Raw genomic sequence first — 288,358 nt, forward strand, 5'->3', positions numbered from 1 at the left:
CGGACGTAGGTCGGACTTCGCGGGCGATATTCGGTCTAATATTTATCTTGTCGAAGGATAGCGCGAAGGAAACTTTCAAGACGGGGCAGTCACTAGCCTTGACACGTCAGGAACTGGACTCCTGCCTTCCAGATTATGTTATGCGTGGCAGAGGTGATCGTGATGTGTTTTCAATAGCAGCCCTTACTGTCTCGTCAGGTTCCAATCTTGTATGACGTTGAGTTATGCGAGATGAAACCGTTCGCTCTCCTTCGAGGTTCCACACACACATATATCTACCCTAAGCTACAGGTAATTGAGACTCATCTGGAAAGATCACATGGTGTTACTACAATGCCCATTGGTGTCATTGGGCGCACCACTACAGACGCGACCTCTTTGGTGCCTCGTCAAGGAAAGCCACGAGAATGGTCGCCGTCGTGACAGTCTGTGATTCTCCAAACGTCGTCACATTGACCTTGTGAATGCTTGTTTTACTGTAACCAAGATCACTTTATGGCTCAAGGTACGTTAAGTGTCTGTACTATCGCGCACGGCTGAAGAATTTGTCATCTCTAGCTGTAGTCACGTGGAGCCGATGAGATCCCGTGTGCCGTTATGGCCCTCCTGAACCAAATGATTGCATAGTGGCATAATGATCATGCAGTCCCGACAAACGCCAAAAACAGCACTGCTGAACGATAAAGCGAAGTGTCGATAGTCCACGATCCTGCCGCTCACGAATTCCGTCGTTTGCAGGTAGAGATTTTATCTTCTTGCTCGTGGCGTGATACTAAACAGTCAGTCACATTAGTGTGAAAATCCGTCAAAAGCCTGAATAACCACCTTTCGCAGCGTGGATTTGCAGAATGAGAGTCAAAGAGGTTCTGGAACGTACAGACAAGGATATGGAACCATGCCGACTGCAGAGCAGTGGCCTGCTGCGCTGGGTTTCTCGGTATAGGATCCACGGCACGTGTAGACCGACATAGTTGGTTCTCGGTTAGGTCTAATTTCGGGGAGTTTGGTGGGCAGGGGAGAATGGTAAAATCGTCCTGGTACTCTTCGGATCTCGCACGTATACTGCGAATTCTGTGACACATGCCATTGTCCTACTGGTAGGTGCCACCATACCGAGGTAAAAAAAAAAGTTAAAAAACTCTAGATCTAGGGGTTGAAATGGGTCTGAGGGATAGATTTATACTTTTGTTGATCCATTGTTTCTTCCACAACGACGAGATAACCAAGATAATGCTACGAAAACATTACCCGGTCCATAACGTTTCCCTCTTCCAGCTGGGACCCTTCCTACAATTGTTGCAGGGTGTTTTCTTTCAGACGTTTCACGCAGTACGCTCCAAATAAACCACAGAATCATCAACAAACAACCGCAGATTGCTGGCCACCTTGTCTGCCAGATCATTTATGTACGTAGAAAAAATATAGTGGTTCTGTCACAATTTCGTGGGCCACTCCTAAAGATACTCTTGTCTCTGATGAGCACTCGTCGTCGAAGACAACTTATTATGTTCTGTTACCTAAGAAGTCTTCGAGCCACTCACATACCTGGGAACCTATTCCATACGCTCGTACCTTTGTTGACAGTCTGCAGTGGGGCACGTTTCGGAAATCTAGATGTGGATTTCTGGCTGCGTCATTCCGTTTATCTGGGCGAGTGTTGTCATTTAGCGGGTGTCCGTACACATGCTCAGTAGACAGGTAGCTGCAATTAGGTTGGCGAGCTGGTAGCTAGTTCGAAAGTGGTGTTTAGTGAACGGGACAGACGTAGCGAGATTTTTATCGAAGGCTGTAAATTACGAGGGCTATTCGGGAAGTAACGTCCGATTGGCCGCCAAATGGAAAAAAAGTTTTGTTTGCAATTGTTTGCTACACCTTTCAGCTACTTGTCTATATTGCCGCCGTTCCGACTTATTCATTTCTCGTAACGTTGTATCAACTTTCAAATACCATCGTCATAGAAGCAGCCACCTGTACTTCCTGCCAATTCTCTTCGCTGGTCTACAGCTCGTTTTCTGTAACAAAACGTTGCCTTTATAGCCAGCAGTTCATGTGAGCAGAGATGAAAAGCAGAGGGAGACAATTAGGGACTGCATTGTGAGTGATCAAACACTTCCGATCGAAAACGCAGCAGGAGTGTCTTTGTTGCCCCTGTAGAATGCGGCAGAGAATTGGCTTCAAGAAGAAAATGCATGACAGTTATGTTACATGGATTGCATAGCTTCAGGCGAAATTTCTCACCAGGCCCTCGATCTTGGCGGGAGACGCTATCTTTTTAGGCATCTTTAAGTGCTCACTGTGCACCCAGAACTGAAAAGAGCGTCGCGACGCTATCTACGGGCATATTACAGGTTCTGACCAAAACATCTGTGCAAAGCTTCATTGGTTTTTCCCAGTGGTTTCCTTTTCGCATCTTATCGGACCTTATTTTCCTAACAGCCCTCATATATTCATTCCGGTGGGATATGGAATGCAGTGTTTAAGCGGTGGCGAGATTTTCATTTACACCAGTATATTACATTGATTTCAGAGGAAAACTGAAAGTGGTGCTTCTGTGTGACTTTTTCTTATTTACTTCAAATGTTTTGATGCCGTGAAGAGCAGGGGCAGGAGTTATTTGGAGCGAGTTGGACGAGGGGTACGATCTGTAAGCGGTATACTCTCTCCAGTTCAGCTGTCGAAATCTTTGTGAGAGCAGCGTTAATTATTGACGTTAGTGTAGTGCAACCCAGGCTATTGGGACAATGTGAGGCTGTCGAGCCTTATTTAAACTGAAGTTAAGACACGAGAAGTGTAGAAAATTAATTCGGGTCCGTCAGTAAAGTTTTCCGATAATAATAATAATTTCGTGTTTCAGATTAAATCTGTGAATCACAATTTGTCTCACGCGTTACATAGTCAAGAGGCGTGAATTCTCGCCTTGTTCTACAGTGTGACTTCGCGAGACGCTACGGAAGCTCCGAGCCACTGAAGAAAGGAATGTTGCGGCAAGAATTTGAAAATATCACGCTGACGGATACAGGGCTTCAGTAATTTTTGGGTAGTGTGAGTAATCAATTAATATTTAACAACATTGGTGTTAAAACACATACTCAACCACCTTTCGTAATTCAAAGCACTAAAACTGTTGGCTTTCCAAGGAGCTGGCCATCATCAGCATAGTTATACAAAATCTGTGAACTCGAGAAAGATAAACCAGTTAGAAAATATATTAAAACATTAGCCCGCCCGGTTGGCTGTGCGGTCTAACCCTCTGCTTTCCGGGAGGGAAGGAGCGCCGGTTCCCGGCGCGAATCCGCCCTACGGATTTGTGTCGAGGTCCGGTGAACCGGCCAGTCTGTGGATGGTTTTTAGGCGGTTTCCCACCTGCCTCGGTGAATGCGGGCTGGTTCCCCTTATTCCGCCTCAGCTACACTATGTCGGCGATTGTTGCGAAAACAAGTTCTGCATGTACGCGTACACCACCGTTACTCTACCACGCAAACATAGGGGTTACACTCGTCTGGTGTGAGACGTTCCCTGGGGGGGTCCACCGGGGGCCGAACCGCACAATAACCCTGGGTTCGGTGTGGGCTGGCGGAGGGGTGAAGTGGACTGCGATAGTCGTCGTGGGGTTGCGGACCACTGCTGCTGCGGCGGGGACGGAGCCTCTCCGTCGTTTCTAGGTCCCCGGTTAACATAACATAACATATTAAAACATTACAAGGGAACTGAACACGAAATTTTAATATTACTGTTTATTTTTCATCTTTATCTCTTTTGTAGATTCTTGTATAATAATTCTGATGACGAAGACGTGCTTTTTCGAAACACGTGATTTTAATGCTTTTGCATTGTGAAAGTCGTCGAGCCTACATTTTAAAACTGACTTTAACAACCACGACCTCGTATCCATGATGGATAAAATGTAGCGTTAATGACTTCGATATTCATGATGACAGGATCGTTCCCTCTGGTTATTGAATGCTTATGACTCTGAAGAAAATTCGGATTATTGGCAGGCGGATGTTAACTAGCTCGCTCTAGAGCTTTTTATTCCAGAATGACGGGGCAACGAAATCAGCGCGCGATGCAGGTTGATCAGTCAGAGGCATTTGCCACTCCTGGCGACTGTAAAGTGACGGCTGCGAGCAGCTTTCAGAGCAGCTAGCGACCTCTTGTACGGAGTCTTACCAGCAGTGCCTACGCGGCGGATCGCGCTGCCGATCCAGTACCTCGTGCGCTGCGACGCTTCAGTGGCCGCAGCTGCTGTGAGAGTGAATGGCGTGCCCCGCTGGTGAGTGTCTCAACGCGCGGTTGCGTGCAGTGGTCGAGGCCGTCTATCGCTGCCGCTGCGCTGGGTCGTCAGCGCAGACGTTAATTGGCGCTGGCCCCGGGGCTGAGGCCGCTGACTCACAGCGCTGGAGACTGGGCGCGAAGCGAGCGGTCGCAGCCGGCCGATGTCCTCAGAAGAGGACCGCGAGGCACAGTTGGTTAACGCTTCTCAGTTCTTTTTTTTTTATCATCAATCTTCTGAGTGGTTTGATGAAGCCAGCCACGAATTCCTCTCCTGCGCTAACCTCATTATCTCAGAGTAGCACTTATTTGCTGGATGTATTCCAATTTCTGCCTTCCACTACAGTTCCCCCCCCCCCCCCCCCCCCTACATGTCCCTCTAATACGATGGAAATTATTGCCTGATTTCTTAACAGATGTTCTATCATCAGTGTCTCCCATGTATCCTTTCCATGGCGATTCTGTGGAGAACCGCCTTGGCGATTCTGTGGAGAACCGCCTCATTCCTTACCTTATCAGTTCAACTAATTTTCACCATTCTTCTGTAGCAGAATATCACGATGCTTCGATTTTCTTCTGTTCTGGTTTTCGCGCAGTCCATGTTTCACAACCGTACAGTGCCGTGCTGCAAACGTACGTTCTCAGAAATTTCTTCCTCAAATTAAGACATAGAATTCTGAATAAAACGTTCTCGGTTTTCCAGCCAAGTCAATTCGAATAAAATCCTCGAGCTTTCGATGGCCATCTCCGCATCTTATACTCTTTTTCATGCAAACACTTCGTTATTGGTTGCGACCGAACCGCTGAATCTTTCCATCAGTAAATGGGGTATGTTCTCCACTGACTCGGTTACTTTAACCCCCTCCACTGACGGAATGACTCACTTCCCAATTCCGTATGTATAAAACCAATACGGACTTGTAGCTGTCACGCCTTTGCGCTTACTGCTACGTATTTTAACTGTAAATAGCTCAGTCCCAATGGTAAGAGGCAGTAGTGAATTCACGTAGTTAATATTTGAATCCAGCACAGCTGCCACAAGCTCAGCTCACTTTTACTTCACTCCTACCCTCGCCATTGCACCACATTAACTAGGTGCTACGTGGACCTTGCTAAATTCACTTACGTATACATTTTTGACCGTTACTCGCCAGTATTTACCTAATGAATAGTACACTCCTAACCGGACTATTTCCCTAAGAGCTGTGATGATTGAATGGGTTCGATCCACGGCCTACAGTGCCCTACAGTTCACACGGTAACACTGCCTACCTGACCCACTTAACTTGGTAGTGAGCTTATGTATCCAATCACCACTGCTAGCAGCAGTGGATAATCCTATCAGCACGACGAGAGCAGCAGACTTACCGTCGAATCCTCCTGAAAATACTTATAACTACGGTCGCCAGCTCTGAAGGAGCAAAAGAATAAATCAGTTTTTGGGCTCGTTTCAAAGTGAAATGGCTTGAGTTGAATTTAAACTTAATTCTGAATATTACTATTTCTGATCATTCTAGATGATTCTACAAAGCAAATACTCTCTCAATTTCTGTGAGGTGGCTTGGTAATTACTACCAAGACAGGTTATGCAACTTCGGTTAGCAAAATTCTATCCTTCAACTTATTTAATGATTTTGGATATTACTCTTTGGACCATTGATACAGAATCAGTTAAGTGACTTTACTTGAAAGGTTGCTCAGAAAAATTTAAGTAACTGTAAATAGGCGACTCATTCTGGTGTGACCATTGCTCTTTTCAACATTCTTATACGCTAAAGTATTCTGTAATATTGTTACTTTAATTTTGTTATGCTGAGATCGGTGCTAATAGACAATAAAAGCTAGGTTAAAAGCCGTGATCTGTCTGGGGACGTTAACCGTGGATTACTGGGCAACTGTTTCATCAGATATTTAGCAGACTAACATTAATGATAATCTTTTAATAGTCATACAAAACCGGTAAAATATATATATATATAAAGGAGAATTTAAATAAAAAGAAAGAAATCAGTTTATACTTGGAAATTTATTTTAAGATTGTTCATTGAAATTTCAGCATATTATACGTGAGTTATAACTGAGCTGGTGCCTTATTTACGATTGAAAAGAATGTGAGATTGTAATCTTACGGAACACATAAAATATGGAGCCAAGATTTGGGAAACTGCATACAACACTCCATTCATAAAATAACACACGAAGAACATTGAAACATAAGCAAGAAGAAATTAACCACAACCAACAGATTCAGTTTTTACCCAAAGAAATTACGTTCATACCACAATCCTGTCCATCATGTAATTACCACACACTGGTATACTAAATTCATATTAACTCTTTGTGAAGTCTTCGCAAAAAGAATAGCTGAGGGCTACTTTGATGATTACACCACATGCTCCACGTGGTCAACTTGGTTTACACAAAGCGTACAACTCCACAATAATTTTGATAATTAAAATACATTAGATCGAAAAGCAATTGACAAAAGAAAAACCTTGAACTGGTTACTAACGTCTTACTATTAACCTGATGGGTCAAACAGTTATATAAGCACGTGGTACTGGTCTCGCAAAGTACACCCCACGTGGGTTGAACATAAAGAAAAGCATAAAGAAAAGTTGCTATATTAAAAAAATATTCTCAAGACGAGACGTTATAATCTCACGCACATTCGGATTTAAGATTGATGAACTTAGTTAGAGTTACTGATCAACACGTGGTTCCACTTTACTCACAAAGTAGTAACAAAGCAACTACCGAAAAATAATCTGAACTTCACACGATAATTACACTGCGCTGCAATTTAAGATAACATCGGATATTTTAGACCTAAACCCGAAATAAAAGTGATTAAATTTTCAGTTAGGCCGAACTTAAGAAATCCATTGTCCTACGGGCTTAACAGACACGCGCTTAGCCGGAGATCTTACCACTTCAGACGCTCGCCACGGCCACCCTGCAACTGCCCTACTTCCGAGCGTGCTTCCTGAGGGGTGGCTCACAAAGACCAACGGAAGTGGCCAGAGGGGCAGCTTCCTATACCAACATGACAACGGACGGACAGGACCATACTAAGAATAGAAACCTCTTTGCTTTTAGGAAGCGTAGCTACCTGTTCCGACGTTGGTCCTACTGTTCTCTAGCAGACAGCCTTGTCTGCTACCCTCAAGCATGCAACTAGAAATACATATGCTCATTCATCCTCTCACACAAAAGGGAAGGGGGCTGACAGTATCTTATCATATACAGTATATAAAAGAAAGCGGATGTAGGTTCCGTATGAGACTGTGTGACATGAATTACATATAAGAATTACATATAAACTGTGCTTTAAAGTGTAGTAGTGTGACAGATCGTTCTTGTTTATGTGTAAAAGTAACACGTTCCACTGCTCAGTCTCCTCCCAGATAGTCAGAAACGCCACAGTACATTTAGAAGAGGAATTTATTCCATAAATGGCAACAGATTTAAGAAACTAAACATGAAAGGAATCCAACAGAGACCTTTCATAACCCCAACGCTCCGGGAAAAGACTGTGCAGGGAATTTTCTAGCCATGCTAGGACATTCCCAAGCAGGCTTCTCACACCCTACTTAAACCAAAAGTGTAAAAGAAAAGGCAAAAGGACACCAGCTACTTGCTAAAACACAATAATTTCAACACATCTTTAGAATCTACCAATTTCAAACAGAAAAAAAAGAACACAATCTGTGACACCTATTTAATAGGTAGTGTAGACCTAATTCGGTCAGCAAGTAAAAACAATGGTTCCTGTGTCATTAATATGAAAACAATTTCTGGTTGTTACCCTTATGGAGTTCACCAGAATTTGCTCACTGCAAGAGCCAACTGATCACAGGAAAATTTATGACTGTTTATTAACAAGCAAAATTTATGAAAGTAGCAAAGGTGCCACAGCAATTAAAAAAAGAACATCAAATAACATCGGTATTAAAAAGCAGAACATAACAATGCACAATCTGCAAAAGCAACAAAATGATAAGAGAAAAAAAACATGTTTTACAAAGTGGTTATCGCAAAAAAATTCTATATCGTATAAAACTAATAATTTGTAGAATTAAAATAACTATGTGGCACTCATTTAATCACTCTACTATATTTCAATTAGCTAGCAAACAATGAGCACTGTGTCATTATACTGAAACTACAATAATTATGTGATTGTTACCCTTAAGGGGTTCCTCACAGTAAATATGCCCCATGCAAAGGCTAATCGATCACAGTTCAATGAGAATAAAAAGCTATCTGACTGATAAACGAAGCAATGCCATAGCAATGAATTAACGAAACAAAATATCACAAATCTAATACATCACACAAAAACAAACATTGATAAATAAAACAGTACAATAGTCAACATCTAAAACAAAACAAAAAAACACCTATAAATAAAACACCTGCAAAATACAAGAGTCAAAGTCTAAAAAAGATAAATAGAACACCTGCAAAATACAAGAGTCAGTCTAATAAACACCAATAAATCGAACTCCTGCAAAACACACGAGTCAGAGTTTCTCTGACAGAAACACACGTATATGCACTGGACTAAGAACCGTATAATCACTGTTCACTGACACACTCAGTACTTCCACTGTTCCGAGGCACAATATAGGGGAAAGAGGGGGGGTTCGTCACCGCAGCTGTCAGTATGGAATTTTTGTCCATCTGTTGCGTGCGATCCCGCCGTCTCTGCCCTCTCATGAAGTTTCTCCCGTGTCACATCATCTCGATTTGGTTCCATGTTTGTGTTGTCAAATTCGTGCGGTATCCTCGTTTGACACGCCACGTTGATATTCCTGGGCAAGGATGACACTTAATGGCTCTTCTTTTGTGCCACCCTTAGCGACCAGAGAACATCGAACCATGATTTACTGTCGCTTGACAGTAGGCATCCATCAGGAAATGTCGATAGGCGTCGTTGACGTCTGCAAGTTTCTCTGGGCAGTACCTGTCAAAAGGCTCCACGCCCCTTGTGTTGTTTCACCGCGGCCGTCTCGTCACGGTCGCGTGCGTGTGGTGCGTTGCCAGCAGATGGATTTCCGCGCGGTGGACCGCTCACCCATCTCAGGTCATCGCCTCGAGGAAGGGTCGCCCGGGGCGGCCGCCCATTAGCTCCAGGTACAAGGGAAAGTGTTTGCCGCTTACTCTCCTTTTGTTGTCGGCCGCGCTCCCAAAGTGGCCCAGATGACAGCGTGTCCCGCTGGGAAACCCGCCAGTTTACAACTAGTCCGGCTGTTCCCGCTGTCTCTTAAGGGTTTTGCCGGTTCGCTTTCACGTTCTCAACTGCATTCACAGAAATTTTTCATCATCCTTATGTGATTACAAAATGTCGTACATAATACCACTTAGTATTGTCTTTCACAATTTTTAAGAACAAAGTGAGACTTAATATTTTTTTTTAAATAAAAAAATTAGATGAATCGACAATATAAAATAAAATTTAAATGACTTGACAATGTAAAAAAAATAAAAGTGAAATGACTTGACAGTATAAAAATAAAAATTTAAATGAACTGACAATATAATATTTAAATCCACATCACTAATGTGGTTCACTTACGTTTTAATAAATCAAATGCTATTTATTAATTCACTAAAATGAATAGGATTATGCCTTGTGCAAGTATAGGTCAGGACAGCATAGGGTTCACATGTTATTTACACACACATACATGCACACCTGTTGTCTATTCTACAAACTAACTACCCATAAACATGCATTACTCAATATTCTACTTCTATCCACTACTAGTTAACCCAATAAGCTACTTCAATGCTATTTCAACACCGTGTATATACCACTACAACATTGTTCTAATTCGTCCTCTTCTTGACGCTCGCGGCATACGTCTTGTCACATGATAAATATAGAGAACTTTCCTTAAACATACACATTAAAAAGAACAATGGTTATTTACACGCCAAAACATTTATACCAGTTCGCACACCTGAAAAGAGACTCGCAATTATACATTTATCATACTCATATATTCACACATAAAACAGTAAGAAAATTTCACCTAAAATTACGTTATCACAACAATTAATCACGCAGATGACTCTGAGAAGGTTAAAAATATTTGCATTATACAGGTTATATTACATTTTCTTACCCATTTTGCTGCGATTTCGTTCCTTCTTTACGTTACCTTTCGCTTCCAAATCAGTTATTTCGCCTGTGGTGGTTATTCTGGATTCATTTCTCATGAATGGCAAAATTGTGGTCACCTCTATTCTGTAAAACAGTATCATCTTAACATATTGAACTTACAACAGACACAAAAGATCCGAATCCTCCTGTAGTTTAAACGACAAATGTTTTGCTTTATCCTTATTACCTTAAACCAAGCTTTCCTTCGTTCCCATAATCAAAATTATTTAATCATCCTCTACCTTCAAGAGGGAAATTTCCTCAGTACAAATCATATAGGCTGCAGTGCATCCCGCACCAGCGAAAACAGTAAGCTGTAATGCTCACAGCATCAGCAAAACACATAAACGTCGCTTTTCTAGGACAAGTATTAACGCAGAATAATTTTTTAGGCTTTGGCTCAACATCAATCAAGACTACAAAAAGGATCCATATTTCCGTTCCATTCTCCATTTGCTGAAAAGCTGCTCGTATTTGACTACCACAATAATATTTCAGAGCCACGTAAATTACACAAACCACAATTCTTCTTTCACCTTGAAGGGAATCAATATACTTACGAAATCCAGACAGCACTTTACGTACTCAGCTATAAAGAACAAAAAAGACATATATCATCAATATTAACATATCATCGCATATTGGAAGCCAATGGTTCAACAATCGTATTATCGCATCCTGTTTTCAAGATTCCAAACTTACTCATTCCTTTCTCAGAGTTCTCCTATCTTAAAATATTCATACAGCACGCATACTATAGTAAGAGATCCTCATTTATACTGACAGATATAGAATAGTAATAGATAGATAGTAGCACTGAAAGCAGAAAATCGGAAACAAGGCTACTAACAGCTGGGGACCTGGGTTTGCCAGACCCATAATACCCACAGATCGGATATTCCCCTGAGTTTATGCACTAATTCAGCAACGATCTTGCTTTCCTCAGGAGCGACTCTTTTCAATTTACACACAAAAAAAAACATAAACAGCATTTTACTCGTTCACAAAGAAACGTTTTATCTTCACGTCTGAATCAAACTAAATCCTAATTGCACAAGGAGAGAAAAAAATTAAAACATCACTTCAATCCATCACATAGAAACATCTTTATCATTAATTTTTTTTACCAACATATTATTCAAAATGCATACGTCACAAATTTAAACTAATCAATTCTTTCTCCTCACCGTCCTCTCTACTTCTCACTGTCCTTCCTAGTCATTTGCCATGTCGCTCATTTGTTCCGATTGGGCGCCTTCTGCGCTGATCGTTTGTCATTGCCGGTTTCGTTCATTTCCATTTGCTGGATTATGTCTAGGGTTAGCCGGCCGAATTTCAACATCATGAGGTGCTCCGCCTACAGTCCTATTCCCACCGTATTCATCATAGTGTCGATTCTGGTTGCCGTACCTGTAGCGTTCACGATCCTGTCTACGTCCTCGATCATTTCTGGTGTTCCACCTGTGTTCGCGACTGTCACCCCAGTTTCTATACGGCCAGTCCCGATTATTGTTCCGTTCGCGTCGCGACGACCAGTCACGCCGTTGATTAGTAATACGGCCACGACTGCGGTCGCGCTGCTGTGCCCCGTAATAACTTTGTGCCTGATTAGGCGGGCATTCTCCTGTATTGTATTCCAACTCTTGGAGAAGCGTCTTAAACGTTTCCACGTCCTCTTTGCATCGTCCCGCAAGAATGACGTGCCGCAAGTGCATCGGCAATTTGGTGATGCATATCCTAATTAGTTCCGCAGGCCCGTATGGGTCGTATAAAAATTGATTTGCCTGCAGCATGTGGTCGAATAGGCGTGCAGGGCTGCCGAAACCAGACTGGTTCAAATTTGGCAGCATAATTATGCCATGTTTGACCCTATCTTGTGCCGCTTCCGACCAATAGGCGGACAGAAAGGCTTGTCGAAAGTCCCGAGTGGAGTTGCAGTGACGCGCTGCCGACCTCATGCGAATCGCCGGTTCGCCTTCCAAATAGCCACACATATATTCTATCTTATGTGAACTTGCCCAGTCGGGGGGAAGACAAAACTCAAATTGCTCGAGCCATGCACGTGGATGTATTCCTATTTGCGAATTTCGGAATATCTCAAACTTTTTTACCGTAAGGAAATGTTTGAAATCAAATCCCCGCATTTCCTCCTGGCGAGGCCCTTGAATGTTTCTGTTTCTCTCATGTCTGCCCCTTAAATTACATTCTTCCCTGTCGTCAAAATCTCCCTCGTGGCCGGAGTCCCTCTCTGCACTGTTTGTACGGCTATTTTTAGTGCTATTGGCGAGTTCGGAATCACACGCCATGCGGTTTTCCAGATGCGCCACGCGTTCTTGTAATTCGCCTGTTACAGCTTTGTGTTGTCTGTTCACTTCAAACTGTCCCTTCTGAAATCTAAGAAGCGAACGCACTTCTTCGGTCTCTGCGGCCGCTACCGGTGTAGTATTGTTCTCACTTTCCGTCAGCTTCATCGTATCTACAGTGTCCGCTAATGCCGCAATCTTATCATCAATTTGTCTCTTGTCCTCCGCCCCAGTCTGCTTCAATTGTTCTATTTGCTGTTCCAACGCGTGGTTCGCTAAACTGTTGTCCGCTATTGTGTTGCTAACGGACGTGGGACAATGCGTTTCCGCCTGCTGGACCCTCGAGATTACCTGCTGGTGTTCCCTTTGGCATTCTTCCCTCAGCTCTTGGAAATTCCTAAGTAGCCGTTCTTCGCTTTCTTTAGATTCGGTATCGCCCCTCCGCTTGCTCTGTTCTAAAGCTTGCAGACGATCATCGATTTGTTCAAATGTACGGCCTAATTCTTTCATAATATCACTTTTTATCTCACTTGCCAGATTGTTTATTCTTTGTGAGATATCATCGGACACTCTCTGCATCGACTTGTCGACTTTATTTGTCTGCTGGATTAGTTTTTCGTCTATTTGTTCGCCTAGCTCTCGGATCGATTTTTCGGATGATTCTTTTTGTTCTCGGAACGATTTTTCTGATGATTCTTTTTGTTCTCGGAACGATTTTTCAAATGATTCTTTATTTTGTTGCAATAAGGCTTTCATGAGTTCTGCCAAATCAATTTGGTTAGTTGAAGGCAAATTAATTTGTGGCTCTGATGTGAGCCCGTTCTTCCTGTCTTGCATTTCGTCTGAAGTATTCCCCATTGCATTTTCGGAACCGCCCGACGCGTTAACATTCGAAATTAAATTATCCCCTGGGTCCATGTTGCTTAGGTTGTCGGACCGCTTACTTTTAGTTTGGTTACGTGTCTGCATTAGTGAAATTTATAACCGGTATGCGACACACTAATCAAAATAAATGTGTCCCACAAAAATTACGACAGTCACACGAAAGATACCCAACCTAGTACGCACTTTTTCACACGCAAAACAAATTTTTTATCTTAGATCGAAACAGTGGAATTTACAAGCGAGAAAAAAAAAGCACACAGACATATAAAACACACAAATATAAAAAACAAAACAAGACAAACAACGCAACGCCGATCAACAACGCCGTGAATCTTTTGAAAGTCTGCTCGGAAACAACGCAGAAGTTGTTTGAGCGCTGTAGGGAAAAAAAATTAAGATTATAACACGCTCGCAATCTAACATTTCAGAGATTCCAGAGTCTAGCGGAATCACAGAACAGGGTCGCCATGTGTAATATTGTTACTTTAATTTTGTTATCCTGAGATCGGTGCTAATAGACAATAAAAGCTGGGTTAAAAGCCGTGATCTGTCTGGGGACGTTAACCGTGGATTACTGGGCAACTGTTTCATCAGATATTTAGCAGACTAACATTAATGATAATCTTTTAATAGTTATACAAAACCGGTAAAATATACACTCCTGGAAATTGAAATAAGAACACCGTGAATTCATTGTCCCAGGAAGGAGAAACTTTATTGACACATTCCTGGGGTCAGATGCATCACATGATCACACTGACAGAACCACAGGCACATAGACACAGGTAACAGAGCATGCACAATGTCGGCACTAGTACAGTGTATATCCACCTTTCGCAGCCATGCAGGCTGCTATTCTCCCATGGAGACGAACGTAGAGATGCTGGATGTAGTCCTGTGGAGCGGCTTGCCATGCCATTTCCACCTGACGCCTCAGTTGGACGAGCGTTCGTGCTGGACGTGCAGACCGCGTGAGACGAACCTTCATCCAGTCCCAAACATGCTCAATGGGGGACAGATCCGGAGATCTTGCTGGCCAGGGTAGTTGACTTACACCTTCTAGAGCACGTTGGGTGGCACGGGATGCATGCGGACGTGCATTGTCCTGTTGGAACAGCAAGTTCCCTTGCCGGTCTAGGAATGGTAGAACGATGGGTTCGATGACGGTTTGGATGTACCGTGCACTATTCAGTGTCCCCTCGACGATCACCAGTGGTGTACGGCCAGTGTAGGAGATCGCTCCCCACACCATAATGCCGGGTGTTGGCCCTGTGTGCCTCGGTCGTATGCAGTCCTGATTGTGGCGCTCACCTGCACGGCGCCAAACACGCATACGACCATCATTGGCACCAAGGCAGAAGCGACTCTCATCGCTGAAGACGACACGTCTCCATTCGTCCCTCCATTCACGCCTGTCGCGACACCACTGGAGGCGGGCTGCACGATGTTGGGGCGTGAGCGGAAGACGGCCTAACGGTGTGCGGGACCGTAGCCCAGCTTCATGGAGACGGTTGCGAATGGTCGTCGCCTATACCCCAGGAGCAACAGTGTCCCTAATTTGCTGGGAAGTGGCGGTGCGGTCCCCTACGGCACTGCGTAGGATCCTACGGTCTTGGCGTGCATCCGTGCGTCGCTGCGGTCCGGTCCCAGGTCGACGGGCACGTGCACCTTCCGCCGACCACTGGCGACAACATCGATGTACTGTGGAGACCTCACGCCCCACGTGTTGAGCAATTCGGCGGTACGTCCACCCGGCCTCCCGCATGCCCACTATACGCCCTCGCTCAAAGTCCGTCAACTGCACATACGGTTCACGTCCACGCTGTCGCGGCATGCTACCAGTGTTAAAGACTGCGATGGAGCTCCGTATGCCACGGCAAACTGGCTGACACTGACGGCGGCGGTGCACAAATGCTGCGCAGCTAGCGCCATTCGACGGCCAACACCGCGGTTCCTGGTGTGTCCGCTGTGCCGTGCGTGTGATCATTGCTTGTACAGCCCTCTCGCAGTGTCCGGAGCAAGTATGGTGGGTCTGACACACCGGTATCAATGTGTTCGTTTTTCCATTTCTAGGAGTGTATATATATAAAAAGGAGAATTTAAATAAAAAGAAAGAAATCAGTTTATACTTGGAAATTTATTTTAAGATTGTTCATTGAAATTTCAGCATATTATACGTGAGTTATAACTGAGCTGGTGCCTTATTTACGATTGAAAAGAATGTGAGATTGTAATCTTACGGAACACATAAAATATGGAGCCAAGATTTGGGAAACTGCATACAACACTCCATTCATAAAATAACACACGAAGAACATTGAAACATAAGCAAGAAGAAATTAACCACAACCAACAGATTCAGTTTTTACCCAAAGAAATTACGTTCATACCACAATCCTGTCCGTCATGTAATTACCACACACTGGTATACTAAATTCATATTAACTCTTTGTGAAGTCTTCGCAAAAAGAATAGCTGAGGGCTACTTTGATGATTACACCACATGCTCCACGTGGTCAACTTGGTTTACACAAAGCGTACAACTCCACAATAATTTTGATAATTAAAATACATTAGATCGAAAAGCAATTGACAAAAGAAAAACCTTGAACTGGTTACTAACGTCTTACTATTAACCTGATGGGTCAAACAGTTATATAAGCACGTGGTACTGGTCTCGCAAAGTACACCCCACGTGGGTTGAACATAAAGAAAAGCATAAAGAAAAGTTGCTATATTAAAAAAATATTCTCAAGACGAGACGTTATAATCTCACGCACATTCGGATTTAAGATTGATGAACTTAGTTAGAGTTACTGATCAACACGTGGTTCCACTTTACTCACAAAGTAGTAACAAAGCAACTACCGAAAAATAATCTGAACTTCACACGATAATTACACTGCGCTGCAATTTAAGATAACATCGGATATTTTAGACCTAAACCCGAAATAAAAGTGATTAAATTTTCAGTTAGGCCGAACTTAAGAAATCCATTGTCCTACGGGCTTAACAGACACGCGCTTAGCCGGAGATCTTACCACTTCAGACGCTCGCCACGGCCACCCTGCAACTGCCCTACTTCCGAGCGTGCTTCCTGAGGGGTGGCTCACAAAGACCAACGGAAGTGGCCAGAGGGGCAGCTTCCTATACCAACATGACAACGGACGGACAGGACCATACTAAGAATAGAAACCTCTTTGCTTTTAGGAAGCGTAGCTACCTGTTCCGACGTTGGTCCTACTGTTCTCTAGCAGACAGCCTTGTCTGCTACCCTCAAGCATGCAACTAGAAATACATATGCTCATTCATCCTCTCACACAAAAGGGAAGGGGGCTGACAGTATCTTATCATATACAGTATATAAAAGAAAGCGGATGTAGGTTCCGTATGAGACTGTGTGACATGAATTACATATAAGAATTACATATAAACTGTGCTTTAAAGTGTAGTAGTGTGACAGATCGTTCTTGTTTATGTGTAAAAGTAACACGTTCCACTGCTCAGTCTCCTCCCAGATAGTCAGAAACGCCACAGTACATTTAGAAGAGGAATTTATTCCATAAATGGCAACAGATTTAAGAAATTAAACATGAAAGGACTCCAACAGAGACCTTTCAATTCTACAACCAAAAGAATTGTAAATGAAAGAGGCGATGGTGGCCTCAGTCTGATTTCACTATACTATGTCTGAGGTTACTACACTTTACAATGAACAACATGCATCGTAATTTTACTCATTACTATATTCTGTCCTCTGCACTTGCATAAAAGAAAACTGGTATTCTCCTTTTACATGTATACAAAGTTCGACTTAACAATTGCAAGCAGTCTTGCCTTGGGTAGACGTGTCGGTGCTGGTGGTGAGATGCACGTGGCTAACGCAGCTCTTCACGCCTCATGCCCTTAATGGCGGCTGGAACTATGAGCTGTAGCACTCGTATAAGCTACTGCACGTCCGCCATAAAATCTGGGCACAGGAACTCTTACAATCAGCCCCAGTGGCATAGAAGCGGCTTCAACAACCATTCGTCACGTTTCACTCCAAAAACGGCGACGATATTCACCTCTTCGCTGTTGCACAATCACTTTTGCATGAGCACAGTTACGCACGTCCGATCACGTCAACACTCCCCAGGCCATTCCCTTGTTCAGTCGCTGTGTCTCCAGCTACCCCTAGCTACGCTCGTATCACCAAGAGTGGGGGCGTTCCCCTACCACCTTTTTACCGAAATCATTTAGTATTTAAGAATATTTATATTTACTACCCTGGAGTCCATACCAGTCATAATAATTTACTACTAGCGTTTTACAACATTAAATTATACAGTAATAACTTATAATTACCAAGAAAAAGAATACATTTGACTCTGAGAGCTTAGTGCATTGTCTGACAGCGCTAATTCCCAGTTTCGCCAATAGATGGCATCAGGGTGCACTCCCTGGCAGTCTCACACAAGCGCGCCCGTTTCAGACGCGCGGGCTCCAAATTACTGTCAGCCCACCATCATTTCAGTTCCGTTACATGGTCTTCCACTCCTATTGCACACTCTTGGTTGTTGTACACATTGCATGTTTCCCTTTTTTCCTATAGCTTATCTTCATTTTTCTCAAAATTTCGAACATCTTGCAGCATCTGACATTGACGAACGTGTCTTGAATTTTCTTCAGTTTTGCTTCCGTTACCAAACGTAACGTGAGAACTGCCTCTCTGGTGCCTTTACCTTTCCTGAAGCCAAACTGATCGTCATGTAACAGATCTTCAAATTTCGTTTCCATTCTTTTGTTTATTCTTCTTCTCAACAACTTGAGTGCGTGACCAGTTAAGCTAGCTGTGCGTTAATTCTCGCACTTGTCACCTCTTTCCGTCTTCGGAATTGTATGGATGATGTTCTTCCGAAAGTCTGATGGTGTACTTCAGACGTTCTACACGTTAACGTGACTACTCGTTTTGTTACCACTTTTCCCAGTTAACTTAGCAATTCTGAGGAATGTTATCTTTCCCTTCTGCCTTGTTTAATCTCAAGTTCTTCTTGAGCTCTTTAAGTTCTAATGATGGATCTTCTGTGTCATCCTATCGACTCCTTCTTGTAACATGTTATCAGACAAGGCCTTCTCCTCATAGAGACGTTCTATATACTCTTTCCATCCATCCGCTCTCTCTTCTCTATTTAACGAGGTAATTACCACTGCACTCTTAATGTTAACGAACTAGCTTTTAATTTTACCGAAACTTATTTTGACTTTTCTCTATGGTGACTTGATCCTTCCGGCAATAATTTCTTTTTCAATTTCTTCACTTTTTAATGCAGCCATTTCGTCATAGCTTCCCTGTACTTCAGATTTATTTCATTCATATGAAATGGAAATGAAGTCCCATGCTTCTTTACAGAGCGTAGGGGAACGATGCGGGAGACCCGCACCGCCTTACTAGGCAAGGTCCTAATGGAGGTGGTTTGCCGTTGCCTTCCTCCGACCGTAATGGGGATGAATGATGATGATGAAGACGACACAACAACACCCAGTCATCTCGAGGCAGGAAAAATCCCTGACCCCGCCGGGAATCGAACCCGGGACCCCGTGCTCGGGAAGCGAGAACACCACAGCGAGACCACGAGGGGCGGACATTTCATTCATAAGTGGCTTGTATTTCTGTATTCCTGAACTTCCCTGAACAATTTTGTACTGCCCACTTTCGTCGCTCAACTGAATTATTTTTTCTGTTTTCCATGGTTTCTTCGGAGCTACCTTTCTAGTACAACCATGGTTTCTTCGGATCTACTTACCTTGTATCTATGTTTTCCTTTCCAACATCTGTGACTGCCCTTTCTAGAGTTGGCCATTCCTGTTCAACTGAACTGCTTACTAAACTATTCATTGTCGCTTTATCTATAGCCTCAAAGAATTTTAAGCGTATGTCTTCATTTATTAATAGTGCCGTATCTCATTCTTTTGCGCACTGATTCTTTATGTCCAGTCTCCTAAACTTCAACCTATTCTTCATCATTACTGAATTGTGATGTTAGTCTATGTCTGCTCTTGTGTATGACTTACATTCCACTACCTGATTTAGGAATCTCTGCCTGTCCATGATATACTCTCACTGGAATCTTCCTTCATCTCCCTGAATTTCCAAGTACACCTCCTCCTCTTCTGATTGTTGAACAGAGTATTCGGTATTCCTAGCTCAGATTTACTTCAGAACTCAATTAGTCTCTCTCCTCTCTCCTTCGTCCTATCAGGACCTTATTCTCCAGTAATCCTTTCTTCTACTCCTTCCCCTACAACCACATCTCTAATCGCCATAACTATTAGATTTTCATCTCCCTTTACGTACTGAGTTACGTCTCGAACATCATATTCAGTATCACACCAACACGGCTGTGAATGCAGTACGTACCTACACATGAAGCAAAACGGTAATTTATTGTCCCAACTCACATCTTACCTATAGCAACACACTGCTGACCATTAAAATTGGAACATCAGGAAAGGCAGCAAATAGTGTAGTTTTACTTATTGTGTCTACACAGTCTGGTAGGAATAACACATGATTAAATTCCTGGATGATCAGAATGTATAAACAGTTCGAAATTTAGTACACATAACTACCACCTGGGACAACACCAATGGATCTCAACCTGCTGAGAGGTGACAGGTAAGGATTTCTTCTTAGGGAAAATCAATCTCCTACTGCAGATTTAAACTGAGCACGCAGTAACGGCGAACACTTGTATTACATCAAACCACACTGGCACCGCCAGTCGCGCTCATACGAATCACTAGTCGGCAAAAACTGGTAAGCTGAACACATGAAACACAATACCCACACGAGAGTACAGAACAGGTGGCCGATTTTATAATCAAATTAACCTCTCTTTTGACGACTTTGGTGTGTTACAGGCACTCTGAGGCTGCTGCTGCCTTATGAGATATCGTCGGTGTCCAGATATAACTATAACGCCACTCCCCTAACATTTACTAACAATCACACATGGACTACCGCTACTGCCTCAAATTTGCCAGCAGCTGTACTACCCGCCCTGAGTGCAATCATGTGTTAACTAGCACTGCCCCCTCCCCCCCCCCTTTCCTACTACCATTATCATTGTTACTGCGCAACTATAAAATGAAACAGGATTTTCATTCAAAAAAATGGTTCAAATGGCTCTGAGCACTATGGGACTTAACATCTATGGTCATCAGTCCCCTAGAACGTAGAACTACTTAAACCTAACTAACCTAAGGACAGCACACAACACCCAGCCATCACGAGGCAGAGAAAATCCCTGACCCCGCCGGGAATCGAACCCGGGAACCCGGGCGTGGGAAGCGAGAACGCTACCGCACGACCACGAGATGCGGGCGATTTTCATTCATCACATTCATTTTTCAAACGACGCAAGACAAATGGTATTTAGTTTTTGTAGTTGTTTTATTAAACAGCGAACTAGTCAATTAGTAAGACAACTGGTATCGTTTGTCCGCAGCTCGTGGTCGTGCGGTAGCGTTCTCGCTTCCTGCACCCGGGTTCTCGGGTTCGATACCCGGTGGGGTCAGGGATTTTCTCTGCCTCGTGATGACTGGGTGTTGTGTGATGTCCTTAGGTTAGTTAGGTTTAAGTAGTTCTATGTTCTAGGTGACTGAAGACCATAGAAGTTAAGTCCCATAATGCTCAGAGCCATTTGAACCATTTTTTTTGAACTGGTATTGTTTATTTGTAACTACCTTGTTTATAGAAAGACGAAGCAATTCTAATTGCATCGCGAGTGCTGCCTACACTTCCATCCCAGAAAAGAATTCTAGAAAGCTAATTATCCACATTTGGACAGACATGTTTCCTCTGCATCAATACTCCCCCTATCGACACATGATTCCATCACACCAAGCACCCCTATCTTAAATCAATCAAAATTAAAAATATTTAGACCTATTATTTGTAGATCACATCATTGCTGTACTCTTTATTTCTAGACTGACAGAAATTTGAAGACTTTAGGCTGCCATCGTTTTGGGTCTGCCCACAGCCGCTAATAGTAATAACTATGACAATAATAGTAATAATAATAATAATTCAGTGTAAGCCCTACAGCAGAGTAGTAGCCATTACAGTTTTTGTTGTGTTGTGGTGTAAATTATTTCGTTTGTTGTTGAGAAGTGAATGTTGAAGTAATTTACTGCGTAGTGCGGTAACTGCCTCAAAGTCGGAGAAGGCATTTTTCGTGAGATATTTAGAGATATGTGATGCATAACTGTTAGTATTCGAGTAAAATTTTATTATTGGTAACTTATGTCATTATTATTACTGTCTTAAGCAACAGTGATAATATAAAGGAAGGCTTCCGCGACCATAGTCACAGTCACCAAAATCTTTCTAGATTTGTGACCACATTATCAATATGCAAAACTACCGACGTTGCGGTCACTGCTGCAAGTGGCCTGCTTCAGAAGAAGGTCACAAACCCAGAAACGTTTTATTCAATATTGATAACAGTAATGATCATCTAAAAATAATTTAGTTTCGTAACCGAAATGCAAGAGAACCCTTCAGTTTTTATCGTTTGTACTTCGCATTCAACCCCTTCAGGGGGTGGGGGTGGGGGTGGGGGTGGGGGGAATTACTCCCAGGTTGAGAAACACTGGTATACCATCTCTCCCTGATGGGACCGTATTAATAGGTGATTTCACCCAAAAGTTAGGACGTCACATAGCCGCTCCTTGATTAGCATACTAACCAGTTCTGCAGAGGTGACAGTAGGGCCCAACCTCTTCTGTAGGTCATCTGATAATGTGAGCATGATAGGATTTAAAAAATAAAATAAAATAAATTAAAAATTGGAGGCGTACGTCATTCCATGCTGCTTCAGATCTATTCCAGATTTGAGTTCTGAGAGCGTTTGTGGACCGGCGGCGTACCCATCACTTGGCAACCCATGACCAAATGTTGTCAGTGGGAGATTTGGAGAACGTGGCAGTAGAACACGCTTTCTATCAAGGCAGGTCAGTAGCGCACGGGTAACATCTTGAAAAATAACGTCACTCAGACCTCGAAGTTAGGACGAAGTCAATAGCCTAAACACGTCAGAACCTTAACGTCTACTGTCCAAATTACTTGCTATACTAACCAGCAGTAGTTGTGTTGTGTACTCAGTGACACTCCACATCACCCTAGATGCTGGGCCTCCCCAACGATAAAACTAAAACTAAACTCTGCCCGCACAGGCCATGAAGGCCCAACAGTACCCATCGGCTGCCGTGTCATCCTCAGCCCACAGGCGTCACTTGATGAGGATATTGTGGTCAGCACACTCCTCTCCTGGCCGTATGTCAGTTTACGAGGCCGGAGCCGCTACTTCTCAGTCAAGTAGCTCCTCAGTTGGCCTCACGAGGGCTGACTGTACCCCGTTTGCTAACAGCGCTCCGCAGACCGGGTGGTCACCCATCCAAGTGCTAGCCCAGCCCAACAGCCCTTAATGTAGGTGATCTGACTGGAACCGGTGTTACCACTGCTGCGAGCCATTGGTCCCTCCACAACGATGACGAAAGCAATATGGCAACATTCGTTCTCCATGGCTCCTCCACACACAACGACATCCATCGCAATGCTGCACACAGGAACATGACTTGTCTGAAAACAGTACATGGTGTCATTCCCCCGTCCGTGCCGTAGCTGGATACACCTCACAACTCTTTAAACTGATGCGTCAAGGGAATCCGCAATAATGATCGCCGTGCTGATAGTCGATTGTATCGCAGATATCGACGCTTCTCGGTGTTGATATTTGTCTGGCTACAAATAAACCCATTGCCTGACTCAAGGTACGTGACGTGGCCTTACTGTACTTCAAGGCCGAATGAACAGCACGTCTAGTCCTCTCGCTCACTAGTCTCGTGGAGATCTAAAGTTTTTGCGTAACACTGAGTAGTGCCCAACTGAACTCATCGATTCCATATTCACACGATAAATCGCCGTCCCGACAGCCCACGAGCGTTTTGCTGTCGCGTTACGACGAGTGTTGGCAGATATTTCTCCTTCTTACACAAGGAATAACGCGATGTTCTCACAACAAACAACTTTCGAATGAGATTTGTGAAAGAAACCCATTGCACAGTGCTGCATCCTGCTACTAGTGCATATGAGTGTGAGTCCGCCGAGTTTATGTCGCCGCGTGTTTGTACTTGAACCAACCGCCAAACTCTATCAATGAGGCCTGGCCACAAGAGGCTTCCCCTCCAAAGTCCGTCCACACCTACTGCTGCACTGACTGGGATGCCTACCTGGAATCCATTGCCTCACATGTCGAAAGCCACCCCCTCACCTTTCACCATCCCACTGACATCACCCATGTCTCTTCCTTCCTTCAGAAGACCATCACTTACACTGTGGTGGCCCGTGTTCCTACCAAACTCATCCACTCTCACTTCCCTATGCTTCCTCCACAGGCTATCCTTCTTCTTCGTGAATCCCTCAGGCTCTAGCTCCTTCCTCCGCATCTATGACTGGCATACACTGATCTGCCACCATCAACTACAGCAACACATCAGGAAATTCCTTATTGCCAAGAATCGCCAAGACTGGCGCCAGACATGCACACACCTCAACTCCAACCCTCTGTCAACTACTCCAAGTACTGGTCAGCCTTCCACTGCCTTCCACTGCCATCCCACATTGCCCTATCCTCGACGACAATCGCCCCTTCCCTGACAACCTCTGTAAGGCTAACCATTTTGCTTCCCACCTATCCACAATCTTCTCCATTCCTGACAATCCCCATTTTGATTACTCCCTCTTCCCCACCGTCCTTGACCACACTGATGCCACTGTCCCACTGCTCGCCTCTAGTTACCAGTACTTGGATTGGTTACGCCCCTCAGACATCAACACACCCATCACTGCACACGACGTCACACTCGTCCTCCACTCCAAACGCAACACCATCCCTGGTCACGACGGTGTCACCTACTGCCACCTCAAGGAATCCTCCTCCATCCTTCCTGGCTGTCCTTCTCTACACTGGCTTTTACCAGGACCTGTGGAAGACTTCCCGTGTCCTGTTGTTCCCAAAACAGAAGAAACCCCCCTCTGACACCTCTTCTTATCTTCCCATCTGCCTCACCTCCATGTTAACTAAGCGAGACCATCCTCTCCTGCCCTATTCACCGCCACCTTAACCAGCACCACCTCCTTCCCCTTACCCAGTGTTGTTTCTGGCTCTAATTTTCAGCTGACGACCAGCTCCTTAACCTTAACAATCTTCTTTCCATCCAGCTTAACTGCTGTCACTACACTATCTTTGTTTCCCTTGACCACCAGAACACCTATGACCGTGTCTGGCATCCCAGACTACTCTTCAAACTCCAGACCTATGCTCTCCCTATCAATTTTGTCCATCCCATTGCTTCTTTCCTCTCCCATCATCCCTCCTATGTCACTATCCACAATTCCAACTCCCGTACTTTCTATTCCTCCATCAGCGTGCCCCAAGGCTCAGTCCTTTCCTGTCTCCTTCATCTCCTGTATACTGCTAGTATGCCCAAATCTCCCCTGCCTATTCATCTCCTCCAATTTTCTGATGACACGTCCTTCCTGGCTCTTTGTCCTACCCTTCAATGGCCCCAACGTACTCCCCAAACCCTCCTTGACCAGTTGGTGTAACCAGTGGTTCCTTCATATCAACGACCCCAAGTCCCAGGTGATCATCATAGGCCACACCAACCACTCTTTCCATCTCCATGATTTCTACCTAACCATTTATGGTCGTCCTATCCACCTCACTGCTTCCCTAAGATATCTTGGCGTTATTCTTGACCGCCATCTCACCTGGCTCTCCGTCTCCTGACAATCGAACACAAAGCCAACAACAGTGTCTACCTCCTGAAACTCCTGTCTGGCCAGACATTGGGACTGCATCCTTCCACTGTCCTTCCCACCTACAAATACTTGATCCATCACATCCTTTGTTATGCCAGTGTCACTTGGACTTCTGCTCCCCTCCCAGGTTCTATAAAGCCCTCCAGATCCAAAAAACGCCATGCACTCCGCCTTCCCTTTTGTATACGCTTCTGTCCCCCATCCGCATCCTCTGTGATCTCATCCCCTTCCACCAGTTCCTTCTTTTCCTTGAACACATCCGCACCCTGCATATCATCCACTGACTCGATCTCCCTCACCCCCCTGGTGTCCACCTTCCTCTCCACCTGCACCCCATTACTACGACTTTACCATTGTGTCCCACCCTCTTTCCATCTCCACACCCTCCACCTCCTTTCCCACCACAACTTCCAGCACCTACCCCTCCCCGATGATGAGCTTCGCCAAGACATCTACCGCTCCTACCAACTCTATCCCCACCTTCCCCCTACTCCTCAGGGCTCCCTCCCCTACTGTTCCCCTGAGCGGTTTTTCTCCCTCCTCCACTCCATCCCTCTCCCATGCCCCCCTTCTGTGTCTCTGCACTCCTTGCTGCCTTGTCTTCCCTCTTCGTCTCCTGCCCTGCCCATTCCTTGTCTCTTGGTGCACCACCTGCCCACTATTTTTCCTCTTCCTCCCACTCCCCAGGGCCCCCATCACACCTTCCTCCCCTCTTTTTCCCCTCCTCTTTAGCCTCCAGTCCCTCGTCAGGTCCCTACTAGAGGTTCTTATTCTTCATGATTGCTCTGTCGTTTCCAGTGGTTTTTAAGTGTCTTGCTCGTGTGATTTTTATACTGTGGCCAACTTTTAACTTTTGCTTACCTCCAGTGTTTTTTATGTGCACTTTAAATTGCCAGCTGTGTTCTTTTAACTTTATGTCGACTTTTTAACTGTTCCCCAGAGCATGTCCCCGTCTTAATGTATATTTTAACTCCAATCTTCTCCATTTACTGTGTTTTTTTATGTCCCTCTATTTATCCCATTTTTATGTAAGAGTTCCCCTTTCTGTATTTTTGTAAGGCCATTTGGCTAAAGAGCGGTGGACTGTGCCGCTGCCAGCCCTCCCCTGCCCCATATTACAATTAAGAAGAAAAAACTGGCTCATTCTCACTATGTTCAAAATGGTTCAAATGGCTCTGAGCACTATGGGACTTAACATCTATGGTCATCAGTCCCCTAGAACTTAGAACTACTTAAACCTAACTAACCTAAGGACATCACACAACACCCAGTCATCACGAGGCAGAGAAAATCCCTGACCCCGCCGGGAATCGAACCCGGGAACCCGGGTGTGGGAAGCGAGAACGCTACCGCACGACCACGAGCTGCGGACCTCAATATGTTCCTTTAGTTTGTACCACTCTCTTAAGTTGTTCTGGGTATCAGTTATGTTGATTCTACTGTGAGATTCTTTTGTTTTGTTATGTGTGGAGTCCTGAGAGGCCTATTTCCATTATTGTTCAAAGGGTTATGAATATAAGCATATTTGTGTTGCTTGGACCCATTTCGTATATTACTTGGCTGCTACACGACTGGCGACGATTTTGGAACACTTTCTGCATGTGCAGTTTTGAGTGCTGTTTCATCAGGTTTAGTCATTATGGACGCCGTGGTACCGGAGCTGATTGAACAGCTTACTTTGGTAGTGACCACTTTGTTGGCTTCCATTAACAGGCAGGGTACCATAACATCAGTCTACCTACCCACTTTTCCTCTGTATGACGATTCAGCCGAGAATTGAGAAGCTTGCGAAAAAAGACAGCATTTTTTAGCTTCCGGTGTGACAGACTCAGATATGTGCAAACACCTATTTCTATCGTGGATTTTACCAAGGTGTGTCATTTACTGTCAGCTTACCTCTTTACAAGATCCGACAGTTCCTACTTTTGATCACATGTGCAGCTAGCATCACAAACAAACGCGTGTCAGAATGGCACGAGAAGAATTCTACCGATGCCACAAGAACACAAACCAATCGTACAGGGCTTGGGCAGCCAAATATCACGACCTTAACCGTAAGTGTCTGTTCGTTATTGATGCCCGTAATGACTCTCATGCAGGCTCTATGATTTGCGACACAATTACCTGTTTAGCTCCGGACGAGGAAGTGTGCCAGTAAGCCTTACTCAGTGAAAACGCTTTGGCAGAAATTTTCCAAATAGGACAATATTTTGAAGTTTCTCGGGCAGGGGGTGACCAAATTGAAGCGTGGAGCGATTTGTCAATAGTGTCTCAAGATGCGCCGAATAGGACGACAGATAGCCTGCTCGAGGACGCGACAGTGGCGGCGGTAAGCATGCGGTCCCAGCACCGAGCACACCAAAGCCGGCCCAAGTAGCCGCGACCGCCACAGAGCCAACGTCACCGTTCTCTGTTGCCATCTTACCTTTCTGTTTTGTCAAGTAAGAGCGTTCGGCGTCCCCTAAGCGCTGGGCTATTTGTAATGCTTGCCAGAAGAAAGATCACATCGCCTCTGTGTGTCGTTCACTGAAGGTTGCTCAGGATATGGACATGAACGTCAATTGTGTGACTCCAATGTTTGTGATTTCTCCCGAGTTGTTCATCCAGGTAACTGTTTTTCGCCAAGTGCTCCCGCTACAGGTCGTCACAGGCTCCGCAGTGACATTACTGAATTCACAAACCTATGTGAGATTAGGACCGCCGCCATTGAAGCTGTTCAGTTATAACAAAAAGAATGTTGCGCTGTTGAGACAATTTATGGCATCAACCTCGTAAAAGTCAGTGTTTTTTTTCCATTACATTTTTGGTGGTTGCTGATACAAGTATTGAGAACTTACTAGGAATGGACGCTTTTCAGGTATTTGGATTTTCTATCACTGACACAGTTCATGTTGTGTTCTATCAGGTACCGTATTCTCAAATGGAAACACTGTGTGAGGAGTTTTTGGAAGGTACAGGGTGTGCAGCGAATTTTTCTGCTCATATTTCTTTGAAATCCACGGCTCGGTCTCGTTTTCGTCGTGCGCGTCCTATTCCTGTCGCCCAGAAAGATCAAGTGAAAGCAGAATTGGACTAATTTCAGTATCCAGGGGTGGTGTAACCTCTTAAGTGAATGGTCGTCTGCACTGGTTGTGCCGGCCGAAGTGGCCGTGCGGTTAAAGGCGCTGCAGTCTGGAACCGCAGGACCACTACGGTCGCAGGTTCGAATCCTGCCTCGGGCATGGATGTTTGTGATGTCCTTAGGTTAGTTAGGTTTAACTAGTTCTAAGTTCTAGGGGACTAATGACCTCAGCAGTTGAGTCCCATAGTGCTCAGAGCCATTTGAACCATTTGAACCACTGGTTGTACTTCGGGAAAACGTCGCCTCTGTGGTAACTTCAGTACTATTGTCAACGAACGGTCTTTGTTTTTTGTCTTAAAATCTGTAGGCTTACGTTGTAACCCCGAGAAATCTCAGCTTTTTCAACGTTGTATTGTTTCTTTGAGATATGAGGTCTCCCAGGATGGGGTTCACCCCCTGCCAGACCACATCTCCACTACTATATCTATGACTCGCCCCTCATCCAAGAAGGACTGTCAGGCCTTTCTAGGGAAGATAGCCTAGTACCATAAATATCTGCCAGGGGCGGCCACATTGGCACACCTGTTACTTGCCTTGTTACACAAGAATGTACTTTTGTGCTGGATCCCAGATTGCGAACCTGCTTTTCACATGTTGAAATCCAAACTACTCTCGGACCAGCATATAGTTTTGGCAACTGACGGCTCACAGCATGGCCATGGCGCGGTCCTAGCGCACCGATGTACCGATGGCTCTGTACGACTTGTTGTTTTCGCGTCTTAATCTCTCACTCTGCCCCAGCAGCGTTACTTTCAGGTGGAATAAGAGGCTCTTGCCATAGTGTATGCTCTGCAGAAATTTCATGTCTTTTTTTTCTTTTTTTGGCTCCAAGTTTCCCCTTATTACTAACTACAAACTCTTGGTTTCCTTGCTTAACCCTCACACTTCCTTGCCTGACAAGGCAGCACACCACCTACAACGCTGGGGACGCCTTGTCGCGCCTTCATGTGAGTCCTGATCCCAACTTTGACCGTGAAGAATTGATTTTCTTCCATTTTGATACCGAAATGCAAGTCGCAGTCTAGGGTTTCCTAATTACGAGCTCACGCATAGCAGGTGTTGTCGCCGCCAACCCACTTTTCCGCCAGATGGTTTGATCTGTTCAACAGGGCTGGCCAGATAAACCATCACGTCGGGCTTGGGGCCCCTTCTGCAGAACTAAGTTTTCTTTCAGTATCGCTTCTATGTTTTTGACGGTATTTTGCTGTTGTCCACGGAGGTCTGTCTCCAGAGTATTCAATCCCATTGCATTACGACGCGAGGTTTTACGCCTTCTCCTCGAGGGCCATTGGGGAGTTATACACATGAACTGTTAGGTAGGAGACATGTACTTTGGCCAGGGATTGATGTCGAAATTGCCGGTTTTGCAGCATTTTCTCAGCAATATTCTCGACAACAGGCTGCTCCAAAGGCGTCCCTGTCCACCCGGCCCACTCCATTCACGTAAACCCCTTCTTGAATTCCTAGTGGCACTTGGTTGTGGGTACATTTTCCCGGTTTCCTTACATTCTCCTGTGTATGTCGACATTGGCTGAGGCCACATTTCGTACGCTTTTGAGAGTTTTTTTCTATTGAGGTGTTGCCTTGTACCTTAGTTTCCGATAATGGACCCTAGTTCGTTTCTCACACCTTCCAATTGTTTTGTTCCCATTACAACATTTGTCATGTTTCCGCCATTCTGGCCTCATTCAAATGTAGAGGCGAAACCGCTTGTGTGTTCATTCAAGTCCAAGATGAGAAAGTTTTTTGTGGATTATTCACCGGCCAGTAGCCACGCATGCTCCTCCACGTTCTGTGGCCTGCGCTGCACCTGCTGTGGTCTGGTTCGTCCGGTTGCTTCGCTCTTTGATCGACGGTGTTGGCACGAGAGTTTACACACCGGCCCAAATGGATACCAGCCACCGTGGTCCGCCGCAGGTGACACCGACATCCGTACGGCCGAAGCGCTGGTGGCGCAACGCTTTGATCAGTTGCGACCCCGCTCACCGCCAGAAGCTAGCGGTCCGCGGGTGCGGCCAACACCGACTCAAAGCAAGGCCCCGCCGCTTGTTCGTGACGTCACGTCAGCTAGGCACGGCCAACGCCAGGTCTGTTGCAGGCATACTCATAATGGTGGTGTCTCCCTCTCTGACACAGGAAAATGTGAAACTATTGGCGGTAGTTGACTAACACACATTGTTCTGAGAGATTTCTGTAATCAATTAATTGTGCAATTCATTAAACTTCTTAACAAATAGTGTACTCCTGAACTTAAATTTCCACCTGTTTTAAGGATTGACAAACAAAAACAACTTCATGGTCCAGCAGCAACAGAATTCGTGCTTTTTTACCTTATTTGTAAATCTGAGGAAGTTACTTTTGTACTGGGTTGCTTTTACAAGAAATTGTGAACATGTTGGTGCTCTTCTTTAGGTATCTTGGTTGACTATGGGGTGAGGAGCACTGAAAGTTAATGAAATATCTTGCGATTGTACACGTTTGGGGATGGGGTGGGGGACAGAAGAAGAGGCAAAAGAGAGATACTTGTTTTCTCAAACAAAATTTTTTTATCTTATAAAGTTTCTCCTTTCAGTTGCAAGAGGGAAATATTTATCTTTTCTAATGTGCATGTTTAAAAATGTTTAAGCTCAACAGTATTTTCGATGTATGAAGCTATTTTGCTTCCTGTTTAGAATTCCTTTCATTGAAAACGACTGTAATCTAATGACTGGCAACAGTTGGACATTTACATATGTAAATTAGTTCACATTTCCAGTGACGATGTCAAACATAATACATAAAAGAAACGAGTTCATTGTAAGGGGGGTTGGGGTAAGTTTCGATAGCAAAATGGACCAAGTAAACATAGTTACTTGAATGTAAAATTTCCGAAGATTGCTATGGGGCAAAGCAGCTTCTCATATTGATCTACGTTTGTTTCGACAGGATTCAGTAATACAGAACTATGATCTTCATTTGTATCTTTACGATAGTAAGAAAACCTTTCACCTAAATAAAACTGCGGAATCCAAAACAATACCAAACAGTCTGTCCAAAAATAAGAGATTTATAGTGATAAGCACTCCCAGGCATTTCTGCCTGCAAGAGACCTGGCGTTCGCCGTGCCTAGCTGACGTGACGACACCAACAAGCGCCGAGGCCTTCCTTTGAGTCGGTGCGGCTCCCGTTGCCGCAGCCCGGCCCGCTGCCGTCCGTCTCTAGTCTGTCGCATGGAGGCGCTCCGTCCCATTGGCTGCCTCCTTCACGTGCGACGCCCTGGGGTTCCTGCTTCCTGGAGCAGGTAGCTGGTCTGACTCCGACCTCGGGTCCGTTGCCGCAGCCTGCTGTTCCGGTCTGGTCGCCTCCACGAGCCCTCTTGCCGTCATCGCCTGAGCGATGTTGCGGCGCTATGCTCCAGTGCTCGATACACAGAACAACTGTTCGTCCGGCCCCCGCCTTCGGCAGCGGCTGCCGCCGCTCCGCATCCGATGGATGAGATTCTCGTCGGGCTGCCGGCGTCTCCTCTGTCGCCTGGGCGCCCTCTTGACACGAGGGATAGGTGAGCTGTATCTTGCTGCTAGTTCGAGTGAGTGTGCCCAGTGGAGTGATGCCGCGAGTGTGTACTTAAATCAACTGCCAACTGTATCAACGCGGGCCGGCCACCACAGGCCGTCTGCAGGAATCTTGCGCGCGGGACGGTCTCCGCCGCTCCGTCTACCGGCGACACGCCCCTGTATACACGCGGAGCAGCCCTGACTCTCCATATGTTCTTTTAGTTTGTTCCACTCACATCAGTTGTTCTGTGTATCGCTTATGTTGCACCTTCTGTATGATCCTTTTGTCTTGTTACGTGTGGAGCCACGAGATTCTTATTTCTGTGATTGTTCAGAGGTTTATGGATGAAGCCATACTTGTGTTGAAACTTCCTGGCAGATTAAAACTGTGTGCCCGACCGAGACTCGAACTCAGGACCTTTCGCAGGAGAGCTCCTGTAAAGTTTGGAAGGTAGGAGACGAGGTACTGCCAGAAGTAAAGCTGTGAGTACCGGGCATGAGTCGTGCTTCGGTAGCTCAGTTGGTAGAGCACTTGCCCGCAGAAGGCAAAGGTCCCGAGTTCGAGTCTCGGTCGGGTACACAGTTTTAATCTGCCAGGAAGTTTCATATCAGCGCACACTCCGCTGCAGAGTGAAAATCTCATTCTGGAAACATCCCCTAGGCTGTGGCTAAGCCATGTCTCCGCAATATCCTTTCTTTCAGGAGTGCTAGTTCTGCAAGTTTCGCAGGAGAGCTTCTGTAAAGTTTGGAAGGTAGGAGACGAGGTACTGGCAGAAGTAAAGCTGTGAGTACCGGGCGTGAGTCGTGCTTCGGTAGCTCAGTTGGTAGAGCACTTGCCCGCGGTAGGCAAAGGTCCCGAGTTCGAGTCTCGGTCGGGCACACAGTTTTAATCTGCCAGGAAGTTTCATATCAGCGCACACTCCGCTGCAGAGTGAAAATCTCATTCTGCATGCTTGTGTTACTTGGATAGGTTTCGTGTATTACTTGGTTGCTACACACAGTCATATATACAGAACATAATTGTTTCTTCTACCTTCTTTGACCCTTTTCACCGAAATTATAATCATTTCCATATCGAAACCGCAATTTTAATCACCAGCAGTTTCGTATTTCACCCATCATTCATAAAATTTTCATTGATTCACGCTTGTGGCGAGTTAGTGATCTGTGCTGCTGGTCCATAGGTGGAATCTTCGGTGATTGTAACGAAGGGATAGGGGCAGATGCGTTGAACTAGAGGTGCGCATGTGCGGTTAGAGCTCTATGGCTGCAGTGCTCTTTGAGCGGTAACAAGTGGTAGTGCTTTGCTCTGCAAGCAGGGTGAGTGCGGTACTCTCAATAAGAACGGTTCACAAGGAAAACTCCCCATCTAACCCTCTACACATTTAATGGTAAGACAGCCCATTGGACAGCCCGCCAAAAACTGAACATAGTCAAACACTGAAACAGGGAGAGGGTGTACTGAACTGTGAAAAAACAAGCAAAATAGAAACATTGAATGGTCCACGCTCAAGATTTGTAGCGCCGAGCATATTCGGATATTTGTGGCATCGTGGTTTTGTGGTCACGGTGATGGACTCCGAAAGGAGGAACCCATGTTCAAATCTCCCTCGTGCTCCATACTTCTTTTTTCACAAAATTATGAACTATCCATTGGGCCATTGACGTGTCTGCTCACCGTACAAAAATTTTTTGTCTGTGTCGTGCTGTAACGTCTGCAACAGCTAGGTGTATGGAATAAATCTCTACATGTAAGTACCTCCTATTTGTTCTGTACAGGTATCAAATAACATAACTCCTGTGTTGCTCTTTGGAAATTTTGACTCCTAAATTTCTTTGTTGTAACATAGTTCACAATCATTTATTTATTGTTTTCATTTCTGTGAGGGCTCTAGGCCGGATCTCGCCTGCTCTCACTATTCATTACATTTACTTGCGACCGTAATATATTGTTGACATATCCGCTTACTGTAAAAGTTTTAGTTACAAGACAATTAGATAGGATTTAAATTTATCAAATCTGTCAATACAGTATCGATTTGTTGGCTCATCTGCCGATAGTATGCCTTTGGTCACATTCATATTAAAAATTATAAGCTTTTCCGATACTTAAAAAACCTTTCATATACATAGTGGGAGAAAATGACAAAAAATAAAAGAATTAAAAAGTTTGACCCGAAAAGTATTTCATACCACTCAAGATGGGCAAACCAACTTACGTGATCTCAGGACCGATGATTTAAGGTGGGAAATGATGTTTATGTTGATCCCTACTCCAGTTTTCTGTACAGGCTGCGGAACTCCCGGAACCGAGGTGATGCAAAACATTTTTGATGTGTGTAATTCCTTCAGCATCATCAGATTTAATTCGACTACATTCCATTATCCTCGTTTTGCTTTTGTTGATGTTCATCTTATATAATTTTTTCAAGACGCTGTCTATTCCGTTCAACTGCCCGTCCAAGTCCTTTCCTGTCTTTGACAGAATTACAGTCTCGTTGGCAAACCTCAAAGTTTTTATTTCTTCTCCATGGATTTTAATACCTACTTCGAATTTTTCTTTTGTTTCCTTCACTGGTTGCTCAATATGCAGATTGAATAACATCGGGGATAGGTTAAAACCCTGTCTCACTCCCTTCTCAACCACTGCTTCCCTTTCGTGCCCCTAGACTCTTATAACTGTTATCTGGTGTTTGTACAAATTGTACATAGCCTTTCGCTCCCTGTATTTGACCCCTGTCACCCTCAGAATTTGAAAGAGAGTATTCCAGTCAACATGGTCAAAAGCTTTCTCTGAGCTTACAAATGCTAGAAACGTAGGTTTGTCTTTCCTTAATCTATCTTCTAAGATAAGTCGTAGAGTCAGTATTGCCACACGTGTTCCAACATTTTTATGGAATCCAAACTGATCTTCCCCGAGGTCGGCTTCTACCAGTTTTTCCATTCGTCTGTACATAATTCGTATAAGTATTTTGCAGCCGTGACTTATTAAACCTTCATTATACTGTGTTTAGATACTAACCATCATGGAATGCGCCTCTTGTTAGGGTGATGAGTATAAGAAGACCTTTATGGTACCTACCTATTATAGGAACTTTTCTTCTTTGAATAGTTTTGCATTGCTTCCCTAGCAGCAACAGTTCGGCGCCAATATTAGTACTAATAAAAAAAAATGTGGGAAAAGGAAGTAAGTAGTGGAATATTAAGGTTCAAGTCTTAGCACAGAATGTAAACAAGTGTCACAAACGTCACGTAGCTGTTTTTCGTTTGATGATGAGCTCACGCTCTGTACGCTATGCCCACTCCATATAGTTTCTTCTTTGTGGTTTCAAACTATTGTACTGCCGCAATTAATAACTAGCGAGTCTATATCTGTGGTGTATTTGCTACATAAAATCGTGTATTTTTCTCTGACAAATTTCGACCTTGTAATGTGGTACAGGCAATTTCTTGACATCATGTAGAAGTTAAATACCTTTGATTGTTACCTTTAAATGTAAATAATTTTTCATGGTTTTAAATCGGAATAAAGGCGCTAGAAAACTATTTTAGCTCTATTACAGTAACAAAGGAGATGATGAACATTTTTTCAGGTATGGAGGATGGAATAAAAAGATATACAAAACACATTATTCTAAGAAAATAAAGTAACTGTTATTAATAAATCGTCAAGTGCACAATAGAAAAATTGGAAGTCATCATTTTTCTAGTTTCTACATGGCTTCTTATTTATAAGACAACTTACTTAGTAAGGTGCGAGAAACTTTATACAGGCAAAGTAGTTGGACAAAGTTAGCAGAACTTTAAGGAATATCGAGACCGAATCTGTTATGTCTTCAGAAACGAGTCCACAAGAGAACAGTGCTAGACTTCATTTTTAGACTTCACTTCCAGTCCATCACAAGTTGAGTTCACTGTGCGTAAGCAGACGTGCGGTTAAGCGCGGAAGACAGAAGTCGACCCAGGGAGATTCCTCCAGCTGCTGGCAGCTCCCTGGGCCAAAGGACAGGCAAGCTGGGTGTCTCCGCAGTCCCAGCGAAGAACCATTGGCTCTGGGGGGGCTGAATGCAACTGTAAAGAAAAGACAAAAAGCGTATGAGTATCGAACAAAATGACCATTGAGCAAAATGAACACTGAGCAAATCTCATTTCTCCTCTAACAGCTACTTTTGACGTTGATAAATAAAATCTGATTTTCTTCGTAAGATTAAATGAAAGAAGGATACTTTATTTTAAACCATTTAAATAAGCACACCTCTCAAAGTAAGGAGCCAAAACGATCGCTTAAGACTTATTTATTCTCCATTAGATGCCAGCTTAGTGTATTATAACAATGTTACTGACAATACTGTTACTCTACACTCAACAAGTACATCTGTCGGATAATGGTCACAATAATAAGGTCATTAACAATGATGATTATTTATCCCAAAGAAGCACACACACACACACACACACACACACACACACACACACACACACACACACACACACGGACGCATGCACGCGCTCTGTCATATAGCCTGAGATAACACATTTATTTCAGAGTTTTAACAACAAGCATGGCGATGGCGGAACAGATGACTGTCATTGCATCAGGTTGATATTAGATTCATATTATATTCTTGGATCATGGAGGTGCGAGGTAATGAAGGGCAATTTCTTACAAAACAAAAATAAGAACTGTTGGAAAACTGAGTTTATTGATCACCAAACATCCTAATGCTATCACTCTATAATACATACCTCTTACCTACAATGCACTTGATTGGGAATATAGTTTGTGTGAGTTCTGGAAATATAGTATCTAACCAGGCAGTTAACTTTCATATACACAAGAACAGTTTCTATATTCACATTGCTGCAGCTTTGGTCATTATCTGGCTACGCGAGAAAAAATTGGCAATTAAAGTAACAACGGTACTGGAAGCTATCAAAACTGGAAACAAGGGAGAGAGCGGGTAACAACGAGATAGTTCGAAGATTTAATGACAGATGGTTCTGAGTACACTGCTAGACAGTATCTATTGCATGCTGTGGCTTTCTTCAAACTGATACTGAATTTTGTAAATGACCTACTAGTTGCCTTCGCTTGTACGAGTACTTACGTGTACAACCGACTCTTCTAATTTCGTCGGTGTGGCCTTTTTCAAGTGGTGTGGTTGCGATTTAGCACACATCACAGCATACATGGAAGATTCCTTTAAAAGTTTTGATGTGATTACAGGTCAGATTTTTTAATGTTTTGTCATGTGGTAAAGCACACTTGACAGAGCTGGTTGTATAAATAAATAATTTTACAGTCTAAGGCGACCTTGATGTCATTTACAAAATTTTATATGACTATGAAAGCCGACAACGAGAAATTTATCAGTTGATACTAAAGTGATTCGACGTCTGTGTGGCGCAGATCACAGTACATCGATGAATGCGCCCTTGGTCCTTATAATTTTAACCTTCACTCCAGAATTCCAGTTTCCAGTAGCAACGCGCATGTTACTCCAGGCTCTAGTAGGAGCATCATGGAAACGTTGTCTCCTAGAATTTCCTGACCCAGCCGTCAGCCATGAAATATTTATGGGCTACGGATAATGACCGCTCTGAACCAGTACACACAATAAAAATTACGTGAGCATAGCACGGGCAGTATGTATGGTTGCTTCGGACAGAACGGTATATCTACACCCCATCGACAACAGCAGAGTGACGTGGTCTCTCAGAGTGATCACGAAACGTGTGGCACAGCAACAACACTGGGTGTTCCACCAGTTACCAGCTGGTGGTGTATATCTATAGAGAGGCACTAACGGGCTCGTCGAACTTGGTGTCACCTTTCAATGACATCATCATCATCAGCTCTACCGCAATATAAAGACAGCCCGGTTGCTAGCTATTGAATGCCACTCTTCCACTTGTAGAGGCTACATCGATTCTCTCACCTGTGTTCCATCCACATGAAGTCGTAGCTCCATCAGGCACACACAGAATAATGACTAATCTGCGAGAATGAATTTTTCTCCGTCCAGCGGAGTGTCCGCTGTTTTGAAACTTGCAGACAGATCTAGACTGTTCCGGACGCGAAAACGAACCCTGGGCCCTACCATTCGCAGGCACTGCTCTTACCGACTGAGCTAATCAGTACGACAGCTTCCTCCAGAATCTCTCTCCTCCCTTTCAGACTTCAGTGTTCTACTGCATACCCCCTGTGTTCCTGGAAGGAAGGATACTACGAAGAAATGGCTTAGCTATAGGGTGGGTGGTTGTTTCCACAATGAATCATCACTCTGCAGCGGAGTATGCCCTGTTTTATGACTTCATGGAAGGTTAAAATTGTGTGTCCGAGCAGGACACGAATCCAGGACGTTGCTTTGGAGAAATGCTCTTTCTGTCTGGGGTAACCAAGCACAAATCATGACGAACTGCCAGAATACGTCCCTCCTGTTTTTCGAACTTTGCAGCAATATTCCAGTATACCTCTCGGGAGCAGCACTTGAAAGGCTACTGTTAACTCACCACTTTCAAATTTCAGTCAAATTCCCTCTTTATCTCTTGGAATAGCGTCTACAAATAATTCACAAAGATGCTTCTATTGTCAGTATCGACTACAATCATGATATTTGGAGTGTCTCTCTCTGCGATGCTTGCGAAAGTTTTGGTCATACGTTTCCGGAGAACTGGCCAATCAGGGCTTAGGCGGCTGGTAGGCATTGTCTCGAGTTGCTTTCAAGTGCGCACTTGTTTCCGGGAGCCTTGTGAACGCAGCTGCGTGGTGTCAAATGTGGTCGCCGCGAGCTTGTAGTTTTCTTGGTTAGATTGTTCCACTTATTGTGATATTTGAAGAGATTGTGTGCAAAGGCATACTACTGAATAGTTCGTGAGATGTTCACATTCCACGGCTTCATTTTCACTGGTTTGGTATTGGTGAACCTGCTACGAATATCGGAAACGTATTATGTACCCGTAAGGGCGGTGTTGTTAACGTTGCTTGTTTTTGTGAGCCATTAGATGTGAACGTGGTTACATCATCAAACTTTTGTCACTCAAATCTAAACACAGTATGAACATTTCAGACACTTTTCTCTCAGTTTAGTTAATTATCTGTTGTGAGTCGTGTATGAAAATGATTTCATGTGGTGGTTTTATACTATGCTTGTCGGATCACGTGTCTTTGTGATGTCAGGGGCCCACATGCTTCAGTGTTCTTACGATTTTGGACGATTAATACCATTTAAATTCGACTTCAATATTTTATTTCTACTTTACTGAGCCATTTATTGAGTATGGTGAATGTGAGATGGCACAAGCTCTAGTGCGACGCGTTTTGTGGTCGCGTGTTATGGAACGCAACTTCCCCCTTAGATTTCTGCTGCAATTGATAAGTATCACTAAATATTTCACTTCTGAGATGATATCTTTCACTTTTATTAATCAATATGTCGTTAGAAAGCATTTAAGTTCAGATTGCAAAGTACATGTATTTGGAATAACGCTGTGGCTGATTCTACAGTAGTACATTTATTGATGTCTCACAAACAATTTCAAATTAAGTGATATCAAGTGGTGTTTAGTATTAGTTGATAAACCATACACATTCAAGTATTTCAAACAAAATCTTCATTCAACCTAGCTTAAGTCGTATTGCAAGCAATGATTCTGTATTTCATGTTTGATGTTTGTGACTACTACATTGGTTCAACATCTCATCGCACAGTGAACAAGTATAAGTCGTTCAGTATCACACTTTCAACATTTAGGATCTAGTGTTCGTTATTATCCACTTCCTTGTAATATGCCTGAGTTTTATGCAGATGTGTTTGTGTGATGCTCACGTATCACATTTATTTTCCTCTTATCGAAGTCAGACTGTGTTGACAGGTGTTTGGGTTATTACTGCGTAGTTATAATTTCCTTATGCTAAGGAAGATAGTTTTATCTGGAATAAGATAAACTATTTACTTGATAGAGCCCATCGCTTACGTAGTAGATTTGTCATCAGTGGCACCCCTTCCAGAAGTGCTAGTCCGACAAAGGTACACGGGAGAAATTCTGTGGATTTTGGAAAGTGGGAGGATGGTTCGCGAGACATGCTTGGGTAGCTCAGCTGGAAACAGGATTGCTCGCGACAGACAAGGTTTCAAGTTCGAGTCCCATCCCGGCAACAAGTTTTAATTTGCCAGGAAATTTCGACGACTAATATGGACACACAGGCCCATATATCGGTTACGAGACTGCGGCGTCTAACACGTATCGTGTCTTTGTAACAGTTCATGAAACACAAATGAATGTAATCATTTCCTTATTACCTCGGTCGTAGTAGCAGACCCTTTTTTGCACGGTCTGTAGGGTCATTAATCGTCCTTGCGAGTGGGCGACTCGGCAATGGCCGTTGGCGGCACTACGGACGGAATCGCGGCGCGGATTTGTCGGCACGCCGGCTGACGTCAGCGGCGCTACAGACGTCGTGTGGTAGTGGATGAGGGGGAGGAGGGGGAGGGGGAGAGGTCGGCAGTTCCGGCGCCGGGTCAGCCGCCCTGCAGCGTGCGGAGCGCACGCGACCGCCGCCGCCCACGCCCACAGCGCCGCGCCGCGCCGGCCACGACGCACGCCGGCCTCTGAGGCTGCTGCGGCCTTCTGTAAACGACCTCTGCCGCTGAATGCGGCCGCAGCGCTCCCCGGAGATCAGTGGGGATCAGTTCTCCAGCTCGCTATGAGGTACACACATTTGCTCTCCAGCGTAGATCGTAGTGAGCCTAACTATAAATAAAACGCACAAAAATAACCTCCTCTGCCATGACCTTCATTTTTTTTATTTTTCAGTATTTATGTAGCTTTCGTGAATTTTCAGTATTAGCCTGCATATTGAATGTTAAGTTACACACCAGCAAGGTACTTTATCCTTGTTTATTCCAGTAATAACGACACCTGAGAAAGAAGGAATCGTCCGTAGGAGACAGAGATTCGCAACCACGAAAAGGACGAGAAGGGGTCATTAATCCCCCAAGTCAATTCCATAAACTTGCCCTTACGTTTCCCGCCGAACGAGCGCGTTCGGCAACCTCATCTTAATGGCCAGGTAGCTTGCAGCTGTCAGTAGAAACGAGCATAGTAACTCTGAATCTGAAACCGAAAGTGCTGTTGAACTTGTGTGATATTAAAGGAGATAGACCTATCATATATTTACAAAAAAAAAAAAAAAATGCATTCATGAGTTTCAGGAATCTGAAATCTCTACTGATGAAAAAGGCTGGATATGCTCGACCAAGAATAGCTCTAATGCCAAAATATTTACGACAGACAGCGATCATGTTTTACTTGGCGCGTAGGCAACTGACTCGTCACCCATCTTCAGAGTAAGCGATGGACAGGAAAATGCAGCAAATGCAGCAAAAAGAAGATTGAGTGTAAGAAAACCGGAAGTTTTTCCAAAGAAGCTTCTCTGATTCTTATTTGAAACATGAAGAAGTAGGAGATACATTTTTTAATACAATGAGCATCAATACTGAAGATGAGTTACTCGCAAAGTTCGCTGTCTACCTCACAGAAAGTTATCTTGACGACGAAAATGAATGTTTCTCTTCTTCTACTTGGGCAGACGAGTCCTCTGCTCTTTGGATGACATACACGTGCGCTACATTTCCCGTGTTAACTCCTTATTTGAAACGACTCACAACAAAACATAGATTTCTGTGAATTTGTGAGAAGACTACAGGAAGACTATCGTTACTGTTCGAGGAGACTTCAAAAAGTAAGTTACACAGGCCGTCCCACGCTAAGACCATAGAGCAACAAGAGTGGCGCCTTGTCAGAAGAGAGCAGACATGTTATGGGTTCCCTGCATATACAGTTTTGCTGCGGTAGGCTTAACAGGTACGCCAGTGTCCGAATCAAATGGCGTGGCAACTGGAAATGTACTTCAAAGTTAATGTGCGCGGCGAAGTGCCATTCTTATCGGAAAAACGTCTAAACTGCACTCTCATCCACAGCGAAATGCTGGAGGTATGCGGACGAAATACAATGCCGCGTCCAGTTGTTACCAACAATTTAATCAAGGTCGCAGAGTCTTGGATGTCGCTGATCGGGAAGGAAGCCTATCAACACCGAACACAAAAAACAATATCCAGGCAATCGAAGAACTGATTGGCAGGAGTCCTAGATTCTCCAACGGCGCTGACGCTCACATAGCAGTTCTTGAATGCTTCGTAACCAAAAAGAGGGTTTCTGTGGTCGAGCATCTGACCGATTAGTAGAATGTTCCGACCGCTGTTTACAGAGTATTGGTGAATTGTAGGGCAGCGTTCAATGAAAGTTGCTTGCCCTGTCATAACAATGTGTTACTTATTTGTCGAGATCCATCCGCAAAATGTCTTTCCTTTAACCACTTTTTCGTCACCTTTCTCTTGGAGTGTTTAAGACCATTATTAACAGTTTCATAAATTTTGTGTTAAAATGTAATAGCACTCATTAGCTTAACGGTGGTTTACTTCTACAGTATGTCCTAATGATGGGCTTTGGAGGGAGACGAAGAGAAAATCACAATTTGCTGCTAGCTGTGGAGTTCGTGTACTGGGCCTAAGGCCAGTCTTAGGCAAGTTGTGGAGTTTGCGTGTCGAGCAGATGAAAGTAGCGGAGTTTGTGTAAGCCGATCATGCAAATACTGCGATAATGGCTTCAGTTCGTAGAGGGAAAGGGTCCACAAGTTTCGCCAGGTATGCCATATCAAGCTGATGGAAGTGAATGATATTCAGAGTGACACATTATCACGACTGCCTCAGTGGGAATTAAGAAACGAGAAAAGTAAGTTCAGACCACTGCCACGAGTGGTGCCTTAGCACGACAGTCGGTCACAAGCATGCGAGCTGCCTCTAACACTGCAGTTCACTTTTGCAAAGTGGCAGGAACTATTTTATGAACCTAGCCTGAAATGCTTTACAGGATTCCGGGCGCAGACTCTTCGGCATGCGGCAACCGTCGCCGGCTGTCCGGCTGTCGGTAAGGGGCCTCCCGTCTCCGCTGGGAATCTTATAAATGTGCTCACGCGAATGGAGAGCATACCAAAAGCGGCGCAAGAAAGCCGTTTGCGGTCACGTAACGCGTTCTGTCACGGGGACGCGAGCGTAGCGGCCTCGCGGTGCGCAGGCCTTTGCGCCGGGCGTATCGGGAGCGGCTTTTCACGGCTGCGACAATTAATCACGGACAGTGCCGGCGGCGGTGCGCCTGTCGCATAAATCGTGGTCCTGTGTGCTGCACCGCGGCGAATCGGAAGCTATGTGCGCGCCGCCAACCGCCGCGCAGGGTCTGGAACTGGACAGTCCGGAGCCCTGTACTGTGGAAGGCGGCGGGAGACGCACGCACCTAATCGGAGGCGGGGCGCAACACTCGGCAAAGTCGGGTTTTTATAGGTGCAGGATAGAGCGTTTTGTTCGGCAAAGACGCGAAACTTAAAGACGTTGCGCATTTTTCCTATCCCAGAGAGTGAAACCCAGAGTGCATTAACTATTCAGTTCGCAGAGCGTTCAATCAAAATGTTATTACATTAACCACAGTGCTAAAATACTGTACATTACTGATTAATCGAGTGGAATGAAAGAACAGGAAGCTCGTGGGTTTGCTAAAAAAAAATGGTTCAAATGGCTCTGAGCACTATGGGACTTAACAGCTATGGTCATCAGTCCCCTAGAACTTAGAACTACTTAAACCTAACTAACCTAAGGACAGCACACAACACCCAGCCATCACGAGGCAGAGAAAATCCCTGACCCCGCCGGGAATCGAACCCGGAAACCCGGGAACCCGGGCGTGGGAAGCGAGAACGCCACCGCACGACCACGAGATGCGGGCGTGGGTTTGCTGGTAAAAACATACACTACGTTGATAATAGTCACAGGATAACTCCTAATATCGTGTGGAACCTTTGTAATCTCCCCACGGAAAATTACCCTCTACCACGCAATAATTAATAATGGTCAATCGAATCATCCACATTTATTTACGTTTGAAAAGTATCTGAGCAGATTTTCTAGTAATATATGCGCCGACAGCTCGTCGACGCCAAGGTATTTTTCTAGTACGTTTATTCTTTGGAACAATAGAGGTACAGAGATGTATGCTCCATGGTGATTATAGAGAGGGGAGAGAGAAAGGAACAGCTTCGGAAAGTATCGGTTGGAAGATTTTCGGATTGCTAAAGGAGATTTTATTTACTCTTCTTCGCGCTAAAGCGAGACAGGAAAGTTTGTGCCGCTAGCGTGGTAGATAAAGAGAAAGAAGGACTTGTAAAAGTAAATTGCATGAGACTTAAAATCCACGGAAACGGAACATGTACGGAAATGGATTCAATATACAATTTTCCTCAGAAATAAGGTTTGTGACCATTTTATTCTAGAGTGAATGACGAATGCGTTCTCTGTCTGAATCATTGATGATTGTCTGGGCCCTGTACTTAATTGGGAAGTTTCAGCTGTGACGAAGAGAGCCTGCAATCTCTGAGTTTTTTTGAAATCGTCCAAAAAGGCTTCGTCCACATCTGAAATTTTAGATCTGTCGTAAACTGAACGAAGTGTTCAAAACGATCGATTTTTCCCAACTGAATGCAGCGCTTAATAATAATAACGTATGTAAAGATTTTTTCTAGCAAGCCAGCCGCTGAATATTAAGACGAAGGGCTCCACCAGAGATTCTACTAGGCTGATTTCATGTAACTTATATTTGAACTGTACACAGATAAAGGACAGAGAGAGAGAGAGAGAGAGAGAGAAAGAGAGAGCGAATAGAATTCTAGAAGTTACTCAGAATCCTCCCATTAGTATAATTTTTTTGTCTGTCTTTGCACGGATAAGCCTGATAAGAAAACCTAAGCCCTTGACTTTATTGTACAGAATTGTGTATGAGGGTGAGAGAGCGATAAAGGCGACAGATACACTTCTGTACAGACAAAACATTACTGACCAAGTTAGCGGCTAGCTGCATTAACACACACACATAGACTTTCATCAAAACCAAAGCAGTAAGAGAATTCATTAGACCTTCTTTTGCCCAACGTAATGCAGCAGTTTGACGAAGTATGGACTCAACCACTCGTTGAAAGACCCCGACAGAAATAGTGAGCCATGCTCCCACTATAGCCGCCCGTAATTGTGAAGGTGCTGGATTTTGAGCAAGAACTGATCTCTCAATTATGTCCCATAAATGTTCACTGGCATTCATGCCTGCGATCTCAGTAGCGATATCATTAGCTCGATTTGTACGGAGTGTTCTTCAAACCAGTCGAGAACAACCGTGGCCCGGTGACTTGGCAGATTGTCGTCCACAAAAAACCCATCGTGCTTTCGGAACATGAAGTCCATTAATGGCTGCAAATGGTCTCCAAGTAGCCTTACATAACCATTTCCAGTCAATGCTTGGTTCAGTTGGACCAGAGGATACAGTCCATTTCACGTAAACACAGAGTGAAATAACAGCAGAAACAAACGTGTGACGTACGAGAAACGTATCCGCTAGGACAGTGAGGCAAAGTTTGGTGGTAGTGGGTTCTGTCAGCAAACGATCGACGCTAGTGTCTTTCCTAACAGAACGACGTAGCTCAAAATGGCTCTGAGCACTATGGGACTTAACTTCTGAGGTCATCAGTCCCCTAGACTTAGAACTACTTAAACCAAACCAACCTAAGGACATCACACACATCCATGATCGCGGCAGGAGTCGAACCTCCGACCGTAGCAGCAGCGCGGTTCCGGACTGAAGCGCCTAGAACCGCTCTGTCACAGCGGCCGGCCCACGACACAGCCTGCAGCCTCTCTGCTCGACCCATGACCAATTCGATTGGCTCATTATGGAGCCACCACTAGACTGCACAATGACAACTTGGGTCGATGGTTCCGTGAGGTGTGCGCCACGCTGGAAACCTACCGTCAGCTCTCACCAACTGAAATCGGGACTCTTGTGACCGGGCCAAGATTTTCCAGTGATATAGTGTCCAATCGAATTGGCTATGGGCCGAGGAGAGAAGCTGCCGGCTATGTCGTGCTGTTAGCAAAGGCACTAGCATAGATCGTTTGCTGCCATAACCCAGTATCAGCAAATTTTGCCGCACTATCCTAACGGATACGTTTAATCGTACGCCACACGTTGGTTTCTGCGGTTATTTCACGCAGTGTTGCTTCTCTGTTAGCACTGACAACTCTACCCAAACGCCTCTGCTCTAAGTCGTTAAGTGAAGGCCGACAGCCATTGGGTCGACCTTGGTGAGACGTACTGCCTGAAATTTAGTATTCTCGGCACGTTCTTGACACTGTGGGTCTTGGAATATTAAATTCTCTAACGATTTCCAAAATGGAATGTCCCATGCGTCTAGCTTCAACTTCTATTCCGCATTCAAAGTCTGTGAACTCCCGTCGTGCCGTCGGAAATCTTTTCACATGAATCACTTTATTACAAATGACAGTGCCGCCAATGCACTGCCCTTTTACACGTTAGCACCGTCATCTGTATATGTGCATATCGCCACCCCATGGCTTTTAACGTGCTAGTGTATAGTAAACGATGAAGAACACTATTATTTGTTCCGGACTTTAGCGAAAGGCAGAGAAACAGCGAGCCACGACTCAGACAGCAGTTATAATCTCAAATAAACACAGCAAACCGAGCTGCTTACATGTATCAACGCAGCGGTCGGTTTGTCATGTCATCAGAGTGCTGCCTGAGATGGCCAAGTCACGTTGACGCCTTACGGAATTTGCAGTGGAAAACTGTTGACGCTGTTTTCTTTATTGTGTTGTATGACTAAATTTCGTTGTATGATTGAAGTTAGGTAATTTTTATTTGTTTGCAAGTACATGTCTGCAGCAACGGTGCACCTTGAAATCTCCGGAAAGCTAACGGTTGGAAAATTATACATTGCTACTAAACTATTGTACGGCTTACAACTGCACATTTTATTCAAAGAAAGTTACAACGTATAGGTTATGCATTAGCTCATTATCATTACTTAATTCGCAGTGGTATGCTGCACACCAAATTAAGTACAAAAGATCCTGTTTTATACCCTACTGCAATCGTAAATTTAACGAGGGAATGGTAATCTACGGTTAAAGTGGAGTCTCTTGCCGTAATTCGTTTTCTGCATTTGAATGGGAAAAAAGCTGTAGCTGTCAGTGCTGAGGTGGTAGAAGAGTGCGAAAATAGAGCACAATCTTATAACACAGTATTTGGGTCGCATAGATTCCGTCAGTGCAACTAAACGAGTCTGAGCGATGAAGAACGAAGTGGCAGACCATCACTCTTTGAGGAACCGAGAATCCCAAGATAAGTGGAGGCCATGGTCCGTGGAAAATCTATTCTTGCGTGAATGGAGGAAGGTCAAAGACGACTTCTTGCCAATATCTGCCTGTATTTAACTTCGTAGCAACCCAGTGCAGATGAGAGCCAACGGTGAGATTGCGTTCGTTCCACACATCGGTAAACATCGAACGTCTGATCGATATTCCTCTTTCCTCTGCTTTTCTCAAGAACAGACACACTTACGTAGTTTTGACATACACGTTAAAAGTAACCCCAAGGTTGGTTGGAACACCACTATGCTTTACAGGGAATGGTCTTGGAAGTGGCACGCATTGTCTTTTGTCCGACCTGGCTTTGGATTGAATTACCTTCATATCTGTCCACAAGGGGGGGGGGGGGGGAGGCGAGGGGACACTTGCCTCCTCCTGGAGTCTGGATGAAAGCATTTTAACCATTACATAAATTTCTCGAATATCTATCAATCGCTTTCTGTGACTCCTCTAAGTTGCAGAATTAACATTGGACGAGAAATACTGTAGTTTTAGCTGTTATTAGATGTCTTGGGCTTTCTTAGATATCAATCTGTTCACGAAAAACCATGAAACTGCTGTTTCGGCCCTGATTTGCAATCAAGACGGATGTAAACCATTACAGAAACGTGCTGAAACATTGTCTTCAATCTCTTCTGTATCTTCCTTGTTCGTTCCTTACCGAGCTCCAGAGAGAAGACACTCTAAAAATTCTGCACCCAAATTCCATCGTCGACTCCCAACACGTAAGCAATACAGCTGTCTATGTACCGGTTATCCGTTCCCTAAATTCCCATAAGGGCACCCCCTTCCCTTAATGCACAACAGAATCACAACAAAAGTCGACAGTTTGTTGTTGGAAAGAGAAACTTCATTAATGCTTACTAATTTTGAATTCAGCTTTACGTGACAGAGCTAGAACACGACAGTCGAAAGAACACAACAGTGCTGTATTCGATTCGAGGTGTGTACATGTACACATGGTCCCAAGCACATCAGTCGAAAAAAGAAAATACTATTCTCTGCGGTACGAGTGAGGGAAAACATTGTGTAATTTCAAGGTCGAAATAATGTTCTCTGCAGGACTAGAACCTTCTAAAGTCGTCGAGTGCAACACAGTGCCACATGCAGTCACACGGAGCTACGAATTCTTCATTCTAGTTGACACGTTGCACAGTAATGTAACAAACTGTAAAGATGGGGAGTACCACGTCTCAAGCTGCTAGCAGTTGATTCTACCAGACAATTTGTGGATGCTTTTGGGAGGTTTTCCACGTTTATTTAGTCACATACGTTTATTTAGTAGCATACAGTCCCTAATCAACCTAAAAAACGTAACTTTCTGAACACTTTTTGTTTAACTTTAAAAACACAGTGGCCACGAAAGAAAAATAAATCTTAAAATAATGAAAAAAAAAAAGTGTATTGATTTGAAAAGGTTTGATGTTTTGTAAGAAGTCACAGGGATGTGGCATCAGGGATGGACAATGGTTTTTCAAAGTTTATTTCCTGTTTATCCACTTCGAGGAGAATTAATCTGGCTTTTTTGTTTGTATCTAGCAGAATTCTGTCAGTCGTGCTACTTTTTCTTCCTTTTTCAGAATTTTAATTTTCACTTTCAGCTTAACGTGAGAGCATGAAAAAAATATTTTTGGGAATATTTTCAAGCTTTATTTCATAACTCGTTGGATATCCTCAATATAGCCATATGAGAATGTAATTTGAGATCGTTGAATTAAACAGCTGACATCCATATTCGTATTAATACCATAAAAAGGTATACTTTGCGTATACTATGGAAATATGCTTACCGTTCAGGCATCAAAGTAATCTACTTTAAAAATGCTGAGAAGAGAACTACCAAACTTTTGACACGGAATAATTTTTGTGTGTGCTTCTTGCCAAATACAGTTCTTGAGGCACCACATGCCATCAGACTCATGGAATATATGTTTTACAAAAACTAGCAACTACTGAATCTTGTCCCCTCATGCAAATATTTCTGGGGAGCTCATGTTTACCCAGCCAGCTATAGTGGATACCAATAACTACACTACACGCCATTAAAACTACTACACCAAGAAGAAATGCAGATGATAAACGGGTATTCATTGGACAAATATATTATACTAGAATTGACGTGTGATTACATTTTCACGAAATTTGGGTGCATAGATCCTGAGAAATCAGTACACAGAACAACCACCTCTGGCCGTAATAACGGCCTTGATACTCCTCGGCACTGAGTCAAACAGAGCTTGGATGGTGTGTACAGGTACAGCTGCCCATGCAGGTTCAACACGATACCACAGTTCATCAAGAGTAGTGACTGGCGTATTGTACGAGCCAGTTGCTCGGCCACCATTGACCAGACGTTTTCAATTGGTGAGAGATCTGGAGAATGTGCTGGCCAGGGCAGCAGTCGAACATTTTCTGTATCCAGAAAGGCCCGTACAGGACCTGCAACATGTGGTCGTGCATTATCCTGCTGAAATGAAGGATTTCGCAGGGATAGAACGAGGGGTAGAGCCACAGGTCGTAACACATCTGAAATGTAACGTCCACTGTTCAAAGTTTCGTCAATGCGAACAAGAGGTGACCGAGACGTGTAACCAATGGCACCCCATACAATCACGCCGGATGATAAGCCAGTATGGCGATGACGAATACACGCTTCCAATGTGCGTTCACCACGATGTCGCCAAACACGGATGCGACCATCATGATGTTGTAAACAGAATCTGGATTCATCCGAAAAAATGACTTTTTGCCATTCGTGCACCCAGGTTCGTCGCTGAGTACACCATCACAGGCGCTCCTGTCTGTGATGCAGCGTCAAGGGTAACCGCAGCCATGATCTCCGAGCTGCTGCAAACGTCGTCGAACTGTTCGCGCAGATGGTTGTTGTCTTGCAAACGTCCCCATCTGTTGACTCAGGGATCGAGAAGTGGCAGCACGATCCGTTACAGCCATGCGGATAAGATGCCTGTCAACTTGACTGCTAGTGATAAGAGGCCGTTGAGATCCAGCACGGCGTTCCGTATTAGCCTCCTGAACCCACCGATTCCATATTCTGCTAACAGTCAATGGATCTCGACCAACGCGAGCAGCAATGTCACGATACGATAAACCGCAATCGCTATAGGCTACAATCCGACCTTTATCAAAGTCGGAAACGTGATGGTACGCATTTCTCCTCCTTACACGATGCATCACAACAACGTTTCACCAGGCAACGTTGGTCAACTGCTGTTTGTGTATGAGAAATCGGTTGGAAACTTTCCTCATGTCAGCACGTTGTAGGTGTCGCCACCGGCGCCAACCATGTGTGAATGCTCGGAAAAGCTTATCATTTGCATTTGACAGCATCTTCTTCCTGTCGGTTAAATTTCACGTCTGTAAAACGTCATCTTCGTGGTGTAGCAATTTTAATGTATAGTAGTGTAAACAAAATCTTCCAGTCCTTGACTGAGGCAGAGTGGTTTCTCTTGACATGAGAAAACAAGAAATCGAAGGATCCTTCCTTGCAGTTCATAAACGAGATACCTTCAGCTCGTTTACTTGTGGCTGCTTGAAAGCATATACCTTCAAATGTCCTTTCATTTCCAGTCGGATCAGGGGCTCAAATGTGAAAAGCCTGGCAGTAATTGCTAGTTCTGTTTGAAGTTTTGGGATATTTGTGCTCCGTAGTCTATCGACTTTTGTTTCAAATATTTTTTTATAATTTTGCTCAAGGACCAGAAGTGATTCATCTGACCAAAGCAAGTCTGAAAGAAAGGGACATAAGTAACCACATGCATAAGATCTCGGTGGTATTTTGAATTATACAGGATGAACGAAAAATCCAATGGCAAAATTTTGGTTTCAGATATATTTTCCCAGTATTTTGGTACAGGGACGCGTGATCTCCGTTTGCCCTCTTACCTCCATTTACCTTTGTAACTTTATTGCACTGAACAATGCAAAGTTCTGTATTAAATGTAGCATACTGCGCATACGTAGGGGGAGAAATCCACAGCTGTGCAATTGCACTATTGATGACTAATTGCTGGAAATAGTATTTACAGTAAAATACCTAGGAGTAACCATCCAGAGCGACCTTAAGTGGAATTATCACATAAAACAAACACTAGGAAAAGAAGATGCCAGACTGTGATTCATAAGAAGAATCTTAAGCAAATGCAATTCATTCACGAATGAAGTTGCTTACAAGGCGCTTGTTCGAGCGTCTAACGATTCTTGAGTACTGTTCATCAATCTGGGATTCTTACGAGGTAAGGGTGATAGAAGAGATAGAGAAGATTCAACGAAGAGCGGCGCGTTTCGTCACGGACTCATTTAGTCGGCACTAGAGCGCTATACAGATGCTAAACAATCTACAGTGGCAGACGTTACAAGAGAGGCGTTGTGCATCTCAGGAAATTACACTATTGACACTTCGAGATAGTACTTTTCGGGAAGAGTCAGATAGCATAGTAGTTCCTCCCACACTCATTTCACGAAACGACCACGACGAGAAAATTCGAGAAATTAGAGCTAATGCAGAGGCTCAACGACTGTCCTTCCTTCGCGCCGTTCGCGGGTGGAACAGGGAAGGAGTTTGTAATACAAGGAGTACCCTCCTCCACACACCGTTAGGTGGCTCACGGTGTGTGATTTAGATGTTCCTTGAGTGTCTTGTTTGGAAACAAACATTTTTCCTTCACTCCCGGTACTTGCTGCCGACAACATTAATACTGACTTCACTTTTCGTCTCCAAACTTGCATTCAGTAGTTCTCGGTACTAGGAGTTATGAGGACGGGTCGTGAGTCGTGCCTGGCCGGCTCAGATGGTGCCGGCACGGTAACTCAGCGTGTTCGGCCAGAGGGTTAGCTGCCCTCTGTAATAAAAGAACTGAGTGTACGGATCAACAATGAACTTGACCGGGTGTCATGGGACGTACGCAACGAACAAGAACGGACAACATGAGATTTTAAAAAAAAGGATGGTAGAGCACCTACCTGCGAAAGGCAAAGGTCCAGACTTCGAGACCCGGTCCGGCACACAGTTTTAATTTGCCAGGAAGTTTCAGTGCACGGTACTGTTTTACCAGCGGCGTTGTTTGCGCGTTAACTGTGATACAGAGAAGTAGGAATAGTTTTACTGATGAAAAGTTGGCGGACTTGCACCCCCTGAAAGTATGGGTTCACTGAAATCAGTGGACGAAACGGAAAATGACACTTTGTTGAGCTGATTCCGCAGTGACGGTAACCAGCACAGCAGTTTTTTCATCTGAGGGTTGTTGCATTACTCTGTGCTTTGTGTTGTACATTTTAGCGATGGCATGTTACAGTTCCCACTTCTGAGAATATATTTTCACGGAAACACGGGTAATTGGGGTAACAAACCGAACAGCTCTCAATTCCATTGTTACAGTGTACCAAAGCACCGTCGATCACTGGTCCCTTATACCAAAATAATCAGATACACCTGAACAGCCTCTGAAAGTTCGTCGCTGGATGTCGGGATCACCCAGTACACATTGTGAAGTAAGTCACGGAAGACAAATACACTGACGACGGCCTTACCAAAGCGTCGTTGGGCTGATGCCTCAGAGGGAACTGGTTCTTCTGCCGTCTTCGAAAGAACAAAAGTGAGCCTGGAGATTGGTCCGGCGTACGGAGGCTATAAACTCAGCTCACTTTATGGCCACCGGTTCCCTCGCCTGGAACGCGAAAAGCACAGCGATCGCTTCTGGCTTGCGCTTTAGTTCCACATTCCATTTCGGCAGACGTGAGGTGGGGAACCTGCCGAGAACAAGTATCGAAACAAACCGCCTCGTGCGGGAATGCTGTGTGAAGTTATCTCTGACGTGACCGAAAACATTCTGGACTTCTTCGTTCGTGGCTGCCAATTTGACGTGAAAATACCTCTCACGATAGCGATGCTTTGTTTTCTTTCACTGTCTCACATCTTTATATACAACTCACATCTTGAACCAAAGTACGACCACTTAAGATTATCCGCTGTCACGTAAGCGCAATCCGATTAGTATCTGTTACGGCAGAACAGTTTTTCTCATCTAGAGACAACTTCATTCCGTACTTCTAGTTCTGTCGACGATGTTTGGAATGTAGTTGCCCGTTTGAAGGGCTAAGCAGCTGAGACAGGCCACCGCAAATACATGCAGAGGAATAAATGTATCAGGATGCGGCTTTCGCCAAATTATAGCGGACAATATGCCGAATTTCCTGACTTGTGCAAGTAATGTTTGTCGTTTATGGTCATCGAATTACGACACCGACTTTGTTTTTTTTTTTTTCCTAATGAAATATGCTTCAAATGGCTTAACATTTGGTCATCAGTCCCCTAGACTTAGAACTACTTTAACCTAACTAACCTAAAGACATCACACACATCCATACCCGAGGCGGTATTCGAACCTGTGACCGTAGCAGCAGCGCGGTTCCGGACTGAAGCGCCTAGAACAGCTCTGCCACAGCGGCCGGCTTTTCTAATGAAGCTATATACTTTTCCTGGTGGCATCTGAAAGAAGCTCGTTAGAGAACTTCAACGACATAACATCTATGGGACTTGATCAAATAGTATCCAGATAATAGCGCCGCAAACCACTGTCCCGCCGTCAGGAGAAGAGGTTTCCCATTGTACTGAACGTTAGCAAACACGCAACTTAGGTATGGTTCTTGCTTTTGCCTCTGCGCTTGAAGCCCATCAGTCATTGTTATGCTGCTGTAGCAGCCAGGTAACTTCCTCGTAAAGATATTGAGACGTTAACAATATATATAACAGTCGAAGAAGTGAATATCGTTTATGGCGAATGTCGCCAAACTCTTAAATCTATGCTGATGAGTATCCCGATCGCTTCAGGCGCTCAAAATCTCTCTTCGCAAACATTATAAAATGTTCTAGAAACTGGAGGTATGGAGAGTAGAATACGCCAAGGAAAAAGGAGAGAAATTCAAGAAAGAAATGTAGCCGACATTTTAGCAGCAGTGACACACAATGCAAATGTCAGTAAGAGGTATCTCAGAAGTACGAGGGGGATAATCCAAACGAGTGTTCTGCCAGCACTACGTTCCAATGCATTTCATCCACACCATACACTGTGTGATCAAAAGTACCCGGACATCTGGCTGAAAATGACTTTCAGGTTCGTGGCACCCTCCATCGGTAATGTTGGATTTCAGTATGGCGTTGGCCCACCCTTACTTACCCTTAATGACAGCTTCCACTCTCGTAGGCATACGTTCAGTCAGGTGCTGGAAAGTTTTTTGGGGAATGGCTGCCCATTCTTTACGGAGTGCTGCACTGAGGAGAGGTATCGGTCGATGAGGCCCGGCACGAAATCGGCGCTCTAAAACATCCCAAAGATGTTTTATAGGATTCAGGTCACGACTCTGTGCAGGCCAGTCCATTGCAGGGATGATATGTCGTCTAGCCATTCCGCCACAACTCGTGCATTATGAACAGTTGCTCGATCGTGTTGAAAGATGCTATCGCCATCGCCGAATCGCTCTTCAACAGTGGGAAGCAAGAAGGTGCTTAAAACATCAATGTAGGCCTATGCTGTGATAGTGCCACGCAAAACAACAAGGGATGCAAGCCCCCTCCATGAAAAATACGACCACACCACCGCCTTCGTATTTTACTGTTGGCACTACACACGCTGGCAGATGACATTCACCGGGCATTCGCCATACCCACACCCTGCCATCGGACTGCCACATTGTGTACCGTGATTCGTCACTCCGCACAATGTTTTTCCACTGTTCAATCGTCCAATGTTTACGCTCCTTAAACCAAGCGAGGCGTCGTTTGGCATTTACCGGCGTGACGTGTGGCTTATGAGCAGCCGCTCGATCGTGAAATCCAAGTTTTCTCACCCCCCGCCTAACTGTCATCGCACTTGCAGTGGATGTTGATGCAGTCTTGAGTTCCTGTGTGATGGTCTGGATAGATGTCTGCCTATTACACATTACGACCCTCTTCAACGGTCGGCGGTCTCTGTCAGCCAACGGACGAGGTGGGTTTGAACGGTTTTGTGCTGTACGTGTCCCTTCACGTTTCCACTTCACTATTACATCGGAAACAGTGGACGTAGGGATTTTTACACGTGTGGAAATCTCACGTATAGACGTATGACACAAGTGACACCCAATCACCTGACCTCGTTCTAAGTCCGTGAGTTCCGTGGAGCGCCCCATTCTGCTTTCTCACGATGTCTAAAGACTACCATGTCGCTGATATAGAGTACCTGGCAGTAGGTGGCAGCACAATGCACCTAATACGAAAATCGTATGTTTTTGGGGGGGTCCGGATACTTTTGATCACATAGTGTATTTCACAGCATCTGTACCTTTATGACAGTGGCTTCCAAAATTGGTTACAGTTCTTCGAAAGTTATCTTCGAAAAGTGCAAAGTGATACAGTATATGCATGCAAAAAAATTTTAAGGCAAAAGCATCCTTTCAAACAATGGGCAAGTCAATCTTCGCCATATGCACTAATAGTCATTTGAAAATCCACCCTGACTAGAAGAAGTAGATGAAAAAAACGCACTTGGTTTATCAAAGTTTAGTGGGTGTTTTTCAAGACCCGCATCAGTGGTCCGCGTTTTATTGATGGGAATATAAATACACTCAAGTATCGTGGGTTCCTTAGACACGCTGCTGCCGCAGTTATTGAAAGACATCCCACTAGACAAAGGCAATCAGTGTGGTACATACATGATGGATGTCTCTCCCGTTCCGCACATACAGTAACAGACCCTCTCAAGAAAACATTTGGAGAGCATTGCAACACTCGTTCAAGGAAACGGCCTGCAAGCTCACAAAACTTAACACTTCTGAACTTTTACCTGTGGCCAAAATTAAAACAAGAGATCTGTTAAAAAACACCAACGACCTCCGAAGGCATGAAATACCATAAAACACGGACCTGTGCTGACGTTAACCCCAGGTGAAATTCAGCATAACGTATTGTTTCTCTAGAATTACATTATAGCACGTGTAAATGATCAAGGTCAACATTTTGAGCACTTGCAATGATAGCCGTCATAATAAACACACAAACCGTACCTGAGTTACGCGCTTGCTTACATTTGGTATAACGGGGCAGACGTTTGTGCAACGTCTTCTTCTGATGGCAGGACAGCGCTTTGCGGCGGTGTTATCTTTATGCTACTTAATCAAATCCCATACATATTATGTCGTTGAAATTCTCCCACCAGCAGCTTCTTTCAAATGCCACAGAAAAGAGTATAGAGAAAAACAACGTCAGTGTCGTGATTCGGCGACCATAAACGATAAAAATTACTTGCCAACATCAGGATATTCGCCATATTGTCTGCTATAACATGGCGAAATCCGCATCTTGACGTATTTATTAATACTGGATATCCGAGGTTTCAGATAGATTATTTAATGGTAAGACAGAGATTTAGGTTCAAATGGCTCTGAGCACTATGGGACTTAACATCTTAAGTCATCAGTCCCCTAGAACTTAGAACTACCTAAACCTAACTAACCTAAGGACATCACACAACACCCAGCCATCACGAGGCAGAGAAAATCCCTGGCGCCGCCGGGAATCGAACCCGGGAACCCGGGCGTGGGAAGCGAGAACGCTGCCGCACGACCACGAGATGCGAGCACAGAGATTTAGGAACCAGGTTTTAAATTGTAAGACATTTCCAGGGGCAGATGTGGACTCTGACCACAATATATTGGTTATGAACTGTAGATTAAAACTGAAGAAACTGCGAAAACGTGGGAATTTAAGGAGATGGGACCTGGATAAACTGAAACAACCAGAGGTTGTACAGAGATTCAGGGAGAGCATAAGGAAACAATTGACAGGAATTGGGGAAAGAAATACGGTAGAAGAAGAATGGGTAGCTCTGAGGGATGAAATAGTGAAGGCAGCAGAGGACCAAGTAGGTAAAAAGACAAGGGCTAGTAGAGATCCTTGGGTAAGAGAAGAAATTTAATTGATGAAAGGAGAAAATATAAAAATGCAGTAAATGAAGCAGGAAAAAAGGAATACAAACGTCTCAAAAATGAGATCGAAAGTGCAAAATGGCTTAGCAGGGATGGCTGGAGGATAAATGTAAGGATGTAGAGGCATATATCAGTAGGGGTAAGATAGATACTGCCTACAGGAAAATTAAAGAGACCTTTGGAGAAAAGAGAACCACTTGTATGGATATCAAGAGCTCAGATGGAAACCCAGTTCTAAGCAAAGAAGGGAAAGCAGCAGGTGGAAGGAGGGTCTATACAAGGGCGATGTACTTGAGGACAATAATATGGAAATGGAAGAGGATGTAGAGGAAGATGAAATTGGAGATACGATACTGTGTGAAGAGTTTGACAGAACACTGAAAGACCTGAGTCGAAACAAGGCCCCGGGAGTAGACAACATTCCGTTAGAACTACTGACGGCCTTGGGAGAGCCAGTCCTGACAAAACTCTACCATCTGGTGAGCAAGGTGTAATAGACAGGCAAATACCCACAGACTTCAAGAAGAATATAATAATTCCAATCCCAAAAGAAAGCAGGCGCTGACACATGTGAAAATTACCCAACAATCAGTTTAATAACTCACGGATGCAAAATACTAACGCGAATTCTTTACAGACGAATGGAAAAACTGGGAGAAGGCGACCTCGGGGAAGATCAGTTTGGATTCCGTAGAAATATTGGAACACGTGAGGCAATACTGACTCTACGACTTCTCTTAGAAGCTAGATTAAGGAAAGGCAAACCTACGTTTCTTGCATTTGTAGACTTAGAGGAAGCTTTTGTCAATGTTGACTCGAATACTCTCTTTCAAATTCAGAATGTGGCAGGAGTAAAATACAGGGAGCGAAAGGCTATTTACAATTTGTACAGAAACCAGATGGCAGTCATAATAGTCGAGGGGCATGAAAGGTAAGCAGTGGTTGGGAAGGGAGTGAGGCAGGGTTGTAGCCTCTCCCAGATGTTATTCAATCTGTATATTGAGCAAGCAGTAAAGGAAACAAAAGAAAAATTTGGAGTAGGTATTAAAATCCATGGAGAAGAAATAAAAACTTTGAGGTTCGCCGATGACATTGTAATTCTGTCAGAGACAGCAAAGGACTTGGAAGAGCAGTTGAACGGAATGGATAGTGTCTTGAAAGGAGGATATAAGATGAGTATCAACAAAAGCAAAACGAGGATAATGGAATGTAGTCGAATTAAGTCGGGTGATGCTGAGGGAATTAGATTAGGAAATGAGACACTTAAAATAGTGAAGGAGTTTCGCTCTTTGGAGAGCAAAATAACTGAAGATGGTCGAAGTGGAGAGGATATAAAATGTAGACTGGCAATGGCAAGGAAAGCGTTTCTGAAGAAGAGAAATTTGTTAACATCGAGTATGGTTTCTGAAAGTATTTGTATGGAGCGTAGCCATGTATGGAAGTGAAACACGGACGATAACTAGTTTGGACAAGAAGAGGATAGAGGATTTCGAGGTGTGGTGCTGCAGAGGAATGCTGAAGATTAGATGGGTAGATCATATAACTAATGAGGAGGTATCGAATAGAATTTGGGAGAAGAGAAGTTTATGGCACAACTTGACTAGAAGAAGGGATCGATTGGTAGGACATGTTCTGAGGCATCAAGGGATCACCGATTTAGTATTGGAGGGCTGCGTGGAGGGTAAAAATCATAGAGGGAGACCAAGAGATGAGTACACTAAACAGATTCAGAAGGATGTAAGTTGCAGTAGGTACTGGGAGATGAAGAAGCTTGCACAGGATAGAGTAGCATGGAGAGCTGCATCAAACCAGTCTCAGGACTGAAGAGCACAACAACAACATCCGAGGTCGTGCTGAAAAGTAATGCCTCCTAACTTTTTATTCTGCTCTCAATATCGGTTGAGGTATTACAAGTCATGCAATTTACTCGGTCAACTTTTACGCTTCGCTGACTCAAGTTGCAATACTCCGCCGGTAGAGAGCTCCGAATTGTAGCATGAAACATGGTTGTGTGCAACGTAACTATGTCGGTGAGTGAGAAACAGTTCAGAAAATAGAAAGCACGAATTCGGATAGTTCGTTCACACATGGAGCACCCTCTCCTTCATCATGAATTTTCCAGAGCACACACGAGCGCTGTGGCATCTCCAACAATCGGAGGCCTTGCGTTCACTGTCATCCGTCGTTTTCTATGCAGTCCCATCCGATTTTCGCCTGTTTTCAAAACTTACAGACCGAGGACTTCACTTTGATAGTGATGAAGAGGTCCAAACAGAGGTGAGGGTATGGCTTCGTCAACTAAGTAAAATATTCTACCGTGACGATATCAACAAGTCAGTCTCTCGTTGGGAGAATTGTGTTCGTCACCAAAGTGATTATGCTGAGAAATAAGTATGTAGACATGAAGAATAAATATCTCCCTGTATATACTTTGAGGCTGCAAGGGAGTAACATTTTGCTGTGTTTATTTTTTCTTGCTGCAGTTTATTCCAAAATCTTTAACATCAGAGAAGAATATTGCTATAATATTTTCTCTACTTTCGCATAAATTATACAGTTCGAAAAAAAGGCGTATTCGAGAACCGGAGAGCTACTCTGTAGTTATTACATACGGCTTTATTGGAAATGAATCCATAATACGTTTAACATCTCACTGCGTATTAGAATGAAAGTATTGAGACCTTCTTATATAATTACTCTGACACTATTGTTGTTGTTATCGTGGTCTTCAGTCCTGAGACTGGTTTGATGCAGCTCTCCATGCTACTCTATCCTCTGCAAGCTGCTTCATCTCCCAGTACGTACTGCAGCCTACATCCTTCTGAATCTGCCTGGTGTATTCATCTCTTGGTCTCCCTCTACAATTTTTCCCCTCCACGCTGCCCTCCAATACTAAACAGGTGATCCTTTGATGCCTCACAACATGTTCCACCAACCGATCCCTTCTTTTAGTCAAGTTGTGCCACAAACTCCTCTTCTCCCCAATTCTATTCAATTTCTTCTCATTAGTTATGTGATCTACCCATCTTATCTTCAGCATTCTTCTGTAGCGCAACATTTCGAAAGCTTCTATTCTCTTTTTGTCCAAACTATTTATCGTCCATGTTTCACTTCCATAAATGGCTACACTCCATACAAATACTTCCAGAAACTGCAATTTTGTCATACGATGACATGATGGAGACCGTGGCTGTTGTTTGAAGACAAATGTTGATGGTGTTAGGACAGCAACCAGCCACAAATTTACTTTCAGTTCCTTTACTCAAAGGATATCCTTTGAATAAAGGAACTGAAAGTAAATTTGTGGCTGGTTGCTGTCCTAACACCATCAACATATGACTTCCAGAAACGACTTCCTGACAGTTAAAACTGTGCTCGATGTTAACAAATTTCTCTTCTTCTGAAACGCTTTCCTTGCCATTGCCAGTCTACATTTTATATCCTCTCTACTTCGACCATCTTCAGTTATTTTGCTCCCCAAATAGCAATCCTCCTTTACTACTTTGTCTCATTTCCTAATCTAATTTCTTCAGCATCACCCGAGTTAACTCGACTGCAATCCATTATCCTCGTTTTGCTTTTGTTGATGTTCCTCTTATATCCTCCTTTCAAGACACTGTCCATTCCCATCAACTGCTCTTCCAAGTCCTTTGCTGTCTCTGGCAGAATTACAATGTCATCGGTGAACCTTAAAGTTTTTATTTCTTCTCCATGGATTTTAATACCTACTCCGAATTTTTCTTTTGTTTCCTTTACTTCTTGCTCAATATACAGATTGAATAACATCGGGGAGAGGCTACAACCCTGTCTCACTCCCTTCCAAACCACTGCTTCACTTTGAAAATAATAATAAACATAAGTTACAGAACAAATGGTTTTAATGGCTCTGAGCACTATGGGACTTAACATCTGAGGTCATCAGTGCCCTAGAACTTAGACCTACTTAAACCTAACTAACCTAAGGACAGCATACACATCTGTGCCCGAGGCAGGATTCAAACCTCTTGTCGAGCCTCAGAACAAGCGAAAACCTGAGACAATGCATCCCTTATGAAAGTGCCAGTGGCCAACATCTGGGCCTAAGTAATTATTGTGAACCTGCACTGATGAAGCATTAGACTGGGTTATTCAAAAATATGGATCCAGTCTGATTTGCGACTCATGAAGTAAAAAATGTACATGAATAGCCTACATACCTTTGAAAAGCAGGGTGTTTCAAAGTCTTCTTTTTTTTTTAGCACGGTCAAAATGTTCAATATTCCCACACGTGAAGAAGCATGTCTTGGGTTACGAGTTCACCGCAACAGTGAAAAAAAGTGACAGTGTTTGACATGAGCAGATGTCGATAGCTACGAGTGTAGAGCCAGGACTTGATTTCATATGCAGTCTATCACCGAGGAAGGGATTTATTTAAAAACCCTCGGACATGAATGTGCCAGTGCCATTAACTATCGGAGCCTCTTGCAACACTTCCGTGCTGGACCCGTGGATCATCATCTTTGTGAATTGGACCTTATTCAACGGGCCGAATTTGTTTACGTCTATCAGGCATCACGAAGTCTTGAGAACTTTTGATAAGTTGAGAGAAACATGTCCAATTACGTTATTTCACTTACAGTACTTCATGCAATATAAAATGGTCAATAAACTTTTGTCCGTGATAAGGCACAGAATACGGCTCGCTTCGACGAGTCTCTCATGTGATGTGCTTTCCCTAGTTGCCCATTCAGTGCTGAAGCGGAGACGAAACGCCCGTTGCCGTCTCACTTCTTGCAAACTCAAGAACGCAGAAACATACTGCTGTGGCGCTGGTACCTTAGCGGTCGTTTACGTAACTGTAGCTAACAAAACAAAACCTTGGACCTTCCCCTTTCCTTCGGAATGTAGACAGTTCATCTCTCATTAATATGCCACGAAAAGCAAATTAATTACAGTGGGTCCATCTTTCTTAATAACCGTGTATTGAGTATGTGTATTCTTCTTTGGATTACGAACTGTAGAAGCTACTGGAATTCTCATTGACGAAGAGTTTGCGCTGAAAGTTTCTAGGCGCTCCTCCCTCAAAGGTAAAGAAAATTTTATATCTGCGGCCCACTACATTTCAGCACACAAGAACTGTGGCGACCTTTCCTTTTATCGGACTTTGATGACTCCTGGGCTAATTCTTTCCAAATCCATGTACTCTTCTCGAGACGGTGAGTGCGTGCCTAGAAGAGGGAAACCAGACTACTGACTAAGTGAAATGTCAGCTGTAGTCAACGTTGTTCCCCCTCCCCTTTTCAGATACAATAAATCACTTAGAACGACAAGATAAAGCCACTTCTTAATTAAATTAATTGCCGTTTGAGCGAGGGTGCTAGAGCCCGTCGCTGTCGAGTAACGGCCTACTACGGAAAATACACCTCATGTGTGTTTTTGTGTGTGTGTGTGTGTCTGTGTATGTGTGTGTGTAAGCGGAAACAGTATTTTTCGACCCACAGTAGTTAAAACGTATTCACGTGGCAAAATTTTTTGTAAGTATAACGAATGCTCGCATCGCCTTCAGGGGGGAACAGCGATCCTTAGAAATTACTCATAAAATTGGGTAGCAGCCGAAGTTGCATATAAATTTCCTTTGTTAACATGTTTCACACGTCAGATCTCAGGATTTTCACAACTTTATTAGCCGTGGCAGTTAGCTACTAAATGCTCGCGTCTAACGAGTACAACACAATAAAGAGGAGTGGTATACGACCTCTGGCTGCTCCACAATTTCATTTTAATTTTTTGTAACAGCACATGGAAAAAGCGGTTGTAACTTCTGAGAAACGACGATGAAACTCTCCCAGCTACCTTCAGACACTCCAAGCAGCGTCTTCGAGTGTGCACGCGCCGTGCTTTTAATTTCATTGTCATACCCACCTTAAGTCCCAGACTGCAAATGAGGGATATATGTGTAGTTCCGGAAAGGAAGAATACTGTCATCGGGTCACCCATTTTGCATATCTGTCACGAGACTGAAGTATGAAGAACATTTCACATTGATTGCATCATTACAGTTGCAAGTATATAGTACTTCATTCTAACTGTAGGTGACAGGACAATCACTAGAAGTGTAATCCCTGCGGAGTAGAGCCCAATTTCCCGACGGTTCTCATTATGTGAGCGGACAACATGGAGTGTAATTATAAGGGACAGTGCAAGACGGCATGGTTTCTGTGGAAATATGGTGTAAACACTGTGGATGTTGACTGGCGATTAGTGGCATTGTGTCAAGATTGTACACCGTCACGAAAAGTGGTCTTGCAACACTACAACGCTCGTCCATACACAAGTCGAAAACTCACAGCAACCATCGCGGGCATGGGGTTCCCGGCACTGCCGCACTCGCTGTACTGCCGGCCGCGGTGGTCTCGCGGTTCTAGGCGCTCAGTTCGGAGCCGCGCGACTGCTACGGTCGCAGGTTCGAATCCTGCTTCGGGCATGGATGTGTGTGATGTCCTTAGGTTAGTTAGGTTTAATTAGTTCTAAGTTCTAGGGGACTGATGACCTCAGAAGTTAAGTCCCATAGTGCTCAGAACCATTTGAACCAACTCGCCGTACTCTCCTGACGTCTGATTGCCATCTACTCTATGCTACGAAGGAACCTCTGGTTGGACATCATTTTGCAGACTTTCAGAAACTGAGAGCAGCTGTCCTTTGGTGAGTGTAACAGTCTCCTGAAATGTAGTGGGAGGAGGGCCTGCAGAAACTGAAGCGGTCAATTCAGCAGAACACGGCCGCTATGGAGGTACCTGGAACCCCATATCAGCGATGGCAGTCGTTGTTTTCCGACTCGTATGGCGACGAGCGTTGTAATGTTGCAAGAGCACTCTTCATGACAGTGTCCAAATTTTTGTTGTTGAAATTTGTGGTAAGTTCTATGGGACTAAACTGCTGAGGTCATCGGCCCTAAGCTTAACCAGTACTTAATCTAACGTTCGCTAAGGACAACACACACACCCATCCCCGAGGGAGGACTCGAACCTCCTACGGGGGAAGCCGCTCGAACCGCGACAAGACGGCTGAGATCGCGCGGCTACCCCGCGCGGCAACAGTGTTCATTCTCGAAACCTGCCACCAATCGCCTGCACATCTCCGCAGTGCTTACACTCTTCTTCCAAAGAAACCACGTCATTCAGCGTTTCACTTGATTATCACACTCCATGTTGATCCCTCACGTAATGGCAGCCGTTAGGAAATTGCGCTGTTCTGTGCGGGGATTACACTTCCAGTGAGCGTCCTGCTACCTACAGTTAAAACGAAAAACTTCATACTTGCAACTATAATGATGAGATACATCGCCAACCTTGAGTGTTGGGAAAGAATAAACGGTAAATCAATAGGGAACCACCACCCCCTCCCCCTCTCGTACACACTTAGACGCAACAAATGCTGTTCTATTACGATGCGCTGCTAAAGCGTTTCCGAGAAACTGAGCTTCAAAGTTTTACGAGCTTGTTGTTTTACCGTACGAGAGGAACTGCTTTTGAGCAGCCGTCCAAGTTGGCAGACTAAAATTTGGCCTGTACTGCATTCGCGTCTTGTCATTTCTTCTAACCTCGATTTCTCGATAAAGTTCGAGAAACGCATCGTACTGGAGCAACATTCGTTACGATTTGGCGAAACCACCTGTTAGCTGTAGCCTTCCTGTGTGAGACAGAGGTGTACTGGACAAGAGGACACTCCTTGAATGGTAGGCTTCGCTCAACACCCTAAACAACCACTGCGATTCTGCAGGTCCGTATGGAACTGTATATATTTCCTCTCGTTTGCTTGCAATGAAATCACTGACCTTCTACAGCAGTGTAAATAACCTAGAGATATCGATCACATAATTAACCGCTTCTTTTTAAAACCTGATGCTGTAGTTAATATATATATTAACTACAGCATCAGGTTTATATATATCAGGTTTATATATATATATATATATATATATATATATATATATATATATATATATATATATAGTGTTTTCTTTCTGTACAAAAATCTTAATGTTAATAGTACAATACTACTTACGGTTCCTTGGTAGTTCAGCAATAGTTAAAGCCAAGTGACTAGCAGCTGGCAATTTACTACTGATGTCACACTAATGTATTTTATACTATTACACATGACTTTTTTAATGCAAACAGTCACATTTTGTGCCGAGAGAATATTCGTTGAGCACAATTATTGAGTGTATGACGGTACAAACACGTCGTTAGTCATACGTGTCGAATGAAATGCAGACAAAAATGGTAAAAAGCTAACCAAAAAGACTGTAACTCTTAGGGGACAGCCGGCCGAAGTGGCCGTGCGGTTCTAGGCGCTGCAGTCTGGAACCGCGAGACCGCTACGGTCGCAGGTTCGAATCCTGCCTCTGGCATGGATGTGTGTGATGTCCTTAGGTTAGTTAGGTTTAACTAGTTCTAAGTTCTAGGGGACTAATGACCTCAGCAGTTGAGTCCCATAGTGCTCAGAGCCATTTGAACCATTTTTTTTTTCTTAGGGGACATGTAGGGCTTCAAAATCGAAGGCTAAGTGAATTATAAGACCCGGGTTTCTTCTCTCACCGAACCATCGCAATGCTTAAGGCAGGGGGCTAGTATTAAGTAACATGCTTCAGATCCTTGCACAGTCATCAAGATTTAAATTTTCCACGGTTACATGACACCACTTAAGATGAATGCCGTAGTGGTTCCTTCCATAAGACCAGACCTATTCCTCCAGACTACCCCCCCCCCCCCCCCTCGCCCCTTCCTCGACGCCGCTCTCCACATACACCCCTCAAAGATCTCAAAGATGAATTGCCGTGTGGGGCAGTGCGCTGCCAAGACACAGGACTCGTATTGGGAAAGTGCTAGGATCAGTCATTGTACAGCCATCCAGATTTAGCTTTCCTGTAGCTTCGAAAAAACCGCTTAAGACAAAATGTGGGCCGTGTTTCACCCTTGCAACAAATCTAAGACTCTCATTAGTCTTCGCAGTTTCTGATTTTACGTGAACCTCTCATTTGACATTCCCAAATATTTTTACAGTAGGGCGTGATCAAGATTTTCACCACTGGTCTCGTAATTAGATACCACCGCGTTTTTTCTCTTCTTTATAAGCATTAAAACCACCGCGTTTTTTCTCTTCGTTATAAGCATTATGTTACATTCATCCACGTTTCAACAGAGCTGCTCTACTAGTGTCAGGTGGAAATTTTGTCCATGTCTTTCTGCCGTTTCTTACGATCGTCCAATGATGGAACCTCTTTGCAGGCACCAGCATCATCAACGAACCACCATACAGGGTTGTTACCTCTACTACGCGGTATGCATTACCTATGCACAATAAAAAGATTAGGAGTCATATTACACTTCTTCGGGGCACATTCGATGATTCTGAATGTTCATCGTCCAATAAAACATGATCGGTTGCATTAGCCCAATACTTCTAGAGTCAATGACATCTGCGGAGGTAGCACGAGCGTATATTTGTTAATAGATTTTTCGTCAATAGCGTAATGGAGTAAGCCAGATTTTGACGAAAATGTGCTATGTTGTGTAATAGAAACTGCACTCTTTTGCGTGGCACAGTGATGTGTATCTTTTATGCAACTGCATCACAAATGACACAAGGTCTAAAGTGAAATGATTTGTATGATACATGTTATGGAATAGTGAAGTAAGTCTGACCTGCACCAAAATATGGCGAACAAAATTAGATTTTCCTTTTCGCTACAAGGACGTTTCCGCTTATTATTATTATGCTCAAGTATTGTTAATTCAAAGTGACGTTCTTGGAATTTATAGTAATTATGGTGATAACATTAATATTACTACACTTCACTTATGCTCCAGTATTAATACTATCTTTTATTAGTCTCGATATGCGCATACGTACTTCTGTTAGGTTTTCCTGATTATTCTGTACAACATTTCACAGAACGTTCGGAGTCTCAAAATGAGCAATAAACACCTTCAGTTCTTACCATCCCACATTTTAATTTCTGAAAACAGAAGCTATAAGGAAGCATCTAGAAACGAATGGTCTCAAACTAAACTTATAACACGAAAGGTTAAAGCACCGGATTTTCGTAGAGGAGATTCAGGCTGTCGCTCAAAATCGCTGAGAATCAGAATATGACACTATTGTGGCACGAAGGGTCACAGCGAAGTAGTTGTTGAGATCCCGTTCCAGCGAGAGGGGACTTCCCGCAGGAAGTGTATTTGGCGGTTCCCTTTCCCTTTCAGAATTATCCCATCCTTCCGCGAACGGCGGCGGCGCATCGATTCGTCAGCGGGAACTCGAGGAGCACCGCGGGGGGCTCACAAAGCCAGTCGGATCTTGCAGCAGCCATTGTGGTAGCGCATTAGCATAATTCCGCGGTATAAAGCGGGCAACTCCAGGCGCCCGGGCCTGGCCCAGGTAGCTTCCTGGTTATTCAGGCCGCAGCGCAGAGAGTGTCATGCAAATGCCGCGGCCGCCGCCGGAACCAACTGCACATGCGCCGACTTCCGATCGCTTCTGCGAGGCGCACAGGTAGTCGGGACCCTCCACGGGGCCGTTCTCGGATGTCGTTCACCGCGGACTGTTCGCAGGCAGCGATGCTACAGACCAGTCATGGTAGAAGTAGGTTTAAGATTTAATGAGAATAAAAATTCGTGATTTTGTCACAAGCGAATACTAGGAGAAATAAATAGATTATTTTGAGGTCTGACTGAAATATGAGTTTTGGTGTTAATTATGATGGTGATAACTAGTATCGATTAAATAACCAGCATTTCCCAAGATGTATGTTAGAATCCCGGTCTGACACAAATTTTCGTTTATCGACGGTGCAACATTTTTGATTAGTTTTCGGTTACATCGTTTCATATAACTGCGTCTTCACTGATTTATTTTTTATCGATCTATTCATTTTACTTTCGTGAATTTGATTCGGTTCACATTAAATGCATTTCTGATTGGTAAACTGGAATCCATTAGATACCGGTGGCCCACAGGGACAGTTGAATGTGCTAATTAAAGACGCACATTTGTCATTCGCAAAATCCGTAATTAATTGCACGTCGTGATTTCGACTATGACAGTCATCATCAGTGCATTACGTGAAGACTCATACAGACACACGCATTTTTAAGTGCATAAACTTACATGGCATAAACAAAACTGTTTCGTTTCTACCATGTAAATGCTACCTTCAATTGTCACATGTTTATGCTCTGACATGGTTATGTCTATATGATTGCTGGTAATGCATCGATTATATCTATACTGAAAAGCGAGACCACACATGTAATAGCCCGTATGTCCACCTCTGGCACGGATAACAGAGGAGACGTGTCATGGCACGGAAGCAATAAGCCCTTGGTATGTCCCTGGAGGAAGTTGGCACCACATCTGCACACAAAAGTCACCTCATTCCCGTAAATTCCGGGGAAGGAGGGGACGACCTCTGACGCCACGTTAAGTCATATCCCAAATGTGTTCGATCGGGTTGAGAGCTGGCGAGTTGGGGGACCAGCACATCAATTGGAATTCGACACTGCTTTCCTCAACCCACTCCATTACATTCCTGGCCTTCTAACATGGCCTAGTATGTTGCTGAAAAACGCCACTGCCGTTGGGAAAAGCCCGCCGCTGTGGTCGAGCGGTTATAGGCGCTTCAGTCCGGAACCGTGCGACTGCTACGGTCGCAGGTTCGAATCCCGCTTCGGGCATGGGTGTGTGTGATGTCCTTAGGTTAGTTAGGTTTAAGCAGTTCTAAGTTCTAGGTGATTGATGACCTCAGATGTTCAAATGGTTCAAATGGCTCTGAGCACTATGGGACTCAACATCTTAGGTCATAAGTCCCCTAGAACTTAGAACTACTTAAACCTAACTAACCTAAGGACATCACACACACCCATGCCCGAGGCAGGATTCGAACCTGCGACCGTAGCAGTCCCGCGGTTCCGGACTGCAGCGCCAGAACCGCTAGACCACCGCGGCCGGCTGTTATGTTCCATAGTGCTCAGAGTCATTAGAACCTTTGGGAAACATGATCGTCATGAAGGGGTGTAAGTGATCTGCAACCAATGTACGATACGCCTTGGACGTCATGGTACCTCACATGAGTTCCACTGGACCCATGGACGACCACGTCAATGTTCTCCAGAACATGATGGAGCCGGTACTCACCTGTCTCCGTCTCGCAGTACAGGTGGCGCCGGATTTGCGGCCTCTCATTGGCAGCATAAAGAAGGTATCGGGATTTATCAGACCATGCAACGCTCTGTTACTGCGTCAACGTCCAGCGCCGAGCGTTACGTCCAATTTCAGTCGTACTTGTCGATGTCGTGGTGTTAACATTGGCACATGCGTAGGCCGTCTGCTGTGGCGGGCCATCATTAGCAGTATTCGGTGTACTGTGTGTTCAGACATATTTGTACTCTGCCCTGCATTAAAGTGTGATGCTATTTCCGCCACAGTTCGCCGTCTGTCCTGTTTTGCCAGTTTCTCCCGCCTACAACGTCTGGTATATGTAATGATAGGTGGCCGCACGACCCCGTGACGTCTGGACGTGGTTTCACTCTGGGTTCGCCACGTGTAGAATCCAACATCCGACAAGTCGTGTAGTTTCCGAAATGCTTGTGTCGAGCCTCTGTGCCATCACCACCTGCCCTCGGTCAAACTCAGACAGAACGCGTGCCTTCCTCATTCTACACACGGACAGCGTGCCCACTGATACTACATGCATCGTGAATGTGTCTGATTAGCAGTGATTCCTCGCCAGGTGACACTGCTATCGCCTGGACGGTTTTATATCGATACTAGTTCGGTGGTCATAGTGTTCTGGCTGATCAGTGTATGTTATAGCCGAAATCTAGATTCTGCGAATGACAGCTGTCAATCTTTACATCTGGACATATTGTTAAAACTCCAACTGTATTGTATTGGAAGCAATTACTTCCACAAAATATCTAGGAGTACTGTATACGTGCCGAGTGATTTAAAGTGGAAAGACCGCGTTAAGTCATTCGTAGGAAAGGTAGATGCCATACTAACATTCATAAAAAGGATCTTCAAGAATTGTAATCCATCAATAAAGGAATACTTTAACACTGCTGGTTAGTATGGATAGGATTGACAGAGGATATAGAGAAGATCCAAAGAAGGGCGCTTCGTTTCGTTACACGTTCATTCAGTAAGCAACTCCAGTGGTAGACGCTGTAAGAGAGGCGTTCTACATCACGCAGTGGTCTACTGCTAAGGTTCGAAATCGCACGTTCCTCTCACCAAACGTCTATGGAGATAACATTGGAAATTCGAGCTCCCACGGACGCTTACCAACAACCGTTCTTCATGCGAACATTCGCGACTGGAAAAGCAAAGGGAAAAGTCACAGTGATAAACAAAGCTGGGGAAACCGGCGCACATTTACTCGGATTTACTTCCGGATTGTTTTTAAATTTTTGGTTGAGTTTATAGCATTTAAAACTGTTTAGTCTTTTAACAAGTTTATTAAAGTGTATGCACTTCTAACTCGACATTACATTTAAGAGTACACAATAATTTTATATAGTTTCTTTTCTAGTGCGTAAACGTGGCCCGGGTACGGCGCAGGTTTGTCCGCCTATGACAATGGTAATAAACAAATTATTTGGCAAATTCCCATCTGTTAGTATAATATGGCCTTCATAGAAGTATGAACGTTAGTTAAAGGCCTGTTCATATCACTGCGAAGTTAAAATTTGTGAACACAAAAATAATGTATTTCCCGTGGCACATTTGTAATGAGTCTATGTTTTACATGTAAGTCACTAGACGCATTGTTGATTTTTATCGTTGATTGGTTGAATCGTTTCAAACCGTAAATACTAGGGCAATATGCATCCTCTACATCAGACTGCTGCAGGTTACAAGTGAAAGGAAGATGAACTAGATGGGACATTGGTTGAGACGGGGGTGCTTGCTAACAGACGCCTTCGAAGGTCTAATTTGTGGAAGGAAATGGAGAGGGAAGAGGAGATACAAGACGATAGACGACATCAGCGGGCCTGAAGAGGATGGCAGAAGACAGGAGAGCATGGAGAGCTGCCATGTAGAAACCTGGCTTTGGACGGAATAGTAACGGTGATATCAGAAGTAGCTCTATCCACGTTTTTCCTTGTTCTTGCTTTCAGCAATTTCTTGCCCATATCAGTCATTGCTCTCATAGAACTAATTCTTTATGCTTGAGATTCATTGGCTAGTTTACTGGCATTTTCTACCTTTCATTCTCATGTGCCTTGGTTTTTTTTTTTTTTTTTTTTTTTTTAGATTGCGTTTCCAGCTGCTATGTTCTTAAAGTTTCCTTGACTTGGATACTAGTAAGCAAGACAATGCAAAATAGTGCATAAATGTGCCCCGTCGCCATGTCTGAATTGGTTTCGAAACTACAGTAGTAACTAACAGGCTTTCAAATTATGCGAATATACCTGCTAAAGTAGAATATTATCCTGTGAACGAGCGTTTATTTATCTTTATCAGTCCTAAAATGTATGCTCCCTATGAGCTTAGATATCTGAGTAACAAAATTTGCTCACTTTGCACAAAAAACAAACACGTTCTTTGTGCTAATACGTTCAGTCAGCTGGTGCTCTGAAGTTTGTGAAAACCTTCAGCAGATGGCACTACTAATCTTCCATTGCCGGTAGCGCTTTAGCACGGATGGTTCCCGCGAAAAGTACTCGAGGTAAACGTGTCCTGTGCGTAAACGTGTACAGGTCTCCCCTACCCTCCGCCAAACACCGCAATGTGGATTGCGGAATCTAAATGTAGATATAAATGTATACAGAATGATAGGAAGAACACACGATTAAATTTTTAGGTGTTTGGACGTATGCAGGGCCGTAAATTTAGAACTTGAGATACCACCTCTGGCATCAACAACGCCTCTAACCTGGTTTGTCATCGAGACGGACTGAGCCTAATTGATGGTTAAGGGTCGTCATTCCATGCTGTTTCAACTCGACGCCAGAGTCACAGTGGCTGAGGAGTGGTGCTGGGCCAGCCTGTCTGGAACCCATGACCAGATGTTTCCAGTGGCTGAGATCTCCTGACAGTGGGCTGGCCAGAGCAACAGTCGAACAACCTTCGTGGTGGGGTAGATCGGCACAGCACGGACCAGTTGCGGTTCTGCCCTACATTGTAAAAAGAACCCGCCAAGGAAACCCCGAAGGCAGAAGTCAGCAACCCGCCCTAAGGTATCAAAAATGTAACAATTGTTATCTAATTTACCGGATGTTGAGAACCAGAGGTGATCGTTTTGCGTACTGACACAACATGCAGTCACGTCAGATGCTGGGCCCGTAGGACTTTGGCGAATGCAACCTGGTAACGTTACTTGCGGAGAAGTGGGACTAGCCTGAAAAGGCTGCGTGGTGCCGCTCCATTGTCCAATCGGCAAAAATTGGCGCCGTGCTAACAGTGCGCGGTGCTCCAGACATCTTAGAACTATTGAGGTAAACACTTATCTCGCTACAGTCAGGCTTAAGCTGTCTAGGTACGTGACGTGGCTGATCAAGCATGGCTTAACGCCCTCTCGGGCGGGATCACTGACATTCTGCACAGCACTGAGTACGTCGATTCCATACCCGCATGACAATCGTGCGATCCCGACCAACGCGTACAGCAACATTTCTGAAAGGCAAACCGCGGTCTCTACAGACTCTGGTAATCGTTCTTCTTTCTTATACGAGGCAAGACACGTTCTTCCCACGAGCTACATCTAAGTGCGACTTATAAATGATAGCCGCGCAGGATTCGCCGAGCGGTCTAGGGCGCTGTAGTCGTGGACTGTGCGGCTGATCCCGGCAGAGGTTCGAAGAGGAGGAGGAGGATATGAGTGTTTAACGTCCCGTCGACAACGAGGTCATTAGAGACGGAGCGCAAGCTCGGGTGAGGGAAGGATGGGGAAGTAAATCGGCCGTGCCCTTTCAAAGGAACCATCCCGGCATTTGCCTGAAGCGATTTAGGGAAATCACGGAAAACCTAAATCAGGATGGCCGGAGACGGGATTGAACCGTCGTCCTCCCGAATGCGAGTCCAGTGTGCTAACCACTGCGCCACCTCGCTCGGTTCAGAGGTTCGAGTTCTCCCTCGGGCATGGGCGTGTATGTTTGTCCTTGGGATAATTTAGGTTCAGTAGTGTGTAAGCTTAGGGAGTGATGACATTAGCGGTTAAGTCTCATAAGATTTCACACACATTTGAACATTTTTTATAAATGATAAATCTTCTGCATAATCTTGCGATATATTCAGAACATAGATTGTAAATAATTCTTATCAGGGGCGATAAAGTTTCCGTTTGAGGGCGTCGATGCAGCTACATGCAACCCAGCGTGTCTCCCATGCGGGTATACAGGGTGAACATTAGCAAAACCGACGGATTCCTCACTGGCAACGGAGGGGAAAAGGTCCTATGAACATGTTTTCCGTAATGGACGGTGAGCTTGCAGCGACAACAAATCGTCCTGGAACGCAGTACAGAGAAGCAGCGTATCTACGCCACAACATATGTTCAAAGTGTCCTTCAGTGATAGAGACAGTAGCGGCTGTCATGAAGGATACACATAATCGTAGTTCGGCTTACACCAAGTTGGCGAACCACTTGCCTGGAGCATGTACCAGGGTTCTTCTCATTATTCTGTAGAAGCCAGTCCTCCAAATTGGATGCACGCACAGCCCATCGCCCCCCTGCATGTTCCTCTGTCTGAAACAACCCATGATCACACAAACGCCCAAAGAGGGCTTGAAATGTTGCTTGATGTGGTTGGTGTCTGTGAGGGTACTTGTTTTGGTATAGCCGTGCTGCGTCTCGAACGTTATCGTCTGTTTGGCCGTACACGAACACCATTTCAGCTTGTTCCCGACTTGAACATCGAACCACTCAGCTGCTTACAGTACGCTGCGTCTATCACACACCCTGTAACACACAAGGGACACACGGCAGGCGGTCAGAGGAATGTTCATTCGTCTGCGCCATCTACAGCGACCACGATGCATTTTCGGACACGTATTCAGAGTGCCTTTTTTCCTACACTACTGGTCACCAATCTGTCCCTGCAGTTTGTTGGTATTATTTAATGCTCACCCCGTATAATCACCGACATATAGGGCAGGGGTTAGTGTCGCCACCGAAAGGAAATTTCTTGATCGTCCCTTATGCTTTGTGGACTTGCGTATTAATCTATAGCCATTTGCATAGCCAAGCACGTTGTATACTATATGCCAAACAACTTTTGCTGCCTGCGTCCTCTGAGGCGTTCAAATTTGATCATTGGCAACTATGAGTAAGGGCTTTCCAGCGAAATTTCTCGAGCATATTCGAAACAATATTGGTAACATGCGGGCAGCCATTGTCCTGTAACATAGTCATGTGGGTGTTTGGACTTGATGGTGGGCTTCAATGTTTTCCAAGTGTCCGCGTACCGCTGTGGGTTAATTATGGCGCCGTGTTCCAGAAAGTCAATGAGCAGCGGGACCTTGTAGTCAAAGAAAAGGGTCATCAGTTGGCCTGCCTGTTGTTTCGGCTACGTTGCAGAAGTTGGCCGACAAGTCCTTTCACATCCTCCGTACAGTCCTGATGTATCCCCACGCAATTTCCATATTTCTGGAGCCCTGAAGAAACACATTCTTGGTCGTCGATTTGTTTCGGTCGGAGAACTGCACGTCTGGGTACAATCAGGTTTCTGCAGGCAACCACAGATATTGTTCCACAAAGGCTATGAGCGTCTTGTCTCAGGGTGTGGTAAATATATTAACAGTTATGGTGACTACTTTTAAAATAAAAAAAAAGTTTACTTGTAGTTCTTGATGTTTTCCCAGCGGATCGAATATGCCATCATTTTTCGGGCGCGCACATTTTTAATACATGTTCACATACTTGGGATGACAATCTTTCAGCCACTCTCAATGTGATTCGCTTGAATTACTTTGCGTAGTGTGGAGTCAAGGCACATACCTCAGAGATAACACAGTTGGTAACAAGAACTCGGTGACACATTTATCTTGATGCGTCTATGAGTAAAACAAAGCAACTGCAAAATCGGCGAACCCACACTGCTTACGAAGTATAGTGTTGATGGTTATGGATGGCATGAAGAATTAGAATATTTCGTTTGAGAGTGCAGACATAAAATTAGGGGTCTTCATGGTTTATCAACCTGGAAACTCTCATCTCTGTTGAGCAGGTTGTCTGATAATTGTATTTCCGTAGCTTTCTTGATCACTGAATCTCAGTAGGATGAGGCTTTCCCGCAATCCGTAGAATGGCCACTGGAAATACAACGTTCGGCCACTGCTGATTTATTACGCTTTGGAAAGTAGCTGTATCGCTGGTGTTGAATGCAAGTTTCTTTTACAGTGCGTGTTGTTTCTCCTACGTTTCTTTTACCGCACTCACTAGGAGTTTATACCAACTTTTCGTAGCAGCAGATCATGCTTCACATATTTCAGAAGAGATGTCGACTTGGCCGGTGGAAGGAAGATCACATCCACTTTGTGCTTCTTCATTATTCTTTCAGTTTTTGAAGACGTATTAAGCACATATAGTTGAAAGGCTGTAGACTTTACATCGCTTTCTTATCGCTCTTCTTTCGGTTGGTCTCGCGTATGCGCTTGTAGGTGTCTAGATGTCTTCTTTTCTTTTCTTTTTTATTCTGATGTTTTGTACATCCATTCTTACTGAATATTTCTCCAAGTCTATTAATTCACTTTGTAGGCCGTCAGCGTCGCACACTACACGAGCCCTATGTACTAAAGTTTTAAGTACACTCATAGTGTAAGAAGGCTGGTGGCAGGTAGACACCTGTAATGGAACGAAAAATGAATGAGCGTCTACCTTTCATGTATGTACTAGTTCAGTGTAAGGGAGATGGGTTTTTAGGGAACATCGGTTACCGTAAGCCTACTCATACCGATTTATACTTGGAAATATACACTCCTGGAAATTGAAATAAGAACACCGTGAATTCATTGTCCCAGGAAGGGGAAACTTTATTGACACATTCCTGGGGTCAGATACATCACATGATCACACTGACAGAACCACAGGCACATAGACACAGGCAACAGAGCATGCACAATGTCGGCACTAGTACAGTATATATCCACCTTTCGCAGCAATGCAGGCTGCTATTCTCCCATGGAGACGATCGTAGAGATGCTGGATGTAGTCCTGTGGAACGGCTTGCCATGCCATTTCCACCTGGCGCCTCAGTTGGACCAGCGTTCGTGCTGGACGTGCAGACCGCGTGAGACGACGCTTCATCCGGTCCCAAAGATGCTCAATGGGGGACAGATCCGGAGATCTTGCTGGCCAGGGTAGTTGACTTACACCTTCTAGAGCACGTTGGGTGGCACGGGATACATGCGGACGTGCATTGTCCTGTTGGAACAGCAAGTTCCCTTGCCGGTCTAGGAATGGTAGAACGATGGGTTCGATGACGGTTTGGATGTACCGTGCACTATTCAGTGTACCCTCGACGATCACCAGTGGTGTACGGCCAGTGTAGGAGATCGCTCCCCACACCATGATGCCGGGTGTTGGCCCTGTGTGCCTCGGTCGCATGCAGTCCTGATTGTGGCGCTCACCTGCACGGCGCCAAACACGCATACGACCATCATTGGCACCAAGGCAGAAGCGACTCTCATCGCTGAAGACGACACGTCTCCATTCGTCCCTCCATTCACGCCTGTCGCGACACCACTGGAGGCGGGCTGCACGATGTTGGGGCGTGAGCGGAAGACGGCCTAACGGTGTGCGGGACCGTAGCCCAGCTTCATGGAGACGGTTGCGAATGGTCCTCGCCGATACCCCAGGAGCAACAGTGTCCCTAATTTGCTGGGAAGTGGCGGTGCGGTCCCCTACGGCACTGCGTAGGATCCTACGGTCTTGGCGTGCATCCGTGCGTCGCTGCGGTCCGGTCCCAGGTCGACGGGCACGTGCACCTTCCGCCGACCACTGGCGACAACATCGATGTACTGTGGAGACCTCACGCCGCACGTGTTGAGCAATTCGGCGGTACGTCCACCCGGCCTCCCGCATGCCCACTATACGCCCTCGCTCAAAGTCCGTCAACTGCACATACGGTTCACGTCCACGCTGTCGCGGCATGCTACCAGTGTTAAAGACTGCGATGGAGCTCCGTATGCCACGGCAAACTGGCTGACACTGACGGCGGCGGTGCACAAATGCTGCGCAGCTAGCGCCATTCGACGGCCAACACCGCGGTTCCTGGTGTGTCCGCTGTGCCGTGCGTGTGATCATTGCTTGTACAGCCCTCTCGCAGTGTCCGGAGCAAGTATGGTGGGTCTGACACACCGGTGTCAATGTGTTCTTTTTTCCATTTCCAAGAGTGTACATGGAAACCCCGCATTTCACATCTGCGTTCTCAAAGGAAATATGCCAAGTTTTTATGTCATCTATAATTATTAACAACACACTTCATAAGCACTGTGGATTCGCTGTTCCTGCTCTTGATTTGTTTTACTCGTAGACGCGTCAAGTTCAATCTGTGACTGACGCTCTTAATACCAAGTGTTATTTCTGACGTATGCGCGTTTACACCAATGTGCAAAGTGATTTGAAAATTTGCAAGCGATAACTTTGAGTATGGCTGAAACGATGTTAGCAGAAATACTGGAACATGGGTTCAAACAATCACGGATCCACCCTCTAAAAATGATGGAGCAATTCCATCTGTCTCTTTTTCATCCGACTGCCCATTATAAATCGCTGCTCTTTTATCAACAAGTAAAACACAGTACTGAAACGTGGTGTATCAGAACACAGTGCTGAATTTGCTACTAGAGTAGTACCATGCAGTCACCGTCGCAATGGGCGGAAACAGGTACAGTGGGGCGCGTCGCTGGTTTCACCCACCACAGCTTATCGTATCTCACTTACACCCATTCATCTCCCGGAATACTCATTCCCTCTTAGCCCAACTGTGACGGCAACAACATGTAAGGGTTGGAAAGGTGTGTCCCAGAATCTCTCCGCATCCCTCATCGTCTGCCTTATCAGCTACCTCATTTCTCCACGCTCCTGCATAGCCCTGGAGTCCAGCAGGACGATACCCCGTCTCCTGCAGTTGTACGGGAAGAAATTTTATCTACCGGCTAAGGGCGCAACGGCTTGCTCGGCGTTCAGGTACTCGAAGCAGAAGAGAGCTTCACCTGATCATTTCTCTTCTGTTCCATTGTCTCCAGCATTTCATGCAGTTTCTAGGGAGTTTATAACAAAATAACTCGTCCTGCCTGGAACATTTTAGAGGTAAAGTGTGTACTATGACTAACATCCAAATTTGAACTACTGAATTCTGGAGTACACGCCACACCAAATTCCGGTGAGTTTCAAAAGCCATTGTAGCTAAGAAAGGATAACATCTCCGTGTCCACAACAAAGGCTTCTTATTTTGTTTGCGATGATTTAGTCAACGCATATTCCCGGCGTTCCAGTTTCGAACTAAGAGGCCATTTTAATAATGTAAGAGGGTAAACACATACAACCTGCTGCATAAATTTGGAACGCGTTAGTCGAAAATCTCTTCTGTAGGAATAAACGAAGCTTCTGCAAACGACAGTCGTGTGATACTCACCACGCTCTGTTTTGTCCTCTAGATCCAGAGGGCAGTAGATAACTGCTCCCATCTAGATGCCTTGTTACTTGACATTTGGAAGACCTTCCACAGAGTTCTACGTTATCTTCTGGTGAACAAAATACTAGTATATGGAATATCAGACTAAATTTGTGACTGCATGGAGGAGTTCCTAGCAAATACAAGACAGCATGTCTTCCTGACATGAGAAGTCCTTAGTCACAGAGGTAAGTTAGGATATGTCCAAGTAAGTGTTACAGAATTATTTCTGTTTGCAATATACAAGTATGAGCTAAAACTTGAAGTTAACTGCCGTCTCTGGGTGTTGCGGGCATGTGCGGGGCTAAGGAAAGTACACTGAGGAAAAAGAAATTAGAGTAACAAAATTTCGGGAATACATTTTCTAGGTAAAATACGAGTATGTCAGTGACTAAGGCTGAAAGATCACGGGTTAATGTAAGCGTGAGATAAGCCATTGCAAATGTGAAATGCTGGTACATTAATAACAGGTGAAACCACTAAAATGTGGAATGGAAGCATACAAACGTGCACACATTCTGTTGTACAGGTATCGGATGTCAGTTGGTGGGTTAGAGTTCCACACCTGTTGCACTTGGTCGGTCAATAAAGATATGATTAATGCTATTTGTGGACGACGTTGGAGTTTTCGTCCGATGATGTCCCATACGTGCTCGACTGGAGCCACGTCTGGAGATCGATCAGACCAAGGAAACAAGTCGACACTCTGCAGGGCATGTTGGGTTACCTCAGCGGTATGTGGGCGAGCATTGTTCTGCTCGAAAACACCCCTTGGAATGCTGTTTAAGAACGGCAGCACAACAGGTCGTATGTCCAGATTGACGCACAAAGTTGCACCCTGACTGCAAGTTTGTACGGGTGCGTGGGACAAGAACGAGACTGCTCCTGCTGTCATACTAAATCGCACCCCAGACCATAACTCCACCTGTACGTCCAGTGTGCCTCGTCCTAACCAAAACACGGCCCTCGCTGGCGCCGATGCAGAACCAGCTTTCATCAGAAGACGTAACAGACCTTCACCTGATCTCCAATTAGCTCTCCTTGACACCACTGAAGTCGCAAATGGGGATGGTTTGTGGCCAGTGGAATTCACGCCTCAGGGTGTGTGGCTCGGAGCTGTCTCAGAACTAAAAGATTTGCAACAGTTCGTTGTGTCAATGTGGTGACAACTGCTACTCATTTTGCTGCTGAAGATGCATTACGATGCGCCAGAGCCATACACCGAACACGATGGTTTTCCCTATCAGTAGTGCCACGTGGCCGTACGAAAAAAATGATTCAAATGGCTCTAAGCACTATGGGACTTAACATCTGATGTCATCAGTCCCCTAGACTTAGATCTACTTAAACCTAACTAACCTAAGGACATCACACACATGGCATCCATGCCCGAGGCAGGATTCGAACATTCGACCGTAGCGGCCGCGTGGTTCCGGACTGAAGCGCCAAGGACCGCTCGACCACAGAACCGGCTGGCCCTCCACAACCCGGTCCTCTAGCGACTACAGCCTCGTGAACACCGCTTCCTGCAATCCTGTACAGTGGCTACATTCATGCCAAGTCTTTCTGCATTATCGCAGAAGGAACATCCAGCTTCTAGTAATCCTAGTATACGACCTCGTTCAAACTGAGTGATGTGTTGATAATGGTGTCTTGATCGCGTTAAAGGCATTAGTGACTAACATCAACTCGGCACGTCCTATCTCAAAGGTAACAAATGCTAACGACCTTGTCCGAGCGGTTCTAGGCTCTTCCGTCTGGAAACGCGCGACCGCTACCGTCGCAAGTTCGAATCCTGCCTCGGGCGTGGATGTGTGTGATGTCTTTAGATTAGTTAGGTTCTAAGTCTAGGGGACTGATGACCTCAGATGTTAAGTCCCATAGCGCTCAGGCCCCATTACACCATGTATTTTGACTTGTGTGGATCCTCATAGTGGCGCTACTGGCGCCACTCACATGCGACTGGCGCGAAATTTCAAAAGAAATCATATTTCAGGTGTAAAAACACTCCTACCAACTTTCGTTTATGTCGCGCAACTCCTTCTTACTGTTGCGATTTTTTTTTCTGTCGTATGTAAGCGGATCAGAGCTGAATGGGGAATTATTCTAGCGACTATGCGAGCTAACAAATGGAGAAATTCACTGACATAAGCGTCTTTAACAGAGGGCAGATTGCTACGGCCTGGCGACTGGCAACGAGCATATTGGAACGGCGAAGGCGGTCGACTGTTCACGTGCTACCGAAGTGAATATCTACGAAAACTGTTTGAAAGATGTTGAAACTACTGGTAGGCAACGCGGTTTCGGACTTCAACCTCATCATAGAAACGAGACGTCTTACACCTGCCTGTTCTGTGAAGCAGGGCAGTCGGAGATCTGTGGCACATCTTACGACCGAATACAGTGCAGATACAAGTGTTTCAGAATGCACCGTTCCGCACATTATGTTGAACACAGGGTTCCATGCCAGCTGACACGTTCGTGTTCCCATGCTGAACCTCGGCGTCGTCAAATACGACAACTGAGGGCACGGGATCTTCGAAATCTGACAGCATATCGACAGAAACGTTTCGGCTGGTCGGATGAATCACGTTTCTTGTTACAAGAGGTTGATGGTTGTAACCAAATGATCCTTCAGTATGGCCAACGTGTGTTCTAAAAATGCACTGTTCCACGGTCGTAGACCGGTAGGAGTAGTTTATGCTATGGGAGATATTCATCCTGGCCTCCATGGGACGTGGGCACCATGACAGCTGTGAGCAACTTGAACGTTATGCGGATCACCTGCATCCCTTCATGCTTGATATTTGTTGTCTTCGCTGACGGAGGTCGTATATTCCAGCAGGATAACTGTCCGTGTCACAAGGACAAAACCGTGCTACACTGGTTTAGTGAACATGATAGTGGGCTCACGTTGATGCTTTGCCCAGCAAATTCGCTTGGTCTGAACCCCATACAACACATCTGGATGCTTTCGGGTGCCAGCTGCATACCTTTAGTCCGCCAGCTCGTTATTTACGGTTATTGTGTTACCTGTGCGTAGGTGTCTGATGCCACTTACCTCCGGAATCCTACCAAACACTTGTCGAATCCCTGGCACACAGAATCACTGTTTCACTGCGTATTAAAGGTGGACCAACATGGTATTTAGCAGGTGGTTATAATATTTTGGCCCGTCACTGTACTTACATATAAGAAATCTAATCAGTAAGAAAAGAAGTTTCGTAAGAAATTCGTAAATTTGTGGTAAGATCTTATGGGACCAAACTGCTTAGATCATCAGTCCCTAAGTTTACACACTACTTACTCTAACTTACACTAACCTACACTATGGACAACACACACACCCGTGCCCGAGGGAGGACTCGAACCTCCGACGCGGGGAGCCGTGCGAACCGTGACAAGACACCTAAGACCACGCTGCTACCACGCGCGGCTGAAAAGAAGTTTCATGAGGCTGTTCGCAGATAGTGCTGTTTTATATGGAGGAATCGTAACTTTGGGAAACTGTAGTGAAATGCAGGAATATCTCCTAAGGCTCGGTCTTTGGTGTAGGAATTTCATCTGACCCTGTAGATTAATAAATGTAGCATATTGCTCATGCACAGTCTTAAATCATCCTAGAGAAAATACAAGAATAGCAGCGTGTTTCGTCATAATTTCGTCTAGTAAGCCGAAATCGTTGCTTAGCTGAACACTCCACTACAGTTGCAAACGCTATTACAAGTCCGTAGTGCATCACATCCTGGTTTACTGTTTTTCCTAGAGCCTGCTTTCCTAGAAGAGTCAGCTGGCCGGTGTGATCGAGCGGTTCTAGGCGCTTTAGTCCGGAACCGCGCTGCTGATAAGGTCGCAGGTTCGAATCGTGCCTGGGGCAGGATGTGTGTGATGTCCTTAGGTTAGTTAGGTTTAAGTAGTTCTAAGTTCTAGGGGACTGATGACCTCATATGTTAAATCCCATAGTGCTCAGAGCCATTTGAACCATTTGTGGTCGAGCGGTTCTAGGCGCTTCAGTCCGGAACCGCGCTGCTGATAAGGTCGCAGGTTGGAATCCTAACTCGCGTATGGATGTGTGTGAAGTCCTTAGGTTAGTTAGGTTTAAATAGCTCTTAGTTCTAGGGGACTGATGACCTCAGCTGATAAGTCCAATAGTGCTCATAGCCTAGAAGAGTCAGGTTGTATGTTGACTCCTACCACGTGTATTTCACGAAAAGGACGTGGAAGTAGAAGCAGAGAGATTCGAACTCTCACGGGGTCCTAATCACTCTCTTGTACAGCATTTGCGACTGGAACAGAAAAGGAGAAAGTCACGATGGTACATAAGGTGTCCACCTTAGCGCACCACAACATCTGCGGAGTGATGTAGATTTTCATTCAGTGATTGTGAGAAACACATTTGTTATGGGTAGGGTTATGATCCTCGTCTGGCTAACCGTATTTAGACTTCTTATGGTTTCCCTCCTTCGGTATTATTATCCAAACTCGTGTACTGTCTCTAATGACATCGTAGGCGACGGGACACTGAACCTTAATTCTTCTTCTTTTTCTTTGCAACGTCCACGGCCATATGCACTTCTGACGGGGTACCCAAATAACTTGGGCATATGTTGTGTACGCCACATTACACGAAGTTAAGCACTCAGCTGTTTCTTTTCTTTTTCAGGCCCCCAGTCTTAATCCGGGATCCTTATTCTTTTCCTAACAAAGGTAATAAGGCATGGAATTACGGTTTCCAAAAGCTCTTACTCTTACCGTACAATCTTTCCCCTTGTAATTTATTGCTGCATTTAATAAAACTTGTACTAGCACTTTAAATCTTGTCAGTGGTCTACCGTGGTCGTAAAGTGGCACGCATTTACGCTGAACTCTTCGTATTTTCAAGCCGACATTCTTTGGCGAGACGGCGGACTCATTTTTCAAACTACTTCGTTTTGGATTACTGCGAACACAGACTGAACAAGGTGGCACAGGGCTGGAGGTAACCGACGCAGATCTGGGGCAGCCTTTCTGCTGTTGGAGACTGTCGTCCTATCTATTCCGTCGCAATATTCCCGTACGTTGAGGTCTATGTGGAAAGCTAGAAACTGTTCGGGTTATCAACGACTCCACATTGTGCTCAAGCTGCAGACGTCCGTCTGTACGAGTTTTCTTAAGGTATCATCAAACTTTAGGAGGTGTGCCGCACACTATTCGTTGCCCAAGTGTTAAAAAATGACACGCTGAACGTTTTACACTGAATTTAGTTTTTGAGGTTATCGTTTTACGCCAACGTTGTATGCGTGCATCTCAAGCGAACTTGCACTTGGTGCAGCGCGGTGTGTAAACCGACTGTATTTACCGTGTCAGATAATGTACTAGAATCAATAAATCAGAAATTTGTGGATTATGAACCGTGATAACATCATGCCAAAGTGAATCTATCACGAAAGAGTTAGGCGCAGTAAGTTTATCGTTTTATTTATCGATTGTATGGAGAACAATATCAATGTTAAGGAACAAGTTTGATGCACAACACTACGCAAGTAATTGAACCTTCGCTTATAATGTTTGGTTACCTGAGAACTAGTGTCACTTTTAGACGTTTGTCAGTTGTTAGTTTGAAATAAACAAAAATCCGTAGAACAAAAACAGTGCACTTGTTATTTATTGTTTTAATCTCAGCTGCACGACACAAACCAGCTATCATCTCAATATCACGTTACGTAGCAACAAACTTTCATAATTTGAAGAGCCGGCCGTTGTGGCCGAGTGGTTCTAGGCGCTTCAGTCCAGAACCGCGCTGCTGCTACGGACGCAGGTTCGAATTGTGCCTCGGGCATGGATGTGTGTGATGTCCTTAGGTTAGTTAGGTTTAAGTAGTTCTAAGTCTAGGGGACTGATGATCTCCGATGTTAAGTCCCATAGTACTTAGAGCCATTTGAACCATAATTTGAAGAAATTAGATATGATGTACGTAGCATCCTGTTTTGGTGCCGCTTTTGTTTTTTTTGTGTTTGAAATATTGCGTTGTCAAATGACGCCAATTTCGTCATTTTTAAGATGATGCGAGTTAGGTTGGCTGGATGATTCGGGAGATTGGACGAAACAGCGAGGTCATCGGTCCCATCTTATTAGGGAAGGATGAGGAGTGATATCGTCCTTACCCTTTCACAAGAACCATCCCGGGATTTACCTGAAGTGATTTAGGAAACACGGAAAACCTAAATCAGGCTGGCCGGACGCGGGCTTGAACCCACGTCCTCCCGAATGAGAGTTGAGTGTATGATGCATGTTAAGTCATAAGAATGATATTCCTGTCACTGAAAAGGTAGCATCAGCAGATGGTTTGAGCTAATAGTTTGTCATTAAATGTAAAAGATTCAGTAATATTAATAACATAACACTGCAAGTAAAAAAAAGTCCAATCAAACAATGAAATACAAGAAGTAGAAATGTTAAGTTTTTCGCACTCAGGCATATCATTACCTTATCTGGGAGATCCAAACTCTGCAATTAAAGAAGCGCCTTAGTTCAGCTATATAAACAGATTGCTATAGGGGATTCAAAAGCGAGGAAAGATATTCACTCTGCACAGTATCGTTCAGCAACGCGTTATGAGAAGTTAGGCAACAGTACTATCAGAAGACGGAAGCATCTTAAAACATATGTGGTGTACGTTCTAGAACATCTTTCAGAGATTTCAGCAAAATGCCTGTCATTTTCACAACTGTTTCACACTGCATATATTCGTGGATGTTCTTTGTTACGGAAAATATTGTCCTTTTCTCCGCAAACACAATGAGAGTGAACTTAATTTTAAGACCTAAAACAACATGTAGAAACACGCTTAATATTGGAGTTAGATGCATGGGTAATTACGTATTCAAAACGATCCAGAGTGTATTAAATGACCTGTGGGTAACGTTTCGGAGTTAAAGAACAATTAAAGTACTTTCCGTTCGGCAAATTCTCCAATTCTTTTGACGAGTATCTTTACAGAAACTCTGAAAAACAATTTTTGTATTGTAATATAATTGATATTAGTGTTGTAATACGACAATATTTCCCAATGTTGGGTAGTTTACGCAGAGCTATTCTTACTCATGTATACACGCGCAGTCACTTTAAACTAAAGTGACAGGGAAAGCGGATTGCTTTTCTCGTTTATTTATAGGAAGGAAACGCGAAATCTTCTCTCCACAGATAGCAGTGAGAGAAAAACCTGAACGTTTTAACCTCTCCCATACGATGCAGTATGCAAAATCACAAGCGGTATCGATCCAGGTCTGACTCATAATCCAATTTCCTAAGGCAGTGAATGACGCACTGTGGTATCGTAACTGACTGAAAAATTGCGCAATGGTTTGACATATCAACTTATTTACGGCAAATGAAAAAAAAAAAAGAAAAGAAAAATGCACCGTCAAACTGTGACAAAAACCGAACGCGAACGATGTTGAATCGCCACGTAAAAAAAAAAGTTAAAAAAAGCCCAGTCTCATTAATGCAGGCAGTGGAGGGCATATAAAGTTTGTAGTGGTAGGGAGGGTGCGTGGAAAACAGAGCGGTCGTTGCCGTAAAGCGGAAACGGAGGGATTTATCTGACGTCCAAAAGGGCATGATCACTGACTTTCAGTGCAAGTCTGGAAGAGCTTCCGAAACGACTAAACTGTTCACATGCCGCCGCGGTTAATGTATACCGTGCATGGCAAAAAGGCGCTATCAAAAACGGCGCCGAGGTAGCTGTGCTGGAACATGGGCCACAGATGACAGGAGTGAATTACGGCTACGGAGGTGTGTGTACGGGCGAGTAGACGTGCAACTGTTGAGCAGCTGACCGCCCAAATGAACCAAGGGGGCCCTCGACGACCGTTTAGTGAACGTTGCTGTGTATGGTCCTCCGTAGCAGGCACATACACCCACGCTGACTGCTGTTCAAAGGTGACGAAGGCTCAATTTGCACGCCAGCACTGCAGCTGGACGTCCAGTGAGTGGCGACAGGTGGCCTTTTCAGATGAGTCAAATTTTATGCTCCATCAGACAGATGGGCGTTGCAAGTACGGCGTGAAACTTCTGAAAGCAAACACCTTGCAACAATCGACGGAAGGGTATAGGCCTGAGGGGAGAGTGTTATTGTCTGGTGAATGTTTTCGTCATTCTGGAAAGCAAATGGATGAGCACAAGTATGTATCTATCCTATCTTGTATGTATCTGTCCATCCCTACATGCAAATTTGTTTCTCCTCATCACGAAGGCATCTACCGGCAGGACAATGTAATGTGTCACATAGCTCACAGGATGCGTTTACCGTACTTCTCTGGCCACCAAAGTCCCAGACTTTAAACCCAATCGAGAATCTGTGATAGCTGCTCTATTGGGCTGTTCGCGCCATGGATCCGCAACCGCGAAACCTAACGCAGTTGGCGCCGGTATTGGAGTTGGCATGGTTCCACATCCCTGTCGGTACTCATTCACTCTCTTCCTGCACGTCTGGCGGCGGTACGCGCTGGAAAATGGTGGTTATTGAGGGTTTTGACAGGTGGTCACATTAATCTGTGTGGAGAGTCTGTATTGCACGATAAATTTAAATTCATTAGTCTAAAGCCGTGGTAGGATGCAATAAACTATAAAAACGGAGATCGGCAATGTTCAAAGTATGTGAATCACCCGGAATGGCCGCGCGGGGTAACCCCGCGGTCTTGGGGTCTTCCCACGGTTCGCGCGGCTCCCCCCGTCGGAGGTTCGAGTCCTCCCTCGGGCATGGGTGTGTGTGTTGTCCATAGCGTAAGTTAGTTTAAGTTAGATTACGTAGTGTGAAAGCCTAGGGACCGATGACCTCAGCAGTTTGGTCCCATAGGAACATACCACAAATTGCAATATTGCACCCGGACTGTTTACAGTGCTGCTCTTGTCTTGTACGTGATCCGGCTCCTCCTTCGAGCTTGTTGCAACGACTAACGATGTATTTTCGTAGGCTGTCGGGCCGGAGGTAGTTTGCAAAGATTTATTCTCGATTGTAGAGCGCGTCATATATTAGGATGATAAAACAATGTTTAAACCACTATTGAGGAGGGCCTTCATCAGCTTGGATCCTGATAAACACCACCTGAAATAGTGACCAAGATGCTGGCTCATCGTCCAGGAGGAATCTGTGGAAAGTATTTGCACCCTTACCGAAAATATTCCAACTTCTCAAGCCTATCGCCATGACCACTATGATATGAAACCTTAACTAATAATCTTCAATCAATAAATTGCGAATGATATGTATTGTATGCGCAGTGTTTTGATCGTTGTCTTTTCACATTGAATAATGTGTTTTTGGAAGAGAAACATCAATCTGTTATGCTAAGTGTCAGTGCAAAAACCATCTAGTAATAGAAAAGTGCAAATCGTTTAAGATGCAGCCAGTACAGTAAATATCGCCTATGAATCTGGTAGTCTCATGTCTTTGCTTTGGTGGAAAATAGCAACGCATGTCAGAAACCACTACACTGAATTTTACGGCAATTCTTAAACACCTCGCCGGTCTTCTTGATAATAAACGGTGCATAAATGCATGAATTTTCTTCTAAAATATTCGATTGTATAAATTTTATATCGGCAGGTTCTTCAATGTTAAGAGAATGGCGAAAACTGTTTTAGTCATCGCAGGCTCTTTAATGTACTGGATCAAGGTTCGACGTGTATTCTGCATTAAAAAAGAACCAGATTCATCCTGTGAATCTTTTCAAATGCTGATGTACCTCTCAGTGCAAAAAGTTTCGAGACTGGATTAAAAAATATGTAACTCCTAAGATAGCGGATGTTGTGCTTCAGGTGTTATTCACACACTCTCCCCATTTCAGTACCGTCTGAAACCGTTCGAAACATCCTTCTTTGGAATGTTAGCCACCTCGCTCATTGCATTGGCTTGGATGTCTGTTATGCTGTCAGAGCACCACTCTACGTGAAGTTCTGCTCTTTCTCGAAGGTTCAGACTGATAACACCAGTCTCGTCAACTGTGAAGATCTTTTCCAGAAAAGAACTGTAAGCGTTTTGGATTGCAGTCAAGTCGCAGCAGGTGCCAACGCGTCATTTTTTTCGTTCAGGAATCTATGTATGCGGGACAAACTTTGCACACACTTTACTCTTTTCCAAAACATTCTGGAGAATGTCTTGATCATCTGATTTAGAGATGTTACTCCATTTCAAAGTGTGACACAAGAATGTTGACGCACTGCAGCAGCACGTAAACTAATTAAAGCTGGCTGCTTCAACTGACTGGTCGGATGCACATTGGTTGGTTACAGGTGTTAGTTCAAGTCGGCAGGAAGCTAGGAAATTAATATCCTGTCGATGACGAGGTCATTTGAGATGTGGAACAGTCATGGATTGGACAAAATAGGGCAAGAAAATGCCGTGCACTTTTCAAAGGAACCATTTCAGCAATAGCATCAAACGGGCTAGGAAGTCCAGAAAAAACCCTCTTAGAATGATCAGACTAAAATGTCTGTCGTCGTCATCCCGAACGTTGACCACCTAGCTCTGGCCTCACACATACACACACACACACATACAGGAGGTAAAAATCTTCTGTGTTAATAGATCACGTCATGTTCTTCATATTTATCGTTCACAAGTCGACGTTTCGACCCGTCTGCTGAGATGTTCTTCAGGACCCTTCTGGTATCCCGTGTTAGCTGTACATTTAGGGAAGAGTCTAGAAGAAGATTCCAACAGAGAGGTCGAAACGTCGACATGTGAAGTAGAAAATTTAAGGGGAATACGATGCGGTCTAACAGTCTAGAAGGATTTTTAGAATTCATCTTCGTTAGAACAAGCAAGGCAACCTGCAGACTTGCGTAGAGGGCGTACACACACACACACACACACACACACACACACACACACACACACACACACACAGAAATCCTTACTCCTTATCCTTTTCTTCTTTAATATCCCACCCTTCCTTCCTTCCATTTACTTCTCTCCTTCTGTTTCCGAAGATAGAATGTTTCATACATACTGTATATGCTTCTGATACAGGCGTCTGACCAGGCAACTTCTCGTATCCAGTAATTTCAAATATTCTGTTGAGTGCTATGTTTCCGTGTGTCGTTAATAGATATTAATATTCCACGCAAACCGTTGACCGTGACAGACCGCCCGATAAAATACCTCCTCGTAAGCAGTCTAAAATTATGCGGCCGTTGCTTAGCCCTCCACTAGTGTTACAAGGTAAGATAGAATCATCTGGATGCGTGACTACCCTTCCGACAGGCGCTCCCGCCATTGAATATTGAACAGCACGGCCCGGCGTTGTCCGGTCGTTCGGGCACGAGGGGTGCCCCGCGTTCCATTCATCCTCTCTGGAAGGCGAAGTTATGCGCGAGATTCGCTCGTGAAGTAATCGAAGAATGTGCTGAATATAATGCCTGCCCGCTGAACACGCTTTACTTATTCATTGAGGCGGCTACCGCAGGGATGAGGAGGGATGAGGGGGGAGGGGGGGGCTGAAGCGAGGAGAGTCCTCTGCCGCTGCCTCAAGACTAGGTACTGTACCTCGATGTCTTTTGATAAGCCGGATTTATGGCTGTCCGAGCTTGTAGAGAGCGGCGAGGGCCCACCGAGGGCAGTAGCCATCCGAGGGGACGCGGGGGACAGCGATGGGAGACCGAAAACTCGTTACGTCCCCGATTGCCGTCTCATGCTTTATTCATGGCACGCACCCTGTTATAATTTACTGGGCTACACGTTCTCTTTACACGACACTGGGAAACGCCATAAAGCGTGTACGCTGTGTTTGCGAATGCCTCGCCCCGGAGTAACGGCCTCTTTTCCACAATGCAGCGACATACGACATATTCAAGACTAACCGCAGCTGACTCGCACGGCACTCCACAGTTTGCGGAGAGCAAATGTGCGCTTCCAGTTCTTAGCTCGAACAGTTGCCGTCCAGCAAAGAGAAATCTAGTGTTGCAGATATTTTGAACCTGACCTTACAGCATCGTTGTCGACTTACGTGCCACATTACCTATTAAAGGGAAAGCAGTCATCAGTCTGAAAATGGTTTTCAACACCGCTGTGCTTTACTAGGCTTCGTCCTTTTAGAGAAAGTATGCCGTTGTCTTCCTCTGCCATTCACAGCCAGTTATAGGACGTACCTAGAGTTGGACATGGATTCCGAACCACGGTGCAACTCGGCGTTAGAACAATATAAATGTATCAAAATATCAAAACGTCCCAGTTCCTGTAGTGATACTCTACGAACTGAGGTACACTGGCATGTAATATCACTATTTCGTCCTTGTTTTGTGCTATTTCGCAGAAAAGTGATGGTCCCGGCGGAGGTTCGAATCCTCCCTCAGGCATGGGTGTGTGTGTTTGTCCTTAGGATAATTTAGGTTAAGTATTGTGTAAGCTTAGGGACTGATGACCTTAGCAGTTAAGTCCCATAAGATTTCACACACATTTGAACATTTTTGAACAGAGAAGTGAAACATGTTTTGATCTATTTCACAGAGAAGTAGTACGTTATGTAGACCATGCAATGTAAGAGTTGCTTATTCCACTAGCAACAAATTATCTAATAGTAACACAGACACTTAACCACAAAAATTTTCTAAATCGGACATCTGCAAGATAAAATGCAACGAGTGCGCAGTACAGTATGCACTTGACGTAGCTTCCGTATTAGATGTAAGGAGAATATTAATGTATTTAGGCACAACAGCCAAAATGAGCATAATTAATGGTACAGTATAGTCTTTACTGTCATAATAACTAAACGAAGACCAAAAAATGAAGAGCTGAGAATTTTTATTCGCAATAGTAAAAACAGACAGGCTGTGTTCAGCGACGAAGCTGAGACAGTGTCAGTGAACTGTTTCAGAAGCTTCTCAAGCATGCTAAACGATACACAACAACTTTTACTGGAACTTCTTGCAAGTATAAGGAGGCAATCAAAAAGATTCACTTCGAAGGCCTGTTTTCAACGTACTTCCACCTCAGTACGTTATTTTAAATTACTGGTGTTACTGAGTTGCTGCTTTGCCTGCCCGTGAGCGGCGCTACCAGCGCATATCAATATATCCCCTCTCGTAGTACCTATGCTCGACTGCAATTACTTTCCGGTCGTTGTCTGTTGTGAACCAGTTCGGGTCGCGAGTTCGGGTCGCGAGTTGGGGCTGCCAGTCAGTTGGAACGCGTCTGGAGCGCAGTCCGGACCTGTCAGTCGGGGAGTTGCAGTGCGGCACTAGTGCAGTCATGTTGGAGCAGCAGTGAGGTCTGCGTCGACATGGCTCGCCCGACCATTGCCGCCACGCATCACTTGAGCCGGGCCATGGACTTGGGGGATCGTTGGTCGGTCGTCCTACCGGACGACGCGTTTTGGCTCGCCGATCGTTCATTAGTCGGCTGTGTGTGTGTGTGTGTGTGTGTGTGTGTGTGTGTGTGTGTGTGTGTGTGTGTGTGTGTGCATCGACTCCCAATTTGTCATCGTGTGTGCTTGGTTACTGTTCGGTATAGTTCAGGTCTTCGAGCAAGTGTTTGTGAGGTTGTTTGTGTAGTTCGCGTTGTTCGCACTGACGACTACTTTAGATATTGTCGGCATTCTGAGAGGAGTCGGTCAGTTGCTGCGGACCAGGGAAGTTATCTCCGCGCGGTGCAGTCGGCTGGGTCCGCTGGCGGTCCCTGCGCAGTGTCGGAGCGTGTGTAGGGCTGTCTGATCGCTAAGAGCGTCGTGGTTCACCGACCCAGGACGTCAAAGTTGAGTAGTGGTTTCAAGTACCCAAGAGACGTTCATTCATGTTGTGTAGTTCGTTTCGGTGGTTCGCTGTTGGGGAGGATTTCTTGTGAGCAACACCGAGTGATTGTATAGCTGAAATTTAGCCGCCATGCGGTGCAATTAACTATATTGGTTGACTACAATTCAAGTGCACCAGCGCAGTTTCCTGCCTTGCGGCCGTTAGCGTTCCAGTTACCTGCCCGGGCTACTAACGTAATTTCAGGCAGTGTCCTTTCCTCACCTGTTGTCGCTGTCCAACACGGTATGTAGTTTTGACAGCGTAATACATATACATATTTGATTGTGGATAATCACGCTTGTAACATTTTGTGTTTGAATTCTCATGTACGGCTTGGTGGGTAAGCAAGTCTTTTGTCGTTCGGTCCGTAGCTGACTCTTGGTTGGGTTCCGACGGATCAAGTGTACTTGGGCTCAGCATCTGTCTCACTTAAGTGACCGAGGGCAGACCGACCTCCTGGAGGCTTCTGAGTGCTGTGGCCTTTACTGTCTTTCTCCCGGTGTTTAATTGTCTGTTTATAATCTATCATAGCCAATGATTAAAAAAAATATTCTTGGTTTTACTGTGTTTTATGTAAGTAAGTTTGAATTCCGTTAAGTGGATATTTGCTGAAAGGTTATTTACATTGTGTTGTTTTTTCTTTAGTCCGGTTTCAGCTACTTAAAACTTAATGCTTATGGTTTTTTATAATTTTGGAAAATTAATTGTGGGCATTCATCCTTGAAATCTTACTCTCAAAATTACCTTTCAAGCTGAAACATTGTGGCATTCTGCCTTTGAAAGCTTATGGTAATTTATTTTAAAATCTTGAAAATTTTATTGTGGGCCTTCAGCCGTTTGTATTGCATCTTGTTTATGTTTGTCTATCCACTTTTGCCTTGAGGCTCACAGCCTAGCTGTACTTAATATATATTTTTATTGTTTTATTTGCTATTTTAACTGCATTTTTATCTTGTTGATTTTTAAGATTTCATGTTTGGAGGCCTTCAACCTTGAAAGAATTGCATTTTGAAACTCGTAGTTGTAAAAGCTCGTCTATGTGCCGCTTGGGTTGTAAATGTGTTATTAAATAATAATAAATTACAATTTTATGGTGAAACTGACCCCAACCTTGTTTGGCCCTTTCCACAATCCTAATCACCTGTTCTGCTTAGCGGGTTTAGCTGGCGTCTCGGTCTCCACACAGTTCACGTTTCCACATTTAACGTACGCACGTCGGAAAGATACAAGTGCCACACTAATTCCTTGTCTACAAGTCAGTGCTCATATTCCAACATCAGCATCGCGCTACGTTGCATATACGCTGCAGCAACACCCTCAAACGAAAACTTCATGGTCGCCCCGAATAGCTTTCTTACCATTTAAAATGTATGGCCTATTATTACAGCGTTATTGTGGCACCAGTGGGCCACATAACAAGTAATTTGCAGCGAAATAAAGCGTAAGGTAGACAATGGCTAGATCCAGAAAAAGAAGTGCTCATGTAAACCACTAATACATCAGGCCTTCTCTGAAATACTTTCATACTGTTACGTTCTAGAAAACAAACTGGAAAAGTCTCCTGAAAATGAGAAAAAAGTTCTTCTCTTTAGAACTTCTGTTTAGCGTAGATGTATCCTGCTTTGGATGCTCCTCCTTGCAACCTCCTTGATGATTTGGTTTGCTGCTGTAAAAATTATCGTAGAAAATGGCGAGAACTTTTTATTTCTATCCGTACAATACGAAAGTGGTCAGAATTAGACTGTGGGCCTTGGTGTTGAGTAAAACAGGTCAAATTCTTCTGCCAAACCAGCCACGGGAACCAGTTCGGCTCGACCTCGCGATGTTTGACAACATTCCGAGACGTCATGAAGCAGAGGCCGTAGAGCGGATTTGTATAAATAGTCTTAATATTCTCGCTGCTCGTATTTCCAGCAGTAAAGTTTTTTTCTTGTAATATGCATGGCAAGGACAGAGCGCCGTGGAGGACGCTGCTTGAGGCGGGCAAGGTGAGTAAGAGTAAGTAAGTAAGTAATAAGAATCGAACAGTGACTTTATAGAAACTGAACAACTATCTTCGTAATCTCTGACGATGTCCTGAGTTCCTGAATATGAAACGTTAAGCAGAAGTTATGTCTCAGCAGAGGCCTATGTTCCGGATGCCGTGCGTCACCAGACAACACCATCCAAGTCAACAATTGGGCCTGTCGGTCTGTACCAAGTGGAGAGTGGCACACCAGCTATTGAGACACGGTTTTCACTGCTCTACTGCATTTCTGCGTCGGATATGTTGTCAACAAGTTATTTTCATTCGCGCAGAATCTGTCAGGGGATCTGTTTTCAATTCCTTGACAATAATCACGTAGCAACGAATATCTCTCTACACGAAGAAAACAGGTCACCAGAGGATTCATTCGGGATACGGCGATGTAGCACACTGAAGAATATGTCGTTCACTGTGCGCTGATTCAAACTTCGTGGTAGATTGAAACCAAGTGACATAGCCTACCAGCACTCCAGGATCTAGCCTTTCGCGAGAAATTCTTTCATCGAACTGGGCAACCCAGCTGTGACTCTCGGTCTGCCCTCGCGGCCTCAGGTCTACCAGTACTCCCAACTACCGCTCAAACATCACAGCAGTCCTCCTGCATACCTTGCTGGAATAGTACTGCTGGAAGACAGGATATTACGGAGAAGTGGCGCACTCACAGTGTAGGAGTTGTTTTCATAATGAAACACTACGGGGAAGTGTTCACTGGTGTGACATTCTGAGGGCGGTTCGTGGGACGTTCCTCAGTAGTTCCTTCTATAACAACTCTGCCTGCGAGAATCAGGGTTTCAGCTTCGAGTCCGGTGTCCCATACAGTTCTAATCTGTGAGGAAGATTCAGGTGAACTAAAATACATACTGAGCGAGTCATCAGATTTAGATTAAGAAGGTTCTAATTCTCCCATTTCGAACACGGTTTCATGTAGGATTCCTTTGGTTGCAACACAGATCCCGGAAGTGATAATTTCCCTCCAGGATATTTCCAAACGAGGACTCCTTTGCTCCGCTCTCAGTTCGCTGGTATTTGCCTGCAGTAACTGACGGCTTTGCAGTCAACCGCATCTCAAACTAGCCGCTCTATCCTTCAGGTTAGCGAATGAAAAATAAAATAAAAAAATCCTCTTTGATAATTTACTTCGTCTTAGCTAACCAAGTCCCAGCAAGCAATACAAATGAAAATTAGAGCAACGTACAGTGTACAGTTATTTAATGTTTCAATGTTCATTCTTGTCATATGTAAAATCGCTATGCGGGTCTAAGAGTTTTATCCAGTCACTCGTTGCCAAGCCTGGTGCGGCAGTGGAAGATAGTGAAAGTAAAGCCGAATTTTTAAATTTTGTTTTAAAGAAATCGTACAAACGTACCGGCGTTTGACCAACGCGCAGACACCCGTGTGGACGACGTAGTTATAGGAAGAGGACTGGAAGAGTTCAAAATAATTAAGTCACCAGGTCCTCATGAAATGCCATTTCGGTTTTACAAAGGGTACTCTACGGCGTTGGCTCCTTATTTAGCTTGCGTTTATCATGAATCTCTTGACCAGAGCAAAGTACAAAGCGACGGGAAAAAGTGCAGGTGACTACTGTATGTAAGAAGGTTAAAAGAATGGTTCCACAAATTACAAACCGTTATCCTTAACATCGGTTTGCTGCAGAATTCTTGAATACATACTGAGTTCGAATACACTAAATTTCCTTGAGACAGAAAAGCTTCTGTCCATGAATCAGCTTGGTTTTAGAAAACATCCCTCTTGCGAAACTCAGCTTGTCATTTCTTCGCATGAAAGACTGCGAACCACGGTTGAAGAATAGAAAGCAGGTTGCAATTTTCTAGATTTCCGAAAAGCATTTGACACGTTACCCCACTGCAGGCTCTTAGGGAAGGTACGAGAATATGGTTTAGGTGGCCAGATACGTGAGTGGCTCGAAGACTTCTTAATTAACAGAACCCAGTACGTTGTCTTCGACGGTGAGTGTTCATCAGAGACAAGTGTATCGTCGGGAGTGCCCTAGGGACGCGTGATAGGACCGCCATTATTTTCTACAAACGTAGGTAATTTGGCGAAGAGGGAGTACGGCAATCTGCGGCTGTTTGTTGAAGACACTGTGGTATACAGGGAGATGTCGAAGTTGAATGACAGTAGGATGATAAAAGATGACTTAGACAAAATTTATAGTTGGTGTGATGAGTGGCAGCTAGCTCTAAACGTAGAAATATGTAAGTTAATGTGGATAAGTGGGAATAAAGAACCGGCAATGTTCGGATTCAGCATTAAGTGTCTCCTGCTTGACTCAGTCACGTCCTTTAAATATCTGAGCGTAACGTTGGCAAAGCGATATAAAATGGAACGGGCAGGCGAGTGGTCGACTTCCGTTTATCGGGAGAATTTTTGGGAAAGTGTGGTTCATCTGTAAAGGAGACCGCTTATAGGACTCCTAGTGCGACCTATTCTTCAGTACTGTTCTAGTGTTTGGAATCCGCAACTGGTCAGATTAAAGAAGACATCGAAGCTATTCAGAGGCGGGCTGCTAGATTTGTTACTGCAAGTATTACGGAAATGCAACAGAAACTCAAAAGGGAATTCCTGAAGGGAAGGAGAGGTTCTTTTCGAGGAAAGCTATTGAGAAAATTGAGAGAAACAGGCATTTGGAGCCGACTGCAAAACTATTCAAAAATGGTTCAAATGGCTCTGAGCATTATGCGACTTAATTTCTGAGGTCATCAGTCGCCTAGAACTTATAACTAATTAAACCTAACTAATCTAAGGACATCACACACATCCATGGCCGAGGCGGGATTCGAACCTGCGACCGTAGCGGTCGCGCGACTTCAGACTGTAGCGCCTAGAACCGCACGGCCATCCCGGCCGGCGCAAAACTATTCTACTGCAGCTAACATACATTTCGCTTGAGGCATACAGTCATTTTTTCCTTCTCTTGTGAGTGAATCTCGAAAGAAACTGACTTGTAGCGGTACAGCGTCCCCTACGCCACGCAGAGTAGACCTACGGTGGCTTGCCGAGTATTTATGTAAAACCAGATGTAGATTCTTAGTCCATAGTTTCACCCGTGTTAAGTGTTGCCGTTATGGTACATTCTTCAAATATGATGTGATGCACACTAGAGAGCAGTCATCTCGATTACTCGCGTAAACGGCTGGTCGCGGCGGAAGTTCGAGTCCTCCCTCGGGCATGGGTGTGTGTGTTTGTCCTTAGGATAATTTAGGTTAAGTAGTGTGTAAGCTTAGGGACTGATGACCTTTGCAGTTAAGTCCCATAAGATTTCCCACACATTTGAACATTTTTTTACTTGCGTAAAGCCCATAAGCAGCACCGCCAGTGGATCTTCACGGGTCCTATACAGAAACAATGCGTGTCATTCAATTTCATTAACTTCATTTCAGTTAGGGATACCTACTAGAAGTGACTTATGAACACGCTACGACAGAGCTCCCTTTGTTGCCGTACGTAAGTATCAGCAAATCGTAGTTCGTCATCATTGTAAATGTTTGATTTTCTACAGATGTTTAAGTCAAGTCTAGTACACTGTCGGAAACCAGTGTCTCCACTCACTCCTCCCGTGCAATATTGAAAAGACTGGCAAACGCACGTGCGTCGTATGCAGAACAAATTTGCTGTCTGTCCCTGGTCCCCCCTTCGATCTGAGATTTCCAGGTAGAGCAGCCAGTAAATAAATCTGTCTCGGGGTTCGACTGAGATCCCGATAACGGTGGCGCGAGGGCAAGGGACGCTGGATTGGGGAGAGGAGGTGTTTGAAAAAGCGGCATCAATAGGTTCCACGAAAATGTCAGCGGCTGCCGGCGGAGGGAGGTACCGTTGCAGGCCGTCAGGGGGCGCTTTATGCTCCCGGGAGGGTCCGGCAGATACGGAATACAGGTAATTCAGCCCCGCCGGAGTCGGCTTATGTCCAGGCGGGCAGTGGCCGTTTTATATGTAGATAGTGGCGTGGCTCCTTTTGAGACGAGGCGGCAGGTAGCCGGGGGCTTTGTCGACGCGCGCCCGGACCCGTGGCCGTCCCTGCCGGCCGACGCAACGCCGCTTTTTTGCCGCGAGCTTTTCTCTGCCGTTGGACTCGGTCCACGGTCGCTCCGGCGAACGGTCGCGCTAATACCGGGCGGTACCAGCCCGCCCCGCGCCGCGAGCTGGACGAGAGGACACGGGCGGCCGCCACGGCGATTTGCGAGGCGGACAGCTGTCGGGGTTCGTGTGTCCAGGCCGCCGGGTTTGTCAACTTGAGCCGTCGTCGCGGGCTCCTTGTGTCTCCAGCGGCGCGCTGCAGATGTCGGGAAGCTGAGACGCGGTGGCCTGAGCCAATGCCGTACACTGGCCGGCTTCTTATATTTCTGCCCCATTCGCAGATGTCACGTGAACAGAGCCGATTACTACCTTTTCTTCATCACTTTTCTGCCTGGCCTCACGCATCCCGCTACGAATCCTGTGCCAAATCTTTTTCTCAATTATTTGTTGGATGTGTATTCCAATCGGCCTTCTCCTACAGTTTTAGACTACAGCACTCTCTTGAACCAGGGACGTTTGTCAGTGACGTTTGAATGCATGTGATATCATTCTGTCCGCCTGCCGGAGTGGCCGAGCGGTTCTAGGCGCTACAGTCTGGAACCGCGCGACCGCTACGGTCACAGGTTCCAATCCTGCCTCGGCAATGGGTGTGTGTGATGTCCTTAGGTTAGTTAGGTTTACGTATTTCTAAGTTCTAGGGGACTGATGACCTCTGATGTTAAGTCCCATTGAGCTCAGAGCCATCATTCTGTCCATTATTCTTCTCAGATAATATTTTTAAAACATCGGGCATAGCAGTGAGCACACTGTAATAAAATATTATTCAGAACAGTCTTGATCGCGAGAAAAAAAAAAGTAGTTTTCTTCCATAAGCTGTAACCAGTCCCGACCCGATAGGATCATCTTCCGACCTTACTCTGTAATTTAGATTACAGCAGAATAGAGGTAAACGTGTAATATTATAAACATTAAATTAAAAATAAACTATACGATGTTACAAAGAGTGATGGCAAGTGGAGGCGATGGCACAGATCAGGTGTTGTGGATACGACCCAATGATGTAGACTGCGGTGGTGTCACGGAGTTAAATAGCAGATGCCGTACTGCATGTGGCTCGGCCTCGTGTGATCTTCATATTTGCGTTTGTTGCATGTCGTCCTTCAGCACCGAGAGTTAACATATCAGCGCACACTCCGCTGCAGAGTGAAAATCTCATTCCGGAAATATCCCCCAGGCTGTGGCTAAGCCATGTCTACTCAATATCCTTTCTTTCAGGAGTGCTAGTCCGGCAAGGTTCGCAGGAGAGCTTCTGTAAAGTTTGGAAGGTAGGAGACGAGGTACTGGCGGAAGTACAGCTGTGAGGACGTGGCGTGAGTCATGCTTGGGTAGCTCAGTTGGTAGCGCACTTGCCCGCGAAAGGCAAAGGTCCCGAGTTCGAGTCTCGGTCCGGCACACAGTTTTAATCTGCCAGGAAGTTTCACATGAGCGCACACTCCGCTGCAGAGTGAAAATCTCATTCTCGATTACATGCCGTGTTATACACTGTAGGAAACTTACGCAGGCAGATCAAGCATCAACAGCAATACAGACGCCGTAATAATACATACGAAATGCTGTGTAGTCGTTATTCTGAATTTAATTACAAAGAGCTGTCTCAAAAAGATTTTTGCCTAGGTCATCCGGGTCGCTAGGTGACTAGCGGTGTCCTGGAGCCCATCCTTTGGTACACAAAGTCCCACAGAGGGCAGTCCGCTAACGTGTTAACTGGTAGCCACAAGAGGAGCACACCCGTGTCTACGAAATGAGAAGTTACAGCACTCCCCAGTGACATCGCGCACAGTAGTCGGCACGATAGTTGCTGTGTTACATACGAGGCATAGTAGGTACAGTCCGATCACTAGGCACCAACATACAAGAAATTGTGCATAAGTGATTGTAACACAAATCGTCATAGTTCTCTTTTAATTCCAACTTACTACACATTCTCTAGCCCCGGATGCTAGGCTGAAGTACCTGAAGCTGGCCCAGCAATAAACCACTGAACAAAATAATAAAGAAAGAAAATAAATGAGCCAAGCAACTTTTGTCGCAATTTACGTGTAAAAAGACCTTCATTGCACAAATTTATGATCGGAAGTGTACAGGCATTCTTATGTAATACAGAATTTACCACCACTAGATGTCACAGGAGGCGGATCCACCAGTATAAAAGAAGGCGACAAGCATCCTGTTGTCAGTAGAGAAGCGTAACAGCATAATGGATCGGTCATTGGGGCTCACTGACTTCGAACGTGGTCTAGATACTGAATGTCGCCTCAGAGACAAATCCATCACGAACAGTTTAAGTCGACTGTTGGTGATGTGACTGTGAAGTGGAAACGCTACGGAATAAACACAGCTAAACCAAATGGTTCAAATGGCTCTAAGCACTATGGGACTTAACATCTGAGCCGGCCGGGGTGGCCGAGCGGTTCTAGGCGCCACATTCTGGAACCGCGCGACCACTACGGTCGCAGTTTCGAATCCTGCCTCGGGCATGGATGTGTGTGATGTCCTTAGGTTAGTTAGGTTTAAGTAGTTCTAAGTTCTAGGGGACCGATGACCTCAAAAGTTAAGTCCCATAGTGCTCAGAGCCATTTGAACCATTTGAACTTATGTCGTCAGTCCCTCTAGACTTAGAACTACTTAAACCTAACTAACCTAAGGACATGACACACATCCATGCCCGAGGCAGGATTCGAACCTGCGACCGCAGCAGCAGCGCAGTTCCGGACTGAGGCGCCTAGAACCGATTTTATGAGTCACCCAGCAGTGCTTGAGGTTCTAACAGAGCAAGGAATAGAACACGCTTATATTAAAGTTTTATACAACATATACAAAACATCCACAGCGTTTGTCAACGTAGCTGAAGAAACCAATGAATTTTTCCATCGAAAAGGGTGTAAAACAAGGTGACGCTATACCTCCAAAAACAAGGTGACGCTATACCTCCAAAACTATTTTCAGCGGTCCTAAAAAAAAACAACGATTAAATTAGATTTATTCGAAAATAAGGGGAATCCAAAATCTGGGGAAGATATTACATAACCTGAGATTCGCAGATAATATTGCACTATTTACAAATAGTATGGAAGAACTTGAAATACTGGCTAGATAATTTGCACCAGCCTACTCTGAAGAAGGCCTGAGCTATGATAAAACCAAGATCATGATGAATGAATGGCCAATGGCCAACAAAGGAAAAACGATTTGTTGGAAGTACGCAACTTCAAAGGGTCACAGAATACGTCTATCTGACTGAGATGCTAAATATGAAAGGAGACATAAAACCAGAAATATTTCGACGTATTAAATTGGGTTGGAAAGCTTATGGGAGATACTCCTAAGTTTTGCAATCGCAGATGTTGCCTGAGCTGAAGAAAACAATTTTTGATCAAGTGTCAGTAATATCTTAAGACTGTGAGACATGGACAATGAATGAGTTCATTGTCAGGAAACTAATATTAGCCCAAAGAGGAACAGAAAGATCAATGTTGGGCTACACAGAGGAAGACGGAAAGAAAGTAGTTGACATCCGACAGACAACGGAGGTCAGTGACATAATGGAACGGGTGAATACACTACTCCCCATTAAAATTGCTACACCACGAAGATCACGTGCAACAGACGCGAAATTTAACCGAAAGGAAGAAAATGCTGTGATATGCAAATGATTAGCTTTTCAGACCATTCACACAAGGTTGGCGCCGGTGGCGACACCTACTACGTGCTCACATGAGGAAAGTTTCCAACCTATTTCTCATACACAAACAGCAGATGACCAGCGTTGCCTGGTGAAACTTCGTTGTGATGCCTCGTGTAAGGAGGAGAAATGCGTACCATCACGTTTCCGACTTTGATAAAGGTCGATTGTAGCCTATCACGATTGCGGTTTATCATATCGCGACATTGCTGCTCGCGTCGGTCGAGATCCAAGGACTGTTAGCAGAATATGGAATCGGTGGGTTCAGGAGGGTACTACGGAACGCCGTGCTGGATCCCAACGGCCTCGTATCACTAGCAGTCGAGATGACAGGCATCTTATCCGCATGGCTGTAACGGAACGTGCCGCCACGTCTCGATCCTTGAGTCAACAGATGGGTACGTTTGCAAGACAACAGCCATCTGCACGAACAGTTCGATGTCGTTTGCAGCAGCACGGACTATCAGCTCGGAGACCATGGCTGCGGTTACCCTTGACGCTGCATCACAAACAGGAGCACCTGCGATGGTGTACTCAACGACGAAGCTGGGTGCTCGAATGGCAAAACTTCCTTTTTGTCGGGTGAATACAAGTTCTGTTTACAGCATCATGATGGTCGCATCCGTGTTTGGCGACATCGCGGTGAACGCACATTGGAAGCGTTTATTCGTCATGGCCACACTGGCGTATCACCCGGTGTGATGATATGGGGTGCCATTGGTTACACGTCACGGTCACTTCTCGGTCGCATTGACGGCAGTTTGAACAGTGTACGTTACATTTTAGATGTCTTACGACCCGTGGCTCTACCTTTCATTCGATCCCTGCAAAACCCTACATTTCAGCAGTATAATGCACGACCGCATGTTGCAAGTCCTGTACGGGCCTTTCTGCATACAGAAAAAGTTCGACTGGTGCCCTGGCCAGCACGTTCTCCAGATCTCTCACCAACTGAAAACGTCTGATCAATGGTGGGCGAGCAACTGACTTGTCACAATGCGCCAGTCACTACTGTTGATGAACTGTGGTATCGTGTTGAAGCTGCATGGGCAGCTGTACCAGTACACGCCATCCAAGCTCTGTTTGACTCAATGCCCAGGCGTATCAAGGCCGTTATTACGGCCAGAGGTGGTTGTTCTGGGTACTGATTTCTCAGGGTCTATGCACCCAAATTGCGTGAAAATGTAATCCCGTGTCTAGTATATTTGTCCAATGAATACTCGTTCATCATCTGCATTTCTTCTTGGTGTAGCAATTTTAATGGCCAGTGGTGTAGATAGGAACCCAATTTACCAAGGAAGATCAAGAGGAAGAGACTTAAAAAGACCGCCGGGTTGAACTGGCAACAAGAAGCTAAGTATTGCTAGAAATGGCAGAACCAACAGAGGTCCTTTGTTGAAGGCTGACTCAAAGAGACATTACCAAGTGATCGAAATGGCTGACGATGATGATGAATAGGTGTCCAGATATTTTTGAGCAAGAAGTCTACATAGAGTTGCGCTGCAATCAGGCTTCAAAGGTCAGATGACCATGGGGGAAAAATAGAGAAGGGAAGACACGCTTACTGAGGGGTTCAGTTTTCGCAGCAGCGTTGTTCTTTCCTTTTTCCCGTGAACGGTGTTGTGGGAAGAGTCGCAGACGGGCCGCTGACAGGCGATGTGACAGGTGTGTTGCGGGTAGCCCGCCTACCTGTCGGCGCGCCGCGGCTGTAACGGCGCCGCCACCTGTCGCCGCAGCGCGCCCGCATTCGTTACCAACGGCCGCCCGCCGGCAGGGCCCGGCCAGGCTGAGGCACGCGTCGCCAACGGCCGAGCAGCGCCCGGGTTCCGGCCCTCACTGCCTAGTCGCTATTCCGGTTCAGCGGACCGGCAAACACCGCGGAGCACCAGCTGTGCCTATTCCGGCGGCTGCCACACTCCGAATTTCCTTGACGCTTTCTTGTCGAAGAAGCAACTGCGTACCGCAAACAGAATACACAATTCAATTTCACCAACTAAATCAACATACCTACTGCTGAAAGGACAGCTAGTAAGAAACCCTACAGTGAGAATCGGGGGCTCACCAGTTCTCAGACGACAAGAGACTCGCTACTTGGGTGTCATCATCGATGAAAGGTGGAACTTCGGAAGGCACATTGAGTCTGTAACCCAAAGGGCACTACAAGTACTCAATAACCTCATCTCCATAGGACACAAACGATTTCACCTTCCACCGCACCTAAGAAAGTTGTATCATAATAGAATATTAACTTCAGTAGTGGGTTACGGATCGGGAGTCTGGGCGCACAGGCTCACAAGGGTGGAGCCTGCCATGACAGTGAGAAGGGTACAAAGGAACATGCTGTTAAGATCTGTGGGGGCTTACAGAACATCCCCAGCAAGTGCCCTATTAGTGATAATGGGGCTCTGTCCTCTAGATATTAAAATACGGGAACAAGCAGCATGGTACCGGGTTAAGAAAGGGAACGACATGAAAATAGAGAACATACTGGGAGCTTTGGCTACGGACAAGGGAGAAATACGAAGAAGGGGTGAGGACTTACGGCAGGAATCTTGGGAAATGGATGAATCTGGCAGAAGAACCTTCGGATTCTTGTCAAATGTTAAAAAAAGGTTAGGCATGAGGTATTTCGAACCAACCCGCGGTCTAATACATTTTCTCACTGGTCATAGGCCCTACCCGACATATCTATGTCGGTTTGGGAAAAGGGCTACACCTCAGCGTGACTGTGGCGCTCTGGAGGGTACTCCCGACCATGTGGTTTACGAGTGCCCCCTTTTCGATGATGTAGCAGCTACATTAAGACAACAACTTCCAAACAACAACACATACGACTTATTAAGACACGAAGAGACTTTCGAAATTCTGAACAACTTGGCAAGTGAGGTATCACGAAAAGTTCTGACTGCATACCTGAGGGACTTTCGCGATTAGAACCAACCACTGAACGTGTCCTAGTACCCTAATCCTGTACCGCCTGTGCGTGGACAGGTCGACTATTAGTTGGAATCCGCTACGTGCAGGGCTAGGGGGACTGGGGTACACCTATTCTCGACTAAGACAGCACCGGATTTGACGTAGGTTAGTTAGCAGCATTAGAAGTAGATACTAAATTAGGAACCTGCAGCGGCAAGCAATTTTGGCCTGCCCAGTGTCAGGGGCACGCTCATTGGGATTAGCTCGATGAGCAAGGCCTTGAACTAGGTTTATACCTAGGCTGACACACCTGTAACTCTGCAGGCAGTTAGGAATTAACAAGTAGGTAGGAAAACCAATAACTAGGTAGTAGTGTAAAGATTAAAAATTTTAATCTGCCTATTAACATTTACTGTGTCGCATTGTCTGTAGCTCACAAATTAATTGTAACATTGTAATAACTGTAATAGCTGCTGATAACATACAATTTTGTATTAACATTAGGACCCACTAATCACTAAGGTGGTGGGTTAATTTGTATAACTATTATTGTTGTTATTGAAATAAAGATTAAAATAAACGTCGTTGTGAACGTACAGAAGTCTTCACACTTCGGGTTTGTCCCAAGGGTGTGTCACCATTCCAGTTCACAACGACGGTACGCGTGGGACAATATGTGCTACACAACACATTGACAGGAAAAACTGCAGCACCAAAAAATAGTTAATGTGGAGTGACTCAATTTCTGGATTATATTTGTCTAGGTAACATATTTAAGTGATTGACATTGCAGAACCACAGGCTAACGTAAGCACGAGACAAGCCGCTGCAAATGTGAAATGCTGGTAGTTTAATAAGCGATGTAGTTGTCAGAATGTTGAATCCAAGCAAGCAAAGGTGCATGTATTGTGTAGTACAGGTGCCGTATGTCAGTTTGCGGGATGGAGTTCCATGTCTGTGTCACTCGGTCTGTCAGTCCAGGAACGGTTAATGCTGTTTCTGCAAGAGGCTGGAGCTTTAGTCCGACTATGTCCCATATACGCTCGACTGAAGACTGATCTGGTGATCTAGCAGGCCGAAAACACGTCGACACTCTGTAGAGAATGTTCCGTTGCGACATCCGTATGTAGATGAGCGTTATCTTGTTGAAAAACACCCCGTTGGAATGCTTTTCACGAATGACAGCACAAGAGTTCGAATCATCATATTGACTTACAAATTTGCAGTCAGGGTGCGTGGCGACAACCACGAGAGTGCTCTGCACTCCCAGGTCTAGTGTGTCTAGCATGCAGACATGTTGGTTGCAGGACCTAAACTGACCTCTTTAAGACTGACACTCGGATATCACTGGCACCGAGATTGAACGAGCTTTCATAAGAAAACACAAGAGACCTCCAAAAAATGGTTCAAATGGCTCTGAGCACTATGGGACTTCACATCTGTGGTCACCAGTCCCCTAGAACTTAGAACTACTTAAATCTAACTAACCTAAGGACATCACACACCTGCATGGCCGAGGCAGGATTCGAACCTGCGACAGTTGCGGTTGCGCGGTTCCAGACTGAAGCATCTAGAACCGCACGGCCACACCGACCGGCTACAACAGACCTCCACCCTGTCTTCCAACGAGCTCACGCTTGTCACCACTCAAGTCCCAAATGGTGGTGGTTTGGGGACAGTGGAACACACGCTACAGGGCATCTAGCTGAGAACTGTCCTCGAAGTGACCGATTTGTAACAGTTCGTTGTGTCACTGTGGTGCCAACTGCTGCTCATATTGCTGCAGCAGCAGCACCTAAGGACATCACACACATGCATGCCCGAGGCAGGATTCGAACATGCGACAGTTGCGGTTGCGCGGTTCCAGACTGAAGCATCTAGAACCGCACGGCGACACCGGCCGGCTACAACACACCTCCACCCTGTCTTCCAACGAGCTCTCGCTTGTCACCATTCAAGTCCCAAATGGTGGTGGTTTGGGGACAGTGGAATACACGCTACAGGGCATGTAGCTGAGTACTGCCCTCTAAGTGACCGATTTGTAACAGTTCGTTGTGTCACTGTGGTGCCAACTGCTGCTCATATTGCTGCAGCAGCAGCATCTAAGGACATCACACACATCCATGCCCGAGGCGGGATTCGAACATGCGACAGTTGCGGTTGCGCGGTTCCAGACTGAAGCATCTAGAACCGCACGGCCACACCGGCCGGCTACAACAGACCTCCACCCTGTCTTCCAACGAGCTCTCGCTTGTCACCACTCAAGTCCCAAATGGTGGTGGTTTGGGGACAGTGGAACACACGCTACAGGGCATCTAGCTGAGAACTGTCCTCGAAGTGACCGATTTGTAACAGTTCGTTGTGTCACTGTGGTGCCAACTGCTGCTCATATTGCTGCAGCAGCAGCACCTAAGGACATCACACACATGCATGCCCGAGGCAGGATTCGAACATGCGACAGTTGCGGTTGCGCGGTTCCAGACTGAAGCATCTAGAACCGCACGGCGACACCGGCCGGCTACAACACACCTCCACCCTGTCTTCCAACGAGCTCTCGCTTGTCACCATTCAAGTCCCAAATGGTGGTGGTTTGGGGACAGTGGAATACACGCTACAGGGCATGTAGCTGAGTACTGCCCTCTAAGTGACCGATTTGTAACAGTTCGTTGTGTCACTGTGGTGCCAACTGCTGCTCATATTGCTGCAGCAGCAGCATCTAAGGACATCACACACATCCATGCCCGAGGCGGGATTCGAACATGCGACAGTTGCGGTTGCGCGGTTCCAGACTGAAGCATCTAGAACCGCACGGCCACACCGGCCGGCTACAACAGACCTCCACCCTGTCTTCCAACGAGCTCTCGCTTGTCACCACTCAAGTCCCAAATGGTGGTGGTTTGGGGACAGTGGAACACACGCTACAGGGCATCTAGCTGAGAACTGTCCTCGAAGTGACCGATTTGTAACAGTTCGTTGTGTCACTGCGGTGCCAACTGCTGCTCATATTGCTGCAGCAGAATCAGTACCATAGCCCAGAGCCATAAACCGAATACTATGTGTGGCCTTCCCTTCCCACAGTGTTAGGTGGCCGTCCGGACACTAGTCTTCTTGCGATTGTACATTCTCGGGAGCACCACAGTCATGTCCCGTGGCCAGATTCCTATAAAATATTTCTACAGTATCGCAGAAGGAGCATCCCTAGTATACGACCTCTTTCAATTTCAGTGGGGTGTTGTGTCCTTGCCGCCTTAAAGGCTTTCTTGAGTAACATCAACTCACCACGTCCAATCTCAAAGGTAACTAATGCTCACAACCGCTACAGCGTGTATTTAAAGCAAACCTAATTTGCATCCTCACAGGTGCACTACTAGTGCCACTTTTTTGCTACTGGCGTGAAATCTGAACAGCCATCAATACTCAAAAGTGGAAACACGTCCACCAACTTTCCTTTATGTTGCGCAAATCCTTCTTGGTGGTCCGATTTTTTCTCCGTGAGTGTATATCCTAAAAACACCTAGCATAAAACGAGGTTTATCGTAGGCTCTTGCCTTGGGTTCTTTTGGCGATACAAAGGTAGAGTCACTGGTTTTGAATAGCTCTTGGGCTAGGGATCATTTGCTTACCCAGGAGAAAGATCGTCTTACTGTTACTGTCTTATAATACAGGATCAAATATCAACAAGCTACTCTGTGAAAAGTACCCGCTATCGCACTACAGAAATAAATATGTGACTTTCATATGCACCATATGAAAATGAGCCTGAAGAGGATCGTAAACTGATTTATAGGAAGAGACGAATATTTCAACAAAAGTTATTTTGCCTTACATCTCCAACTTGTGATGTCTGGGTGGACTGTTGTGAGACTACGTCTTTTCAGCCAAATATTTGAAGATAATGGGACTGGGGCGAAGGGAATCTCAATTGGGAATCTTTGAGGAGAGATACCTAGTTCAGGATTCCACCTCATCATTGGGGGAGCCATCCCGAAAGTCTTGGTCGCACAGCAGGATCGAAACTACATTATCTTATCTCTGGGCCAATACTGTATGTTGTCCTTGGTAAAAATAAAAATTTTGTGGATGTATATGTATGGTTTTGTGAATCTATGACTGCAGTTTTCTGTACTTATATTTTTATACACTACGTATCAGATGACGTGAGTTTCACTGTAATTTATAAAGCCAGTGGACAAAATGCGAATATATCCCTGTTTGTTTAGTATACTTTGACTGAAAAATGAGGCGTCAGGTGCCTCACTCTATTTTCCTCAGCCCATTCAAAACTTTTTCCCAAAAATATTGCCATGCCAACATATTCCTATTTTTTTTTTTTTTTAACACTCAACGCACCTCTGAACTCCCACAAGCCCCCTAACTGTAAAGCACTCATACCTACAAGTCCATCTGTGTAAGTCGGTGAAAAAAACGGCTCTGACCACTATGGGACTTAACATCTGAGGTCATCAGTCCCCTAGAACTTAGAACAGGTTAAACTTAAGGACATCACACACATCCATACCCGAGGCAGGATTTGAACCTGCGACCGTAGCAAGTCGCTCATACCCATCCACTCCCAGCTGCCCTTTCTGACTCACTCAGCCCAACTCACTGTCATTACCTCTTTATGAATCTCTCATTGTCTCCTGTGTCACAGCCACAGTCCCCTTTGTTCTATCCTACCAGTACAGTCTTCTCTCACTGTCACTATTTCCGTCTTCCTCCTTGTCACTGTCATTATCATCGACTAGCTCTAACACGGTTCCACTTCCACTTTCTCTTTCTCCTTATTCCCCTTCCCCCTCCCCCCCTTCTCCCTCCCCTCGGAGGCACCGTTGTGTGACTGTCAACTATGTTTCATGTTCCACTGGCACTCTGTCCCCCTCTTCCTGTCACTCTGACATTGTCTCCTTCGCTCTTTTCACAATATAATCAGTCTGTTTATTACTTTTCCGTCTATTTGACACTGTCACTGTCTTCTTCTCTCTCAGAACGCAAAAGCGCGAACAAGTCCGCAAGCCAAAATTTTTGGGAAACTTATCAAAGGTGCTAAGGACGGTAGAATTTGGCAGCTGGTACCCGACTTTCCATTCAGTCTTTCAAATAGGAGCACGTTCGTTCACCTTTTCTATGAAAATTTCTTTATGGGTCAGTAAAATTAAGATAGTTCTGTGAAACGGAAATAACATAAAACTAATTTTACACCCCAGACCGAATTTTATTTGTACAACAATTTCGTATGCGCTTCAGTATTACATAGGACGCCCAGAACACTTCTGGCGAGAACAGAAACACTTACAGCATATTTCTCCATGCTACGTCCCTTCATAAACTACGTTTTCGCCCCACACCGGATTTTACTTTAAACCTCTGTATCTTGGAAGCGCGTAAAGAAATAAAAAAAAATCAATCTTATTTTAGATCGGGTCTTAGGAATATACCCTAAAATTACGGCATTTGCTGTTCATAGTCGTCTCTGGGTCCAAGGCTCGGTTTTGGTACACAAAACCGATGCTTTTCGGGTTTTCCCACGAACCACCATTGAACAAAAAGGCGCCTCCGTAAGCCCCTAAGCTGCAGGAAGTCTGTAATATTCAGAATATGACCCAATACTGTAGGATAGTTACAGTAAGGTGTTCTTCTTTTGGAGATGTTCAGATGTGTGTGAAATCTTATGGGACTTAGCTGCTAAGGTCATCAGTCCCTAAGCTTACATACAACTTAACCTAAATTACCCTAAGGACAAATACAGACATGCCCGAGGGAGGACTCGAACCTCCGCCGGGACCAGCCGCACAGTCCATGACTGCAGCGCCTGAGACCGCTCGGCTAATCACACGCGGCTTTTCTTTTGGGTATGCAAATTGTCCCTAGACCAAGGGCTACCTAAAGCACTTGACCCTACCTTTCTATCACCACTAGCAAACGAGATATTAACAACGGAAAAATCACGGTTTTTATACGCGGCGTTTGCAACATATTAGTTAGAAAATGTTATCGCATATACCCGTTACTGGGCCAGAGAAAAGCATAGGTGGCTTAGCCATGTCGATCGTCAAAGAAAGTGGCGCATTAGTGAGTGATGTGGAATCCCTGGAGCTGAAAGCATGGGTCCATACTACTTCACAGACACTCTAAGTGAGACGTATCGAGTTTTTATCAGCAGAAATTCACTTGTTCTTCTTCAGAACGTTAAGTGCCGTAGAGGAGCCAGCACAATGGTCATAAAACGCATTTTGCGCGAGGCGTTGTGCTGCCACCGTAGCTCAGAGATCAGCGAGTCGGGCTACAATACGAAGACACTGGTTGGATTCCCCGTACTGCGAGGGAGTTATCCTCGGTGGGAGCTCTAGAACTGGGTGCACTGAGCCGCGTGATGCCAGCTGAGGAGCTACTGGGGTAACATTTAGCGGCTCCAAGGTCAAGAAAGCGGGAGAGTGGTGTGCTAAGCCCATCCCCCTGCATACAAGATCACGCCATTGGCAGACGATGACATGGTGGTCGGTCGGTCCCGATTTGCCCGTCTGTGTCGGAGCAAGGCAGCTTTCCTTTGGTTTGATTGATTTACATTGATTTTTACATAATTGGTTTAAAAACATCAGTAGCAGATAAAAAATATAATATTCGTTTGAAAAATTGTAGTTTGTTATTGTAAATCATGAAAAATGATTAAGAACACTTCATTCATAGCTCCACAGAGAAAGAAGAACCTTTAAGTTTACTTAAGTAAATAAATATTTTTTTTCACCTTGCATCAAAAATATGGTGCGTAGTTATGTGTATACACAGTACTGCGGCTCCTCCTAGTGATAGTGTCTGCGGTGTGCTAATGGGAGTTATCTGTTTCAGCTCAGTTGCACTGCTTGGATGCAACAAGTAGCCAAAATTATTGATAAAATTTGCCGTATTTCCATACAATGCTTGTGTCATTCCACTGCACTGTATCAAAGGAGGATATACTTAAACTCATTGTGTCCGGGAATGACATGTGGCTATTTTCCTGTTGTCTTTCACGGTATCGTGAAGCCGAATTAAGGGAACACCAGCGACCGAGTGAAGAGGTGCGAAGAACGACCCTGGTATCGCGGTCGGGGGATCAGCGGTTCAAACACCTGTCGGGTTATCCAGGTTTGGATTTGGTTTCAATAAATCACTCAAGGCAAATACTGAATGGTTCTATTAAAAAAGAAGCAACCGATTTCCTTCATCAGTCAGGCTTGTGCTCTTCTTGACTGACGGGACATTAAACCCTCATCATCCTTCCTTCCTACGTGCGACTTAAATGTCGTGTCAGTGATTCCTTTGCCTTTATTTGAACACAAACTCTAGTTACTATGTTCGTACAAGTCAAGAGTTCTACACACCACAAAATCATTTGGCTGGTTGCAGCTACTGAAAGGATGAACACCTAGCAATACTGCAAGTCCTTGTAATGCTACGGGTAGTTCAGCCCGTGAAACACACCAAACATAGTCGAACTACGCAACGTAGTTCGTGTACAGAATAACAGCCGGTGCGTGCCTGGTAAGCATGCAGGAATGAGTACGAGGCTGAGCTATTGTCTCTGCGCGGGCAGGTTTTCCCGCTCCTGACACCACGCTACACCACGTGACATGACTTGGAGAAGGTGGGCGTGTCTACGACTCGTTGCTATGTACCCGCTGCCCTCTGCGAGTATATAGTACAACAAGCTATGGGAACACTGACTGAGTCGCTGGCTACAGCACTAAATCCCAAATTACGTGATGTATTGCACCACTTATTTGTTAATGAAACGTGTATCGGCAAACTCAAATGAGTTCCAGCGCTGCTACAGTTTTAGGGCACTCTTGGTATGATACCGAGACTTTTTTTTGTTAGATTCTTAGTAATTTGGAACTAATGACTTGGGATGTCACATGGTGATTCCGAGTCCAGTAGCCAGATCGCAGACAATACCTTAAAGCCTTTTATGTAGGAGTTTTGCGTCTAATTAGCATTGTCTCGCGTTGATAATCTCGTATGCATTTATAAACTGGTCGTGGAATTCACGTTAGAAGTTGGCATTAGAATGGAGTATAATCGATCAGTTAGTGTGTGTGTGTGTTTGTTTGACTCCGTCCGAACAGGCCTTGGAAGGTCCAATAGTACGGACCGGCCGCCGTGTCACTCTCAGCCCACAGGCGTCACTGGATGCGGATATGGAGGGGTATGTGGTCAGCACACCGCTCTCCCGGCCGTATGTCAGTTTAGAGACCGGAGACGTTATTTATTAGTTAAGTAGCTCCTCAGTTTGCATCACAAGGGTCGAGTGCACCCCGCTTGCCAACAGCGCTCGGCAGACCGGATGGTCACCCATCCAAGTGCTAGCCCAGTCCAACAGCGCTTAACTTCGGTAATCTGACGGGAACCGGTGTTACCACTGCGGCAAGCCCGTTGGCCTGTGTCTGTTTATTTTTCATATGAATGAACTTTATACTTCAAATTATTTAGCAAATTAAGTAAAGGCAGCCCTGAAAGTCTGAACTGGCTGAATTAGTCGACCTCAATATGTATTATTACACCTGGGAATGAGGGTGATTCGGTCTGATTACTGTGAGTCGTCACGTAATCGGGGTTGATAGTATATGCACAACTGACCTGCAAACATCGACAGTGATGCGTTTTCCTTAGTCACAGCTGTATTTACGAACTTCCACCATGCTGGAGTAGATGTGGGATAGCAGCTTCTGTTGATGAACACAACGAAAAACCAGCCAAATTTGCAAATTTTACTTTTTTTTTTATTCATTCGATGACTAGTTTGTAGCGCTGTAACTGTTCGTTGTAAATTCTTGACATGGTTTTCACATCTTCGGAAATACAATTTTTGATTGTGTTACGATGATCTGAAAATGGGTCTCGGCCCAAAACTAGTAATCGAGTGTATAAAAAAAGTAAAATTTGCAACTGTGGACAGATTTTTCGTTGTACCGCTGTATCTGTTAACCGTAACGCCATTGCGTGTTTTCCATAACGACCAAGTGCAAGCCGGCCGGAATGGCCGAGCAGTTCTAGGCGCTACAGTCTGGCACCGCGCGACCGCTACGGTCGCAGGTTCGAATCCTGCCTCGGGCATGGATGTGTGTGATGTCCTTAGGTTAGTTAGGTTTAAGTAGTTCTAAGTTCTGGGGGACTGATGACCTCAGCTGTTTAGTCCCATAGTGCTCAGAGCCATTTGAACCATTTTGAGCCAAGCGTAATAATATCTTGGATGAGTAGTATTGGTGCACTCAGAGGCTAATAAAAGAAAATAAAAAAAGCCAAAAATGATAAACTCCTACTCAAATAATTTCATCAGCATATGAGTGTAAGACAGTCATCATAAGAGTAGTTTGCCAGTGAGGTGTTCCTTTATTGCCCTAGTCTTAATTAGATTGAGTAGCGAAATCTGCACATTATGGAAAACACCTTTAGTCTCGAAACCCTTCGTATCAGCGGTTCTGGAAATAGGAACAGGCCACTTTCCTGAACGAAGGCAGATTCGCGAGATATCGCAAAACAGTTAGTGCTGAATTTGTGAACTGAAAGTATCGACAGTATCTTTAAGTACTACGTAGTTCCCGACACTGTCTGATGCGAATTACTTGTAGCATCATTTCGGCAGCCGGTGGCCGGAACTTCCGGCAGATGACGGCGTTGCCGCGTGTTCCTTTTGTAGAAGACGCCCAGCGGAAGTGAAAGCTGAGGCATCTGCTCACGCTGGCCTCTACTGATTAATCACGCCTGCAGCCACGAGCCATTTCGATGAAGGAAGAGTACAACATTTCTTGCTAAGTGTTCATGTTTGGTACAATCATTTCGTGATCTCATTTGTTCGCAAGAGGTGCAGTGGGAAGGGGTGCGATGGGAAGGGGTGGGTGGGAAAACGAAGGGTGTTTAGCTCCTGTTCCAGAAATAGCTCGCTGATGCAGTAAGATGGATTTGATGTACTTATTACTAGCCTGATTAACACTGTTCTACGGCAGTTTGCGTCGAAGTTGTTTTCTGCCCGCGGAAACATCGCAAAACTGAAAGAACGACAAGTTTGTTTGCCCGGCCATCCCCCGCAGCAGGCACAAAAATACTTGTTTTGCAAATAAAACAGCCTTTTCTTGCTGCAACTTAATTTATTTTTCCCAGACGTGTTTCGCCTTTTTCGTGCTATAAGGAATCATTAGTGGGATATACAACGATACATTTTTGTTATTTTTAGATTATCAAACAGTTTATGTCACGATTGTTTATGTAAATAGGTCTGGAGCTCGCATTGTGAACAGTATGAAAAAATTAGGAATACAAAATTGTGCTCATGTGTCGGTAATAAAGTGGTAGTGCTATATCCAAACCAGATGAGAGGAAACGCAGATCACAGAAAACCGTAAATAATTACTTATATATATAGAAATCGCGACGTGAGCTGTTTGATAATCTAAAAATAACAAAACTGTATCGTTATACATACTACTGATGATACCTTTGAGCAAGAAAAAGGCGAAACGCGTCTGTGAAAAATAAATTAAGTTGCAGCAAGGAAAGGCGGTTTTATTTACAAAACAAGTATAGCTACGACATTTCTTACAATTTCAGCATTTAGTGAAATCCAAGCAAACTTTACAGAAGACGCTACGTTTCTGTACAAAGTTTCGTAGGAACGTTTTTTGCGACTAATTTTCTTTATTTGGTTATATTTTTGTAACTGATCACAGCAGATAAATTTTTCATTATGAAACTTCCTCGCAGATTAAAACTGTGTGCCGGACCGAGACTCGAAGTCGGGACCTTTGCCTTTCGCGGGCAAGCGCTCTACCATCCGAGCTACCCAAGCACGACTCACGACGCGTCCTCACAGCTTCAATTCTGCCAGTACGTCGTCTCCTACCTTCCAAACTTCACAGAAGTAATCTGCCAGGAAGTTTCATATCAGCGCACACTCCGCTGATGGTGAAAACCTCATTCTGGAAATTTTTCATTGTGTTCGGCAGTACCTGGTGACAAGTCTTCCTCACAAACTCACATGGCCAAATCAGTGAAACAGGTCGAGAGTAAGAGAGAGATATTATACTGCTGTACCTAAGACGAGAGTTCCAGTGACAAAATTTACTGAATTATCAGAATTTAAAGTTTTAATATCTACATTGACGCAGCAATCTTACATATACACTGATGAGGCAAAACGTTATGACCATCTGCTTAATAGCTTGTTTGTACGTCTTTGTAACGAAATACATCACTGATTCTGTGTATCAGTGATTCGACAGTTTGTTGATAGGTTTGTGGACGTATGTAGCTTTAGATGACTGCTCACTAGTCGTGTAATTCGCGCAAATAATGAGCTGCTGATTTGCGTACGAGGTGATGGCGCCCGATGGCAACACAGATGGGTTCCATAGAATTTACATTAGCGGCTTTGATCGCCGGAACATCAACGTGTGTTCTCTATAATGCTTCTCAAACCACTGTAGCATAGCTCTGGCTCCGAGACAAGGACAATTATATTGCTGAAAGATGACATCGCTGTCAGGGAAGACATTAAGCATGAAGGAATGCAATGGTTCGCAGCTATCATTGTGTCTTCGATTACTATCAGAGGTCCCATGCAAGCGCAGGAGAGTGTCTCCCATACAATAATACTGCTCCCACCAGCTCTTTTTTAGTTGTTTGAGACTTTTCCTCCGAGTGAGAGATTCGAGATGAATGTAAGTAAGTGGCCAGTGCCCAACTGTACTCTCAGTAGAATAGACCTGGGATTTCATCTGTACCTGTCGACTAGTTTCCATTACTTTCAGATACTTTTCAGCGCCAAGGACGCCTGTTTCTACTTCCTTCACATGGGAGTTCGTGCGGTGACCAAACAATGCTAGGTCTGTACAATTTTCCATAATGATTTTTTAAATGCGAAATTTACAACTTCATGTTCCCATTTACTGGCTTCTATCGGCAAAAACAGACTCGTTGACAATCGATTGAATAGAAGTCTCGATCCTCTTAGAGGTTTTACGCAGGCTTAGAATTTTCTAGAGTTTTCAAATGGCTCTGAGCACTATGGGACTTAACTTCTGAGGTCATCAGTCCCCTAGAACTTAGAACTACTTAAACCTAACTAACCTAAGGACATCACACACATCCATGCCCGAGGCAGGATTCGAAACTGCGACCGTAACGGTCGCGCGGTTCCACACTGTAGCGCCTAGAACCGCTCGGCCACCCCGGCCGGCTTCTAGAGTTTTCGGCAAGACTTTTGTTAACATATGAGGTTTTCGTTAACGCGAAAGTTGGTGTATGCTGCACCACACGATCTTTCTACAGATGCTAACTTTTGCCAATTGACATTCCCTCATTATTTTTTGAATCAAGAGTGCAACAATCATTGTTTTTCAGCATTTACCTAATTTTTTATTAAAGTACAGCTTGTCTTTTTCGCCCTTACTCCACTTACTCGGCACGTACTTCTCCAAACCCAATTTACGATCAGTATAAACTTCGCTCAAAATTTCTCTACGTCCGTTATGCTGCAACTAAATTCATTGTTTAAGCTGCATGCTTATCGCTCTGTCCAGCATACAAACTCTCCTAATCTCCTTGACGGATTTATTGACTCTAGCAACCATCGTAGCTATGATGACATCGTTATCGCTAATTCGTGTATCTCTTATTGACAATGTAGATAAAACTGCGTGTGGGTCGTCGAACTACGCTCGGTTTGAATAACTTGAGGACCAAAGTAACTTTATTATGATGTGTCACTGCCAAGTAACAAAGCTCGTTGAAACAGCATTCGACAGTGCTGGACGCATTCTCATATTGCAAGAGGTGGAAAAAAGTAATGCAATCAGGAACACTGTCGAACACGATGGTTTTGGTGGTTCAGGTGTTGGAGTGTGGAGAGGCAGAATGTTGCATGAGCGTATTCGCCTGCAAATCTTCGAACGCGGTACGCTCAGAGGTCAGCGTACTATGACGCTGTCCTGACTTCATTTTTATGGATGAGAATGCCGGCCGCAACGAACTGTGAAGGTAGAACAGCTTTTGGAACGAGAGGATATTCGAAGAGTGGACTGGCCTGCCGCTAACCCCGACTTAAAGATTTCATCTAGCACGCATGGGACGCGTTGGGGAGACGTATTGCAGTAAGTCCAAATGCGCCAAGGACCACCCAGCAGTTGGCAACTACGCTGGTGGAGCTTTAAAGCGCCCTACCAGAAGAACTTCCGAACCTTGTGGCGAGCACAGGAGCAGGTTGCAGAGCAGGCGCTGCTGGTCGTGGTGCTCATACACCCTATTGAGGACCATGTTCCGCCTTTTGTAATGTCCAGAGACTATTAGAAGTAGCAGTGACTTCACTGTAGATATTGTCTTTGAATAAAAGTTTCACTTCTATTCGTTTCATGAGGTATCCTACTCTGTAGCAGATTTTTCTGTCCATGATCCAAGTTTTATCGAGCTATACTTGGCAGTGAATCGCGAGGTTAGCCGAGAGCGCTAATACGCTGCTTCCTGGACTCGGGTAGGCGCTCCGGCCCCGAATCGAATCCGCCCGGCGCATTAACGACTTGGGCCGGTGTGCCGGCCAGCCTGGATGTGGTTTTTAGGCGGCTTTCCACATCCCACTAGGTGAATATTGGGCTGGTCCCCATATCCCTCCTCAGTCACGTGACTCGCAGACATCTGAAACACGTTCCCACTATTTCATGGTTTACACTAGACGCAGGTAGCTGAGGTACACTGATCCCATCCTGGGGGTACAGGGTGGCGGCATGAAGGGCATCCGGTCACTCCTTTAAATTAAGCATGCCAAATCCGTTGTAGCTACGCTGACCCTGCGAAACTGCGACACAAAGGCACAAACAAAAGAAGAAGAAAGTTCACTCGGCAGTAACGTATCATGCGAAAGGTTCTTCCGTCTGTAAGTTCAGCACTCCAGCGTAATTGGCCAAGATAGATGTCCCAGTCTGTCGTTGGTACATTGATCTCCACGTTCATTTACCAGAAGACTGAGCCTTGTGACTTCGAAAGGGGTAGCTGTCAATTCGCTGTCGTAAGGAACGTCGTTCCTGAACGGTTTGAAATTATGCGACGCTCGTGATTGTGCGACACTACTGGAAATGTCTTGGAGGTGAAGCTCTGAAGAAGATGGTGGTAGCGCGTGGCGGGAGAGAGTGCAGCCCAGAGTCAGACGCCGGTGTGGACTGTTGCTGGCGTGTCGAGGGGCTCAGCGAAGTGGCGGTCAGGCGTGGCGGCGGCGCGTGAGCCATTCGCCGCGGCGTGGCTGCTCCGAGTGGCGCCTCGCAGCCCAGACACGCCCCGCCAACGCTGGCGAGATAATCAACGCAACACAGTGCTCTCGCAGTGGCTGCCTGCAGCACTTCCGTTCTGCTCTGTAGTCACACCGGCTACACTTTTTAGCACGGAAACGCACGTACAAGTCAGACATCTCGAATGGTTCGTGTACAAAATCCTCTAGGTATTGGAGTCAGGTCATATCTGAATTAAAACTCGAACTTTCCAATAAATTCACTATACTTTTTGTCAGGTGGTCTCTGACTGCCGGGACCGACCAGTGTCTCCTATTCGGGGTGTATCATCAAAAACATCCATCCTGTTCATTTTGTGAACAGTTCAAGATATAGAAACGAGGTTTAGGGAATATGATAGAACATAGAGGGGCACATACTTTAGTCGTGTTTGACCCATTGCAACGGGATATTCTCCTCTAGCATTACTTCTCCTCAACAGTAGTTGTCGATACGAGTAATATTTTTCGAATTTTGGACAGGCCAGTATTACCTCAGTTGATTTTCTGAAAACTTTCAGATAATTTTATACACAGTATGTTATCTTTCAACCTAAAATTTACGAAAACGAATTACTTCATAAAATATTTTAGTTTCAGTGTTGTAATCTATAAGTTCTAATTCTGAATGTATAGTTTAAAATAATTTTTTTAGAAACATTTGAAATCACGAATTATTTGCCCACTTAAAAATGGTTCACATAGCTCTGAGCATTATGGAACTTAACATATGAGGTCATCAGTCCCCTAGAACTTAGAACTACTTAAACCTAACTAACCTAAGGACATTACACACATCCATGCCCGAGGCAGGATTCGAACCTGCGACCGTAGCGGCCGCGAGGTTCCGGACTGAAGCGCCTAGAAGCGCTCGGCCACAGCGGCCGGCTGCATACTTAAAATTTATATTATTAATTACGCAATCCTGTACTGTTTACTAGGTTTATATCTGGATTCATTTATGAAATAATAATCGGAATTAATAATGTAGCGAAAACTAGTAAGAATTCATTTGTTAAGAAAAATTGTAAGCCCTTTGGAATATTATTATTTCCGCAGAGTATGAGAGTCGTAAGCTTGCCTCTGATGTGATCGGACGTATTTTCGTGTTGTGGCTTTGTTAACGTGAAAAATCAAAATACCACATGATACACTAAAATGTGAGAAAATCAGTGGAAAACCCATTTACGTAAAAAATTCTGCAACAACTATCTTCAAATTCACTCAGTTCAAATCAGCCATGAGCACCTGATGTGAGATTTTCATCTTCAAGAATCAGACCTCCAGACAAGAAGAACTGGAGCCATCCCAACACGACAGGCTAAGTAAACATGGAAGTTTATTGTAATCTTCGCTCCTCTCAAATCTTCATAAAAGACTCTGATTATTAACTACTAGGACTGGGCATTGTTTAATGTGGGCAATAGATGTGAGAAGGAAAGGAGGGGATATATTAAACCCTGTAACTCTTGTATCAACCAAGATATTGAAGCAAGTTGGCCTTTTTAACCACTCTGTTGTGTGTCTGTGCATTCGATACAAATCTTGCAAATAGTTTTAAACTAACTTCCTCATGAACTAGAGGTTTCGAATTTAAAAGATAGTTTTAAACTGGATGAAAATGCAGTTAACTCACTTTCTTGTCGGTCTGTTCGATAGTGCTGGGCGCGAAAAAGTTAAGTAACACCCGAAACCTCATTTACCCTGCAGGGCCACCGTGCTTTGTGGACAGTATTGGAATGTGTTGCACGCGGTATGCGGGCAGACGGTCGTCGCTGGGCAGAGAGGGTTGAGGGGGCGGGGGAAGAGCGAAATGGTATCGCTTTCCTGTCTGTCTGTCGAATCTCTCTCATTTTTATCATCACGGCCTTCTTGTGAGATATACGTAGGACGAAGGGATGTATTAGTTGAGTTACGAGGAGAGGAACTGAAATAAATCAGAAATTTACCACATTCTCTTATAACCTCATCAAAATGTTTGAAATCGATTGAAAAATTTCACATACACTCGACTAAAATTACTGAAATAACTGTTAGAATAAAAATTAAATTTTGATATACCACGTTTTAAAATTAGATTAAAAAGTGTAAAATATTTTTACCGCCATACAGATTCCTAATTTTGTGGTTGAGAATTTTTAATCTATATGAAAATACTTGTAACATTTGAAACGACGAACGTGTCGTACAAGGAATCATAGTTGTTGCTTTATCTGCTGCATGCGCAACAAACCTATCGTGAAGTACACGAGCCGGCGGCGGTGGCCGAGCGGTTCTAGACGCTACAGTCCGGAACCACGCGGGCTGCTACGGTCGCAGGTTCGAATCCTGCCTCGGGCATGGATGTGTGTGATGTCCTTAGGTTAGTTAGGTTTACGTAGTTCTCAGATGCTAAGTCCCATAGTGCTTAGAGCCATTTGAACCATTTGAAGTACACGAAATTAATACTGGCTGAACGGTAGGCAAAACTATTAATAAAAATTCTTAACTGTAACACAACCACAGTCCCCCCCCCCCTTCTTCCTCTGTACAATAAGAGTACCCTATTTCTTAAAGTACCTACTTATGAATGACAAATAAACACCGCATTTATAAATGCCTATACAGGGGCAAAAAATCGTAAATAGGCACAGATTGTTACTGTTCAACACCCACATTTGAAGACTTCCATGCAGATTTCGTAACTCATTATATTTAATATTTACAGACTGTAGTCATAAATCCGAGCCTACGCTTCTATAGCGCTGTAATGTTACATTTACATTTTTCTGTCATACGAAAAGAGCACCAAAGGCCTTTCCGCAGTGGTAACACCGGTTCCCGTCAGATCGCCGCAGTTAAGCGCTGTCGGGCTGGGCTAGCACTTGTATGGCTGACCGTCCGGTCTGCCGAGCGCTGTTGGTAATAAGCGGGGTGCACTCAGCCCTTGTGACGCAAACTGGGGAGCTACTTGATTTAGAAGTAGTGGCTCCGGCCTCGTAAACTGACATACAACCGCGAGAGCGGTATGCTGATCACGTGCCCCTCCATATCCGCATCCAGTGACGCATGCGGTCTGAGGATGACACGATGGCCGGTCGGTACCGCTGGTCCTTCCAAGGCCTGTTCGGACGGAGATTTTTATATGAAAAGAGCAGTCTAAATATGTCTGTGAATAGTAACTACTGTTCGGTACACTTCATACAAGCAATATCAGATATCTTATAAGAAATATTGTAAAAAGCTGCTTGTATATGTTAACCACGCACAAGGTAAACATTCCTGAATCCTGAGAGTTGGGGAAAACGTGGTGGACGATTCAGCCCATCGTACAGGAGCTGTAGCCACGGCCGTGACGTCAGCGGCGTTCTATTTCCCTCAGCGGCGTACTTCGCTGGACACCTCTTGGCTCCTCACACGTTTACCTAGGCGACGGGTGGAGACAGCTGCCTGTAGGCTTCGACTCGCTGCCCTCTAACAGGAGTCGGATGGCAGTTGGCGCTGAGGCACCTCAGTGGTGGTGGCCGCAGCTGGTTGACGGGGCTGTGGCACCATGTCCCACGAGGAACTTAGTGCTGAGGAGGGCAGACGTAGCCTGGTCTCTGACTCACGGCTGCTGCTGGTGAAGCCCACTCCTCTCGCCGCTCGGCGGGGCCCTTGCCCACATGGTGGTGCTGCTGTAGTGCCTTCTTCCTCACAACCCAAGGCGCACCCGAGGCGCATTTGTTTCGCTAAAACTTGGTTCTAGTCACATCGCCCACAACAATAGTCTTACTCTCGTGTGATGACAGCCACCAGCTTTCTAGAGACCTTAAAGTTGTGGGCTGCATTTTTCCGTTGACTGCAGCTAGCCTCATCTCGCAATGCCCTACGTGTTTTTTATCCTGACCTACATTCCGCCACATTTGCGGCTACTAGCCTGTGGCTGGTTATAGAATGTTTCGCAGCTGTTCGTTTACTACCTCTCTCTATTTCATCCAAAAGAGGGTAGAATGTTACAATAGATTTGTGCCCTTGAGTCTCTCAATAGTCTCTCTTTGCTCCATTAGTACTGGATTTCAGTATTTAGTAATAGTCACAGTGGCAATACCATCATGCTTCGTAAGGTCACTTTAAACGTTCTTCTGTGACCTGGGTGGGATCCCAGAGTACTCCCAGGATAGTCTAAGGCAGAACTCTGAATGCGTCGCCGCCCGGAGTGGCCGCGTGGTTTGAGGCGCCATGTCACGGATTGCGCGTCCCCTACCTCCGGAGGGTCGAGTCCTCCCTCGGGCATGGGTGTGTATGTGTTGTTCTTACCATAATTTAGTTTAAGTAGTGTGTAAGTCTAGGGACCGATGACCACAGCAGTTTAGCCCCTTAGGAATTCACACACATTTGAACATTTTTCTGAATGCGGCGTTTGAGAAGACGCGTGGACCTATCACAGACAGTTATTGCAGGCAGTGAGACGGTGCGAATTCGAAGTCATCTGCGTATTTAGCGCCACCTGGTTGCATATTGTGAGCTCTTTATAGCTGCGGCTCGCAGCAGCCGGCTAAATTCGTCTTCTGCGGAGATGTGAGCGGTGCGGGACGCGCAGAGTGCGGTCGACGAAGACGCCGTCGGTTCCGCAAATTTCAACAGCCTTACCTTTCAATTTTAGCTGATTTCTAGGATGCTCCGGCGAAAAGTTCCAATGTTAACATTTACAAGCGCCATAACACTAATACGTATTCACACGACCTTTCGAATGGCATTAAAAAGTATTTCGTTTCATTAATAAAGTACTTGCTTCACTATCTCCGTTGAAATAAGACTCATGTGGATTAAATAAACAATAAAATTATGCCCCGCTGCACACTATCAAATGGTGAAAAACTTGTCTCGGTGTTTTGAAGAGTTGGCGAGATTCAAGTGGCGCAAATTTTAAGTAATGGTGTGGCTTACTGTTGGTCTACGCCCACAGGAGAGACAGGCCGTGGAGTGTACGTCACAGCACTTGACACTGCGGCTCTTACGAGTGCCAGCAGCCGTCTCCGGCGGGGAGCCAGTGCGCGTTTCAGACGAGTTTAATAATTCTTGACTGCTTGTTTAAATGCGTGTAAACAGTCGATGCACATGACAAATTTAAGGCCTCTAGTTGGTATCTTTCCAATTATGTATTTATTTGCCGTGGGCCCTTCACGGAGCCGAGCGTTCCCGAGATGTGGCGGACGAGCCGAGTAATGTGACGTCACAAGTTCGTTGCAGAGCACGTATATCTCGTTTGCCTCGCTATTGGTCGAGTGACGTCACGCGAAGCGGGTTCGCATGTACAAAGGCGGCAAATAGACAGATATATCACACAAAACAAAACACTTCACTTTCTATGGATACAGTGCATTTCGTTTGCACTCCAACAAGTTTTTGACGAACATCGTCTCCAGCTATTATTTCCATAAACTAAGATTGCTGCTAATAATGACTCATATGATCTAATAAATTACAAGATTCTAGCCTTGAAAAGGGATACGCCGATATATGCATGTCCCTGCAAAAGCAAATGTAGTTGCAATTTTACGATGTCTCCCCGCTCATGAAATGCAACATATCCCTATGACTCATTACTTGTGTCTTAAGACAATTAAAAGCTGTCGAGAAATAACACCACATTCTCCGCTCTTCAGGACACCAAGAAGCCATCTTCCGACTTCCGAAAGGGTTCACGACCCACTCCACACCTTAGCGAGCACAAGATGGCTCCACTCAAAATACAGGATAGTCAGACACGGCCTGAAAAGCTTGTAAGGGTGTTGCAGAACAGGTTGTTCTGAGAAATAATTATTCGATAAATTGCTTCGTTTCCGAGTAAATTGGCACAGAAGTTAGCCAATCAGGACCATACGTGTGCAAATTCAGATACAATTTAGTGTCAGTTGTTCTCATAGCGTAGATGATACCACACAAGACAGTTCAGCCTGTGGTTCGAAATCGATCCTTACTACCGTCCCATGTCCCATTTTTTCATCGCTCTTATGTTCGGTTTTAGCAAACCAAAAAAGAACTCGTTTGGCGACAGCCTCTCTGACGGGCCGCTTGAATTTGAGTCCGCAGAGTCGTGGTTGGCTAACTTCTATGCTTATGCTAATTAATCCTGAAACGGTGCAATGCGCCGCATTTTTTTCTAAGCAATTATTTTTCAGCGCAGCCTACCCTGCAACACCCTTACAATCTTTTCAGAGCGTTTCTGACCACCCTGTATATGATTAAGATGCATGCTTTGAAAGCTCCACATTTTTATCAAACGTCACGCGTATTGAACGCCAAGAGTGTTTTATACTAGGATGATACCGAAAAATTTCCTGCACTACAACTCTTACTCTGTCTTCAAAAAAGTCATTACTCCGTAACTGCCAAACCAGATCAGACACTTCCAGCATTTTGGCTGTACCTCTGCATAATACTAAATCTTTCTGTGTCCCCTGCTCCATCTCAGCCATACATCTATGGAACAAATTACACTGGAACAAATTACACTCCAACATCCGTATTATCCAAAACAACTCTGCGTTCAAGAGGAAATTAAAGCTTTATCTGTGATAATGGGTGTAGCTTCTCTCTCGGTGCATCCCTGCAGTTTTATTTTCGTCCGCCGACCGCGGTGGCCGTGCGGTTCTAGGCGCTGCAGTCCCGAACCGCGGGACTGCTACGGTCGCAGGTTCGAATCCTGCCTCGGGCATGGATGTGTGTGATGTCCTTACGTTAGTTAGGTTTAAGTAGTTCTAAGTTCTAGGGGACTGACGACCTAAGATGTTAAGTCCCCTAGTGCTCAGAGCACTTTGAACCATTTTTATTTTCGTGCAGCAGAGAATCAACATCTCAGACACTGTAAATTGTCTGTGTTTTTCTTCTTGTGTTTTCTTCCTTCCCACCAGTTAAGTTTGTGTCCACATTGACTCCCCATTACTGTCGCCACACGTTCTCTTAGATGTCAGTATTCGCATACTACAAGGACGTAATGAGGAAACTGTCCAGTTTTAATAAGACTGACATTTCTAAAATTACACATATTCACTTCTACACAGATTATTATTATTATTATTATTATACAGGGTGTGTGTTTTAACTCGAGACGGTTAAATATCTCGATAACGACGCATCATAATAAAAAATTGTTCTAGTTGAAGAGTTAGTATAGGAGACATCAGTCTGTGATATAACAAAATGAATAAATAAATAAAAATAAAAATTCTGTGATGTGCTTAAGAAAGAGGAAATGTTGGACAATCTAAGATAATCACGAAAAATAAATATGCCGACATAATGAATACGTTTGAGGTGGAAGTCGGGCTGCGGCAACAGACGGTGCCGGAGAATGACTGTGGAGATTTCTGTTCTCCGTATCTAAGTCAAGGAGCGTTCCGTTGGAAAGGTAAGAAAAACACGGCGGTTGTCAGCATTAACACGCTCCTCCTGGTGTGGCCGAAACCAGCACGAGAGCCGTTTCTCGGCGCTGCTGTAGCGTCGGTTACCGGCCAGCTGCAGTCATTCTTCAGTTACAGACCAACGGGCGGTGGCTCATGGAGAGCAAATGAAGCAGTAAAAAGTCGAGGCGTGTATCCTCAGAGTCGGCTGTTCACTTTGAATACCTTTATAAAAACCCTTCTGTTTCCAGAACAGTTATTCCAGTCAAAAATGGTTCAAATGGCTCTGAGCACTAGGGGACTTAACATCTGAGATCATCAGTCCCCTAGAACTTAGAACTACTTAAGTCTAACTAACTTAAGGACATCACACACATCCATGCCCGAGGCAGGATTCGAACCTGCGACCGTAGTGGTCGCGCGGTTCCAGACTGAAAAGCCTAGAACCGCTCGGCCACAACGGCCGGCTTTTCCAGTCAACATAAATAAAACTATTTGGCGGATGACAACAGAAGGCGGCAAAATACAGTAATTAAATGGATTTAAATACCTAATACAACGGACAGAAACTGGTGTGACAAAAAAGAGCAGCAATGGGAGCACGTTGTTGTTGTTGTGGTCTTCAGTCCTGAGACAGGTTTGATGCAGCTCTCCATGCTACTCTATCCTATGCAAGCTTCTTCATCTCCCAGTACCTACTGCAACCTACATCCTTCTGAATCTGCTTAGTGTATTCATCTCTTGGTCTCCCCCTACGATTTTTACCCTCCACGCTGCCCTCCAATACTAAATTGGTGATCCCTTGATGCCTCAGAACATGTCCTACCAACCGATCCCTTCTTCTGGTCAAGTTGTGCCACAAACTTCTCTTCTCCCCAATCCTATTCAATACTTCCTCATTAGTTATGTGATCTACCCATCTAATCTTCAGCATTCTTCTGTAGCACCACATTTCAAAAGCTTCTATTCTCTTCTTGTCCAAACTATTTACCGTCCATGTCTCACTTCCATACATGGCTAAACTCCATACAAATACTTTCAGAAATGACTTCCTGACACTTAAATCTATACTCGATGTTAACAAATTTCTCTTCTTCAGAAACGCTTTCCTTGCCATTGCCAGTCTACATTTTATATCCTCTCTACTTCGACCATCATCAGTTATTTTGCTCCCCAAATAGCAAAACTCCTTTACTACTTTAAGTGTCTCATTTCCTAATCTAATTCCCTCAGCATCACCCGACTTAATCCGACTACATTCCACTATCCTCGTTTTGCTTTTGTTGATGTTCATCTTATATCCTCCCTTCAAGACACCATCCATTCCGTTCAACTGCTCTTCCAAGTCCTTTGCTGTCTCTGACAGAATTACAATGTCATCGGTGAACCTCAAAGTTTTTATTTCTTCTCCATGGATTTTAATACCTACTCCAAATTTTTCTTTTGTTTCCTTTACTGCTTGCTCAATATACAGATTGAATAACATCGGGGAGAGGCTACAACCCTGTCTTACTCCCTTCCCAACCACTGCTTCCCTTTCATGTCCCTCGACTCTTATAACTGCCATCTGGTTTCTGTACAAAGTGTAAATAGTCTTTCGCTCCTTGTATTTTACCCCTGCCACCTTTAGAATATGAAAGAGTATTACAGTCAAAATGGGAGCACGTATGAACAAAATTACTTTAATATTAAAAAGGAAAAAACTTCCTAATGTTTTGCAAACGTATATCGTACAGTCACGAATCGGCGTTCGGCTTCCAGGCCATCTTCAGGTGACAAGATGAAATTAGCATATAAACAAAATATGAGCATCTGCAGTAAGAAGAAACTTTCAATCAACGCGAAATTGAGACACTACTAGATATGATCCACCCTGAAACCTTATAAGCAGCAGAAAGCCTGAGCCTCGTAAGAACATAATTACTTTAGAGACTAGAACTTGTGGAACGAAAGATTTTCGGGATGATATCGAGGCCTCCAAAAACTGGAGACTTTCAGTATAGAAGATGACCAAACTAAGAACTGCGTGGACGGTAAGAGAGAACCTTGGACAACTTCAGGAAGAGAAGGACCGTGTTCTTCTGACGCTCTCTGAGAATGGACTAAGGGTGATCGAGACATAAGATACTATACTTTCTTGTAAATAAGAGTACCAAAGTTCGCTGGATCCAAGAGGTACAAAGCAATCAGAAATAAATTAAAATACGCTAGTTTCTTTCTCAGCTAACAATAGGGTGATTCTGAAATAAACATTTCATGCTCTCATAGGTTTCCAGGGGAGATTTAGACTCGGCAAAAAAGTGTGGTGGACAGAAGAGCGAAGTAAGTTACGAAGTATGAAAATAAAAGACTACTAGACAAGAATGAAGACCAGAAGAAACTAAACTAATCTGAATCAACGGGATGCTCAAGTAGCTAAAACTAAAAGAATAAGAAGACGACGAAGAAGAAGAAGACGTATCACTCATTTATTTGTTCATTAACCAGCATGATTATCATTTTCATGAAGGATCACGCATTGTATTAAGTTCTGATAGAAATTCAAGGTCATCGTGACAATTATTTCACGGGGGTCCAACACCTCTCTGTGCAGAATCAAACCATGAAAGCAAATAAATAGTATTATCAAAATCATAAACCTCAAACAAAACAAACAATGATGGTAAACTAGCACTAGAGTATAAAAAATTAAATATACACCAGCCTGAAAACGCTCACGTTAAATACCTCAACGCAAAGATGAAAGCAATGTAGGAACCAGTCCTGCTGCCCCCAACAGTCGGTCTTGTCTTCCAAAGTAAAGCCTTTTTTTACAGGTCTCTTGTTTTCCATTTTTAAGACACACTCGTACCATTTGCACTTGTGTTCTGTCTTTTCATATATACAAAATACTTTAGTTCGTATCTCATCTCTTCATTTCTTATTTCCTCTCTACATCCAGTCACTGTTTTTAATTATTCCGTTTTCTCGGTTTCAATAGTTTTATTCTCGATTCTCAGTTCAATTACAATAAAACAGGATACGTCATCCCTTCTTAAAATTTTACTTGTGTTGCTTTTACTTTGTTGTCAATCTTTCTTTTTATAATGCTACACATCAGCTGAAATTCATTCAACTTTTCTCCGTTTTCATCTTAGAAAGCTGATGATGTTGGTGATTAAATTTGCGAAACTGTTCGGTTGTGTTAGCGTCCACTGAATTCTTTCAATGGATATGATATTTTTCCGTAAATATCATTATCGGTTGGTTGACTTTGTCTCGGTTTTGGTTTAAAACTGACTTGAAGAATTGATCAGTGCAAACTGTGGGCTGGCGTCGTTGCCTTCAAGGAGGACCTCGTAACCAGAATAAGAATGTTTGAAACAGCGAGGCAATTCTAAAATATTTTGTATTACCCGCAGTTAAACAGTTATTTATTAAAAATTTTCTGTCCACCTTCACTGCCCACCATTCTCAGTCTATCTCTTCTCCCCCCCCCCCCCCCAATTCTCTTACAATCTCCTCCTGTCGCTTCTTTCATCCATATCCTGCTCCCTCTCTCTGTACATCTCCACTGATCACCGTCTCTGTACACCTGCTCCTTCCCACTTTCTCTGTTCATCTATCCATCTCCCTCTCCTCCTCTCCCTGTTCATCACCTCTTCACCCCTCCTCCTGCCTATCTCCTCCTCTTCTCTCTCTCTTTCCATCTCTTCCTCCCCCTCTCTGCCTGCCCAACTCCTCCTCCCCCGTCCCTCTTCACTTCATCATCACCAGCCTACAATATAGTGGTAATTATTTCCTGACGATTAAAGTTGTTGTCTATAGAGATTAGCACTGTAACGTTTCAAGAGTGTGTGTATGTGTATGTGTGTGTATGTATGTATATGTGTGTATGTGTGCGTGTGTCAGGCTACTGAAAAGACGTCACTGATGATAATTTAGCCCGAGGAAGAGTGACCCTCAGACGGTAGGCTCCCGTGTGGCATCTGTGATTTTGAAAAACAAGTGTTGTGATACAGTACAGGCGCGAGGCTATTTTGCCCGCGTGAGCCCCGTGCTGTTATAATACTATTAGCAAAGGAACAGATTAGTAGCAAAGGAACAGACATGGCAATATTTGTTAACTGGAAGAAAGTCCTATCGGAGTCCAGTATCTATGTGAAAGTAGCCGTTTGAATCTCGCACTTCTAGTTTCTTACCCAGAGAATTTTTTACCTGAGATTTTGAGTTTATTGTAAGGAACCTGGTGGGCTTATAGCGAGACTCTTCCCGCTGTATGATTTCCGGAACAATGGCAGACTTCTTAAGTTTATTATGAATAAATTCAAGAATCTACATGTTTTCTTCCAAGGGTGTGTGAACTGTGACCTTGTCCTCAGTGTCAAGACGTGATTGTCGATCGCTCTGTTAATCACTCTGTTACTTAAATTTTTTTATATGAATATAGGGAGTTTTCCGAGTGTGCTTATAAAGGTTTCCTCTACCCACTTTCGCGTAATTATGACAGAAACAGGAATGGCGTATGTCGCACTTCGCCTGGACCAGCAAGACGACGGCAATGAACTGTTCAAGTGAAGATTTTGAACGCTGCGAAGGTAGACAGATGACAGATGGAACCTTCGTGACGGCCCTGAGATCTAACACCAATGTCTACCTCTCGGCGGTTGTGCCCTAGCCTATTCGAGCACGGCTGACTACTTACCGCGACCGTTAATTTTATCCTGCGTAGTCGACGAACACTAGAGAAGTGCCCTGCAATTCCACTCTCAAAAATGCTTTACATCTTATTTCGAAACATTCTAATACCATGCGCCCAATAAAAAGTGTGAGCTTAATGGATGGTTGAATGTATAGATAGTTAGAGGGGTACAGACAAATTTATTCATGTCCTTCTCTAACACTAAAACTGCACCGCCCCTTATGACTTCGATGTCGATGGGATGTTGTATTCTAACTGTTCTCCGTTTTATTTTTGTAGTTATAGATTGACAAGAGCAAACTGAACTTGTCACCATGTTCGAGGCGTCGCGATCCTACAATCAACAAGAAACTTACTATCGTCTGTTCTTCTGCTAGAACAAAGCGATTTATTAATTAGTTTTTAGTGCAACTACATTTATCTGGTTGGTCTGGAGGCCAGACATGGACGCTTGAGAGGGACAGTAGACCGGGGGGGGGGGGGAGGGGGGGCAAAAGAAATGAGACAGAGAAACACCTTCTGGTTTATGACGTGATTCAAATTGTTTCCGTGCATATGTTCGGGCATAGTCCTCCTCCGGAAGCGCGGGACACCTCCTCCACTTGCTTTATGACTACCGCAACGCTCTTCCTATATTTCCCAAACTGTAATTGAGTTTCTTGTACGAGGCTGCGTGCGAGAGTTACGACAGTCAGTAAAAGCTTCGCTTCTGTTGCGGGAACGACATATTACTCCTCATTTTCACACACCTACTCTCGTATCGTCCGTAGGTGCAACTCGATCCTGAGATCCATGTTTCCACTTGGCGCTTCTGTTAGCGGGGATAGTGGTACTTACAACGATTCTACAACCCGTAACTCGTGATTTAACGGTGTGTTAGCTCATTTTCCCTGCTGGTCATTCCGTCACAGTATTATACTTTTTCCCACTAGGTGTACACTTAGGTAATAAAAGCCATGGGATAGCTGTATGCACACATACAGATGGCGGTAGCATCGCGCACACAGAGTACAAAGGGCAGAACACCGGCGGAGCTGTCATTTGTACTCAGCTGATTCATGTCAGAAGATTTCCGACGCGGTTATGATCGCTCAGTGGGAATTAACGAATGGTTCAAATGGCTCTGAGCACTATGGGACTTAACTTCTAAGGTCATCAGTCCCATAGAACATAGAACTACTTAAACTTAACCAACCTAAGGACATCACACACATCCATGCCCGAGGCAGGGTTCGAACCTGCGACCGTAGCGGGGAATTAACAGACTCTGAATGTGGAATGATAGTTGGAGCTAGATGCATGGGACCTTCCACTTCGGAAATCATTAGGAAATTCAATATTCCAAGATCCTCAGTGTCAAGAGAGAGCAGAGAATACCAAATTTCATACATTACCTCTCACCACGTACAACGCAGTGGCCGACGGCCCTCCCTTAAACACCCGAGAACAGCGGTGCTTGAGAAGAGTTGTCAGTGCTAACAGACAAGCAACACTGCCTGCAGTCACTGCAGAGCAAAAATGTTGGACGTGCGACGAAAGTATCTGTTAGCGCAATGCGGCGAAATTTGATGTTAATGGGCTATGTCAGCAGACGAACAACACGGGAGCCTTTGCTAACAGCACAACATTCCTGGGCTCATGGCCATTTCGGATGGAGCCTAAACGACTGGGAGAACGTGGACTGGTCAGATGAGTCAGCTCTTAAGAGCTGATGGTATGCTTCGAGTTTGGCGCAGATCACAAGAAGCCAAGGACCTAAGTTGTCCGCAGGGCACTGGGTCTCCATAATAGTGTGGTCTTTGTTTACATGGAATGAACTGGAAGCTCTGATCCACCAGAACTGATAACTGACTGGAAATCGTCATGTTCGGTTAGTTTGAAACCATTTGCATCTATTCAGGAACTTCATGTCCCCGAACAACAATATACTTATTATGGATGATAATGGTCCATGTCACCGGTCCACTATTGTTCACGATTGGTTTGAAGAACATTCTGGGAAATTTGAGCGAATTGTTTGGCCAATCAGATCGCCCAACATGAACCAAAAATGGTTCAAATGACTCTAAGCACTATGGGACTTGACATCTGAGGTCATCAGTCCCCTAGACTTAGAACTACTTAAACCTAAGGACATCCAACACATCCGTGCCCGAGCCAGGATTCGAACCTGCAGCTGTAGCAGCAGCGCGGTTCCGGACTGAAGCTCCTAGAACCGCTCGGCCATAGCGGCTGGCCCGACATGAATCCCATCGAATATTTACGTTACATAATTGAGAGGAGTGTTCGTGCACAAATTCCTACAGCCGCAACACTTCTGTAGTTATGGGAGGCTATGGAGGCAGCACCGCTCAGCATATCTGTACGGCACTTCCAAAGACTTGTTGAGTCCATGCCACATCCAGTTGCTACACTACGTCGTGAGAAAGGAGATATTTCATGATTGTTGTCACCTCACTGTATGCCGTATTTTATTCTCAGCCAATCAGGTTCATATTGCGGCAGGGCCGGTACAAAGAGAGGCGGTGGACCCATCTGCCGAGGAAACGCCGATGAACGGGCCTGCGACTGCTGGAGGCCGGGAGGAAATCGTTCGTTTCGGCAACAATTACGACCCGGAGAAATATTTTGTCAGCGCCATTGTGTGCAGTCCTGCCGCGCCGCGGACGCGTGATAATTTCGAGCGCCTGCGCGCCGCGATTTATCGCTGTCAGACGCGCGGGCAGCTGATAACGAATGCGGGCGATGCAGAGGGCGGGTGAGAAATGCGCGCGTCAGAGACAAACACAATGGGGCAGGCCCGGCCGGGCAGCCCCGCGGTCCGCGAGTAAACAGCGGAGGCAGGCGCTGGCTCTGAGGCCCGGCCGCTGCCGGCTCCAGAGGCAGCCAATAATTTACGTGTCAGCTTATCTGGCTGAGTGCTGGGCCGGCCGCCGGACGGCGCGGCTCGTAAAATTAAGAGGGACCGCGTGGGCGCTGCTCCGCCCGGCCGTTACCGCGGGGCACCCGGCGCTACTCCGTCCTGCGCCGACCCCGTCGCTCCCAAGGCGCTCCTCCTACTCCCGCCGCGTCTTGACTCTTCACGTTCTCAAAGTTCTAACCTAATAGCTGCATCTTCCAAATCAACTATCCGTCTAGTACCACTACAAAATTCTTCCACTCTTTTGACTATATCGTTATGTACAGGGTGATCAAAAAGTCAGTATAAATTAGAAAACTGAATAAATCACCGAATAATGTAGATAGGTACAAATTGACACACATGCTTGGAATGACATGGGGTTTTATTAGAATAAAAAAAATACAAAAGTTCAAAAAATGTCTGGCAGATGGCGAGATGAAATTAGAAGAGCAATAATTAGCTTAATAAAGTAAGGCAAAGCAAAGATGATGTTCTTTCAAGGAAATACTCAATATGTCCACCATCATTCCTCAACAATAGCTGTAGTCGAGGATAATGTTGCGAACAGCACTGTAAAGCATGTCCGGAGTTACGGTGAGGCATTGGCGTCGGATGTTGTCTTTCAGCGTCCCTAGAGATGTCGGTCGATCACGATATACTTGCGACTTCAGGTAACCCCAAAGCCAATAATCGCACGGACTGAGGTCTGGGGACCTGGGAGGCCAAGCATGACGAAAGTGGCGCTTGAGCACACGATCATCACCAAACGACGCGCGCAAGAGATCTTTCACGCGTCTAGCAATATGGGGTGGAGCGCTATCCTGCATAAACATCGTACGTTCCAGCAGGTGTTTATCGGCCACTCTGGGGATGATGCGATTCTATAACTTATTGGCGTACCTCTCACCCGTCCAGTAGCAGTTTTGCTATCCAGCGCAATCTGTCGGACATTTTGTGAACTTCGTTTTTTTTTTGTTGTAATAAAACCCCAACTCATTCGAAGCATGTGTCAATTTTTACCTCTCTATCTACATTATTCCGTGGTTTATTAAGTTTTCAAATGTATACTGACTTTTTGATCACCCGGTATATAATTGTAATACCATTAGTTCAAAAAATGGCTCTGAGCACTATGGGACTTAACATCCATGGTCATCAGTCCCCTAGAACTTAGAACTACTTAAACCTAACTAACCTAAGGACAGCACACAACACCCAGCCATCACGAGGCAGAGAAAATCCCTGACCCCGACGGGAATCGAACCCGGGAACCCGGGCGTGGGAAGCGAGAACGCTACCACACGACCGCGAGATGCGGGCAATACCATTAATATTACAGTGAGGTAACAAAGGTAATGGGTGTCGGATCTCCATTTCCCCTGCGTAGTTGAGCAACTCGACGTGCCAACAGGTCGTTGGAAATCCCCTGCAGAAATATTCAGCCAAACTGCCTCTATAGCTGTCCATAACTGTGAGAGTGCTTCCGGTGCATAATTTTGTGCACGAACTGAACGTTCGATAAAGTTAAATATATATTCGATGGGATTCACGTCGGGTGACCTAGTTGGCCATATCAGTCACCCGAAATGTCCAATATGTTCCGCAAACCATTCGTGAACAATTGTGGTCCGATGACATGGCGCAGTGTCATCCACAGAAATTCCATCGATGTTTGGGAACATGAAGTTCATGAATGGCTGCAGATGATTTCCAAGTAGGCGAAGACAACCAGGACGCAGTGTATTACATGCTAAAACAGCCCACACCATTACGGGGCCACCACCAGCTTGCACGGTGCCTTGTTGAGAACTTGGATCCTTGGCTTCGTGGAGACTGCGCCGCACTCGAAACCTACCATCAACTCCTACCAGCTGAAATCGGGGCTCATCTGATCATGCCACCGTTTTACAGTCGTCTAGGGTCCAACCGATATGGTCACGAGCCCAGGAGCGGCGCTGCAGGCGATTTTGTGCTGTTAACGAAGGCACTCGCATCGGTCGTCTGCTGCCATAGACCATTAACACAAAATTTCGGTACGTCCCACTCTGATTTCTGCGGTTATACCACGCAGTGTTGTTTGTCTGTGAGCACTGACAACTCTACGGAAGCGCAGCTCCTTTCTGTCGTTAAATGCTGTCGGCCACTGCATTGTCCGTGGTCAGATATAATGCCTGAAATTTGGCATTCTTAGCACATTCTTCACGCTGTGGATTTCGGAATATTGAATTCCCATACGCTTTTCGAAATGGAATGTCCCACGCGTCTATCTCCAACTACTACTCCGCATTCAGAGTCTGTTAATTACCTTCCCGCTGCCGTAATCACGGTAGAAACCTTATTACATGAGCCACCTAAGTGCAAATGACAACTGCCCTTTTATCTTTGCGTACGCGATACTACCGCCGTCTATATATGTGCATATTGCTGACCCACGACTTTTGTCACCTCAGTGTATAGTTTTTCAATATCCATACGTTTTCTCCCATCATATCTCCTGTACATCTACATATACACTCCACAAACCGCCTTACGTTGTGTGCTCAGGATACTTCCCCCCTTCCCTGATCCAGTCTCGAAAAGTGCATGGAAAGAACGATTATCTGAAAACCTCAGTATTAGGCTTTAATTTCTTCGATTTTCTCGTCTTGCTCATTCTCTTAGACGAATGTGGCAGGAAGTAATATGCTTCCAGTGCTTCCAGCAATGTACACTCTCCGAATTTTCATGGTAAACAACGCTGTGGTGCAGAATGCCTCTCTTGTAGCGTCTGCCACTGGAGATTGTTTAGCATCTCTGTAACACTCTCACACCGATTAATCGATTCTATGACAAATGCGGTGCTGTTTGTTGGATCTTCTCTCTCTCCCTTTCTCTCTCTCACTGCACCGACCTCGTTAAGTCTGTGTGCACGGCGCCTCCCTCCCTCTCTCTCTCTCTCTCTCTCTCTCTCTCTGTCTGTCTCTCGTATTAATCTAGAGGTTTTTGCTCTTCTGCTATTGTCTTTTTTTCTTATTCGTTTCTTCCATTGTGGTTTTCTTTTTCTTATTAGTTTCTTGTATGTGTTTATTTGCTTTCTCTTTTCCACTGTTGCTTCTTTTCTTAAATTTTTCTTCTGTTTTCTCTTTCCTTTCCCATTCTCTTCTGTCCTGTTCGTTTACTTACTGTCTTTTCTTAAATCGGTGCTCTTCTTATTGTTACTCCCCTTGCTCTTATCGTTTTATCTTAAATACTTCTCTCTCGTCGCTTAAATCTTTCTTTATTTTCACTTAATTTCTCTCCTTTCCTTTTTTTGTCCTCTTTTCTAAATTTAATCTCTAGTCTTTTGAAGTATTTTGATGCGTTATTTAAATTGTTTCGGCACTGCACCGACCTCGTCAAGTCTGTGTGCACGGCGCCTCACGCCTTTGTCTCGTAACACACTTTCTACCATGGGCTTCGTCTTCCATTATCATATGAATAATAGCAGCAGTCTCAGTCCTTGTCTCACATATTCATCCCAACATAAGTTTCTTCTAATTTTCAAACTAATTCTAATTTTGACCTTTCCTAAATACTTGATTTTTAATATGCTTCGAAAACTCGTACACTGAATGCCTCTTATTCTGTATTTCCTGTTTTAGTGCAGTCCATAGCTTCTCAGTATATTGTCCTCTAAACGCAGCGTTTCTTAAACTATAAAATTAGTTGTAAGCCAACATCTGCTGCAGATGCTTTTGTTACAGTAGACTTTCTGCAACAGCTACACAGTTTTCATACTTAGAAAAAAAAATTACGAAAAAAATCAATAACTAATGAGAAGATGAAAGATTTGACAGTAAAGATGAGTTTGTTGTTATTGTTACATTACTGCTGAAAAAATGTAATGTATACAAATCTAGGGCACAAGATTCCAACTGTATCAGCTGTCCACAGAACAATTGAAAGAAGCACTACAGTTTGCGCTTTGTGTGTGTGTGTGTGTGTGTGTGTGTGTGTGTGATTGTGTCCGTGTGCGTGTGCCAGATACAGAGAAAGAGAGAGAGAGAGAGAGAGAGAGAGAGAGAGAGAAGGAAGCTCAACAGCAAATTTTGTCTACTGGCATAGATTAACATTTACTCTATGGAGGACCATTGGCAATCGGCGCTTATTTATGATGCTAATGGGACTTAGCTACTCGCGGGATCTCCATATTAATGTCTGGCTGAGAATGCTTTGCAAAAGGCCCCTGTATACTGTAGCAAAACGTCATATTTGCTGTACTAAGTGTAATCATAGTGTTTAATTTATTATGTGACGTCCAGTGTACCAAAATGACACATATGTTGTTCGTTGCAAGCTGTTCAAATTTCGACACAAAGCTTTTGAGTGGAGCGATGATCTGAGTTGTATTTATTAAATTATCACGTTTTCTATACTTTACGTTTCTCAAATTTCAGTCCGTTGGTTATTACCATTACTTTTGCAATTTTTCATTAGCTTGTTGCAGGTCGTTTACAGCTAACCCATTACATCTGAAATCCGACGGAGAAATAGCAAATCACATTCCTCAACTTCTATCAGGTAAGTACAATGCGAAAAATAGTGACTTGTTAACAGCGCCAGTACTAATTAGTCATGCCTCAGGAGACAAGCCTAAAGTGAGTAACTGTCGAATCGCCTCCAGTACGGCAAGATGCTAGACCTGGGGCTGCAGATGTCAGACCACTGCGGAGTACCATCTAAACTACTCTGCCCTATGAAACCGTGGTTTAGCGATACACCTTGACTGCTTTATCAGTACCTTGTCTAGAACGGCCTCAGACTCGAATTCCTGGTATCAGGATACTGACTGCGTATTAAAAGATGCCACCGAAACGTCCATGTCTGCATTCATGCTGTGCAGGCTAGTGTGAGGTGCACGGAAGAGGGTACTTCCTGCTGTACCAGTTGTTAGCCCTTCTTCCCGTTCTATTCACACATGGACCGCGGTAAGACTGATTGCATAAACGCCTCTGTGCTCACTGTATTTGTCTAATCTTGTCCTCGCGATCCATATGGGAGCGATACGTAGAGTCATCACTTAAAGCTGGGTTTTGCTGATTTCTAAGCATGCTTTCATTGGATACTTTGTATTTATCTTCTGGCGTGTACCAACTCAATTTTTACAGCATCGTCGTGACAGTCTCTGATGAATCAAACAAATCTGTGTTTATTCGTGCTGCACTTCTTTGCACGCATTCAGCATCCCCTGTTGCATGTCTTTGGTACAGGTCTCATACACTTGGTTTACTGAGAATGGATGTAGATGCAAACGTTTCGGTGGCATCTTGTAATATTCCGTTGGTATCCTGACATCAGAAATTCGAGTTTGAGGACGTTCTAGACAATATTCTAGTACAGATCGGACGAGTGTTTTGTAGTCATTCTCCTTTGTAGATTGATTACATTTTCTTTTCTGCCAATGAACGGAAGTTTGCCACTACTGCTTTGCCAACGTCTGAATCTATGTAATCGTTCCATTTCAAATTCCTACAGATTTGTATGACTTTTCTTAGACTTGAGCTATTGTGAAATCAGTGTTCAGAGATCATACCCCTCTGACACGCACCATTCGTAGTAGAATGGTGCAGTGCGTCATCATAGCCCTCTGACGACCTGCAAGTCTCTTGGTAAGATACTTTCTGCTGTTGTAGCCAGTGGAGAGTTGAACGTGACTATTGTTCTAAACATCGGACGTAGTTTACAGACGAGGAACTGACCGGCATGTTCCAACAGTTTCACGAAACTAGCACCTCTGAATGACTCCATAAAATGATAGACTATTTTACGGCAAAGTCTTGTGACATCTAAAATTCTTGAAGCATAAATTTTAATTTTTGAAACAATGTCGGTGTTATCGATGTGGTTGTAACTCTTCCACCACCTGGCGTAGGCCAAAAACACAACTGAGAAACAGAGCCGTACTGTCCGCATATTAATTGAGGGCCTTGCCTCAACTACACCTTTCACAAATATGAGTGGAGGTCGTAACAGCAATACATATAATGCTGACCGTAAAGAATGAAGACCAAACGAAGAAGAGGACTATTCCGGACGAGGGAGTGAAACACGGCATAAATATCTGCTGGTCCCACAGTTGACCCTAATTTTAAAAACCGGCGCTTTTGAGAAGAGCAATAACGCGGGCAGTGAACTGCCGCGAAAGCGCGGTAAGAGAATATTATACTTCGTCACAAGCCAACGGACGTCCCAGAGACTCGTCTGCCATGCCGTTAAGTGGACATTTTACGACTGACAAGCTTCCATCCACAGTGCCAGAATAAGCAACCCGCTGGTCTTTCGTGGTGCCACGAGTATCCCAAAACGACGTGGGCGATCTCATGACACGCTCTTAGTTTTTGGTGGACTTGAACTTTGCTTAAAACAGCGGAAGAACGATAGCAGCTGATAGCATTTTCGCAGGCTTCTCAGCATTCGTGAACCACAAAACTCAAACGAAATCAGGTGTCCAATAGCGTAGCAATGTTTTGCAAAATTCTCAGTATGAATCTTAGGAACAACATAATAAAATAGGAGACATTCAGTACATCGGAAATTCATTTTAATACGTAGCAGGTAGTCCTGCTTTAATTAGTGTTACCTTCTACGACTGCAATCGGTCTATCGTACAGTGACCGATAAGTGGGAAGTTAAAAATAACGTGATTGCATTTGGAAACAAGTGAGATTTTATATTTTTCACATATCAAGAGTGGAAACATCAAATGTTCTAAGTGCTAAATCTCATATTTTTGAGGAGAATTGATAAAGCAATGTACCACTTTTTGTATATAACCTATTTGTATCCAAAATATTCTATGCCACAGAACTATACTGCTCACGATTATGCTGCTCATCTTATCAGCACAAAAATGAGACAAATAAGAAAATAATTAATTTATTAAGAACGTTTTAATTGCCATGACGGGCAACTGACTGATTACAAATGCCAATAAAAACGTTTTTGTTTCAAATGATACTAATACTGGGCACTGCGGTTTGTTTGTGATAATTCAAGTGCAGAAATACGACAGTAATGTATTATCCAGTAGAACTAAGATCAACAACATCCATTTCTCATTTCTTTTAAATTTATTACAAGAGAATAACAAAATTAAATTACAGAAAAACATATTCCAATATTGACTTCTGCTTCTCACACACGTCTATTTTTGTACTCTCAGTGTTTACTGTGCATTTGATGTTGAGCATGAAATGGTTTTTCATTAAATTTTCCAGACATGCATTGTTATGTATATCCACTTTTACAACCTTTCTTTCCTTTTTCTCTGCTGTTTTTGAAACACAAATTATTTTCTTGTACTGCACAGATGTTTTACTGACATAAACAAAAGCTGCTTACCATACGTGAGTACAGCAAAGACTGTGCATCAACTAACTGGAGGAGAATTTGACGCATGGCACTTCGAATTCCATTGGGATGCATTGCTTGTCACAAGGGCCGTGCAGCACCTAGTAATTAATGCTGTTAACAGGATTTGGCTCTTGGAACAAGTCTAGTACAAGTCTAGAATACCGAGAACACAACAGAACTGAACACCCGTTTCGTGAACAAAATGGCACTTACACTGTCTGACATTTTCATTCTTCAATTTACTGCTCCGGAACTGGAAGAAATCTCCAGTAACAGAAGACAATGACGAATGATGTCCTTAGATGATGCAGAATTTTATCCAAATATGTATGACTATAACGGCAAAACATTGAATTATTTTCTTTAAACATAACAGTTACCAAAGGCGTTTAATTTCCCTATCACCTCCCCTTACGAACATTATTCTCACGCTGCTGTTATAATATACGTATTCACCATCGCCCTTATGAAGACTACAGAAGTGAATGAAAAGTTGGAACATTTTATGTCATGACACTGTGACTTACAATGAGAAGATTTTCGTTGACAAAATAATGCCTGTGTATCTTAAAAGTAATAGACACTTCTGTAATCATTCCTTAAAGCGTTTCTTAACGGTCTGTGAACAGTTGTAGTATTTATATCAGGCGACTAGTGTGGAAACTTACAGGTTCATTTTCAAGCCTGACCTACTGAGGCTGCAATGACAGTGCCTGATCTCAGTAATAAACATTGATTGGCGACACATCCTCTACAAATGTTTGCAGGATGAATTCCACAATCCACACATGCCTGTTACTAAGAATCAAACAAAGTTCGAACTAGTCACCTAGTAAATATTACAACTCTTGACAGAACCATTAATAAACGCGTTAAGGAATTTAGAAAAAGTTTCTGTTCCCTGTCAACGAAACGTCGAAGCTGCAGAGTTTCTGTTTGACATACGTATTGTGCTGATTTTATGTTTCAGAAAGAAAAGTGATTCGACACTTTTTTTTGTCCTCAGGATAATGTTTACGAAATTTAGGGTCATATTGAGCAAATAACGGTATTACAGCCGCGAGCGAATTCGGTTTAAGGGTCACGTAGTATTTGTTAACCAGTTTGTTCGTTACTGAAGTGTACAAACAGGAATAGTTTTATTATTATTACTAAATAACCTTCATTTGTAAACCACGTAGTTATCAGATTACACACTTCCTAAGTGAAGGGAAGCCAATACCAGATGTTACATACAAATCCACTTAAAGAGCAGTTAAATAATACATAATATAACCTTGAACGGACATGGTAACTTCCTGCTACAACACCGTTAGTTCATTAGAGCTAACAGCAGGCAACCTGGGCTAGTTATGTTTTTCTTTATTTTTTATTTTTTGTAAGAATCATCCTAAAGCTTATTCCATTATTATATTTCGTGAAGACTCCTTCTCTGCAAAAATACAAGAACTCAAAGCACTGTGGATTATCAGAGTGGCTTAGCGACTCAGGACGTCGCAGAATTTACCATCATCGCTCTATATTCAGAAAAGTTTTGTGACAATTTATCCACGAAATAATGATCTTGAACAGTTTCTTCCGAGGGATATTTGTTTGTTAAAACATTATTTGCTTCCTGTCAAGTCATGATGATTCGCATTATATTTCAGCATTAGCTGCATATTAAAGTATCAGTTTAGCCAATTTACAATCTGAGTCACAAATAATTTGCGTTAAGCTCTCATTTTCACAACATAATTACTTAAAAACTTTTGTTAGAAATTCACGGAGCAGCATATTATTTGTAGGCGACGTTTTCTGCCCCAGTGGGCATGACCTGTAAATCAACATATTTACTAGCCTCTGAGGTCAAGAGAATTTATAGAACTTGTAGTGTTCCACAGATTTTGTCGAGTGAAATTACGGGTTGCGTTGGATTAAAATAACTAAGTATAGAGTCCAAGCTGATAAGAGATTTGGCAGGAAATGTCACATTGCTTTGTAAAATACAGATAATGAAGGAAATTTTTATAATATGATACACGTGTAGTCTATGAAAAGTTAGTACATAATAGATACTTCATTATTACTACTGCTATAAGACAAGGTGGCCAGTGGTAAAACATTAATAATCCATGTAGGAAGCTTTCTAATGGAGAGCTGGAAATCAGTGCAATACATGCTGAATGGTGGCGAATTTCTAGCGGGAGTGATTATAGCGACAAGTTTTTCAACCAGTGGCTGGTTGGCAATGTAAATGCATGCGGCGGGGTGGAAATGAACTCCAACACCGCTCATATTGTCGCAATAAGTACAGAAATTAGTTTATGACACAGTTGACTCTATAACCTACATGTAAGGCGACACATTACAGTTTTTCCTATCCTCTTCTCACAGAGAAGAGGACAAGAAAAACTTTAATGTGTCTCACAGAGAAGTAGCCTCCATTATCCAGTCTCATGCTACAAATATGAGTATACAACTTCTGGGTGCCTCATTTGAGCATGAGCCTGAGAAAGCCCGACAACTAGTTAATGAATACTTTATTAGAGAAATAAATTAATGTAAGGAATTATAATGCCTAGACCGCAGTTTTGTTTCTACGGTTAAAACATGACTAGTCCCTGGTGCTTTCTGCAACCATCTTCAAATCGTTCCTGCGGTAAAAACTAGTTGAATACGGATTAACAAACATCATTAGCTACAGTTATGCAATGACATGCATTCGAACTATGGGCTAACGAGATGGACATCATCGAGAGGGAACCACGCTGTAAACCATAATCTCGCAAGAAGCAGGTAGCGAAGAAGGAAAGCTGGCGGTTGCATTAGCAAAAATTGCATCAGTGGCCATTATTTGCAGTTGTACAGTAGACGTTATAGTGAGAAATGTGTATGCAATGGAACAAGAACTGTGAGCTGTTCCATATTCTGCCTTACATAGGACTGATGCTTCATGTCATATAAAATCGCACAACTTGACGATTAAAAGTAAAACGCCACAAGCTCAACCACCTTGCCAAGACACGTCGAAACTACATTACATAAAAAAAAAAATTAACAAACTGCGTTAAGATCGCTGTCTCCTTCCTGACAATGTCAATCTTTGCAAATAAATATGCCATAAGTGACTAGTTGCAGTTATCTTTATCTGTATTTGTACTTGATAAGACACAGAATTTAGTACTGTAACGTGTAAAGCCTTCCAGTGCATTGCAACTCTGTCGAGAAAAAAAAACGTTGAGGTGAATGTGCAGCCTCTCACGGCAGATGTCAGTGTCGATAAAATACTTTCGGGGATTAAGTGATGTCATTTTCAAACAGTATACCTATTACCAACCAGTGTTTTGACTGTGTTTTCCGGCCATGGTGGCCGAGCGGTTCTAGGCGCATCAGTCCGGAACCACGCGGCTGCTACGGTCCCAGTTTCGAATCCTGCCTCCTTAGGTTAGTTAGGTTTAAATAGTTCTAAGTCTAGAGGACTGATGACCTCAGATGTGCTTAGACTGTCTTTGGAGCGGAGGTCTTCGGAGCAATAAATGGCTGATTCCATGGGATGGTCTTATTACACTAGAACGTCACTGCACAGTTCAAAGAAGTCAAGATGCGTTACTACTAATCTGTCTGACGCTTGTCAGGCAACAGATTGTCGGCAGCTCGTACCCAGGCTCTGGGTTTTCATGCAGCGAGTCGTCGATGCAACACGGCAGTTCTCTTGTGGCCGCATGGTGATGACAGTGAACCCTTGTGTCGTGCAGCTGCTGCCTTGCCAACATACACGGCCTGTTGAACTGGGACTATCACCCAGAAAATAGCAGTTTAGTCACCCCAAATACAACCTCTGCAAATACTGTCTCAAACATCGGTTTTGTAGTTGTTTTAGCGTTTCAAAATGACACGTCCTAATGCCTAAATGTATTTTATTAAAGCAGATGTCATAGATTATGAACTTCTGCTCGCAGTTCCCAAGGAATCAGAAGTATACATATAATCAAGCACCGGAATATTTACATCCTGATAGCAAGTATAGAAAAGCATTTTGGACGAGGTCATAAGCAACGAAGGCTTACAATATCAGCTTCAAAAAGTTCAAAAACTAATTAATGGAACAAAACTAATATTCTATAAGTGGATCGTTGCAGCTATCTGTATTTATATCCAATTAGTATACATTCACGGTGTTCTACAATGTCAGTAATACGCTCGAAATGCCCAGCGTTAGCATTCACCTCCCAAATAAGCGCGACATAATGCCGTCTGTACACCGACCGTGATTTGCAATGTGTGCGTTGAGCGTGTAGAGTTCAACGTGATGCTGACCGCTCAGAAACGATGCAACTTCTGGCCTAGCGACAACAGCACATTCGAGCGGCAACTGTCGGCTGCGTCTGGCTAGCAGATCGCTGTTTACGAAATGGACGGGCGAAAATTTGAACGTTACCTCTGTTCAAACACACATTTTCTCCCTTGTTCATACGCTAGTCATGTTATTCTGTCTGTAGTGTACATAAATAAAAATTTCACTATCCATAAAGATGTTATAAGGATGTCCAGTCGGTGATCGGTTCAGTTAGACCAGAGAACCCGGTCCATTCCGTCCAAACACTGTCCACACCACTATGGAGCCACCACAAGCGTGCACAGTGTACTGTTGAAAGCTTCGGTCCTTGGCTTCTTGGGGTCTGCACCACACTCGAACACTACCGTCAGCCTGTTACTAACTGAAACCTGAACTCATCCTACCAGGCCACTTGTTTCCAGTTGTCTAGAGTCCCACCGAAATGATAAAAATATAGGGAGAAGCGCTCAGGGCGATGTTGTACTGTTAGAAAAGGCACCCGTGTCGGTCGTCTGCTGCAATAGCCCATTAACGCTAAATTTAGGTACGTCCCACACTGATTTCTGCGGTTATATCGCGCACTGTTGCTTGTCTGTTAGCACTGACAACTCTATTCAAGCGCTGCTGCTCTCGGTCGTTAAAATTCTGTCGGCACACTGTCCTAACGGATACGTTCGTCGTACGTCGCACATTTATTTCTCCGTTTATCTCATGCAGTCTTGTTTGCCTGTTAGCATCGACAACTCTACACAAACGCCCACTCTCCCGGATGTTAAGTGGATGCCGTCGGCCACTGCCCTGTCCGTGGTGAGAAGTAATGCCTGAAATTTGGTATTCTCGGCACACTCTTCACACTGTGGAGCACGGATTATTCAATTCCCTAACGATTTCGAAATGGCATCTTCCACGTGTCTAGCTCCAACTACCATTCCTCGTTCAAAGTCTGCTGTTAATTCCCATCGTGTGGCCATAATCATGTCAGAAAATTTTCACACGAATCACTTGAGTACAAACGACAGCTCCGCCAATTCACTGCCCTCTTATACTTGGTTACGCGATACTACCGTCACCTGAACATGTGGCTTCTCTGTCCCGTGACTTCTGTCACCTCAGTTTATGGCCCCTAACGACTCCTTAATAGTAAGAGATGGCGTCACGTGACGTAGATAGCGTTCTTACACCTCACTGGTCTACGTAAAACGCACGTACAGAATGCCTGACGGGCTCGATATTGCTCTAAACGTTCGGAAAGACTCCCCAACGAGCTGTCTTTACTTTATGACGTAAGGGTCTTGGCTCGTCAACGTTGACGCTCGAATGCACAGTCCGTGTGCAGGCGGCTTAATCCGCTAGCCACGCTTCTGTTCATCAAGGTAACGCCAGGTGCTCAGCGGGAACCTGCAGCTATCTTACATACTTATATCGTATCCGGAATGGCGCCATTAGCACGTCGTCAGCTGCAGTGCGACGGCGTGCCTCCAGAGCGATACACCTACGTGCGCGCCTAGGAGCTCGCGCTGGAACAATAAGTCTCCGTATCTCGTCGCAGCGTAATGGCGCTAATGCGACTGGCTGGCACCCAGCGGCGAGCGGACATCCCGACAGCGCGATGCCCTCGCGATCCTCCTGGGGAGGTGGGGGAGTAGAGGGGGGAGGGCTACAGTGCAGTAGCGCTAGACAAAGCAGCGGCGCGGCACGAGACTCGGCCGTTACGGCGCGTGCAGTAATGGTGGAGGAGCGTGCCGCGTGCTCTGCTGGCCAATTACCCGGAGGAGCCGCCGCCAGCCTCCCTTTTCATCGCGGCAGCGGCAGCAGCGCCTGCTGGACCCCTGCAACGGTATTCCCGTGACCTTGGGCTCTCCCTCGCGGCAGCTATTCAGCGCGGGCAGGCACCCCGCCTACGGCGAAACCCCGAACCGGCTGCCGGGGGATGTGTCCCTCAGTTGCGCAACAGGCCCACGGCTCCAGCTTACGTAACATTCGCTACAAAGTACTGCGTGCTGTAGGCGTTCCTCGAGGCGACATCTCTGGATGAAATCGAGTATTTTACACACACACAGACACACACACACACACACACACACATTATTATGTGCATGCAATTAGACCCTGTTGGATCACGCAAAGCTTCTTGATTCGTTTTCCTTTCTTTCTCCACACTGCTCTTATTTTTTCTGGATGGTCTCTCTTCCTTTCCTCTGTCCATTTTGTTCCCGCTTTCTTCGGAGCTTCGTTCTCAGACTTAACTTCCCATCTGTCAATAATTTGTACATAATTTGTCTGAGCTTTTTGTAGGTCCTTTTTGACTTCTTGTATCCAGGATGTAGTTTTAAGTCCTTGTATGTATTTAATAATTTTCTGTTGAATTCTTGTTTTGGGATGCGTAGAGACGAGCACATAAAATTTTAATCGCCTTTTTCTAATGACTGTTGCAGGGTTGGACGATTTCTCAGTTGTTTACGAGATGTAGTCTGTAGCCCTCTTCTGTTTTCTTTTGCCGTAGTATCTTTCTGATGATTTTACGTACTTCCTTTAATAAGATTTCTAGGTCACCTTTTATGTGGACTGTCACAGTTTCACTGGCATACAGGATTGTATCATAGTGCCTAAATTTAGTGTTTCGGACAAGCATTTTTTATTGAGCACTTTGTAGGTTCTTCCAAAGGCTCTCTTTAGTTTTCGGAGGCGAATGTTTTGTGCTTTTTTATCTCGCCCTGTAGGTTCAAGGACTTCACCTAAGTATTTAAAATACGGAACTATATTGATATGACCGTATTTGTAGCCAAGTCTTGGGTGTCAGTTTTTGTGGCGATGAACTCAGACTTTAGGAAAGATATTTGCAGACGAACTTTCTTTGCACATTCTTTAAGGGTTTCAACCTGTTCGATTGCTGTTATCATCTGCTAGTAGAGCTAACTCGTGATCTAAAACTAAACATGAAATTCTTATGTCATCCTTGACTCGCCCCATCTGTATAGGTTTCCAGCAATTTTTGTTCAATTCCTTTTCCCATTCGCCGATGAGCTTGTACAGCACAAGGATGAATAGGAGAGGAGGCACACCATCACCTTGTCTGATGCCACTCTTGATCAGGAAGGGCTCGGATATTTCAGCCATAAATTTCACCTTGGATGTACTATCGGTCAATGATTCTTTGATCAGATTAAGTTTTTTTGGATCTAACCTTTGTTCTTCAACGATATCAAAAAGAGCTTGTCGGTCAACTGAGTCGTATGGCACTTTAAAGTCAACAAACGTGCAAATTATAGTGCTGTTTCTGACACCTTTGTATTTTAGCACGGTCTTTACATTGAAAATTTGTTCTGTGCAGGATATACTGGGCGAAAGGCACCTTGGTATTCACGAATTTTGTTTTCCAGTTGCTCTTGTGCTCTTTGAAGAAGATGAGTTGATAGATCTTTGTATGCGTCCTGAACTAGGGGCATGCTTCGGTATATATATATATATATATATATATATATATATATATATATATATATATATATACCGAAGCATATATATATATATATATATGTAACTGAACGTGGCGTCTTGTTCCCTCCCCGGAATATACGGGAATTAAGTGACATACACTCCTGGAAATTGAAATAAGAACACCGTGAATTCATTGTCCCAGGAAGGGGAAACTTTATTGACACATTCCTGGGGTCAGATACATCACATGATCACACTGACAGAACCACAGGCACATAGACACAGGCAACAGAGCATGCACAATGTCGGCACTAGTACAGTGTATATCCACCTTTCGCAGCAATGCAGGCTGCTATTCTCCCATGGAGACGATCGTAGAGATGCTGGATGTAGTCCTGTGGAACGGCTTGCCATGCCATTTCCACCTGGCGCCTCAGTTGGACCAGCGTTCGTGCTGGACGTGCAGACCGCGTGAGACGACGCTTCATCCAGTCCCAAACATGCTCAATGGGGGACAGATCCGGAGATCTTGCTGGCCAGGGTAGTTGACTTACACCTTCTAGAGCACGTTGGGTGGCACGGGATACATGCGGACGTGCATTGTCCTGTTGGAACAGCAAGTTCCCTTGCCGGTCTAGGAATGGTAGAACGATGGGTTCGATGACGGTTTGAGTGTACCGTGCACTATTCAGTGTCCCCTGGACGATCACCAGTGGTGTACGGCCAGTGTAGGAGATCGCTCCCCACACCATGATGCCGGGTGTTGGCCCTGTGTGCCTCGGTCGTATGCAGTCCTGATTGTGGCGCTCACCTGCACGGCGCCAAACACGCATACGACCATCATTGGCACCAAGGCAGAAGCGACTCTCATCGCTGAAGACGACACATCTCCATTCGTCCCTCCATTCACGCCTGTCGCGACACCACTGGAGGCGGGCTGCACGATGTTGGGACGTGAGCGGAAGACGGCCTAACGGTGTGCGGGACCGTAGCCCAGCTTCATGGAGACGGTTGCGAATGGTCCTCGCCGATACCCCAGGAGCAACAGTGTCCCTAATTTGCTGGGAAGTGGCGGTGCGGTCCCCTACGGCACTGCGTAGGATCCTACGGTCTTGGCGTGCATCCGTGCGTCGGTGCGGTCCGGTCCCAGGTCGACGGGCACGTGCACCTTCCGCCGACCACTGGCGACAACATCGATGTACTGTGGAGACCTCACGCCCCACGTGTTGAGCAATTCGGCGGTACGTCCACCCGGCCTCCCGCATGCCCACTATACGCCCTCGCTCAAAGTCCGTCAACTGCACATACGGTTCACGTCCACGCTGTCGCGGCATGCTACCAGTGTTAAAGACTGCGATGGAGCTCCGTATGCCACGGCAAACTGGCTGACACTGACGGCGGCGGTGCAAAAATGCTGCGCAGCTAGCGCAATTCGACGGCCAACACCGCGGTTCCTGGTGTGTCCGCTGTGCCGTGCGTGTGATCATTGCTTGTACAGCCCTCTCGCAGTGTCCGGAGCAAGTATGGTGGGTCTGACACACCGGTGTCAATGTGTTCTTTTTTCCATTTCCAGGAGTGTATGTGTGCAGATGTGGTGCCAACTCCCTCGAGCGACCTACGAAGGCCCCATTGCTTCCATGCAACGACGCATCGCCGCTGTTATCCACGCCAAAGGTGGACATACCGGCTATTAGGTAGGTGGTCATAATGTTCTGGCTGATCAGTGTAAATCTTGTGATTTCTGTACAAGTTACTGATAAAGTATTATATCGTCCGATTTTCCAATTGCAGTAAATCCATAAAAAAGACGACTGCAGGGTAACAGCAGCGAACACGCAGACATCACATGCAATACGAATATAAATATATGCACTTGAAAGTCGGAGTAAGTTCCTGAAACGCTTCGTGGTATACATGATAAAACGTAACTGGTGCAGTGTTTTATTATTCAAATAATTACTGACAGAGTTTCAGGTTACAAAAGCATCGATTACGACGATCGTTTACGTATTTGACCAGACGAAAGTAGGACCATCAGGCCTTCTTTTACATCTTACCCAACATTCTACGTACTGCAGCATGTCTTGTCTTGGGAGCCATAAAACTGAAATTTCACACTTTACATCGCAGTTGACAGACAATGTATTAGCTGACGTCAGAAAGTGAAGTGACGTGTCGACACACATGGTACGACGACCACACCTTCCTTGAGAAACTGGCCTAACCTAATGGTCTCTTAATCTGATTGGCGGGCGAAACTCACAGTTTCATTCATTATTTATTAATAAAGGATAGTTTAGATTTCAATTAAAATCGTAGGAAATAGGAAAATCCTCTCAAACATTGCACATCCAAAACTTTATTTTGGAGAAGATTTCAATACCGAAAATTCGTCGAATCTCTTCATGTATCATCGGCTTCCCTCCAATTCATCGTCGAGGAAGAGATTCGTGCTCCCCATTCCAGTATCTACTCGAGGGCCCGAACAGAACAGTTGTTAAGCAGGGGACGCATAGTACAATCGTAAAGATAGCGGCTCTGCAAGCAAAGCAGACTAATTGAACTAGGACGAGTAATTTTATATGGTGGCACATTTATAAAAATTTCTACAATGTTAAATCTATCGTAAACACAAAATGTTAATGTTAGTTTGTTCAAAATCGTCTATCACCGAAAGTTCTTGACCGGTTGTTTTGAAAATTTGGCACAACGTTGAATTCTAATACAAGAGTGGTTTTAGATATCTATTTGTGTAATATATTTTACATTTGTGTGTGTATGTGTGTGTGTGTGTGTGTGTGTGTGTGTGTGTGTGTGTGTGTGTGTGTGTTTCTAACTTCTTGAGATATTTGTAACAACGTTTTCCTATGATTAAATTTATAAAAATGATATATTACATATATTAAAAATAGGTACATAAAACACATGCGTATTCTAATGCAACGTAGGTCGAAGACTTTCGGGGATTTGCGATTAGGAACATTTATATTTTTATGTAAGTACAAACGTAGATGTTAGTTTCCTCAAAATCTCAAATCTCCGAAAGTTCTTCATAGATTGCTTTGAATCTTTGACACAACGTTGTATTTCAGTACACAACTGTTTATATGTACCTATTGGAACGCTATATGGTATATATATATATATATATATATATATATATATATATATATATAATAAAAAGGGAAACGTTATAAAAATGTAAATGTTTGTTCAAAATCGTGGATCTCTGAAAGTTCTTGACCGCTTGCTTTGAAAACTTGGCAGTTCATTGAATTCTAATACCGATGGATTTTCAGGTACATAATTCTTTTATGTACTAATATTTTTAATACATAAAATATATAGATGTGTATATGTGATATATAGAGGGTAAATATTGTTAGCAAAAATCTCAAAACATACCTTTCCGATTTACTTCAAATGTTTACAGATTATTGTAACGTTTAGACACATATAGAATATATATTTTTAATATATAAAATATGCAATAGCGAAACGTTGTTAGCACACAGCAAAATTGTGTTTATGGCTTATTGGTTGATGATTGAAGTACTTTTGCAGAATATGAATTTTCAATAACAATAAACAAGGCTCCAGGTCAGAGAGAGGGGGAAGAGGAGATGGACAGAGGGATGGGAAGAAATGGACATAGAAAACGGGAACGACTAGATGGACAGAGAGGGGGGGGGGGGGGAGGTGAAGATGGACAGAAAAACGGGTGAGGTGTTGATGAACTGAGACAGAGGAGAGAAGTTGGAGAAGATGGAGTGAGAGAGGGGAGGAGATTGACAGAGAGAGGGAAGGAGGTCATGGACAGAGACAGGCGAAAGAGGGTGGAGATGGACAAATGAAGGGGGAGGGGAGACAGGCAGAGACAAAAAGACAAGGAGATTAGTACGTATATACAATTCCCACACACGTTAGAAACGTATGCCTTCTTTTTTCTTTCTTTCCCATTCAAGCAGAGTGAGCCACAGCAAAGCGTGGCCGAGAACAACTAATAGTCCATAAGAATTATTTGTGAATTATATCGATTGATTACTTATGTAACAAGTGATTTTTACAGGCGTACGTTTGTTACAGTACTACTTTGTGATCAGTTCACTGTGTTTTTCCGATGAAAGTGTTTTTGAAAATCACTGACATCCCAAATAAGTTCTGGTTTTTCATTTTAAAAAACTAGTATGGTAAGTCTTAGCCTGTTGATAAGTAATTCCGCTACAACATCACAGCAAAAGCAGCGGACTCAGGACCTACGTGCTACTTCTGTGCAAGGGCAAGAATATCATTTGAAGACACCAGGTGGATGGACGTTTTTAGGAACAATAGAGTAAAATTCCTTTGAAAACCACACAGAATTAATATATTCTTTCGGAGACGACTAGAAACTGTTTTGAATGCCAACTGTTTTTCTACATGGTATTAGACATAGTAGTCAGCTGTGGTTTTGATCTCCATATTTATGTTCACTTCCTATAGTTATTTGTAAATTACGTGGCTTTTCAGGTCAGGTACAGTTAAATCTCTGTCCGCGATGCATTTTGCAGTCAATTTGGTGTGTGGAATGTGAGATCTTTCTTTGGACTTCCGGTTTCTTTAGAGCACGTAGGGATCGATATCAATATTTACTCAGTCATTCGAGGTTTCAGACGATTTAACTCAACGCTTTTCCACTCTTAAAGCAGCGTTTCAAGAACCAATCAGAATATTTTGTGATTTGTTTTGACTACTCTACCCGATGGAAATGCAAAGACACTAGTCCGTTACACTGTATTTATTCATAAAGTACGTTGTCCTTTATTCACATATAGATCATTAAAATACGTTCAAGTATAGTTGCAATTTTCACAAATCTATTATCCTCTCCCCTTGGTCTTTGTTTAAATATTTTTCCACATATTCCATACCATCACATGTGTTCATTCAAGAGCCGTATTCTGGAAACATACCCTATCCATTTTAACTGTATTGTCAGTTCCGATGAAATAGCCTTCCTTAAGCAAAGATTGCAGGTTTATTAAATAGAAATTTTAGGTTAAAGGTAAGTGTACGTCGCTATTGAACTTCGAGACAAGCGCATGTGGAGATGAAGACATGAATAAAGTCGTTGCTACAACGCTAACTCGAAATTTTCAGGTTATTAGGTGATGTAAGATACAGACGCAAAAACGTTAGTGCACACGTGGTATCTATACGATGAAATTTCTTTATATCCATCGTTAGTAAATGCATAATGTTTACTGTGAATATTCGAACTTACGTTTTGTCTTGGTTAACAGTGATTGTCCCCCGTTTTTGCGTTGAGCATTGCGAAAGTGCTCGTCATTCCGGAACTTGAATAATGTCAGTGAGACTGCATGTAGTTACATACACAAATTGATACACACGTATCGAAGGAAAATGCACAATTGTAAACTTTGGCGGCCAGTGGATGAATACGTGATGCTGCAGCGCAGTTTCAGAGCGCAACTAGCAAGGATAGTTGAACACTAGCTGTGCCTCAGAGACAGGTGCGCGGACAATGTACTAGATGTCAGCATTTGAGAGGGGACGTGTAGTTGGGCATGAAGAAGCCAGCTGGAGAAATCGGAAAATTGCTCAACATCTAAAAAGGAGCGATGCCACTATTCGACGATGTTGACACGATGGTTGAACCATGGCTGAACACAGCGTCAAGAAGGCAGCGGTCGACCTAGGCAGAAGACCGAACTTGAGGAACGAAGGAATACTCTGAGAGGCACTGAGGACCCAGGTTTCATCATTATCATCGATCCCACGTGCTTCAGTGGGCACAAGGACCATTAATAGGCGGATCACTCGGCGTGGAAGCTCATTGTCTGGAGTAGACTTTCCAGCGAAGAGTCCCGCTTAGATCTTAGCGCTGATGACCAGCGAAAAAGTGCTGGAAATGCCCCGGAGAGCGACGTGGTTGTCGCCCACCATACAGTCCCACAACTGGAAGTGATGGTCTGGGGTGCCCTTTCATTGCGTAGCAGAGCCACTCGGTTGTCATCCGCTGCACCCTTGCAGCACAGCGGTAGGACGACAATATCTACGCCCGGTTTGTTGCCCGTCACGGCAAGCCATCCCGGGCTTACATTTCAGCAAGATAATGCCCGCCCGCATAAGGAGATAGTTTATAGCCGGCCGGAGTGGCCGAGCGGTTCTAGGCGCTACAGTCTGGAACTGCGAGACCGCTACGGTCGCAGGTTCGAATCCTGCCTCGGGCATGGATGTGTGTGATGTCCTTAGGTTAGTTAGGTTCAAGTAGTTCTCAGTTCTAGGGGACTGATGACCACAAATGTTAAGTCCCATAGTGCTCAGAGCCATTTTAGCCATTTTTTAGATAGTTTATAATGCTTGTCTTCGTGCTTGCCAAATCCTACCTTGGCTAGCAAGGTCGCCGGATCTCTCCCAAGTTGACAACATTTTGTGCATTATGCGCACAGCTCTCAAACTTGCTCGGTATTCAGAAGATCTGACACGCCAGTTAGACACAGTGGGGCACAATATCCCTGAGGAGTTCAACCAACAATTCTACTACCCAAAGCTGAGCCGAATAAGTGCTCGCATATGGGCCAGAGGTGGACAACACGTTATTGACTTGCTCAGTTTTTGAAGCTCTTTCTGTTGACTAGTCTGCCGCTTGTTGTCTCGCGGTGGCCTTCTCGCTTCCCGAGCAGGGGATCTCGGTTTCGGTTCCCGGCAGGGTTAGGGATTTTTCACCTGCCCCGAGATGATTGGGTGTTATTGTGTCGTCTTCATCATCATTATCCATCCCCATTACGGACGCAGGAAGGCAGCGGCAAACCACCACCCTTAGGACCTTGCCTAGTACGGCGGTGCGGGTCTCTCGCTTTGTTCCTCTACGCTCTGTCATTTCTGTTGAATAAGTCTTCTAATTTTTCTGAGATTGTAATCATTTGTTTGTACGTGAATGTACATCGCATTTACCGATTTCCATCCCATTCAAATAATTCGGTGTATCGCTTTCTATCCTTTTTTTGTCTTATAGTATACTTTCTCATGATCCTCTAGGTTAAAATAAACAGGAATGCAATGTCATGAAGCTATCTGAGTTTAGGACAAGTTCCCGTAAAGAGCCCACTAGTACTGTACGTAAGACACAGCTGATTAGTGCAGGCAGAGTTAAATATTCGCGCTAACCGCGACTACACGGCCTCGGCGAGCGGTAAAGCTGCCAGCGCGCAGCGATAAGCATCCTCCTTGCGGCTGCGTGCAAGCGGGAACCCCTCCTGCGCGGTCGTCCGTCGCCGGGGCTGTAATTGCCGGCATGTGCCGAACACCAGGTCTCGTGTCTCCAGCACAAAAAGAAAGCCTTCGCTCCCCTCTGTGGGTTCCAGCCTCCTCTCTGATTGCACGCTCAGCCAGGTAGCTACGAAGACTGATTAATACTCGAGGTGTCCTCCTCGAGTGACACAAGAGCTTCTAGTTGGTGTGATGAATGGTAGCTTGCTCTAAATGTACAAACATGTAAGTTATTGCGTATGAGTAGGAAAAACAGACTTGTAACGTTCGAATACAGCATTAGGAATGTGCTGCTTGATAAAGTCACATTGACTGAAAATCCAGACATACGCAGCGATATGAAATGGAATGAGCAAGTCAGGTTGGTAGTCGGGAAGGCGAATGTTCGACTATGTTTTATTGGGAGAATTTTAGGAAAGTGTAGCTGTTCTATAAGCAGCTGATTGAGTCATCAACCAGGGACACGAAACAGGACGGAAAATTTAGCAGATGACATGCTATCAAAAAATCGGCGAAAACGAGCACTTAAATCGATGTATAATAATACAGTTTAGTTAGCGATGTAATTTTAAGTAATAAAATATGACCCACAGAAGATGACACATTGGTGTCGAAACATGTCTAATTGCGTTTGCATAAGGCTGGTTTCCAAAACCACCCAGTTTTTAAATTGCAAACACGGAAGAAAGGAAAGAGGAGCTTCAAACCTTAGTAAAATGAGTAAAGGAGATGGTGCATGGAACGCTAGTGCGAGCTATTCTTGAGTACTGGTTGGTTGGTTGGTTGTTTTGGGGAAGGAGACCAGACAGCGAGGTCATCGGTCTCATCGGATTAGGGAAGGACAGGGAAGGAAGTCGGCCGTGCCCTTTGAAAGGAACCATTCCGGCATTTGTCTGGAGCGATTTAGGGAAATCACGGAAAACCTAAATCAGGATGGCCGGACGCGGGATTGAACCGTCGTCCTCCCGAATGCGATTCCAGTGTCTAACCACTGCGCCACCTCACTCGGTTTCTTGAGTACTGGTGGAAAGTTTGGGATTCCGACCAGGTCAAGTTATAGAAGGACATCGAAGTAATTCAGAGGCATGCTGCTACATTTGTTAACGATAGGTTCGATCAGCATGCAAGTATTGCGCAGATGCTTTGTGGACTTAAATGGCAATCCCTGGAGGGAAGTAGACGCTCTTTTCGCGAGGCACTATTGCGGAAATTTAGAAAACTGGCATTTGAAGCCGACTGCAGATCGATTCAGCTGCCGCCAATGTACTTTCCGCAAAGGAACACGCAAATAAGATGAAGAAATTAGTACGTGTACGGAGACTTATAGACTCTACTTTCCATTGCTTTATTTGCTAGTGGCACCGGAAAGGTAGTGACTGGTAGCGGTGCGTGGTGCCCTCCGACATGCACCGCACGTTGGCTTGCGGAGTATATATGTATACGCAGACGTAGATGTAGGAAATGAAATTTACTTTTCAATCCAGTGGCTCAATTCTTGTAAGCCGTGGTAAGTGGGGAAGTAGAGTTGTTTCATTATTCTAAAGGTTTTAAGACGTTGCAAAAGAAAAAAAAATGTTTCTGTAGCATTACGCTCGGCTGAACAACACAATAAAAGAATAGAGATTTTTGTAAACCAGTACTATATTCTACTATCAACAATAGACAAGAAATTTCACACAAGCTGTAAAACTTTCACTGACCCTACAATCTATGAGAGGATCTGGTAACACGTACGAAAACGCTTACGGTGAACAATAACTTCGAATTTTATTACCTTACGTATAAAGAAACACTGGTTAGAACAGAAAAATGGGCTGAAGCAAGGGAGTCCACTATCTTCCTTACTTTTCGTCGCCATTATGGATGGCAGCGCGAATAGAAGATGAAAATTAGAAAGCAGTCGTGTTGTCAGATGATTTAATGGCGTGGGGAAATAGAAAAGTAGAGGGATAACAACAGCTAAATGTGTGGGTGGAAGTGGTGGGACACTATGGATTGAAATTTAATGCAAAGTGTGAAGTAATAGCGACGATGAGCAATAAGATACGACCGCAACTACTAAGGAAAGTGGAAAGTTTCAGATAGATGGGGAGCGTAATAGATGGCTGTGTGAGGAATGTAATGGAGATTACTGAAAGGAGAACGTTTCGACATGAATTCTTGCTGTCACAAGCCTTTACTACCAAATGGTAAACAAATGCTATACCATGCATATTACGCTCCAATACTCATGTACGCATCGGAAAAGTGGTTAATGAAGACAAGGTAGCTGAATAGGATAGAACCTTGTAAGGTGAAATTTCGGAAAAGCGAGATAGGGCTAAATAGAGCGAAAAAGAGTAAGGAATCGTAAGATGGGGGACATAACGAAAGAAAATTCCGTGCAAGATTCCATAGTAAAGACAAGATTAAGATGATACGGTCATGTTGGAAGAATGGGAGTTGGCAGGATATCAAAGACAGGGCCATGAAATGTCAGTACGAGACGAGAGAACTAGGGGAATATCGAGGTATAGTTACATCGCTAGGACGAATGAGTATGGGAAGGAGAAGACTGGGGCACTGTGGGGCAGGAAACGTGAAGGGAAGACCCGAAACGAGGCTTATGTTCCAAATAGGCCCAGACAGGGGCTGGAAACCGTAGGATATGGTGATAATTAATAATGAAGGTTTGCTCCTACAGAAGACGAAATCTTGAAACTTATTTTATTTGGCGATAATGAGGATGAAAAACTTACGTAATATACGCTACTATTTAAGTTAAAGTATGATTGATAAGTCTCTGCAGGTTCGCGATTCGATCTCCAACAAAATCTAGAATTATTTTATGCAGTCTAACCATGTTTTGGCTTTGATTATCCTAGTAGGTAAGTGCTGGACAGGAAATCCAAAGAGCCAGGTTTGACCCTCCGTCGATTTCAATACTATTTCTGTTTCTTATCATGTGTTTCAACTCTTGGGAATGACTTGTGAAAGTGAAAAATGCCATTTTGTATAGTGGCATGGAGTTCACATTTAACAGTTCGTCCGGCACTAACCGGCTAAGTAAGTCTGTTCAAACCTCGGATGCAGGTGGCAGAATAATACAGTATCACGAATAGTGCAATGCCTAGTAAAACGCTATGACGTTCATGCCAACATTTAACGGTACAGTACCCACTGCATGTAACTGCCTCCGGCATGAATGCCTAAATTCACCATGTCTCTGCATCGCGCAGAGCTCCTCGTAACAGACAAACTCGAGTTGTTTAGAGTTCCACGTAGGTGCGCCGAGCTGTTGTGAAACTCTCGATTCCGTTTAGCTGCATCACATCATCAAGCACAACAAGGATTCCGCTGGTGCGACTGTGACAGCAGTTCAAGGAAACAGTGAATACTTTTCAGAGAATTTTCAGTCCTGTAACTTGGCCTTCGCTGGGTAAATCTGTTTTCATTTTATTAATGGGACAACAGTGTCGCACTCATGAATGCGTAAGTAATATGAGTACGGCTTACGGGTATATTCGAAGGAAATCGAATTTGAAAACCATCAGGAGCTGCTGACGAAATAAGCCTCTCTTTATTAACTAACAGATTAGACCTACCGATCGACGTCAGGTAGTCTGTACAACAACGGATCGAAACTGTTGCAGATTAAAGGTTTATTTTTGATCGCCTAAGTTTCTTTGGCTTCATTTATTAATAACGTGTTTCCGTGTGTTCTGCTGAGCTGTTGTTTTCGTTTTATGCACAATATTTCGATGACCGACCCAGCCATAAAATGAAATACGATGAGGCCAGTACCGTAGTGCAAACGCCAAGTTTCCGGGACAGCGAAATTAAGGAATCATTAAAAATAAAATCGTGAGAAAACCTAATAAACTAAGATGGATATTTCAGTTTAAACAATTTATTAATATCTAACGTGTCGTAACATCCACCAGAGCTAGAAAACGCCACGAGAATTTGCGTCTCATGGAATATCCTTGCGGGCTCTGAAGAACAAACGAGCATCAGGGGGCGTGGTCCAGCCAGACCAACAATATGTCAACGTAGAGTCCCCGCAGCACCTGAAGAAAATGGTTGGGTCGGCGGTCGAAACATTGTGCAGAAAGTAGAAACCACAGCTCGACAGAATTCCAGAAAGCACACTCTTGAAGGGTTATTTCATCAGTAGCTCTCGGTGATCTTGGAAAACGACATTCTTCGAGTACTTACCAACTTCAGGGCACCACGTGCACAACATTTAGCATGAGTATATGTTTGTGTGTTCGACTCAGAATCAATGAGTTGTTCGACATAAAATGTCGAAATCTGCTGTCATCTACCGTTGACGCTATGAACTCGGGCATAGACGGCGGCTCTTGTTGGAAATTAACGATTAAGAAACGAACCCTCTGACAAAAAAAAAAAAAAAAATCCTGTGCCACACATGCCACAGGTAGAGACAGACTACACATCGGCAATGTATCACACAATTTAGAAAGCGTACATTTGATTATCTAAGATATATTATTCTTTCAAAAGGCTGACCACATTTTGTACTCCGTTTTTAACACTTTGGAGACCAAGCTCGAACACAGCTCGGCCCACGACTGTGTTACGAAGACCGCGCCCGACTAAATGTCGGGCCTCGATTTTATTGACGTACGAGCCACCAGTCGCTTTAAACCTGTACTCATTTGATTTAACAACAATGTACAGAAGTCTTGCAACCCGCCTATTGACTGCTGCTACCTTGGTTTGTTCATTTCTACAATTATTTCGAAAGAAATAGTGAATGAAATAGCTACTGTCGTTTATGTCAGAGCCAATATGATCACTGACGTAATTCTTTGGGTGTATTCGATACTTTCCGCAGTTCTCTGTAATTCTGCTTCAAATACGTCACGTTTGTTGAGTGAGCAAGTAATTTTGGAAGCTCAAGAGGAAGAAATTTGCTCAATAACTCACCTTGCTTTTTTTTATTGGGAAGATAATTATACTTTCTGTCATTATTTTAAAATTTGTGATCTATCGAAGAACTAAAGTAATATTAAAAATGACCGCCCCGATAGCTGAATGGTCAGCGTGACGGACTGCCGTCCTATGGGGCCCGGGGATTTTCTCTGCTCAGGGATTAGCTGTTGTGTTGTCTTCATTATCATTTCGTCCCCATTAGGTCTTCATCATCATTTCATCCCCATCAGGTCGCCCAATTTGGCATCGAATGTAACAAGACCTGCACCGAAGTGGCAGGACCTGCACCGTAAGGGGCCTCCCAGCCAATGACGCCAAACGCTTATTTCCAATATTAAAAATAAATATTGAAGCTTGGCCCCTTTTTAGTAAGTATTACTCTTTAAGATCCATTAATTACATGTGTGCCAGCAACGCTTTAAGTAACGACAGAAATGACAGATTTCCTAGGCACAATATTCGTCCAAGTGCATGGTCTCCGAAGTGTTAAATATCATAGCCACGTAGCGTCAGAATCTAATATTTTCTACTGCTTCATAATTTATTGGTGATAAGACAAATATTAGCATATATTAACATAAATATTACATTCTAAAAAAAAAAACGTGATAGACACAGTTCGTTCTCTCAACACAAGTAATACGATAACTGTTGGGTGTAGATTCGAACTTTCATGTCAGTACAATGAGCAAATACAGTTGCAAATTAAAGCGTCGAGTGGAGGACAATGAGACAGGACATTAAACAGAGGTCCGGAAATCATTGGTTTCCCCGATACGACGTACGCCAAAGTGCAGTATTACTGGTGCCAGTTCCAAAAAATAATAGGAAATGTACTGTGCACATGTAACATCTGAAGTGGCTGCCATGGCTCCACACACGTTTTAACGTGAAGAAATGGGTGACATCAATTCATGTTCGGTCGTGGTATTAGCAGCGCATATGAGGCAGCACGACTGTACCACGAAGCGTATCCTCAGAGAAGACAGCCGAACAGCAATGTGTCAATAGCTACCAAAAGCACCTGCGCGAGACCGGTTCATTTGAATCCAACATGCAGCATGCAGACAGACCAAGTACAGTGTAAACACAATGAATCGATAAGCGGGTGTTGCAACGAGTGGACGCAGTGCCAGTCCCAAAGACCAAAAGGACTGCAGCAGCAGAAGGTCTTTCGCCCATGATCATATGGCCGGCATCACGTGAGACACAGCAATACCCACATAATGTACAGAATGTGCAAGGCCTGGTCGCACCTGACTTTCAGTCGATGTTGTCTTCTGCCAGTGGGGCCTTACACAACATGGGATTGATCCACAGTTGATAGTGCACGTGTTATTTAAAGAAGAAACTTGCTTTACCCGAGACGGTGTTATGAAAATCCACAGCACACGCTGTTCGGATTTGGAGAAGCTACATGCTACCATTAAGATGGCCACCAGCGGAGGTATTCACCTAACGTTTGGGTGACATGCTGATGGGTCACATTTCCTACATGTCCAGCTTACTATTCGGATGAAAATTCGCTTGAGCCTTCCTAAGAGACAGTCTCCACTCCTTCCATTCAGACTACGTAAGTGGTTTAAATTAAAAGAAATTAATTGTGGGATGGTACTAATCCCCCGTGGTAGACAAAACAGTCAGAAAACTGTTCCAGAAGCATCGAAAAAAACATGACAAATTTAAAAGAACACAAAATCGCCGCGCGGGATTAGCCGAGCGGTCTCAGGCGCTGCAGTCAAGGACTGTGTGGCTGGTACCGGCGGAAGTTCGAGTCCTCGCTGGGGCATGGGTGTGTGTGTGTGTGTGTGTGTGTGTGTGTGTGTTTGTCCTTATGATAATTTATGTTAAGTTGTGTGTAAGCTTAGGGACTGATTAAGTCCCATAAGATTTCACACACATTTGAACACAAAATCCACAAGATAGATAAAGTGTCTCGACATGCACGCATGTCCGAAGGAACTTTGCATCGTAATTCGGAGTAACACGGGCACTGTAATATCATATTTATCCGCCAACACCGGGAAAACGACTTTCAATAAAAATGTCTCCCCTGTTCGGATATACACGAAATGGATGTACGTGTACAAGTTTGAGACACATGATTGACGATGTATGGAAGTTTGGGTACGAGTGTGAGTCGGACTCGGATAGCCAAATGGTAAGGCGACCGCTCGCGATAAGCGGACAATCCGGGTTCAACTCCTCGTGAGACAAAAATTTTCACGTCATTCTAGTATACAGCTGATGGTTGTCTATAATCGTAACTGAGAATAAATTTCATGCAAATAGGCCGAGTGTAAAGTACACCAGCAGCAAGACGCAGTCAGTAGCTTCACGGAGCGATTGTTATCGTAATGTTAGTGATGACAGTGCCATTATAGCAGAGTTACTGGACAATGTTTTCTGCAAATCCTTCACCAAAGAAAAGAAGAACAAAATATTCTATAATTTGTATCAAGAGCAACTTCTAACATGTCTAACTTAGACGTAGATATTTTCGGTTTACGAACCAGCTTAAATCACTTAACAAAACCAAGGCCTCCGTTCCAGATTGTGTACCACTTTGGTTCCTTTCAGAGTAAGCCGATACAGTAGCGCCAGGCTTAGCATTCATGTACAACTGCTCTCTTATCGAAAGTACCTAAAGACTGGAAAGTTGTATAGGACACACTTATATTCACGAAAGGAAACAAAGGTAATCGACTGAATTGCAGATCCATATCACTAATATTGATGTGCAGTACGATTTTGGAACATACACTCCTGGAAATGGAAAAAAGAACACATTGACACCGGTGTGTCAGACCCACCATACTTGCTCCGGACACTGCGAGAGGGCTGTACAAGCAATGATCACACGCACGGCACAGCGGACACACCAGGAACCGCGGTGTTGGCCGTCGAATGGCGCTAGCTGCGCAGCATTTGTGCACCGCCGCCGTCAGTGTCAGCCAGTTTGCCGTGGCATACGGAGCTCCATCGCAGTCTTTAACACTGGTAGCATGCCGCGACAGCGTGGACGTGAACCGTATGTGCAGTTGACGGACTTTGAGCGAGGGCGTATAGTGGGCATGCGGGAGACCGGGTGGACGTACCGCCGAATTGCTCAACACGTGGGGCGTGAGGTCTCCACAGTACATCGATGTTGTCGCCAGTGGTCGGCGGAAGCTGCACGTGCCCGTCGACCTGGGACCGGACCGCAGAGACGCACGGATGCACGCCAAGACCGTAGGATCCTACGCAGTGCCGTAGGGGACCGCACCGCCACTTCCCAGCAAATTAGGGACACTGTTGCTCCTGGGGTATCGGCGAGGACCATTCGCAACCGTCTCCATGAAGCTGGGCTACGGTCCCGCACACCGTTAGGCCGTCTTCCGCTCACGCCCCAACATCGTGCAGCCCGCCTCCAGTGGTGTCGCGACAGGCGTGAATGGAGGGACGAATGGAGACGTGTCGTCTTCAGCGATGAGAGTCGCTTCTGCCTTGGTGCCAATGATGGTCGTATGCGTGTTTGGCGCCGTGCAGGTGAGCGCCACAATCAGGACTGCATACGACCGAGGCACACAGGGCCAACACCCGGCATCATGGTGTGGGGAGCGATCTCCTACACTGTCCGTACACCACTGGTGATCGTCGAGGGGACACTGAATAGTGCACGGTACATCCAAACCGTCATCGAACCCATCGTTCTACCATTCCTAGACCGGCAAGGGAACTTGCTGTTCCAACAGGACAATGCACGTCCGCATGTATCCCGTGCCACCCAACGTGCTCTAGAAGGTGTAAGTCAACTACCCTGGCCAGCAAGATCTCCGGATCTGTCCCCCATTGAGCATGTTTGGGGCTGGATTAAGCGTTGTCTCACGCGGTCTGCACGTCCAGCACGAACGCTGGTCCAACTGAGGCGCCAGGTGGAAATGGCATGGCAAGCCGTTCCACAGGCAGCATCTCTACGATCGTCTCCATGGGAGAATAGCAGCCTGCATTGCTGCGAAAGGTGGATATACACTGTACTAGTGCCGACATTGTGCATGCTCTGTTGCCTGTGTCTATGTGCCTGTGGTTCTGTCAGTGTGATCATGTGATGTATCTGACCCCAGGAATGTGTCAATAAAGTTTCCCCTTCCTGGGACAATGAATTCACGGTGTTCTTATTTCAATTTCCAGGAGTGTATAAAGCGTTTGAACATTATGAATTACCTCGAATGAAACGATTAATTGACAAATATCCAACACGGATTGAGAAAATATCGTATTTGTGAAACACAACTAGGTTTTTATTCTCGCGAAGTAATAAATGCTTCCCACTAAGGATGTCAAATTGACTCCATATGCTTAGATTTTATGAAGGCTTTTGACACTGTTCCTCGTGACTGAACCTGAATTAAATTGCCTATAGGGTTTCGGCACAGTTGTGAGACTGGATTCGTGATTTCCTCTCAGGAAGGTCATAGATCCTCTGCTGTTCTTGTTCCATGTAAAGGATTTAGGAGTCAGTATGAGCAACTCTCTTAGATTGTTTGCAAATGATGCTGTCATTTAGTGTCTTAAAAAGTCATCAGATGATCAACACCAATTTCAGAATGATTTAGACATGATATCTATTTGGTGCGAACAGTGGCAGCTGCCTCTATTGAAAAGTGTGCACATATGCATATTAAAATGAATCCACTAAATTTCGTTTAAGTTACACAAACCGAAAGGCTGTGAATTCAACTCATCTCTAGATATTGCAACTACGAATAAGATACATTCGAACGATGACGCGGATAATGTTGTGGGGAAAGCAAACCAAATATTGCCATTTAGTGGCAGAACACTTTGAAAGTGCGACAGGTCTGCTAAGGAGACTGCTTACACTACGCTTATCCGCCCCCTTCTGGAGTGTTGCTGCGCAGTGTGGGATCCGCATTACGTATAACTGACGGAGGACATCGAGAAAGTTCAAAGAATACCATGAAAGTAGAGGAGATAGTGCCACTGATATGATACGCGATTGGGATGGCAATTATTAAAACAAATTTGTTATTCGTTGCGGCAGAATATTCTCGTGAAATTGGAATTGCCATCTTTCTCAGAGAGAAATCGGAGGCGGCACGGGAAGATTTATGTGTTAGATTTTTACGCGAGGTCTTCTTGAATGGAACGGTAGAGAAATAGCTTGAAAGTGGTTCGATAAACCTTTGCCAGGCACTTAATTCTGAACTGCAGACTTATCATATAGAAGTAGAAGTAAAATAGACTGTTGGGTTGATGGTCTTCTTGGTGAAAGGATACGTGGGTGGTACATGCATGATAGGTGCACCGGTGCACTTTCACGTCGCAGTTCAAAATTTTGTAGTCTGAGTCTTCGATAAAAAAACTATCGGTTGTGTGTCTCCAATACCATAGCCTCCAAGATCCCCCGACTTAAACGCGTTGGATTCTTTTGTATGGGGACATGTAAAAGTTTAGATATATCCCAGTGCTCTTGACAGTATCGACGAATTCCGACAATGCACTGAGTTTGGTTGTCAGTGATTTCGCAACACGCATGGGATTTTTGAACATGAACGGGCATCAAAGAGGAGTCGTTCTGAAGACTGCTTTCATATGGACGGTTGTCATGTTAAATACCTTTTGTAGTGTGTTTATCCTGAAGTACATATTTGCAGTTTGGATCCTCAGTGATTGTGTTACAAGGTGTTTCCTAGTCAGTCGCAATACGTCGCACTGAGAAAACCATTCGCTTCCGGAGTTACGTTGGTTTGTATAATTTGCTTGTGTCATTATCCTCTACGGGCTTCTTCCATTTTTATAGTCACAGTTAATGTGGAAAAATAATTCCTGATGTCGTCGTAAATATTTTGATCGTAAAATTAGGGCATACGGTCGTCAGGTATCCAATTTCATTGACTATAGTGACGTAATATCTGTCGCAGGTCGCCCATTAAACGACAGTCAGCTAGAAATGACATCTATTGGCCCATTTTTATTCGAAAAAGAAAGTGGCACACTCGAAGGGTAGAGCCTACGAAGTACTATTTATTGCCGCTGAGGAGCACCTGACGGCAGTAATTATGGACGCTGGTAATGCAAATGAAATGCGCGCAGAGGGAGGGGAGAGCCCAGCTTCCACCTGCCTCTATCGAAAGGGGCGGTTGGGAGAGGGGAAGGGGGAGGATCTGGAGCCGTCTTGAAGGTGAGGAGGTGCAGAGAACCTATGAACGTCCGCTGTACTACATAAAGCGCTGCTAGCAACACAGGAGATTAACGTGATTAAAAACAATGCAGCTGCTATCTAAATATTTTGACTTGTTAGCTCGCAAGATGGCAACCAACGATAATTCCAGTTTGAATCTAAACTAAGCTCTCTAGTATAATATGACTTCCTGATCTTCACAAAAAATATCAGCTAGGCGATCAAGTGGATTGTCGACTTCAAATGAAATGTTGGGGAAGTAGAACTTAGGTATCTACCGCGAAGAAGAGGTACTTACTGAGCCTCGATCAGAATGAGTCATAAGGAATTCCAAAAAAACTGAATGGATCCAGAAATTCAAAGATTTGGAGAAATTGTTTCATTAGGATGCGATACAACATGAGACAGCTGGTGAACAATGCAGAAGATACAGCTCGTAGAAACGCCTTGTATGAAGTTCATCTAAGTCGAAATCTACACGCTACGAATCACTGTAAAGTGTGTGGTAGACGGAACTGTCTGCTCTAACATGTAGGGGTTGCAAGGGTTTGTTTCTGTTCCGATCACTGACGGAGCCTGGCAAGAATGACTGCTTGTATACCCCTGAGCACCTGAGCAGGATTTGATTTGAAACTTCCTGGCGTATTAAACTTTGTGCTGGACCGAGACTCGAACTCGGGACCTTTGCTTTTCGTGGGCAAGTGCTTACATTCGTTTTCAAGTGATCTTTCTAGATTTTCAAGCATCTTTTCGTAAATGACCTTGATATATATATATATATATATATATATATATATATATATATATATATATATATATATATGTGTGTGTGTGTGTGTGTGTGTGTGTGTGTGTGTGTGGGTGTGTGGGTGTGTGTGGGTGTGTGCGTGTGTGTGTTTTACAGTACCTGTATAGCGGTGGTACACGTAAGAACATCAACACTGAGGAGCACATCTTAAAGAAGATTTCACAAATATACCGCGCCTTTTGTCAAGTCTTACGTTTTCACCATATTTATTACGCTATCGCCTGTAGTACAGCTTGTGACCATTCGTACCACCCTTCTTTTTGCTTCCGTTCGACCAAGTTAATACGGACACCACTCACTCGAGCGAGATTACGCCGTGGTGTTTGTAAGTAACGTCACAGTCTGTTTTACTGTCTTACTACTGAGTTTGCGTTGATGGTCCATTTTAACACATTGCTGCTCTCATGTTAGTGTGTGATACAATTAATCCTAAGTTGGATTCATTAATCGTGCACTGTTAAGTGCCGCTGCAGTTTTACATTTTATGGGGCGCACAACTTTAGACAAGACGATCTTGCATACAGGACGTATTCAAACTTTACAAAAATGATACTTTGTGACTTTAGTCTTCGCATATGTCAACCTTGAAGGAAGATGACTAGGTATCTTGTACCTCTTGCTGCGTAGCCACCCTCTTTCCACTAGCAAATTGAGCAATGGAAGAAACGACTGGCTATATACTTCAGTACGAGCCCTTATTTCTCTTGTCCTTGCCGTCTTTACGCGAGAAGTACAAGGGTGTGGCAACTGGATCGTGCAGCAGTCAGTCAAATACGTCAGTTCTCTAAAATTACTCAACAGTGTTTGGTGAAAAGAGCGACTTCTTCCACCTGGTATCCCCTTCTCAGTTCACGAAGTATCTCTGTAAGACTTGTTTGTTGATTGAACCTATCGGTAACAAATTTAATAGTCCGCTCCTGCATTACTTCTGTGCCTTCCTCTAACCCGATCCCAAGCACATGAGAAATGCTGAAGAGTGGGTTGCGCTAGACTTCTATACGTGGTCTCCTTTGCAGCTGTTCCACAATTTCCTAAACTCTGCGTTCCACACAACCAACTTTATGTGTTCTTTTTTATTTCATGTAGCATTGTAGCGTTATGCCCAGATATTTAGTCGATGTGACTATATGAAGCATCACACCATTAATGCTATGTTCGAAAATTATAGGATTGTTTTCCTACTCATCGGTATTAACTTACATTTTGTAAGTAGGCTGTTTAGGTTTTATGTTGGTAACACTGATGTATATGTTTATTTCTATTCTTTTATAAAGCCTGTACTACTACAAACGTTATCTGTATTGTTATGTTCTTTAATGATGTATTTTGTACTTTTGTAATTGTATTCTCATAGTATAAAATTGTAATTGACACCAGTTCATCAAATTAAGTAACTTTTAAGCATTCATTTCTCTGCACACAGTTGTGTTGCTCATAGTATATGCACAATACGTGAGAAGTTGGGACTGTTCGTGTTTGCACGTGTGTTAGTAATTCAGCAAAGGACTGGTTAACAGCATTGCTGGTTCTAAGGACAATTCCAAAAACTTTGTGAGTGCACAAGTGGTAGTTTATGGACTTGCTATATTGTCCGCAAGACTCTTCGATGGTGACTGGGCACCTGCACAGTCGGAACACATGGCTGCTGGCCATCTATACAAGGAGTACTGTGCGTCTACACCTTTGATGATGTCTCACCAACACCATTATTTCTACAAGGACTGCAGTGGGTCTGCACCTCTGCTGGGCCACCAATACCATACTCTCTACCAGGACTACAGTGGGTCTGCTCTGTAATGACCTACCAACCAATATTCTTCAAAACTTCGACTGACCCTGCTGTGGGTTTGCTCTGTTGTGGCCCATTACGTGTCTGCATGTCAAGAGTCAGCACTGTCTTTCTGTTGGAAGGACAACACTACTTCTTCAAGACAGCATGGAAATCCACTACTTCCGTGTGCATTTTCTTTTACTGATCAGACTTTGTGCAGTGTAATTATATTGTGATAAATGTTCAGGACTGTCTTTATGAGAACAATTTTTGCTTTTGACCAATAGTGTATCAATAAGTGTGTGCATTTGAGATCTTTGTTATTGTAATCATGAAAAAAATTTTGAAATCTGTATTGGCCACTGCCCAAAACAATTTGTAAAATTTTCTGTGGGGAGCATGGGGGCTATGTAAGTAGGCTGTTGAGGTTTTTATGTTGGTAACGCCACGTAGCGCTATATATGAAAATCACAGACTGTGCTGTGTGAAGGCTGTTTGGTTTGCATTGTTGGAGTATATGCTATTGTAGTGTTGGGCAGATGGCTGTTAACAGCATGTAGCGTTGCGCAGTTGGAGGTGAGCCGCCAGCAATGGTGGATGTGGGGAGAGAGATGGCGGAGTTTTGAGAGCGGATGATCTGGACGTGTGTCCATCAGAAACAGTAAATTTGTAAGACTGGATACCATGAACTGATTTTTATATATATATATATATATATATATATATATATATATAATGACTTTTGAACACTATTAAGGTAAATACATTGTTTGTTCTTTATCAAAATCTTTCATTTGCTAACTATGCCTATTAGTAGTTAGTGACTTCAGTAGTTAGAATCTTTTATTAGGCTGGCAGTATTGGCGCTCGCTGTATTGCAGTAGTTCGAGTAATGAAGATTTTTGTGAGGTAAGTGATTCATGAAAGGTATAGGTTATTGTTAGTCAGGGCCATTCTTTTGTAGGGATTATTAAATGTCAGATTGCGTTGCGCTAAAAATATTGTGTGTCAGTTTAGTGATGATCAGAATAAGTAAAGAGCGAAATATCTGAGTACGTTCAGTTTTGCTCAGCTGTTTGAAAATCAAATAACGTAAGGGGTTTACCAGCAGAGTAATTCACTAATTTTTGTAAGGGGACGTTTCCATTTTTCTGATTTTAGAGTAAGCTAAAATCCATCACCCCGATACAAATTCTGACCGTACACTACACAATTATCAGAAAACAGTCGCAGGCTGCTGCCCACCGCATCCGTCAAATCATTTATGTGTATTGGAAATATGAGAGGCTCTATCACCCCTGGGGCACGCCTACCGATACCCTTGCCTCTAATGAACGCCCACCTTCGAGGACTACGTCAGTTGGTCAGTTGATTTGGGGGAGGGGGGTCAAACAGCGAGGTCATCGGACCCATCGAATTAGGGAAGGATGGGGAATTAAGTCGGCCGTGTCCTTTCAAAGGAACCAACCCGACATTTCCCCCAAGTGATTTGGGGAAATCATGGAAAACCTACATCAGGATGGCCGGACACGGGTTTGAACCGTCGTCCTTCCGAATGCGAGTCCAGTGTGCTAACAACTGCACCACCTCGTACTGTCAGGGCTACGTACAGGGTTCTATTACAAGTCGTCGAGCCACTTACGTATCTGAGAACCTATTCCTTTTGCTCCGTCTGCAATGGAGAAACGTGTCAAACTCTTTCCAGGGATCTAGGAATATGGAATCTGCCTGTTGCCCTTCATTCGTGGTTCACACGATATGGCGTGTGAAAAGGGCAAATGACTATCGCACGCTCGGTGTTTTGTAAATCCTTACTGATCTATGGACATAAGCTTTTTCTCTCTCAAGCAAATTTATTGTACTCGAACGTAGAACATGTTCAAGTATTCTGCAGTAATCCGATGTTGAGGATATTGTTTTGTTTTTAATTCTGCGGATCCGTTCTTTTGCCGTTCTTACAAGCAGAAGTTAACTGCGGGTTTTTTTTTCAGTCTCTTGGGACTTCGTTCTGGGTGCAAACCAAATAAGGGGTCAATGCCGAAGTGTACACTCTGTAAAACCGAGCTGGTATTTTACCCGGACCCTTATGGTGAGGTAGAACAGCTGAACATCGTCACGGTCGAAACTGCTTGAGAGTTCATCAAGAACGAGCTCTCCTACTTTATAAACGTCGTTCTGACATCAAGTCAAAGATGAGAGGAACAACGTACTGCGGAACTAACCAGCAGAAACTAATTTTGAAAACGGGTAGTGTGCTTTACCACTGGGAAGTATGCTCGCCCGCTTGGATATATCACAGAGGCCTATATGACATTGCCCTCAGTCAGATCTTGACGTCGATAACTGATCACTGCTACCAGCCCGAACGGAAGAACTCTTTTGCAGACTTTTATGAAGAAGCTACTTGTTGACTCCAGTGGGGGAGTAAACCCACGGACGATTTTTGCACCGGACGATCAGAGGAGATGTTAGTAAGACATAGAAAGAGGTATGACACAAAATAAGGATGGAGGACTAAGATTTAATGTCCCGTCGACGATGAGGTCGTGGCGTCGTGCAAGCTCCAGTCGGACAAGGATGTAGAAAGAGTCCTGCATCAGCGTTTTCTAAGGTACCACGTCGGCATAATGTAGGGAAATCAAGAAAAATTTAAATATTGATTACCCGACTAAAATCTCAACCTTGATCCCTCCAAATGTGGGTTCAGTGTCACGGGGCAGCAGACGGAGGCATTCAGAGAACAGAGGTGTAACAGGATGGTGCTTGCAACGGAAACAGGCGTGATTTTCTCGAAGCTCTAAAACAGCGTGAATCGTGTCAACACCAACAGAGCTGACGTGAGGTGTTTCTAGGCCAAACATATGTTTTTCTTTTTACCTCAAACCGGACCTGTAATTATTGTGTATTTTACATTACCACAATCAGTAATAAGAAAACAGGACTAAACCCGGGAACGGTAGAAATTATATATTTTTGAGAATCATGTTCCGCTCTTGAACTGAGTGCATTCTGAACCGAACATTTCTCATACGACAGGTGATATTTCTTACTGCTACTGTGTGCTGAACTGAAATGAACCTAAGGCAGAGGCGTCGGCTACGTTCTAATGGTTTAAATGGTAGGGCTGACGCGGAATAGAGTTCGATTCCCGAACCAGCACGCAGGTATGATCCCTAAAGAAGATTCATTGTTCAGTTGTATTGTGGTGCATTGTGGAAGCTTTGTTCCGTAGCGAGAGCTGCGCTGTTTGACATGTAATCTTACGATCTGCTGGAAATGTATCACGCCCGATAGCGTCTCATAAGGGTACGATAATGTGACGAATGACTAGTATTTGAAGACAAAAGCATTGCTTTTCCAGTCATTTATGTGCATCCTGAAGTACAACGGTACGATATTTTGACCAGGGTCTGTAATAATTACGAGATCCAGCGGATTTACCCGTACACAATAACTGATCCGACTGGAGTCCTATTTTCTAGGAAAGGAAGCCGATGTATAGCTCGACTTCATTGGAACTGACACGCGTGTGCCATTCGGCAAAGAAGCAGCAAGTGCTGGGCGCACCACGAAGAATACTGAATAAAGAAGCGCTATAGCAGGAAGTTCCATAACATTATTATACTACTTTCAACATTAATTTGTTTACAGGCTAAGGAAACAGATGGAAAGGTCTCATTTCAAAATTATCCTTTTTCCCTTTATTTGTGACCCTTATAAATCGAGGACGCATATTATAGAAACGAAACATTTTCAGATTTGTTGAAACGTGATCAGGAAACAAGAAATAAAATATAAAATCGCGGTATACTACCGTTTCCTTGCTTACTAAATTCTAAACCTGCGTTTGATGAGAAATTTCTATAATGAACTTCTTTTTATTTCAGCTGCAATAATATTCTACGACTCAATCATAACTGATTTTGGCCTGCGATGGCCATCTTCAAATGTAAGTGACTATGGGTGGCAATTGGTAAACAAACAGATTGCCAAACTCACAATGCATGTAATGAACATTTCGTTCACCAAATACCACCCATCAGAAGATTGAAGAAATACATTATAGATTGAAATCGGCTATCCTAACAAAACAATTCAGTTCCAAGTCAATAACTACGGCTAAGAGACAGGGAGTACTAACTAAAAGACAGCAATGATTCACTAAGATAATTTTTCACCTCCTGGAAAATGTAGGATGAATTTCGATGTTTCACGCATAATATTCAGTGTAACTGTTAAGTTCTTTACATTTGATGACAAGTTAAATCTTGAAATAGACTGTAAAGTTGCATATTGCCAAAATAAAATAGTCTTTGCGTGGAAACCTTAAACCAATATTTTACCAGATTTCCGTTACATTCCTAACAGGGAATAATTTTACAGGTATCTTCCTTAAAATATCAAAATAATATACAGCCAATAGAAATGGACAGCGAAATCACTTCAGATGAATTACGGAACTCGGAAAGTCATATAAATTGGTACAAAAGATAATTAAACGTAATGCGAAATTATAACAATACTGAGAGTTGCTTCAGTAGGATGCCTGAATGAACCACAAATAAGATTTATTGGATGTTTCTATAAATCCGTAGAAATATGAAGTCAGAATGGAAAATTCTCGCTACAGTATTTTGATCTGCATTTTATAATAGAATCAAGGAGGAGGACTAAGGACCTGTACATCGTGATGTATCATTGCTACCATGCACAAGAGTTGCTTGACTCTGTAGACGTATTCACAGAAATGACAAAGGAGACTCATTATAATACCTGTATTTTAAAAAGATCATTTCAAACCAGGTCAGCATTAAGTGGTAACAAGCAACGGAAGTAGAACTTTACAGTATATGAATTTCACGGAAGATATCAATATAGCGGAGCTTTCGAGAGGCTAGTGCCTAAACTCAGATGCGTAGAGAAACGTAAAAATAAAACAGGGCAGAATATTCCGATAAGTAGCACATAGAGTTGATGAAAAGATTCTTGGATGATAAGAAAACAAGAAACACCAGGCCAAGAAGATACGAAGCGCTCTTTTAATGAGCAAAACTAATAAAAAACATTGGAAGTTTGTGGTAAGGACTATGGGACCAAACTTCTAAGGTCATCGGTCCCTAGGCTTACACACTAATTAAACTAACTTACGCTAAGGACAACATACACACCCATGCCCGAGGGAGGACTCGAACCTCCGACGGGGAAGGGGGGGGGGGGGAGCGAAGCGGATAAAGAAGAACGAAGTATGGTTGTGATAACTGGTTATGGGTAACTAGTTTGTGGTGATCGAGGAAAACACAATGTGGGGCACTTGTTTTGTTTTGTTAGGACTGCCTCTAATGTATTTCTAATCACTGCGAACTTCACCTTGTTAGAAGGGCGAAAACTGAACTACCATTCAGTCTTTGCCCTGCTGACTAGCTGCGCTACGCAACAGTTAAATGTATTGATCTGGAAAGACGTGTAAAGAACTGTGTGGAAGATGTAACCAGTTATCCTATTGAAACATGTCAAGTGACCCACACGTTAACGTCCTTCAGTGTAATTGCAGGTAGTCACTGTTCCGTGAGATATCATGATTTCATTATGTATTATTTTTTTTTTTTTTACAGATGTGTTAGGGGAAGCTAGCAGATGGGCCGAATAGAAGATGAATTAGTTCTTACCATCCTGTCGGTTATGTGGCCGTCTGCTGCCTCATCTTCTGCTCGTGATCCCACCAAGAGCCAATGACGTCCATGACGTCGGAGCTGTCAGTGGGCTCTTTCTTGAGGCCCACTGGATGCGGTGCAGGCGGCACCTGGAGGGTGTAGTGGTAGCCCTGCGCGACGAGGCTGGCGGCCAGCTGGTGCGCCCTCAGGAAGGTGGACGTGGCCGACGCCGGCGCACCGCCGTCCAGCGCGTCGTCGCACAGTGGTGAGGCGGCGGCCGCTTCGTAAGCGGACAGCTGCTGCAGGTGCGATCTGGACAGAGCCAGCGGCAGCTGCGGCCTCAGCAAACCGGAAGTGGCGCCGCCGCCCGCGGAGACCAGCGTCGCGACGTCGTAGGCGAGCCCCCCGTGCGGCGCCTCCGCCTTCTCCTGCGACAGGCCGGCGGTCTCGTCTGGCGACAGGAGTAGCGTCCGCTCCACAGTAGGTAGTCGCGAAGACAAGTCCTGTTGTTTAAAATGCGAACTGGTGGCGAGTTCTTCTACGGACAAGACAGACGGCACTATGCAGCTTTCCGAGACGTGTTGTTGCCTAGTCGGTGAAGTCGTTTGGGGTGGGAAGGGATGCTTCGACGGCGACGTCAACGATGCAAAGTAGTGCTCGTTCTGGCGCTGGGGAGACGTCGCGCCCACGAAGTTGAGCAGAGACGAGCTACTGGCGCCTTCCGGCGTGTTGGGGAAACCGGCTTCTACGCTGTGCTGCGGCTCTGGGGAGCTGGCGTCCAATCCCGCGATCGACTCGTCGTCGTCGTCTTCGATGAGCACCGGAGGCGAGTCGGCGCCGCCGTTGTTCCCGGCGCCCGACGCCGGTCCCATCGTCGGCATTTCGACGCCGTCGGCCTCGGCCAGAAGCTGCTGCAGTCGGCGTATATAGTCGACGGCCATCCGCAGCGTCTCCACTTTGCTCAGCTTCCGAGCGGCGCCACCGCCTCCGTTCATCCCACCGGCGCGCAGGTCGGCGCCGGAGGCGGCAGCGTACGCCGCCGTAATGGCGGCCGGGATGTGCTGGCGCAGATTGGCGAAGCCGTTGTTGACCTGCTTGACGCGATTGCGCTCTCGCGCGTTCCGCCGCGCTACGGCCAGTGGTGGAGGCTGTTGTCCGTCTCTGCGGCTGCTCGAGGCCATCGTCCTCTTCCTGCGTCCTCCAGAAGTCGGGGGCGCGACTGGAGTAGCGCCGTCGCTGGGCTCCTCTTTCACTGGTACTGCTGGGGCCACTGGCACCATCGACACGAGCGGAGGGGACTGCGGTTTCGGACCCTTCCGCAAAATGATGATCTCTCGGCGTTCTGGCCTGGGAACGCCCTGGCGTACCACCTCCAGTCGCGAGAACGGACTCATGCCGATAGTTGTCATCTTCGAAAAACAGCTGCCACTGTTAGATGTTTCAACGCCAGCTGACAGCTCCTGGTGCAGCGCCACGGACTGCAGGTTAATTTGCATCCAGTGTGCTCGTAGACAACGAAAGTGCCTTCCACTCGCGATCAGCCTGCGCTGTGCAGTCACGCCAACGGTTTGGCGCGCTCTGTCGCTCGCTGAACCGTGACCGGCAACTCGAATGGCAACCGTTTCCTGGCAACTGGCGTTGGCGGGAAGCGAGCCGCGCTCATGCGGGCGGAGTCAGGCCGACAACAGCAGAAGGCACTTCGCACCAGGTTTTCCCGCCGCCTTACGCGGCCGGACACTCGCGGCGGAGGAAACAAAACACGGGAGAAGCGCAGACACACTCTTCTGGCTCATTCACGCCGGCTCCTCTCTCTGTCCGGCACTGTCAATTGCCCTGACAGTACTGGTCCAATTACGGCCCACTCGGTCACTTTTATGTTTACTTCACAGTTTGTGCGGCGCAGCGCTCGTTAAGTCTGGTTATTTCTCGCTAAGTGGCGGCCCGGCTGGAAGCCGCGCGCTGTCCCGTTCTGTCCAGTGAGAGGCCGACGGCCGCACGCGCGACGCGACTACTGACAACACTGGCCCGCACTATGTCACACAGTAAACTTCCTCATTTTCTGCTCCGGCGGCTACCGACGAGAACACCACTTTACGACGGTTCTGCTCCTGTCGGTGTACGCGACACAGTGTCGGAGATTTCTGGGCAGCCGAGGACGTGCGTACGCGGTGCTGGTAGCCCACTGCACTGGCGCTGCCGCGAGCGATAGGAACTAGCACGCGCGAGCGACCGGCTGCGCGCTTCCGCACGTGAGCGAGCAAAGGAACGGACGGCGCGCCGTGAGTGTGTGTGTGTGTGTGTGTGTGTGAACGCGCGCGCGTGTGCGTGTGCGTCTGTGTGCGTTGGATTGTCGCATGGCAGTTGGCCCTGCCAGAGGGCCGGTAGGGGGACGGCAGTGGGGCACTGGCTTGATGCGGGGAGGGGAGGCACAACAGAAGGTCTGTTGGCCCGTATTGTGTGGATGTGTGCTGGAATTGAGAGAGGAGAAGGGCCTCCGGAATAAGGGGGGACCTCCGGAAAGGCAAAAGGGAACCGTTTTTGTTCATTCGCTGCAGGGGTATACAGTCGGAGGTGGGGTAGAGACGGAGGGAAGTGAAAGAAAATATATAGGAAAAAAAAATTATTCGCCCATAGGATGGGGAGGGCTGCGACTGCACTGCCGCCGCATGCGGCCTACGATATTGAAGGGGAGAGGGGGAGGTGGGGGAGGAGTAGAGGGCGAGGGAAGGGGAGCGGGGTAAAGCAAGGGTTTGCCCTGATAGCAGCCAGCGCCCCCGGGGCTTGCACATGATTACAGTAATTATGTTTTGCTCGTAGCTGTACCCTTTTTTTCTCAAGTCGGCCTCTTTTGTTACGGAAACTACCGGCGAATTACACCTTTCGTACACGTTCACGAAAACCATAAAATACACAATCGCTGCGAGCACGTGTGCAGCACCTAGCTTCATGCAAGGGGAGTAATTACGCCAACCCTATCCTTCGCACAGCAGGCTTCTTTAATTCCATCGTGAAAGACGTATTAGCTTCAACACAGCCAGTTGAGAAAAGGTAGACCACTATGAAAAGGAGAGCATTAATTTTTGGTTTGATCGACTCGCAGCCAGGGACACGGCGACACAGTAGCTTCTGATATCACACGTATTTTTGAGATGCAGGATTCAAACTCACGACTGGATATCCCAGTTTTCTGTGGCTACTGTGTATCCCTTGAGATGGATAATGGAATGTAATAACTGATTTTCGTTTAGGAAAGCATTAAAAAAGTAACTTACTTTGCATACATCTGTTCACTGATGGCATATGAAATAATTTTCTCGGTCAATTCCACAGATATTCATAAAGTACTCACTGCGCAGAACGTGTTGCAAAGGTAGCCAACTGTTCACAAAATTAGGCATATTAACAGCAGCTTAGCAATAAATTCGCTCTCTATAAAATGTTTTGTAGAAAATCAGGCACAAAGTGAAAATAATACTAGTATTCAAAAAAGTGTTCAAATGTGTGTGAAATCTTATGGGACTTAACTGCTAAGGTCATCAGTCCCTAAGCTTACACACTACTTAACCTAAATTATCCTAAGGACAAACAAACACACCGATGCCCGAGGGAGGACTCGAACCTCCGCCGGGACCAACCGCACAGTCCAGGGCTGCAGGGCCCTAGACCGCTCGGCTAATCCCGCGCGGCAGTATTCATTAATGTAGCACTCGGAACGAGCATAGCCCCTACTATTCACAACTTAACCTTAGTCGTGTACATTAATGAGCAAAGTATGCATCATAACAATATTTGACCATCTTTTTTGAGAACTGAAGGTACTGACAGATAATAAAACTATTGAAAATTACTTCTGCTTGACTATTCCATCTATCGCCAAATTATTTTTGAGCACATAGCACGCTTTTAGTTGAGTTACTTTTATGAATTTTTGTTGTAGATTTAATATTAATTCAGTTCTGTAAATGTCCAGCATATGATTTCATTTTCAAGGAGAAAATGTGCCACATTTATAAACCTGCTACACATGACGTATCAAAGCTTGTTGTCACGAATATTACGCGCGAAAAAAGCAAAATACTAATTGACTTCCTGAAACAGAACACAGAGATATTCTGTTGCAAGCACATCCCTGATTATTATTCAGAAAAATGTGAAACATTCTGGAATGCACTTTTCTACAGTCTTCCATAAGAGTCAAAGACTGTTATCAAACTCAATTTGAATGTTCTTTACGCAATAAATTCCTTTCATTTTCCACTGGAATATTTTTGGTCGGCTTAATTGCGTTATGAGTTTGAAATTCACTGAAAGGAGTGGAAGAGAAAATAGTTGACGTCTGTTTACTGTGTTATTACATTTGTAATTCGCTAAAATAAACTGAAAGCTATGAAAGTATTTCAGGTAAAGACGATTCATACTCATTTACTGTATCTGTCCATCCTCATTTGAGTTCCCGGATTATTCCAGACGAGGGCTACTAATGGGAAGTAATCGACATCTTCTCGTTTCTTTGCCCATTATTAGGAATCGTAAAACGTAATAAATATTATGCCGCCTATGTTTATTTTTATTATTTTTGCTTAAAGACTTATTTTCATTCTGGAAGTTCAGAATTCCAAGTATTAATAAATCGCATTTTTTTTAAAATGATTTTTGCGCATCCCTCGATATTTGTCCTTGACACAAATTTATTATGGAATGAAAGTAGAAAAGTAAATAAACGTACACGGCTTCTGCTTTTCCCCTCACTTAACTGATATAGCGTTCTGCCACTAAAGATGAAGTTGTTGATAGGACGTCAAACTGTAAGTTACAGTTCTTCAGTACTTAGATCTCCAGTGAGAATCACCGTTAACTATCAGATATTCAAGACGAATTCTATAACCGTTGTACGTAACAGGCATGCACAGACCCTCCTAACCGGTTTGACAGAGGAAACAAGAAAAGTGATAAATCTCCGAGCTGCAATGGACTTTAGGGGAACTGTATCTATGATCACCAAACATTTCAAGACTCATTGCTTTCTTATTTTTCCTAAAAACAGATTACAAGAAGTTGTTCCTCTATATTGCAGACGTATCAAAATATGAGACGTTTAGAAATTTTTCGAAGCTAGAAATTTTCAGTTTCTTCCTGACTTGCGCCATTATGCCATACAGACTAGCGAGATGTTCACATAACCGGTTATCAGTAGGTCTGTTCGAAATAAGGAACTCCGATCCTGAAACAATCGATCCGAAAACCACTAAGCCAAACGTGCTGGGGATAACTTTGTCTGTGCAATATAAAAACCTGCAAATCGTTGTTTGTAGTATGTAATAAATGATTTGTTACGTGCTTAGGTGCAAACATGGGAGCATAGGTGTTCACCAAGGAGAGTGTTCTAAGAGTAGCTTCTGTTTGTAACCAGCTCTGTCTTATGATAACACTTGATTTCTTCTTGTGAGATCAGGTGGAAACTTTTGTTTACGAGACGCCAGTCTGCCTGAAGACGATTTCCTCAGCAAACATTATCGCTGCCTGTGGCTTATTCGGACAACACAGGCGCTGCTTTAGCGGGTACGACAGGACTTTGTGTAATGATGTCATGCCTGCACTGAAGCTGCAACACGCCTATTTGAACAACTATTGTGTACGTAGCAAGCTGAGCACATAAATAAAATGTATCTAGCGGATTCAGTTCAACCCTTGGTCTAGGGGTAGCAATCAAAAGGTTCCAGGTAAAATTTTTAAAAACGAACATCAGCAATGGCGCCGAAGACTTCCGGCTAGGAAGTCACCCTCATTCTGCCAAAACCCTTGCCGGTGAAGGAGGGGGAGAGGACAGAGGTTTAGGGTATTCTCTTGCCCTTGGGGTGGAAAACTGTCACTAAAAAAATCGGAAGGTCAATGACGATCAGCGACAAGAGGATGCAGAAGACAAAGGAAAGCAATGTGATAACGACACATTGTCTGTATCCGGGGGACATGTGACCTGTAAATGAAAAATGGTCATCATGATTCCTCCATTGGAAAAAAGATTCCGAACTAGTCCTCCATTCTAATCTCCGGTAGGGGGCTGCCGAGGGGGAGGTGACCACGAGAAAATGATACAATAACCAACGAAACGACAATGTTCTACAAGGCGGGGCGTGAATGTCAGAAGTTCGAGCCTAGTAGGGAAGCTAGAAAATCTTAAAAGATAAATGTTAATGTTCAATCTAGATAAAGTGGGAGTAAACGAAGTCAAATGGAAATAAGGATTTTTGGTTAGATGACTATAAGGCAATATCAAAAGCAGCAGAAAATGGTATAACTGGAGTAGAATTAGTTATGAAAAGGAAGTTGGGGCAGAGAGTGAATTACAGTTCTTCTCAGAATGGACAGCAAGCTAACACTGACAACAATAGTTCATGTAGACATACCGTAGCAACCAGAAGATACTGAACGGGTAAATCAGTTTGTAAAGGGAGACGACAATGAAATAGTCATGGGGTTTGGAATAGGGTTGTAGGGAAGGGAGTAGAGGAAGGGGTTACAGGAATATATGGGCTCGGTAGTAGAAATGATAGAGGAGAGAGACTAATTGAGATCTGTAACAAATTTCAGGTAGTAATAGTGATTAATCTATCCAGGAATCACAAGTGGTATACTTGGTAAAGGCCGGGAGATACGGGAAGATTTCAGTTATAGCGTGTAGAAAAATTTCCGCTACCATTCACAATAAAATATTATTTATTCGTCATACAACCGGTTTCGGACCTGAGCCCATCCTCAGGTGTTTATCTATTCATGTACATGTTTCCATTGCTGTAGATCAATAAAGATGAAGTATCCTTACTATAATTGCGCTGTGGTGACAGTTTTTCCTCTCAGTTGTACATTTGTTACCATTTTCATATTCATGTTTTAGTTTTTTTTTTTTAATTTAGCTGCATATTTCACTACTGTGTCGTGAACTCGTGATATACGCTGTGTTTACATTCAAACATATTTTAATGTAAACTCAGTGTATATCACGAGTTCACGACATGATAGTGAAATATGCAGCTAAATTTTAAAAAACCGAAACGTGAACGTGAAAATTGTAACAAATATACAACTGAGTGGAAAAACGTCATCTTTATTGATATTCAGCAATAGAAACATGTAAATGAATGTATAAACGAGAAAGGGCACAAACCCGAAACCGGTCGTGTGAGGAATAAATGATCTTTTATTGTGACTGAGAGTGAAAATTTTTCTACATACTATAAAGGAACAGTCACGGAGTTCAACAGCATCCACTACGGATAAAGTTCACTTAGTTTTCCGTTAGATTACATCATGCTCAGGCAGAGACTCCGAAATCGAAATACTGAATAATGGGTTGCACCCAGGGTCAGATATAGACTCAGAAGACAATTTTGGTTATGATGCAAAATAGAATGAAGTTTAAGAGACTAGACAAGAAGAATTAATGTGCAAAGAAGTTAATGTGCAAAGAAGCGGCATACGGAAGTACTGAAGATACGCTTGAAGCTCTTTGAGGCTATAGATAGTGCAATAATGAATAGCTCAGTAGGAAGTTCAGGTTCGAATCCTGCCTCGGGCATGGATGTGTGTGATGTCCTTAGGTTAGTTGGGTTTAATTAGTTCTAAGTTCTAGGCGACTGATGACCTCAGAAGTTAAGTCACATAGTGCTCAGAGCCATTTGAACCATTTGAAGGAAGTTCAGTTGAGAAGGAATGGACCGTTGAAGCGAAATGGATGTCTCTAAAAGGGGCACTGGCAGAAATTGAAGAGAAAATCATAGGGACAAAATGGCAACTGCCAAGAACCGTGGTAACAGAAGAAATACTTCAGTTGACCGACGAAAGAAGGCAGTACAAAAATGTTCGGGGAACTTCACCTTGTATTTCTGTAAGTCACTGAGGAATGAAGCAGACAGGAAGCGCAGGAAAGCTAAGGCAAAATGGTTACACGAAAAATGTGAAGAAATAGAAAACTAATTGATTGTTGGTAGGACTGACTCAACATATAGGAAAGTCAAAACAACCTTCGATGAAATTTGAAGCAACATTAAGAGTGCAATGAGAATTTAACGGTTGAAGGCAGAGGAGAGAGCGGATAGGTGGAAAGAGTACATTGAGAGCTCCGGGGGGAGGGGGGGGCTTATCTGATGACGTCATAGAAGAAGAAACAGAAGTCAATAGGGAAGAGATAGGTGATCCAATATTAAATCTTCAGAAGATTTAAAATCAAATAAAGCAGAGGGGATAGATAACTTTCCATAGGAATGTCTAAAATCAGAGGATAAAGTGGCAAAAAAACGATTATTCCACTTGGTGTGCAGAATGTATGAGACTGGCGATATACCATCTGATTTTCGTAAGAACTCATCCACACAATTCGAAAGACAGCAAAAACCGACAAGTGCGACAATTACCGCACAATCAGCTTAGCATTTCGTGCATCGAAGTTGATGACAAGAATAACATGCAGAAGAGAGGAAAAGAAAACTGAGGATGTGTTAGACAAGGATTAGTTTTACTTTAGGAAAGGTGAAGTCACCAGAGAGCCAATTCTGACACTGAGGTTGACAATGGAAGCTGACTGAAAAAAATCAAGAGACGTTCATTGGACTAATCGACCCGCAAAAAGCGCTCGACAATGTCAAATGGTGCAAGATATTCGAAATTCTCAAAAAAACAAGGGTGAAATGTAGGGAAAGAAGGATAATATAAAATATGTAGAAGAATGAAGAGGGAAGAATAGGAGTGGACGACAAAGAAATAAGTGCTCGGATTAAGAAGGGTGTAAGACAGGAATATAGTCTTCGCTCCTGCTTTTCGGTCGTATATCGAAGAAACAGTGAAGGAAATAAAAAGAAAGATTCAAGAGTGGAATTAAAATTCAAGGCAGAAGGATAGCAATATGAAAATTCGCTGATGAAACTGCTATCCCGAGTGAAAGTGAAGAAGATGTACATGAACTGCCGAAGGGAATGAACAGTCTAATGAATACAGAATGTGGACAGAGAGTAAACCGAAGAAAGACAAAAGTAGTGAGAAACAGCTGAGATGAGAATAGTGATCATGAAGTAGATAAAGTTACGGAATTCTGCTACCTGGTCACAAAAATTACTTATGACAGACGGAGTATGGAGGACAAAAAAGGCAGACTAACACTGGAAAAAAGTGCATAAGTTGCTTGCACACACACTGATTTTGGACGGTCGATATAACATCGGCCGACATTTTATCGGTGGAGCGCCGCTTGCACATACGCCGTAATTTTACCTGTCAAACTAGCAGTTGCCTGGTTGTCGTGGTCGAGTGAAGTATCAAGCAGCGTAGGAATAAACAGAAGTGCTGGATTCATTCAATTACCCGAAGTAGTGAACACAAGGGAACGTTCTACACTCTTTTTGAAGAACTCTGGTGTGAAGAGAATAAGTTTTTTAAGTTCTTCAGTATGTCCGCAGCATCCTTTGATGAACTTGAATGAGATCCAACGCCAGAATACTAAAATGAGAAATTCTATTCCATCACAATAAAAGTTCGATCTTACGTTAAGGTAAAAAAACAAAAAAGTTAACTGATAGTTTTACGTGAAAGATGTGCTAAATTTAAATAAATAAAGATATGTGACTTTTTTAATTATTCATTTAAAAATAAAAATGTCTTCAACAAGAATGTATCCCATTTTGTTTTTAAAATGGACAACTCAATATTTTTTAAACATATGCCATGTCCAACTTATGTAACACAAATGATAGAGAAGGAGGAGGAGATTAGAGTTCAACGTCCCGTCGACAACGAGGTCATTAGAGACGGAACCCAATCTCTGATTAGGGAAGGTTCAAATGGCTCTGAGCACTATGGGACAACTTCTGAGGTCATCAGTCCCCTAGAACTTAGAACTACTTAAACCTAACGAACCGAAAGGTATCACACACACCCATGCCCAAGGCAGGATTCGATCCTGCGACCGTAGCGGCCGCATGGTTCCAGACTGTAGCGCCTAGAACCGCTCGGCCACCCCGGCCGGCGATTAGGTAAGGATGAGGAAGTAAATCTGCCATGCCCTTTCAAAGGAAATATCCTGGCATTTGTCTGAAGCGCTTTAGGGAAATCACGGGAAACCTAAGTCAAGATGGCCAGACGCGAGTGTGAACCGTCGTCAATCCAAATGCGAGTCCAGTGAGCTAAACACTACGCCACCTCGCTCACTACAAATGATAGAGAACAAATAAACTAACAAGTTATTTATTCATATTTTTTGTTATTTACTGTACACTAAAGTTAAAAAACCATGGGTGAAGTGCATATAAAAGTAAAAATACAGCCTATGAGTGGACTCAGAACACATCTGTCCATTTTGGAAGCTTACCATAATCATAAACTTTATTTTTTTCTATTACTAAAAAGCAAATTATCTGTAGACACCATAGCAGATGGCTCTCTGCAGGGTAATAATCTGGAGATGTTTCTGCCAAAGATTAGCCAGATTGTTGATAGAACTGTATGGTGGTTTGTTTTCGCTGCGACTCAAGTGGCTTTCTTTTCGAAGAGCGTGCTTGCTGGTTATTTGTATGGGAGTAACTGTGAAGATTTGGTTTATGGATGAATTGATGAGTTTGGGGAAATAGTGGTTGGAAGTTATTTGATTTAATTGGTTTAAGTATGATGGGTGAGGATGGGGAAACGATGGAGGCTGTGGGAAGGAATACTTCAGATAGTAATAGAAATGTGTTTGCGGTAGTAGAGGCTGAGTATTTTCTTCGTCATTGATTTTTGAAACTAATTCAGGAACACCCATTTGAAATTTAGGTGATGTAGAAGTCCTTGGAAGAAAAGAATTTGGGCGCTGGGTGTTGGTTGTTCCAAGGTTTTCATCATTTTTCGTTCAACTTCATAGGGGCAGCGTCTTTTTCTGTGCCCTGTATTGGGTTTGTTGCTGTTGCCTTCTTTATGTGTGTCGATTTTCTGCACAAGTTATTGTTGAGACTGATCATCATCAGCATTACCGTCATCACTGATAACACTACTATCTTCTAAACTTTCTGAAATTTATCTGAACTGATACAGTTTATTCAAAACCTTCATTTTGTCAGTGCAGACGTATTTCTTAACGCTAGGTGAAGCGGCTCGACTTTTATTGCGTTGTTTCAGCTTTCTCTTTGATTCTGAAAATGCATCGCGAAGATTGCCCCACCTTTTCGTTACTGCTTTTCTTGAAACAATGAAAAACAAACTACAGTCTGCTCTCCATTATCCGAGTGCGCATTAACCGGCTTGCAAATGAAATCCAATTGTGGCAGAATTATCAAATAATAATTGCATAAGTTAATTGTAAATTTGATCTCTTTACGTTAGGAGCACTATCAGCATGTCATTGAAGAGTAGAAATGTAGATGGATTAGAAAACTAAAGCAATATCATAAATTCTTACACTACTATTTCATATTTACCATGGGATATTGCTGATAAATTGAAACAGGTAATTTCTTTCCAGTTGTCTTGCAAGTGGGTGCACTTACATTACTACTTGATAAATTGCATTTATACTGCGAGGAAGATAATAAAGTAAGTATGCGAAACTATTTGGTCAGTAATGAGGAGAGAATGTATACCTGAACATTCCAAAGATAAGTCTGAATCCATTGCTTCTGATTTCGAAATAAAGAATGCAAATTTTCCGCATTGCATAGGTGCTGTCGAAGGCAAGCACGTTCGCATAATTTGCTGAGCAAGAAGTATATCAATGCATTTTAACTGCAAAGACTATTACTCTGTAGTATTAATAGCAGCAGCAGATTCAAAATACCGTTTTGTGTATGTTAACGTTGAAAACTTTGGCAAAGATAGCGATCCCTCCGTCTCCAGGCAGTCTACTCTTTGGAAATCGGTATTGACTAACTCATTACAATTACCAAAGAAAAATTCTTACCAGGAATATGAGCCCCAAAAGTTCCCTAAAACTTTGTTAGAGATGAAACATTTGGGCTTCACTAACGTTTGATACGGTCATACGATGGAACACATTTAACACGAGAAAAATGGATATTAAATTATCGTTTGTGTAGACCTTGGCGTCATGTCGAATGTGCTTTTGGAATATTGAAACAATGCATGGCGTATCTTCGATAAACCTATAAACGTAGATCTTGATTTAGAAATTGATATTGTAAAAGCGTGTATTGTTATTCACAATTTTGCTCATGACCTTGATGGGTATTTGTCAGAGAAAACTGCAACAAGCCTTGGACTGGAAGATTTGCCAAGAGAGCCCACAGCACGAGATGGTTTTAAGCTAACAATGTCCGAAACATACTAAGCAAATATTTTGTGTCAAGTATTGGGGCTGTTCTCTGGCAAATGAGTAAGATATGAGTAATATGAAAGCTAAATTACTCTTGATAATTGCAGTAGTGAGTTAAGGGCCTCCTGACTCGCGTATAACTTAGCCGCGATGTTAACTATTTGTTGAATATGTGTGCACAGCAAGTAGGGTTAGAACTCCAATATTTATACTGTAAACGATATTTAAGTTACAGGTGACTATTATTAATAAATCTTTTACAGCATTGTTTTTAGGCGTGATTATATTTTATGACAAATATTGTAGATATGATTTAAAGAACTAGTAAAGTATGACACATAGCATGCTACTTACCTAATGTATTTTTTTCCTTTGCTCTCCATTTACACGAAATTCTCATACAGTTCGCAGCAGACTTGTCTCCATGCAACGCCAGGCGCATTTCTATCTTTAAACTTGTCCAAAGTTTTGCCCCAAAAAACTGGTCTTGCTTCCATAAGCGAAGTAAATATATGATTTTCTATCTGGTAATCCATTGCAAACGTATACAGAACTCAATGCCGAAACACTACGTTTTTTACTGAAGCGCCGAAGAAACTGGTATTGGCATGCGTATTCAAATACAGCGATACGTAAACAGGCAAAATACTGCGCAGCCGTCGGCAACGCCTATGTAAGACGAGTGTCTGGCACAGTTGCTAGATCGGTTACTGCTACTACAATGCCAGGTTACCAAGATTTGAACGTGGTGCTATAGTCGGTGCACGATGTGTGGGATACAGCATCTCCGAGGCAGCGAAGAAGTGGGGATTTTCCCGTTCGACCATATCACCAGTGTAAAGTGAATATCAGGAATCCGGTAAACTATCAAATCTCGGACATCGATGGGGCCGGAAAAAGGTCCTGCAAGAACGGGACCAACGACGACTAAAGAGAATCGTTCTACGTGACAGAAGTGCAACCCTTCCGCAAATTGCTACCCACTTCAATGTTGGCCATCAACAAGTGCCCACGTGGAGCAATTCAAAGAAACGTCATCGATGTGGATTTTCGGTGCCGAAAGCCCACTCGTGTACCCTTGCGACGGAAAGCTTTACGCGTCGCGTAGGCCCATCAACATCCGACATTATGCTGTTGATGACTGGAAACATTTTGCCTGGTAGGAAGAGTCTCGTTTTAGATTGTATCGAGCGAATGGACGTGTAGGAGTATGGAGACAACCTCATGAATCCATGGAACCAGCATATCGGTAGGAGACTGTTAAAGCCGGTGGAGGCTCTGTAATGGTGTAGGGCGCGTGCAGATGGAGAGGTATGTGCCTCCTAATACATCTATACACGACTCCGATAGGTGACACGGACGTAAGCATCCTGTCTGATTACCCGCATCCGTTCATGTCCATTGTGCATTCCGACGGACTTGGGCAATTCCAGCTGGTCAATGCGACACCCCACACGTCCAAAATTGCTACAGAGTGGCTCCAGGAACACTCCTCTGAGTTTAAACACTTCCGCTGGCCACCAGTCTCCCCAGACATGAACATTTTTGAGGATATCTGGGATGCCTTGCAACGTGTCGCTCAGTTAAGATCTCCACCCCTTTGTACTCTTATGCGTTTATGAAGAGCCCTGCAGGATTCATGGTATCAGTACCATTCAGCAGTACTTCAGACATTAGTCGAGTACATGCCACGTCGTTTTGCGGCACTTCTGTGTGCTCGTGGGCGCCTTACATGATATTAGGCAGGTATACCAGTTCCTTTGGTTCTCCAGTGTATTTTAGTCCTATACGCGCCAAGTCGACATCATCATAAGAAGGCACAGCTTGGACTGAGGAGGGAGGACGGCCAATAAACAATCTATGAGTGTGCAGGCAGCGATTCGAACACGTGCGCCACTGTATTCCCGGGGCCGGCCCGACACCGATGGTCTACAGTGTTAACGGCCGGCTGCTTACCGTTTCTCTTTTTCTTTTTTTCCACGTGCTGGTTCGTGGTCGGCCAATGTACAAGCTCCAATCCTCTCCACATTCCAGTAGTGAATGGTCGATATTTTACCGGCCGTCCAAAATAGGTGTGTGTGCAAGTAGCCATACCTGACGAACAGACGTCTAGTAGAATATAACATCGGTCTTAATTTGAGGAAGAAATTTCTGATCATGTGCGTTTGGAGTACAGCATTGTGTGGCAGTGAGGTGTGGACTGAGGGAAAACTGGAACAGAAAAGAATAGAAGTATTTGAGATTTGATGCTACAGAAGAATGTTGAAAATTAGGTGCATGGCCAATGTAAGGAATGAGGAGGTTCTCCGGGGAATCGACGACCTAAATATATATGGAAAACACTGACAAGAAGAAGGGAGATGATGATTGGACAACTGTCAAGACATCAGGAAATGACTTCCACGGTACTAAGGGGGAGTAAACACTGTAGAGGAAGACAGATTGCGATACATCCAGCAAGTAATTGAGGACCTAGGATGCAAGTGCTACTCTGAGATGAAACAATGGTTAAGTTGCGGAATCCGTAGCGGGCCGGATAAAACCAGTCAGAGGACTGTGACCCTGTTTCATCTCGTCAGGCCGGCCGGCCGAGCGGTTCTAGGCGCTACAGTCTGGAGCCGCGTGACCGCTACGGTCGCAGGTTCGAATCCTGCCTCGGGTATGGATGTGTGTGGTGTCCTTAGGTTAGTTAGTTTTAAGTGTTTCTGAGTTCTAGGGGACTGATGACCTAAGAAGTTAAGTCCCATAGTGCTCAGAGCCATTTGAACCATTTGAAGCCATCTCGTCAGCAAACAAAGGGTGAATGGGAAACCTTCTCTTATACCTTTATAACTTTCGATTCAGTTGAACTCAGAGCTGTGTACCCCATCGCAAGTTGATGGGTTTACTTCCTCCCTTATCACTGAATACGTCTATCGCCGTCACATCAAACATCGTATAATGACGCTGAAAATGCCTCAGATCGAATGAACTGCAAATGTGACCTCTGAGGTTTCCTCGGCGTTATTGACTAATGGTGTACTCCGTTGAGTTCTGTCTAGCTGTTGCTTCCATTTTGTGCATTTTTTTTACGATGGACACAGCCGTCGTCAGGTGCTGCGAGTTTTTCTGTTGTGTGTCATCAACGCCTGGACTCCAAACAGACAGTCAGGAATCCAGGAAGCGACTACACATGACAGGAAAACTCACTGTGTCTGAACAGGACAGCAGAACACCTGGAAGCACATCATATATTCCAGATGTTGGTGAAAAAAGGTCTTTCTAGTGGTACACTTGTATCTAAAGAGAAGAAAAACGTTTTCGGGATAATGTTGTAGTGTCACAGCATCTTCAGTACACAAAACGGTTTATCAGCGAACACATGTGACTACACTCACTACCACTGTCATTTCAGTTAACAGTATCAACAGTAACTGCCTCGAGAGACTGCCTGGAAGCCCGTGGCCCCAGCTGCTGCTGGTGATACCTAATTTCACCATAAAAATTACGTGAAGTCAGGTCCATGTTCCGTTTCCTTGATGTTGGTAGCTTCTATACCGGCTCTAGCATAGGAAGTGCTTATTGGCGATAGGTACAAAGGACGTGAGAAAGGAGAAAGATTTTGACGTTTTGACAAGAACTACATTGTTATTCGTGCTCAATAAAGTACATAAATGTCTTGATCACTAACAGTGTTATTGCCTACTTTTGACTCGATCCTTAATGCTCCTGCTTAGGTTTAGGATGTGAAATGTATGAATCTCTTCTACAGTAAACACACATTGAAAGTTTAAAACGAAATGGCGTCGTTAAACACCAGTTGTACTAACGTACTGTTAATCAGGACATATAGACTTTCAACAGATTACTCGTACTATGAGATTCTTAAGTTATTTACGTGCATGGAAATCATGTTCCAGGTGGCACTAATGGAGATTTTGACAGCTACTAAATGGTGGGAGTGCCGTGCCCTAGGACGTAACATATACAAAGGTGTGCTGAATTCTTTATTCTGTTCTCAATATTGATTGAGTTATTAATATGTCGTGCATATTATTCAAGCGATTTTTCTGCTTCGCTGACGCAAGCCGCAACCTTATGACGCTAGAGGGCTCAGAACAGCGTGCTTTAATCGAGTTTCTAGCGAGATAACAATTTGTCCACACGTGGAGCACGCTCGCATTCAGCATCGCAATGTCAGACCATACAAGAGCGTTGCGACATCTGCAACAGTGATACGCCATGATTTCACGTCGTCGATCATCCTCCATACAACCCAGACTTGGCCCCATGCGATTTTCATCTGTTTCCAAAACTTAAAGAACACGTTCGAGGACTCCAGTTTAATTCTGATGAAACGGTGGGTGGAAAGGTGAGGTTGTCACCCCGTCAACAAAGTCGAACATTCTACAGTTGCGGTATCCACGAGCTGATCTCTTGCTGGGAGAAAACTGTTCGGCACCTGGCTGACTATGTTGAGAAATAAATATGTAGACATCAAGAATAAAGATGTAAAATGTCAGTACAGTTTTGTTTAAAAATCTTGCCTATGCTACCTAGGTTTTTAAGTGCTCTTTGCTCCATCCTTCACATACTATTTTGCTTCTGAGGTAGTAATATTCCTTTACTTTTTCTACTTCATAGACCCTGGTTCTTGTGTGAAGTTTATAGTTAATCTCATTCCTATTATTCCTCATTACTTCTGCCTTTCTTCAGTTTACATTAAGTCCATAGTGTGTACTCACCTGACTGTTCATTCCATTCAGCAGGTCCTGCAAATCTTTCTCACTTTCACTGGTGCTAAGCAATCTCATCAGCAAATCTTATCACTGTCATCATTTTACCCAGAATTGTAATGCCATTGTAATGAACTTTTTTTTATTTCCATAGCTGCTTCTACGATGTATAGACTGAACAGCAGGGGCCTAAGGTTACATCTACATCTACATCTACATTTATACTCCGTAAGCCACCCAACGGTGTGTGGCGGAGGGCACTTTACGTGCCACTGTCATTACCTCCCTTTCCTGTTCCCGTCGCGTATGGTTCGCGGAAAGAACGACTGCCGGAAGGCCTCCGTGCGCACTCGAATCTCTCTAATTTTACATTCGTGATCTTCTCGGGAGGTATAAGTAGGGGGAAGCAATATATTCGATACCTCATCCAGAAACGCACCCTCTCGAAACCTGGACAGCAAGCTACACCGCGATGCAGAGCGCCTCTCTTGCAGAGTCTGCCACTTGAGTTTGCTAAACATCTCCGTAACGCTACCACGCTTACCAAATAACCCTGTGACGAAAATCACCGCTCTTCTTTGGATCTCCTCTATCTCCTCTGTCAACCCGACCTGGTACGGATCCCACACTGATGAGCAATACTCAAGTATAGGTCGAACGAGTGTTTTGTAAGCCACCTCCTTTGTTGATGGACTACATTTTCTAAGGACTCTTCCAATGATTCTCAACCTGGCACCCGGATTACCAACAATTAATTTTATATGATCATTCCACTTCAAATCGTTCCACACGCATACTCCCAGATATTTTACGGAAGTAACTGCTACCAGTATACAATAAAGGATCCTTCTTTCTATGTATTCGCAATACATTACATTTGTCTATGTTAAGGGTCAGTTGCCACTCCCTGCACCAAGTGCTTATCCTTTGCAGATCTTCCTGGATTTCGCTGCAATTTTCTAATGCTGCAACTTCTCTGTATACTAGAGCATCATCCTCGAAAAGCCGCATGGAACTTCCGACACTATCTACTAGGTCACTTATATATATTGTGAAAATAGCACTCCCCTGTGGCACGCCAGAGGTTACTTTAACGTCTGTAGAAGTCTCTGCATTGAGAACAACATGCTGTGTTCTGTTTGCTAAAAACTCTTCAATCCAGCCACACAGCTGGTCTGATATTCCATAGGCTCTTACTTTGTTTATCAGGCGACAGTGCGGAACTGCATCGAACTCCTTCCGGAAGTCAAGGAAAACGGCATCTACTGGGAGCCTGTATCTAATATTTTCTGGGACTCATGAAAAAATAAGGCGAGTTGGGTCTCATGCAATCGCTGTTTCCGGAATCCATGTTGATTCCTACAGAGTAGATTCTGGATTTCCAGAAATGACATGATACGCGACCAAAAAGATGTTCTAAAATTCTACAACAGATCGAAGTCATATAGGTCTATAGTTTTGCGCATCTGCTCGACGACCCTTCTTGAAAACTGCGACTACCTGTGCTCTTTTCCAATCATCTGGAACCTTCCATTCCTCTAGAGACTTGCGGTACACGGCTGTTAGAAGATCGAAGTCATATAGGTCTATAGTTTTGCGCATCTGCTCGACGACCCTTCTTGAAAACTGCGACTACCTGTGCTCTTTTCCAATCATCTGGAACCTTCCATTCCTCTAGAGACTTGCGCGTACTCTGTGTAGAATCGAATTGGTATCCCGTCAGGTCCAGTGGACTTTCCTCTGTTGAGTGATTTCAGTTGCTTTTCTATTCTTTGGACACTTATTTCGTTGTCAGCCATTTTTTCGTTTGTGCGAGGATTTAGAGAAGGAACTGCAGTGCGGTCTTCCTCTGTGAAACAGCTTTGGAAAAAGGTGTTTAGTATTTCAGTTTTACGCGTGTCATCCTCTGTTTCAATGCCGTCATCATCCCAGAGTGTCTGGATATGCTGTTTCGAGCCACTTACTGATTTAACGTAAGACCAAAATTTCCTAGGATTTTCTGTCAAGTCGGTACATAGAATTTTACTTTCGAATTCACTGAACGCTTCACGCATAGCCCTTCTTACGCTAAGTTTGACATAATTTAGCTTCTGTTTGTCTGAGAGGTTTAGGCTGCGTTTAAACTTGCAGTGAAGCTCTCTTTGCTTTCGCAGTAGTTTCCTAACTTTGTTGTTGAACCACGGTGGGTTTTTCCCGTCCCTCACAGTTTTACTCGCACGTACCTGTCTAAAACGCATTTTACGATTGCCTTGAACTTTTTCCATAACCACTCAACATTGTCAGTGTCGGAACAGAAATTTTCGTTTTGATCTGTTAGGTAGTCTGAAATCTGCCTTCTATTACTCTTGCTAAACTGATAAACCTTTCTCCCTTTTTTTATATTCCTATTTACTTCCATATTCAGGGATGCTGCAACGGCCTTATGATCACTGATTCCCTGTTCTGCGCTTACAGGGTCGAAAAGTCCGGGTCTGTTGGTTATCAGTAGGTCCAAGATGTTATCTCCACGAGTCGGTTCTCTGTTTAATTGCTCGAGGTAATTTTCGGATAGTGCACTCAGTATAATGTCACTCGATGCTCTGTCCCTACCACCCGTCCTAAACATCTGAGTGTCCCAGTCTATATCTGGTAAATTGAAATCTCCACCTAAGACTATAACATGCTGAGAAAATTTATGTGAAATGTATTCCAGATTTTCTCTCAGTGTTCTGCCACTAATGCTGCTGAGTCGGGAGGTCGGTAAAAGGAGCTAATTATTAACCTAGCTCGGTTGTTGAGTGTAACCTCCACCGATAATAATTCACAGAAACTATCCACTTCTACTTCACTACAGGATAAACTACTACTAACAGCGACAAACATGCCACCACCGGTTGCATGCAATCTATCCTTTCTAAACACCTTCTGTGCCTTTGTAAAAATTTCGGCAGAATTTATCTCTGGCTTCAGCCAGGTTTCCGTACCTATAACGATTTCAGCTTCGGTGCTTTCTATCAGCGCTTGAAGTTCAGGTAGTTTATCAATGCAGCTTCGACAGTTTACAATTACAATACCGATTGCTGCTTGTTCCCCGCATGTCCTCACTTTGCCCCGCACCCTTTGAGGCAATTGCCCTTTCTGTACTTGTCCGAGGCCATCTAACCTAAAAAACCGCCCAGTACACGCCACACAACCCCTGCTACCCGGTAGCCGCCTGCTGCGTGTAGTGGACTCTTGACCTATCCAACGGAACCCGAAACCCCACCACCCTATGGCGCAAGTCGAGGAATCTGCAGCCCACTGCTGTCTTACACCCTTCCTAATCTAAGATTTTGTTCTTTTTTCTCCATTATTTCTTTTCCTCTCTGGTTCTTGTAGATATTGTATATTACCCGTCTTTTCATATGGCTTTCTCATATTTCCGTGATAGTTTCGAAGTCCCCTTACTATTTTACTTGTCAGACGATTTTTCTAGGCTGACAACTCCTATAAAAATAAGTCAAAACCAGAGCAGTCTTTGATCAAAAATTAGTTTCATTCAGGTCAATAATCAGCTTCGATTGTTATGATCGCAACTGAACTGACCTAAATGAATCTGCAAGCTATGCGAGCATTATGATAGGTTAAAACATTATAATTAGAAGCGTTATTCACATTATCTGATGGTATCAGATAATATGAGTCAATGTTACTAATTTTACTGTTGGTAACTTACCATGAACGATGGACCTTGCCATTTATGGGGAGACTTGCATGCCTCAGCGTAGGAGTAACCACAACGGAAGGGTACCTGTTAAAAGGTGAGACTGATGTGTGGTTTCTGATGAGGGGCAGCAGCATTTTCGGTAGTTGGAGGCGAACAGTCTGAATGATTGACTGATATGGCCTTATAATAACATCATACAAAATGTCCTTGCTCTGCTTGTACTGTGAACGGCTGAAAGCAAGGGAAACTACAGCCGTAATTTTTCCCGAGGACATGCAGCTCTACTCTATGGCTAAATGACGATGGCACCCTCTTGGGTAGAATATTCCGGAGGTGAAGTAGTCAGCCATTCCTATCTCCGGGCAGGGAATACTCAGGACGGCGTCATTATCACGAGAAATAAAACTGGCGTTCTACGTATCGGATCGTGGAATGTCAGATCCCTTAATCAGGCAGGCAGGTTAGAAAATTCAAGAAAGGAAATGGACAAGTTAGGTATAGTACAAGTTAGTAACGTTCGTTGGCAGGAGGAACAGGACTCCTCGTCTGGCGAATATAGGGTTATAAATACAAAGTCAAATGGGGTAATGTAGGACTAGGTTTAATAATAAATAAGAAATAGGTACGTGGATAAGCTGCTATGAACAACAGAGTGCATTATTATAGCCAAAACAGAAACGAAGCCCACGACCACCGTAGTGCAAGTTTATATGCCAACTAGCTCCGCAGGTGATGAAGAGATTGAAGAAATCTATGACAGGATAAAAGAAATTGTACAAATAGTTACGGGAGACGAAAATTTAATAGTCATGGGGAACTGGAATTCGATAGTAGGAAAAGGAACAAAAGGAAAAATACTAGGTGAACATGGACCGAGGGAAAGGATTGAAAGAAGAAGCCACCTGATAGAATTTTGCTTAGAGCACAATTTTATCAAAGCTACCACTTGTTTTCAGAAAAATGAAAGACTGTTGCATACGTGGAAGAGACCTGGAGACACTGGAAGAGTTCAGACGGATTATATAACGCTAAGACAGAGATTTCGGAACCAGCTTTAAATCGTAACACATTTTTAGGGACAGACGTGGGCTCTGACCACAATTTCTTGGTTATGAACTGTAGATTTAAATGAAGAAACTGCAGAAATATAGAAAATTAAGGAGATGGGATCTGCATAAACAGAAAGAACCAGATATTGTAGAGAGTTTCAGATGGAGCATTAGGGAACGATTGACAAGAACAGGGGAAAGGAATAAGTAAAAGAAGGATGGCTAGCTTTGAGAGATGTAATAGTGAAGGCAGATGAGGATCAAGAATGTAAAAAGACAAGGGCTAGTAGAAACCCTTGAGTAACAAAAGAGATGTTGAATTCAATTGATGAAAGGAGAAAATATAAAAATGCAGTAAATAAAGCAGGCAAAAGGGAATAGAAACGTCTTAAAAATGAGATTGACAGGAGGTTCAAAATAGCTGAGGAGGAATGGCTAGAGCACAAATTTAAGGATTATAAGCGTATATCACTTGGGAAGAGATAGATGCCAACTACAAGATAATTAAAGAGACCTTTCGAGAAAAGAGAACCACCTGTATTAATATCAAGGTCTCATATGGCAAACCACTCCTAAGCAAAGAAGGGAAAGCAGAAAGATGGAAGGAGTACACAGAGAGTCTATACTTGAGGGCAATACTATGGAAATGGAAGAGGACGTAGATGAAGATGAGATGAGAGATATTATACTGCGTGAAGTATTTGTCAGAGCACTGAAAGACCTAAGTCGAAACAAGGCGCCAGGAGTTGACAACATTACGTTGGAATTACTGATAGCCTTGGGAGAGCCAGCCATGACAAAACTCCTCCATTTGGGTAGCAAGACGTGTGAGACAGGCGAAATACTCTCAGACTTCAAGAAGGATATAATTCCAATTCCAAAGAAAACAGGTGCTGACAGGTGTGAAAATTACCGAACAATCAGCTTATTAAGTCACGGTTGCAAAATAATAAAACGAATTCCTTACAAGGGAATGGAAAAGCTGGTAGAAGCTGACCTCGGGGAAGATCAGTTTGGATTTCAGAGAAATGTAGGAACACGCGAGGCAATACTGACCCTACGACTTCTCATACAGACAGGTTAAGGAAAGACAAACAAACGTTTATAGCATATTTATATTTAGAGAAAGGTTTAACAATGTTGGATGGAATACTCTCTTTCACATTCTAAAGTTGGCAGGTTTAAAATTCATGGATCGAAAGGCTATTTACAATTTATACAGAAACCAGATGGCAGTAATAAGAGTCGAGGGGCACGAAGGGGAACCTGTGGTTGAGAAGGAAATTAGACAGTGTTGTAGACTGTCCCCAATGTTATTCATTCTGTATATTGAGCAAGTAGTAAAGGAAACCAAAGAAAAATTTGGAGTATGAATTAAAGCCCAGAGAGGAGAAATAAAAACTTTTAAGTTTTCCGACGAGCCGGTGACACTGTAATTCTGTCAGAGACAGCTAAGGACTTGGAAGAGCAGTTGAACACAATGGAGAGTGTCGTGAAATGAGGATACAAGATGAACATAAACAAAAGCAAAACGAGGGTAATGGAATGTAGTCGAATTAAAGTAGGTGATGTTGAGGGAATTAGACTGGAAAATGAGACACTTAAAGCAGTAGATGAGTTTTGCTATTTGGGCAGCCAAATAACTGATGATTGCCGAAGTGGAGCGGATAGAAAATGTAGACTGGCAATGGAAAGAAAGCGTTTCTGATGAAGAGAAGATTCTTAAAATCGAGTATAGATTTAAGTATCAGCAAGTCTTTTGTGAAAGTATTTGTAGGGAGTGTAGCCATGTGTGGAAGCAAAAAATGGACGATAAACTGTGTAGACAAGAAGTCAATAGAAGCTTTTGAAACGTGGTCCTACAGAAAAAAGCTGAAGATTAGATAGGTAGGTCACGTAACTAACGATGTATTGAATAGAATTGGGGAGAAAAGAAATTTGTGGTACAAGCTGACCAGAAGAAGCGATCGGTTGATAGTGCACGTTCTGAGAGGGATCGCCAATTAAGTACTGGAAGATGCATGATGTAAAGCAGATGTAGAGGGATGGAGGTTGCGGCAGTTACTCGGAGATGAAAAGGCTTACTCAGGATAGAGTAGCACGGAGAGATGCATCAAACCAGTCTTTGGACTGAAGACAACGACAACAACGACAACATCTTGCCATAATGTTCCTACTTGTAAACATGAAACTCCGTTTATAGATCAGTCTGATGATTGTCATAACGATCGAAACTGGTTACTGAACTAAATAAAACAAGTGTGGGATCAAAGACTGTTTTGACTTCCACGAATTCTGCAACAGTGGATTGCTGTTGCCTTGAAGTGATCAAGCCACCCGTCACCGGACCCCATCAGTGTATAAAGTTTTTCCTTAAGGTCTGAACTAACTGTGAGATTTTTTCACATTTCTTAAAGCCAGACTGATCGTCATATAACATACTATCAATCTTTCACTTAAGGCAGTATTATCAACTGATGTTCATCATTTGTATTTGCGGGTCCTTGTGTTTACCGTGTTTGCGGTTAAAACTATAGGCTTGTAAGGTCCGCCAGTTATGCAAAGCACTGTTTTTTTCCAAGTTCCAAACATGTTTCAGCACCAACGTGGCATCATCAGTATGTTTCTGTTTTATTTAACTGTAATGTGAACATTTTATTAAATAATTACAAAATTATGTGGCGGACCTTACGTCCTATAATTATCAAGTGATTTTGCATGTACCATTATTACATTCCCTTCCTTTCTCTCTCTCTTCTAGACCCAAAATTGTCCTTTCCTCTTCCAGTCGTTTACATACCTTTAGGGTACAATGAGTGCTGGCTAGGTGCTATGTCCTGCTTTGGTACTGACCCATTTCCTTTGATTCCTAATGATATCGTGGGATGAATGTCATCCTGATCTCTTATGTTTACTATGAGCCTTTATCCAGTGCAGACATAGTTGTGCACATTACAATTGACTATCAATTCCGCACCTCACGATGATTGTGTCACACAACAGTGCATCCACCAACCCCCCAAATATATCGTTGGTGGATGCACTGTTGCTGATGAAGATAATGATGTTTTGAGTGACTAGAGTGCAGATGGTTGTCATGCAATCGTCGATGTATTTGGCACTGTCGATGCCACTTCATATTACTGAACTGCACTAATGTACACACTGAACACTCTGTACTTCTGCTATAACTTCGAAACAATTTTTTATTATGGACTAGGAACACTGCGACTGTGATAAACAAAGGTTTCTTGAAATTACTGCAGCCAGTCACCTTTTGTTATGTTCTTTTAGCGATTCATCTTCAGATGGTACATATGTTAATTGTCTGCAGCAGTATGGCGGTTATGTAGACTGATTAGTATATACATCCAACGAACAGCTACTAATCACTCTACATGACTCGCACAGCCTATGTGAGTTGCTAAACAACATTAACATGCTTCAATAAATTGGATGTCATTCGATAAGTAATGTTAAACAACAAGATTCTGAATCGATTTAACTAAGGCTCGATGAGTGATGAAGGAACAGGGTTTACTGGAAACGCAAAATCTGGAAACAATTTATTATCGTGCTCTGATATATCAGGTGCTGCATCAGACAACTTCTCTGCTTGCTGACTTACTGATACAACTAACGGATACAGTATAAACTCAGTCTAGAAACAGTTTCGCATGCTGACTCGAATTCCATTCCAATGTATTAAAAGCTGCATCTGGGTGTGTGTCTGCATGTTGGCTTGATTTCTGCTGCTGCTCACCTGTATCAGGCATTGCATCATCTCCATCAGCGAACTGTTGTGATAAGAAATAAATGAAATAGAACCACGAAAAACACAGACATATACACACAGAATGAATAGTAAGAAAAACTTAGAGAGGAATGGGTTGGCTCTTACTTTCAAATGTGCGACTCAAATCTTTTTTTGCCAGGTGATGGTAGATCTCTGATGGCACTTCAAGTTGATGGTCAACCTTTCACTATGGTGTACAGGAGTGGAAGGTCCACTTTATAGCTAGTGAACCTTGACACTGTAGATGAGTGGTAGTGGTAGACAACTGCAGTGCCCCAAGAAACTGGAACAACTATTTTAGACTGTCAACACTACAGGCTGCACCCATACTCCCACCTCCGCCATATTGGTTCTGACGGCAATGATGACATCATGGCCGTCCGTTTTGGATCGACTTCTTAAATGCTAAATTTAGCACCATGCAGACTGTCATACTCGGGAACATCATCTTGGATTGCTCAACATGCAGACTGCACTCACATCAATCACCTCATTTAAAGTTTTCAGGCAAGCTGTTACAGTTTTGGGGTAATTTGTTGCAGTTTTAGGACAACTTTTTACAGTTTTAATTACTTCAATACAGTTTGTCTGTTCCAGTTTTTTCTGTAAGATGGAGATGTATCAAAAGAAATGTAATGTATTGTCCTTTGATCAGTTTCCTGCCGTATCCTCACTTCATATAAAATATTTCAAAACTTCAACTGAAATGTTTCAGGGTCTAACTACTGTGGAATATACGTATTTCTGTGTCACACAAACTAGTAATGAGGTTTTGCTGCGGATTGATAAAATAAGCAGTCACAAGTGAGATCTCACTGGGAGCTGGTGTGAGCTAATGTATATATGTGAACCCAGAAGACCAATGTTACAAAACTGATTTAGAAATACTGTGGAAATGTTTTATGCCTACACCAGTTTCGTATTTACACTGACATGTAGGACATTCATGGTCCGGTATAAAAAATTGTGTTCTATCTTCGAGCAGGATGGATGTCTGTGGTAAAAGGGCCCAATCATCCTATGAATTTGTGTACATTTCACTGTATTGGTAGTCTTTAGTCATAACATTCGTGGCACGCAATATTGTGTGCTGTTGGGTGTAGAGATTTGCTGTTACATATAGATGAATTCCAGGGAATATCCTACTGTAAAAGTTGCATCAAACTCCTAAAATAATCTTTTCCACCACATCTGATATACTTGTAGGCGGTTTGGACAAAGTAGGTTGTTCAGTTTCATAACTTTAGCTGTTCTTTGTCAGTGACATGACTGGAAAGATTCTGTCAGAGCTATATGTACATTTCTCTTACAATTTCCTCACATTTGCTGTGAGAAAGAGATGAGGGTGGGTTAGTGTTTTGCTGTGTTCATTACTTATGTACAATGTTATGAGCATAATGCCAAGTTCAGAACTAAGAATGATGATATCCTGTGTATTGATAATAGCCTGTTTTTCAGAGTTCCCTATACAGAGCTCTACAATATTGTAAGACGTCATGGTCTCCTGACCTTCATTGCTTACATATTTCGCCCTCACAATCATATTCCACACATCAAGACGCTTCATTTGAACCCAAGCTCGGTAAGATAATGTCCATGTTGTATGAATTCATGTAAACGATATGCAATTAACAAGTAAGCGCACCGGGGTTGAAATACTCGAGGCTGGCGTACACATATACATTCCAGACATGACAATCACAGAAGCTTTTAGTTCGGAAGAGAAACCACACAACGGGACGCCGGTCCCTTCAGAGGACGATCCAGCCTATGTCGGCCAGTAACCGCCCATGTAGCGGACAGCGTGGGCCCGAGTGAAAGGGGGGAACAACCCCATGTTCGGCTTAAAAGCAAATTCCACTACATTGTGTGGGGGTGGCCAGCCTACGCATTCTATACACATAGCACGCAGTTTCAGTGATTGTCACAGGGAGACAGCAAACGCCAAACGCCAATGCTACAGGTTTCCAGATTGGTCGCCTTAAACGAAACGTCATTCTCCCGTTTTAGAAGAGCAATGCTGATTGGCAGACGATGTTTCTGATGCCTTGAGCTGAAGGAATAATGAAAGAGACCGAAAGATATAGCCCTTCATGTCTGGGGTGGAGAGGCGCCGTTCCGTTGTCACTCTTGGAGCGAGGAACAAGTCTCTCCTCAGTACTTCACTGGGAGAGCAACTCTGTTGAGAGCAAATCAAAGTTTATTCTATATTGAGTCCTTGCGATTAAGTGTTGTTCACTGTGTTGGCCGACACACTTATCGTGTGGTGTGAACGGTTAAATGCCTGCAAGCGAATTTTGAGTGGCATCGCGGTGGACTGGTTATCTGAGCAGTGTACCACACCAATAGTTAGACTAGGGGCGAATAGGAATCCTTGACTTCATCAAGGCATAGGGAGAGTTTGATTGGCGAAGGTCAATCCAGATAGAACGAGAGTTATCTTATTTGTCAGCAGCGAGCGGCGCAGACAGCAGTCATCGCAGCTTACGGTATTGTGCGCTACAGCTATTGTGAGCCCCATATTTCCTCCACACAATTTCATTAGCAAAGAGTATCAGCATGCATTCCATAAACAATGAAATTATGTTCATCTGCTCACACTCTGTTCCTTCACGAGACGTACAAACCAGTAGATACTGTGTTTCCTGACTTCTAGTCAGTGTCTGATAGTTTCGAGATGTTAGCACATGATCAAAATATCGATATCTCACCGAATTTAAGGATGTTTTTAGGAGTTCTTAAAAACTAGCACGTTGTCCTTAAAGGTGAGTAAACTTATTCTTTTCGTTCACTACCCGGTTGGTGGTAGTTGCAACTGTCTATGTTGAAAGTATCTATTATAAGGATTATTCGATTATTTTTAACGTATGAGTGTGACTGAACGCTCTGTAGTTGCACTTGGAGCACAAAGACATTTTTTATTATGTTAAAAGGATCGACGTTCAGTACTTTTTGCATGAACTGAAATGATTTGAATGAACTGTCCAGTGACAAACTGTGTTGTAGCGTTCCTGTTCATGTCCGCAGTTGATGGTGGATCCAGGTGTCTATGTTGATACCATGTTCCTTTTTGATCAGCGTTCGGTAGAGTTCCACGCTGTCCACGCAAGAATGAAATATGAAATATCATACCAGATTTGTGACACCAGACCCCATGTGCAACGATAGAGGCATCTGCTCTTTCCGCTCAGAACAATAGAATACCAGACATTTCTAAAACTGGAGTAGGGATAAGTGTAAAAAAATGTAGTCAGCTGTGGTGGTGGGCACACTATCTGTAGCGTTCAGTATGTGATAAACTACTGGCCATATTTCTGACTGATTGCAGGTGAAAGCATCCTCTCTGTAGCACCATGCTGGGTGCTCCTTGCCACTGGGCAACAGGGTTATTCAGAAGAGAGTGACAGAATAAGGCATGACCTCTGTCAGTGACGGTGGTGGTGGCGGCATAGCTCTGCGCAGAACGGGTGCCTGGTGGAGTGGTGGCGCCTGGACGTAGGAAGCCTCATCCTATGGATGTCTGCCACTCAAAACACCCATATGGCGCGGTATTTGTGTAAATATGGACAATGTGGACGCAAGTGCAGACCTCTCCTGTTCCTATCCTACCACACACAACAGCGACGAATGTTTCACAACAATATTGGCTGCACAAGGTAACTATATAGTTTTAAAGTAACGATAAGTCGTCTAGCTCTTACAAGCGAAGGGCTTCCCGACATTTTAAGCTTAGGCTAAGTGGATTTCTCGCCATCTTAAACATAGCACAAACTGCCTGGCAACCACGCAACATTTGCTCGTATCTTCAGGCCAGGCATTTTTCATTGTGACATCTTATATTTGTGTCAAAAGTCAAGGAAAGTCCACCAACTTCGATCGCCATCTTGCTTCCCGACATCACAGAGCCTGTGCTCTCATTCCCTGGTGAGCTGCCTTGAATAGTGACGTCATGGAGCCCGTTCTCGTGTTCCTAGGTCCACCAAATTTTATATTACAGTGACCTACTTTCGCGATGTCCAATTTTCATCAGTAGCGTAATTTCCCATCTTGGTTTTGCCATCATTTTACACTTAAGAGAACTGGATTAGGTCCGCCATTTTGGACTTCAATATTATATATAGGACAATTGAGCTACTATATTTACTTTTAAAAAAAATTCTCGTCGATTTTTGAATTTCCAACCATTTCACACAAAGGGAACTGGAATGGGAGGGGGAGAGGGGAAATATGAAACAGCATGTGAAGTCACAGTGGGGAGTGAGACAACCTAGCAGCACTGCAGCCTGTGTTCGAACCGGCCTAGCTATACTACCCATCATTAAGCATACAGGATATAATATTTAATTTCATGTAAAGACACGAATTATATAGTATTTTCATACAAATATTGACCAGATATAGAAAAACACATTCAATCTTACTGAAACAATCAGTAAGTTCCTTTTTAGCCAGTTTCTTATGTTCTTTATGTTCAGCACAAACACATAGGCATTTCAACATTAATAATTGGACGAAGTTGTTTCCCCCTGGTTTTACATACAAATCACTATTTTGTCCATTCGCATTGTTGCCTCTATATGGGTCATAATGTCTTCAAATTTATCGCTGTTGTCGTCACCTATACCACTTCACTATTCTCAATGTCAACAGACGAACAAACAGAACAATTTCGGCATCAGGAAACATACTGTTCAGGAACATTACTGTTCTTCTGCAGCCATTTACGTCATTAGCATCTATGTCTGAGCGTCCCGTCATGCTGTACGTCCGATTTGGTACGGTTGGAATCCCAAAATCAAATTCAACTGCAGTGTTTTTCAATAATTCTCTCTTATGCATCCCAAGCGTGAACACTAGTATCTTCTTTCTCTCTCACATCATTCACTCACAGCAAACGGAAACAATACAGCAGTGTACAGTTTAATGTTAACTTACAAATCCGAAATTTTGCCAAGTTCTGTGTATAGCAGCTGACCGTATGTCAGTTTTACGTGACGCGAGCCGCTAGTTCTCAATCAAATAGCTCCTCAGTGTGCTTCACAAGGGCTGAGTGCACCCCACTTGTCAACAACGCTTGGCAGACCGGATGGTCACCTATCCGAGCGCTAGCGCAGCCCGACGGCGCTTAACTTCGGTGATCTGAGGGGAACCGGTGTTACCACTGCGGCAAGTTCGGTGGCTGTTTGGTCAGTTTCTGTCACATAATAATGTAAATAATCACGCAATTCATCCGAATTGGCTGTCACCATTTGTCCTATTCCCTTTCGTTCATTACTGTGGCTTTCTGGATTATGCTGCCCACTGTTTATAAATTTATGAAGAATACTTACAACATGTTTTTTTTGTTAAAACAGTAGAAAGAAGATGGTGGTCAATACAAAGATTGTTCGACTTCACTATAGATGTGGTGACCTTGGTGCTACGTATCACTTCCTAATGCCTTCTTCATTGTTGAGCGAAGCATCATTGATGTCAGTAGACGAAATAGATTACGATGAGAGAGAATATGAAATACCCGATATTATCAATAACAAGTAAACTTTCTTTAAACATCTAGAAGTATGGTTATTGAACATACACGCTACTGGTGGTTATGGATTTTGTGAGGTAACAGTACTGGGTATTTTGCCGGACGATGTGATTATGAATCATGGGGTAATATTGAACATGTTAAGGAAGTTAGCAAAGAACTGTGACTGTTATCGGTCCGTGGAAAACGTGTTTGTGCTACTGAAGGAACAGCGACTGGGCGAAACGTCGAAGGACAGAGACGATACGAGCTAATAGGTAACATCAAGAAATATTCGGTGTACTGTGAAATGAAAGAATTGCGTAGTAGATGAGGTAACAGAAATCGCTGGCTTAATTCCGTAGCTATTCAGAACAGCTACAAACAATTGTCATATAAAAAAAAAGTGCTCTGTTTTCCAACCGTGAGCGCCCCGTGTCCTGCCGAGCGCGTGATCGGCCGCTCACGGACGAAAACAAAGGATGAGGCAACTAGAAATAATTAAGTAACAATTCGGGCGGCAATTAAGGACTCTCTGATGACAAATATCCCATTGGTATACTCATAATTTACTTTAAGAAGAATGTAATGATTTCTGCTCCAAAAAAAGCCGATGTTGACAGGTGTGAATGTAGCCGATCTCCCAGGTTAATACGTCATGGTTGCAAAATACTAACAATGATTCTTTACAGACTAACGGAAAAGCTTGTAGAAGCCGATCTCGGTGAAGAACAGTTTGGATTCCGCAGAAATGTAGGAACACGCGAGGCGATACCGTCCCTACGTCGTATCTTAAAGGTAGGTTAAAGAAAGGCAAACCTACGTTTGCAACACTTGTAGAGTTAGAGGAAGCTTTTGACAACGTTCACTGGAATACTCTCTTTGAAATTCTGACGATACAGGTGCGAAAGGCTATTTACAACTTCTATAGCCACTAGATTTAAGTTATAAGAGTCGAGGGCAGGAAAGGGAAGCAGTGGTTAAGAAGGGTGTGAGACGGGGTTGTAGCCTGTCTCCCATCTTTTTCAATCTGTACACTGAATAAGTAGTAAAGGAAACAAAAGAAAAAAAATTGGTGTAGGAATTAAAGTCCAAGGAGAAGAAACAAAACTTGGAGGTTTGCCGATGGCATTGTAACTCTGTTAGAGACAGTAAAGGACATATAAGAGCAGTTGAACGGAATGCACAGTGTATTGAAAGTAGGATATACGAAGAACATCAACAAAAGTAAACGAAGGATACTTGAATTAGTCAAATTAAATTAGATAAAGGTGAGGGAATTAGATTAGGAAATGAGGCATTAACAATAGTAGATGAGTTTTACTATTAAGGAATCGAAATAACTGGTGATGGCCATTTTACATACTATATAAAACGCAGGACTGGCAGTATCAGGAAAACCACTTTTGATAAAGAGGATTATGTTAATGTATAATATAAATTGAAGTCTTAGCAAGTTTTTTCTGGGTGTACATTTACATCTACATCTACGTGATTACACTGCTATTCACAATAATGCGCCTGGAAGAGGGTTCAGTGAACCACCTTCAAGCTGTATCTCTACCGTTCCACTCTCGAGCGGCACGCGGGAAAAACGACCACTTAAATTTTCCTGTGCGAGCCCTCATTTCTCTTATTTTATCGTGATGATCATTTCTCCCTACGTAGGTGGTTGCCAACAGAATGTTTTCGCAATCGTCGAATTGAAGTAGGGTTTTGGAATATATACTGTGTTCGAACATTATGGAATACCTCGAAGAAAACGATTTCTTGACACAAAGTCAGCACGGATTCAGAAGACATCGTTCTTGTAAGACACAACTAGCTCTTTATACTCATGAAGTAATAAGTGCTATCGACAGGGGATGTCAGATTGATTCCATATTTTTAGATTGCCAGAAGGCTTTCGACACCGTTCCTCATAAGCATCTTCTAACCAAACTGCGCGCCTATGGAATTTCGACCCAGTTGCGCGACTGGGTTCGTGATTTCCTGTCAGAAAGGTCACTGTTCTAGTAATAGACGGAAAGTCATCGAGTAAAACAGAAGTAATATTCGGCTTTCCCCAAGGAAGTGTTGTAGGCCCTCCATTATTCCGGATCTATATTATCGACATAGAAGACAATCTGAGTAGCCCTCTTAGATTGTTTGCAGACTATGCTGTCATTTATCGTCTTATAAAGTCATAAGATGACCAAAACGAATTGAAAAATGATTTAGATAAGATATCTGTGTGGTGCGAAAAGTGGTAATTGACCCTGAATAAAGAAAAGTGTGAAGTTACTCACCGCGATGAGTAACACAAATCTTAAGACTGTAAATTCAACTAAATACTTAGGGATTAAAATTACAAATAACCTGAATTGGAACGATCACATAGATAATGTTGTGGGTAGAGCAAACCAAAGAGTGCGATTCATTGGCAGAACACTTAGAAGGTGCAACAGGTCTCCTAAAGAGACTGCTTAGACCACGCTTGTCCGTCCTATTCTGGAGTATTGCTGTGCGGTTTGCGTTCCGTATCAGGTGGGACTGACCCACATAGGGATAAATGATCATCACGATAAAATAAGAGAAATGAGGGCTCGCACAGAAGAAATTAAGTTCTCGTTTTTCCCGCATGCCGTTCGCGAGTGGAACGGTAGAGAGAAAGCTTGAAGATGGTTCATTGAACCCTCTGCCAGGAACTTTATTGTGAATAACAGAGTAATCACCTAGATGCAGATGTAAATTACCCCTATTTACCTTTTTGGGTATTGGTGTTACTTGAGCAATTTTCCAGTCTTTAGGTGGGGATCTTTCTGTGAGCGAGCGATTGCATATAATTGCTAAATATCGAGCTATTGTATCAGCATACTCTGAAAGGAATCTGGCTGGTATACAATCTGTGTACTTGTCTGGAGTGGAGTCTTGTACAGAAGTGAAACGTAGAAGATGAGCATATCAGACAAGAAGAGAATAGAAGCTTTGTGTTGCTACGTAAGATTGCTGAATATTGCTGATCAAGTAACTAATGAGGACATTCTGAATCGAAATGGGGAGATGAGAAATGGATTACACAACTTTACTAAAAGAAGGGATTGGTTGATAGGATACATCAAGAGGCACAAAGGAACTGTCAGTTTGGTGATAAAGTGTAGTGTGTAAAAACTGTAGAGGTAAACCTAGGCTTCACTACAGCAAACAGGTTGAAATGGATGTAGGTTGTAGTAGTATTTTTTCGGAGGTAAACAGGCTTGTGGTGGATAGAGTAACGTGGAGAGTTCTACTAAACCAGCTTTCAGTGTAAGGGGCTGGTGTATTAGAATAATTTTATTCGAATTTAAACAAACCAATTTATTTAAACAAGCAGAAAATTACAGAAGTGTAAAATATACCGGTAGAGAACCGTTCGTAGCTCTAACATTCGTGAATATTACTTTAGCAAAGAATACTTTCGCGGGCAAGCGCTCTACCATCTGAGCTACCGAAGCACGACTCACGCCCGGTACTCACAGCTTTACATCTGCCAGTATCTCGTCTCCTACCTTCCAAACTTTACAGAAGCTTTTCTGCGAACCTTGCAGAACTAGCACTCCTGAAAGAAAGGATACTGCAGAGACATGGCTTAGCCACAGCCTAGGGGATGTTTCCAGAATGAGATTCTCACCCTGCAGCGGAGTGTGCGCTGATATGAAACTTCCTGGCAGATTAAAACTGTGTGCCCGACCGAGACTCGAACTCGGGACCTTTGCCTTTCGCGGGCAAGCGCTCTACCATCTGAGCTACCGAAGCACGACTCACGCCCGGTACTCACAGCTTTACATCTGCCAGTATCTCGTCTCCTACCTTCCAAACTTTACAGAAGCTTTTCTGCGAACCTTGCAGAACTAGCACTCCTGAAAGAAAGGATACTGCAGAGACATGGCTTAGCCACAGCCTAGGGGATGTTTCCAGAATGAGATTCTCACCCTGCAGCGGAGTGTGCGCTGATATGAAACTTCCTGGCAGATTAAAACTGTGTGCCCGACCGAGACTCGAACTCGGGACCTTTGCCTTTCGCGGGCAAGCGCTCTACCATCTGAGCTACCGAAGCACGACTCACGCCCGGTACTCACAGCTTTACATCTGCCAGTATCTCGTCTCCTACCTTCCAAACTTTACAGAAGCTTTTCTGCGAACCTTGCAGAACTAGCACTCCTGAAAGAAAGGATACTGCAGAGACATGGCTTAGCCACAGCCTAGGGGATGTTTCCAGAATGAGATTCTCACCCTGCAGCGGAGTGTGCGCTGATATGAAACTTCCTGGCAGATTAAAACTGTGTGCCCGACCGAGACTCGAACTCGGGACCTTTGCCTTTCGCGGGCAAGCGCTCTACCATCTGAGCTACCGAAGCACGACTCACGCCCGGTACTCACAGCTTTACATCTGCCAGTATCTCGTCTCCTACCTACCATGTCTCTGCAGTATCCTTTCTTTCAGGAGTGCTAGTTCTGCAAGGTTCGCAGAAAAGCTTCTGTAAAGTTTGGAAGGTAGGAGACGAGATACTGGCAGATGTAAAGCTGTGAGTACCGGGCGTGAGTCGTGCTTCGGTAGCTCAGATGGTAGAGCGCTTGCCCGCGAAAGGCAAAGGTCCCGAGTTCGAGTCTCGGTCGGGCACACAGTTTTAATCTGCCAGGAAGTTTCATATCAGCGCACACTCCGCTGCAGGGTGAGAATCTCATTCTGGAAACATCCCCTAGGCTGTGGCTAAGCCATGTCTCTGCAGTATCCTTTCTTTCAGGAGTGCTAGTTCTGCAAGGTTCGCAGAAAAGCTTCTGTAAAGTTTGGAAGGTAGGAGACGAGATACTGGCAGATGTAAAGCTGTGAGTACCGGGCGTGAGTCGTGCTTCGGTAGCTCAGATGGTAGAGCGCTTGCCCGCGAAAGGCAAAGGTCCCGAGTTCGAGTCTCGGTCGGGCACACAGTTTTAATCTGCCAGGAAGTTTCATATCAGCGCACACTCCGCTGCAGGGTGAGAATCTCATTCTGGAAACATCCCCTAGGCTGTGGCTAAGCCATGTCTCTGCAGTATCCTTTCTTTCAGGAGTGCTAGTTCTGCAAGGTTCGCAGAAAAGCTTCTGTAAAGTTTGGAAGGTAGGAGACGAGATACTGGCAGATGTAAAGCTGTGAGTACCGGGCGTGAGTCGTGCTTCGGTAGCTCAGATGGTAGAGCGCTTGCCCGCGAAAGGCAAAGGTCCCGAGTTCGAGTCTCGGTCGGGCACACAGTTTTAATCTGCCAGGAAGTTTCATATCAGCGCACACTCCGCTGCAGGGTGAGAATCTCATTCTGGAAACATCCCCTAGGCTGTGGCTAAGCCATGTCTCTGCAGTATCCTTTCTTTCAGGAGTGCTAGTTCTGCAAGGTTCGCAGAAAAGCTTCTGTAAAGTTTGGAAGGTAGGAGACGAGATACTGGCAGATGTAAAGCTGTGAGTACCGGGCGTGAGTCGTGCTTCGGTAGCTCAGATGGTAGAGCGCTTGCCCGCGAAAGGCAAAGGTCCCGAGTTCGAGTCTCGGTCGGGCACACAGTTTTAATCTGCCAGGAAGTTTCATATCAGCGCACACTCCGCTGCAGGGTGAGAATCTCATTCTGGAAACATCCCCTAGGCTGTGGCTAAGCCATGTCTCTGCAGTATCCTTTCTTTCAGGAGTGCTAGTTCTGCAAGGTTCGCAGAAAAGCTTCTGTAAAGTTTGGAAGGTAGGAGACGAGATACTGGCAGATGTAAAGCTGTGAGTACCGGGCGTGAGTCGTGCTTCGGTAGCTCAGATGGTAGAGCGCTTGCCCGCGAAAGGCAAAGGTCCCGAGTTCGAGTCTCGGTCGGGCACACAGTTTTAATCTGCCAGGAAGTTTCATATCAGCGCACACTCCGCTGCAGGGTGAGAATCTCATTCTGGAGTTCGAATTTGTTGTGACGACTGTCATAGAAGCACAAAACTTGATACACTGCACATATGGTATGCGCGTTTCTTTGAAGGTGGTGTGAGAGGCATGGAGTCACTTTCAAAATGCGCCACAGGAGCTAGGGAGCGTTCAAAGTCTGCGTACCTTATGAAGGGACATTGCTTCTGATGGAGGGCATTCTTAAACACTAAGAACATTTTATCCACGGTAGATATGTAATATGAACCGATTGCTGGTTCGAACAATAAGTCAGATGCCTTTCACGATACTCTTTCAGGGTTAAATAGTTGAGGCATGCTTGCAGACATCAGATGTTTCTTATTTACTTGCACGCTGGGCATATTTTGGTTAACGTCTGTCGCTAGCCAGAAGAGACCGTGCAAAGCAATATTGATCCTTCCATCTATGTTCTGGGCATTAATGCATGCCTGTGTAGTATCCTAGCTAGCGGACACATGCAAAAGTGCCTTACTATAATACGTTTGGTATTCTTCGAACAGCCTCGCGGACAAGCCGCGCGGTCTGCAGCGTCTTGTCCCTGTCCGCGCGGCCCCTCCCGTTGGAGATTCGAGTCCTCCGTATTGCATGGGTGTGTGTGTTGTCCTTAGCGTAAGTTAGTTTAAGTTAGATGAAGTAGTGCGTAAGCTTGGGGACCGATGACCTCAGCAGTTTGGTCCCATAAGACCTTACCACAAACTTCCAAATTTCAAATTCTTTGAACAGAGCTGGTAGCGATGTCCGAGGAGTGAGTAGCAGTCGCAGCGAACAGCAAGTCACGAATCATCATTAAATTATTCTTCTCATTCATTACTAGTTACGTTGCTTTCTGTCACCGTCCATAGAATGGACCAACAAGCCAAAATGCACCGAAATATAGTCCCATATATAAGAAAACGGCAGAGCGACGTAACTTTGAGAAATCTACACACAGCCGTGAGCAGACTCCATCCTGCGTAAAATTAAGTGACTAGAGATAAACACAATCGACTCCTATTGCCTGAAATAAACAAAGGAATGTGGTTATCGTCATTGAACACGAGTAGTTTCAGGTTGATAAGTCATTCCATTCTGAGATCTGTTAGCAGCAACAAGAGTCGATCCACTAAAATCAAATGATGAAACGAAATGTCGTGTGGCGAGGGACTCCCGGCGGTTAGACCCGATCGCCTGGTGCACGTTTTTCTAGGTGACGCCACTTTGGTGATTTGCGCGTCGATATCGATGAACTGACGATGACGACGACACAAACAACCAGTCCCTGTATGGAGAAAATCTCCAACCCAGCCGGGAATCGAACCCCCCCACAGCATGAGAAACCGGCACGCTCTCCACTCAGCTACGGTGACGTACAGCAAAGATGAAACGCCATAATAGAAATGATTGTGATGATGAGTCATCAGGGGCTAATAACTGTCTCTTATTTGGCTGCAGTGATCCTATAGGTATGTATTTAAGATGATTTATTTTGCCATGTCTGTTCGTTATGGCTGCAGTCTGATGAATAATTTCTTCTCCTCATCTTTTCCTGCTGCAGATGAATAGTTGTGTGTGAGCCAGGGTTGCACTTGTAAACACATCTCCATGACCTGACACGATGATGATCGGTTTGCCTCCCCAGTCCAGTCCCCTGAAGAAATAAAAACTGCACATGCAAAACACCATCACAGCCCAGGTCGTCATTATCAACGTGGAGTAGGCTGATGTCACCAGTTAATGCGGCCATGTTCTCTCCATCCTGGACCTTGTCGTAGTCATTATGGATCTTCGTTCATATGTGCACTCGATAATAACATTGTGATGGTTGTTGATCAGGAGGATAAGATATTACAAGACGTCAAGACATCATCGCAACACAACGACTTATGGACTTCTTCAGATGCCACTTATTTTGATGTATATATAAGTTGTAAAAAATAAGATATACACTCCTGGAAATTGAAATAAGAACACCGTGAATTCATTGTCCCAGGAAGGGAAAACTTTATTGACACATTCCTGGGGTCAGATACATCACATGATCACACTGACAGAACCACAGGCACATAGACACAGGCAACAGAGCATGCACAATGTCGGCACTAGTACAGTGTATATCCACCTTTCGCAGCAATGCAGGCTGCTATTCTCCCATGGAGACGATCGTAGAGATGCTGGATGTAGTCCTGTGGAACGGCTTGCCATGCCATTTCCACCTGGCGCCTCCGTTGGACCAGCGTTCGTGCTGGACGTGCAGACCGCGTGAGACGACGCTTCATCCAGTCCCAAACATGCTCAATGGGGGACAGATCCGGAGATCTTGCTGGCCAGGGTAGTTGACTTACACCTTCTAGAGCATGTTGGGTGGCACGGGATACATGCGGACGTGCACTGTCCTGTTGGAACAGCAAGTTCCCTTGCCGGTCTAGGAATGGTAGAACGATGGGTTCAATGACGGTTAGGATGTACCGTGCACTATTCAGTGTCCCCTCGACGATCACCAGTGGTGTACGGCCAGTGTAGGAGATCGCTCCCCACACCATGATGCCGGGTGTTGGCCCTGTGTGCCTCGGTCGTATGCAGTCCTGATTGTGGCGCTCACCTGCACGGCGCCAAACACGCATACGACCATCATTGGCACCAAGGCAGAAGCGACTCTCATCGCTGAAGACGACACGTCTCCATTCGTCCCTCCATTCACGCCTGCCGCGACATCACTGGAGGCGGGCTGCACGATGTTGGGGCGTGAGCGGAAGACGGCCTAACGGTGTGCGGGACCGTAGCCCAGCTTCATGGAGACGGTTGCGAATGGTCCTCGCCGATACCCCAGGAGCAACAGTGTCCCTAATTTGCTGGGAAGTGGCGGTGCGGTCCCCTACGGCACTGCGTAGGATCCTACGGTCTTGGCATGCATCCGTGCGTCGCTGCGGTCCGGTCCCAGGTCGACGGGCACGTGCACCTTCCGCCGACCACTGGCGACAACATCGATGTACTGTGGAGACCTCACGCCCCACGTGTTGAGCAATTCGGCGGTACGTCCACCCGGCCTCCCGCATGCCCACTATACGCCCTCGCTCAAAGTCCGTCAACTGCACATACGGTTCACGTCCACGCTGTCGCGGCATGCTACCAGTGTTAAAGACTGCGATGGAGCTCCGTATGCCACGGCAAACTGGCTGACACTGACGGCGGCGGTGCACAAATGCTGCGCAGCTAGCGCCATTCGACGGCCAACACCGCGGTTCCTGGTCTGTCCGCTGTGCCGTGCGTGTGATCATTGCTTGTACAGCCCTCTCGCAGTGTCCGGAGCAAGTATGGTGGGTCTGACACACCGGTGTCAATGTGTTCTGTTTTCCATTTCCAGGAGTGTATATCTTATTTTTTACAACTGATGTTATCTTCTTTTCTTTGCAGAATTTATTTATAACAAACCTGATCTTCTGCTCATGACAGACCTTGAATGAAGAGGCGTACACAACTGAACTAGTTATTAAGTATGGTAAGAGAGAGAGAGGCAGCTTGAATCTTGTTGGTCCAGGATGATTTGCCGCCATTTTAATGCCTCCTCTTGGTCCAGGTGTTACCCGCCAATTTTGTTTCACAGAATACCATGTGACTGGTATGGAGTTAAGGTCATTCCATTGAATGTAACTAGTCCTCTTCCCCAAGATGTCAGCCTCTCTTGGCCAACTCTTGTTTATTTTCGACACCTACGGTATTACGTTGTGACGCACCATGTTGTTCAAATGGTTCTAATGGCTCTGAGCACTATGGGAGTTAACATCTGAGGTCATCAGTCCCATAGAACTTAGAACTACTTAAACCTAACTAACCTAAGGACATCACACACATCCATGCCCGAGGCAGAATTCGAACCTGCGACCGTAGCAGCAGCGTGGTTCCAGACTGAAGCGCCTAGAACCGCTCGGCCACACCGGCCGGCGCACCATGGTGTCCTCCATTTTTGTTCTCAGATATTATCTTCCATGGGGGAGGAAGGTCTCTGCAGGCACGGTGAAATCATTCTCCATAGGGGAGCAAACCTTTAAGACAAAATCTGTTCCTCCAAACTGGGGGTTTTTGCGATAAAGATGGTAACCATGTAAAAATCTTCATACTCGGAAACTTCAGTATACGCCTGGGATAAAAACTGGAAATCATGGACTACGACCAGGCAAGGAAAAGTTTCACATTTACGGTATAAAAGACATAGTCAATATTGCCATAAGGAATGTACAAGGTATGGGGACACACGAGACCAAGTATAACAAAGTACTCAGAGATAGGCAAAGAATCCGAACAGGGATTGAAAGACACCAAATATCTAGAAGATTATCTTATTTCACACAGTGGAGTAGCATCTGAACAGAGAGCATGTTGTTGAGTGGCAGTATTGGCAAATAGAAAATGGGAAATAACGTAGGGTGTGATGCATTAGTAAATAAGAGATTCATCACAGTGAGAGTAAAGGAGCACCTGGTTCAAGAGGAGGGGTTAAGGAATCTAGATCAGTCTAGGATAACTAATCCACTCCAACAATTGACTTCTAGCGAAGATCTAACCGAAGAATGGAAAAATATTAAAAATATCATAAATCAGGTAGCTAGAGAAGTACTAGGTGGACAACCCAAAACGAATCGTAAGAGGGGACTTAAGATTTGGGAGATGAAAGAAGTCATAGAAAAGAAAAATAAAGCATATAGAGAGTTCTTACAGAAACAGACTGAAGAAGCTAAAGAAAAATATCATTAAATCAAAAATATAGTAATACAGGCACATATCTCTTCATGGGATACCGTTATAAACAGATTTGAGTATGATATACAAGACACACAGAAAATAGCATATAAACTGATCGGATTGGTAAAAAGAACAAAGGTATTACAAACACAAATACGTTCCTTCACGAGACTGGGCAAATTACTAGGTGAAATTATGTTACAATCAGCCGGCCGGAGTGGCCGTGCGGTTCTGGGCGCTACAGTCTGGAGCCGCGTGACCGCTACGGTCGCAGGTTCGAATCCTGACTCGGGCATGGATGTGTGTGATGTCCTTAGGTTAGTTAGGTTTAAGTAGTTCTAAGTTCTAGGGGACTGATGACCACAGCAGTTAAGTCCCATAGTGCTCAGAGCCATTTGAACCATTTATGTTACAATCGGAATGAAGAGGAGCCAACGGAAGACAAGCAGACGAAAGGACAGACCTAATAAATTTGACAGTATTAAAACAGGTATTCAGGGAAATGAAAAACAGAAAATCACCTGGATTGGGTGGAATCAACTGAGAGTTGATAATATAGGGTGAATTATTTCTAGAATTCAGAATGCTCCATCCACATAACGTGAGTTGGCGTACAAATGAAATACTTGAAAAGTGGAGATGTGCTAAAGGTATTTCTCTGTTTAAAAAGGGGGACAGAAATAACGAAACCAAATACAGGGAATCAGTCTTCTGAATTCTAGTTATAAAACATAGATCAAAACAGTTAATGAAAGGTTTGCGAACATATCTGATTCACTTCCGTAAAGGAAAATCTAGAGCCGACGATATTTTCACACCAAACAAATTATGCAGAAAAGACGAGATTTAAATTTGGAGACACACCTAGTATTTATCGACTTTGGGAAGTCATTTGACCGCGTCCAAAGAAAGAATGCTCTTGTCAATAATGAAGGAAAGAGGTTTCCTCAGACACCTGACAAAAGTATGCCGAAGTTTAAAATACCAAAATAAGAATAGATACTGGCAAAGAGTTGACACCACAAACAGATAAACCAGAGAGTAAGACGACGTGATAGTGTGTCACCAACACCGTTCAACATCTACGTCGACGACCTGGTCACGGAATGGATGAAGGTCGGAATGCCTAAGGGAATAAGAACTGGGCTCGAAAACTTCTAAATACGATGTTTTTTGCCGACGTGGTAATCATACAGGACAGTGAAGGGAAATTACAGTTAGCGGATATAGATTACAGTAAACAATATAAGCCTTTAAAACCTAAATATATAAACAGAAAAACAGGAACAATAGCATTTTTAGGAATATACCCATTAATGACTAAGAAAATCATCAATAACATAATAATAGGTGTCCCATTTCCAGTAATAGGACACGACATAACCTTTGTAGGATAGAAAGACGTGAATAAGAGGTTTATCAATATGTATGTGTCTTGATAAGAAGAACCATAAGAGTTACAATGAGAAGAGAAATCCAAGTGAAATTTTATGAAGTCGAGACACGACCTAAAGAACCAGCATAATATTCAAGAGCTCTAACAGTTACAAATTTTTACGTGATGCGGGGCACTGTTTTCTACTTCTTTGTGAAACCATTGAAGTAAATCACGAACTGACGTGACTGTACTGGTGAATACGTGAAGCCTCTTAAAAGTCTGTGAAACACGCAATAGAGCTAAAACAAAAAAACTGCAGCTGAGACCATTGCTGTACACGGTTGACGGATCATACACGTATGCTGCTTCACGCAGAATGCCAACATTCTCACTCGCTCGCTTGCGCTGGAACGTGACGGGCGTTCGGCAGTAAACGTTTTGCTGTGGGTAATTGGCTGATAGGCACTGCTGAGCATGCTAAATGATCGACTTTCCCTGTACGTCAGGGATGCTCCTTGACTTGCTGGGAACCAATGCTTCGGTTGCATCTAGCATCACAGAGACAGGCTAACGCGAATGCCATTTAGATTTTTGTTTGGCACTCAATCAATTGTTGGTGAACGGTAGACGACCACGCTGTTTGTTAGAATCATTTACTTTTCTTGTTTGAATACCATCGTTTGCGAAATTTACAGCACAAACGAGCGAAGGAATGCAGTGGTTAACACACAAGACCTGGGAGTTTTGCTGGGAGATTTCTGACAGAAAATCGGAAGATTTGGTGCTCTCGATCCTGTTGGGTCTGTCTGTGTCTTTTTTTTCACTTGCGCAAAAGAGTTATTCACCTTCAGTAATACAATGTGACCAATGTAAGACGTATTCAACGCTACGTGGTTCAGATTCCACGTTTTACTCTTTAGGTTCCATACATCTGATTGGAGATAGTAATAATAATTTACATGTTGAAGGATAATAACAGCACACTGCCTCGAAAAAGACCTATTAAAGCGTTTTGGTTTTTGTAGGAACCGTCGGGTTATCTTTCACGACGACGAATGAGACAAAGAAACAAGAAAGAAGTTCCTCTCGGCGTCGAGTTTGTTAGCAGCAGAGTCAGTAAAATCAGTAAGCGGATCGAAGTCATCTATCCAGTTGCTCGGTGACCGTTGTGGCACCGAAACGGAAGGTGACAGAGGGAAGACAGAAATACTGAATTCGGTATTCAGAAACTGCTTCACAGCGGACGATTATAATACGGTTCCTCCTTTCAATAGAAAGAATCCTGACCACACTGAAATTTATACAACTCGCCTATGTTCCCTTTGCTGCTCCTCCCAGTGTCTAGGGGTGCTGATGCACAATCCCATACCCACGGCAGATATCACATAGCAAAAATATTGAATCCTGTAACTATAGGCTTTCATACTATGTGAGGAATATCAAAGGCCAGTATATTTTCAGTAGCAAAGGTAAGATACAATTAATAGCCAACAGATGGATATACAAACTTACTTTCCTGATAGTGATCAGTTTATATCAGTCAATAAGACGGTGCCATAGCAAGTAGTTTGGCTGAACTTGACCGCAGCTGAGGATTACAGAATTCTTACTCTAACTTTGCTGAGTATGTACTGAGGGCCAAAGCTGCCAGCCACAGTCCAATGCCCTCCAATTAGCAAACTAAGGCCAAAATCTCAGTCTGTTAGATGCCCCGGAAAACAACAAACATGAGGCTCACAGACTTGATTTAATATAAAATTTCCAGACACAGTTCAACATCTTCCCTTTTCTAAAGTGCACTTAATACTCATAAATTCCAATGCTTGCCACGCTCTTCCTTTCGATTCCTCCATCTCCTTGGGTTATTTATTTTGTTGTAACTGCCTGTTATAATAGATCTTTTAAGTGAAAGGAAAAATTCTGTATGAAATAAACATGCCGAGTAGCGTCAAAGAATTAATTTATTTATATGCGCTAACGTAAGAGATAATACCTAAGATAATTTTCATTTGTGAAACAAAAGACAAAAACTTTCAATTTTTAGTCTTCTTGTTCGTCTGTTAGAGTACTGAGACGAACGTCTTAGCTTAATCTACCTGACGCTGTACAGTTATTTAGTTGATAAAGTAAGTCATCAAAAATATCGGGGTTTTATTTAAAATGACAGTATACCGAACTGTCATAAGCTATTTGTATTTATGTAGCAATATTTCGCAGCAATCAGCGCGAAGATAATTGTCGAAGGGTAATGGTCGCTAACTTACATTTTACTAGCGGTCTCGTATTATAATAATTGTCCTTTCAGACTATCAACCTGTATATTTTAAACATCGAGATCTGATGTTTACTTGTCTGGTGAACGTAAGTAAGAAAATAACATTTTACTTGTTTTAATTACGAGTGCCATTATTCCTTCGAGGTTTTGCAAAAATTACTAAAAAGAAAGTCACTATAAAAGTCAAGGAAAGTTACATTAATATTAAAACTGAAATTCTGTTTCAGAGGCCGCAACTCAAACCTGCAATACGAATATTTATCTCATTTTACGAATAAGCCAACCTTTACTATGTATTCCATGCATTCTGTTGTTACAACTGTCAGTTCTGTCTTGTAATCTGTTTCTCTTGTCATAAGTAATACCTCTTCAAGTTATTTTTAGAACTCTCGGCAAATAGTAATTTTATTTTATTCGGATTGTTAATTTAAGTTTTTATATAGACACTGTCTTAAGTGTTTAGTGTTAATGTTTTTACTGCTGTATTCCGTTCATGTTTGTTTACTGTCCAACTTATAACTTTTTATTGCATTACCAGAACACCGTCAAAGATAACATTTACTCCGTGTTCGTACCTCAAGCTAGATGAGTAACATCTTTTCCAAAGTTGTGTACAAATATTCTAATCTCTTTGATGACTATAGTCAAAGTATGATGATGGACTTGTAATCTAAAAACCACTTAATCAAATAAATTAGCTCAGCAGAACTTACTCAATATTATGCTTTTCATTTGCAATTAAGTTTCTTAGATAATTGTTTTCTGTCGTAGGTATTATTAGAGGTAACACACGCTTTTTCATCTTGTGTATCCTTTCATCTAAAGCAGATTTTTATAAACCGTTTTCTTGAGTAGTTTCCCCCAAATATTTGTTGTTTTTACTTTTTCTGTTTTCCCAACGTCTGTTATAATATCTGGGAGCGTTGTCTATATTTATCATAAATGTTGTTTCCTCTACAGAAATTTTTAAGTCTGTCATGCCGGCTGTCTCTTGCACTGCTGCAGCTGTCAAGCTGTCAGAAAGTATGTCAAAATCACTTTCAAAAGTAAGTTTCTTCGACTTATACAGTGTTCAGACAACTTACGGGAATGCAACCGGGTGACGTCGTCGACAGCCTTCGAAAGGAACACACCCTGCCATTTTCAAGACATAAATGCCGCAGGTTGTGCCATGAAAGGGAATTTAAAATCTCGGTTTTCAGAGAACCGCAGAAAAGATGACACTCATACACACACAGTGAACACTAGCGTCATCGCAAAACGAAGATAATCGACGTCAGAAGTTATCGACAATGAAATTAATAAGCAACGAATGAGGTAGCATTAAATCAGTCCCTCTGTTTTTTGACATGGGAGAGAGTAGAACTCTATGCAGAAGTGAAATAAAAACCACCATCTGTATTTATAAGGTTACTTGGTAATTTAAGTTCAATAGGTTCTTTAAAACCACTATCCCAGTAGCTGGTGGTGCGTACCAGAATCTCCGTGTTATTATGTTCCGTAGGATGACTGGTGGGAAGAAAATGTTCTGCAGTTGATGAATTGTTCGGCTGTTGTGAGCGTGTGTACCGCTTATGGTCAGCACACCGGTCGTCCAGTCCTGGTAGTCTGACCCATATATGACATGCCACAATTGCAAGGAATACGGTAGATACTCGCCTCACGCAAACCAAAATAATCTTTTAGGGAACCTAGAAGAACGCTGATCCTAGCTGATGGTCTAAAAACACACTTCACATCATATTTCCGCAAAAGACTGCCAATTCTGTTCGAAATGCATCTTGCGCGAGGCAAAAAAGTCGTACACATCGGTTCAAAAAATGTTCAAATGTGTGTGAAATCTTATTGGACTTAACTGCTAAGGTCAGCAGTCCCTCAGCTTACACACTACTTGTCCTAAATTATCCTAAGGACAAACACACACACCCATGCCCGAGGGAGGACTCGAACCTCCGCCGGGATCAGCCGCACAGTCCATGACTGCAGCGCCTCAGACCGCTCGGCTAATCCTGCGCGACCGTACACATCGGTATCACCTCGGTATTGTCGTCACTCACCCGGTGCACAGTTGGTCGATAGCATAACGCACGTCTGATCTGTTTTTCGCTATAGCCGTTCTGGCGACAGGCGACTTCGAGATCGGTTAACTCAGCTGACAAATTCTCAGGATCCGAGGTGACATGGGTCCTGTGAACCAAGGTACGAAGTACCCCTTCAGTTGAGCCGGATGGTGACAACTATCAGCCTGCAGATACACGTCAGTGCATGTAGATTTCCTATAAACGGCACGCCCAAAAACACAATCACCCTTCCTCCTGACCAACACATGAAGGTAGCAGCCATTCTCTTCCACCCTCAACGTGAAACAAACAAATATTGGTATGGATTCTGAAGAGACATTCAAATTCTCACTGCCATGAGGCCATACAAAAAAGTATCGTAAAAAAATGACACACAGGTTTCAAAGCCGCCGACTCCACAACATATTCCTCGAAGTCTTCCATAAACAACTTGGCCAATAATAGCTGACAACGGGCTTCCCATCGCATCTCTATCTGTGTGCTCATAATGCTGGTCATAGAATAAAAGGTAAGTGAAAGTCAACACGTGTCAAAATAGGTTCGTTAATTCATCACCAAACCTAATCTCAATCAACCGTTACGAATCATTTCCACTAATCGACGTAAGAAATCCACTGACTTCGTAATGTGGTGCTGAGGGAGGCCATATAACCTAGGGGGAGCAGCGCAATAAGGAGTAAGACTCTTGATAATCTCCTGCGACAAAGAATTTTTCTTCAGAAGGCTGTTAGTCTTCCTCTCAATACTTTTTGAGGCATCAGCACCGATCTTGCAATATGCTGAATCATACAGCAGGCCTAAACACTGCATATTTTGCACTTAATCCTGCTTTCAAAAAGAGCGGTAGCATTGGCATTGTCCGCAGGTAAAATAACAATATCCGGATCATCTCTAAGTGAACGTAAAGCGTTCAGTTTAAAAACAGTCTGTCCTACATCATCATCATCATCATCATCATCATCATTTAAGACTGATTATGCCTTTCAGCGTTCAGTCTGGAGCATAGCCCCCCTTATACAGTTCCTCCATGATCCCCTATTCAGTGCTAACATTGGTGCCTCTTCTGATGTTAAACCTATTACTTCAAAATCATTCTTAACCGAATTCAGGTACCTTCTCCTCGGTCTTCCCCGACTCCTCCTACCCTCTACTGCTGAATCCATGAGTCTCTTGGGTAACCTTGCTTCTCCCATGCGTGTAACATGACCCCACCATCTAAGCCTGTTCGCCCTGACTGCTACATCTATAGAGGTCATCCCCAGTTTTTCTTTGATTTCCTCATTGTGGACACCCTCCTGCCATTGTTCCCATCTACTAGTACCTGCAATCATCCTAGCTACTTTCATATCCGTAACCTCAACCTTGTTGATAAGGTAACCTGAATCCACCCAGCTTTCGCTCCCATACAACAAAGTTGGTCGAAAGATCGAACGGTGCACAGATAACTTAGTCTTGGTACTGACTTCCTTCTTGCAGAAGAGAGTAGATCGTAGCTGAGCGCTCACTGCATTAGCTTTGCTACACCTTGCTTCCAGTTCTTTCACTATGTTGCCATCCTGTGAGAATATGCATCCTAAGTACTTGAAACCGTTCACCTGTTCTAACTTTGTTCCTCCTATTTGGCACTCAATCCGTTTATATTTCTTTCCCACTGACATTACTTTCGTTTTGGAGATGCTAATCTTCATATCATAGTCCTTACATTTCTGATCTAGCTCTGAAATATTACTTTGCAAACTTTCAATCGAATCTGCCATCACAACTAAGTCATCCGCATATGCAAGACTGCTTATTTTGTGTTCACATATCTTAATCTCACCCAGCCAGTCTATTGTTTTCAACATATGATCCATAAATAATATGAACAACAGTGGAGACAGGTTGCAGCCTTGTCTTACCCCTGAAACTACTCTGAACCATGAACTCAATTTACCATCAACTCTAACTGCTGCCTGACTATCCATGTAAAGACCTTTAATTGCTTGCAAAAGTTTGCCTCCTATTCCATAATCTTGTAGAACAGACAATAACTTCCTCCTAGGAACCCGGTCATATGCCTTTTCTAGATCTATAAAGCATAGATACAATTCCCTGTTCCACTCATAACACTTCTCCATTATTTGCCGTAAGCTAAAGATCTGGTCCTGACAACCTCTAAGAGGCCTAAACCCACACTGATTTTCATCCAATTGGTCCTCAACTAATACTCGCACTTTCCTTTCAACAGTACCTGAGAAGATTTTACCCACAACGCTGATTAAAGAGATACCTCTGTAGTTGTTACAATCTTTTCTGTTTCCATGTTTAAAGATTGGTGTGATTACTGCTTTTGTCCAGTCTGATGGAACCTGTCCCGACTCCCAAGCCATTTCAATTATCCTGTGTAGCCATTTAAGACCTGACATTCCACTGTATTTGATGAGTTCCGACTTAATTTCATCCACCCCAGCCGCTTTATTGCACTGCAATCTATTGACCATTTTTTCCACTTCCTCAAATGTGATCCTATTTCCATCATCACTCCTATCCCATTCTACCTCGAAATCTGAAACATTACTGATCGTATTTTCACCTACATTGAGTAACTCTTCAAAATCTTCCCTCCATCTGTCCAAGGCATCCACAGGATTCACCAGCAGTTTTCCTGACCTGTCCAAAATGCTTGTCATTTTCTTCTCACCTCCCTTTCGAAGACTGCTAATTACACTCCAGAATGGATTTCCAGCAGCTTGACCCATAGTCTCCAACCTGTTTCCAAAGTCTTCCCACGATTTCTTCTTGGATGCTGCAATTATCTGTTTGGCTTTGTTTCTTTCTTCAACATAACTTTCTGTCTACCTGGGTTCTGGTATGTAGCCATTTTCGATACGCCTTCTTTTTCCTTTTACAGGCTGCCTTGACTGTATCATTCCACCAAGCTGTTTGCTTCATCCTACTTTTACACACTACTGTTCCAAGGCATTCTTTAGCCACTTCTAGTACTGTGTCCCTGTACCTTGTCCATTCCTTTTCCAATGACTGTAATTGACTACATTCAACTAACTGGTACCTTTTTGAGATCGCTGTTATGTACTTGTGCCTGATTTCCTTATCCTGAAGTTTCTCCACTCTTATCCTCCTACATATGTATCTGACCTCGTGCACTTTCGGCCTCACAATCCCAATTTCACTGCAGATTAAATAATGATCAGTGTCATCAAAGAATCCCCTGAATACACGTGTGTCACTCACAGCCTTCCTGAATTCCTGATCTGTTATTATATAGTCAATGACAGATCTGGTTCCCCTGCCTTCCCAAGTATACCGGTGAATGTTCTTATGTTTAAAAAAGGAGTTTGTGATTACTAAGCCCATACTGGCACAGAAATCCAAGAGTTGTTTCCCGTTCCTGTTGGCCTCCATATCCTCTCCAAATTTACCCATAACCTTTTCATACCCTTCTGTTCGATTTCCAATCCTGGCGTTAAAATCACCCTTGAGCAGAACACTGTCCTTGTCCTTTACTCTAACAACTACATCACTGAGTGCCTCATAAAAACTATCCATCTTATCTTGATCTGTCCCTTCACAATGCGAATATACTGACACAATCCTAATTTTCTTGCTAGACACTGTCAAATCTATCCATATCAGTCGTTCGTTTACATACCCTATTGCAACTACGCTGGGTTCCATTTCTTTCCTGATGTAAAGCCCTACACCCCATTGTGCTATTCCTACTTTGACTCCTGACAGGTAGACCTTGTATTCTCCCACTTCCTCTTCTTTCTCACCCCAGCTAAAACGTCCAGCCCCATCTTACTTGCAGCCTCTGCCAGTTCTACCTTCTTCCCAGAGTAGCCCCCATTGATATTAATAGCTCCCCATCTCATTACCATTTGTTTGCCAAGTCATATCTTAGGAGTCCCTGGTTTGTCAGTTAGAGGTGGGACTCCGTCACCTCCAAAGGTCCGAGGCATTTTGCTCTGATTGTTGCCAGCATCATATTTAAAATACCGGGGAAGCAGGTTGCTAGCCTTACTTGCCCCGCGTCCCATTGGGTTTTGCCCCTAATGGCTGAGGGACTAACCGGTGGATTTGATAGTCTTTGCCGTATGAGCACAAAGGTGACCATGACTCAGAATATGTCCGAGATGCCCAGCCTTATTCCAAAGTAACTGGTATCCCGCCTGTCGGGACCACTTACTTGGCCACTCATACGTTGCCCGTGGTTCATGAACTAGGACATGACTACAGGAACCCACACCATGAACCACGTCCTACAGAACTAATAAAATCAACCTCTGGCACACGCTTAGGAGTCGGTGCAAAATTTAAATCTTTTCCTAGCACGGATAAAGCTGCGTCATCAACAGGTTTCTGCCTGATATTTTTCACAGAAAAGTCATGAAAGAATATTAGACTCCGACCAAAGGAAACGTTCGAACTTCGCCAGATGCCGGGCAGTTACAGAATAAAAGTCCCATTCAGAATGCGACCATGAAGAACTGCCCAGTCAATCGTAACAAAAAGTGGAAATTTTTGAAGCAATTATTAAATGAATCCGAAAAAATTCCTTGGAAACAAAATCCAACTGTCGATGAGCGTAATGGATCCTTTCACGAACAAGAGCTAGGCCAGCGCATTTTTTTTTTTTTTTTTTTTTTTTTTTTTTGCGATTGACGGCGGGAGAATTAATACGATGCACAACCGCCAATACCGCAACTGGATGTCCACTGACTGGTGAAAGGGGGTCTTTCCAGGTAAATGACTTTTTATTCTCCATAGGATTGATAGCAAGCACCCTGCAAGGATCGTCGGAAGTTTTCAGGCCGGAGGTGTGAGTGTTATTGACCGAGAATGTTTTCGTGGCATTCTCTGGAAAGCACAGTACACCGAAACAAGTATGGTCTGTCATTGGGGACCATGACCACCACTAAATGCAGCTTTTTTTTCTCGGCACGATGGCATCTACCAGCAGGACAACGCAATGCGCCTCACAGCTCGCTGCGTACGTGCGTGGCTCGAAGAGCACCAGGATGAATTTACCGTACTTCCACCGTCATCAAACTCCCCGTATTTAAACCTAATTGAGACTCTGTGGAACAACCTCGGTCGAGCCGGTCGCGCCATGGATCGTGATCCAAGAAATCTAACGCAGCTGGCCACGGCACTGGAGTCGACGTGGATCCTCGTCCGTGCTTGTACCTTCCATAACCTCACTGACCTCCTGCTGCACGTCCGCGCTGCAGAAAGTGAGTCTTCAGGCGTGTGACATATGATCACATTTATGTGGCTGGATGTTGCATTAGGGAATCTTTTTATGAAGGTATTTGCGTGCCGGCCGGTGTGGCCTAGCGGTTCTAGGCGCTTCAGTCTGGAACCGCGCGACCGCTACGTTCGCAGGTTCGAATCTGCCTCGGGCATGGGTGTGTGTGATGTCCTTAGGCTAGTTAGGTTTAAGTAGTTCCAAGTTCTAGGGGACTGATGTCCTCAGATGTTAAGTTCCATAGTGCTCAGAGCCATTTGGTATTTGCGTGGAATTGTACGAAACTGAAACGTGAACAACAACAGTCCACACAAGAGAAGGATGCTGAAGATTAGATGACTAGATTGAGAGGTTCTGAACTGAATTGGGGAAAAAATGTGTGACAAACTGAATGAAAGAAAGAATCGGTTAACAGGACACATCCTGAGGCATCAGCGCTTCATTAATTTGGTTACCAAGGGAAGTGGAACAGGGAGGGGGTTTATTGTAGACCTAATCCCGAATGCAATAAACATGAGCAGATGAATGTAGATTCCAGTAGTGAATAGTTATCCAGAGTTGAAGACGTTTGTACAGGATAGAGTAGCGTGTACAGCTGTACCAAACCAGTCTGCGATCTCGTGACTATAACAGCAATAAAATATACTTGGGTGGCTGTGGCTGCAAACAGTGTTCGTGAGAAGACTTCGTCTGCTGTGGAACGAAATACTGAATTACAACCGTAACGACAACGCCAGCAATAACTATTTCGTAGACGACTGGCACAAAAGTGAGCGCTGAGCTTAAGATTTGCCCACTACAATTTTGTTAACAGAAGCATTGTTTTAGGAGTAGTACATGCGGAAAAACGTTCAGGGTGCAGCTGTTATTATCCAAGCTACACGTAAACGACGTATATGCAAACGAGTTTCAGTGATGCTTGGAGCACAGAATACTAGCTATCGAGCAGTGCAGGCGTAATCTGGTCCGATGGATCTACTTTCACACTGTCCTGTACCAACCAACCTGTTTGTACATAGAGAGCACCAAGGGAAGTGTCAAACACAAACTGCCTTCTCTGAAGTGTGAAGTTTCAACAGAGATTGGCGCTAATAAGGAGGTTTACCGACATTCTTCCCATGCACCATTCTCGAATGGTACAGGGAAAGTGGGAAAAGTTAAGGGACCAGAATTACCTCCGCCACACATTGTAAATAGGTTTGTGGTGACTTTCCACGCCTTATCGATCATATTGATCGAGGGATAGAGAGAATTCAAGGCTATCCGCTTAAGATTGAAAAGGACGGAACGTAAACAAAGATGGAAAATACTTTCTCTCATCACAAAAAATCCAGGACACTCAAACAGGCGGCAGAGGAAAACGTTTCTATTAATCGTATCTCACACACGAAAGGCCATTGTTTGCCTTCCACTTAGTGTCTATTTGCCCCTTTTGCTGTCGCAAGAACTCCAGTTGAGTCGAAGGCAAGGAACAGGTTTTGGCATCTTGCCGACAAAGGTCTCCTGGAAAGCGCTTCGTGATGTCGAAGGCAAGAAATTGTACAATCCAGACATGTACCACAATACCGGAACCTAGCGAACATCGAAGCCCACCTGCTGTGTGCCAGTGACGTGTCGGCGTCTGGGGGACTGCAGTTGTAGTGGCCGGCAGAGCGACTAGGCGGCAGGGCCGCTTCCATCCAGTTCCAGTTGCCGGGGTGGTCTGAATGATGAGGCTGCTTCTTCCATTGCTGTTAGTCTAATTACTCTTGGCCATTGGTATTCGTAACATCTACAGATTAAAAATTTTATCCAGACTCCTTTTATGATAGTACACATTATTTAATGAAAATACAGTTTCTCTTCTTCTTCTTCTTCTGACAGTCCAGAATTAGGCCTTATGGGCTGTCCCGCTCTCATCATCTCCTCCTCAGCCTTCCCACACTATTTCTTTGACTAGGATCGCGTTCCATCCCTTGCCGAAGGATTCTCTGACGTAACATACGCATTACATACATTCTCTTAGCAATCCTGTTTTCGTTGGATTACTTTTCAGTAAACTGCTGTATTCCCATTACTTTCCCTACTTTTCAGTTTCCTATTTTATTTTCTCTTGTGCACTTTCTCACTGGTCTAAACAACTTCATTTCAGATGTTTCAGGCTTGCTTAGGTCTTTTGATCTTGATGTCCAACTGTCTGCTCCATAAATCACTGTGCATAGTGCCACAAATTTACACAATTTTATTTGAGTTACTCTTCCCGTTTTATCCTATAAAGTCTTTCTTATGGTGCCACATGTCAGTTGTTAGATGTTAAGTTTCTTATTTATGTCTTTCACTTCTTCAGAAGTTATGCCACATCCTAGATACTGCATGTTCTATTCCACATTATATTACTTAGTCCTTACCAGAAATTTCCTACAGAGGCTATTGTTTTTGTTTATGTTGTTGATATATTCAGGTTACAATTTAGGCTTACAATGTTTAACCTATGTACCGCTAATTGTAATTTCTCTTAGCTGTTCTGTATGATTACCTGGTTGTCAGCTAGAAGCGTCGTATTTCGAAATGTATCTGTCCCAGTTCTTCTCTCTTAAAGTATTCTGTCCTTTTTCCAGTCCCTGACAAGGTCATCGATCTCGGTGTTTAACAGAGTTGCGCTACAACCCTGCCTGACTCCCTGATTTATCTTTACTTTTGGTGTCAGCTCTCCAGCAATATTTATCGTTATTTTGGTGTTTTTTATAAACCCTGGCATACTTTAATCGAGTGCCGGTGGAAATCTCTTTTCTTCATTAGCGACCAGACCTCTTTTCTGAGGATGCGGTCAAATACTTTTTCATAGTCAATAAAAGCAAGGTGTTTTCCAGACTGAATTCCTGTCCTCATTGTATAATTTGTTTCAAAGTAAAAACATCGTCCCCATTGGATCTTCCCTTACAGAGGCCTGCATACTGTTCTTACAAAACTGAATCGAATTTGTTTAGAGGTTTTATACAAAATTAAGATTGACAAATACTGCTTGTTTAGTAGCCCGTCTTACAGTAATCAGTTTTTTCTGGCGTCAGTCAGTTGCAACAGATAAAATTTAAGTCATTTGTCGTTCATTATATACAGTTAATTCGTCTTATTACGATCTTAATGTAACATCCGTAACAGCATCCAGGCTACTTACTGAAAATATATGTTCTGGGAAAATGACAGTCTTTCAGCGGAGATTATTTTCTGCGTTATCCATCACAAAATCTTTTGTAAATGCAGTTATCGGTACTGATCAGCAGGTGGTCATCCGACATTCTATAGAACAAAAAGAGATGACAACAATACTCACTATACAATGTAAAAAATCTGCCCAGGAACTATGTAACGATCAAACGATAGACAACTTACACGTAGATGCATATACTGCATTCTCGTTTATTCGTTAGTCACGTAGTCACCTGACATATTTTACAGATTCTGTAATGATCCTTGTTGCCCCCACTTTTGTTTTATAGACTGGGTCCTGCGGTAACTGCATTTCTAAATGCCTAAAAATTAGGTGTTTGTCTGATAAAAGATTTAGTTTTCATTTGTATAAAAGTTTACTGATCGCTTTAATAGTGTAAAACACCAATAGGTGGCCATACGGGAGAGATGGTCAATGGCTCGGCGGTCTCTGTGGCCGAGCGGTTCTAGGCGCTTCAGTCCGGAACCGTGCTGCTGCTACGGTCGCAGGTTTGAATACTGCCTCGGGCATGGATGTGTGTGATGTCTTTAGGTTAGTTAGGTTTAAGTAGTTCTAAGTCTATGGGACTGATGACCTCAGATGTTAAGTTCCTTAGAGCTTCGACCCTTTTGAACCATTTGAACCATTTGAACCAATGGCTGTAGATCGAAAAATACCCGCTTCACAGCGTTGATTATGATTCTTTGTCGCGAGTGTCACGATGATGCTTCCCTTGACTCTTTATTTCAACAAAAAGTAAGTATATTTCATGGTGTCACGACATTCTATGGCCATCTCTCCCTGCTGATTGGGAGAGATGGCGATTCCATTTTTGGAATGATAAGCCTTTGTTTAGCTGTTTAGTTTTTACGTAACGACTTTTTTGTTTTTTTGCAGATGTCAACCAACTACGTTCCAAGATCGGTTCTGGAAAAAAGAAGACCTTCAAATAAAAACTTGTATAGAGTTTAATATTCCAAGGAAAACCCTAAAGCGAGAACTAAAAATCGTTTGGAATTCGGAATTACAGTGGATCCAGATACCGGTTTGTGTCTAGCAAATGAGGAACGATTTGTCCGCCATATAAAAAAAATGCGAGCCCAGCTTACTAGGAGTGGCTCGTAATTTTGGAATGTAGCTTCAGCTAAACATAAATTTAATGCTGAAAAACAATAGTTACAGCTTTTCATGTCTGGATATCCTGACCTATACTCATGTTCAGAAAAAACTGAGAACCTTGAACCACTAGAGATAGGACATTCACAGGACATATAAGTTAGTATGTTCTGCAGAAGTGATTAGTATTTCAGTCGCCTCGGATCAGCATGTGTCTTCCTTACTAGGCACAGGGTCTGTTGTGGGCCCTGATAACTTCTTCCACGCATGATGGCATCAACGTATGTAAGGCGCGAATGGCGTTCTGTGGAATAGCCATCCATGCTACAGTCATCTGGTTCCAAATTTCATATGTGGTGGTCGACATTGCGTCACAGCGGTGCACCCGTCGTTTCACCTTATCTTACAGATTATCGATTTGCGATAAGTCTGGTGATCTGCCGGGCCAGGGCAACAGACTGATGTTCTGTGACATCAAGAAGACTATTGTTTGTGCAGCAACTTGTGGACGTGAATAGACTTGCTGAAAAATGGCGTCAGGGATGTTGTGCAGAAAGAGTACGGCTACGGGTCGCAGGATGTCATACACGTAGGTCATACTGGTTGCAGAGCCGTGGTCACGCACCATCTGTGATTTGTGGTTGTACCCAGTAGCACCCGACACCATAACGCCTCCATGGCGCTTTTGTCTTGTGGCAATTCAGTCACTGTGATGTCTCTCCCCCTATCTTGAACGAACCAAAATGCGGCCATCATTTTCAAGCAAATGGAACCTGGATTCGTCCGAAAACACTATCTAATGCAATTCCTGACCCTAGTGACGTCGTTCCATGTATCACTGGCGTCTAGCATGTTCCCCAACATTCGTCAAAAGTAGGAGGAGAAGTGAACGACATACAGGTAACCCGTACCGTAATAAACGATGACGAACTGTCACGCCTGATAGTGTACGCTGTTTTCCACTGTTGCACCAGAGTCGAGGAGGACCCAGATCTGCCCTGCAATGCCATTAGGAGGAGGTGTCTATCTTCTAGGGTGGGTGGGAGAGGGGCGGAGGTTGCCCTTGTGGTGTGACCTGACCCATCTAGCCGTGTTCTACGGCCATTTGTAAACCATTCAGCACACACCCGTTGCACTGACGGAACACCTGGTCCTGCTCGAGTAGCAATTTTCCGGGTGGATGCATCACTTTCTGTCATGCCAATAGTGTGCCCTCTTTCAGACTCGCTGATTTACGGTGCGGTTTGCGCACACGTCTGCGAGGCATTCTGCACGTCTGCTCAAGTCACACTGATCCATTTCCTTCGGTTTATAGCGACAATGAGAAGCGCAGGCGCATTTTGGCGGTGGATGGTGTTGCACCGCGATATCGATGTTGACCTTGAACCCGAGGGCCGATATGGTTCAAATGCTAATCATTTCTGCAGAACATACTATTGTGCACGTCCCGTGATTATGAATGTCCTGTCTCTAGGCATTCAAGGTGTTCTGCTTGTTCTGAACATGAGTGTATCTCTGCGGAGATCTGAAGGTGTATCTCAAGGCAGAGCCCATGAAAGAAATTTTAATGAAATCGAGGAATATTTTGGTTTGCATTCCAACATAATGGACGAGAACGATTTGTTCACAAAACCAGGAAGTATTTTTAATATCGATGAGACGGGACATCAGTAAAACAACCAACCAGTCCTAGTAAACCCTTAGTAAACCTCCCCAGTCACACAACACATCATCTGGTGTCGCTGGAGGGATATGTATTTAAATCCTTAAGAACCTATTTTTACATTTCCATAGCAAACTGGCAAAGGAATCATTTAGATCGGAAGTTAGGAAGATCACACGAATATTGGGGGAAAGCAGCAGCGCCTGAAAATGCCATATCTGGGTTCAAAGCAACACGGATCTAACCCTTTAATCCAGGTGCAATTCCAGACTATGCTTTTACAAGTGATTCATCTGAACTTTCAGATAATGAAACCATCAACCCATCGTGCCAACATCCGATGTAAGAACCTTGTTACCTCACCTCCAGTCCACAAATAGAACAGACAACCCTGCTACAGCAGATAAACGTGACTAAACATTCCCTGAAAGAAGAGCCCTATCACCTAAGCTTAGTCCCTCTACTACAGCCGGCCGAAGTGGTCGTGCGGTTAAAGGCGCTGCAGTCTGGAACCGCAAGACCGCTACGGTCGCAGGTTCGAATCCTGCCTCGGGCATGGATGTTTGTGATGTCCTTAGGTTAGTTAGGTTTAACTAGTTCTAAGTTCTAGGGGACTAATGACCTCAGCAGTTGAGTCCCATAGTGCTCAGAGCCAACCCTCTACTACAGTAAATGATATGTGGCTTGCGCCTTTCAAAGGAACAAAACAAATCATACCAATCTAAATAGTGAACAATGTTTCACTTATACTGGCTAGACTCAAAACAAAAACAAAAAAAAGTAGAACAAAAACTTACAAAATTTGACTTCATACGAAACTATTAAAATGTTAAAATTAGAACTTGATGACAAAGAAAATAAGAAAGTTTTGACAAAGGAGAAGGGTAAAGTGACTTCGGACTCAGCAGGGAACGTACTTAAGAAGTAAGACTTGACTGATGGCTTTTGTAATGAAGGAGAAGAGTTCGCTTGTTGTGGGGGGTATTACATAGAAATAAAGAAAAACTGCCGCTGGATTCGGTGTGCCATGTGCAAGCGTTGGCTGCATGAATCCTGAGCATCATATATTAATGTCTGCCATCGATGTGGTAGTGTCATGTGTAAATAACACTTTAGATCTTAGAATGTACATACCGTTTAGTATAATAACCGTAGTTTCAGTTTTCAATTTTACTCAGAACTGTGTGATTTCCTATCATTTTCTCTACAAAACTTATCAACAGCAAGTAGTTCAGCAAAAATATGTTAAGTTTATAGGATACTCTATGAACAGGATTTCCTATTTGTTCTTAAATTGTTTTGCTAGCTGGCCATCCATATCTTTCTGGCCATCTAACCCTGATACACGGGGGAAATGGCCAAGTGATACATAATTTTTTTTAAGAAAAGAAGTTAGTTCGAAATTTAGTCTGATTTTCAGAACGAAATCTTATTTTTTTTATGAATACGCAAAGCAATGTCTGTAAATTTTCTAGCGTTTTTGTGTATTAACTTTGATATTGGCATTTGAAACAGACTCTGGTCATTATCTCTGTTTTACTAATTGATTAATATAAGCCAGTGGTACAATTACTTAATAAATTTTAAGGAATAAGTGAAACTCCATGCAAGACCACGTCACCCGCTTAGTTCAACAATAAGTCATCAAATCCGACGAGCAGAGAATAAGCCTCTGCCAGGTAACGCAATGCACATTCAAAATAACTGTTTCTATTGCGGAAACGACAAGCTGAAAGTAGGTGACTAACAGCTTAAGCTCATTGTTAATCGCATAACCAGTATTCTTTTAGCATCTGACTTTAAAAATTAGCATGCTATAAATCAAGAAGATGAATGGGCCTATATGCATTTACTTACACGAACGTAAATGCTGTACTATTCATCCCAGAAAACAGAGACACGCAAAAAGAAGAGTTGAAACGTACACCGTAATCACATGTACTCGGCAGAAAGGTACGTCTCCACCGGCATAAAGCATCAATAGTGAACACAGAAAATTCAGACCCCAAGACCGAGTAAAAGTCGTGGCATGAAATGTGATTTAGACCAGAAATAATGGCTCAGTAATGCCCGAAAGTACAGATTCATCCAAACGGGCTAGAGAAACCACCTGGCTGAAAAGGTTATCATGTAGGATAAACGTCGAAAATTCCACAATTGTGAGAGTAATAAAAGTAGCAAATAAGAAATCGAGAGCAGAAAGGACATTACAGTTCTGAAGTAACCACAACTTCAAGTTTAGGCTACAGTCATCTGATGATACAATCTGTGACAGAAGTTTAGTAACCCTCACCTCATCGTTATGCTGAACTGCACAACATAACTGTCTGTTAACACAGCATAACACGAAAAGAGACCAAGTGCTACCAACATATTATCTACAGGCGTGAAGCCGAAAATCTATCCGAACATTGTCAGTCAGTTTTAGATAATCTGGTAGAGTGTATTGCTGATGATTTATTTGTCTCTTATGTTTATCTGCTGTGCACAAAAATTAACAAAAAAACACTATTTAATATGCACTGTGCTAATACAAATGAAGTCCATCTTATCATGATAATGTTAAGAAAAGAGTCTTTTTTAATAAAACAAAGTAGCCCAAATTGTCACGAATTAGCAGGATAATACACACTTCCATCTTCGAAATGGCCTGTGTCTACGTTCTATGCACAGTTATACTAAAATAGCATTTCAAGACTACCATTAATGAATGCAAAAGTAACAGTATGGGCGAATACATACCAAAACCCAATTACCAAATCATTCAGTACCACAGATAACTGAATACAGTTGACATAAGCAAAAAAAGTAGGAAATATCAAGTGTGCAAATGTTTTTCTTCCTCAATCTATAGGGAACAGAATCGAACAAGCGACAAAAACTGTGGGAGAGACTTTGTCTTAGAATTTCTTTACTGATTGTCTATCTGCCTGCTGGAGTCTCTTTCAAAGAAGAGATAAAAATCTGTCTCCAGCGAGATTAAAGCCGAAAACTAAAGCACTCGTCCTGTTGCAGTGTGAGCATTTCAGCACTAATCTAGCATACACCTGCGTCAAACAGCTATCCCTTGTTGTCCAAATGAAGCATAAGAGAGAGATCGTAAAATAAATTGCGACGTTAGCTGCGGTTTCTGTTGGATAGAGATTACTGACTCAAAACCATAAACTTGCTCCCTCTTCGTTAAGTGAGAATAACTCAGAACATTTATCTAAAGGACAAAAAAATATCGAGGGAATTTACCAGGATGAGTCTGCACCAAACCAGGAAGTAAATCGACAGTCACATAGTTGCCAAACGTACTCTACAATGTTGCCAATTCTCCATTAGACGAGCAACAGGCAGAATACATTTGCTCAGCCGATCTTGAGCTGCCTGCTACTGGGAAGCTCGCCCTTCGAAGACGCGGTGTTGCCAACTACCATTGCAGTGACTGGGACTAGAAACACCTAGTACGAGTTTTATTCACTTCTCTGTGACTACGATTTGGGTCTAAAGTGCAGTTTCGAATGATATCCAGATGCCTCGATTGCAACTCGATCATCATAATTAAAGAGCAGAGAAAATTATTAGACGGTTCTCCTATCTATAGCTACTGCAGGGACTTTTGATTTCTTACCTTAAGTGAACTGCAAACTAAAAAAATTCATTCACAGGAAGCGATTTACTTTTTTAATATCACCAGATGGTATTAACATTATGGGTAAATAAAATTCATTTTAACAGCAGTATTTGAAAACAGTTTTCCCTGTGAATGCTTGCTTTTGGGCCACCATACATAACAACGCAAATGAAAACATAACATAGCAATGTCTGTCTATGTTTACGTTTTGTAATTAGATTTAATGTACTCGGAATAACAAATAGTTTCAAATCACAAAAGTAAACTATAAAAGGGAATTTTTCGAAATGACCGTAAAATGGAACTCAAAAGCCGCAAAGACGCTAAAACAAGTGAGTTACTGCAGGATTTTGGTAAAGTGAAAGGAGAAGCAGTTGGAATGAGAATGCAAGGAGAACCAGCTGTGATGAGAAAGTGAAACGAGGAACAAAAAGTACCGTCATAAATGTGTCCATTTGTCATTTTTAATCAAATCTGTGACTCATTCTATAAAAACCAAAGAGACAAAAAGTATCATCTAATGGTAACAAATACGATATAACTGATGATGATGCTTTATCACCAAAAGCAAAAAGTGTTTGTTGAAAGAGCTTATAAATTTTCGCACGGCTTAAGACAAAGAGGAACCAAAGTAACAAGACGAGGTTACCCTAGGCGAGCATGGGACGGAATTTCTGTGCAGCACCTTGCAGCTGGCGCACTTTGCTCGTAGTTTGTTTCATGATTGTTTCACACTAACGACTCTTCTAGGCTATCACAACATTCTTACGTCAAATAATAAGGTGTAATTATTGAAGGAGACTGTTATTTTAAACGTAGTGGCACTCGTGGCCAGATCTGCTTCAGTTTACAGTACTGATTGTACGAGTGGTTTCACTTAATCTTTAAGACCATTAGAAAGCCTTAACACCGCTTTCGTGCCACTGTACACATCAACTTGTCTCCTGAGACAACTGCTCATCGCCCCTTGCTTAGCTAAAATTTTGAAGGGTGACTTAAATAAGGTGAAACGAGAAGGACACCACGAAGGGGAGGAGAGGGGGGGGTAAAAAGGAGTTGCAATAGCAAAACAAGGGTTGGTACTTGGAATGCCAGAACACTGCTACAAGCAGAATAACTGGAATACCTTAAAAGAGAAATGGAAAAAAGTGAACTAGGTAAGAGTTACTGAGGTAAGGTGGGATGGACGTGGAGAATTACAATCGCATGAATATACAACATACTACTCAGGAGTGCAAGTGAAAGGTAGGAATGGAGTGATTATGACAAGTGTGTAGAAAATGTAGACTACGCAAGTGACAGGGCTATAGGTATAAGGCCGAAAGGAGTACAAAAAGATATAGTGGTTTTCCAATTGTATATGCCAACTTCCTAACATGATGACCAACTCGTGGAGGAAACATACATCACAGAGAAAATAATGGATGATAATCAAGGATGCTGAAAAATAGTAATGGGCGACTGAAATACCATTGTGGAAGAGGGGAAATAGTCAGCCATGGTCTTGAAAGCAGGAATGACAGATGTGAACGGCTTAATGACTTCTGCAGTGAAAGACCGCTGGTAGCGACAAATACGTTTCTCAAAAATCACAGGAAGAGGCTCTACATTTGGATATCACCAGGGGATAAATATAGAAGCCAAACTGATTTTTTACTGGTGAAAGAAAGAATCTAGAAGTAGCACAAATTACCAGGTGCAGACATTAATAGCGACCCTACTGAAAAAAGCTGGTGTGGTGAAGAAGTGGGACAGAGAGAAGATAACAACTAGGAATAAAAGAATTGCGGAAATGCTATCACTTGAACTTACTAAAACATTATGAGACAAAGAACCCCCTGACAATGCCCACGAGTATTAGAATATGTTGAAAGAAGGAATTAAAAAACGGGGCATAAAAGGATAGAATACGTAAACGGAAAAAAGGGCAAAACAGCCTTGGGCTACATAGGAAATGATTTCTAAGATGGATGAGAGAAGAAAATTCGAGAATAAAAACGATGAAGATGCAAGAAAAATGTAGCGAAGGCTGAATAATGAACTGCATAGAGAAACAGGGTAGGCTAGGAAAAATGGCTGAAAGAGGACTGTGACCCAATTGAAGAAGAGAAGGAAGAGAAGATACGATTAACTCTACAAGGGGGTAAAGATGGGATCAAACCAGACCAGGAGGTGCTACTATGGAAATTCTCAGTAAAGACCAAAGTGTATGTATAAAGATCTTAACAACATCCTGCAGAAATGGGAAGACTATTTCAAACATCTGCATGATTCAGATCAAAAAATATTCAAATGTGTGTGAAATCTTATGGGAATTAACTGATTAGGTCATCAGTCCCTAAGCTTACACACTACTTAACCTAAATTATCCTAAGGACAAACACACACACCAATGCCCGAGGGAGGACTCGAACCTGGGACCAGCCGCACAGACCATGACTGCTGCGCCTTAGACCGCTCGGCTAATGATTCATATCACAAACCAACAACCCTGGAATTGTAATCAGTGAACAGTGGGAATGATGACGAGAGAGGACGAACAGGGATAATGGAAGAAGTAAAGAGTGCAATAGCTGCAATGAAAAACGTGAAAGCAGTAGGTATAGATACAATAACAGGAGAAATACTAAAATTTTTGGACCAAGAAGGCGTAAGAGAAATACTGATGTTATGTAACAAAATATACGACGGTGGTGAATAGCTAAAGGACATTATGACAACAGTAATGATTGGAATACCAAAGAAACAAGGAACCAGGACATGCAATGAAATAAGCCTAATTTCACATCAGCCAAAGTTATGTTAACAATCGTTAATAAAAACTTGGTAAGGTAATGGAGGAGAATCTGGCTGAAGAGAAATTTGGATTTATACGGAATACAGGCAGAAGAGGTGCAATACGGCTCTAGTGATTTTGGGAGAAAGGTTTATTGAAAAGGGACGAAACTTACATATGTGTCTCATAGACCTGGGAAAGGCCTTTGATAATGTGACTTTGGATAAGCTTGCAACTATAATTAGGGAAAGAGAGTAGACTAGAAAACTAAATGAGTTATTAAATCATTATACATAAAAAAAGTGAGAGGTGAAAGTACCAATGGATAGAACTAGAAAAAGGAGTAAGACAAGGCTTCTGCCCGTCTCCTACCCTTCTCAATCTACACTTGGAAAATATGGCTGCCCACTGCCTACTGCCCACTGCCCACTAAGTGACAAAGGGTAAAACCTGAAGGAAGAATAATGTGGTGTTTGAGATTTGCAGACGATTTGGTCATCCTAGCAACAGACCAAAAAGAGTTATAGGCTATAGTGGATACCACTGAAGCTAAAGGAAGGATTTATGGAATGATAGAGATAGATGAGATCCCATACTCCAAGGAGCGTAGGGAACGATACGGGAGACCCGTGCCGCCGACTAGGCAAGGTCCTATAGGAGGTGGTTTGCCATTGTACGGAATGAAAACAAGTACAGAGAAAATAAAAGTAATGGCAGTGGGAAGAAATAAAAAGGTAATTATAATGTAGAATGAAGAAGTATTATAACATGGGCAAAGCCTTAAATACCTTTGAACCACTGAAATTGAAACCAGAATGGCAACAGTAAAAGGGACATTTTATAAAAAAAAGGAGAATTTTCTGCAGCAATATGGACATCGGTTTAAGGAAAAGGCTAATGAAATGTTTGGTATGGAATGTCCTCGTGGTTGTTACTGAAACGTGGATACTGACGAAGAAAGACAAAGCAAGGCTGGCGGTTTTTGAAATGTGGACATGTTAGAGGATAGAAAGAACAAGTTGGATGGATAGAGTGAAAATTGAAGAGGAACTGAGAAGAGTGGAACAGCGAAGACAATTGCTGGATGTAATAAAAAGAAGGAAACGAAACAAACCTAGACATACATTAAAATGGGGAAGGTGCTTATAGAAAACAGTCTTAAAACAGTATGTGGAAGGAAACAGGAGGCGAGGGAGGTAGAGATTTCAGCTCCTTGACAATGTGATGGACGGAAAGATATACGCCGGCATAAAGAAGGAAGTAATGGATCGCATGAAATGGAGAACCAAAGGACTAACTAATATAGCAGAAAACTGGTGAAGATGACATGTACTTCAAGAGAGTCGACATGTACTTCGAGTCAATCTAATCACTATGGTGACTTGAAGTCGTAATGAGGACTCCCGCCATCATATTTCTGTCGTCATCCCAGTGTTGATGTGTTGCAATCCCTAGCTAGCATCCTACAGTTACATCGAAAAGCTCAGTTCAGTTCCAAGAAGAGAATGAAAAGAGAGAATAAAAAAGTCCAAAAATCATAGGAAATGAAATATGTCAATTTCCAAGAAGTCAGTACGGTTCAATCTTACTTTAACAAGTCTAATTACACCACAGCAGTCCTAAGGCACGCAGTACCTGATGATTAATTTCGATGTATATTAGTTTCTCAAGACCAACATTTGAGGCCCATAGGTTACTTGTGCAGAAATACTACAAGAACTCCATGTTTCATGCGTGGGCGTTACATCAGCATTTTCCTGAAACTATACCCTACAGGGAGTACCCGCAATAAGTCGCTTTCTGACATACTCGAAACTTCGATAGGCGAAAGAAGGGCGAAAATAAGTGGACACTTATTTCGTCTTACGTGCCAACACTCAAGTTTCCAAGAAAATCAAGGTCAAAGTTTTGGCGCTACTGAATCAGTTCGCACACATGGTGTTATATCAAACAAGTTGCTAGCGTAATGGCTATCGGTACAGTTTCGAATTTTTGCGCTCTGTGTTCTGATTCAATTTTATATTGTTATTTTTTTTCCTTTCGCTGTCGTGGAAGTATGTGATTTCAGTTACATCACTATTTTTGTGATATCGAAAAATACAATGGAATTATTTGCAGAATAAATAAGCATTTGTAATATTATTGAAATTAGATTATATCATCTCAAATTGTATATAACCTAATATAACTAACAGTAATTGAAAATGAGAAGCGTGTAAATTCTAGAACCTACACCCTTTTTGCTTTGATTTTTACATTTTTACTTCAAGGGAAATAATGTGCGCCCCAAGGTGATATCCATTACAATTACGTTCAAAGCATAAAACGTCGAGGGATACTAGCAACGTAGGAAGGCACATATACTACAGTCACATACTTTAACGTGATTATCATTAGGAAAAGCAACTTCGTAAACGTTGTACGTACGTCGTAATCTGGCGATATTTTCGCGGCAGACAAAGCATATCAAAGCACTTTCTCGAAAGCTGGAGCCTTCAGTTGACTACGGATTCAGCCTCATAACTTTTTTTTTCTTAATTTCATTACTTCTGCTTGTGGTTTCCGTTTGCTGTGCGATGAAAGTAGCGCTATTTTCTAATCGGCGAATGTAATTTTCACCTGTCAGTAAAAGAATACGTCGATAGGCTTGACAGAACAGCATACACATAGGCGAAATCACTTTTAATGAATTCATCTATATTACGATTTCTTCGACAACCAGGTGGTAGCGTAAAGAGGGTTAGCTTAGCACACCACACAATTCAGTAATGTACAGAAACGGCTCTATTTTTAGGGTTCCGTACCTCAGTCGGTAAAAACGGATTCGTTATAGAATCACTATTTTCTGTCCGTTCGTCTGCCTGTTCGACTATTACGTCCCCTTTTTTGAGGAATTGATAGAGGTAACAATTTGAAGTTTACGTCAAGTACTAAGATCCACAGTCTCTTAGCGATATAAGTAATTTAAACTTCTAATCCACTGCAGTCAATAGATACGACCACATACGTCATATCTTTTGATTCTCTCAAACTCATTCGTAAAAACCTATAGACGGGCTGCTTATATTGTGTCGAACGTGATGGACTACCGGATTTATCGAAGCCACCTTAATTAACAACAACCCAACGTGGTCGAACTGAAGTACCCAGCAATACGCCGACAGAAAGTCTGGAGAGCGTTTCATTTCCCTTCCCTCCCTACGCACATTGTGGTATGTAGTGGTGAACAGCAAATTTCCAAATCGCCAACAGTACACTCTGTTCACCTGGTCGACGCACAGATATCCAACCACTGCGCGGTCGTCGACTCCGATAACAGTCGTATGATCTGCAGCGCGGCAATCGAGTATTGGACCTCTCACAAAGGAAATGTTGGCTCTTTTATTGGATACGGCACGTATGGCAATCAGAGCTGACGACCTGCTCTTCCAGGACGAAATATGCTGTCCCGCAGCCGGACAAAGACCGTGAACTGGTTAAAGAGGATGGCCACATATTAGCTGTATCGCGACGCTGACAATGATGCCTTAGCCTTCTGGTACGTACCACAAGAGCAACATATGATCTTGTGGCGGCATGTAAAATATAGAACAAGTTTTACCAGTTACCTGAGTTCGTTATTCTCGGACCCTCCGGCTAGCTCGGGTGTTCCGGGTTCGAGAAATGAAGTTAGAAGATAAATCGTGGTTCAAGAACTTACATGCATATCTGATGTAGTCACGGGACTATAAATCATTTTTAAATTAGCAAAAAGCCGATCTGGATACACGCCTACTGGGCCATTGCTAGGTCCCGTTTTTATTTTTGTTAGTGAATTTCGTTAAATCTACAACGTCGGCAGCGTTTTACGTTTGGATGTGTTGAATGACACCTTTACTGTGTTGTGTTTTGCGTCTGTAAATCGCAAAGAAGATATTTAATCACCGGGACCAAACCCCACGAACAGGAGGGAAGAGACGTTGTGGCCAGGCCTCGTGTTGCGACCTGTGCCCACACCGCCTGCAACCCACGAACATGACCAAAAGAATGTGGGACTGAACCTTGGTGGAACCACGGAGTTCCGTGTTTTCGGTTTAATCTAGCCTTCCCCTCTCAGCGACGTGAGGGGTCGCCAGAAACAATACTTTGTTTGGATTCCACATTAAACTATGGGTTCCCTTTCCCAGGTTGCATAACTGAGGAAGGTTAGTGTAAAAATTGCAACAGGCCACTCAGCCACGCGAAATTATTATTATCTATACACGTAATTAAGTTTGCACGAAACTAAGAGCGCGATTCCTTTTCGCAACTTGTTCGGTTTTTTACGTAGTGTCGCAAAATTTTGTCCAAAAGCTGACGATATATTTGTCCGACAGCTATTTCTGTAACTTTCTCACATCAAAAAGATAACATTGTCTTACTAGAGAAGTGATAATTCTGTTTAATGCTTACAGTAATTAAATCGGAGCTGAATTCAAGAATTATGGTGGAGCTTTGAAGTTGAAAGAGTGCTGCTGTTTACAATAATTCATTAGACGTAAACTGGTCATTGGGACTGATTCTCCGCCTAGGGACTGAGTGTTGTGCTGTCCTCATCATCATCCTTTCATCCTCATCGACTGCTGGTCGCGGAAGTCGCGTAAAATTGAAAGATCGGCACCCGGCGAACGATCTGCCCGACGGGGGCCCTAGCCATACTATTATATAAATAAAAAAATACATTGGGACTGATGTATTTGGTGACACGACGCTGCCGAATTCTGTGTTGCCCTTGCATGCTTCGCACGGGGTGTTCGAGGCGTTGAATTCAAACATTCTGATAGCAAGGAGGTTACTGCACCCATTGCCCTCTGCCACAGCGTAGGAGTTGTAACCACACGTTCATCGATTCTAGCCACTGTAAAACGATCGAACTCCCTCGAATTGTTTAATTTATATTTATCTCGAGTCGATTCTGCACTAGTCAGTTGGGTCGTCCATCGCAAGAGCTGTCTTGTATTTGTGAACTAGTGCACTCGTACAAAGGTCAGCAGGGATTAACATTTTAAACCTGTCACTAACAGTTTTTGTTTGTCTCGACGAAGTCAGTGGCAAATATTGTTCCCGAGTCCAACAAGACGTGAACCAGTCAATCGAACCTCATTATAATGTGTACGCAACAGCCACAAAATCTGGAAATCTCACAGAAGTTGCCCATCATTAGAATTTGGACAAAGTTTAGTGACCTTACAAAGAAACTGAGCTGTTTCTTCACATTGTTTACTCGTGGCATTTGCAAAGCTTATCCATCCTTAAATGCTGGCCTGGTTGTTGATGAAATCGGAATATCGAAGTTTTCATTAATTGTAATTCCGCCTTAGTATGTGCCGTTCTTCCAACCCTACGACGTACGCTTTTACTGAAAGGTGAAGAATTACATTCGCTCATCACAGAAGAACCATATTCCCGTGGCACATAAAATGGAAACAACCTGTAGAAGTGACGAAATTAATTAAATATACGCCTGGATCCATAATCAACCGCAGGCTACAGCTTTCGAGAAAAAGTTTTCGTAGCTTGATTTGCCGCGAAATTATTGCCAGATCACGAGGCATTTACAATGTTAACGAAGTTGCTTTTCTTAATAATGATCAAATTACATAAAGTGACTGTGTTATACACTGATCAGCCAGAACATAATGACCATCTACCCAATAGCCGGTATGTCGACCTTTGGCACGGATAACTGCGGTGACGCGGCGTGGCATGATAGCAACGTAGGTCGCTGGAGGGGATTCGCAGCACATCTGCGCACACAAGGCACCTAATTTCCGTAAATGCCGGGGAGGGAGGCAATGAGTTCTGACGCCACGTTCAGTCACATCCCTGACAGATGTGTTTGATCGGGTTCAGATGTGGCGAGCTTAGGATCGAGCACATCAACTTGTAAGCGTATTGTCATATCGCTGACTTAGTTGTGGAGAGACGGGTCATATACAATATGTACAACAACCAAGAGGGAATAATAAGAGTGGACGATCAAGAACGAAGTGCCCGTATTAAGAAGGGTGTAAGACAAGGCTGTAACCTTTCGCTCCTACTCTTCAATCTGTACATCGAGGAAGCAATAATGGAAATAAAAGAAAGGTTCAGGAGTGGAATTAAAATACAAGGTGAAAGGATATCAATGATACGATTCGCTAATGACATTGCTATCCTGAGTGAAAGTGAAGAAGAATTAAATGATCTGCTGAACGGAATGAACAGTCTAATGAGTACACAGTATGGTTTGAGAGTAAATCGGAGAATGACGAAGGTAATGAGAAGTAGTAGAAATGAGAACAGCGAGAAGCTTAACATCAGGACTGATGGTCACGAAGTTAATGAAGTTAAGGAATTCTGCTACCTAGGCAGTAAAATAACCAATGACGGACGGAGCAAGGAGGACATCAAAAGCAGACTCGCTATGGCAAAAAAGGCATTTCTGGCCAAGAGAAGTCTACCAATATCAAATACCGGCCTTAATTTGAGGAAGAAATTTCTGAGGATGTACGTCTGGAGTACAGCATTGTATGGTAGTGAAACATGGAATGTGGGAAAACCGGAACAGAAGATAATCGAAGCATTTGAGATGTGGTGCTATAGACGAATGTTGAAAATTAGGTGGACTGATAAGGTAAGGAATGTGGAGGTTCTATGCAGAATCGGAGAGGAAAGGAATATGTGGAAAACACTGATAAGGAGAAGGGACAGGATGATAGGACATCTGCTAAGACATGAGGGAATGACTTCCATGGTACTAGAGGGAGCTGTAGAGGGCAAAAACTGTAGAGGAAGACAGATATTGGAATACGTCAAGCAAATAATTGAGGACGTAGGTTGCAAGTCTGAGATGAAGAGGTTAGCACAGGAAAGGAATTTGTGGCGGGCCATATCAAACCAGTCAGTAGACTGATAAGTAGAAGTGTTGCTACAAGTGCTATTACAGTAAAGTGATAAAATAAGTAAATGATTCAGAGGAAAGTGTGTCAAGAAGTAATTTAAAAACGAGCAGTGCTGCTGATAAAGGGTTTGTGTATCCTCTCGTTGTGTGTCGTACCGTGCTGTATTAATCATCCGCGCCGTGTTCGGTCTCCCAGAATGAACTGATGCGATTCAGTAGAAATTAGTTACCATAAAAGAGTGCAGTCAAGTGCCAGTGTCTTGTAGCGAGCGTGAGGAGGTGCGTTCGATCACCGCGTTTCCGCATTATCAACGATCAGCCGCTCTGCGACGGTTACGCGCACGCTCGTACAAGTGAGAACTGAGAACTGAAAAATTACCTTAACGAACAGTGTTATATCATTACTAGTGTCAAGGACTCTTGCCAGATATCTATATGTGTGACGAGCGTAAGAACTTTCGTTTGATCATTCGGTTTCCGCATCAGCAACAATCACCCGCGTCGTGTCGGTTACGCGTACACTCGTCTGAGTGATATTGTGGACTGGTAATCATTCATTAATTGGGATAAACACTTATGAATTAGAATGTATACAGTGCAACCTGCGATTTTCTTTAATCGTCTCAAAATTTAGTTGTTCATAGCAGACGTCAAACAGTGTTGTGTTTTAATGTTGAGTGGCTCCCCTAAACCCACTTGCATATTTCTATATATAATTTCAGGCAAACCAGCAGCAGTGTGGAGCAGGACAGTACGACCGCCGCGGGATTATCAGGTACGTGGTGTGGGATGGGACGCACGGTCAAGGAACAATAAACAGTTTAAAGGTACACCACCCAATTGTATCCCCAGGCGTGTTACAAACTGGAGCTCGCCACTGTGTTCCTCGAAAGGCTCCATCACACTACTGGCCTTGTGACATTGTCTATTACCTCGTTGAAAAATGCCACTATCGTCAGGAACCACGATAGCCATGGAGAGTGGTACGTGGTCTGCAGTCAGTGTACGAAATTCCTTGGCCGTCATGGAGCTTTGCAGAGCTGCACTGGAAGCATGGATGCCCACGTGAATATTCCCTAGAGCATAATGGAACGTCTGGCAATTGGTCCCCGTTACGGAGTACAGTTGTCAAGAAGCTGTTCCCCTGGATTCGCGCGCTTCCATTGGCATATTGAAGAAGAAATCGGGATTTATCAGACCATGCAACACTCTGCCAATGCACCAACGTCCAGTACCGACTGTCACGTGCCCATTTCAGTCGTTGGCTTGGTGTTAACACTGACACATGCATGGATCGTCGGCTGCGGAGGCCCTCCGTTAGAAGTGTTCGGTGTGCTGTGTGTTCAGACACATTCCTCCCAGCTTTAAAATCTGATTTTAGTTCCGCCACAGTTCGCCGCGTGCCCTGTTTTACCAGTCTGCACAGCCTACGACGTCCGACATCTGTAACGAAGGATGGCTGCCCAACTCCACGGCGTCTAGACTTGGCTTCACCTTGGTTTCGCCGTGTGTTGAAGACACTATCCATATCTCTCCTCGTACACCTGACAAGTCGTGCACTTTCCGAAATGCTCGTGTCGAGTCTCCGGGCCATCAGAATCTGCCCTCGGTCAATCTCATATAGATCGCGCGCCTTTCCCATTCTACACACGGACAGCCCGCTCGCTGATACCACACGCACCGTGTACGTGTCTGAGTAGCAATCATTCCTCGCCAAGTGACGCTGCTATCGCTTTATGTCAATAGCAGGTCTGTGGTCATAATGCTCTTGCTGATCAGTATATGTGCCTTCGTAAGTTGCTGTTGGCGCTTTGATTTTTTTATGCTCCAAGCGTTTTTGTGGTAGATGTCACCCTTGAAAATATACTGCTTCTCTAGAAGTACAAAAGTAAAAATCGAAGCAAAAACTGATGTACTAGAATTTTTATGTTTTTCACTATCAATTACTGTTAGTTACATGAGGTTATATAAGATTGATGATGATAAAATCTAATTTTAATAATATTTGAAATGCTTATTTCTTTCAAAATACAGGGCTATTACAAATGATTGAAGCGATTTCATAATTTCACTGTAGCTCCATTCATTGACATATGGTCACGACACACTACAGATACGTAGAAAAACTCATACAGTTTTGTTCGGCTGAAGCCGCACTTCAGGTTTCTGCCGCCAGAGCGCAGTGAGACAAAATGGCGACGGGAGCCGAGAAAGCGTATGTCGTGCTTGAAATGCACTCACATCAGTCAGTCATAACAGTGCAACGACACTTCAAGACGAAGTTCAACAAAGATCCACCAACTGCTAACTCCATTCGGCGATGGTATGCGCAGTTTAAAGCTTCTGGATGCCTCTGTAAGGGGAAATCAACGGGTCGGCCTGCAGTGAGCGAAGAAACGGTTGAACGCGTGCGGGCAAGTTTCACGCGTAGCCCGCGGAAGTCGACGAATAAAGCAAGCAGGGAGCTAAACGTACCACAGTCGACGGTTTGGAAAATCTTACGGAAAAGGCTAAAGCAGAAGCCTTACCGTTTACAATTGCTACAAGCACTGACACCCGATGACAAAGTCAAACGTTTTGAATTCTCGGCGCGGTTGCAACAGCTCATGGAAGAGGATGCGTTCAGTGCGAAACTTGTTTTCAGTGATGAAGCAACATTTTTTCTTAATGGTGAAGTGAACAGACACAATGTGCGAATCTGGGCGGTAGAGAATCCTCACGCATTCGTGCAGCAAATTCGCAATTCACCAAAAGTTAACGTGTTTTGTGCAATCTCACGGTTTAAAGTTTACGGCCCCTTTTTCTTCTGCGAAAAAAACGTTACAGGACACGTGTATCTGGACATGCTGGAAAATTGGCCCATGCCACAACTGGAGACCGACAGCGCCGACTTCATCTTTCAACAGGATGGTGCACCACCGCACTTCCATCATGATGTTCAGCATTTCTTAAACAGGAGATTGGAAAACCGATGGATCGGTCGTGGTGGAGATCATGATCAGCAATTCATGTCATGGCCTCCACGCTCTCCCGACTTAACCCCACGCAATTTCTTTCTGTGGGGTTATGTGAAAGATTCAGTGTTTAAACCTCCTCTACCAAGAAACGTGCCAGAACTGCGAACTCGCATCAACGATGCTTTCGAACTCATTGATGGGGACATGCTGCGCCGAGTGTGGGAGGAACTTGATTATCGGCTTGATGTCTGCCGAATCACTAAAGGGGCACATATCGAACATTTGTCAATGCCTAAAAAAACTTTTTGAGTTTTTGTATGTGTGTGCAAAGCATTGTGAAAATATCTCAAATAATAAAGTTATTGTAGAGCTGTGAAATCGCTTCAATCAAATGTAATAACCCTGTAGTTTCGTCCTATTTTTCGATGTCACAGATATATTGATGTTATTGATGTCGCATACTTCTGCAACAACTAAAAGAGGGACGTAGAGCGCAAAAATTTGAACCTGTGCTGTTAGCCACTACCCTGGCTACTCGTTTGGTGAACACCATGTGTGCGAACCGATGCAGCAGTGACAGTTTTGATTGAAAATAACGAAGTCCACACATTACTGACCGCACTTTTTGTTCCTCACTTCAAGTTCTCATCACAACTTTTTCTCCTTTCATATTATCAAAATCTGGAATCTAACTTGCACTGTAATGATTTTCTTGTTTAATGATCTTCACGGCTTTTGAGTCTTGTTTTCGGTCATAGAGAAAACTTTCCTTCCACAGTTTGCTTTTGTGAGTTGAAACTATATGTTGTTAGCCGCATACTAAACTTTATAAAAGAACGTGAATATCCACAAACAGTGTTGTGTTGTCTTCTCATTTGCGTTTTTATGTATTAGAATTTTGTGACAAAGCAAGTACTCGTAAGGATAACTGTTTTCAAGTATTACGTTTGTGCACAAGTTTGTAGCGTTTTCGTATTGCATGTTGGTATTCCGTTTCATACGGATTTATTTATCGATTGTCATTAGTAATTTTTAGTTCACTGTTTCTATTTGAGTTTATGTATTGTATCTGTATCATTTTGAATTAGTGAGTGCACCTGTAGATGCTAGAAAATGGAGAAATAGAAACTTTTCCGGCATATGCTTCTATTGGAGTACAACAGCGGGGTGACTGAAGCAGAGGTAGCCAGAAACTTTTGCGTCTTGTATAGGGATAACACCATTGGACTGATCACAGCAAGAAAATGATTTTTAAGGAGGATCGTATTGACATTAGTGAGTCTCCACATTCAGGAAGACCTTCGGAGTTTGATTAAGCTAGTTTAACTGCATTAATGCACAATGATACATGCGAGTGTATGCAAGAACTGGAAAATTAACAGTGTTCTTTTCACCATCGTGCAATATTTGTATGCAGTGGGGAAGGTTCAAAAATCGTATGTATCTGTACTGCATTCTCTAAGCCAAACTCACAAAAACCAGCGGGTGGCTATATAGGCATAGCCACTTCCTAGTCATCAGTTCGTCGAAGAGCAACACTGATCATTCCGTCATTTATCGATATTGGTGACGTGAAATTGTGTATTTCTGCTATAATAAATGAAAGAAAGGTTGAGTCCACACAAAGAAGCAACACGCTACAAAAGAAAATACCATGCATATGGTGAAACACCAATGGGGTGGTATACTACGGATTACTTCCCCAGGTTTAACCATAACGTTTATTGTCGAACTGGAAAATGTGATGAACTGTGTTGTTTTCGCCATCGTGGGATATTTGCATGCTGTGGAGAAGGCTGAAAAATCGGGTTTATCTGTACCGCATGCTCCAAGTCAAAATCAGAAAAATCAGCGGGTAGCTATATGGGCATATCCACTTTCTCGTCATCAATTGGCTCATGAGCGACAGTGATCATTCCTATCATGTATCGTTATTGGTGACGAGAAATGGCGTATTTATGCTATAATAAATGGAAGAGAGAATGGTTGATTCCACACAAAAAGCAATTCGCCATACAAAAATCTGCTGGCGTCCGCAAAAGGAAATGCTGTGCAGGTGGTGAAACAACGCCGGTATAGTGTTCTACGGATTATTTTCCTGAGCTATAACCATGACTGCAACAACTGAGATGTCTTGCAACCGCAATCCGGGAACAACGACTGTGGAGTGATGCTACTTCACGATAATGTCCACCCCCATTCTGCTAGACCAACAAAAAGTAGAAGTTGGACTGGGAAACCATTCCGCACTCGCCTTATTCATCTGCTCTTGCACCATCAGAACTTCACCTTTTCCACTCTCTATCAAACCTCTCTCAACGAACTCCTTTTCTGGATGAAAATGCACTCCAAACACGATTTCTACAGTTGTGGAAACGAAGGTACCCCAGCGTTGGGAGACTGTTGTACATAGTGAAGGAGAAAAGTCTCTGTTATGAGTTATCTGCTGTGTTAGTTTATTAAACTTATGGAAAAACTCTATGAACTTATGCACCAACCCAATGTATACTATTAAAATGAATGTTATTTAGCCATAACGTTAAGAGTATGTGGTGATGCTAGAGAGTGGATCGCTTCCAGTGAGTGAGATTTTTACTTCGCATTTACTTAAGGCACCGAAACAAAAATACCTACAAGAGCTAAAGAGGAGGAGAACCGTCGAAATAATTTTGCCTGCTCCTTATTTATGATATTCGAGTTGCAATTGAGACCTCTCGCTGTTATTCGTAACTGCACTTTAGACCAAAATCATAGTTACAGAAATGCGAATAAAGCTCACTGGCATAGACTAGACTTCCCAGACAATGCAGTGGCTGGTGGCAGCACCGTGTCTTGGAAGGGCGAGCTGTCCTGGGCCCCTGTTCTGTATCTTTCCACCATTTTGCCGATCGGTTCGGTATGCGAGCACACCGAACGGTCTTGTTTTCGAAACAGAGCCCCAACATTATTCAGTAAGCATTTCAAAAGCGACGCCGAACGGTCCTAGCGAACCGAAATGCTGTTGTCAGTTCTCCTCGCGCCAACCAATGAAAATCAATCTGCCTCAGATCCGCACTACAGCGTCACAGCAGCACGAACTCGAAGCGGCTAGCAGCCGACACAGGCATGCCATTCTTCACAGTACCGAAAAGTGTCGTTACAGTACGTAATACTGTTCAAGTATTGCAGATCACGGGCTAAACTGTAGTAAATGTCACATTATGTCATTTTAGTCTCATTCACATCGACGTCTTGTTTTGGATTTCACGTTTCGGAATATGAGCTAGGAATGGAGCGTAGTACCACATTGTACAAATACGTCTATAGAAACACCCGAAAAATTCGTCATTTTTTCTGTTTTCCGTCGTTCCTTAGTTGCTTCAAAATTCATGGAGGTACGTTCCGTCTATGCAACTAATTGAAGGCAGTCCGTTTATTGCCATACGCATTTCGCTTCCTTTTTTCTTGATGGTACTTCACAAATAAAAGAAGCGAATCGCGTATGTTAATAAACTGCCTTCAATTAGTTGCATAGACGGAACACATCTCCACGAACCCGAAAAATTGTTTAAGAGAGTGTCAAAGCATAAGAAGATGCGTAGAATGTGGCTGTAACTCGCTCCTAGAGATCCCTGTATGATATATCAACGATTTGGTTCATAAAAGCAAAATTTAAAAAATAGCTATTTCGAGAGCGAGTGACGAAGTTATAGAAGTTTGTTTTGGTTTATAACATGCATCTGTTGAATCAAAATGTTTCATATATGGTGGTATAGTCTGCAAATATTGTGGTGGGAAACATTCATCTCTGTCTACTGTCGTTAAGGATTAGATCGTAGATAAATACTTGTGACAAGCTAGAGTATAAAGACGATTGCTGCTAGTTTCATTCGCAGTGATTTACGTTGTGCTCTTAGATTCCTGTCTGATCACACTCTCGGAAATCGCTACGTATTTCGAAAAAAATGATGAATTATTTGTGACAAGAAGTAGTACAAATGTCACTGTAAGTTGTTTCACGCACAGTAATTTCATCTTTCATTTCTTCAACATATGGAAGTCACCAAACCGGAGGTACTCGTTACTAAAAAGCGCGCTCTTATGTGTAAATTACAACGAATATTTCAGAAAAGTGCTTAACTTTGACGATTAACGAAGTCTCAGAGTGAGTTGCAAACACGAAGACGAAAGAAAATATTTTCTCATCGAGTGGTATACGAACCTACGCCCTTTAATAATGCAGTTTCTCGCCTTACCGACATCGCTATTGCAACTCTCATGTTGCGGCGCTTTATTTTATGTAATTCCAGTCGAGAGAGACGCGGGCTGACTTCGTTACCGAATGATGCAGGCGTAAGCCTTAAATGCATGAAATTTTGGAAGGTTTTCTCTATCAGACTTCACAAAATTCATTTGCATAGTTGCTTAAAAGATTTAAGCGCGTTTCGATAATTAATAAGTAAACCATTTGTGGAAGAGAGTACGCGAAGTCACTAGTAATTTCAGCTAACACTCATGTAATATACGTTAGCAGAGCCGATGTCTAGATATTTAATGTTCTTCAAACTCTTAATTGCATAAAAATAGCATTTATTTTGACCGAAAACTTTTTTATGTTGTAATCATTAACAATAACAACCTAATCTAACCATATTTCTAACAAAGAAAAATAGTCTATTATGAAGTCACTTTCCAACTGGACGCATCCTGTGGTGATTCTTTAGTAACACAATCACTAAATCCAAAGCTAAAACCACTCAATATGTATAAAATAACCAATCATAGGTGTAAATAAGCCACAGCGAACCGAATGACAGGGCCATACAGATATCCAGAACCTCTCGGTACAGTTGTCGAAAAATCGGCGAGAGGACCATTCGGTAAGCTTACTGAATAGGAAATTCGGATAAAGAACCGAAAATTATGTCACTACCAAGACTAACCTACTGCATAGGTCGGTATGAACGATATAGAATAGGGCCCCTGGTGTCAGCCAGCTCAACATTGACATTAGCTGAGCAAACGTATTCTGCCTGTTGCCAGTCTAATGCAGAGTTGGCAACATTGTAGAAACCATTTGGCAACTATGTTACTATCGAGCTTCTTCCTGGTTTGGTTTTGAATTATCCTGGTAAATTCATGTGATACTTCCTTGCCGTTCAGATGAAATATTCTTAATCATTCTCACTTGACACAGAGGGAGCAAATTTATGGTTTTGAGTCCAGAAAGCTCGTTCCAACAGAAACGCTAGCTTACTTCGCAATTTATTTTACAGCCTCTGTCATAGCCAGCACTGGCAGAACAAGGGAGCGCTGTTTGACACAGTTAGTACTGAAATGTTCACCCTGAAACAGGAAGTGTGCTTTAGTTTTCAGCTCCAATTTCTCTGGAGACAAGATTTTTATCTCTTCTGTAAAGAAGTCATTAGCAGGCGGATCGACAATCAGTAAATAAATTCTGAGCCGTCTTCTCCCCAATAATTTTTCTCGCTTGCTGGATTCTGTTCTCTGTAGATTTAGTGGTGAAGAAGTTTTGCCTACTTGATATTGCCTACGTTTTTTCCTTATGTCAGTTATATTCACTTAGCTGTGGTACTGAATTATTTTTAACTGGATTTTGTTATGTATCTACCCATACTGTTACATTTGCATACATTACTGATAGTCTTGTAGCTGGCCGCTGTGGCCGAGCGGTTCTAGGCGCTTCAATCCGGAACCGCGCTGCTGCTACGGTCGCAGGTTCGAATCCTGCTTCGGGCATGGATGTGTGTGATGTCCTTCGGTTAGTTATGTTTACGTAGTTCTAAGTCTAGGGGACTGATGACCTCAGATGTTAAGTCCCATAGTGCTTAGAGCCATTTGATAGTCTTGTAATGCTGTTTGAGTATGACTATGAACAGAACGAAGACATAGACTGTTTCGAAGCTGAAACATTGTATTATCCCGATAATTCGTGGCAATTTAGGATTCTTGTTTTATTAAAAAGGACTCTTTTCGTTATGTTAACACAATGAGCTGTATTTCATTTGTGTGTACTAAATAGCGTTTTTCCGTTAGTTTGTTGAACACAACAGTTAAACAAAAGAGATAAATAAATCACCAGCATTGTAGTATACCATATTATCTAAGACATTCTGACAACGTGCGGATAGCTTTTAGAATTTACGTCTATCGCCGTATGTTATTTGCTCTCTTGTTTGTTATGCACTGTTAAACAGCATAACAATGAGGAGAGGTGTCTCGCAAATTCTGTTGCCCAGTGCACCATCGCCCAAAACCCCCACACAAAGAAGGGATCACAGAAAATTATGAACGTTCAGAAAAACGATCATAAATAACACACTCAAGAATGTAATTTAAATTTAAACCCCACTGGTAAAAAGGGAACGGGAAAACGAGGAGCTGAAACTCATTCGCCTTTCAAATACATGATCAAAGTTTACCGCCGTAAGAAAACTACCTCAAAGAAAATACACAACAAACCACATTTAGAGAACTGATGGCGCTCTAAACTATGTATCAATACGTGAAACGAGTCAGGCGAAAGTACACGTACGAAAGAGATATAAACTTGAGGCAAAAGTGGCACTGAAGAAAAAAGGAAGAATTGAAACGTAAGAAAACACACAGAGAAAACAAGAATACTGTCGAAACCGAGCCTAGTTTGTCCTCCACGCTTCTGCATTTCTAAGTTCTTACTGAACAAAGCAACTACCTGTGAAAGCCAATTAATAGCAAACGTTCTAGTACTCTCTATCATGAATAAGCTACATCACATGACAGAGCGAGGTGGCGCAGTGGTTAGCACACTGGACTCACATTCGGGACGACGACGGTTCAATCCCGCACCAGGACACCCTGATTTAGGTATTCCATGGTTTCCCTAGATCAGTTCAGGCAAATTCCGGGATGGTTCCTTTGAAACGGCAGGGCCGATTCCCTTCCCCATCCTTCCCTAATCCGAGCTTATGCTCCGTGTCTAATGACCTCGTTGTCGACGGGACGTTAAACACTAATTTCCTCCTCCTATATCACATGATTACCAAGACCTAAAGTTGCAAATGAATAGAGTAATACTTCAGGTAGGCTGAAACTTACACAGTCTCAACAATAATATTAAAGCTGCAGCGGATGAATGGTCACGAGCAACCTAACGCACCAAGTTCCCAGGGACGAGAGTCTAAGCACGCCAGAAAAATCTGAATTTTCACATGAAGCGGAAGTGACCAGAGGAACCCTTTCCACACGGTGCCCACTTAAGAACAATAGCGCTTTGACCAGAGGCTCTTTTCCTCGCTCAAAGACTATAAAAGAGTTGTTCAGACTTCCACAGCAGCAAAAGGAAAGTATAACCACAACCAACCAATTTGGCAACACACTACACAGATACATTCACTCAGTCATTCAAAGAGGGGAGGAAATGGAAAACAATATAAAAATATAACATCAAGAAATCATAAACGTAGGTGTCGAAGGTGGAGGAAACATCACTGAAGGGTCCAGTCTGCTCATTCAGCCTACAAAATAAGCAATTTTTAAGATTTTGGAGAAATGATGATGCAATCAACGTAAATCTTTTTGCACATTATTTACTGATTCTTGGAAAAAATTTTCAGATTTATATAAAAAATTCAGTCATCATTGATCACAACACCTCTCCACCGCCCCAGCCCCTAAGTAAGGAGTTCTCTCTGTCCAAAATGAGGTGTTTCCATAACGGAAATGCTGCAGTCGGCCAAAATGATATGAAATAAAAAACAAACAATTTTCGTAATCTATTGGATAGTGCGCATGGCGTAATAGCACACGTTTATTGAAAATTTAAAAAAAGTAGAGTAATGCACTTTACAACCAAAAATGTGGTTTATCGTGTTTGTTTGATCACCTTTCTTTGTAATAAATAATGAATAAATTAAAAGGCAAAAAATTAGCCTATTGCTCCTTGCGGACATGCTCGAGGAGTAATTCAGCCAAATTTCAGAAAGACATTTTTATTAGTGTGCCAGAAATCCATTCTGTCAACTTGAAAAACACTGTGTTGAGAAATGCACATTAAAAGATAAATGCATGATTTTTATGAGATTAATAACGAAATTGTGTATAAATTTTCACACTCGCATCTAAAGTGTTATCCTGGCACCGCACGAAAGTCCTTCCAAGACCTCAAAATCCAGCTTCTCTACAATGTTCGTTCGATTCCTAGCCGCCCGTGCTTCGCTTCACGGGAATTTTTCAGCGCGTGGCGGTGACCATTCTGCAGGCGATCATTGTCGCGATCGATAGCGAATGTTTCTGTGCGGTGTCCGACTTCGACTCCCATGATTTGCAGCATCTTCAAAACGGGTTTAAAACCTTCACTAAAAATCTAAGCTGCACTAAACAAGGTATTTCATGGCTCTCTAGCCACAGTCGACGTGTTTTGGAGCAAACTGCCGTATAGACCATACCGACTGGCATCCACGTGTACAATCAGATATTTCACAGACAGTGCCGACTCTGTCCGCATTTGTAACTCCTCCATTGGCAGACCTGAGCGCCCGAACTAAACGACGCTTAACGTTGATCCTAAATGAGGTATCAGTTTGGGTTTTTGATATGATATTCTACTCACTTGTAGCTTATTGTAAGACACATATGGCTGCAAATGTTGGGAGATAGCTCAAAAGTGAATGAGAAATTTTGAACTTGTAACGTCACCGCAAGATGAACCTCACCGCATGTGTAGTGGTTGGGCTCGCCGATCCTACCCTAGTCAGTATGGGCAGCTCTACAAATTGCTCCACTAGGGTACTCCATATCATACACACAATTCCGAAGACTGCAGGAGCTGACAAGTGTGAGAGTTATCGCACAATCTGCTTAACAGCTCATTTATCCAAGTTTCTGAAAAGAATAACATACAGGAGAATGAAAAGTAAAACTGAGGATGTGCTAGATGACGATCAATTCGGCTTTAAGAAAGATAAAGGCACCAGACAGGCAATTCTGACGTTGCGGTTGATAATGGAAGCAAGACTAAAGAAAAATCAGGACACTTTCATGGGAACTGTTGACCTGGAAAAAGCGTTCAACAATGTAAAATGGTAGAAGATTTTCGAAATTATGAGAAAAATAGGAGTAAGCTATATAGAGAGACGAGTAATATACAAGAGCCAAGAGGTTCAGGAATGGCATTAAAATACAAGGTGAAAGGATAAGAATGATACAATTTGGTGATGACATTGCTATCCTCGGTGAAAGTGAAGAAGGATTACACTAAATGCTGAACAGAACAAACAATCTAATGAGTACAGAATACGGACTGAGAGTAAATCGAAGACAGAACAAAGTAATGAGAAGTAGCAGGAATCAAAACAGCGAGAAACTTATCAGGACTGATGGTCGCGAAGTAGATGAAGTTAAGGATTATTACTATGTAGGCAGCAATAAACCAATGACGGCCGGAGCAGGGAGGACATCAAGAGCAGGCTGCCCCTAGAAAAATTTTCCTGGCCAAGAGAAGTCTACTAAAGATAGGTCTTAACTTGAGTAAGAAATTTCTGAGATTGTACGTCTGAAACACAGCATTGTATGGCAATGAAACATGGACTGTGGGAAAAACGGAAGCGAAAAGAACCGAAGCATTTGAGATGTGGTACTACAGACGAGTGTTGAAAATTAGATAGACTGATAAGGTAAGGAATGTGAAGGTTCTGCGCAAAATCGGAGGACAGGGGTATTTGGAAAACACTGACAAGGAGGAAGGAAGACATCAGGTAATGACTTCCATGATACTACAGGAAGCTGTAGAGGGCAAGAATTATAAAGGAAGACAGAGACTGGAATACATCCAGCAAATAATTGGAGACGTAGGTTGAGATGAAAAGGTTGGCACTGGAGAGGTATTCGTGGCGGGCAGCATCAAACCAGTAAGAAGACTGATGACAAAAAGAAAATGGTACTCCACATTCATGCTTGCCTTATCCGACGTAATATGGTAGTTTTCACGGTAATGATAATAGAAGACTACGCTCAGTCGGCTTACATTTACGAAAACGGAATAGCCTAGCGGAGCGATGTGCAGAACTGCCCCCTGCCAGAGGGGGTAGGATCAACAGACGACTAGCTCAACTACTGCATGTGCGGTAGGGTACGTCACCCGGTGAAGTCACATGTTCAACATTTCTCATCCACTTTAGTGGGATTTCCCGACATGTGTGACCCCATGTGTCTTATATTAAATTACTCGGCTCAGGATCACCAAAATCGCTTCGAGGGTTTTCAAACATCAACAATAATCACCCTGTATATACATGTAGACCTAATACAAAACCGATATGATTGCAAAAAATGTGTGAAACTATGGCTGATAGGGAGACACTCATGCTGCTTTCTCTTTATTCCAGCCTGGTGTAGTAAATGCACGGGAAGTATGAGGTACTAATTATTGAAAAGTGAAGTGAACTTGAGCGAAACATTTTTAAATGGCTCATATAGAGGCTTTGCAAGGTTTTCCGATGCTTATTGCAAGAAAATAAGAAAAATGGCTATATACATTGTAGCTACACTTTCCTAATACAGGTCTGCGTTGCTGGTGAATGCACGATGCAGAATGTACTGCGATAGCGACCTAAGAAAGTTTCGATAAATAGTTGGTTCGCAGTGCGAGTCGTTCAGAAAGCACGGCATTATCGGCTGCTCTTCTCCAAACACATAACACAGGTATGGCTTGAAACACGTAGACTGCAGTGAATAAAGTGAATAAAGCCATGGGATGCCTCCTAATATCGTATCGGACCTCCTTTTGCCCTGTGTAGTACATCAACTCAATGTATAATAGACTCTATAACACGCTGTAAGTCCATAGCAGAAATATTGACCATTCTGCCTCTATAGCAGTCCATAATTGAGGAAGCGTTGCCAGTGCAGGAGTTTGCGCACGAGCTGATCTCTCGATTATGTCCCCCGGCTCTTCAATGGGATATATGTCGGACAATCTGGGTGTTCAAATCATTTACTCGAATTGTCTACAATGTTCTTCAAACCTGTCACAAACAATTGTGGCCCAGTGACAATCCATAAAATGTCGCAAACGGTCTCCAAGTTTCCGAACATAGCCATTTCCAAACAATGGTCGCTTAAGACGGACCAGAAGACCGAGTCCATTCCATGTAAATACAGCCCACACCATTGCGAGGCCACTATCGGTTTGCACAGTCCCTTGTTGACAATATGGGTCGATGGGTTCTGTTTTCTGCACCCCACTCGAACCCTACCATCAGCTCTTACCAACTGAAATCGGGACTCATCTCACCAGGCAATGGCTCTTCGGTTGTCTAGAATCCAATAGATATGGTAACGAGCCCAAGAGAGGGGCTGCAGACTATGTCGTGACGTCAGCAAAGGCGTTCGCGTCGGTCGTCTGCTGCCTTAGTGCATTAACGCCAAATTTGGCCTCACTGACCTAGCGGATACGTCGTAGTACGTCCGACACTGATTTCTGCGGTTAATTCACGGAGTGTTTGTCTGTTAACATTGGCAACACTGCACAAACGCCACTGGTCCCGATCCTTCAGGGAGGGCCGTCGTCCACTGCGTTGTCCTTGGTAAGAGGAATGGCCGAAATTTGGTGTTCTCGGCACAGTCTTGACACAGTGGATATCGGGATATTGAATTTCCTAAAGATTTCCGAAATGGAATGTCCCAAGCGTCTAGCTCCAACTACAATTCGGCGATCAACTCTTAATTATAGTCGAACACCCGTAATCAAGTCGGAAAGGCTTACGCGTGAACCACGTGAGTAAAAATGACAGCTTCGCCAATGCACTGTTCTTTTATACCTTGTGCACACGATACTACCGCCATACGTATACGTGCATATCAGTACACCATGACTTTTGTCATTTCAGTGTAAATAGCTGTGACTGCGGCCTTAGAGGATTTCGATAAATAATTGGTCCAAGTATGAGACAGTAGATACGCATGAAATTTTTGTTTGTTCTCCTCCAAACGCATTGGACAGGTGCGGCTTGAAACACATACTTTCTTAAAGTGTACGATAATGAGTCAAAACTTTATCACTGGCCACCGCTAGAGTGAATGCCCCTTGTGGCCTTGCAGGCACATGATACTACAAGGAAAGACGAGGGTTGTCCAGAAAGTAAGTTCCGATCGGTCGAGAAATGGAAACCACTGGAAAATCTGGTAAAGATTTGCACAGATGTGTTGAGCAGTGTCTCTAGTATGCCCGACGATCGTCTCGAGTCGCTGTTCTCAGTTTTGCGTGAACAGTGAGCACGTAAAGATGCGTAGGGAATAGCGTCTCCCACCGAGTATGAGGGCCTGGTTAGAGATTTCGCCTGTGTCATGCAGCCCACATAACACAACTGTCGAGCAGTTCCTTCTTCATGCTAATTCTCGGCCGCACACTGCAGGGGAAATAAAGACGCTCCTGCAGCGTCTCCGATGAGAAGTGTTTGATCACCCACAGTACAGTCCGTAATTGGCTCCCGCTGAGTCTCGTCTCTGCTCACAAGAACCGCTGGCTATGAAGACAAAATTTTTCCACAGACAACGAGCTGCAGACCAGTGCAGATAACTCGCTGAAAGCACAGGCGGCTGCTTTCTATGACGAGGATATTAGAAAGTTGATACAACAGTACGACAACGCTCGAAGTTGGAGCGGCGACCATGTAGAGAAGTAGGTGGAAGGTGTACCTAACTGATGCAAATAAAACGTTTCTGGTTTTCACTCTGATTTCCATTTCGCAACCGATCGGAACTTACTTTCTGGACAACTCTCGTATGTGAGCATGGGGAAACATTCTAGCGACGATGTGGCCCACAAATAGATAATTTCAGCGATGTAAGCGACACTGACCAAGGACCTGGTGCATGGAAACTAGAATGTCGGATAAGACGCTGCTTTCAGTGGCATCTGTGGAAAGTGTTTCAGAGATGGAGGAACCACGAGTAGACCACTGCATGTTGGATGTCCATTTCTCAAAATAGAATGTGGAGGTAAAACAGGATCGGTGGTAGAACTTTGCCAGACACTTATCGAAGCCACGCCACCAGAATCTCTTCCGTATTTCGTTCCAAAGAACCCTATTAAGAAGGTGGTCATAATGTTTTGATCATCAGTGGAAATAAAAACAGAATTAATTTTTTTTGTTTAAATTTACTATGCATTTGCTCCGTCATTGTATGGCACTCCGGGTGTTTAGTCCAGGTGTATTGCTGCTGGGAAGCCAGCTACATCGAAATGTCTGCAGTCCTGTGCACCTTGTTGTGCACTACACTCCAGAAACTGGTTTTGAACTTCCTGCATTCACTGTTCACAAACATAAAAAGTATTTGAGCTATAGTACTGCTTCAGATTCATCCATCAAGTAACATGGCATGGCCACATGTGTTTTTCGGGTTCGTTGAATAACTTATTCTTAGCAGTATTCTTGAAATCGATATTTGAACCGCGATGACGGCTCCGAACTTGTTGTGAGCCGCAGTACCTAGAGAGCCACACTCGTTAGAAGCAGTGACTGAAGCAGCCTCTAAGCCTTGAGTGTTCCCAGCTGCAGCTGGTCCCACGGTAACGGTACCGGCACATGGGCCAGTGAGCAGACCCGCCGCCTGATTCTCTCCCTAGCGAGCCTCCTGGCACACTCTGACCGATTCCCTCGTGCTAAACACTCTACTGAAATGTTATTGGTATATTCTCTGCATAATCATTGACAACTGTGAATCAGTTTCTTGAAATAGAAGAAGTCGACGAACTTTGGTTCAGAAATTGTTCGTTTCTCGGTGGCTCGAGACGCTCTCCGAAAACCTTCAGCGTTAGACAGTATAATTTTGTTAACACAATTTACTCCACACATCAGTTGTTTTAACAGTTTTCCTACTCTGTCAGCGCATAGGAAATTTCTATTTTGGTTCTATGGAATACGTAAATGATAAATCAGATATTTGTGCTTGCAGTCTGTGGGAAAAGGCTTTTCTACTGGACGCGTTTTCATTTTCAGCTTTTGTTGTTGGATAATTTTACTCCTGATGGGAGTTGCTAATGCTTATTCGTCACATATCCAGTGAATTTAGACTTGCCGTGCCGTCTTCATTACCGGTCAGATGCTTTTAATCATCAATGGTAAAACTACATGTTTCTTTCAGTGTACAAACACACAGCACAAACTAAATAGACCAACAAAATAAACATTTTTTCTGTCATTAAATACTATACAATATGGTTTAGATTTTAATACCTACTCTTTGCCCACAGAACAGCTGCACAACTTATGCCGCTCTGGAGGTAAGATTTTGTTGTGTTTTGGTGCCCAACCTGTCTATAAATTATACCATGGATCTTCAACTTTAGCTGATGTCCCCTTTCTGACCTCCCTATCAAGTTCACCCCATAAGAGTTCACAGGAGTTCAAGTTCGGTGACTATCTTGGTCAAATCATATTCCTCAGTTTCCCACATTTGTCTTTTCTTTTGACATATCCTCTACGCAATTTAAACGCGTGTTTGGGATCATTGTCCTGATGCAGAACAAAGCCACGACCGATAAGCCTCTTGCCAAATAGAACTGCATTGTTGATCAGTGTCCTGTGATATGCTTCCTTCCTTAATATTCCGTTAACTCTCACTAGATCACCGACTTTATCACCGGCGAAACATTCCCATACCATGACCTCCCCTCAATCATGTTTTACCATTGGTGTCACACACTGACTCTTTATGCGTTCTCACCGAACTCGACGAACAAACATTCGACGATAGCTTCCAAAGACTTCATATTTAGATTAGTCCGTGAACAACACTTTGGACCATTGGTGCACGCTCCAGTTTTTATGTAGCTGTGCCCACCACAATTTTTTCACCTTATTTTGTTTGCCTAATAAAGTTCTTTGGCAGCTGTGCACCGCTTTACACAGGGTAATTGAAAGAAATGTGAAATTATGAAAATTTAATAATTTCGTGCAAACATAGGTTTAACAAGATTTATTTATGTCATTTAACAGTAAACATAATGCAGTTTTAGAATATATACGGTACAATTTATTTTTTCAAAGATGGCATCGTGCAGATGAGCTCCTTCTCTACGCGTATATTCCCGCAGTCTCTTCGTTACATTATTCGTACTTTGACGTAACTTCTCAGCTGCAATTTCGGCAGTTGCTTCTCAGACTTTTAATTCTTCCGTTTTCGCTATCGTCTAAGGAACCCTTTGCTTGTAAGTTGACCATACAAACAGAAATCACAAGTTGACGGGTTAGGGGATCTGGATGGCCATTAAACGTCATCATTTCTCGAAATTAGACGTTCCTCAAGTAACTGGCACACAGCAGCCATTCATATTCGTGCTGTATGAGACGCTGACCCATCTTGTTGAAACTAGGCTGTGCCTGTAATACCTGGAAATTTCTGTAGCTGTTGCACAACAAAGGTTTCAAGCATAGCTGCACAACGATTCGATGTGATAGTAATCGTGTGGTCATTCACGCCCTGAAAAAAAGTAAGAGGCTATCAAACCGTGTGATGACATAGCACACCAAACTGTAACTTTCTTGCTACGTGCTGGGCGAATGGATGCTGGTACAGCTCTGTCAGGTTGTCTTGTACCCAATGTCTAAAATTTCGTTTGTTAACAGTGGACTTCATCTGACAGCCACAGTTTGTTAATAATCTCTTAGTTCCCGTTTACGTTTTGAAACATCAATTCACAGAATGGTTGTCGCGTAACATGATCGTTGGGTTTCAGTTCCTGGACGACCTGCAACTTGTATGGATGGCATTGCAAGTCCTGCATTAATTTTCTTCGAACACTACAACTGTGCAACTTTAAAGATACTGAGTGACGACGGATTGACAAATTTGGACTTCTTGAGATAGCATCTCGAACAGCTTGGATATTGGATGATGTACGAACAACTCGCACATTGCCTGGAGGTTTCTTTTTCATTGTCGAGCCACAAATTCCTCTTCTCTGCAGTTCTACTCAGTACCTCCTCATCAGTTACGCGATCTACCCGTCTATCGAACTTATGGACGTCCATTGCAGTTAAAAGCTGAGATCCGATTAAGACTGGTAGCCTCGGGTGTGCGAATACTGACTGACGCATTTCTTGTAAGAAACTTAATGATCCAATCCTTTCCAGCTATTTTGGATGATATATTAAAATAATGCTGAATATTATTTGTCTCGGCATATTCATACACTAATCTTCCCAACTGAGTGACCATCTCCACACCTTCTAAATTAACAATGTATGTGTAGACCAGATGTGGCTTGAGTTCAAAGAAATAGTATCAGCAGCAATTGAGAGATTTATACCAAATCAAATAACAAACGGCGGAGTTGATACTCCTTGGTACACACAACAAGTCAGAACACTGTTGCAGAAACAATAAAAAAATATGTCAAATTTAAACGGAAGCAAAATTACCAAGATTGTCGATGTTTCACAGAAGCTCGAAATTTAGCCCGGACTTCAAGGCGAGATGCTTATAATATTAAGCTTTGTCTCGAAAGCTGGCAGAAAATCTAAAGAGATTCTGGTTGTATGTGAAGTATGCTAGCGTCAAAACACAATCAATGCCTTCTCTGCGCGATACAATGGAAATAGAGTTATTAAACACAGCCTTCCGAAATTTCTTCACCAAACAAGCGCCCACGTTAAGGCCTGGCTATCAGTCTCTAGGCTGTCGCTTCTAGTTTGTACACAGAATACTTGCTCTGCGCCACTGATAATGACCTGGAGGCTTCTTCCCTCTCTCGTCTTGTAGGAGGACGGCTGTAACACCTGAACTGAAGGCGTCTGCGAGATAGACTCTCCGTCGAAATCTGGTACAGCTAGCATGGGAGCACTAGGCCAATGCCTCCTACAATGCTGCAGTGGATGCCTACTGAGTATAACACCACTGAAAATGCTCACCCTTCCTCAGCAGTTGGTTAAGGGGAACAACCAGTTGCGCTGTGTTGGGAATGAATTTGCAGAAAACATTCATCATCCCCATAAATCTAGCTATATCCTTCCTTTCCTTACTCCTAGCGAACAGATCAATACCCTTAGTTCGATTAAGTTCCTCTATGGTACCTTCAATGGACACAAGATGACGAAGGAATGAGCTCTCTTTAAGGCCCAAACTGACCTTAGCAGGTTGCATGGTCAGATCTGCTTCCTGCAGATGGCGAAGGACTTGGCATATATCATCCAGGTGCTCATTGACGTTTTTGCTGGAATTAACCACGGCCTCTACATGGTTGCAGACACATTTGAATTCTAAGTCGCCCAGCACAAAATATAGAAAGTATGATAATATGGCTGCTCCGGTAGCCAACTGGAACTGAACAGTTACATTCAAAGAGATCCCAGTCCATGAAAAAAGCTCTAAGAGGCTTGGACTCCTCCTTGAGAGGCACTTGGCGGAAGGCCTGATTCAGGTCAAGAACAGTAAAATATTGTGCTTATAAAAACCAAGTAAAACGATTATGAAGGTCGAGCAGTGGTACAAATTCCTGAATCACCTTCTGATTCAGTGCTCTATAATCCACAACAGGCCAGTACACATCTCCACTGGGTTTGGGAACCAAAATTATCGTTGATACATTGGGAGAGACTGACTGTATAATTACACCATCAGCCGAAATCTGATCAACAATTCTCCTTAAATCTATCATTTCTGACGGTGACAAAGGGTAGGATGACTGCTGAACTGGCACCTGATCTGTCAGCAAAATCTTTCACTGGGTTTTGTCGGTGACCCCCAGCCTACCAGAGAGTACTTCTGGGTACCGTCCCAAGACCTTCAACAAGCCACATCCCTGCTCTCTGCTCAAATGGGAAGTATCTGACGGCGTCTGCTCTGCCTCACCAGAACACGTCCCACTCTTGTGATGGTCCTCGCACAAAAAATACTTCTCCCTTGGCTTAAATTTGAACATAATGATTCTTCGACATAATTTAATATGCATCAGTTGAGGTCAAGGAAATCGCAGCCCTAGGAACAGGTCAGTGCTCAGTCCTTCAATAATGGGGAATTCGGTAGGTCAAGAGAACCCACGAATTCCAAGATGCAGTCGTTTCTTTCCCGTCACCAGAACAGCCTCCAATCACAGTGCGACACACAATACATGACTCCTGTAAAGAAGGTAACTTACAAATATGAGAAACTTTATTTTACCATTGTCAGTTCACCCATAACACACTGCTACCAGAATCGAACCGAGAGCAAAATGGTTCGTAATTCACGCTAGCGCACATCAAAGATAAGTCCTCCCGCGCGAGAGCGCGAACCTTACCGCAGCGTTTTACTAACCGTGCAGAGCCATGCAGCAGCCTGCACTTGCGCTGTGTGAATTCTGCACACCCTCTTCTCATGGAAGTGAGCAGCCCCACAACAAGTCCTTGACTTGGTTCCACCGAAAACATGCTCTTGCACTATTATATTTGATATTAGGTTGGTCATATCAGATGGCTGATCTTTGCTCTCGTGTTACAGAAATAGATGCTGGAAGAACAGACCGTTCATCACTGAAACAAACATTTTAGATGTCTGACGCCAACCTATCTAGCTGAGAGGAAGTTTGGCGCTTACCGCCAAATAAAATCTGCTAGTTGTCGTACAGACATATCAATTCCAAAATCTTATTAGCAGTTTCAGTTTCGGAAACATAAAGGCACAAAGCAATCGTCGTGAAAGAGATATCTTCGATACGACACACCAAAATTTCATCATGTCCACCAACACTATACAAATATTGACTCTCTAGGTCACTGCGAAGCAAACTAGTCAAATTTTCCTCTAACAAACTCCATCAGAAGGCACTCAATGTTTCCCCTCCACCGTTGTTGTTGTTGTGGTCTTCAGTCCTGAGACTGGTTTGATGCAGCTCTCCATGCTACCCTATCCTGTGCAAGCTTCTTCATCTCCCAGTACTTACTGCAACCCACATCCTTCTGAATCTGCTTAGTGTATTCATCTCTTGGTCTCCCTCTACGATTTTTACCCTCCACGCTGCCCTCCAATGCTAAATTTGTGATCCCTTGATGCCTCAGAACATGTCCTACTAACCGGACCCTTCTTTTTGTCAAGTTGTGCCACATACGCCTCTTCTCCCCAGTTCTATTCAATACTTCATCATTAGTTATGTGATCTACCCATCTAATCTTCAGCATTCTTCTGTAGCACCACATTTCTAAAGCTTCTACTCTCTTCTTGTCCAAACTATTTATCGACCATGTTTCACTTCCATACGTGGCTACGCTCCATACAAATACTTTCAGAAACGACTTCCTGACACTTAAATATATACTCGATGTTAACAAATTTCTCTTCTTCAGAAACGCCTTCCTTGCCATTGCCAGTCTACATTTTATATCCTCTCTACTTCGACCATCATCAGTTATTTTGCTCCCCAAATAGCAAAACTCCTTAACTACTTTAAGTGTCTCATTTCCTAATCTAATTCCCTCAGCATCACCCGACTTAATTCGACCACATTCCATTATCCTCGTTTTGTTTTCGTTGATGTTCATCTTATATCCTCCTTTCAAGACACTGTCCATTCCGTTCAACTGCTCTTCCAAGTCCTTTGCTGTCTCTGATAGAATTACAATGTCATCCGCGAACCTCAAAGTTTTTATTTCTTCTCCATGGATTTTAATACATTTTCTTTTGTTTCCTTTACTGCTTGCTCAATATACAGATTGAATAACATCGGGGAGAGGCTACAACCCTGTCTCACTCCCTTCCCAACCACTGCCTCCCTTTTATACCTCTCAACTCTTACAACTGCCATCTGCTTTCTGTACAAATTGTAAATAGCCTTCCGCTCCCTGTATTTTACCCCTGCCACCTTTAGAATTTGAAAGAGAGTATTCCAGTCAACATTGTCAAAAGCTTTCTCTAAGTCTACAAATGCTAGAAACGTAGGTTTGGCTTTCCTTAATCTTTCTTCTAAGAAAAGTCGTGTTCCAACATTTCTACGGAATCCAAACTGATCTTCCCCGAGGTCGGCTTCCACCAGTTTTTCCATTCGTCTGTAAAGAATTCGCGTTAGTATTTTGCAGCTGTGACTTATTAAACTGATAGTTCGGAAATTTTCACATCTGTCAACACCTGCTTTCTTTGGGATTGGAATTATTATAATTCCTCTCCACCAGGAGCGTCCAAACCAATTCATTTTATCTCCCCCTTAGCCATGGTGTAGAAAAAATGGAGTGTTGCCAAACTAGTAATGTGGAAGATGGTCGTTTGGTCTTGCAAGCACACAGTTAACCGTAACATGTCTACCACATGAGTTTGTGATCTCCTGGATCATAGAAAAACGTGGGCTGGGTAATATGTTAAATACACCACAGGAAAAAAAAAAGTCACACCCGAAGTAATTAACCGAATAGGACGCAAATCTGTAGGGATGTACAGAAAAACAAATGATTACAATTTCAGAAAAATTGAATAATTTGTTCAAGATAAAGAGCTTCACAAACTCAGAGAAAAAATAATGCGGTAGTCCATCTGTGGCACTTATGCGAGCACTTTTTCAACTTGGCATTGATTGATAGAGTTCTTGGATGTCGTCCTGAAGGGTATTGTGCCAAATTCCATGATACTGGTGCTTTAGATCGTCCAAATCCCAAGTTGGTTGGAGGCCCATGCCCATAACGCTCCAAACGTTCTCAGTTGGGAGAGATCTGGCGACATTGCTGGTCAAGGCAGGGTTTGGCAATCACGAAGACAAGAAGTGGAAACTATTGGCGTGCGTGGGCTGAAATATAAATCTAGGATGGATTACCGTGAAGGACAACAAAACAAGGTGTAGAAAATCGTCGAATTACCACTGTACTTTTCTCTGCCTCGTGATGGCTGGGTGTTGTGTGCTGTCCTTAGGTTAGTTAGGTTTAAGTAGTTCTAAGTTCTAGGGGACTGATGACCATAGATGTTAAGTCCCATAGTGCTCAGAGTCATTTGAACCATTTGAACCACTGTACTGTAAGGGTGTCGTGGATGACAACCAAAGGGGTCCAGGTATGAAATGAAATAACACCCCATACCATCACTCCTTGTTGTCGATCAGTATGGCAAGCAACAGTCTGGTTGGGATCCCAGCGCTGTCTGGGGGCCTCTCCTGGAACGTCTTCGCTTGTCATTGGGGCCCAGTCACTCAAGACAATTCCACTTCAGCTTGTCTCCAGCAGGACGACGTGTCTGGAGATGCCTTGGACAGCGGTGGGATGTCAACCTGACTGTGGCCCACTGTACGCCCCAACAAATAGGAGTGATGGTGTGGGGTGCTGTTTATTTTTTTAGTAGGACCCTTTTGGTTGTCACCCATGTCGCCCCAATGGCACAGCAGTACATTGACAATGTTCTATGCCCCATTTTATTGCCCTTCATGGCAAGCCATCTTCGACATTCATTTCAGCAAGGTAATACCCCTCCTGAATACAGCAACAGTCTCTACTCTAGTCTTTGTGTACGCCAAACTCTATCTTGCGCCGAAGGGACGCCGGATCTCTCCCCAGTCGACAACACTGGAAACATTCGAGGCAGGATCCACTAGCCATCTCGAGATTTTGACGATCTAATGCTCCACTTAGACAGAATTTGGCAACAACTCTACCAATCAGTTCCAAGCAGAATAACTGCTTGCATAAGGACCAGAGGTGGACCAATGCGTTATTGACTAGCCCAATTTGTGGAGCTCTTTCCATCAAATAAATCATCCAGCTTTTCTGTCGAATTCGGATACTTTCTTCGCAGTGTAATTTTTTTTTTGTCTCAGAAAGTAATTTCGACCATTCTACCTGACCATGCTCAGTGGGTTTGGACATATGTTGCTGATTGGCCTGACTGGGAACAGAACCCTCATTCAAATTTCGTGTTGCAACCGAATGACCTTATCATGCAATTCTACAATGCTTACAGTCTCTTTTTATTAAAGTGAGATCCTTCGCTTGATTACTTAAATGATGAAAGTGAACCTGGTTTCAGAACACCTGAATGTGGGTGGGGACGCAACCCTGCAACAGTTCAGTATTTGCTTGCAGACCAGTAAGAAGGCTGCCACAGCCTGAACAGACATCACTTACCCACTTACCTCACCCATGGTGTTAGGTTTAATGATCAGATCGTGGCTCAGTATGCTCTGCAAGAGTTGTCCCAGATCTGCAGTGCTGCCCTCCATTTCCTCACTCTGTATAGCCAGCTCAAGTCGGTTGGCCGTAAGATAGGCTATCCGCAGACCACACTCTGATCCATGACCATTCACCTCTTAATCGTATTCTGAGATACCAAAACCAAAACACATACTACACAGCAAAACTATTCTGTCCTACCACTATACAGATTCCGAACTCTGCCAGACAAACGTAACCACGTCCTGCTACCACAGAAGCTGTAGGATACTTGTTAGGGAGTGGTAACAAAACCGTGTTGAACAGCTACATTCGGTCCAAAGGAGCACTAACACTTTCTGGGTAAAGGTAGAACTTCAACCCTTCACACTACCGCCAACAAGACATTCGTTCTTGCTTTGCCCGCCACTGCTGGTATGCCCATTTGCGAACCAGAGTTCTCCAATATGCAGGCAATGAGGCAGAGACACACAAATGGCAGAGACAATAGATAACTGTAAGCCATTCAGCATGAATGTCAGTAAGAACTCCTTTTTCGTTTCACTGAAATGAGAAAAAATTCATAACATCTCAACAGAATTCCTGTCCATCCAATCCTGTGAATTGCCTCTAACTCCACCACCGACCCCAACTGCCATCCCTAGCTACCAGACACTGTCTGTGCTGTGTCCATCTTTAGTAAAAAAATGTGCAGAAGTAATACCAACCTAATAAATTACTTATGAATATTTGTACACAATGCTAGGAAAATTTCTGCAGTGTTGGACTCTATTTCATGCTTCACGGAACATTCTTGTTCGTCGCATTAGCTACAAGCATGCTGCCAGTCCTCCAAAGCAGTCTGGGCTGAGAACGGCAAGTTTTGAATGGTCTTATCATTCGCGTCCTGACTTTCGTCTGATGCTGAGTGTGCAGACTGAAGACGTAAGTGTCACTTTTGCCGATAGCATAAGGTACTAGTTTCATATATATCACAGTCTTTATTCTAAATTTGATCGATTCTTTTTGCAACTGGTACGTGGCGTACATGTTATTGTTTATCTTGTTAATTTAAACTGCAAGCTGAGCAGATGAGAAACTGTGATTATTTCTTCTTACATTCTTCGTATCGATTTCAAAGACCCACATTGTTAACTTCAGTTCCCCTCAATGATTATTCGGTGTTTGGTAAATTGTGAAATCGACTTCCCTTTATGAATCCTATTTCTAACAGTTTCTCCCATGATTAGGAGAGCCTTAACTACCAAATATAATCAGGAATACTCCAAGATGTTGTTTCAATTTAATGAAGTTTCTGTTGTTTGTAGTAGCCAAACTATGAATGGTTTCATACTTGACAAACAAATATTGGGTGGTTACAGTTAAACTGCAGCCACTCACAGAGATCCAGTGTGGGCTGTAATAATTACCACATGGTAGCGAAACTTGGTAGATATTCTAAAGCGTTAATGCGAAACCGATTTACGCGAGAAAAACTTAGTTCCCATTTTGTCCGCCAAGTACAAATCTGGCGCTGTGAGTGCAAGTGAGATTCACAGAAATATTCCCATACGCAGTGGATTAGGAACGGGACATGGGGAGAAAAGGTCACACAAGTGATGAAGGCATAATGCTGACGTTATTATTAATCGCTGCTTACACAGCTTGTGGCAGTATGAGCACTGGAGATGTCGACAGCGCCAGATTCGCACCTAGTGGCGAAAACTGGAAATGATTTTTTCCCAGCGTAAATCCGTTCCGCAGTGATACATTAGAACATCTACCAACTTTCGCTGCCATATGATGATCACAGCCCACACTGGAGCTCTGTCAGTAGGTGCATTGTAATTATAGCCACCCAGTATGTTAATTTTGATGTCGAGTGGGTATCACTCACGTGTTTATTTCAGAGCTTAAACCAGTTATTGCTGCAGATTAGTTTCAAAGTATCATTTTTCCTAGCTGCTTATGCAGAATGGAAATGGAACAAAGCTCACTGTTGTTGTAGTCATCAGAACGAAGAGTGTTTTGGTGCGTCCCTCAACACCAGCCCATCTTATCTGGTTAGCTACTCGAATCTACAGCCATCTGAAACATAGTAATGAAACCATGGTTGTCCTCTATTAACAACTCCCAGCCCCCCCCCCTCCTCAAACCTCTCAGATAATACGTTAACTAATCCATAATGCCTAAAGATGTGACCAATTAACTTATCCCTTCTTTCAGCCAAGTAGCACCAAACAGTTTCTTTCTTCTCAGTTTGATATAACACCTGCTAATTAGTTACTCAATCCACTCATCTGTCTTCAGCATGCTCCTGTAACACTGTATCCCAAAATCTTGTATTCTATTCTTTCCCCACTTCACTTCTGTGTTACTCTACTCTCAAGACAAAAACTGTAAGAAAATACTTCCTATCTTTTAAATTTATATTCGATGTTAACATCTCCCCATTTCTGTTACTGGGGTCCATTGTTTATTACCACTTATCCCATTATTAACGAAATAGCGTCATCTGTGCCATGAAACAAAATTTGTGACTGAATTGAGAATCTTTGGGTAGGCAGGTCGCACCATGTTAGCCTGGGTGGAGAGTCATTCACAAACATAGATGTAATCTCAGATGTGCCAAGGAGTATGTGGTTGCACCATTGCTATTCATGTTGAACATTAGTGAACTTGCAGACAATATTAACAGTACTTTTTACAGAGTACAGGGTTATTACAAATGATTGAAGCGATTTCACAGCTCTACAATAACTTTATTATTTGACATATTTTCACAATGCTTAGCACACACATACAAAAACTCAAAAAGTTTTTTTAGGTATTCACAAATGTTCGATATGTGCCCCTTTAGTGATTCGGCAGACATCAAGCCGATAATCAAGTTCTTCCCACACTCGGCGCAGCATGTCCCCATCAATGAGTTCGAAAGCATCGTTGATGCGAGCTCGCAGTTCTGGCACGTTTCTTGGTAGAGGAGGTTTAAACTCTGAATCTTTCACAGAAAAAAATCGCATGGGGTTAAGTCGGGAGAGCGTGGAGGCCATGACATGAATTCCTGATCATGATCTCCACCACGACCGATCCATCGGTTTTCCAATCTCCTGTTTAAGAAATGCGGAACATCATGATGGAAGTGCGGTGGAGCACCATCCTGTGGTACAGTTAGCTCCCTGCTTGCTTTATTCGTCGACTTCCGCGGGCTACGCGTGAAACTTGCCCGCACGCGTTCAACCGTTGCTTCGCTCACTGCAGGCCGACCCGTTGATTTCCCCTTACAGAGGCATCCAGAAGCTTTAAACTGCGCATACCATCGTCGAATAGAGTTAGCAGTTGGTGGATCTTTGTTGAACTTCTCCTGAAGTGTCGTTGTACTATTATGACTGACTGATGTGAGTGCATTTCAAGCACGACATACGCTTTCTCGGCTCCTGTCGCCATTTTGTCTCACTGCGCTCTCGAGCGCTCTGGCGGCAGAAACCTGAAGTGCGGCTTCAGTCGAACAAAACTTTATGAGTTGTTCTACGTATCTGTAGTGTGTCGTGACCATATGTCAATGAATGGAGCTACAGTGAATTTATGAAATCGCTTCAATCATTTGTAATAGCCCTGTATGTAGTCATGTATAAGGAAGTACGCAGTGACTAAAACGTTCACAGATGCTCAGTGAAATATTCGTGATATTTCAAAATGTTGAAGAAATTGCTTTAAATGTTCAGAAGCGTAAGCATCCTATGAATACAACATCGGTGAATCACAATTGGAATCAGTGAACTCATACATGTACAAAGCAAAAGCAAGACCCGACGATACCGACCGGCTGCTGTGTCATCCTGAGGCCTTAGGCGTCACCAGATGCGTTTACGGAGCTGCATGTGGTCAGCACACCGCTCTCCCCGCCGTTTTCAGTTTTCGTGACCGGTGCAGCTACTTCTCGATCAAGTAGCTCCGCAATTGGCCTCACAAGGGCTGAGTCCACCCTGCTTGCCAACAGCAGTCGGCAGACGCGGATAGTGACCCATCCAAGTGCTAACCAACTCCGACAGCGCTTAACTTCGATCATCTGACGGGAATGGTGTGACCACTGCGACAAAGCTGTTGGTAACTCATACATATAAGTGGGTGTAACAGTTTCTGGAGATATGAAATGTATTGACAATATCTTGGGTAAAGTATGGTAAGTAGTATATGATACTGATGTAGTGAGCCTGCAAAAGAGATTCCTTATGAAAACCCCTCGTGCAATCCATCCTAAAATATTGCTCTAGTGTGTTGGACCCAAACCAAGAAGGACCAAGAGGGGTTATTGAACGCTTACAAAGAAAAGCAGCACTGTTATAGATTCCTTTGACCCATGTGAGGGCGTCACGCAGATGCTGAAAAAACTAAACTATTAGACACTTGAAGATAGCCACCACCTACCCCACGAAAGCTAACTTACAAAGTTGCAAGAACCATTACTGAGGAACCCCTGTACTAGCAGCGTGAATACGAGATTAGACAGCACGAACACAGGAATTTAAGCAATCATTCGTCCTGCACTCCTTACGTGAATGGAATGGGAAGGAAGCATGAAATGTGGTACAGTGCGAGTTCCTTTCTGAGATGCGCTTCATAGTGGTTTGTAGAACAGAGATATAGATGTAGTTCTGTGGCCATTAGTTATTTTGCTTTCTGTATAACAAAACTCGTCTGTTACTTCCAGTGCATCGTTTCCTAATCTAATTCACTCTAGCTTACCACATCATATCAGCGCAACGTCATGCCCTTGTATATTTGTACCATGTTTATGTAAAAGACGAGTATTGTGGTCTTCAGTCTGAAGCCTGGTTTGATGCAACTTTCCACACTAGTACACCCGTGCAACACTCTTCATCTCTGCTTGACTACTACAGCCTACCTTCATTTGAACCTGCGTACTGTATCACTCTTCGGTCTCCAGTTTTCACCTTCACACTTCCTTCCGTTACCAAACTGACTATTTCGTCATGCTCCAGGATGTGTCCGATAGTTTTAGTTAAGTTGTACCATAAATTTCGTTTGTCTCCGCTTCGGTTCAGTACATCCTGATTAGTTACTCTATCTACTCCTCCAGTCGTTAGCAGTTCTCTGTAGCATCAAACTTCAAAACCGTCTAGTCACTTGTAGTCTGCACTGCTCACTCCTTACCTACAAAGTATAACCATCGTACAAGACTGTAGGCCATACAAATATTTCGGAAGACCCACTAGCACTTGCATTTACATTCGATGTTAAAAAATTTCTCTTTTCCGGAAAGTTTTTTTCTTATTATTACCATTTTGAAGTTTATGTCCTTCGACTGTCATTAGTTACTTTGTTCCTAAAATAGTGAACTCATCTACTACTTTTAGGGTCTTGTTTCCCAAATTAACTGCCTGAGTATTGCCTGATTCAATTTAAGTACATTGCATTACTCTTTTTTTTATTTTCATCTTATAAACTCTCTCCAAGACACTAAACATTCCGTTAAACATATCTTCCAAGTCATTTGGTGTCTCTGACAGAATTACAATGTAAGTGAGAGCTCCATTTTCAGTTGCCTCCTAGGTTTCCTTCAGCGCATGCTCAACGTGCAGATTGAAATACATATGGAAGAGGCTACAATCCGGTCTCACTTCCATTTAAACTACTGATTTCCTTTCACACCCTTCAACTCTTGCAACTGCGGCCTTGGTTCCTGTACAAACTGTAGATAACTTCTAATCCCTGTATTTTTCCCTTTGCTGTCATCAGAACTTCAAACAGTATATTCCAGTCCACATTATCGCAAGCTTTCTCCTTATAGATGCTGTAAACGGAGATTTGGCTTTCTGGAGCCTATCTTCCAAGATAAGTCATAGTGTGACTATGGCCTCGCAGTCGCGTGTTCCTACATTTCATCCGGAATCGAAACCGATCTTTGGCAAGGTCGACTTCTACAGTTTTTTTTTCAATTCATCTGCAAATAATTAGTGACAGTATTTGACAATCACCACTCGTGAAACATTGTTCGGTAAACGTAAAAGGTATAAACAAAGAATACACTCTCCATACAAGAAGTTTGAAGACTGATTTTACTCTTCGCGCTCAAGCGACGGCAGCACAGTAACTGCAGTAGCAGCTTGGACTAACAACTGTACGCAACTGATGGGCATTGGACCAGTGAGTTGTGAGGAGGCAGTGTTAAGTAGCAGACATGCGGCCGTAGTGTGTCAATGTTGTTGTGGCACAATCGCAATGGAGTAACATACTTAAATGAAGCCTTCAAGGCATTCTCTAGAATATTTTGAAGAATAAAAAATGTGTGCGAAGTTTGTCCTTCACACCTTGATTCCAGAACGAAAACAACGACGATTTTATAACTGCTGCGACTTCACTGAAGTGCAACACGTTTACAGTTCTGTTGTGGAGAAAATCATCGTGGGTAATGGCGACATGTTGTTATAGCACTTTGACGACATAACCTATATTCTTGGTTCAAATGGCTCTGAGCACTATGGGACTTAACATCTATGGTCATCAGTCCCCTAGAACGTAGAACTACTTAAACCTAACCTAAGGACATCACACAACACCCAGTCATCACGAGGCAGAGAAAATCCCTGATCCCGCCGGGAATCGAACCCGGGAACCCGGGAAACCTATATTCTAGCCGATATGACGACCGAGTTGAACAAAAGGCCAAAGAAGGAATTTCCCACCAGTTTCAACTGGTTGCAAACCACGCGTATCATCTGGAGTGCCCTGGACTGTGTGATACGACAGTTATTTTCTCATATACATAAACCCTCTAACGGGTATTGTGAACGATAATCTGCCCTGTTTGTTGATGATAGTGTGGCGTACAGGAAGGTGTCGGTGTTGAGTGATTGTAGGAGCATACGAGACGGCTTGGAAAAATGTGTAGTTAGTGTGATGAATGGGACCTAGATTTACATGTAGAAATATGTAAGTTAATGCAGATGACTGGTAAAAACAATTCCGAACAATTCCGTAATGTTCAAATATAGCAGTGGTATTTTGCTACCTGACACAGTCCCTTTGATTAAAAATTTAGGAGAAACGCTGAAAATTCATATGAACTGGAACGAGCACGTAAGTAAGGTGGCAGGGGAGGCAAATGGTCGACTGCCTTTTTATTGGGAGAATTTTAGAGCTGCGTGGTTCATCTGTATAGAAGACCGCGTGTAGAATAGTAGTGTGATTCGTTTTTCAGTGCTGTTCGAAAGTTTAGGATCCCCACGAGCTCACATTAAATGAATACATCGGAGCAATTTAGATGCGGGCTACTGGATTTGTTACCGGTATGTTCGATCAACTACGAGTAATACGGTGATGCTTCGTGAACTGAGATGGAATCTCTGGAGGGCAGACGACGCTTTTTCCGCGGAACACTTTTGAGAAAATTTATAGAATCGTGATTTGAAGCTCACCACTGGAGTCGCATTCGGGAGAACAGCGGTTAAAACCCGTGTCCGGCCATCCACATTTAAGTTTCCTGTGCTTTCCGTAAATCTCTTCAAACAAATGCTGGGATGGTTCCTCTGAAAAGGCACGGACGATTGCCTTCCCCATCCTTCTGTAATAGCCAGCCGATGTGGCCGAGAGGTTCTAGGCGCTTCAGTCTGGAACCGCGCGACCGCTATGGTCGCAGGTTTGAATCCTGCCTCGGGCATGAATGTATGTGATGTCCTTAGGTTAGTTAGGTTGTAACGTTGTTGGTTTAATTTGCTATGAAAGCATTGCTGATAGCCAATAAAAGCGGGTTAAAAGCTGTGAGCTGTCTGGGGAAGTTAACCTTGCATTACTGCGCAACTGTTTCACCTGGTATCCAGTCTAGCTTACCAAATTCCCAACCAGACTAACATTAATTATAATCTTTTAATAGTCATACGACAACCGGTGATATATATATATATAAAAAGAGAATTTAAATAAAAAGAAGTAAATCAGTTTATATTTGGAAATTTATTTTGACATTGATCATTGAAATTTCAGCATATTAAACTTGATTCATAACTAAACTGCTGCCTTATTTAGGATTGTGAAAATGTGAGATTGTAATCTTACGGAACACATCAAATATGGAGCCAAGATTGGGAGACTGCATACAACACTGCATTCATAAAATAACACACGAAGAACGTTGAAACACATGCAAGTGGAAATTAACCACAACCAACCGATCCAATTTTCACCCAAAGAAGTTACGTTCGTAGCACAATCCTGTCCGTCATGTAATTACCACACACTGGTATACTAAATTCATACTAACTCTGTGTGAAATCTTCCCGAAAAGAATAGCTGAGGGCTACTTTGATGATTACACCACATGCTTCACGTGGTCAACTTGGTTTACACAAAGAGTGTAACTCCACAATAATTTTGATTATTAAAATAAATTAGATCGAAAAGCAATTTACAAAAGAAAAACCTCGAACTGGTTACTATCGTCTTACTACTAACCTGATGGGTCAAACAATTGTATAAGCACGTGGTACTGGTCTCACAAAGTACACCCCACGTGGGTTGAACATAAAGAAAAGTTGCTATATTGAAAAATATTGTCAAGAAGCGACGTTATAATCTCACGCACATTCGCATTGAAGATTGATGATGCTAGTTAGAGTTACTGATCAACACGTGGTTCCACTTAACTCATAAAGTAGCGACAAAGCAACTACCGGAATATAATCTGAACTTCACACTCGAATTACACTGCGTTGCAATTTAAGATAACATTAGATATTTTAGAGCTAAACCTGAAATAAAGGTGATTAAATTTTCAGTTAGGCTGAACTTAAGAAATCCATTGTCTTACGGACTTAGCAGACACGTGCTTAGCCGGAGATCTTACCACTTCAGACGCTCGCCGCAGACAGACTGACCTGGTCCCTTCCTGAGGGTGGCTCACGAATACAAACGGAAGTGGCCAGAGGGGCAGCTTCCTATACCAACATGACAAGGGACAGACAGCACCATACTAAGGATAGAAACCTCTTTGCTTTTAGAAAGCGTAGCTACCTGTTCCGACGTTGGTCCTACTGTTCTCTAGCAGACAGGCTTGTCTGCTACCCTCAAGCATGCAACTAGAAATACATTTGCTCATTCATCCTCTCACACAGAAGGGAAGGGGATGACAGTATCTTATCATATACAGTATATAAAAGAAAGCGGATGTAGGTTCCGTATGGGACTGTGTGACATGAATTACATATAAACTGTGTTTTAAAGTGTAGTAGTGTGACAGATCGTTCTTGTTTATGTGTAAAAGTAACACGTTCCACTACTCAGTCTCCTCCCAGATAGTCATAAACGCCACAGTAAATTTAGAAGGGGAATTTATGCCGTAAATGACAACAGATTTAAGAAATTAACATGAAAGGAATCCAACAGAGACCTTTCAAGGTTTAAGTAGTTCTAAGTTCTAGGGGACTGGTGATCTCAGATGTTAAGTGCCATAGTGCTCAGAGCCATTTGAATCTTCTGTAATCCGACCCTGTGCTCCGTCACTAATGACCTTGTTGTTGACGAACGTTAAGCACTAAGCTTCTCCTCTTCCTCCTCTTTGAAGCTGACTGCAGAAGGTTTGGCTCTGAGCAGTATGCGACTTAGCTTCTGAGGTCATCAGTCGCCTAGAACTTAGAACTAATTATACCTAACTAACCTAAGGACATCACACACATCCATGCCCGAGGCAGGATTCGAACCTGCGACCATAGCGGTCTCTCGGTTCCAGACTGTAGCGCCTAGAACCACACGGCCACTCCGGCCAGCGCAGAAGGTTTCTTCTGGCGCCGACGTACATTTCGCGTAAGAACCACCAAGATATGAGAAATCAGGTCTCGTGCGAAGGCTTGTAAGCAGTCGTTTTTCTCTATTTACGAGTAGAAGAGGAAAGGAAATCACTAGTAGTGCTACAAATTACCCTCCGTCACCTACGAAACGATAGCTTGTAGGATATGTATTTACATGGAGGTGCACGAAAACAGAACACGTCAGTCACCAAAATCGCCATCTTAACTTCTCCCTATTTCTTAGAGTTCTGTACCTCAATCGGTAAAAACGAAACCTTTGTAGGATCACTTCGTTGTCCGCCCGTCTGTATGACTGATTGCTCAGAACAGCTTTTGTCAGGAACGGGTACGTGTATGAAGTTGATCGTCCCTTGGCAATGTATATAAGTGAAGCATCTAAGTCAAATCAATCAAGCGATACGGCCATTTACGTCACATAATTGGGTGCTCGCAAACTCACTCATCAAAACGGACAGTGTACTTCCCGTAAACGTAGAATCACGAAATTTCCCAAGAAGGAAGGTTTCACTCTACAACCAAGGGAAAATATCAGAAAGCTGTTAATTTGCAATTAATTTGTGAAAAAGATTGTTGTCATTTGTTATCACAACTGTCATTGTTTTCGTCCGCCTATTAAGACTCCTGTTTCTCAGGAACAGTTAGAAGAAGAATGAAGTTTAAATGCACGTCACGTACTAAGGCTTATGGTTCCGTGGCAGTATACTAAACGTAAGCTTCTGTATAAATAAAATGAGAAGATTTCATTTACGTTAAGTATTTTGATACTCGCGAATTCACTCATCGTCACGTATTGAGTACTTGCCGTTAATCCGAAATCATGAAATGTGACAAGGAAGGAAGGTTTCACAGTACAAGTAAAGGAATGAAATCAGAAAATTGTTAGGAAATTGTTAATTTGTTATTAAAACACACGAAAACAGTATTTCATTTGCATTTGTTACGCAACTTAAAACCTGAAAATAAAATATTCCCAAAAATCTTGGAATCACTCGGATCGACATTTTGCCAGTGTCATTGTCGATAAAATGTTCGTAAATTCCTCTTCCAGACTTCTGAGACTCTTAGAAGGGAGTGACTACATAATATTTTAAATAACAACTCATGACCGCGAACGTCACACAACGATGCTACAAGGCGTCAAAGTTAGAGGCGCTCCTGCCTCACTTTAAGAACACTGTCAGTCAGATTAATATTCATATTTTAAGTCATGATCTCGGTGTTCCCCAGTACTACGTTTTCTATATGTAGTTAATGAATTTTTACATGAGGAAATTGTGGAAAGAATGTTCATATTTCCCGAATGAGATTTTCGCTCTGCAGCGGAGTGTGCGCTGATATGAAACTTCCTAGCAGATTAAAACTGTGTGCCGGACTGAGACTCGAACTCGGGACCTTTGCCTTTCGCGGGCAAGTGCTCTACCAACTGAGCTACCCAAGCACGACTCACGCCCCGTCGTCACAGCTTTACTTCCGCCAGTACCTCGCCTCCTACCTTCCAAACTTTACAGAAGCTCTCACTGGAAGGTAGGAGGCGAGGTAGTGGCGGAAGTAAAGCTGTGAGGACGGGGCGTGAGTCGTGCTTGGGTAGCTCAGTTGGTAGAGCACTTGCCCGCGAAAGAAAAAGGTCGCGAGTTCGAGTCTCGGTCCGGCACACAGTTTTAATCTGCCAGGAAGTTTCAATGTTCATATTGCTGCATGTGTAGAAAGTAGAAAACTTGCACCCGAGGGACTGTAGTGGACGCGATGGATAATAGGAAGTGAGATGGATTGTGGGCCAGCCGGCCGGTGTGACCAAGCGGTTCTAGACTCTTCAGTCTGAAACCGCGAGACCGCTACGGTCGCAGTTTCGAATCCTGCCTCGGGCATGGATGTCTGTGATGATCTTAGGTTAGGTAGGTTTAAGTGGTTCTGAGTTCAATGGGACTGATGACCTCAGATGTTAAGTCCTATGGTGCTCAGAGCCATTGTGGGTCATAGATTCTGAGTGCAGCGACCTGTCTGTGTGAGTGGTTTTGTGAAGCAGCACTCTGTGGATTGTACCAGCAGAGGGACATCTGGCTGCAGCACTCCCCTCTTTCAGCTTAGAAGAGGGACATCTGGCTGCAGCACTCCCCTCTTTCAGCTTAGAAGAGGGACTTCTGGCTGTAGCGCTCTCCTCTTTCAGCTTAGAAGAGGGACATCTGGCTGCAGCACTCCCCTCTTTCATCTTAGAAGAGGGACTTCTGGCTGTAGCACTCCCATCTTTCAGCTTAGAAAAGGGACATCTGGCTGCAGCACTCCCCTCTTTCAGCTTAGAAGAGAGACTTCTGGCTTAGCATTCCCCTCTTTCAGCTTTGGGTCAGAGCAGGAGGGGGCCAGCTCACAAAACATTTTACCTGGGCCAGGCGGCAATACATCGTGGCAGTTGGCGGAAACTGTGAGGAGGAAGACATTTAAGAGAGACTACTTTAAATGGAGCCTTTGTGCAAGTGGTGGGAAGTTCATAAAACTTGGGGCACACTCATGTCAGAAGCTGCGACGGTACAGACAGAGTGGCTGACGCACTTGTTTAGTGGAGGCAAGGTTGTAACTCCCTGATGCCAGGCAGTCACCAGGTTCTTTTAGTCAGAGGTAAAAATATGTATTTCATGGGCACAACTGTCTAGGAAATTTAACAGCTTTCTTTCAGAAATTGAAGACGGTCACCCTGGAAATAATATATCTCTCTGTAAATGAGGGACTGCGGTCGCATCTAACTAGATGTTCTTTTTTTTTTACGAAAAACATGGCCCTGCATACCATGAGAACGACGTCTCCCTAGCCTAAAATCTCCTTTTTTTCTGACAAGAGAGATTTGGAGTTGCTGATTCGCCCCTCTCAGTATATGCAATGTAGTGCTTTGTTCCACCACTGTGGGAACCCCGGTGTGTCTGAATTAGCTACCAGACCAACATAACACTCAAGAGGGGAGATTCACTAAGTAGAGGGTATTTGATTGGTTTTTACAATGTGGAGGCTGTTTCGTTTTTGGTAATTCAGCTCCAGTACCGAGGCACGGTGGAAAATGGATGTGATTCTTCGTTTTTCTTCATCATCTGATTCTCCACTGGTGGAGAACTTTAGGTCTTTTCCTAGAGGGTGGGACTTGTGATCTGTACCTTGTGGTGGACTAAGAGCCAGCGGAAGTTTCCAACTGTATCGACAGTGGGACTGCATATCGTCATGTGTCACGAGGGTGAACTTACTCGGCCAATGTTGACCGTCTGATGTTTGACAATTCCAACAAGCGCTGTCGTCCGTGTGACTCACATTGGTTTGACCAGACCAACGAACAGGTGCATCTCACACTGAAATTTGATGGGATTTTATGGCTCTGATAGGGAAGTTTCCCATGTTCTGATAATCAGAACGCCAGTTCGGGTAGTTTGCAAATTTTTGTGAACCTATCAGAACATTATAGCTACCATAGCACGCCACTCCTCACCCGCGCATTTTCTGCCACAAGGTGAAAGGGTAAAATACTGCTGCATCGGCGTAGGGTTGTTAAATGAAATTCACCGCTCCCTGTTCCCGGTGGACCATAATTTGTGGTATACTTGACCATGGCTGATTCCATTTGAATAGAGATTCGTCTCGCAGTGCCTTCATGTAAACAAAGTCAGACTGCGCTGTAAAAAGGATTAATTCAGTGGAGAATTTGTATAAATACTGTAACACCCCACCCGTCACTTATCTGGTTTTGGCGTGTGTTCACTCCAGCTAATTGACTAACAGATCAACAGAGAGTGCAAAACTGCCGCAATATCGGATAACGCAAAGAAAGTAATAAGGCCCTGTGACTCCTGATTGAACTGCGGTGGCAGTGTTGACATTAATTGATTCAGAATTGATCACTTTTAATTAAAAATGGGTGTACATTGATGTTATATGCAGCTATTGAACACCAGATGCAAATGTTGAACATAAAATTAATTAAGAAATTGACTTGGGATTTCAACTACTTCATTGAAAACAGATGCAGTCGATTAGCACAAATTTATTTTAACTCCAGACCTTCAATCATCACATTACAAGACTCTCCTATCAGGCAGTGGTAATAAATTTCGTTTGTGTGGAGTAAAGCGCGATAACTCAAAAGTAATTCCTATCGACTGACCCAGGCATAATGCGAAGTGCGAGAAGAATTCTACAATACACGGCCCATGAAACCCTCGTGGAAACTTTGCGGACGTGATCCACCAAATTAATCAGTGGCCGGAGCGGGCACAATATCACCGAACACAGCGTGGTGGAGTGGCATCGTTGTGTGGGCGTCGGCCGACCTCGTGGTGCTGCAAGGCTGCGATCATCTATTCACTCCTAGCTATCTTGCTCGGTACATAGCTGAACCAAAACTTTCTATCTCCAAGCTCAATCGTTCCATTTGCTAGGTCCTAAACTTCAGAGATGCTCATTCTTTCCCAGGCAAGCTGAGTAAAGAATGCCACGTCCGCACTCTAGGCAAGCTGGGAATGGAAGACCTCTACCGAGACTTCTGCCAGTCCGCTCTTTGTCTCGGTTTCCCCTCCAGCAAAATCACTTACGCCAATTGCAGCGCAAGTCGCGTTAATTATGCGTCACTTCCCAGTGCTGACCAATGCCTGCTCTGGGAAGTGGACAAATTTCCCTTCCTCTCAACTTCCTCTATTTAGCTCCCCCCAGGCCACCCATCAAGGTCAGCGTTTGCACAAACACCAAGTTTTCCGGAATTCTGGCTCCCAGGAGAGTACTTCAAATTCCTTGGTCCTACGCTCCCATTGGAGGCCAGCGTATTTCATTCTGTCACTCTTCATATGATTTACTTCAGACTCTGTGGACCGTGAATTCAGCGTGAAGTTGCTATAGTCACGAACACACATATTTTGACCTCTGATGACCACTCCACCGGCGGCTTTCTCACATGTTTCACAGGAAACGGGACTACGGACATTTATCAAAAGGCGTACAAGTTCTCCGTCTGTTTCCCGG

At 43.7% G+C, this 288,358-nt stretch overlaps 1 protein-coding gene and 1 pseudogene across 1 annotated transcript; both read right to left on the minus strand.

Moving 5' to 3' along the window:
- Window positions 1-35,830: 35,830 nt before the first annotated feature.
- LOC126176788 (uncharacterized) lies at window positions 35,831-178,764 on the minus strand. The gene is made up of 2 exons (XM_049923960.1): window positions 176,611-178,764; window positions 35,831-36,229 (listed from the first exon to the last, which is right to left on the minus strand). Exon 1 carries the CDS (start codon window positions 178,089-178,091, stop codon window positions 176,622-176,624), a length of 1,470 nt encoding a protein of 489 aa, XP_049779917.1. The 5' UTR covers window positions 178,092-178,764; the 3' UTR covers window positions 35,831-36,229; window positions 176,611-176,621.
- On the minus strand, window positions 113,913-114,030 carry LOC126177378 (5S ribosomal RNA; annotated as a pseudogene).
- Window positions 178,765-288,358: the final 109,594 nt, after the last annotated feature.

Source organism: Schistocerca cancellata, chromosome 3 (assembly GCF_023864275.1).
Source record: "Schistocerca cancellata isolate TAMUIC-IGC-003103 chromosome 3, iqSchCanc2.1, whole genome shotgun sequence".
NCBI lineage: Eukaryota > Metazoa > Arthropoda > Insecta > Orthoptera > Acrididae > Schistocerca > Schistocerca cancellata.

Coding starts and splice junctions, on each gene's coding strand:
- LOC126176788 (XM_049923960.1), bottom strand. CDS start 178,091: ATGCAAATTAACCTGCAGTCCGTGGCGCTGCACCAGGAGCTGTCAGCT.